At 40.0% G+C, this 251,077-nt stretch overlaps 1 protein-coding gene and 1 long non-coding RNA gene across 3 annotated transcripts; one reads left to right on the top strand and one right to left on the bottom strand.

Annotated features, from left to right (window-relative positions):
* Nucleotides 1-26,524: 26,524 nt before the first annotated feature.
* Nucleotides 26,525-32,559, bottom strand: LOC135311556 (uncharacterized). Of its 2 annotated transcripts, none has more exons than XR_010371213.1 (2): nucleotides 32,379-32,559; nucleotides 26,525-28,971 (listed from the first exon to the last, which is right to left on the bottom strand). It is a non-coding gene; the product is annotated as an uncharacterized LOC135311556 (long non-coding RNA). The 2 variants fall into 2 exon arrangements; XR_010371214.1 differs by having other exon boundaries at nucleotides 26,525-26,756.
* A 4-nt stretch (nucleotides 32,560-32,563) lies between these two features.
* DDX10 (DEAD-box helicase 10) lies at nucleotides 32,564-231,808 on the top strand. Its single transcript, XM_064441237.1, has 18 exons — nucleotides 32,564-32,809; nucleotides 40,103-40,163; nucleotides 40,406-40,536; nucleotides 42,248-42,406; nucleotides 42,852-42,972; nucleotides 44,129-44,318; nucleotides 46,645-46,771; nucleotides 48,018-48,180; nucleotides 49,718-49,802; nucleotides 63,769-63,870; nucleotides 71,714-71,801; nucleotides 80,311-80,399; nucleotides 88,848-89,322; nucleotides 152,717-152,830; nucleotides 155,020-155,181; nucleotides 173,907-173,963; nucleotides 219,279-219,412; nucleotides 231,119-231,808. The coding sequence occupies exons 1-18, from the start codon at nucleotides 32,609-32,611 to the stop codon at nucleotides 231,306-231,308; spliced, it is 2,649 nt and encodes an 882-aa protein (XP_064297307.1). The 5' UTR covers nucleotides 32,564-32,608; the 3' UTR covers nucleotides 231,309-231,808.
* Nucleotides 231,809-251,077: the final 19,269 nt, after the last annotated feature.

The following is a 251,077-nucleotide window of genomic DNA, read 5'->3' as shown; positions in this document are numbered from 1 at the left end:
TTGATCATACTACTCTTAACAACAAAAGCAGTGCCCCTCACTTTGTTTAACAAGCCCATCATTTTTATCTCAGTTAACTCTAACAGTCATTATTGATCTATGTGTATTAAATTAACAACTAGAGGTCCAGCTGTGTTTCGGGGGACATGGTGGCTTGCACTGCATCGCTCCCACTGCCAGAAGTACACATTTCCACTGAGTAGTGAGTGTCCTCCAGGATCCGTCACCAGGCCCTCACCTCCCACTTCAAAAGAGCTTTGGACTTTCATTTAGGTGTTTTAACTGTGAAGTGGTAAACTTTGAAGATTGCCTGGACATCAACATCCAAATGCTGCTGGTGTTATTATAGCCGTTTGCATGCTACACAGCCTCTTGTAGGGAAAGAGGGAGCCAGGACTGGGCTGAGCAGGTTGCAGAGTGTAGGTCATTGTTGTCCACCCTGAAACCACCGCAGGCGTAGGCCTGCTCCCACAGGGAAACCCAAACTTCAAGGTTCACCACATTCACAAGTCACATCTTGCAGGCTGTGTGGCTGCAGACTGCACCTTTTCACAATTTCCTCAAGCACTTCCTCTAACTGAGTCTTTTATTCACCTGCTTTTCTTTTCCTCCCAAACCCTTGAGTGTGGGCTGCTCCCTTCCCCCACTTTTAGTCTGCGGCCTACCAACATGACAGATTTCCTTGCCTTACAAGTACTGCTTGCTTGCTGCTGCTACTGCCTCTCATCCTAACGCCCTCCTACCTCGTTTGTTGTCTATGAATTCCTTAATTTTTTCCTGTATAGGTTGTTTGTGCTAAAATAGACTTGTTGATCCCTTAGAATGGCAAAAGGGTGTCATGGCAAAATATAATCTGTTTTTTGCATACCAGAAGAAGGGTAAGAGTGATATCCCAAAAGCAAATTAGCACTGCATGGCAGCAAGGAAAGGTGGTCATGAGAGAGATCTCTGAAATAGTGGCTGCAGTCTGACCCTTGCACTTCACAATGCTTCTCTCGGTGTATTTGGTACCACTTTGGACAATGACTCCATGACACCCCTTCGTTTTGCTTTTTGCTTATGACTGGCTGGCTGTCCTTCTCCCTCCCTTACTTTTAGGATTCAGTTAATCGCTAATTTAATTTTGAATACACATTGAGACTGCACTTTCTCCAGAGTGGAGAGACGAGAAGATTGTGAGCAGGATTCCTCACAGGGCAAGACAGGTTAGGATTTTCACAGAATCACCAAATCATAAAATGGTTGGGGTTGGAAGGGACCTCTGGAGATCATCTTGTCCACCCCTCCTGCTTGAGCAGGGACACCTAGACCAGGGGGCACAGGATCACGTCCAGGTGGGTTTTGAATGTCTCCAGGGAAGGAGACTCCACAACCTCCCTGGGCAGCCTGTTCCACTGCTCTGGCACCCTCACAGGAAAGAAGATTTTTCTCAGGTTTGGCTGGAACTTCATGTGTTTCAACTTGTGCCCATTGCCCCTTGTCCTGTCATTGGGCACTATTGAAAAGAGCCTAGTCCCATCATCCTGACACCCTCCCTTTAGATATTTATAGGTATTGATGAAATCCCCCCTCAGTCTTCTCTTCTCCAGGCTGAACAAATGCAAGTCTCTCAGCCTTTCCTCATGAGGGAGATGCTCCAGTCCCCTGATCATCTTGGTAGCTCTCTGCTGGACTTGCTCAAGCACTTCCCTGTCCTTCTTGTACTGGGGCACCCAAAACTGGACACAGTACTCCAAATGTGGTCTCACTAGGGCAGAGTAGAGGGGGAGGATAACCTCCCTTGACCTGCTGGACACACTCCTTTTAACAAACCCCAGAATATTTTTGTCCTTCTTGGCCACAAGGGCACAGTGCTGGCTCAGGGTCACCTTGCTGTCCACCAGCACTCCTAGGTCCTTGTCAGCAGAGCCGCTTTCCAGTAGTTCAGCCCCCAGCCTGTACTGGTGCATGGGGTTGTTCCTCCCCAGGTGCAGGGCCCTACACTTGCTCTTGTTGAATACCATGAGGTTCCCCTTGGCCCAGCTCTCCAGCCTGTCCAGGTCTAACTGGATGGCAGCACAGCCTTCCGGTGTATCAGCCACTCCTCACAGTTCGGTATCATCAGCGAACTTGCTGAGGTTACACTCTATCCCATCATCCAGGTCACTGATGACTATGTTGAACAGGACTGGACCCAGCACAGACCCCTGGGGAACACCACTAGTGACAGGCCTCCATCCAGACTCTGCTCCATTGATCACGACCCTCTGAGCTCTGTTGTTGAGCCAGTTCTCTGTTCACCTCACTGTCCACTCATCCAACCCACACTTCCTTAGCTTGTCTATGAGGATGCTATGGGAGACAGTGTTGAATGCCTTATTGAAGTCAAGATAGACAACATCCACTGCTCTCCCTCACGCCATCATAGAAGGCTATCAGGTTGGTCAAGCATGATCTTCCCTTGGTGAATCCATGTTGTCTACTTTGATAACCTTCTTGTCCTCTACATGCCTGGAGATGACCTCCAGGATGAACTGCTCCATCACCTTTCTGGGGATGGAGGTGACGCTGACTGGCCTGTAGTTACCTGGGTCTTCCTTCTTGCCCTTTTAGAAGATTGGAGTGACATTTGCTTTCCTCCAGTCCTCAGACACCTCTCCTGTCCTCCATGGCCTTTCAAAGATGCTGGAGAGTGGCTTGGTAAGAACATCTGCCAGCTCCTTCAGCACTGGGGATTGCTGCAGAGGGCTGTGGCCTGGAGAGGCATATGAAGAAGGTGGTTACCAGCATACCTCTGGAGTGTAAAAGCACTGCTTGGAATGGGAGGTGGAACATGTTTTGCTGAAATGACACAGGATTTCTGCTTTATTGTAGGTCTTGTGTCTTGACTGTCAAAGCCATAGATTGGCTAGTAGTGCGTATAACGTCTGCTGTCTTGTCAGAAACTATGTAGCCTGCCTTTCCTCCTTAACTAATATGTGGATAAACATAATTACCAGAGGCCAATACCTGGGACATGGCAGAATTATGCATTCAATATATTAAGATTATATGCTAGTGCATGCAACGTATTAAGACAGGCTTGAGTAAAGGTAAAAAGAACCAGGCATGACTAAACAATAAGGAAGAGATATTGTTAGAAGCAAGAAGGCAACCTTCAAAACACTGAAGTCATATCCAAATGAAGAAAATAGAAAAATTCATAAATCCTGGCTGATAGCATACAAAAATAAAACTAAGCAGACAATAAAAAAAGAAAAAGCTGGGAGGAGCAACTTGCTAAAGGTCTCTCTCTAAACCAGCACTAAACCCTTCTTGAAACACATCAAGAAGCTCATCAGAGAGTATGTAGAGCTGATCAATGATCAGGGTACAAAAGAAGCACTACAGAGAGCAGAAGACCTTTTCAGAGAATAAATTCATGTTCACTGCGGGAGAAGCTAGGAAAACCCACATGCCAGAATACTTTTCCAGAAGAGGATCTGATTGAAACTGAAATGACTGTAAAAAAGATTACACGACAAATTGGCAACATGAATTTTAACAAATCGTCAATACTATAAGTTATTTCATCCAATGATTTTAAGAAGACTTATGTAGTCTGTAACTGTTCACTGTAGTTCTTGATGCCTGAGGACTGGAGTGTGGCAAATAGATATCAGCTGTAAAATAGTTTTCAGAGAGAATCCGGGGAACTACAGGATTATGCATCAGATGCCTGAGCAAATTTGTGGAAACTGTAACAAAGGGCAGAATGAGTGGTTACCTGGGTTCATACAAGTTACCCCGGAAGAGCCAGTGTGGCTTCTAAAGAGGGAGGTCCCGCTTTACAATCCTCTTTTTGAAGGGTGTCAGCAAATATTTGAACAAAGATAGCCAAGTTGATCCAATCGGCTTAGACTTTTGAAGAATTTTAACAGTACCATCATCAACAGTTTCCAAGGAAACTCAGTAGTCATGAGATTAAATAAAAGATCCTTTTATGGCTAAATAACAGGTTACAAGTTAGGGAACAGAGGGTAAGAGGACTAGTTATTTATTACAGTGGAGGAAGGTCACCACTGGAGTTTCCCAGAGCTCTGTGCTGGGATCTGTGTTGCTCATTACTCTCTGAAATGACCTGGAAAAGAAGTGAGCAGTGAGGTGAGGAAGTTTGCTGGTGTGGTATGAAAGTGTGTGACATGAAGATATTCAGGATAGTAAGGACAAAGGCAAACTGTGAGGAGCCACAAGAGGCCTCTGTAAGACAGAGTGGCTAAGAAATATGTGTGGCAAAAAAATCCTAGCTTCACATATAAGCTACCATTCACATGTAAGCAATGGATTCTGAGCTGACTATTACCATTTGGAAGGGAAGTCTTTATGATATGCATAGCTTGTGAAAACATCAGAAGAGCAAACCAAATATTAGAATTTATTATGAAAGGAAAATAAATCCATGGTTTCCTTACTGCTTGTGTATGAATATAGAATTCTCTATGGAATATAGGCTATATTACTTATTCATAAACAATATGAACATAGATTCATCTATTTTTGTATTATGAATATATATTCTGAATGTAAGTTCACATATATTCTCAATACAGATGATGGAATTAGGTACGGAATTCTATATATTCTATATTTCTATATGGAATAGGAAGGGTGGAAAGGAATTGACTTTGGCATTTCTTCAAATACAGGAAGGAGGGGCCATCAAATAGAGCTAATAGAAGCTTATTTCAGTGCAAACAAAAGGAAATGAACTTGTGCAGCTCCTTGCCAAAGGATTTTATGGATGCAAAAGGCATCAAGGGGAGACTGTAGAAGTAGTTAGTTAAAAGATTCATTCAAGATTATTTAATAAAGAAACCACTCGGGAAAACCCCTCAGCTGAGAATAGACACATTTTGAGAGACCTTCATGTACACTTGCCCTGTTCTTTTTCTTTGTTAGCCATTTTCTTATGGCCACTCGTGGCAACAGGATGCTGAGCTAGATGGACACATCGACTGAACCAGTATGAGCATTTGCGTGTTCTAATGAACATACCTGGAGAACATGCATGTGAAACCTGGGGAGATGAAACACGTATGGGAAACTCATGGCAGGGTACCATCGCCTCTGAATGGGCTTGGGCTGTGAATTGGACTAGCTGTGGAGCCTTAGCTGGGCATTCTTTGAGAACAATAATGCCTCAGTGTTAGAGGTCTGTCTCTTGGATCGTACCTGCCACACAGCTAGATCCATAACTGCAGTCATGAATATGTGTTTTATGGGAGTAGGCCAATTCAGATGACTTGTGCAGTTTTTACATCCAAACTTATTGGATTACAGGATTTAAGTTCAAACTCAGGACTCCTCTAGTTGTACCTTAACTCCATATCAGGCCAGCTTTCTTGCTTATGCTAGACTCAAGCTTACGTGAAACAGCACATGAAGAAGCAGTCAAGTTTAAAATCTGTGGTGACAGAAGGAAATCCGTGAGCAAGACCTCAACTCTGCACATGAGGAGAGCAGACTTCAGGTTGCTGATGGAACTACTTAGTAAGGTCCCGTGGGAAAAAGCTTTTGAAGGTTCTGGGGTCCATCAGTGCTTGTCGCTTTTCAAGTACCACCTCTTAAAAGCACAGGAGCAGGGAATCCCAAAGTGTAGGAAGTCAAGCAGGTGAGGCAAAAGGCCGGCTTGGCTGACCAGAGATATTCTAGAAATAAGGAAAATAAAGAAAGTATATGGCCAGTGGAAGCAAGGTCAGACAACATGGGAGGACTGTAGGGATCCTGTTTGCCACTGCAGGGAGGAAATATGTGTGGTCAAAACTCTAATTAGAGTTGAAGCTGGCCAGTACCATGAGGGACAATAAGAAGGGCTTTTTAAAATACATTAATGGTAAAAGGCAGGCCAGAAATAACACTGGCCCGTTGCTTGATGAGAATGGACACCTCACAAGCAGAGACATAGATAAAGCAGAGATATTTAATGCTTTCTTCATCTTGATCTTCAACACCGATGGTGGGCTCAGGGACCCCCAGAGCCCTGGGCTAGAGAACCATGACTGTGGGAATGATGAAGTCCTGATCAACCCTGAACTTGTGCAGGACTTGCTGCTCCAGCTAGGTCCCTATAAGTCGATGGGGCCTGATGGGATTCATCCAAGGGTACTTAAAGAGCTGGCTGAAGTCATAGTAAGACCTCTTTCAATGATTTTTCAATGCTCTTGGGAATCTGGAGAGGTCCCAGTTGACTGGAAGCTGGCAAATGTTGTCCCAGTCTTCAAGAAGGGCAACAGGGGTGACCCAGTAACTACAGGCCCATCAGTCTCGCTTCTGTGCCTGGTAAAATTATGGGGAAGATTATTCCGGGAGTTATTGAAAAACACCCGAAAGACAACGCAGTCATTTGTCCCAGCCAGCACGGGTTCACGAGGGGAAAGTCCTGCCTAACAAACTTGATTTCCTTCTACGACAAGGACACCCACCTAGTTGACCAAGGAAAATCAGTTGATGTGATCTGTTTGGATTTCAGTAAAGCTTTCAATAGTGTCTCTCACAGTATCCTCCTGGACAAGATGTCCAGCACACAGCTGGATAAACATGTAATGCAGTGGGTGAGACTTGGCTGATGGGTCGGTCTCAAAAGGTTAGAGTAAAGGGGGTTACATCGAGCTGGCGGCTGGTCAGTAGCAGGGTTCTGCAGGGATCCATCTTGGGGCTGGTACTCTTTAATCTCTTCATTAATGACTTGGATGCAGGACTGGAAGGAATACTAAGTTTGCTGATGACACAAAATTGGGAGGAGCTGTTGACACTCTGAGGGCAGAGAAGCTCTGCAGAGGGATCTGGACAGGCTGGAGAGCTGGGCAGTCACCAACTGTTTGAAGTTTAACAAGAGCAAGTGCCAGATTTTACACCTGGGGCACGGCAACCCTGGATGTACATACAGACTGGGGAACGAGAGGCTGGAGAGCAGCTCTGCAGAGACAGACCTGGGGGTTCTGGTCCATGGCAAGTGGACATGAGCCGATAGTGTGCCCTGGCAGCCAAGAGGGCCAACTGTGTCCTGGGGTGCATCAGGTGCGGTCTGCTCTGCACTGGTGCGGCCTCACCTTGAGTGCTGTGTGCAGTTTTGGGTGCCACTGTACATTAAAGCTACTAGGAGTGTCCAGAGAATGGCCATGAAGTTGGTGAAGGGTTTAGAGGGGCAGCTGTGGGACGAGTGGCTAATGTCACTTGGTTTGTTCAGCCTAGAGAGGAGACTGAGGGCAGACCTCATTGCAGTCTACAGCTTCCTCACAAGGGGAGGAGGAGGGGCAGGCGCTGATCTCTTCTCTCTGCTGACCAATGACAGGACCTGAGGGAGCGGCAGGAAGATGTGCCAGGGGAGGTTTAGGTTGGCGTATCAGGAAAACATTCTTCACCCAGAGAGTTGTGGAGCACTGGAACAGGCTCCCCAGGGAGGTAGTCATGGCACCAAGCCTGATGCTGTTCAAGAAGCACTTGGAGATCGCCCTCAGAGATACGGTGTAAATTTGGGGTTGTCCTGTGCAGGGACAGGAGCTGGGCTTGATCCTTGTGGACCCCTTCCAACTCAGGACATTCTGTGATTCTATGAATATAGGCAAGGCATATGAGTTCAGGTCCAAGCTCACATGACAGCATAGACAAAGCTCAAGAGTCCCTTTGCTTCCCCCTGTGTGTGTTATATTAAAACTAGCCCAAATCTGACTGCTCCATCATAAAGCCACATACAGCCCCTGGAATTGCTACAGCTGTGTTGAGTGATATATCTGTTCTTTCTTCACAAAAAAGTAATACAATTTGAAAGCAGTCAGCCTGGCTTTACCACAGATCCCTGGCTGCCTTCAATGATGAGTTGACTGCTTTGGGGATGAAAGGCAAGCAATGGATATAGCTTATTTTGACTTTAGGAAGACTAACAAAACCATCTTTGCTTGTATCCTTCTAAACACACTTGAGAGAGATGGATGTGGGGGTGGACTACAAGGTTGATGAAAAAATGACTGGACCATCAGGCTCAAAGAGTTCTGGTTAGCAGCTGCAAATCTAACTAGCAGACAGTTAGGAGTGGTATTCCTCTGAGTTAGATACTGAACCTGGTACTATTTAACTTCTTTACTAATGATCTGAATGATGAGATGGATTGCATCCTCACTACATTAGCAGGTGACATTAAATTATGGGGAGAAGAGGATGTGCTGGAGGGCAGGGCAGCTATAGCCTGACAGAAACTTCTTGAAGTTCAAAAAGACAAGTAAAAAAAATAGGCAAGTAAAAGAAGGCAAGTAAAGCTCATCTAAAGCTCTATCTTGGCATGAAAAATACTATGCCACTGTACCATTTGGGGACTGGCAGGCTAGAAGGCAGCCTTTCAGGAAAGGACCTGGGGGTCATGGTGAGCAACCCAAACACGAGCCAGCAATGTGCCCTTGCGTCAACAAAGGCTAACTGCATATTGGGCTGCATTAGTAAGAATGTAGCTAGCAGGCTGGGGAAAATGGCTATTCCCTGTGAACTCAAGAAGCTGCATCTGGAATATTGTGTCCAGTTTTGGACTCCCAAATACAAGAAACATTATCATACTCAAGAAAGCCCAGTGGAGGAGCACAAAGCTAACTGGGAGGCTGCAGCCCATGAGTAGAGGCTGAGAGAAATGAGTTTGTTCAGTCTGAAGAAAATGTTAAGGGGATCTAATTGCGTACAACTTTCTAGCGGGTGGTTACAGAGAGAGATTCTTGGCAGTCCACCACAAAAGGACAAGGAGTAATGGACATAAACTGCATTAAAAAATTCTTATTCACCATTATGAAAAAAAATGGAAGGGGCAGCAGCTTTATTTTAGATTGCAAGATTTTTATTGTGTTTAATTTATTTTAACTTTCTGTTGTATTTAGAGCCAGTCAGCAACTAATCCCCACACAGCCACTCGCTCACTCCCCTGCTGCTGGGATGGGGGAGAGAATCAGAAGAGTGAAAGTGAGAAAATTCTTGGGTTGAGATAAAGACAGCTTAATAGGTAAAGCAAAAGCCACACACACAAGCAAAGCAAACCAAGGAATTCATTCACTCCTTCCCATGAGCAGGCAGGTGTTCAGCCATCTCCAGGAAAGCAGGGCTTCATCTCGCATAACAGTTACTTGGGAAGACAAACGCCATCACTGTGAACATTCCTCCCCCCCCTTCTTCTTCCCCCAGCTTTATATGCTGAGCCTGGTGTCATATGGTATGGAATATCCCTTTGGTGAGTTTGGGTCAGCTGTCCTCGCTGTGCCCCCTCCCAGCTCCTTGTGCACCTGGCAGAGCATGGAAAGCTGAAAAAGTCCTTGACTAGTGTGAGCGCTACTTAGCAACAACTAAAACATCTCCACATTATCACCACTGTTTTTAGCACAAATCCAAAACATAGCCATACTAGCTACTATGAAGAAAATTATACCAGCCAAAACCAGGACAGTTGCATAACAGAAAAAACTTAATGATATCTTTAGCTAATTTATTTAAGCTAAAAGCATATCATACTTTTTTAAAACCCTGAAGGAAGTACAGTTATTAATGCCCCAGGAAAAACTATGGTTTGATTTACAAGCTCTGTTTTGGAGGACAAAGTACAGCAACTATGATATAGCAAAATCGAAATGCCTCTGTGAATATACCAGGGGAAATGAATATATATTGTGGAGTGAAAATGCCTTCCATTCCAGCTAAGAAGCAGATTGTCTAGAACTTAATTGTATCACAGATAATTCTGTGATCTTTTTAGCACTTAACTGCAAGAGTACTTTTATTGCAGGGGGATCATTAGGTTAAGGCAAAATCCTTACTCTACCTGGTTTGCATAAATTCCCCTAACAGTGGAAGTTGGAGGTGTAGCCCATTCACATCCTTCTTTTAAATATCAGTGGCAATTGATTTTGGTCAGCTATGAATATAATTATGTCAGAAGAACAAACATGAAGAGTGTTATTGACTAAAAAATATTTTACCCTTGCTTTGTTTATAGCAAGAAAGTTCCACCTGGAAGATCAGGTAAAAGACACATTTGTGATTCAGTTCAACTTACTAGCTAATCCTCTTCTACATACACTGACAACAAGTCTAAATACCTTCAGCTGCCAGAGAAAGTATTCATTTTACTAAATGTAAACACTTGTAGTGTAGACAGCTCCTTTTAAATGAGTTTGCCTAATTACCTATATTTTCAATGAAGAAAACCAAATGCTTATAATACACAATTTATCTCATTCTAAAGTAGACATCTAAAATAGGTCAGATGAATCAGGCCTTAAAAGAGCCTCTTTCTCTTCACTGAATATAAAGGGACTCTGGCATGATTAGCTCGGAAGTGTACACTCTATTTGTCTAAAGTTAGATGAGAGGAATCCCATCCCACCTGTTTGTACACTTAATAAAAGAATACCAATACAGTAAAAAATGAACAAACTGTCCCCAGGCTTTAAAACAAGTTGTTTTAATCTTGAGCAATCCAGCTCTTAATTTAGGGTTTGATTCATCTTCCATTGAAGTCAATAGCTGTATGTTTTAAGAGGAATTTAATGAAGCTTGTCAATTATTTTTGTTTACTCTCTCATCAGGGATGCTTAACTAGATTCAGTGAGAAATGGATACCAATGCTTAATGGGGAAGGATATTCTATAAATACAGGTTATACTTTGAACAGGATTTTTTTGTAAACTAGTTTTGTTCCTTCCATCTTTTAAATTAAATATGAGAGCAGTACAGATACATCCTTAGTGATGAATCTAGTTAAAAATTCTAATTCAAGTAACACCAGAAAGTACAGATGTTGTTTCATTCCCCAGGATGATTAGCCCTTTAATTCATATATGTAATATATTAAATAAAGTCCAGTGGGATGTTATTGCTCTGTTGAAGTGATGACTTGGAAACTTGCTTAGCACTGTCAGTTTTGCAGAGCTCCTTAGAGCTGCACCCCAGATAACAATAGGCATATAGTACTATTTATAAAACAGAGTACAACAAAGTTGTAGTTGGAAAGTCTGATAAAAACTGTACGAGCCTTGTATAGGTGATGATAATGAACAGCTATCTAAATTAAGTCATTGAACATTTACTACGTAGCCTGGGTGTAATCCAGTCATAATCTCAATGTGGGGAATTGAAGAAACAGTGGGCATGCACTTAACATAACTATGACTATGACACGTAACCATGAGCCTCTGCTGGCACTAATGGGAGAGATGAAGCCAAATCACTTGTGTTCTCTTTCATCCTTGCTGAATTCTTGCTAAGTACCTAACTGGCTTCACAGTTCATTGATTTGCATGTGCAACTAGTACAGAGGTCTTGAAGAAGGGGAGAGAGGAAATTCTGTTGAAGGAGTTAGCATCCGAGTGAGATTAACAAACTCTAGAGTTAAACTCTAAACCTCTATTCTCTAAATCAGTTTCTATTTCTATCTGAAAATTTGCTTCAGATTAATACAGGCTTGAGATCCTGAATCCTGAACATTACCAGGAGCTGTGTGAGCAGTGTGAGAGAGAAGGCCGTCTTTCCTTGGCTGTCCACTGAGAGCTGTGCATTACAGGTTCCCCAGCCAACCCATGTTTGACAACCCTGGTGCAAAAGCAAAAGAGGTCAGCTTGGAAGGATTCTTTTAGACATATGAAAAACTGAGTAGCAACTCTGCATATTAAAAGCAGGATTAAATTAAAAGAACTGGATCAGTATGGGAGTGGATGAAGGCGAAGGACTTCTGGTCCACCTGGTAGTAAAGGAAGAGGATTTAACTAGATGGAGAAATATAAGCAGCTTCGAGAGGTTAGAAACAAACAATGATGCAAAATCAAATGCTTTTACTTTTATTCTCCCTACCCCATTCTTGTGGCATGAGATTTTTGCTAAACAAGCAGTTTTCCTATAAACTAGCTCTGCTGTGCCATTCCTAGCTTTCATTGACTCAACATCCTGAGTAACTTTGATTACAGCATCAAATCCAGCCACTTGTGAATAGTCAGTCTATGTAAGCCTCTAGGGGAGAAATGTGTGCTCTGCAGAGCTTTTTAATGGGGACTACTGAAGATTATAGCACATAATGCTAGTAGGGTAACTTCAGCACCTTTGGTGCTCTCCTCCCGGGTGAATCTGCTCTTGAATTGCTCTAATTGTGTCAACTTGTATTTAAGAAAATTTGGTGCAGACTAACAGAAACTCTGGGTCCTCAAGGGATGCAGAATTAAAAAGTCTTTCGTGTTCCAATTGAATTAACTACATTAGTAGTTTTCCTGCAAATTATCACTTTGTTAATTATCCTTGCAGACTTTATATTTCATACTGAAAGAAACATTAAGTTTGTGTGCATTAAAAGTGACAGTGATATGTAATATATTACTTAGGGGTTTTACAGGGAATAATGAAAAACAGAGAAATTGTATCAATGATCCACAGGGAAGGTGTCAGAGGCTGCATATATATATTGATATAACTGCAGCATTTTCTGGTAACTTTTTGTACGGTGACATGCAGAATAATTTATGTATCTCATCTTCCTGTAATACCATCCATAAATTTTGTCTTATACAAGTCTATTTCATCAGACAAAAAAATCCCACACAAGTTTTATAACACTATAAAGACAGGATGAGTTTCACTTTCTGATTTACTAGCACAAAAATCCTAGTAAAAGCATTTTGATGGCAGAAGAGCCATCAAAATATCTTATTCAGTTTTAGCTTCTTGTTTTATTTACCAGCTCACACAAACTACATAAAAGCCTCTTTCTTAAGAGCAAATGAAAAATACAGAACCAAGATAGCAAACCCTTAGTAACAGCTGGGATTTATCTGAGATTTGTATGTTCAGTAAACAATTGTGTTCATCTACTCTGCTGGATTTGATGGTGGAAATGTTGCCACATGATCAGCATGGCAACAGTCATTACCAAATTAGTAAAATTACACAATAATGATGTTGGGCCACATGTAGCATGGATACTCTATCTAGTAGGCTGATTTGCAAGGACTTGCTTACCCTGCAGGTCCTTTGATACCAGCCCTACTTCATTATAGGGAGCCTTACATAGTGGTGCTGGTATACCTGACAGCCTGTTTTTGAGATCAGTTGCTGCCTCAGGAAATAGAAAATAGCACTGGTAGGATTGCCTACCTTAATCTGGTAGGATTGACTACCTAAGTGATTTAGCACATTGAAAAGCAACATGTTGCATTACCTGGGTGACACACTATTACTCAGCAATAGCAGCAGCTGCCAGCAGCAGTGGAAGCAGTAGTATGGCTCCCAGCTGGACAAATAACTAATCTGGAGGCAGGTAGGAGCTTCTTATCACACCTTAACTTCTCTCTCCTGTATAGGCAGCCTCTGGTGATGGTAGTTACTTTTTGTATGGTCTTAAAAATCATGGTGTTGTGGGTAGCTGGAACATGCTGTCCTGGGCTGGGGATGGGAAGAATAGTAATGAAAAAACAGTCAATGTTTTTAAGGAGGAGCTGAATCCTGCTACCCAGAACAGCAAAACTTTTCTCTCTCTCCTTAATTTCCTTGGCACTGTGATGCTTGGCAGAAGATGTTCAAAAAGGAGGCAGAAATAATTCTGTGCCTTTGTAATTAACCCTTGTTATGGATTATTAGGTCTGAGTAACAAAAATACTTTTTCATTCAAACTCGTCCTCATTGAAGATCAGGAGCAAAACCATTTCTTCCTCCATGCCCTGATGGTGACACTTGTATCTGTTTTCCATCAGCCCTGGTGACAAAGAATAGATCTGTATTAATTCAGGACACTGAAAAGACTTTGTCAGGAAAAGCCAAGGTAGTTTGAGTGCTGTGGTGGGCTGACCTTGGCCAGCAGCTGAGCCCCTACCTGGTCTCTTGTGCACTTCCCCTAAAGAGTGGTGGGGGAGAGACTTGGAATAGCAAAAGCTGAGAACTCATGGGTTGAGATAAAGACAGTTTAATAGGTGAAGCAAAGCTGCACACAGAATAAAAGCAAAATAAGGAATTAACTTACTACTTCGTATCGACAGGCAGGTGTCCAGCCACTTCCTGGGAAACAGGACCTCAGCACACATAACACTTACTTGGGAAGACAAATGCTTTAACCACAATCATCCCCTTTCCTCCTCCTTTCCCTGAGATTTTATTGCTGAGCACAATGTCATGTGGCATGGAACACCTGTTCTGTCAGCCTGGGTCAGCTGTCCTGGTTGTGTCACCTCCCAGCTTCTTGTGCACCCCTAGCCTACTTGCTGGTGGGGCAGAGTGGGGAACAGAAAAAAAACCCAACCCTCAATGCTGTGCCAACACTCCTCAGCAACATCCAAAACACTGGTATGTTATCAACACTGTTTTAGTCACAAATGCAAAACACAGCAGGGTATGGGCTGCTATGAAGAAGGTTAACTCCATCCCAGCCAGACCCAGCACAACTGCTGCTGCAGCAAAAGTCATCACAAGAGAACACCTGTGCTGGAAGATGTACCTATAGAGGAGCCTGATCTGTCTGGGGATGGCATATAACTATGTCAACCTACAAATCAATTAAAAATCCACACGATATTAGATGTCTGATTGATGTTTACCTGGGAGAGGAGCATACCGTTACAGCCCATGTTCTCTCCTTTTCTCAAGCTGAATAAATTATAATTGTACCTATGTATATGTTTTGTCTGCATTCAAAACTCAAGCCATCAGGCACTACAGCCTGCTGGACCCAGGCTGGGTTCCACTGCTGGTAAACACATGGAGGAAGCCGGCAGGGAAGCAAAAGGCTAAGGGTGTGGGGAGAAGCCCAGCCCGGGGCACAGCTTCACAGGTGGGGCTGACGCAGAGGTGTTCAGGCCAGGACCAGGAGTGGCTCCACTGCGGGGGTGTAGCAAGGGGTGCGGCCCCAGGCATGGCTCCAGAAGTGAGGTAGGCACAAAGACATGAGGCCCAGGGTGGGGTAGGAGAGCAGTATGTGTGCTGGCAATATGCCCATATCCTGGCTCTGTGCCAGAAAAAGATAGAATTGGAAAGGATTTACCAAATGACCTTCTTAGCTGGGAAACATAATTTTGGGTCCAGCATGGGCTGTGGTGATATGTTGTTGGTGCACAAGATGATGGAAGCAACAGCATGGGCTGAGGGTGGAACAAAACAGGCTCTGAGGAAGGCAAGTGTCCAGTGGAGAGACTGAGTGAAAGATTTGGAAAAGTCTGAGGTAAGAGCCTAAAGTTAAAGCAAAGTGTTAAATTGGAACCTGCGGCATCCAGACCCAACAATCACCAGCATCGATGACTGGGAGGGAAAGTAGGAGAAACTGGTGAAGAGGATGGTGAGACAGCTGTGGAGGGTCTCACAGATCACTTGCACAGAAAGGCAATGCCTAATCTGACAAAGCCTACTAGTGTGTGGTTAACCCAGCAACATATTTGGAATAACTTTGAGCTGGGAGAATACTTCTGAGTAGGTCATTTGTTTGTGTCATGAAGGCAAAATATTATTGACCTAGCTGTAGGAGGCTTCAGCTCCACTATTCTGGATGATCAAACCAGAGTGACTCCTAGAATGGGGAAAAGGAAGAATGTTGATTTTGTTGCATGAGAATCAGACCACGTGAGTGTATGAAAGCAACCAGGACGTTAAAAAGAGCATTGGAGAGCACTAGTACTGTAGCCTGAAGGGGAACCCAGAAGGAGCAAGTCGTAGTCACTGGCTTACAGTCTTCTTCAAATCTATTGGTTTTTTAATTCACATTACTTAATGACATATAATTCTTTGTTATCACTGACATGGAATTATATAATTATCGTTTAACAGAAAATAGTAAACATAAAATTCATGTTCATGCCTGTATTCTACTACAGGAAGAAAACAAACAGTGAAATCCAGTACCTGTAATTCTACATGGATCAGAAATTGTGAGCTCAGACTTATCTGAGCTAGGCTTCTGAATGTGGAAGTTAGCCTCCTGCTTTTGTGTTTTGTTACTGTATTTAGCAAACAGGAATTTGGAGAGATGATTTGCACAACCAGGATATGCAGAGAGAGAAGAGGTGTTTTTCTTCCAGTGAAAATGACCCAACAATATAGTCCTGAATACTGTCTAGCTGCTTGGGTTAAGGGTAAACACAGTTTATATATACTGAGGTATCTGCAAACCGGCTGAGTAACTTTGTTAAATGGGGACCCACTTACCAATATACTTAATATCAATAATTCGTTAGTAACTTTATGAAAAAAAGGCCTTGTTCCAGTGCAAAGTGACTATAAATTGGAGGCATTGTTAATAACAATACTAGCATATTTTGTTCATGTGGTGATAATGTAAACTATTGTTCAAAGTTCAAGGCAATGGAGCCACTGAGGATTTTTCTTATCTTCGCTGTTCTTCAGTCCTCCGAATAGTACTGTTGTTTTCCACCCAATCCTAAGTTGTCTTCCGGATAAACAGATAAAACCTCGTATTTCCAGTGCATCTGCATATGATTTTTCTGTAATGCTGGATTTCTAGATGATTTGAATCTCCTTATGGAGTGTTCTTTGAGTCAAATTGCTGGTGAGTTTTTTTCAGTACTGTTTATGTGTATCTCTGGGAAAAGTTTGTTTGTCTGTCGCCAACACATGTAGATGTGATGTGTGACTTTGCAGAAGACTAATGATATCAATTCATCTCGCTAAATGTGATATCAATGCAGGTATCCATTTAAACATTTGTGAATGATGTTACTTCAACAGCTGTAAAGCTTCTATATAACTATATATCCCAGTATGTAGCTATGCTATGGATATTATAAGTGGCAATGAGGCAAAAAAATACAGTGGTATCTTAGAAATGACAGTGCAACTTTATTGCTCTAGTTTGAAGCTCTTGAAACACCAAACTGACATATTACTAAATAAGTGCATAAATACTTGTAAAATTAGTTAAAAACAAACTAGCATATACCACTGGTTTTGAAGGATCTGTTTTCTAAAAAAGCAAAAATTGGTTTATTTTGAAACTCAGGAGAAGAGGGGAACTCATATGTCACCAGTTCTCATCTCCTCAGCAAAATCAGGCCTTGAGTCAGAAGAAAGGTCTCTAATGGCATGCAAATACATATGATATAAACAAACACAGCTTCTGTGTCTGCACTGTTCACTGAAAAATTGTTAATGTTGAACTCTATATGAGAAACTACTTTAATACTTATATCCTGATAACTGCTTGTAAAAGTCTTTTACCTTTTGGAGACTATCCAGCCTGTAAAGTAATTTCCCAACTTGCTTTTAAAGGCTGCATTATGGTAGGAAAATGAGTGTCTCAAATTCTTCTGGGTTTTGTTCCTCTCTTGTCATAATCTGCAGCTCCTCCTTTTATTGTTTCTATATTTACATGCTGCAGAGGTAAAATAGTGTGGTTCAGTGATCAGGGTGATAAACTGTGAGCTTATGTTCAGACAACTGTCTCCTATTGCTAAAGAAAGTCATTAAATAAATCAGAGACATTTATTTTTAAGTACATTTAAGCCATTATTGGAGCAAAATTTACACTATGTTAATGTTGACTCTAGATCACAGAATATGAAAGAAAACTATGCTTCAAGGCTTCAGGGGCAGCTTCCATCTATCCAGTAAAAAGTTAATCCAACACAGGAATGTCAACTAAGACCACTGAGATACTTCAAAATTAATATACTGCAAATGCTTTTCACACACTTAAGCTGCTAAAGACAACAGAAATGGTGATAAATTTACAGCGAGGACCCTTAAAAATCTGTAGCTCATCAGAAACTGGCCTGTTCATAGGAGTTTTAATACTCTGAGTACAGCCTTGTCCTGGAAGGTGTAGGAACTGCAGAAGACTGGCTGTGAACCCAGCTCCCTGCGCCCCCACAGCGTGGTGCCCAGCTGTTGAAGGATCAGGGAAATGCACTGAAATTAAGCATCCCATCATGATGTTGGCAAGCAGGTTTGAGGCCAGGAACTGCAAGGAACCATTCACCTGAACTCTTCAGATAAATGCCTTGCACACCAAATCAGCATGTTGAGAGCTGATTTGATAGTTCATAATACGGATAGTCTGTAATTCCTTTAAAAGATACTATTAACTATGTCTTTCACAGGATTTAAAATGGCTTTTCTGTCTTTCTAGAAAGAACATGTTTTTCAATGGTTTATTTTTCACTTCATTTTTTGAAGTTTCAATTGATGCTCATGTCCTTCATGAATTACAGTATATCTTCAAGGTCATTATTGGGCAAAGCACATTTTTCCAGCCCATACTGGCCAAGAACTGACACAGAATCTATTCATCCTGTACAAGGTTTTTTTGGGGGCCTAACAAAATGCAGTTACCTATTTCAACCTGTAGAATCATAGAATCATAAAGGTTGGAAAAGACCTCTAGGATCATCAAGACCAACTGTCAACCCAACACTACCATGTCTCCTAAACCATGCCCTGAACTGCCACATCTACATGTCTTTTAAATACCTCCAGGGATGGTGACTCCACCACCTCTCTGGGCAGCCTGTTCCAATGCCTGACCACTCTTTCAGTGAAGATTTTTTTCATAATATCCAATCTAAACCTCCCCTGATGCAGCTTGAAGCTGTTTGAGGCCATTCTAGCACTAGTGACCTGGGAGAAGAGACCAACACCCACCTCACTACAACCTCCTTTCAGGTAGTTGTAGAGAGCGATAAGGTCTCCTGTCAGCCTCCTCTTCTCCAGGCTAAACAACCCCAGCTCCCTCAACCTCTCCTCATAAGACTTGCTATCTAGACCCTTCACCAACTTTGTTGCCCTTCTTTGGACACACTCCAGCGACTCAATGTCTTTCTTGTAGTGGGGGGCCCAAAACTGAACACAATATTAAAGGTGCAGCCTCACCAGTGCCAAGTACAGGGGCACGATCACTTCCTTACTCCTGCTCCTGCTGGCCACACTATTCCTGATACACGCCAGGATGCCATTGGTCTTCTTGGCCACCTGGGCACACTGCTGGCTCATGTTCAGCTGGCTGTGAAGCAACACCCTCAGGTCCTTTTCCTCCAGGCAGCTCTCCAGCCACTCCTCCCCAAGCCTGTAGCGTTGCATGGGGTTGTTGTGACCCAAGTGCAGGACCCGGCACTTGGCCTTGTTGAATCTCATACCGTTGGCTCTGGCCCAATGATCCAGCCTGTGCAGCTCCCTGTGTAGGGCCTTCCTGCCCTCCAGCAGATCGACACTTCCACCCAGCTTGGTGTCGTCTGCAAACTTACTGAGGGTGCACTCAATCCCCTCATCCAGATCATCAGTGAAGATATTGAACAGGACCGGCCCCAGCACTGAGCCCTGGGAACCACCACTCGTGACTGGCCGCCAACTGGATTTGATTCCATTCACCACTGTGCTCTGTGCTCGGCCGTCCAGCCAATTTTTAACCCAGCACAGAGTGCACTTGTCCAAGCCGTGAGCAGCCAGCTTCTCCAGGAGAATGCTGTGGGAGACAGTAGCAAAGGCTTTACTAAAGTCCAGGTAGACAACATCCACAGCCTTTCCCTCATCCAGTAGGCAGGTCACCCTGTCATAGAAGGAGACCAGGTTGGTCAGGCAGGACATCCCTTTCATGAAGCCCTGCTGACTGGGCCTGATCTCCTGGTTGTCCTGCACATGCTTGGTGAGCTCACTCATGATAAACCACTCCATAACCTTCCCTGGTACCAAGGTCAGGCTGACAGGCGTGTAGTTCCCTGGATCCTCCTTCCGGCCCTTCTTGTAGATGGGCATCACATCAGCAAGCATCCAGTCATCTGGGACCTCCCTTGTGAAGCAGGACTGCTGGGAAATGATGGGGAGTAGCTTGGCAAGCTCCTCTGGCAGCTCCCTCAGTGATCTCGGGTGGATCCCATCCGGCCCCATAGACTTGTGAGTGTCCAGGTGGCGCAGCAGGTTGTAAACGGCTTCCTCCTGGATTATGGGGGGGTTTATTCTGTGACCCGTCCCTGCTTTCCTGCTTCAGGGGCTGAATATGCTGGGGATAACTGGTCTGGCTGTTAAAGACTGAGGCGAAGAAGGCATTTAGTACCTCAGCCTTTTCCTCATCCTCAGTTGCAGTGTTCCCCTCCACATCCAATAGAGGATGCAGATTCTCTTTGATTCTCTTTTTTTTTGTTAACATATTTGTAAAAACATTTTTTGTTATCTGTTACAGCAGTGGCCAGGTTGAGTTCTAGCTGGTCTTTTGCTTGCCTAATTTTCTCCCTGCGAGACCTAACGAGGTCTCTGTACTCTTCTTGTGTTGCCTGCCCCTTCGTCCAAAAGTGGCAGACTCTCCTTTTTTTCCTGAGTGTCAGCAGAAGCTCCCTGCTCAGCCAGGCCAGTCCTCTTACCCACCAGTTCGTCTTGTGGCACTTGGGGACAGCCTGCTCCTGTGCCTGCAAGACTTCCTTCTTGAAGAAAGCCCAGCCTTCCTGTACTCCTTTGCCCTTCAAGACTGCCTCCCATGGGACTCTCCCAGCCAGTGCCCTAAACAGGCCAAAGTCTGCCCTCCAGAAGTCCATGGTAGTGGTTCTGCTGACCCCTCTTCTTACTTTGCCAAGAATCGAGAACTCAATCATATCATGGTCACTAAGCCCAAGATGGCCTCTGACCACCACATCACCAACCAGGCCTTCTCTGTTTGTGGACAGGAGGTCAAGTGAGGCACCTCCCCTGGTAGGTTCACTTACCAGCTGTGTGAGGAATTTCTCTTCCACACACTCCAGGAACCTCCTAGACTGCTTTTCTCCACTTGTGTGTTGTATTTCCAGCAGACGTCTGGTGAATTGAAGTCCCCCGCTAGAATAAGGGCAACTGATTGTGATACTTCCTTCAGCTGCTTGTAGAACACTTCATCTACCTCTTCATCCTGCTTGGGTGGTCTATAACAGACCCCCAGCAGGATATCTGCCTTGTTGGCCTTCCCCCTCATCCTTACCCATAAGCACTCAACCTTATCATCAAAGTTGCTAAGCTCTACACAATCAAAGCACTCCCTAACATACAGAGCCACCCACCACGTCTCCTTCCTTGCCTATCCCTTCTGAAGAGCTTATAGCCATCCATTGCAGCACTCCAGTCATAAAAGTGATACCACCATGTCTCTGTGATGGCAACTAAGTCATAGCTATCCTGCTGCACAATGGCTTCCAGCTCCTCCTGTTTGTTGCCCGTGCTGCATGCATTGGTGTAGATGCCCTTGAGCTGGGCTATTGGTTTCACCACCAACCCTGGCATGCCACCCCTAGGCTCTTCTCTGGTGGGCCTGGCTACATCCTCTTCCCCCTTCGAACGTAGTTTGAAGCCCTCTTGATGAGCCCTGCTGACTCATTTGCAAGAATCCTTTTCCCCCTTTGAGACAGGTGAACTCCATGCACTGCCAGCAGGCCCGGTGCCGTACAAACCTCCCCATGATCAAAAAACCCAAAATTTCACCGATGGCACTAGCCTCTGAGCCACGTGTTGATCAGAGAAGTTCTCCACAGTGAAAGGCAGTTGCCTCACAACCTTGAGGACTGTGAACTGCTTTTAAAAATATATCTGTCACACCAATCTGTCTTCCCTGTTGCATCTGTGGCCCATTGAACCCCTCCCTGGAGCCGCAGTAATTGGATTCATTGCAGAAAGGCATCCACGCACAGGAAGTTTCTCGTTAATATTACTGCAAGGAATGGGTGGAGTGATTAGAACAAAGATGCAAAATAGCTGCTATCAAGAGTGTGGATCAAAGAGGAGGTGATGAATGCACAGTTTTGGTTGCTATTGCTTTTGAAAGACAACTGAAGGGAAAACAAAGCAAAACACACACACACACACACAAATTGCTGTAAGTTAAAGCTATTAGTCTGGATTCTCAGTCCACCAAGTTCAGTCATTCTGCACTGTTTAAAACAATTCCCCATTAAGGAAAATAAATCTTTTTCTTCTCCTCTACAGGAATATAAGTAGCAACTCAAATGCCTCTTCCTTCTTCCTAAAGTGAAACTGAATCTCTCACTGTGTATCCTGGGTTTTCTCCTCTGTTCTTTAGTTCCTTTTCAAGCATGTGTTTTTTAAGCAAGATCTGTCTTTTTTGTTATCTTTGTAACTCATTCAATAGCATAATATGCTGTATTATGCTGATATGTATTATGCCGATTTTTACGGCACAAAAACCAGTAAGCACAGATTTAAAATGAAAGGCAGTAACAATAAATGGTAGGAAGAACGGAAGCTTTTTGCCACTCCAATTTGAATTCATATTCATGTTTCTGAATCCATTGATACTATCCTGAGCAGAGAGGCAATGCCCAAGCACATTCTTGCCATGGTGTGCTTCTGTGAACACTCGGTGTGATTAGATGTGCTTCTTACAGTTTTATTCATCCCTAAAAGGAGCTACCTTCTTTCCACATCTGAAGTATTGCAGAGTGAAACCTAAGCCTCATGTACAGCTACAGCAAAACGCCAGCAAGGACTGGATTTAAAGTTCTAGCAGTATTTGAGTTGCTGTGTTTAAAGGGATGTGAGTGTTCTGGGTCTTCTAAGAGAAAGTAAGCCACGCAGATGTTCTCTCCTTTATTCAGCCTTTCTGTGCAGTGAAGATGCTACTATTTCCTGACATCATGAGGCTGTTGAGGGGCCAGACAGTATAGAAAACCCAGACTGACCAATACAGGTCAATGTGAATGAATGCATGCAGTTTTCTTCCGTGTCAGACAAGGAAAACCAGAGCACAGAATATTTGCTTTGGACTTCGCTGACTGACGTGCAGTATAAATTCTTCACAGACTGTCTACAGTCTTGGGGTAGAAAGCTGAGTGCTGTTTCTATTAAAGCTCTACATGCCACCATCCAGCTGGACAACATACACATATACAACTTAATGGTATACAGCAATAACACTGGGGCTTTTGTTACTTTTGCTTTTAGTTGGTCTTATTTGTCCATCATGGGATAATTTCTGGCTAGATAGCTAGATAGACAGTGAATGCCTAAATAAGAAACTTATAATAGAAACTGGCTCTTCAAATCACTCAGATTTTAAGGGTTGTAAAAATCAACTCAGAGCCCATCTTTGGTACATACAAAGTTGGGATGGTTGTTCCCCATTTACATAATCTCACCTTTATTTACACTGAATTTTAATTGTTGTTTTATTACCTAGCCAGTTATTCTACAGTCTTCACAGGAAATCCTTTGTCACACTAGATAACATACTGTTGGCAGCAGCAAGGCTGCTCTGCAAGGAAAGGTGAACGGGGAGTGTAGAGTGACAGCAAGGCAGGCAGGGACAGTGTCCTCCTCACTGACAAGTCATGGTCCCATGGTGCCTGAGCAGGGCAAGCAGAGCAGGTCCGGTGGTGGTCACCTAGCTCAGCCACATGCCAGTGACCGGCAGACACAGGTCTATGGTGATCTGAGGCCCAAGGTCAAGCCAGGGAGTCAACTCAGTGCATCATGGTCTGTGTCCAGATCAGTGAGGTGCATGGCCATGCAAAGGCATTCTTGCAACGTAGCTCAGACAAAGACTGAACTTTGCCTCCTCACTCCTAACTCCATTTTCAGATCACTTCCAAATATTTGAAAATCATGTGCCAGAAGAGACCCCATAGATTGCCAGTGGTGCTTTCCCTTTACTCTTCAAAACATTTATTTATGCAAGAGGTACTTATAGCTTACTGTTCAGGCGTATTTGATTAGTTCCTTTGTGAGCAAAATAGGAGACTGCCAAGTAACACCTGCATAGATGAGCGTCAATGGTTGCATGGTTATCCACGTCTCCCCTGGAAGCCATGAACCTGAGCTTTGTGGTAGGAAGTTTATGCTGCCTAACACCACTGAGCAGCAGAGCCTGTTAGCTTAGACTGAGCGGCCGCAGCTGTCAAGCTCTTGAATTTGGTAGGAACCAGTGTTTTGTAGAGCTGTGTAGAGGTCTTATGGGTTTTTTGTTTGTTTTTATCAGTTGCTAAACCTGTATAAATTAAATCTGAAATAGAGATGCTAATTTAATTAAAGAATACTGAACATTTTGTGAACCAGATTAAAAAAAACAAACCACTGAAAGATTTGTTTAGGCTTTAACTTTGCCTGTGAATCAACCACAGCTGCTGAAATAACCTGTTTCCTGAGTGTTATGGTTGATGCTAAAATGATTTGAAGGATTGCTAAATGTAGTGAAACTGGAACACTAATCTGCTGAGGCTCAGTGAAGCTTTTTAGGTCCATGTTTTCACATGCATCTTACTGAGTCTTTACATTTGGTGAACATTAAACTCTTTGGGGAGGGATGTGGGACAGTCAGTTCCAGCTTGCAGGCACTTACATGTTGCATCTACATGTCATGCTCCCATTACAGTGAGTGGAGATCTAGTCAATACAGCTAATGGAGTCTAGAGAGGGATTCAGATGATTAAATGAGATGCCTCTTTCAAAATAAGCCAAATAGCTCTACAGTTTCCAGTGGGATTAAACATAAGTGCCCGGGGTATAGAAGCATCTGCACAAGGCTGGCAGATATGACATGGGGCATATGGGAGATCTGTGCCCTTCTGGAGAAGCAGCTGAGGCTTGGACAGGATGCCTTACAGCATCTCAGATGGCAACAGAGCAACTGAACCAAGCTCTTCCATTTAGATGCCTATACGTATCTATCTACAGTCTGGAGCTGAATCCAACCCCTGGGATTTGATTGCTAAGAAATGTTAAATCATTATGCTGGTTTGTCTAAAAAAAGTATCCAGAATCTCCCATAAAAACCATTGTTTTTCTTAACAATGTTTTTGGTTTTGCTTTTTCCCTGCGTTCTTACAACCAGCAGTAGTACAGAAATGTTATTGTTAGATTCAGAAATCCAAGTATTCAGACACACGGCTGTACTCCATCGATCGTGAACGGACCGTCAGTATGGAACTGTAGACAAATCTGCAGAAAGAAAATCTTGTACCCTTTCCTTGCATTAGCGAGTGTGTAGATGAGGGGACTTAGCGCAGCAGCTTTTCTGTCTCCATTTTTTAGAATGCTGCGATTGCTCTGGTTTTTGGAGGTCACATGTGGCTACTCACGCTATCGTGACAGTATCCTTTTCAACTGAGTCTTGAGAACGCCTTCTGCTTGAGAAATCTAGTACAACTGAAATAATAAAGCATGAAGTTAAATTTATTTTTGATGTGACTTTGCAGTTATATATGCAATGAATTTGGTTTGACAACTTCACAGTTCATGTGGCTATTGTCCATATGGACCCACACTGGATTCCTACCAGAGCATAAGCATAGGGATTGTCAGTTGAGTGGTGTAGACATGGACATGAGTCCACCCTCACCTCTGTCAGCGTAAACAGGTACTATTGAGGTAGTTTATCTTCAGCTTCCTTTTGCCTTCCCACATTGCCTTTCTGTGACTGACTCCCAGCCCATGTCTCTTCATTAAAATTGGTCTCATGACCTATTGCTGTCAAATACAGGTCTAATGAGTATAAACATTTAAACCAAAGTTAATTTCTACAGCCAGAATTATGCAGATACATAGGGCAGGCTGGGTGGATTACACTTCACAGCCACACAAAGAGGTGTTATTAAGTCATAGTAAGTAGGAGAGAAATGTGCACCTCAGAGTTGAGCAATACACCTAGTGAATAAACTACAGAATCAAAATAATAAACTATGACTCTCCAAATGCAAGAATAATCAAGCACACGAAACCACAGATAATAAGGCATAAGTGCCTGCTGCATAAAGGCACAGTGCCATTTTTTACATGTCTTACAAACTAAATATATTGTACTATGCTAATGGGCTGGGAAAAACAATACATTAACTGTCTCCTGAAATGATTCTGAAATACAAAAAGCCTAAGAACTGTGCTAAATGCAAGTCGTTTTATCCATAAAGTTTTTTTTCTAATTAAATGACAGCATTTAAGTGTGTCATTTTTATATTAAGCCTCAGTAGCACCATGGTATATACTATTCTGTTTCAGAAATGGCATTCTTCCAAAATGTGTGATCATCTGAAAGGTTAACTGATCTTTCGTAATTTGATTTGTCAACTCTGTATCTGAGACAGAAAATCAGCTCAGTTTGCGAAAGAACTGTCAAATGTGTTCAAAATTAAACACATACTTATGGAGTCCCCTGAACTGGAATAACACCCTGTGCTCCAGGACTGCACACAGATCCTGGCCATCAAAAAAAGGCAGGCTTGATTATTTAGTGGTTCTTTTTAGCATGTAGCTATTGTCATCATGGTTTATTAGTAATTTTTATTTCTACAGGTCTGGTATGGCCTCTAGTGGCTTAGATATACCTAAACTTCATCGTGGTCCTGGCACCAAAAGCTCTGAGAAGTGCAAAGTGCTACAGGGCAAGCTGTATGAAGCAGTGAAGTGACAAGGCCTGCAAAGTCTGGGTGTGTTTGACAGTTCTGTGAGGGAAAACAAGTTTCAGCAAACCCCATCATATATTTCTTGCAAGATTTGTCATGCTTATAACTTTGAATAAAAACACCTTTGCTGGCTTAAAGGAAAAATGTTTCAATTTTTGATTTGTTTTAACCTCCATCCTGTGTGTTTTTAAAAGAGAAGCTTTTACATATAACATTTTAAAGAGAGTTTTATTTAAAGACTAAAAGTATGACACAGTAAGTCATTAATTTTTAAAATTAGTTTCCATTTTACAGGTGGTCACATTGTTGTCTTACAATCTGAGCGAAAGCTTTTTCCTTGACTATGGAAGTGTCCACTTTGACCAGGGCTTTCATCACAACTTTCCCAACATTCAGGTGCACTTTCACTGGCAAAAAGTTCATTTTGAGACCCTGCAGAATAAATAATGAATATTAGAATCACCAACAGCAGTCCCCTAGAACACAAAATATCCTTTGTCATTCCAGAAGAAATGCGTTTATGCTATCTTATTAAAGAGCTCTTCAGCTTTTTTCTTCAACTGTTGTATCATACAATATAATTCAAAGCTTCCTGACCAACAGTGTCAATATTCTTCAGCATTTCTAGAGACCTGACAAGCTGGTTTTGCTTCTGATTTTGAAGAAACATTGTTAATTTTTCCGCATCGCTGTTTTTCACATACATTGAGTGTTTTTGAAGCATCACGGCACAAAGATTAATTTTATTGTGTAAACTTAAATCTGTCCTTTGGAGGGTGGCTTTCATTTAAACATTTGGTAAGTTGGTTGCTGTCATTCCAATCCATATAATCGGCATTTGGTTAAAATTCTGGTAATCAAGACAACAGCAAAGCATAAGTCCTCTCTCCTCCCCCACTTTTCCCAGTCTGTTTCACCCCAGGTTTTAAGAGGATAATAGGCTTATAACCTGTGTCTCCTAAAAGAATCCCAATTTGGAAACTTTTTGAAGGACAGTTTTAAGAACTGAGGGCTGTTTCCATAGTGGTGTCTACTGAATTTTCCATGGCCAAAGAAAATGAGTGAAGGACTGGATTGGAGAAGGACATATTTCTCTCCATGAAGACATCATTTGTCCTCTGGTAGTCTCAGGCTTGAAAAACAAGCAGCTACTTTCTAATATTATTTTATATGTGATAGTTGGCTTTTTCAAAATATAAAAATATTTACCTACGTGGACAGAAAAGACTTAATTCTAAAATTTTCTGTGGTAGGAACGTTTAAATCCAGATACCTGTAAGAAATCTTTCAGAATTAACTCTATGTTGCCTGTGTATGTGTGTAATGACAAAGTTGCAATTGGTTATTTGTTCCAAGAGTTTTTAAGCTGGACCACGCATTTATATTTAGAGTAATAGTGTGACTACTTTTCTTCCAGAGCAGAATACATTTTGCAGTGTCTACATAAAACCAAATTCCTGTAATTGATATACTTGATAAAAGCATTTTCATTTTATTAGTTCCACAAGAAGAGCCCATAATGTCAACTGCAAAATCATATTTATTTTATTGCTGGGAAACAGTAGCTCGTTACTAAGAGGAAAGTACAAACCCCCAATTACACCACACAAAATTCTTGGTCATAACTGATAATACTTTTTCATCACAACTTACCCATTTGCTCATACGAGGAATTACTGAAACAGTGTTTCTACTGTGTTTTTGAAAATCCAGTTTAACTTCTAAATTTTAATTTCTTGGGTGATAGCCCTTTTATTATAGGGCTACCCAATATAGGAAAACCCAATTCTATGTTTTTTTTTTTCCCCTCTGTACGTTTGTTTGTTTGTTTGTTTGTTTGTTTGTTTGTTTGTTTGTTTGTTTGTTTGTTTGTTTGTTTGTTTGTTTGTTATTACAGACACCTAATGTGCCTCCTTTTTAGAGTTGTTTACCCTGGGTCTGCATAAGATTGCTGTCTCTTTTAAACTGACAGCACCACTGATTTTTTTCAGCTGTGGTGCTCAGAGTAATATATTTAGGCTAAGGTGAAAGGGGTTCCTAAGCCCATGGGCAGGGGTTGGGAGAGGCCCCAGGGTGGGCAGGCTGGCTGAGTAAGGTCCAATAGTGTTCTCAGGGCCCTGACACCCACCTCTTCTCTGAACAGTTCTGGCCACCACACCTAATAATGCTTGTTGGAAGTGATTTTTCTTTTTCCAAGTAGGGCTACCATTTTTCTGTGCCATACTGTACATCCTCTAGAGAGGAAAAAAATCTTCATAATAATTTCCTGTAGGAACATCACTTCTATTAAAAATAATATTCATAAATCTGACTGGCATTTCCATATTTTTTTCCAGTCTGAAGTTACATCTTAGTACTGCAAATATTACATTGAAGATCCATCCTTTCACTCTGTGTGTTTTCAAGCTTCCGTGTCTCATTCGCAGAAACTCAAGGACAATCTTCAGATGTAAATTTTTCCAGATTTTTCTCTCAAATCTCCTGAGGCACAGCAAGTAAGCCTTGGAAGATAAGTAGAAGAGTGTCGAAAGCCTCTCAGTTGAGGAAATTCTCCTAGCACGTGACCGTTTCATTGAGAAAGGTTTCAGTGGTATTTCATTGACATCTTGTACTTTCAGGGTCACCTCCTCTGGTTTACTGATTACTCCTTTAGACAGGTGATCAAGATTACGTAGAAAAATGGGTTAGGACAAAACAATCAAAGATTTAATGGAAACCCCGAAGTTTAACTTAAGCACATACAATGTTCCTTTTTTTTACTTAAATAAAATCAACCCCAGTTATCTTAAACATTTTCTTTGCAAATCTCTACAGGAATTTAACTGGGGTGTATGGCATGTGAACAAGAGTCTATGCAGCAGCATGAAGCACCAGAAGTAAATGGGACAGCAGGGAATGATGCATGTGCAGCAAGTCACAGATTAAGACCAACCATGAAGTGCAAGAAAGAATACAGGTAAGAATGGGGAATTGGCAGGATTTGGGTGTAGGCCCAAATGTACTAAGTCCACGCCATACAGAAAGTCCCATAGCACAGATCTGGAGCAACAGTAGTACAATACAACTCAACTTGACCCTGAGGTTTTGTCAAGAGAAAATACAAAGGATACCAAAGATTGTGCACCATTGTCACCACTCAGGATGAACACAGAAAAAATGATAAGGGCTTGATTGTCAGGGCACGGCAAGGGCTGACTGCTTGCTAAGAGCCAGGAGCTAGGTATGATAACACAGCCCCTGAGCAAGGGAGCAGGGCACATTCGTGGGTGGCAGCCAGGGTCAACCAAGAGTCCAGCTCATCAGACAGGTTTGTGGTGATGAGGCAGTCCAAAGTCAAACTGGGAAATCAATTCTCTGTTCAGGGTTAGGGTCAGGATTGGGATCGGGATCAGGATCAGGATGAGGATCAGGCCTGATGACCATAACCAGGGTCAGATATAGCTGTTGATGACTGGGCAGGTCCACAGTGATGAAGCAGGTCCCAGGTCAAGCCAGGAACTCAGTCTGCAGCTCAGAGTCCCCATCAGTGGGGTCTATGGCCAAGGACAAGCACAGCTGTGGCTGAGCTGGGGAACCAACATGACAGATGACCCAGGGAGCAGCTGAAATGGGGCTCCTGGGCCCAAGGGTGGGGTGTAGGGGGAGGCCACAGGTAAGGCTGGTCAGGGCCATTAAGGCCTACGAGTGCCCTCAGGGCCCAGACCTTTATACTTGGTGACCCTTTGCCTCGTTGTCACCATAAACAACCCTGCCCAGACACATATATGTTTGTGCTTATGAGAGGGAAAGCCTCAGTAAGCATGAGAGTGAAATCTATGTGAGAATGACTGCTACTGAAATCAGTCTTGTTTAAAATTAAAAATTGCCCCCTTCTTCTATGTGGTCTTGGACGGAGCCTTGTTACATTTATTGCTACAGCCACACTCTCTTCATTTCTCCAAATTGCAAGTAAACAACCGTGCTTGAATCTTTTGTTAGCTTGTAAAAGCGAATTTTTCTTCTCTCTCTCTCAAGCGTTTCATTACTCAGAAGGATCCCTGGTTTTGCAACAGTTTTAGGGATAGTACTATTACAAGACAACTGAAGTAGTCTTGCACATTGTAAACAAATAAAATTTAACATGTTAACATTTCTTCATGAATATAAGGGAAACTTTTACAAACCACTGTCCATTTCTCAGGCAAGCCCCTCAGGGTGAGAGGACAGCAGAATAAACTGAAGGGCAGCTTCTGGCCCTTTGCAGGCTCCCAGACCCCCAGCATGGGGCTGAGAGGCTCTCCGGCATTTTACCTTCTCCTGTGGGACACAGGACAGGCTGCTTTTGACTTTCTGTTTTTCCTTTCCTGGTATATGGATCTTTTGGCTAATGATCAAATAAATAATTAAAAAGCATCAGAAACATATAGACATAATTAACAGTATTCCTCATGATAGCAGCAAAAAATGTTATAGAAAAATCCCATCCTATTTCTAAATAACTTTTCTCATTGAGGATTTATGTCTGTAGTGACTCACAGACCACTGCTGCTGTTCTGCTATGAGAGATCAGCCTGTAGGCAAAACATAGACCAGGTGAGCAAAGACAGCATGTTCAAACACAACACTTATACCTGCACATTTACTTACAAAAAGGTTAATCTCACTACAGTGCTGCAACAGCAGAAATTCGACACAGGAGGGTTTTTGTTTGTATTGCAGGTGGACAGACAGAAATGCTTAAAATGGCAGCTGAGCCCTTGGATGGTCTGATTGTGTTAGACTGGGACCTTGTTTTGCATGTCAAGTTAATGTACTGCAATTGTGGGAAAGATGTAGCACCCCCCAGAAGCACATCCTTTGGGGTGGAAGAGCACCTCCTGCAAATAGTTTTTCACCAGGTACTTCTGGAAAAAAAAAATTTGTTTCAAGAGTTAAACCTTCAGTATCCTTATTAATCTTAACAGCAAATAAACCCCTAAAGAAAACTATTGCATTCCAGGCTGCACCTGGGAGGAGAGATCCCGCTGGGGCATATTTAATGGAGATTTTTCCAGCCCTTCCTGAAATTAGGAATGTAACGCATTTTAAAGGGAAAACAAACATTTCTATGATCACAGGATTCCCTGATGTCAGAGAGGAGGGAAAACATCTTCAGTGATACACTCAACACATGTATGGCAAAAGCGGAGCTAATTAGGAGACACTCCCTCTTTCCCTTGGCTTTCCAGAATTCCAAACCCTCATCAGAGACAGTAATTATTTTGGGAGCCTTTCACTGTTCCCCTTATCAATGTGTTTACTTCCTTCTCATGACATTGCATAAATGCTTGTAATTTTCTCTTCTTGATGTGGCACAGTAACTCTGCAGCCTGATTTTGTTTTTAATTCTGTGTGCTGATGAAGTGCTAAAACTGACTCAGCAAATAATTTCTGACGATGCAGACCTTCCCCGTAGGGAGGGGTTAAGAATCGGTGCACATAAAGATAGCGTAATATAAATCTGCGGTTGATTAAACCTAATTACTTTGAGAGATATGTGCTTCTGATAGAGACCACCCTTATACCACCCAGTGTAAAACAACTGTGCATGTTTGTAGTTTTCCCTGTGATATTCTGCCAACCCTTTGCACGGTTCAAGGCTCTGAGCCAAGGCCTTTACGATTGACCACAGCTGTATTACGAGGGGTCAAAACACACATCAAACAGAGCTTAAATCCAGCATCTTAAACACCCGGCCCACCAAGCATCTTTCAGCTACTTTTTGATTTTTCTAAATGTCAGTTTTTCACTGTAATGAATTAACAAATAAAGCATCAACAGACTTGTCATAGAACTCTTTCCCTAATCCCTCACCAACGCCATATGGCCAAGGACAAAACATACGACAGGACTAAGCACACACTCCTTTCCAATTAAGGCTTTTTTAAAAAATGTTTTTGTTTTTTTTCATTTTACAACCTCTATCATAGAGCACATTTTGCATGCCGCATTTTCCATGCTGCACCAAAAAGCTCATTTTTTGGGTTGTATTACATGAAGCGTGATTTTTCTTCAACTCTTGTGCAACCTCTTTACCTTTCCACAGGCCGGGGAAGGCCCGAAGCCCCGCACGCGCTCCCTGGCGGCCGGGCCGGGCCGAGCCTAGCCGAGCCGAGTCCCGCCGAGCTGAGCCGAGCCGAGCCGATCCTAGCTAAGCCGGGCTGGGCCAGGCCCGCCCCCGGCGTCGCGGCCTGCTGACGCGCTCTGCCTGCGCCCAGCCCCGCCCCGGCGGCAGTGCGCGTCTCAAGCGGAGCGGCGGGGACGGCATGGGCCGGGCAGGCAGCCATGGCGGCGCCGGCGACGGTCAGGAGCCGGCAGCGATGGACCCGGTGCGCAGCTTCGAGCGCTGGAAGAAGAAATACACGCGGCGGACGAAGAGGCTGCGGCTGCAGCGCAAGGAGCGGAAGCGGCCCGAGTGGCAGGTGGAGCGGGAGGGCATCGCCCGCCTGGTGCAGCGCTACCCCGAGGTGCGGCAGGGGCGGCCGGCCGGCCGGTGCTGACGGGACAGGACGGGCCGGGCGGGGAGTGAGGGGCTTCGCGGGACGGGGAGGGGACGAGAGGGCACCCGCCGGGTGGGCATGGCGGGCCTGGGTGGGTGGGGGCGGGAAGCGGCCCCTCTCGTGTGGTGTGTGTGGGGTAGGGCTGGGGGAGGAGGGGGCGGGCTGTGGGGCGGGGGTGGGGAGTACCCCTCGTTGGCAGAGCTGTTCCTCTGGCTGTTGGCGGTGCCTTGGAGGTAACAGGTTTGTTGGGTGACACTGCTCAGAGGCAGGCAGAAGGGCTTTCATCCCCATGAGGCAGGGATGCTTTTCCCTTCCCTGCCTCCTCCAGGCAGAGGAGAGGGCAGTAACCACAGTCCCGGCGGTTCTGGTGGAGGTGACTGCGGGCGGGCTGTGGAGCCAGGGGTAATGAGACCCTCAGGAGGGGACCGAGTGGTTGAGAGAGCAGTGAGGAGGAGGAAGGTGGAACAGATGGTGGGAATGGTTGTAACCAGTGGCACTTGGCCCTTCTGAGCAGGCAGCATGGCTGTCTCGCTGTTGGAGGTGGGACACGTTTGTCTCCATAGAAGGTGCCCTACAGGCAAACATCGGCAAAAGAGTACGTTGTTTAACCTCAAGTCGGGAAATAAGTATTTGAATATTTAAGCCAGGGTCGGTGGTGTTGATTTTGTCACCCAGATTCCCTTGAATTCCTCCGGGAGATGGCCATCTTTTAAGCCATACTGATACGCGGAAAGTACCGTAATTGTGAATAACGGGTAGATGTGCTCCGCCTGCAGTGTTGCTCTATCTCCTGCCAACTTTTGCAGAATTTGCAGCTACTGCTGAGGAGGAGCACGGCGCTGCTTTCTTGGTTACGTGGCACTCAGCGCAGCTGATAGTAGAGACTTTCTGGCGGTTGTAATTTGAGCAGAAAGTAATGATGAGGTATAGGAGAAACATGTCTGTTACTGAGAAGCAAAATGACAGATCCTTTGGTTAAGTTTCAGCAAGTTAGTATTCTGAGGCTTCATGCAGTCATTGGCTTTACTGGTTTGAAGGCAAATGGTATGCTTCCAAAGACGGTCAAATCGCTGTTTTGAATCACAGATTATTTCTCAGGGGGAAAATGGACTTATCATTCATTGTTTTTATGACAAAAATTAAAGATGGTAACTATATAAATGATGAATGTATTTTGTTGTGGGTAAATTTTGAGTTAACTTGTTTTGGCAATATGTTTCTACTCACTGTAGAAATAGAGGATTTAGATGCTGAGTGTGAAAACAGACTACTCAGATTGTTAGAAGCTTGTATTTTTCTGAATGGGATGACCACTGGTAGGTATATGTCTTTCATTGTGGACTGAAAAACCTCCTACATAACAAGCAGTTCAACAGTACTGTAGTTACAACCTAGATTTAGATGGTTGCCTCTGCATGGTCTCTAGAGGGTGTGTGTCTGAGCAACAGAGAGAAACTGAGTTAAAGCAACTTGGCAAAGGTTGTGTACAGAGTTTGTGAACTCTCTGCACACATACCAGGGTGTTGGTCTTATTGTTTATATACCAAATTGCATTATATATCCAACAGATTGCTTTGTATTTAGGTGTATTTGAACACGGACAGGGAGATGCATAATGAAATTAATGTTGCATGCTGTCAGGACCTAATAGTTTCTACATTTGATAATAGCTTGCATTTACTTGATAATGCTGTATGCAAATTAGGCTGCTGTGTTACCTTAGGGCTCTCTGGCAATATCTAGCTATCCTTTCTTCTCTGTCTCTTGTTTTGGAGTCCCGTCACAGGTTATTTAATATTCTGAGCAGTAATATCATTGACAAAGTGGTTGAGTTTAAGGGATAGTGTTTCTTCTAATGTAGTAGACACATGTTTGCAGAAGCTTAAGTAGAATGTTGCTCTTGTGTACGGAAATTATATGTGTATGGTGCGGCCATATTGAGAGGCAGGAGCAGGATCACTAGAACCATCAACTGGAGGAAATGCTGGCTTTTTGGAGTGGATTACAGCCTCTTCATCTGCCAGACTGAATGGCCAAATGTGACCCCCATTCATCTGTCATTTGCCCTTAGTTGATCTGGATTCATTTGACGAAGATTATGACAATGAAAAAAAACCCACCCTAATTCTTTAGACGGAGGCAGCAAGAATGCTTGAAGTAAAAGATTTATCTCGGGCATTTGGTCTCAGCGATGTAGTGGCAGAAATACTTTGAAAAATGATCTCTGGGAAGCCAGCATCTCCTCCACGTGATGCTGCCTTTGCCTCTTTGTTCTCCCCATACACAGTGTATATATTCTCCAAACAGTTTTGCCATATTTATGCTGTATGCATGTATTAAATCCCTACTTGCATCCCTATCTATTGCATTAGTTCTTATAGGGAGAAATTGCTTTGCTGTCTGTCATACCACTCTACAGAAGTGCATCCTTGGCAGATAGTGGGGTATGACTGTGTTGCTCACAGATGTGTGTAAGCAGGAGAGAGATTTAAAAAGAACACACACAAGCAATGAGTTAATGAAACTACATTCTTTAGTGGAATGATGTAACCCCTGCGTTTCCATAGTGAGGTCAGTATTCCTTTTTTATCCTCATAAATTTTAGGGTGGTGTATCTGGATTGTGGTGGGTAGATGTGTAATTCTCAGACTTTTTGGTTTGAGTAGTCCTCATTCTGATTTTTTTGCAGTGGTCTGGTCCTCTACTCCTAGCCTTAGATGTTTTCCATAGTATTTAATGGCAGTCACTTTTGCCTGAAACACATCCTATACATTTGATACTTGCATTTAATTTCCACTTATTCTACATAGATTTCTGTTTATACTGGCTTTATAGTCACCTCTGTCAAGTACTTCCATAGATACTAGCATTTATTTGCCCTATATATGGCTATGTGAATATGTATCAATGCTTCTGTGCATGTCTGCACATCCATCTGTTTCTGGGACATGGGTGATAATTCTGCATCTCTGTGGAGCTTGGGGCAGCACGGCAGCAGAGGTAAGGAGTGGGTGGTGGGAGGTTGTGCTTGTGTGCATATGTAGAGAGGTTGAAGAAGAGAGTCTGGTAGTACTCGGGCATGAAGACAGGGAAAACAGATGTTTGTCTTAGGATAGTTTTGGGGACTCCTATTCTCAACTCTTCTGGGGTTTTGCTGTCATCTTGCGCCAGGAGTCTCCTGCCTGTGAGCATACAGGTGGATGTCTATCTAGCTACCTGTCTTCAGTCCTTCATATCTCCTTTTCTGGTCCCTGATAAGGTTTTCCACTTCGTCTCCTGCATTTTTTTCCCTATTGACCTGGTTATAGTGAGGGTGGGGATTATGAAGAATTGCCATGTACTTGAATCGTCAGGGGTCTCCAGTGAGTAATGCATAGATTCCTTCTTAGGGACAAGGGAATTAGAAAGCTCTTTGGTAAGCTCCTCTCTGTGAGGAGCACTGGATGGGGTCTCTGACACGCAGGCTGTGCGTGGGTTAGGACTTTATGTGCCTTTGTCATCTTGCATGTGGCATGGTAGTATGGCTGTTGGATGCCCCCCCTCCTAGAAAATATTGTCTAGAATTTCCAGTGAGAGAATGACTGCAATGGATAACCAAGACAAAATTAAACAATAATTAAGAGATAACCAAGATACTTTGTTACTGGAATTTTTTTTTGGGGGGGATTTGTTGACATGTGATGGCAAATGTGTGGCAGTGTAAATGGAAAGCGTGAAATTTAGTTTCAGTGTGTCCAAATCTTCGGACCGTTTTCTGTGCTGTGTGTTCACAGGCGATCTGTTATCTGTTGATCCAACGATTTTGTTGCCTAACTGTAAGGCTGTTGATGAACGTTGTCTTCTACATCCAGTTGTGCTCATGAAAAGCATTAACAGCTAACTGATGTGCTGGGGAGCTGTTTGTGTAAACTCCTTCTAGCCTGCTTTATGTCAGATAAGTCAAGTTAGATGAGAATACCATTTGAAGTGTTTGAAATGAGCTGGCTGCTCTCACCTAGAGCAGATTAGAGAGAGCTCACAAGCACAGATTCCCAGCAGATTAGAGGAGGTAATAATTTCTGACAGTGAAACAAACCGATTAGAAGTTGGTATTGTTTTCCACTGGTATGTGTAGATATGGAATAGATCTATCAGAAGATCTACCTCTAACACCAGTCCTTCTTACTCTGGCCATTTGGACTTTATTTTTAAATAAACCTGTACCTTTGGAGTTTAAGGGTACTGCAACAGATCACGTTCCTGTGCTCCTGGAAGTTTGTAGGGCAGAGAAATAATGTAGGAGGCTTTGTGACATGGCCTTCCCTAACATTCCTGTGCCTTGCTCTTTTAGTACTGTTCTCACTTTTTTCCTCCTTGGGCGTATTTAAAAGAGCTAGGCTTATGCATGTAATGATTTTTAAATCGATATAGGGGTGTTTAAGGTAGAAGAGCAGAACACTGTTTGTCTCCTTTGTGATTAATACATCAGTTCTTACTGGGTCATCTAGAGTTAAAAAGTTGACCACTGAAATATGTAAAGCAGCCTTAATTATTTAGAACAGTTTCACACTGCTTCAACAGCCCATTTCATGTGTCACAAATCTGTTAAAATCTATGCCTCTAGTTGCACATAATGAATTGCTTGAAATCTTTTTTGATGTTAGGAAGATAGTTTTAGGTCCTATAGGCATGCTGTTTTCCTGTGTGGGCAGTCTCTTCATTGAAATTAAGCTGAACCTGTATACATCACTGAGTTGTGATCTTTTAGCATAATAAGGCTGGGAATGAGCCCAATATGCAATATTGCATGTGATACATAATATCTTCAAAATTATCAACTGAACTTGGAAATATTTGCCAGAAATTCCAATTTGTGAAAGTCAAGAAAATACTTTTTAATGGTCATTTCTGATAGGTGTCGTCTGGTCCCGTGTCCGTCATCATCGTCATCTGTCCCCCCGCCCCCCAAATGTACTAGCGTAAAGTACGTGCTTCTCAGCACAAGTGGGTTTTATAAAAATAATTCACCTTTAAGATTTCTAAGTAATGTTTGGCAAAAGTTTAATTGTTCTGGTAGGACACAGTGAAAGTTTGAAATCTACCTTGCTTTGTCTTGAAATATGTCAAAAATGGGTTTTAGTAAGGGTGTTACTACCTTTTAGCTAGAGATTGAATTCTTGCATTAAATTACTTTTCTTGATTTTACTAGAGACAACTAGGCTGAAAAGAGTAGTGTTGTGATCTAGGTGCTTTAAACAGGTATAAACCCTTAGTAAAAAAATAGTTTCCTATAATAGGCAGAGCCTGCAGAATGCTGGTACTTTCAAGGAGATATAAAGCTGATCTGACAGCTCGGGAGCTCTTCATTTGAGGCCTTCTCTGGAATTTTTACCACAGGTTTCAGGACTGTTGGAGGACCATTTTGCTTGCTCCCTGCTTTGGGAGGTTTCTATTCAGCAGTGTGTTAGAGATAAGTGATACGTATTAGAAATGCACAAGTTGTGTAAGCTCTGAGTTTGACATTTGGAATTCTCAGTTTATGGATGCTAGTCAGTATCAGTTCAAAGCTGTGTAGTCTACTTTGCTCTTCATCGGCTCAGGCTTTACAGATACAGTGGTCATTTTATATATTTTTTTCTTGAGTTCTGTGGTTTTTTTTCTGTCCTGCTGCTGTTAATTATTGTGAACTTTGCCAGTGGAAGCTGTCCACATCTTTTGATGATCTTCTATCAGCTTGAACAGACTTGAAGGTATTAAAATATTCTTAAGATGTCTACTTGACATCTCAGCATTTTTGTAAATCATTCAGCCAACTCATGGCCTCACATACATGCTCTTGGGGGTTTTGTGTGTGCAATTAACAGCTCAAGGATGCTGTAGAGGTGGATGCAGCAATGTAAATTAAGGTGTCAGGACAATGAACTACTTTTTTTAGTATGATTTATACCCTGTAGGACAGCTCTAAAAAATTAAGTATACCAAGTGGCTGGTGAATCTGGTGAGCTTCAGGACATAGATGGACTTTTCTTGTCCCAGTCGGTTAGATGAAGATTGCTGCAGTTCTGGGTCCCCAAGTGCAGCCTGCAGCGAGGGTGAGCGTATATTCCTGGTCAGTACACATGTGTGTGCACTCATGGACTCATGTCCAGCCACAGAAGAACACAGAGCAGTGCCTTTATCAGCACCTCCACACACAGACAGATGCACACACATGTGTGCTTGCACACACGTGAACAGCATGGGTGGCACACACTGTTCCTCTCTGTCTGATCAGGATTAATGTCCACTAGCGAAATACGTACCCACACGTGGAAAATGGCTCCCTCCAGTAGCTGGCATTAGCTACTCATTCTGCCTCAAAGCTGGCCTCAGGCCCTGGTTTTTGGAGGTACTGTATGTATGTGAAATGCTGAGTGTGAGGTTTAATTGCAAGTTATACCTGGGGCTTGTGGTGCGCTGTGTTATAGAAAATTTAGACCTTGCTTGGATAATGCAGTATCTTTTTAAAATGTGATTTTTCAAAAATATTCCTTTGTTTTCTGACTAGTACTGCATCTGGTCTTGGACCCCCTAATAAGAAAAAGACATCAGTAAAGTGGATCCAGTTCAGTGGAGGGCCATTGAAATGGTGGCACTGGAACACTGGCCCTGTGAGAAGAGGCTGGGGAAGATGGGCTTGTCAGTCTGTAGCAGAGATGGCTTTGGGGTTGGGATGGGGACCTTACAGAAGCCCCCAGTGACCTTCGGGAGATCATTGAGGAGATGGTGCGGGGTGGAAGAATGAGAGACAATGGGTGTAAGTTGGCAGAAGAGAGGCTTCTCTTCTGAAAGCTTTTTTCCCATGGGGACAGTCAGCCAGAGACACAGGTTGCCCGGAGAGGCTGTCTGGTCTCTGTCCTTGAACGATTTTGAGACTGGACTAGATGAAGCCCTGAGCAGCCTGATCTGACCTCAGAGACAACCTGCTGTGAGCTGGAGGTTGGACCAGAGGCCTCCTGAGGTCCCTTTCAGCCTGAATTGTTCTGTGATTTCATGATGATCTGAGCTTTAAATTGCACTATTAGCCTGCATGATTAAAGTATATCTTATTACTTACTGAATGGTTTATGATAGAAGAGTGGTTTGGCTTAGGTAAAACTAGTAGAGATTGCCTGACCAGCTAACTTGGATCAGGTCATACTGAAATACTACATATTTATCTTAACAGCAACTTAAAAAATGCTGCTTAATTCCTCTGTTACACTTAGAATCTAAGCACTGATTAAACTTATTTTATTTCAGATAAATGCAAGTGAAATTCAAAGATTTTCAGATTTTCCATTGTCAAAGAAAACCCTAAAAGGTGAGTACAAAAGTTTACTTTGGAAAGTGATTTAAGTAAAAATGAATGTATTATTTATCTGCATCTGAATATTTTTTTGCTTTAAACTAAGTTTTAGACAGGTATTGCCATGTATAGTGTTTTCTAAATGGAGGAATACAGCTCTGGGCAAGACAAAAGTAAAGATTTTTTTTTTTCTTTTTTTTTTTTTCTTTGTCCTTCCCCTCCCACACTCTCTTCTCTTCCCACACTGCAAATACTAGGATTGCAGGAAGCTCAGTATCGTGTGGTAACGGAGATACAGAGGCAAACCATAGGTTTGGCCTTACAAGGTAAAGATGTGCTTGGAGCTGCAAAGACTGGATCAGGCAAAACCTTGGCTTTTATTGTCCCAGTAAGTAATTTACATCCTTCCATTTGTACTTAAACCAAGTTATCCAGGCAGTATTGGATGTGAAACGGCTTAGGTTAATAGATCATGGGAGAAAAGTTATAATTCAGCTGATCTAAATGTTCGAAGAAGGCCAAGACACTAATTTAATAAAGCTGCTTGAGGTTCTGAGAGAAGTATATTTTTGGCCCTTGGAATATTCTGACACTTAGAAATTCCATTTTGATCCTTGCATTAGTAGACTCCGTGATTTAGGAAGTGCTTTGTTTTTCTCTCAGGAATCTGTTTTCCTGGTGTAACTCTGGTCATCCAATTCTTTTAAAATTTAAAAACCAAGTGTATGGAGTAGAATGGTGGAATTTCTTCAGTTCCCTAGACTTTTTTTTAGATGAGTAGTTTTCACCCCTTTAAAATTTTAGGATTTGGACCTTAAATAGTGATCTTAAGCTTACTGATTGTGGACTTCCATTTTCTTGGTGTCTTTTGTGGACTCCTTAGAAATCACTTCCAGGTGCAAGCAGGAAAACAGGACGAAAACCCCTGTCATGGATAATGCATTTTTGACTGTTTTACTCAAAACATCATGCTCTACATTTAATTTCTTCAAGTTGAAAGCATAATTGAGACGTTTACTTAAAGTGCTCATATAAGTGGATACAAACCCCATGATGTTATGATTACATAAAGGGAAAAAGAAATGTAATTTTGATTATGGAGGGTTTTTTGGTTTAAACTTTACTTGCATTTTTGTGAGCATAAATTTCTTTGGAGGCTATTCTGTTAGTAACCGTGGGAACAGTAGTAGGTGTTATGAATACCCTCTCTAGTTGAGAAGATTTATGCTGTATGCTGTTTTTTTTTTTTAATTTATTTTTTAATAGTAAAGAATAAAAAAAAGTGGGTGGTTTCAAAAGATGGTCTTGTGAACTTGAGGAAACAAAAGCGAGGTTGCTCAGTTAATCTAGGAGTAAAAGTACTTTGTTTTACAGACCTTATTTTAAAACAGGTTTAGGGGAGAACAGGGATAAGAGAGGAGCTGGAGAGATGAAGAGTGGAAAAAAGATAATTAATTGTACAAGAGTGCTTAACAGCCTTCAGTATTTCAGGATGCATCAGGTATACGTACATAGGAAGCCTCTGTGTTAGGATTAGCTGACTAAGTGTTGCTGCAGCGTGAATTCATACGAAGAGGAATAATCCTGGCCTGAGGTTTATGGCAACTTCAGTTGGAATGCTCTGTATGTAGCATGTGTGGATAGTACTGCTTCAAGTCTACAACCAGAACTAAAGCTGCAATAATTGACATTCTTCTGGTTGCTCATTCTGTTTCTGGTTCCCACAAAACCCTATGATCAGGGAATCTTCTTGTGTTTTTCTACACCTGATTTCTATTCTCATATAAATGATTAAGGCTTAATTTCCAGAATTTAGCAGAGTAGCATTAATTGTGCTATAAAATGTTTACCATTTACCCTCCATTACTCTCTGTCACAAATTGGTACTGGGGAACTTTGCAACAGCAAGTACCATTACCAGCAGTTGGAATTGATACATAATCGAACTATGTGAAATGTGTACTGATGTTTTTTCAAGTCATTATTTTGACTAGTGTGGCTTTATCTTTTTTTTATGAAGCTTTTTGCTACAAATTTGTTGCTGTTACATATTTTCCTTTCTGAGATTTTTATAATGAGAATATGGTAATTTTTTTCAGGCTTTAGAACTCCTGTATCGCCATCAGTGGACTTCAGCTGATGGACTGGGAGTTTTGATAATATCACCTACCCGGGAACTGGCATATCAAACCTTCAAGGTTCTGCGTAAAGTGGGAAGGAATCATGAGTTCTCAGCTGGCCTTGTCATTGGAGGAAAGGTGTGCCTTCTCTTGGAGTTTGCTGTATGGAAGTATAATTGAGTGCTATATTAAGTGCTAGTATAGGAAGGAAACCATGGAAATGAAAAGTGAGGGAAGAGAGCAGTTAATGGGAACCTATCAATGACTCACTTGTTTTCCTGTCTGTGTACTCTGTGTCTTTTAAAGCTTTTGCTTATTAGCAGCATTTCCAGGTTACGTTACTGGACGGACCTTCCTGCCAAGCCTCCCAGGACTATCCTGTTAATTTAGATTATTCTTAGATACTTTTTGCTCAAGCCACAAGTGTGAGCATGCTGAAGATATTGTGATATCTCTGTAGAAAAAGGAAAGGCTGATCCTTGACTATTCTTTCTAAAAACCACTGATCATCTGGCCTGGTCATCTCTGGTCCTGGGCTTCTAGTGTGAACAACTAGAGCTAAGCTGCTTTAACTCCCTTTCAGGATCTGAAAGAAGAGTCTGAAAGAATCCACCACATAAATATGCTAATTTGCACTCCAGGGCGGCTTTTACAGCACATGGATGAAACTTCATATTTCTATGCATCTGATCTGCAAATGTTGAGTAAGTTTTTTAAGTACTTGAAAGTGCTCAGAAATATTTTGTAACAGTTCATAATGGTGTGGAGCCCTTCCTTGGGTAAAAAGTTTGTCCTAGTCATGGTATGTAGATGAAATGGCATTTAAATTCACACATGTACAAATTAAAATAGGAAACAAGAAAACCTCTTTCTTGTGTGTACTTTCTCTCAAACAGTTGCTGAGCATGCCTTCTTTAGGATGGTAAGAACAATTAGGTGAATTAGTAAGGAACCCAAACCCAAATGTAGCATCCCATATAATCCTTTAGATCTGCCTCGGCTCTACTCTGGGCTTTCCTTTCTGGGTATGGCTCTTGTGTTTTTCCTGACATGATAATTAACTGTATGGAATATCCATTGCAGTGTGTGTATTTTGGGGCAGTTCCAGAAAACACTTTTCTCTGAATTTTAAGACAGATTGCTGCTCCTTTCGTTGTTTTGTTAGCATTGTTAAAACGTTGTTTCTTTTCATCTTTCCAACATGAATAAAAATTTCAGTGTAATGAAAAGGATTGCCTGCCACTTGGAATAGCATAATCTTTAGCATAGCTTTAAGAATTTAGAAGCAATTAAGAAGCTAATGAAGCTGATAAAATGTGAAAATATGCTTGCTACGCTTAGTACAGTTCATGGCAGTTAGACAAGAATTGCGTTAAACATAGGCCCTTTCTTAAAGCTTTTTCTATGTGCTACTCGTTTATTGCCTATGTTTCAATGCTAAATTCAGCTTAGGTACAGGAGAGTCTGTTTTGCTTTGTCATGAATAGTACAGCACTGTTTTATATTCCATGCTTTTGTTTCAGTAATAGGAAGTTTGTAATTTGCAGTCTGTCTGCAAACTGTTGAACTGTTTACTTGAAATGCTGATCTTCTGTGCTTCAACATTTGAAACTGAGGGCTGTAGTGCTTAGATTATGGGAAATGCTATGACTTCTACAGCAGTTCTTTTAAAAACATGTTTCATGGAGTATATGAATATCTAAAGAGAATCCTGTCGTATACAGTATTTAAGCTAATCTCTGCAGTTTAAGTAGGCATGGATTTTTGTATTATATGAATTTGAGGTATGTGTGGGTTTGTTTTTTTTTAAGTAAAAATAAAGCTAAATCCAGATTTTCTAAAATCTGTCTCTCAATTCAGTTCTTGATGAAGCTGATAGAATTCTAGACATGGGATTTGCTGATACAATGAATGCAATCATAGAAAATCTACCTAAGAAACGCCAGACCTTGCTTTTTTCTGCAACACAAACAAAATCAGTGAAGGATCTTGCACGGTTGAGTCTGAAAGATCCAGAATATGTTTGGGTTCATGAGAAAGCCAAATTCAGGTATGTTGGTTTTTTTTTTTTTCTGGGGGGTTAAACAGATAGTGATCCTACTTAACTGCTTCCCTGACTGTCGGTTCCCTGAATCAGAATAACTCCTGATTCAGAAGTTATTCAGTCGTGCATCCTCCTTCCTGCAGTGTCTGATCCTGTTATGTGCCTTCCTGAAAGCGAGTAATTTCCAGATAAGAGACTACTAGTTCTGACTGATTCATTACAGGGAGGCTGAAGCTGCACTTTCCTTGTGGGTCCTCAGGCAGCTCTGCAGAATGGACGTTTTCTTCCTCAGGAGCAAGCCCCAGAGTGGGTTATAGCCTGGATGGAGTAGTGTCCTGGCTGTAGCACTCGTTTGTGAAGTGCTACTTTTTTGTTGTTTGGCTTCCTTACCTCCTGTGTGTGCATCCTTACTGCACAGAACCACCAGAGGTGTTGCACAAATACAATTCTGTGTGTAGTTGATAAATTTGGCTTTCCAAAGAAATGCTACTCTGTTGGGAAAGTGCAGAATGACAGTCTTGTTAGTGCATTCAGTATTAGGTGCCCAAATGAAAGCATGTGGCGTTAGAATCATAGAATGATTTAGGTTGGAAGGGACCTTTAGAGGTCATCTAGTCCAACCCCCTTGCAGTGAGCAGGGGCATCTTCTACTAGATCAGGTTGCTCAGAGCCCCTCCAACCTGACCTTGAATGTTTTCAGGGAAGGGGCATCAACCACCTCTCTGGGCAACCTGTGCCAGTGTTTCACCAATTAGTCCATGTGCAGTCTTGTGGCTTCCGGGCATGCTGGGTTTACTGCGCACACAAAATAAATTTGTCATGCCATACAGTTTGGATCAGAATGAGAAGGCCTTGTAATGACTGAAATATGTGGTCTGCCAAGCTCAAAAAATGTAACGTGTCACTAAATGAAACAAATATGCACTTTTTTTGAACTGTTTTTCTTTTGAAAACAGTGAAAAAAGTGAAGAATGTTATTTAATATATTGCATTTCTGTGGGTTCTGTCATCTAAGTGTCAAATTGCTTATGAACATGTATGATTTTTGTTCTGCATATATTTCCATATGTAAGGTGAAGGAGGAAGGTGAAGCACAATGGTAAAAATGGCTTTCCCAAGAGCAAATGAGAAATCATGAGCAAAATGAACAACAGAACCACCTTGAATCTTGGGGCAGTTTTAACTATTTGATTTGATTATCTGTGTATTGTACTGCAGATACAGTTTTTTTTAATCAGTAGTATGGGCAAAGGCATCTTAGATAAGCATGATTGCCAGAAAAAATTGTGTGGTTAATATCCTGTTAGCAGAAGAGGATGTACAATCCTAGTATGTAGTCTTCATTTGGTGGACTGACTCTACGTCTGTTTTACAGGTCTCTCATTTTTTGTGAAGTCTATTTTAAATTACATTTGTATTTTTTTAAATAGCTGGGAGAGTGCAATTAGATAATAACCTAAATAAAAAAAAGGAAAGTATTAATTTGTTTTAGAACTTACTGCCTTATTATACAATAGGCTATTGCCTTATGAAAACAGTTTCTTCTGAAAGACTTACAATGAAAATGTACTGTGGCATAATTCAAATTGATTAGCAGAATAAAGACTGGAGCAGTGTCTTGTAATTTCATCCTCCCAAGTGGCACCTTTAATAAAATAATTTTGAATACCCTTTGTCTGTTTAGGGTGGAGCAGAGGAACTGTGAAGACAAGCATTTAATGTATTTCAAGGACAAATATGCCTATGAATTTTTTTTTTGTTTAGTTTATTTTGTGAAGAAAGGAAAAGTGAGTTAAGATGACAGTTCAGAGCTTCACAAAGTCACTTTGCATGTCAGGTTGTCATCAGTAGAAGTACATCAGTGCTCATTTTTTGTGTGTGATTAGACTGTGCTTTGACATTGCCTTAAGCACAAATGATGCTTTAATAGGACTAATAGACAAAATTGCATTTTAAGTCAAGGCAATTTGAGTGTCGCTGCTTAGACATGGGAAGAGTTTGGCTTGCTAGTAGTAAGTAAATTTAGATGTAATGTCAAAAGTTGTCCCCTCCTCCCCACTGGCTTTCAGTAAGGAAACAGTTTAATCTTTCAAGAATAGCTTTCTAGTGGGGTTGTTAAAGATTGTCCCTCAAAGTGGGAGAACTTTTCAGCTTGACTTTTTTTTTTTATCCTTTCTAGTTATTCTGGGTATTTGTCAGACACTCTTGACTTAAGGAAAGGACAGGCAGCTCTGTAGATATTGTATGGCTATATATTCTCTTTCTTCTTTTCTTTCTCATTTCAAGGTTATGGGAAGTAATGGTATCTAAATATACTTTTTGGTTTTTTTAGTACTCCGGCAACTTTGGATCAGAATTATGTTGTTTGTGAGCTTCAGCAAAAAGTAAACATGTTGTACTCTTTCCTGAGAAGTCACTTGAAAAAGAAGACCATTGTGTTTTTTGCAAGCTGTAAAGAGGTATGGCTATTCCCCCTGCTCCCCTCCCAGCCCTGTACCATTTTAAAACTGTTAAGATATTCATGTAGATGTCAAGGCACCGGAGAGGTGATATTCTGGACTAGTTTGCAACAGGAGATTGGGAGAGGAACCAAACATCACCTACTCCTGTAGGCATGTCATGCAGGGCCTGGCTGCCCAGCACTTCAATGACCCAGGCTCGATGCAGGAAGGTCCCAGAGGTCTCAGTGTACACAGCCTTTTTTGTGCTCTGCTGTTAAAAATGAATGCTAAAAATTATGTCACTAAGGGCCAGCCGTTTCACTTTTGTCTCGTGACACATTTCATAATTAGTTTACAGAGTATTTTAATAGTAGTACTTACTTTCTTTGCATGCTTTTAAATTTGCCTGTATAAGAAATTGTAATTGTGAAATAGTGCAGGGAAAGGTTTTTCTTATGGTTATATAGGAAGCAGTCCTTCAAATATCTACTTGCATAAATGTCCTGGGACTATTCTGTTGAAGTCTTTTGTATGTGTTGGTGTGGCACAGGTATTTATTCCTATAACTACTGCATGCATTGGATGTTTTACAATATACAAGAGTGTAGTAAATATTCATTGCAATTCTTCCACTTGTACAAGAGGTTACAGTATTTTTGTTGTTCTGCAGTTGGCTGGTGAGGTCAGTGAGGTGGTTGGCTTAGTTGTACAGAAATTCTCTGAGCTGCAGCTGTACTGCAATATACAAAGTTTCTGTAACTGTTTTCTTAAAGTATTAGGTAGCTACCTGCTATAAAATAATGCTGCATCATGGTGTTGTATGTAAGAGTAAACAGACTGCTTTTATAAGAGTTGTTGTTGAAGCTTGAAATAGTAAACCAAGGCTGTGTGGAGTGCTTTGTGTGCAAGCGTAAGACACTACACCCCTCCAGTATTGCCTAAAAGCAGTTCTTCTGATGGACTTTTGATACTTCAGTCCCTTGCATACAATCTAACTAGTCATGTCTCAAGTCATTCTTGCTGTCACCTACTCTGTTTCCTTTTAGGAAATGCCATCAGAAGGCATGCCAGTCTTGTTCCACAGTTCATTCCCTCTTTAGTACCTGCGTGTGTGACAAAGTCTCAAAATAACATCTCTTGTCTCTGATGTGGAGAAAAGTGTGTTTTATTTGATATGCTAAGTCAGTTGCTATATACTAGATATGATCTTAACAAGTTTATCATTGCATGGTAAATTCTACTCCCCCCCTCAATTTGTTGGTAGGTCCAGTATCTATTCAGAGTGTTCTGTAAGCTTCAGCCTGGTCTTCCTGTACTGGCGCTCCATGGCAAGCAGCATCAGATGAAGAGAATGGAAGTCTATACTTGCTTTGTTCGGAAAAAGGCAGCAGTACTTTTTGCTACAGATATTGCAGCTCGTGGCCTGGGTATGTACCCACAGAAGCAATAGTTAATCATGAAGTGATGATTTAACCCTATTGAGACTTTATCAGTGATAGTATGCTCTGAAGACCAACTTGATTTATAAGAAATAAAGCTGTGGTTTGCTTAAGAGCTCATTGGAGTATCTCAGAAGAGATATCTTCCTAGAGTTCTGCTGTTTCTTTACTGAAGAGGCCTACTTAATTTGTGCTTATTTTTTCATTTTATTCCAGAAAGACCTATGTTGTCACTAGTTTTATAATGGCATTTGTTAGTGAGGTAGTTGGTGGAAGCACTCTTTTATTTATTTATTTATTAAAGTCTGTAGACAAACTAGTTTTCCCAGCCGTGTTGTGTGACAAATAGCTGGAATGAGGGAAAGTGGAAGGAGCGATGTATTTGCTTACTACATGCCTTAAGGCAAAATTTCAGCAATTTAAAAGTATTTATGATGTGCCTCTATCCTGTGGGTTATTCTGCAGGATATGAAAAATTACTAACTTACTAAGATGTAGAAATGAAAACCTGAAGAGATTTTAATGTCTGAACTATGAATGGCATTATAGGACTGTATTCTTAAAGAAGCAGAAAAATGGATGAGGGGAAAAGCAAGAATATTTATGGGACCTGTTTTTTGCTTGATTTTCTTTCTTCCTTTTATACCTGCTGAATTATGATTTACTTCTTTATATTTTCAGTGGACACTTTGGACTCTTTTTTTTTTTTTAGTACTTGGAGGCATTTAGGTATGACACAAGTCTGTTTTCAGGAGTCTGTTCGTTCTTCTTTCAGACAGCAAACTCCATTGGCCAAAATGTAATGTTTTGTCAGTGTGCTACAAAAGGAAGGAAGGTGCTCAAAAAACTGAAGGCAGAAATGAAACCTGTTTATCATACCCGCTACACTGCTGAAATCTCACTAGTGAGGATCTAATGCGGGTATGGTTGTTTACCAGGTTTAGAGTGTAGGTATAATTGTGTGATACAGCGTAGCTACAGACTTGGTCAGGAAGTAATATGAACTTACTCAAATGCAAAGCATGCTGCTGCCGGATGAAGTGCAGCAGTTAGAAAATGCTTATTAACAATATCATTCACATTCACTGTTGACTTCTTTGTCAGGCTTGGTCATCCCCCTCCTGTCTTTGAGATGGACTGTGATATTTCTGTATGTGGACAGCTGAAGTAGTGCTGTCTTGCCACAGTGAAGTTCAAACCCTGGTGGTGTAGGATATTATTGATACTGTAGGTGAAAAGTGGGTATTTAATTATTAAATATAGTGGTGTTTTATCATCTGTGTGACACAAAGCATGTCAGATCTTGTCAAGTGTGAAATTATGTTCCATTCAGTGTACTGTCATAATTTAGGAATTGAAGACACCATTAATTTTCGCTTTCCTTGATGAAGAGGATGATTGTTTATGATATGCTAATACATGCAATTAATTTTATTTTTATTTCAGAGGTTGCACCCAGTGTCTGTAAATTGGTCTAAATGATGGTTCTTACAAGAATTAATGACATGTTTTTTTCTTGATACAGATTTTCCAGCAGTGAACTGGGTAATTCAGTTTGATTGTCCAGAAGATGCAAACACATACATCCACAGAGTGGGAAGAACAGCCAGGTTTGTTTTTCATTTTTCGTAAAATATTTTAATGCTTTGATCGTTATAGGAACCGATAATTGGCTAAAGACTCACTTGAAAAAAGTAGAGATATAAATTGGAAAGAAAGAAGGGCTGTTAGCACCAAAAGACCCTTTTGATCCCATAAGAATAATGGTTTGACTTAATTTCTTAATGAGCTTCAGAGACTCCTTACAGCAGACAGAAAAAATATGCCCAGTTGTTTAATCTGATCAGGGAAGATTAATAGTGAGGAAGCAAAGATCTTTTGCACTTGGCAGGATTACCTCAAAGGCTGAGTTGAGTATGTCTGTGGGTAGAAAAGCTTGTTTTGCCACTGCCATTTATAGAAAAAGAAGGCTTTAGATTGTGAATCCAATTTCTTTGTGTCATTGAAGACTCTTCAGAAGAATGCAAATATTTCTTCCTTATTTTAGTTTAGGGAGGAAGGAATCAAATAATGTTAATTACAGGTTAAACTTTTAATTTTGTAGTCTTTTGTAGAATTATATTCTTAGGGGTAGCTTTATTTACAATATTTGTGGCTAAGCCTTTTATGACAGGAGTTACTCAGATACACTATAGCAAACCTTGTCCTTGATCTCTGAAGTAGATTTTTAAGAGAAACAGGAGTTGTTATTGCATGTAATTCAGTAGATCAAAAACTTTATGCAGTTATCTGAAGGATGAAATGCAAGACCTGGCATCATATCTTGTATATAATTTAATTTATTTTTAGGAGGGTTTTATTATCTTTGTTGCAATATAGACAGAAGTCAAACCTAATGACAGAACAGGTTCTTAGAATAGGACTTCAGCACTTTGCACTCTAGGAGTTTGAAATATGTCTTTCTGGATCAGATGGCATTACATTTTGGTGACTGTAACAGGAGTGTGTACTTCCAGTCCCCCTTCAGAACGTGGAAGTTCTAGCCATGTTTTCATTGTAATTGGTAGTGCTTCTGCCCCGTTCTGTCCCGTGTTCTCCATTTTCCTATCTATGTCTTATAATAGAAGGGAATAATAAATTTCTAAATGCTTTTAGAAAAAACCCTGTTTAGGAACAAAATCAGCCAATGTTACATATAATTAGATAAAACATGTAGCTATTTGGCTAAATGTAAATCTAGATGTAATCCTACGCATCCCAATTGAGAGAAAAGCATGTAGGCTTAGTTAGAACTCTTGTATGTTTGGTGTGGGTTTTTTTTGGGGGGTGGGGGTGGTGTGTTGGTGTGTTCCCTTTTTTAATCCTTTGCAGCTTCCACAGAAGGCTTGTAATTTTGTCTTTATGGCATACTGTCATTGTGGAAGGGAAAACAAATATTTGGCACTATTTAATTGGCAGTTTCTGGGAGGCTTGTTGAGCTCTTCCCGGGCTGTGTCACTGAGTTAAAGCACCTCCCTGGAGTTAATCCTCAGACTTGTCCCAGTTCTCATTCAGTGCTGACAAGAAAGATTGTAATTAGATTTAGTAGAGGGGAAGCAGCTACAGAGAGACAAATAATCCCCTTTTTCCACAAGGCTTTTAATAAAATGTCACTCTGATGAGGATGTTAGCCTTGCAACCTTATTGGGTCTGTCTTCAGCAGCCTCTTAAATACAACCTTCTGTGATTGCTTCAGGGGCAGATTAGGCAGAGAGTCTGTGCTGTGGCCATGGGGGGTGCCAGATGCCTGCCCCTTGCTTCACCAGGCTGTCATTTACATTTCCCTTCATGTGTATTTTTCAGTAGCCGGACCTTACTGAAATTGGGAGTATGTCTGAGAAGTTGCTTGAGCTGGCAGGGTGGTGACTTACTGAAAGCGAGTTCCTCCTGCAGGAAAAGCTTTATGTGTATTTTTTGTCTCTTAATCTGGTGCAAAGATAAAGGAAGGTTCTGTCTGTGCTGGGCTTTCACTTTGGAGAAACAAAAAGGGTCTCTCTGTCCTTAAAGTAAAGCAGTCCTGGAAAGTGATTTGTTTAGTGAACTTAACAGCATGAAGTAAATATTTGAAAATAAAGCAAGGGAAAGGTCTAATCGTTTTAAGTAAACACTGTGCACTAAGTAAATATGCTAACACAGTTTTAGATGTGGATAATTGAGAATGTACTTCTCAGTGAACTCTTAATGTTGAGTAGGAAGCTTCACTTGTTTTTGATAGCTACAGTTAGTATGAGAAGCTTGTGTTACTTCTGGAAACTTGACAAAAGTGAACTGAACTGCAGTTTAGTAGTCCTCATTAATGAGGTTAGAGATAATTACAAATTTTCATGGGTTACAAGAGTATATAATTGCATGGAATGAAAGCTACATTAAATATCTCAGCTAATTAAGAGACTGTGTTAAACTGTAATTAAAACTGGGATGCCAAATACTGTTTACTTTTGAAATCAAATTATTTTGTGATACAAAAGCAAATATGAAAGTCAAGAGAGAAATTATTTTGGGGATGGGGCTGAAAAACCTTTGACTAACAATCAGGGACGTATTCCCATATCTGTTTTACAGTTTTGCAAAACCTTATCTAAGATGAAAGGTATTTGATTTTTAAGTGAATAAGACCACCGTGTTCCCTAAGTAGAATTTCACTTGTGTTTCATCCTACTGAAGAACATAAATTGCAACTCCTGCATTTTTGATATATGGGAAAGGAAGATCAAGAAAATCTGGCTGTTGTCCAGTAATGCTTTTACTTTTTAGTAGAATCGGCATATCTTGATTTTTTTTTTTTTTTTTTAAACTTGAAAGGTGTGCTATGGTTGGAGTGATTGGAAGCTATTTCTTCCAGCTGTATTTTAAAGTATTTATTTAAAGTCTTAACTAGTTCAGTAACAGAATTTCTAAAATACTGACAATATCATGGCTATGCCCATAAATATTTTTGGTTATATTTTTGTCACACAATCTCTTAGCAAAGTCTGTAATTTAAAATACTAGATAACAGTATTTTCCTGTGGGTTTTGTCTTCCAAAATTCTAAATAAGTAAGAGCTACTTGTAGCAATCGTCTGCAAGACTTGTTTCTGCTGGCTTTTAATTTCTATTGTTGCCTTCTGTTCTGTAGCCTGTGAAACCTACAGTTGAAAATATTCTTTGATCTATTTTGTGAAATAAGTTACAGTGCCACTAGGGGACAGCAGAAGATAATGATTTCTGAAGCACACCGGTACTCACCTTTTTCCCCACAACTGTTTTCCAAATATAATTTGTAAGTTGTATGGCATGGAAGAAACACAGATAGGGATGTTTTTCTTTCGGTCGTGATTGCATTGATAAGTGGAAAAGTCTTTTATTTTTCTATTCATGTGTAAACAACTTCTATTTTGGATGTGGTTGTATCCTGGCATGCCTTGGTAATTCATTTCTTTCTTTCCTAGCATTACATTCCTTCCTCTACTCCTTCCCTCCCGCCCCTTCTGAGGACACTATTAAAAACTGTTACTTGAGTTTAGTGATTTTTCTGTGAGGAGCCTTTTTCTAAAGACACTGGCAGTGGGATGTTAAACAGAATACATTGTTTTGCTCTGCAGTTTTTATCTATGGTATTTTTCAGAACTTAATATTGGCTTTAGGTCTGACTCTGACTCAGACTTCCAATGGTATTTAATCCAGGCTCGTTGGTTAGGTTTCTTAGGTGCTTAAACTGTCTTATGAAAGTCACTGTAGTTTTGTTGTTGTCATTAAACGTAGTGTGCATACAGGCATGCATGTTCTGTCTAGCTCTATATATGCTTTTTTTCTTTTGGTAGATTATATTCTGAAAACGAATTGAATAATAAGTCTGTCTTCCCAAAGCAGGATAGTCTGTTGCCTACTATCTTTGTACTGGCTGGTATGATGATTAGAGCCAAGAAGTATGAATAAAGACTTAAATTTCTTTTTGATGCCTTGTGAGTACTGAAGAATACACACACATGAAGTTTTGGAAAAGTGAAAGGGGCAGGTCATACAATGACCTTATTCTGTTATGAAGTAAAATGCTTTGAAGCATGCTCATTGGGCTCTCCTTAAGTAATTCCATGTGTGAAAGTGAGAAAAAGCCTTTAGAGTAATCCTTGCAAGTGGCACTAAAGCATTAAAAAATGTGAGTGACTTAATGGAACTATTTATCAATGGTGGAAGTGTGACTTTTTTTATTGGGAAATATATCCCAGGGATACATGTTTTGGGTCCTGAATAAAAAGTACAGTCAAGATGGCAGCTCCTATTTTTATTTTTTTTGTTTAATGTTTAAAACCCACTGAAGCACTTCTACTGATGTTTCTTTAAAAATAAATGCAGTATATAGACCCTCTCCTATTATGTTCCAGTCAAGTCATTATCCTAACTCAAGTTAAGTAAAAATAGCTGCTATTGGAGGTCACAAGAAATTGTTGATACCACGTATTTAACTTGCAATTCACATTGTTAAATTCTCTAAAATTAAACACTGTACCCTAGCTACATTTCTGACAGTGGCCTGCAATGCTGCAGTTGTACTGGCTGGCACTGTGTTATCCATTAGAATTCTCTTCATAATGGTATGATATGAATGTTCCAATACACTGACATATTAAGTGGCTACGGTTATTACCTGCTGACATGAAGTTATCCTGTAAGCTGTTATAAAAAATAAATTAGCACAAATATTTTAATGCAGTAGAGTGGACACAGGTGCTGTGGAAAATGGATTGTTTACAGTCTAGGCTGGAGTACCCAACAACCTCCCAAGGCCTTTTGAATTCATTTTGTTCTGAGACAAACATAAGGTTGGTGAGCCACTGCCTATTCTTGCCCATTATTTTATGTGACTAAGTCTGCCTGGCAAACAAGGACACCTAGCCAATACAGCTGAGGCAAGGGGACTGTGGTTTTGTGGTGTGAATAAAAGCTATTTGTGTGGTTCTCAGAACTTGGCAGGAGAAGGAAAAGAATATTAAGTGATCAGAGGAAACCAAACCAAACCCCAAAATAAAAAAACCGTGAAGCGATCTCTAACTTCATAGCAATATTTACTGATTTTTTTTTTTTTTTTTTGGGATACTGAACTAAGGTCTATGCAATGGAGAAATAAGAGTGAATAAAGCATTAGAAGTGAGCTAAAGGAAAACCAAAAATGAAGCCTGCCCATGTTCTGTTGTTTATTTTAAATCCCCTGTGGGATGTTGGACTGTTCACAACCCATGGGAAAGAGCTCTTCTCCCTGGCCAAATCGAGGAACCAGCAGCGAACGCAGGCTGTCTGCAGCATTTTTTCAGCTGTGAATAGCAAGCACCCTTTCTCATCTGTTGTAAGGCTGCTTTAGTAGGACTTGCTGTAGGTGATATGGCCCAATTTCAGTTAGCAGTGCACACAGATCTCTTGTTAAAGATTTGTTGTTTTAAAGAAAACCATCTATTACAAAAAGAGACAATTGATCATGTACAAAGGATGGAAATTCTGATATTCATGCAGTGTGGTTTTTTTTCCTGTGCTCACTTGTCACTTAAAAAATAGAATAACAAATTACCACATTAGAGAAGAAACTCTGGTGTAGAAGGTATAATAAACAGTAGATAAAACTCTTCTTGCTCCTGGGCTTTGGGAAATGATGTTTTCTTGTTTTGAAGCTTGCAACAGTCCTCATTGCGTCAGAAGGCCTAGACTGTAGTATAATTGGAAACAAAGTTTTGCCTGTATTGAGCCTGCTATGAGAGACCTAAAGCTGTTACAATTTTTAAACATATTTCTTAAACAAATTATCTTAAATAATCAGATTTAATAGTTGAATTTTAAAACAAAACTATGAATTATTGTATTTCTGTGGAAGGCCTTAGGAGTAGATATGGATATTAGTTCCTCTTTGTTGAAGGATAGTGTGTGGGTGAACAGATTTATTCATATGCATATCAGATTGAAATAGGTCTTCTCAGAATAAAACTGTCCATTTTGATATTTTTTGGTTATATGTTTTGGATATATTTTTATAGATGTCTTATGTTGTTCCTTTACAAACGTCTGCATCAATACAATGCTTTTTTCCTTCACTACTGCAGTTATTTTATCAAGGAACTGAAAAGAACTTAAAAATAAAATGTAAATTGCATAGTAGAAATAATAGAACTTGACTCACACTAATTTTTTTCTATATTAAGCATGATTGCTAGGTTTTTAGCTAGAAATGTAGAAGCTGTAACCTAGCTTCTAAAATTTAGATGTATAGTTGCATACTCAGATGGTGATTCTCCTTTTTCCACTACTTCTAACCACAGATGAACTGTACTATACCAGGTTTTTCTTTATCATCCTGTAGTCTCAATTGCAATACTGTGTACATTAACAAATACCTATATAATTTCACTGGCATATTCTTTGTGTCTTTACAGGGGTAAATCTGTGCTCTAGAAGCAGGGATCTGTGCTGCTTTTTGAATTTTGCTTTTCAGTTATTCCACGTGATGGAATTATCTTGTTCTGGAATCTTTATGGAAACTAAAATTGTGTGCAAATGTTTAAAGAACATTATTGTTGCCAAACCAAGTGGTCCAGAATATTTATGTTCTGAGAAGAGTGTGAATGGTGTGCTGTGAATAAACAATTGCCTTACATGGTGAAGCAACTATTAAATAGTTTTGTGCTAATAGTTTGGCAACCATGTCTGATGAACAAAGGGTCCAGTGGAAGAAGAGTGAAAATACGTGATTTGAGTGTATCACAATGCGCATGCAAAACCAGGCAAATTAGTGGGCTTAGTTTGGATGTTATTCCACATGCTTAACTTACTGACCTTAACGTTTTAAGGACAGCAGTCTTTTGCTTACTTCATGTAAGTCTTTAGCAAATTTGACCTGGATGGGAAAAAGGCAAGTTGAGAAGTTGATTTGGCTTCCTTGATGCCTGATTTCCTTTCCCTGATGGGATCTACTGTGGAGAGTTTCTGCAATACTAATGTTTCCAAAGGTGGTTTGTTGGCATGGGATGCAAGGCTTTTTGGGAATGGCTTTGACTTAAGCTCACAAGTTTTGCAGTGATACCTTATTTCTATGCCTTTTGACAGATGAGATGACAGCATATGTTGAAATCTATCCATCTTGGCCCAGTTAGTCTAAAATTAGGTCTTTAATCAATTCAACTTGGTAAAGTCCCATTTAAGTTAGAGGTTAGAAACTACCACAAAACACAGGGTATTTTTTGATATGGTGGTAGATATGTGACCTCCAAAGCATAAACATTTTGTACTTATGGTTCCTTGCATTTTTGTGTGTGGTAAAGATCTCCAAAAACATTATCACCTCTTTTATATTGAGTTTTCTGTAATGGGAAGTATTCCAATTCAGGAAACTGTAATGCAAGTATCTTTACCCTCCTCTCCCAAATTTTACAATTGCCTCCTCATCTCCATTTTCTCCTTTGCCAGTTTTTAAGAGATTATTTTTTTCTTGCCAAAACAAAGCAGAAATATACTGCCTTTAACTTTCTTGAAATTTGGCATCAACTTATATCTTCTGAAATACAAATGTTAGGGAAACATGTTGCAATACATCTGTTCAAGACAAACCTGTATAACATTTCCTATTTCCGTGCAGGCCATCCTTACAGTTCCCTTTCTGTTGCTGTCCCATTGTTTCGTTTTCCTACTGGATGTCTGCCCTACAGCAGAACACTGGTGCCTCACGATCAGCCGGTTCCCATTCCTATTTTATTGTGTTGTCACTGTGACTTGTTAGTCCCTGACAATTAAAATACGGTGCATGTGACTGAACTGTATGTTACGATGGTCGTGGCAAGGATGTGAAATTACTTTGAATATGGTTGCAACAAGCTCAGCTCTAGCTGCATGGCAAGGTGGAAGTGATTAATAACCGTGGTACGCTTTCATCTGTTGCCTTTGTGATAATGGTAGTATTGTTTGCTTTCGTAGTATTGGCTAGGGGTATATGCAGCCTTTGGCTTGATCTGATCAAGGGTGGGTTAAGATAGGTTAAGATTAGCAAAAATTGAATGTCTGGTCTGCACAAAAAGCATTTTTTCTCATTCTGTCCTCATTGAATTGTTGCCACACTAATATTTCCTTCATGCTTCATACCCGCTGTTGGCTCAGGGTGATTTTTTAGCAGAAGTTTAAGATAGATTCTGTCATGGTGAATAAACTATCCTCTTGATTTTAGTGTTTTATTTTATTTATTTTTTGGCATGAAATGAAACTATTTGGCAGCTCTTTGTGTTTCTTTGCTAGGGAAATGGGGCTCTTGACATTTTAAACCATTTTTCTCTACTTCTAATTAGCCAGTACCACATTGTCCTAAATAATTTATCCCGTTTCCTTCCTGTCCAGCCTTTGGCACTTGCCCTTGATTGTAGGCATCCCTTTTCTCATCTGCAGTCAGTGTGAATATATCATTCCTACCCTTTGCTTTATAGTGCTAATGATAATTTGTCACAGCTTCCTTGATTGTAAGTCAAAATTGAGTTGCAGAGAAGTTACTTGCCTTTTGGATAAATATTGAAGCCAATAGACTCTAGAAAATAAGACAGATTTGAACTGGAAGTATGTGATTTTTTTTTTTTTTTCAAAGACTTTCTGCAGGTAAGATGCAATTTTCCATAGAATTAGAATGAATTGTATCTGGTATATGAAGAGACTGTTAAAATTGTAATGCAAAGATGAGTCCCTGCTCTGGTTTCTTGATCACCTTGAGGAGATGACAAGATGAATAATCAATTACTATACAGTTCAAGAAAGTTTGATTACTTTGAGGTTTTTAATTTACATTTCTCCAGCATAGATGAGATACATACTTAGTGAATCACCAATGTGAATTAGCCTTCTAGGACAGATGTCCATCATCAACAAAACCAAACAACTTGAAGTCTGCAGTCAGCAAAAATGGGGAGAACTTCTCCTAATGTATTCTCATCTGCAGAAGGAGTCTTCCTGCTGAAAAAATTCAGTAGCTGAGGCTGACGTTTTGCTGCTTTATCTTCTATAAAGGTTTAAAGGTTTTACTGTCTACTGAAAATAAAGAAATGTTCTTTTGTTGGCTTTAGAGAGAACTTTATTCCCTTAGGGTGCTGAAGGATGTTCTTTTCTCCTATGTTTTAGGCATTGTAATGGAAACCAATTTTGAGCAGAAGATCGAAGTGTTCTTTCTTTGTTGTTTATCCCAGTTTTTAGGAGCTTGTGTTTTCATACATTTGGCTATATAGAAGCTTTTTGTATGAAAGACACAGAGAAAACACTTTTGAAGAACTTTCCATTACTACCTCTCTTTTTGAGGTTATCTTTAAGACCATATTTTTCTTATTAGCACATTACTAAGTTGTTTTCTTTCCTGAGAAATAAGATAATACTCTGCCCAAGTAAAACTCCTTTTTTAAATAGGGTTGCATTTTGCTTTCTTGAACTAAAAATTAGTTTAGACACTGAACAGATACAAACCTTCCCAGATGCTACTTAAGACTGTTTGATTTTCAGCTTTCTCAATTCTGTAATGATTTAGTTTTCATGTTTAGCTCTGAAGAACAGCATTAATATTAAACTTTTAATTAAATCACATTTGCAGTGTAAAAATGGACAGAGACTTTCAAAGACTGTTCCTCCTTAACTTCAAGTGCATTTAAAATATTAGCATTTAAAAGAGTGAATGTTTCCAAAATAGGTAAGGAAGAAGATTACACTGCATCAATATTTACCAGATCTCTTTCAGTCCCTTTGTATTTCTGAAAGCCTCATCACTGAGAAGTATTTCTAATGTTGTCTTTTTTTTTTTTTTCTTAGTAGTTGCCAAAAGATGAGAAAGTATAGGTGTTTGGAAACCCCTGTCTCTTCTTTGTCTATTTTTATGTGATTGTTTCTTTACTTAGCTGTAGTACTATTTTCTCTGGATAAAGGCTTTGCAAGACTTAATGTAAACATTGAATTAGTTGTTTTCCATGGATACCTGATTTAATGCTTGTTTTCTTTTCGTAAATTATCTATGGGATGTGCCTTTAGAATTACATCTCCTGAATTTGTACTTTCTGTAAAGATAACTGACTCAGCATATAATGTGTTTAGTGCTAATAACACAGGAACACCTTTCAAGGCTTACACTGAAGGTTCATCTGACCCTGCATCCTCTTCTGAGAGAGACCTCGTTGTTACTGAGGAAAAGCTATAAAAGCAAAACTAACGTAGAATGATATTACCTGTACTGTATCATTTCAGAGTTTGGGTTTGTGACTTGCAGAGAGAATATATGCACTCTCTGACTCTTGATGGGTATTTCTTCCATGATTTTTATGGTACTGGTCTCTCATAGCGTGTTGTACTGAATAAAATAAAAATAATAAAGCAACAATTTAAGAATGCCAAGCTAGGCATTCCAGGATAAGAAACGCCAGAAGCACCAAAACTACATAAATCACTTCATGCCTTTGACTAAATTTAAAGAATCTGCAAAAATCATCCTTTGTAGGTGTTTATATAGTGTGATCAAGAGTTTTTTTTGTTTTCCTGACTAATTAAGAAGATTCTTGTTAAGAGACTAAACGGACACTCTTTCCAGATATCGGATCACTGTCATAGCTTTTTTTGGAATCCTTTCCTTTTGTAGCATCTGTTTTGAAGAGAGAGTACAGAATAATGCACAGCTCTGCTCTTAAGTTGGTGAGACGAGTATTGGCAGCAGTATTATCTCTGTCTTCCTGTCTGATACAAGTCATGGGTAGATAAAAGAGAATATTTTCATTCCAACAGTGCTCTGAGAGCTCAGGTTCTTTTGATGAATAATTAGCAGCCTTGGAACTGCAATCATCAATTTTTGCCATAAAGTGCAAAGTCCTCTAAGGTTCAGTGGCTTTCCAGGATTTCATTGCTTGTTCAAGCAGTGGCAGTGTCTGACATGCACATACATTGTGGAAATATCATTTGGAATTTGGCTGGGTTAAAGTATATAGAGCTTTCTTAGAAGGTGCACTTGGTCTATGCAAGCAAGTCATTCCAAACCTTATTATATCAAAGGCCCAAACATTCATGGCATGTTTGATCAGCAGTAACTTACGTTTCCCTGTGCTCTTGGTAAAGGTAATAACTTGCCTTAAACCAAGCATATGGATTGCTTTAGAACTCTTTAGAAAGATTCTGCAAGCTGATAGTTCTGCATTAAGAACATTTTAGGTCTACTAATTAAATAGATTAAAATAAAGTTAGTATAGTTTTTGTACAGTATCTTTCCCTCACCCACAACCCTGAAGTGGTATTTTTTGAAACAAAGTCCAAATGTCTTATCATTTCTTTTGGTACTCTTACCAAACCATATAAAACCAGTAAATTTACATGTTGGTATGTGGTAGAGACTTTCTTCTTGTATCGGTTTGATTTCCGTCTAAAATTTTTAAATCCATAATGTAAGGGTTAAAATCTCACGATGAAAATGTTTATTAAACGTTTTACAGTTGTCTTTAAAAGTCAATCCCTAAACCCATCATGTATAACATTGGGAAGAAAAAAAAGGCATCTGAGAGCATTTTGTTGTGATTTTTTCAAATCCATCAAATGAAAGCAGAGAGCTGTAATAAAAGCTGTCAGACTGTTTTAACTGCAGATTTTGTTGCTACTTGCATTGCTTACTATGCTGTGACAGATAGTGTTTATAGTTTTCAAACAGTTCTGCAGTATGGTTTTTGCCAAGTGACAACTGTTTATACTTGGAGAGATGTGGGCTCTCCATATTCCATCTGAAATAACTTTTATTAGTTAATGGTATGATTCTTGTTTGGTGTGCCTGAGAACATCCTTCAGTGCTCTCTGGCCTCCAACTTAAAAGCTTTCTTAAGCCGAGGGGTCTTGACCCTAATACTTCCTTAAATAGCACTTATGTCCCCTTTTCTATCCATGTAGGCTGCACTGGTATTTTCTTCTGTCACTGCTGAACTTTTATTGGAAAGATATGTGACCTACCCTGGCATAGTCTTGTTCTCTGTGATGTCTGACCCAAAGACAAATGAATAACATCTCCCAGCCTTCTGCTGACACTTTATATCTTTTGTATAGTATCCTTTCCTTGATGGTTTTTTTTGATGGAGAAGGGTGAATGCATTTAGAGTAAAGACTCAGCAGAAGAATGTATGATGGGGTAACAAAAGCTGAAGATTTATGAAGTGGCAACAGACTTGAGTGGAATAAAGATAGAGGAAACAGTTAATTTTCTGTACCGAAAGGACAGACCAGATATGCTTAAGATGGATGAAAAGTTTTACTAGCATAGGAAAAAAAGACAAATGTGACTGGAGTGGGAACCAAACCAAAGGCCTGTTAAGGTAGAAAATAATTTGATATAAATTGACACTTGAAAAATAATACGATGAGAATTTTCTGTTTCACCTAAATGGAATACTTGTAGTCACAGCAGTTTATATATAGGCTTGCAACCTGCTGCTGCCTAGGGACTTCCCTGTGAACAGCTCTTGGCAGTTTAGAGCTGCTCTACATAGTAACTTACTCTCTTATCTTGCTTTGTCCCACACATTCCTCGCATCAATTGGTTGTGAGTTGGATTCTGTCCAATTTTGGCATATTTCTTCAATTTAGCTGGATTGTTGTTTTTATATAATGGAAGACTCTATGCAATATTTTCCTATTAATCTGTACTGTAATGTAAATGAAGAAATAATATATGTGTTAACAATAGATATGGACTTACATAATGTGGATAAGCTAACTCATCATTACTATGTTTTTGGTAGGGCTTAAACCCATAGCCTTTTTTGGTTATTAATGCTGTTGGGCATTTTTTTTTCTCCACGAATGTCCTCAAGTCACTAAATTTGCCAAAACAAGGAACTGATGTTTTCTTTCGCAAAAAGAAAGTAAACAAGAAGTTGCTTTAAGAATAAAATAGAAGAAATTTTATTTCTTTGCCAACCATGTATCTTGAGCAACACTTGAGCTACACTTGATACAGCTTTAAATGCACTGAAGAGTGAATACTAGATATGATCTTATGGGATCAGTCTGGCTGTATTTTTTCTTTTGTACCTAAAAACTACTTTTATAAATGAAAGAAGTTCTGTTTTTATGCTTTTCTTTCAGTGATGCCTCTGTGACCTGTTAGAAAATTAGCCTTTATTGAAGATGCAAGTAGGAGCTGTTGTTTGGGAAAGAAGGGCAACGAAGCTAGTGAAGGGTCTGCAGAGCAAGTCTTATGAGGAGCAGCTGAGGGAACTGGGGTTGTTTAGCCTGGAGAAGAGGAGGCTGAGGGGAGGGAGACCTTATTGCTCTCTACAACTACCTGAAAGGAGGTTGTAGTGAGGTGGGTGTTGGTCTCTTCTCCCAGGTCACTAGTGGTAGAACGAGAGGAAACAGCTTCAAGCTGCATCAAGGGAGGATTAGATTGGATATTAGGAAAAAAATCTTCACTGAAAGAGTGGTCAGGCATTGGAACAGGCTGCCCAGAGAGGTGGTGGAGTCACCATCCCTGGAGGTATTTAAAAGACGTGTAGACGTGGCACTTCAGGGCATGGTTTAGCAGACATGGTAGTGTTGGGTTGACGGTTGGTCTTGATGATCCTAGAGGTCTTTTCCAACCTTAATGATTCTATAAGGCGCATAACCTTTTCTAGCCTTTACACTTGCAGGATGTGCAAAGGAGAATCAGTTATTACCAGGTGTTAAGACTTGCCTGTTGGTAAAAGATGAATACAGGTAGCTAGATCTTCTAGTATCTTAAGTTTTGATCAAGTGCTTTTTGACTACTACAGATATATTTCTAATGAAGTGAAGAAAAGATCCACGGATTTGAATCTGTGTCTTAGTCCCAGATGTTCAGGGCTCTAGGAGTAGTTTTGAAATCAGCTCAAGTGGAAATATTGGCAAGTCACGTAACTGGTGTGCCTTTTCTTTTTCCTTTGGGAAGTGAGGATTTTTATCTGTTCTTTGGGCTGATTATAAGGAAGCAAATGTAAATTCTCATTGGTTATTGGAAAAAAAACAAAAGTAATTTTTGCATGTTTGCTTTAGGTTTCTTATGTGTTTCCCCCCCAATCAGATACAAAGAAGGTGGTGAAGCTTTGTTAGTATTGCTTCCCTCAGAAGAAAAAGGTATGGTGGAACAGCTGGCACAGAGGAAAGTACCTGTCAGTGAAATCAAGTAAGTGACTAATGGCTTGTCTTTTATTCAGCCTTCTTTCTACAGGAATAAAGTGTGATGAGTTTATGACAATCCTGATGCAGTTAAGTGCTTGATTTGCCTGGAGCTGGACAAAGAAGGGAGATAATTTGATTAGGATAGTATTGTAGAAGGAAAAGACCTTGAGAAGTTACCTATTCCATCCCCTTTCACAAAGGCAGGATCAGCTGCACAAATCATTCTTATCAGATGCTTGTCTAACTTGCCAATGAATGTCTTCACAATTTCCCAAAGTGTTCTCATCTATACTCAACAGTTCCTGCCATTAAGTTTTTTTCTTAAAATATCTGATAAACCTTGCAAGTAATTTAAGTGAAATATTTCTTTTGTCCTGTGCCAAGAATACATAGAAAATTATGTACTCTTACTCTTTGCAGCTACTTTTTATGTAATTGAACATTATCATGCTATCTCTTTCGCTTTTCTTTTTCAGATTAAACAAAATTTCTTTAATCTGTTCTTATATGGTTTTATACCTTTCATCATTCTTGTTTCGCTTACCTGTCTTTTCTTTAGTTCTCGAATGTTTCTCCAATTTGTCATGATCTTTCTGAATCAGGTAGTTGAAGAACAGGAAGTAAAAGATGTGGCTAAGTGGCCATTTTACATACCAGAGAGAGTATTCTGATGAAGACCTGTAGGGACCTATGCTATCTGTACAAAAGGGAACTGACTTTGAAAGAGTTGCAGAAGCATATAATGGTACTATGTAAAAAAGCACTTATATTTCATTTTCCTATTAAATGCAGGGTAATGGATTTGTAGCAAAGACAAAAACCCTAACTGTAAAAATAATGGAAAAACCCCACACCACTAAAAAGCATTGGTGGTAATTTCTTAATTAGTAGCTATAGGTAGGAAGGAGTTCATTGTTCTTTGAGCCTGTGAGTCTAATTCAAAGAGGAAACAGAATGTGAAGGAAATATGGAGGAAGCATTGAAAGCAAGCCAGAAAATGTGGTATAGGCCTGACTCCTTGTTGAATACTTAGTATAGGTTACACCATGCCAAAAATTGTAGGTTGGAGCTAGAAGAAATCCAGAGAAGGATGACTACGCAAAGAAGATAATTAACTGTATGCATTAACTGTATGATAATTAACTGTATGCAGAAAGCGTTTGTGAAATAATTATTTTGGGAAGAAGTCAAAGTAGGATGCAACTTTAAGTGGTCATTATTACCTCGTTGCTTAAAACTTCAGGTCTGCTCAAAATTAACTATACTGTATTCTTTGAATTCTAGTGTAACACAGGATGGTAAGAAAGTGCCACTACTTGTACTGTTATCTGTGTTTGGTTAACACTTTCATATACGTTTATGTCAAAACTTGAGTTAAGGAAGAAAGTGAATACATACTTTGGGACTTGTCGTTATTAAAATCCTCTAAATGAGAATCTTTTGCACTTCATTAGCTTTTTCTATTGTAAATTCAGTAATAAGATGCATTAAAGTAAGTCAGGATAGCCTGATCAATTACAACTTGATATGATGGTGACTTCTGGTAAACTTATTTTGTTTTTACAAATGAAAAGGAAGGCTTGTGTGATCAGCTATAGTGAAGGGAAAAGAAGCAAGAGCTTGGAATGATAACCACAAAATACTGTCAGTTCCTACTGCATCTTACTCCTTTATGAGTGCTCCGATGTTCAGCCTCACTAGGCTGATTTTTATGTTTGGTTTCCCTGAGAATTGCCATTTTTGATACCGTAGTTGGATGTCATCACTCCAGACATGCCACATTTGGACCCAAGTTGTCATTTCTGTAGAGAACAGACATGCATATAGCACTATCCAGATTTAAGGTTTATTTTAATTTTTTTCAAAGTATTTTTGATGTATGGGATATGCCATTTCAGAGGCAGTTGTGAATGCTGCTTCTGTGTAACAAACTGAATACAGTGAAGTAAATACACATTTTTCTGGTCAAACATGGTATCAATTCTGTGTAGAATATATGTGAACTTCAAATGTAAGACAAATTTTGCTAAAACAGCAAATATAAGGACTAGAATGGAGTCAACTACCAAAAGTCTAATTGTGCTTAAAGCTTTCCTTTGATGTTGCTGTTCAAAAAATTCCACATAACAACAACAACAACAACAAAAAACCACAAAAAACCCCCAACTGAATGTGGACAACGTTAGTAAGGGAACTGAATTAAAGTCTGATATTTTCTTTTCCTTTAAGCATCGTAGAGCTTTAAAAGGATCTGTTTTATAACCACCACAGCTTAAGCAAATTGTCTCTTTTTCCTTCTTAAAATGATAGTGATTCAAATGATTTATCTTACTTTGATGTTCATTAAATAAATGTCTGATCACATGGCTATTATAAATATTTCACCTTTCTTTGATAGCTAAGCTTTTAACTCCTTGAGTAATGCAGTTGTTTGAACAGCTCATCGTAGAATGTGGTAAAAAGCCCTTTAGCCTCTGTTTATTCATGCAAATCCAAATCGTTATTTTTGTACCAGAACAACAATTCAATTTTAAGAGGCAAATATTTTATCCCCCCCATGTGTCTTCTATTTATAATCCAAGTTATATGTGCCTCTAGAGAGACATCAGTGGCTGCATATCTCGACACATTCTTGCTAATCTGATGTTACATCAATGGAAAACTGCTATTTTTTTTAAACACCACCCCAAAAATTCATTCTTTTAGCAAGCCACTAGGGCATGTGTATAATAAATACATTTAAGTAATATTCTTAACTGGCATCATTATAAGGAAATTCAGGGCTTTTGATTGGTAATATATTTTAACAGCCTGCCCCGAGATCTGCAAAACATGCTTTATTAGTATTTGTAACATTGTAATGAAGGGGAATGCATTTACTTAGAATTGCCTACCTAGTGAGGTTAAGGCTAAATGGTTTAGCATTGTATTTCTAAGTTGCTAACTAAAATCTTTAAGAAAAACTTGTGTAACTACTTGTGGATTGCAAATCAGTTTCATCTGGAGAGGTTTTAACTACAAATTTTCTTAGGTTGTCTACTTCTAGCTGGTTTCCCATACAACCCTGGTGAGTTTTGTCAATTGATAAATTGTTGAAGTTCTGTCAACAAATGGATCACGTTCCAGGTCTTCTGTTGAAGGCTGCTGGTGTTGTTTGTGCATATTAACCTGATTATAGATTCTCACTAAATGATTTAACTTATGAGTTAGAATGTAAGCAGCGTTGCTCACTGCCGACAGACTTTAACTCTTCAAACTTTGGAAATTCATTCGAAAGCTTTTTGTTTCTAAAACGTCACTGTCAATTAAAACATTTGTTTTGCTGTTCTTGTTAACATGTTACCTTGCATAGGGATTGCAAGAACCAGTTTTCTCTTCCTTTCCTTGCTTTTTATTTTCTGACTTAAAAACAGGTCTTAACATTTCTTTATTTCATTTAGACACAGCTTTTAATACAGTTCTGTAATTTGAAAGGAGAGAGGGGAATAACCTTTTTTTTTCCTGAATACCTATTCAAAAGGCTAGCGTTTGGGCTGTTTTATTGATTTTCAGTTTTAAATCTAAGCTCCCTGTAGCGCCTGTTAGTATACCATACCTTTCTAATCAGCACAAGATGCCAATTTACAGGTAGTGGTTTTAAAAATACATCTCTCTGTTTGAACAATGAAAGAGCAAGGGAAAATGCATAAGATGCAATAATGAATATTTTATTTTAGAGCATTCAAATATGGCAAAAAGCTACTCTGAAAGTTTTAATTATTATGGACATATTAATAAGGAGTCCATAATTTTAAAGTTTTAGATACAAACTAAAATGAAATTATTTTTTATAATACCTTGAGACTATTTAATCACATCCATTTTGTTGAGTAACAAGGTAAGAGTTGCTTCCAAAGGGGTTATTGTAACAAATTTTGTGTTGAGAAAATTTTACCAAAGGAAGTGCAAGTATGTTAATACCCATGATATAATATTGCTTGCTTTAATATTATACCAAAAATGTGGTTCTTGAAGAAAACAGCAATAACAACAACAAAACACCTTTTTTTTCCTGACAGTGGAAAATACTTGGATATGTATTGCACGTGATAGTAATATTAATACTGGGGAATCTGTTAAAACTTGTTTCCTCCGAGTTACCATCATTACTGTAGGACAATCCATTGGTATTACTAACCAGTGTGGTTATGTGGCTGTATGTTATCTGCTGGTGTGAGGCTGGCAAGGGTACGCAGATTTCCTTAGCTCCCAGCTTTTCCTCCTTTCTCTAGCCTTCCAGGATGTCTAGTGTAACCATAGGGAGCTACATTCCAGGCTGAGAGCACAGAGTAAAACCTGCTGCTGCTTGGAAGCTGGGTGGAACATGGAAACTTTTGCGACATCATAGCAGCATGGTCTTTTTGGTGGTTGTTGAACTTTTTTGTTTAAATTCCCCTTTAGAGAGGATGGGGAAGAGAGCATCTGGTTAAAGTAGTGCTTGTACCCTGGTGTTAAAACAGGGGGAATGAGTGGAAAGCCGGATGTGTATTGACCAGGAAATTTGGAGAGTGCTGTCTGATCTGTTCATAAGACCAAGCAAACTGAGTTTCATATTTATATTATGGCACAGTCAGGTGTGGCCATTTATGCAACTGGTAGGCAAAACAACAGTTTAAAAAAGTTATACTGCTCCTTAAATGCAGGATTTGTACTCACAGGTAAGAAAAGAACGAAACAGCCTAGTTAACATGACAGACAATGTCATAAAATCCTCTTCTAGTTTTTGCATAGTTGGTCCTAGCTCACTGAATCACATAATCACAGGTTGGAAGGGACCTCAGGGATCATCTAGTCCAACCCTTCTAGGAAGAGCGCATTCTAGACAAGATGGTCTGGCACCCTGGCCAGCTGAATCTTAAAAGTGTCCTAGCTGTTAAGGCAAGCTTATAAATTACGGTAATTCATGTAAGTGTTTAGATTTTAGATTTGACTCTCCAAAGAGTCACATGTATATAATTATTTCAAGAGTTTTATTTGTTCAGAAAGAAATCCCATTAAAATCAAAATCCGATTTAGCAGTGACCAGCTTTCTTATTTTTGGAATCCCAGCATGAGATGAAGACGACAGTGGGTGGTCGTCATGATACAGCATTGAAGAGGAGAGAATCCAGTATTATTGCTCCCTTTTTAATAGTGTTACAAATTTACTCATTCATTAACAAACACATAACCTGAAAATGTGCTTGGGGCACCATATTCTTGGTTGACATTGCCTCAATTTATACCACAGTATCTTGCCTCGCTTTTAACTCTAAAGCATCTTGTGTTTTGTGTCTTTTTCAAGCCCTTTTCTTGCAAATTTCAGCCAAATTACTTACACTAAAATTTATATGGAGTCAACAAAACGTTGTTACATCTTGTCTAAGATTGTTGTCCATTGTGCTTGGAGCTCAATGTATTGTCTCCTGTAAATAGTGGATCATATTCCTACAATAATCAAGTCATAGAAAAAAATGAATAGTGGGCCCGGGTAAGAATTGGAACTTATTATGCATTCTGGGTTTGACAGTGACAGCAGTGAGTAGCTGACACTCCCACCTACTCTTTGATTACAGCTCCAAGGCTGGTTTTGCATTTACTTAAAGATTTAATGTAGACCATGTTTCTCTAGCTCGTGAGAATGTGCAATGGCCAGATGTTTTGCTTACATCAAATATGACATCTGCTGTTTCTTTCCTATTGTTAAAGCCTGCTGATGCTGCCTTGAAGGATAATTGAACTGATTAGTCATGTTTTGCTTCTGACTAAGCTATGTTGGCAATTTTGTGGCAGCTTTTTTTTCTTTAGGTGCTTATAAATGGTTCTTTTTTTTTTTGGTATCAAGAAAAGTTAAACAATTAACTTTTTTTTTTTTGCCCCCTTTGAAGATGAGGAGTATATTTACCTGCCTTGTCCTATAGATTTTTATCTATCTCATCTGAGTTCTCAAGGATAGATTCAGCTAGGATACAAGTTTGAGTGAAGACAAGGGAAAAATGGCAAAGACTAATTCAAGTGCCTTCAGGTCATCTCCTAATAGCTTTCCCATAACTTAACAGCAATCCAACACTTCTCGGGGCAGTTAGACTACTGGGGTTCATGTTTGGTTTTTTTTTGTTGTTGCATTTTTTTTTTTTGGTTTGCTATTCATGCTATCCCTTGTCTACTTTTTGTATCTCATTTTGTTTTATATTTCTTACTTTATCCCAGTGTATTTGTGCTGGTTTTATACTTGTCTTCAGTTCTACTTTAAGCTTTCTTCTTGAGTTTCAGGTCACTGTAAACATGTTGATTTCATCTAGACAGCCTTTTTACTCTTCCTTCTGTCTTTCCTCTGCAGTGAGGGAGTATACTCTTTGTTTGTACCTTCTAATACAATTCAGTATTAAACAAACCACTGCTTTTATTTTGCTATTCTACCATCTTTCCTTTGTTAGGGTTGTAAATATTTTCACTGTCACCTTCTCAATCTTGTTTTACAGAGTAAAATCTAGAAGAGCCTTCTCTAGTTACTCCATCTGTCTTGTGTGTATTCCATCCTGCATTGCATTTCAAAGACTTGTTGGTCAGTTTGTGTCCCACTGGATTTTTCATGCCTCTTCTTTTCTCTCTTATGTCTTTATGCTTTCAGAGTAAATTATTTGCTGGCTTGAAACTGAAACTCAGCTTTTTGATCTTTCACTAAAAATGTAGCTAAATAGCTCTTGTGGGCACTACAGTCTTCCACTGGCTGTATCTGGCAGAGATAAGAAAATGAAATGGTGAGGGAATAAAGCGTGATGCCTTTATAAATTAAAGTATTCTTTGGTAATACCCTCCAACCCCTTGCTTAATTGCTGTTTTCATATTTATTAAGAATAACTGATGATCATAATGGCTTATCTTATGAAAAATGACAATGTTTTTTAACCAGTCAAGTTTTCTAGGCTGACTTAGTGCTATGTAAAGAGCATAATTTTTATTTTTGTATTTTTCTTGACCTCCTTCAGCAAAGGCTATGTTTTATTGTACAGTATGGGATGACATGGCACACAGCAGCAAGAATCAGATTAAGAAAACTGCTAGTTGTGCATCTCTTTTGACCTCTACTTGAGGGGTACCCTTCTACCATGTTTGATAGGTTGTATGATACACCTGGGTGGCACTAGCAGATCAAAACCAGAAGTAGAGAAGAAAAGATCTGGGCAAATAAGCCTGGAACAGTATAGGTATCACTGGAATAAATGTAAAAAAATCCAGAGTCTGGGAGGGGACTTGTATAACTTATTACTAGGTTTAATGGCATTTTCTGTAATACAGTCAGTGTTCTTTATTAATCTGATCAATATTTTGAGGAGCTCTTAAATCTGTTTAATCTCAGTGTCCTTTATTTTTGCTCACCTGGCTGTAAGAAAGAAGTACTTAAATTTCAGTATTCCCGGGGCAATGGATCTTATTTAAGCTTTCAAAAATGCTGAGAATTTCTTTAGAAGACTGCTATCTCAGTATAAAGTGGTACTGTAATTCATTTTGCTTCTTCTGTATTTTTTCTCAGCATTTTTATAAATTCAAGAAGTTCTTTACTGCTGATTTTGGCTTTGCTTTGGAAGAAGTTTCACCACCTTCACTGAAAACTGTCTCTAGATAGAAAGCCTGAGCTCCCATTTGTCATCTTTCGATTATTTGTTTGAGGAGTGTATGCTTCATCCTTAACATGGTTCCATTCTAAGCTTGTTCAGAGTTGTAATAGCTTTATGCATATGAAAGCAATGCAAAAGACATGAAGATACTTATTTTTGCATGTTCTAATAATTAAAGCTAACTTCTTCTTTTTTTTTTTTTTTAATTAGAATTAATCCTGAAAAACTTACAGACATCCAAAAGAGGATGCAAGCTTTCTTAGCTCAAGATCAGGAGTTAAAAGAAAAAGCTCAAAGGGTAAGTCATCCATTGCCCTATAGTTCTTGAGGCATGATAGTCAAATAGAACTGCTGTTGGAGTAACTGACCTGCTCATATGTGCCCTAGCAGCACTATTTGGAACTCCTAAATTGTTCTGATTTTTAAGCTTTAGAACATGGCATCATTAGAAACGATGATCATATATTAGCAGTTGGTAGTAAGTATGCTTGCTGTAGCCTGTGTGAGTTGACACGGGCTCAATATGGGCATGATCCTGATGCCTGAAGAGCTGCCTGACCTACTGCTGGTGTGCCAAAACTAAGGCATAGGTGAGGACATAATTTATTTCAGAGTCTTGGGTGTGCAAGTAATATTTGATTTAGTAATCACTGCTTCTCAGCTGTTTGAGGGTTTTTACTGTTTTGTTTGAGTCTTTCCCAGCAGTCTGAGTCCTGGGGTGAATTAACCCCATACACCAGTATAGGCTGAGACCAAATGTCTGGAAAGCAATTTTGCAGAGAAAGACCTGGGGCAGTAGGTTGTCCTAGTGGACAACAGGCTGAACATGAGCCAGCCATGTGCCTTTGCAGCAAAGGCAGCCAACCGCATTCTGGGCAGCATTAGGCAGAGTGTTGCTGGCACGTTAAGGGAGGTGATCATTCCCTTCCCCTCTACTCAGCCCTGGTGAGACACGTCTGCAGTGCAAAGCTTGATTCTGGGCTTCCAGTACAAGAAGGACATGGACATACTGGAGACAAGATCAATGAAGAATCAACGAAGAGAGGAGGTGATGGGCACAAAGTTGTGTACAAAAAACTCCATTTAAACCTGAGGAAAAAAAACCCTTTTTTTTGTGAGGGTGGTTGAACATTAGAACAGGTTGCATAGAGAGGCTATGCAGCCACCATTGTTGGATATTAAAAACTGTGTGTGTTCCTGAGCAGCCTGCTCTAGCTGACCTTGCTTTGAGTAGGGGTTTGGACTAGATGATCTCCAGAGGTTCCTTTCAATTTCAATGTTTCTGTCATTCTGTAAAGCATAAACCTGTTAAATAAGTACAAATATATCTTTTTCAACATTTATCCTTGGTAGCATGATAGAGAATAGGACTGTGTAAACTTTTCAGTTCAGTAACCCTTTTGATTGAAGGGTACAGGTATATTGGTAGTTCCTCTTGAGAGGACTTTTCTTGGGGAGCTGATATAAAACATTTTGAAATAATAACACCACCACCACCAATAATAATAATGTTATTGAAAAGTAGCAGATATCATTCCTTGGCTTAAAAAGTTAGAAATATGAAACCATGTAGGCTTCACATGCCCACTTTCTTAATAAATCTTTATTGTTGCATCTCCTGAATATATACAACAGTTTGTCCTTTCTGAGTGATTAAATACAGTGCATTGAATAAAGTGTTTTAACTTTCATTTAAATTTAAATGAGAAGCAAAAAAGCTTAGAATAGCTCTTCCAGGTTAGGTGGAGAAGCATGTGAATGGGACTATGAATGGGATCTCTTTGTTGTTCGGGGAGTCTCCTAACATTAATCAGCACAGTACGTGAATTTCATTCATGTAGGAAGACTTAATATAAGTAGGTAAGCTCCTGCACTAGAACAAGCTGGTTGTAAAAGACACTTTCCATGGAAGATGTCCTGTGAAACATTTCTGGGCATTACTCTCCCTCTTCTTGCCATTACTAGGCATGTTTGCTGACCTTTCCCTGGTTTTATAATATTTTTAGGCTGTGACTCTTTGGGATAGAGCTTACTACTTGTGTTATTGAAGCGCTGCAATGTGTTGGTTTTCTGAGGTTGGTTGGTTTGTTTGTTTTTAAATTGAGTTTGTTTTTAAATTTTATCATGAGCCTATGAATTCTGTAGTTGTACCAAGTGTCTTCCAAACTATGCAAAATCAGGAGTTCAAATTTAGATGCAGGGAAAAAAGGTGATTAGAAGAAAATTAAGAAAGTCTTTCAGGTCACTGTTGCACATGTAGATCAAATTTAAAAAGCGCTACCAAAGGCCAAATGATCAGAAATCTTGAAATGCCAAAACCTAAAAAATACAAGATTACAGAAATTCTGGATTAGTGTAAACAACTTTTTACTTGTCAGAGCTAGCATGTGGATTGATGACACCTGAAGATATTCTGGTAAACCTGAGTGGTAGGGTAAAATGAAAAGGGGATCATAAAAGCTTAAGGAGACAATAAGAGTTGTAGCCTTTCTGTTGAACTGGGCTGTAAAGTGAGGCAAGTTGCAATATTTAAAACTCTTAAATTGATGTTCACTTTACATGTCCTGTGTGAGCTAGTCTGCCTGAGCTTTCATTGATCACTGATAGAGAGGAATAGGCACTTCTAGGATGTATCCTGACACAGATGCCTTAAAAACCCTTCGGGACAGATGAATAGCGGCTTCTTTGCACTATACAGGTAGCCTGTCTGATGTGACCTAGCTTGGATGCCTGCAGTAGACACACTTACTGGGTCAGAGGAATGCCATTCTTACTTTCCTAAACAAGGAATCTTAAATCAAAGTGCCTGAGGAAGTCAGTGGGAGCTTTGTGAATAAAATGTCTAAGGCAATGTTCAAGGGACTGCTTTTAAAACTACTTTTGGCGTTTAGGTATCCCAGCTTTTTTGTAGTGCACAAAGTATTACTTGTAGCATGTGGAATGTTAGCGTAAGCTTCATCCTAACTTTGCACAGGCCAGATGCAGATGATGGTAGTATGTCACCAGTACAACTGCCACAGGAAGTTGCAGTTACACCAATTTGTATCAGAATTGACAGAGCAGCTGGTTGAGGGAGGACAAGAGTACGAGGAAGCCAGCATCATCTTACTTGGAATGAAAATACTAACAAACCTCTGTTTTCTGGCTTTGGCTCTTTAAGATATCTTAAAAGGCAGAAAAAGATCATTCAGAATTGGACAAAAGAAAATCAAAGTTTCCAAACAGCACAAGAATAAAATCAAACATGGGAAATCTGTCAGTGTTACAGATAAAAACATAAATTAATTTTGAAAATTTTTAAATTGCCATTTAATTACCTTCTCAAAGCATTTTTGTTGCAATTTTTCATTTATGCGTAGCAGTGCAGTGTCATCTTGCAGACAAACTCTATACACATTCAGCTTTTGAAAACAGAATCACAGGTTGGAAGGGACCTCAGGGACCATCTAGTCCAACCTTTCTAGGAAGAGCAGCGTCTAAACAAGATGGCCCAGCACCCTGTCCAGACGACTCTTGAAGGTGTCCAGCGTGGCCAAGTCAACCACTTCCCTGGGGAGATTATTCCAATAGCTGACTGTCCTCACTGTGAAAAATTTTCCTCTGGTGTCCAATTGGAATCTCCCCAAGGGTTACGTGTGTCCATTCCCCCTTGTCCTCTCCATGTGACTTCCTGTAAAAAGGGAGTCTCCATCTTCTTTGTAGCTACCCCTTAAGTACTGGTACATGGTGATGAGATGCCCTCTGAGCCTCCTTTTCTCAAGGCTGAACAAACCCAGTTCTCCCAGCCTATCCTCATATGGCAGGCTTCCCAGTCCTTGGATCATCTTGGTGGCCCTTGTCTGGACCCCTTCCAGCCTGTCCACATCCTTTTTGTATAGAGGGGACCAGAACTGTACACCGTACTCCAGGTGTGGCCTGACAAGCGCTGAGTAGAGTGGGATGATGACTTCTTTCTCTCTGCTGGCGATGCCCTTTTTGATGCAAGCCAGCATCCTGTTGACCTTCCTGGCCACTGCAGCACACTGTTCGCTCATGTTGAGCTTTCTGTCCTCCAGAAGCCCCAGGTCCCTTTCCACAGAGCTGCTCTCCAGCCAGGTGGATCCCAGTCTGTGCTGCACTCCCGGATTATGTTTTCCCAGGTGCATGACCTTACACTTGTCCTTGCTGATCTTCATAAGGTTCTTGCTGGCCCACTCCTCCAGCCTACCCAGATCTCCCTGCAGAGCAGCTCTCCCTTCTGGAGTGTCTACTTCCCACTCAACTTGGTGTCATCAGCAAACTTCATCAGGCTACACTTGATGCCGGTATCCAGATCACTTATAAAGATGTTGAATAACATTGGGCCCAGTATCGATCCCTGGGGGACTCCACTAGTGCCAGGTTGCCAGTTTGAGACAGAGCTATTTACCACACCCCTCTTTGGGTGTGGCCTGTCAGCCAGTTCCCCACCCACTGCACAGGCCGCTTGTCTAGGCCATAACACATCAATTTCTCCAGGAGGAGGCTGTGGGGGACCATATCAAAGGCCTTGGAGAAGACCAGGTAGTCAACGTCCACTGCCCCCCCCATGTCAACCAGGCAAGTCACTGTGTCATAGAAGGCCACCAGGCTTGTCAAGCACGATCTGCCTTTAGTGAAGCCATGTTGGCTTTTCCCAATCACGTGCTTCATTTGACTTGTGATGGTCCCCAGGAGGATTCGTTCCATAACTTTCCCAGGGATTGAAGTATGGCTGATGGGTCTATAGTTACCCGGATCCTCCCTTGAGCCCTTCTTGTAGATAGGGGTAACGTTTGCCTTCCTCCAGTCCTCTGGGACATCCCCCGTTCTCCAGGACTTCTCAAAGATTATGCAGAGCGGCATTGCGATGATGTAAGCAAGCTCTCTCAACACCCTCAGGTGGATGGCGTCAGGGCCCATTGATTAGTGGGAGTCAAGCTCCTGTAGTAATTAATGTTCTAACTCTTCCTTCACTGATGGTGGGTCAGTGTTTGGTTCAATCGGCAATTTTGTTCCCAAAGCCTGGGACCCGACAGTGCTGGTAAAGACAGAGGTGAAGAAGGTGTTGAGGACCTCTGCCTTTTCTGCATCGTTGGTGATTGATTCTCCTTTTCTGTTTAATAGTGGGCCTATGTTTTCCTTCTTTTTTCCTTATGGTTGACATGCGTGAAGAAACCTTTCTTGTTATTTTTCACATCTACAGCCAGTTCCGATTCGAGTTGGGTTTTTGCTTTTCTAACTGCGTCTCTGCAGTCTCTGGCTATGCCCTTGTAGTTCTCGGCAGATAATCCTCCACTTCTCCATTTCTGGTGTGCTTCCTTTTTGGGTTTGAGTAGACCCAGGAGGTCATGGTTGAGTCATGGGGTGTCGTGCTCCGCTTGAAGTACAGACAAGTGGCTTATAGCAGTGTCCCTCCTTAATAAGAATCAAGTATGAGTGTTCAGACATACTACGCAAATGTGCCCCAGTAGTCTTACATATGAATGTGAATAAAACAATAAAAATAATGCAAATGAAATCCTGACCTTGGATCCTGCTCTGGAATGCTGGATTTCTCAAAGGCACAGGCGTTGTGCTGTCTAGCCTGTCTGTTGCAAGCTGCCAAATTGCTGACATTTGTAAGAAATAAATTCCCTATCTGAATGGATCAGATAGCAGTGAAACAGCATAGTTGTGCACAGAAATTCAGGTAGGATGAAGTTTACTGTGTTGAGGGCATGAGGTCTAAGTGACTGTCTTCTAAGCTTGTTGATTTACTTCAAGATGCTCTTATTTTGTTTCAAAAAAGAAAAGAAAAAATAAAAAAGAAAGATCTTAATTACTAATTGCTTTAACAAGCTTCATGGTTCACTTTGTAGGACATGGTTTCTCTGCTGTTGCTTGGAAAGAGAGGGTGAATCAGATTGCGGCTGCTTTGAAACCTTTGCTGTTTCTTTCACAGACTGATGCTGCCTTTCTGCAGTTCTTGTAATTTTAATATTTAATATATCAATTCAGTCCTGAAAAACAGTTTAAAAAAGAACATGTTTTTCTTGCTAGTTTTAATGTTACTGTGTAGGGAGTACTGCGACACTGAAGGGATGGCTATCCATTAAATTCTTCATCACATCCCGAGGGACGTGCAGGGTGTTACAGCCTGACATTCCAGTCATGTCTTGTTACTTTGAATTCTGTCAGAGCAGCACACAGGTTGAATTGTGTGTGTTTTAATATTTAAAATGATTGTCCAAGAAATACATCAATAAATCAAAATTTAAATGTAGTGAATTAGTAAAGCATGATACGTATTGCCTTATGTATTTGTACAATAATCTCAGGTGGTTTTGGGGCCTTTACTACTGTTGTAATAGAGCTGTAATATGTTTCTGATGCTCAACCTTAACATTTTTTATAATAGTGTAAGGTAATTCATATAATATTTTCGTAATGTTCAGTTATTTAAAAAAACCTTGAAAGTGATATCAAAATAGAAAAAATAGCAGTGGACAACAGCAACTGATAAAAGAGCAGGAAAAAAGTTCAGACTGTCTAAACGCGTTCTCCCTTAGCTGTCCAGTGTGTGTGTGTGCACAGAGCGATCAAGTCTTAGGAGACCTGAATAAAATCCAAGAGAGATGACAGTGTTTTGGAAGGAGGTTGAAGTGAAGGTACAGAAATCAAGTCAAAACCCAAGAGGTTGTTTGCTCTTTTTGTATTTCATTTCTCATCTTGTAAAGTAGAACAACTCTTCTATGCTGTATCTAATTTTCCACTTTGGGTATAAGATCTTTTGCAATGCCTAAAATAATAGAGAATGTGGCCAGCTGAAGACTTTAATCATCACTATATTACTTTTGAATGATCTCTGAAACCTTGTGCCTTAATTAGATGCCAATTTCTTTGAGCACAGAGCAATACCATCCTGCATATAATCCATGACAAACTTGAAAAATTGTTTTGGGTCTCAGTGGGCTGAACCCTGTTGACAGCTGATAGATGTGAGTTAGAACATCTGGCATTTGTTTGGTTGTTCATTCTTAGTTATTGTAGGGTTTGATACAGGTGTAAATGGTGTGTTCTTTCTGCCCCTTATATTTTATTAACTTCTAGACCATGTGTACCAAAGAAATAACAGTAAAGTAGGTGGATGGCTTTATTGGTTATCCAAAAGATAGAATGAGATTTCTACCCTGTGGCATGTGACTCATGTAGATCTTCAGATCTGTAGATGTTGCAGCTGTCAGATTCACAGGAAAGATACTTCTTGTTTAACCTGCTTTTTTCCATCTGCCACTATAGAGAAAGAAGAGACTGTCATTTGTGTCACTGCTTGCTAGACAGCAATAGGTTAATGAGATTTGTCAAATTTGAAGCCTTTTCCTAAAGGTTCTAGATATCTTTGTAAAATGATGAATAATTTAACGTGAGCAAACAAGTGTTTTATTCCATACCTCATTCTTGGTAGCAGCTGAAAGGATTGTGCTAGCACCTTCCACTGCTAAAATTAATTGAAAGACCTAATCTGGACAGGAAACTTTACTCAAAAACTCAGCATTTGGAAAAATAAGCAAATGAAAACTTACTTCTGTAATGAGGTGTTAGACAACTTGAAAAGTATCTCTCTTAGCTCTACTTAACTTACAATTAATAGTTATAATTTCAGTTTGCCAAGGGGAAAAGTAGGACTTCATGACATTGCCTCGTTTACTGTCTCATCTTTCTTTTTGCCTTTGGAAATGTTTTTTTTCTTATATGTGTTTAAAAGATCTCCATAAGAGATTGATGCTCCTTACTGTTGGGTCTTTTCCTCTTCTATCTCAGGTTAACAAGAAATAGAATTATTTTTTAAATTCCACATGAATTATTAATACAATAATTTTCTCTGACAGGTGCCTGTACATAGCAGAACAAGGATGTGATTGTAGTATGCTTGAATATAACCCCATGAGCTTAATTTGCTACTGTTACTAGTATTTGCTGGTTTAAGCCTCATGATAGAAGTTTTGGCATGTGTTAGAAATTAGGTTACTAAAACAGAAACCCAAGGATCTTTTCTGATACTTAAAATATTCCAGTTTTTATGCTGCTGCTGGTAGGCAGAAATAGACTGTATAAAAGAAACATGAGAATAAGAATCTTTCCTTTTGGGAACGATGGAGGGATTGAGTTACTCTGTTATAGAGTGCTTCTAGTTTTCTGGGTGAAAGTCTGGAATCAATTGAAACTTCAACCTTGGACTGGTCTTAGTAAAAGTTGTATAGTGAATTTCTGTTGGTCAGCTGAGTTGCATACAGTGACTGCATGCATGTGATGAGCTGATGGCAGATGCAAGGTAACGAATTATCCTAGGCCACAATAAAAGGCAGCTACATTGTGTTGAATCACTTTCTGTTAGTGGCTAAGAGTGTCAGGACACCTCAGACTGATAGCAACACAGTCTGTTCTTGCTTCCACGTAATTCACGTCAGAATAACATGGCAACATTCAGAAAAACTGGGGGAAGAAAAAAAACTGGATCAGTGATGTTTCCTCCTGACTAATTTGACCTGTTTTCTTTCTAGTGAAAATAACATGACATACTATTGGGAAGTTAAGCCAATTAATGTTCATCTAATGAAATATTTGAATACTTGGAAGTTGCATCACTTCTGTAGTACTGATAAATTTTGTCTTATGTGTATTGGGTAAAAGAATTTATTCTGAGAGTGATGTTACCCTACTTAATAGTGGAATTCTATTTTGTGTTTAGAGCAACAGTATAATGTTAGTTTCATGTGTTGGCAATTGAAATGTTTCATTTTTGTTAAAAACTTTTATTTTTCTTTCAGTGTTTTGTATCCTACTTGCGTTCAGTTTACTTAATGAAGAATAAGGAAGTATTCGATGTTTTCAAATTGCCTCTAGCAGAATATGCCCTGTAAGTATGATCAACTTGGAAAGTGGAAACTGTATTGAGAAGTTTCGCAGTGTATGGTAGTTTAAATAGCTGTTTTGACAATGTTAACACACAGAATTGGACAGTCTTGTAATGTATTTACAGTGTCACATTAATGCTGTGCTTTTGCATGTTTTCAAAGACATTATAAATAGAAATTATGTGTAAAAGCAATATATCTCTACAAAAAGAAATACCTCTTACCCCAGAAGGTAAATTTGCTATATACAATAAAAGACAAAACTTGTGAAGTAAAAGGATAGAGAACAATAGGTTTTGGGTTTTTTTTTTCCGTCAAGACTTGCCCCTTCAGCCTCATAGCTACATGCCAACCTGTAAAGTGTATTATTTAAAAAGCAATTGGTGTATCTAAAGATGATTCATTGCAGTCTCATTTTGAGTGTGATTGGGACATTGCTTCTTGGACATAAATTACTTTTTCTGAAGATTCAGTGCACCTGGTAAAGATGAAACATCTGCACTGGACTGAATAGAGTCTGTTTTACTATGTGTGTTTTTGTACATATATATGAACCATTCCACATTTTGTATGAGAAGGAAATAAATTTTGACAGGTTGACCTTACAGATGACAACCATCCAAGATTGTTTTAAGATGTGAAGTTTTTCAGTAATCTCATGGGACACAGGGTAGTCAGAGGGGAGCAGGAAGGTGCTCAAAGATGAATGATAAATTCATTTTATGTCTCTGGAATTTCATACAGAGAAGACTTAAGTCTTCAGACTTGTCAGCACGTGGCATAATGAACAAAAATGTGACAAATTACTAGACTGTAGAACACCTGGTCTTCCTGTGCTGTGTTGCAATTAACATGATTAGGTTTTGTAAGGAGCATAAGCCTGTTACAAAAGATGCTTTCTTACTTTATGGACTGAGAAATTTTTAAAAAGGAGGACTAGCAAAAACTTGAAAACTTTCGCTATGTGCATTGCCTGCCCCTTCACCTGTATGATTTGTCAGCATCATTAAAGCTGTACTGTAGGTCTTACTATGCTGAATGTAGGGAGTAGTGGCAGAAGATTAGGACTAAGAGGGATGACTGCACAAATTTAACCAGTGTGTTAAGAAACCAACTCAGAGATGGTGGTAATGCTGATTTTTCAGAATCTCAGTGCCTCTTTCTGGATTTCAGCATGGTGTGCCATCTAGTTTCTGATACTGATGTGGACAGAGTAGTCCATTTCTGTTCTTCTCAGGCCTCTGCGCCAGGATTTGGTCCTTCATCGAAGTCAATTCTGATCCCAGCTTTGCAAAGTTACTAATAAGTCATTCCTGTATTGAAATGAAAGAAACCAGACAGTTGTTTGAAGAGAGTAGGAGTGTGTTGTGGTTCAGCCCCAGTCAGCAACCAAGCACCACACAGCTGTTCAGTCACTCCCCCGACCCCTGTGGGATGGGGGAGAGAATCGGAAGAGCAAAAGCATGACAGAGGGGTTTAGTTGAGACTGTGAAATATATGGAAGCATAACCAAAAAGTCAGAAGATAATAAATCTGGGAGATAATTTGGGGATTCTGCTCTAAATGAACAGTTTGTTGGTACTCTTCTTCCCCACTCTCCAGACTGCTGGTCTACCTACATATACCCTGTAGCCCCCTGGCTTTCAGTTCACTTCACATCCACTTATACAGTAGATCAGTCAGCTTAATTTATCTGAAAGGCCCTAAAAGTCTGGTACGTTTGAATTCTGCATTCAGAAGCAACCTTGGTTTGTGTTCTGTGCACAAACTCATGACAAAACCTGGAATGAGAATCTTTTCTTCCCTTTACCTTCTTTGTGTATTTTCCAAAAGGTATTTCAGCCTTTCTGTGGAGATTTACTGCTAGCCTGATAGATGTTAAGCCACTAAAAATCCTGCAAAGAAAACAGGCTGCTTAATTCTCCTGTCAGGTTTGCATTTCAGTCTGTCAGGCTGTTGCCCGCTTTCTCCATTGCTCTCTTGCCTGGCTATGTCTGTGCACTGAAATTCTCTTAAGCTCTGTTGATTGAGTCTGCAGAAAAGCAGTAGTCTTTTCAATTTTTTATATATTTTATAAAATTATTTATATATTAAAATATCTATGAAACAGTATGTGTATATATATAAAGAAGTGTTTGTGTGTGCATGTCTATACACATATGCACATATGTATTCTAGAGATTGATCACCTTTAAGCTATGGTACATTAGTATTCTCTCCAGTATCCTCTCATTACAGACTGCTATCAAGAATAATTTGCTGGAGGAAGACTTGCACAGGCCTTGTGTTAACGTAGGCAGCCTTTACATTTGGTGAAGGAGAACCTCGATGCTTGTATAAGAGGGCAATTTGTCTTTTCATTGCAAAGGACAGCTTTGAAAACATGAGAAAACTTAAACAAACAACAGGGTGAGAAAGGAATTAATTAGTTAGTCTGGCCTCCTGGATAGGAGACAAGGTAAAGAGGAGGCAGGGATTTGAAATATTTTACTTCTCAGGCACTTCGCTTTTTAAAATGCTAACATGTATAGATATATCAGTTTCCAGGGGCAGATCTTAACAGGCGAGTGTGCTGGATGGACAGGTTAGTCACAGCTCTAAGGGGCTGGCAAGGAAAGTAATTTCCTCTGTGGTTTTCATCATGTCTTCCAGGAGGAATGCAGCATATTTTTCTCTGTTTATCCCTGTATTGATACATAGAGAATAAATCAGGTTGAAGCCAAGTTATCTGGGAGATGTCTGGTACACACAACTTAGGACCCAGCAAATTTTGCAAGTATTGCTTACAGATCAGTGTTAGAAAGCAGTAGGTAGCTGCAGGTGCTGTCAGGTCTGAAATGGGTGATGCCAGGATACATGAGCTGTCTGTCCTTTCACTGACCAGGGAAAGCACTGCACTGTTACCCCAGTCCCCTGGCTGTAGATGTAGAGGTGACCCTTACTGCATGGTCAGGGCAGAGGGTTTGGTTTGTTGACTTGCTCCAGCTGTCCGACACATCCCCCAGACAGCACCCATCACAGGCTTTGCACATCTCGTTATCCCTTTGCTAGTTCTTAGCCCTCCTTCTCTCTGCCGTTTAACTTCCGTTTCTAGTCCCCAGTCTCCTTCCAACTAAGAAGCCTGCCCCTAATTACTTTTTCCCAGTTTTTTCCAGTCTTCTTACACCTGTAACCAGAATTTGTATTTCTCATGCTGTTACCTAGTTAATCTCAGCATCATACGATATTGCTCATATGGACCTCAATATTCCCTCAAGAGATCTGTAGAGCTTGGGCATTTCTCACGCAACTCCCCCTCAACCACCTGTGAGATCCAGCCATCCCTTTCTGAGCTTTCTGTAACTGCTTCTATAAGCCTCTGAGCTTTCTGATCCTGCCATGCAGATCTCGTAACAAGCTGCAGTCTTCTCCCTCAAAGTCCAGGGTTGTTGTTCTCTTAGTCATCATCCTTGTTTCTTCTAGGATCTTGAACTACCTTTTCTCATTGTGCAGCCAAGCCTGCTATTGACCTTCACTCACCTCGGAAGTAAATATACTTGCATATGCATGAGTAGCAGTTCCAGTAGAGTGCATGTCAGAGTTGGCTAATCCAGCTGACTTGTAGAAACTAGTCTTTAATGCACTCTAGAAATCTCAGTTGCTTGTGCTCTGCTGTGCTGCCCTTTGAGCAGGAGTCAGGGTGGCTCAGATACCAAGGACACCAGGGCCTGCAACTGCAATGTGGAGGCTTCTTTTACTTTTGTGAAGAAGGCTACATCTTGGTCTTCTAAGTGATTGGATTCCAACCATGACAATCCTCTTTGGCCTTTTCTTTGATCCTGACTCATAAAGTCTTGATTAGCTTGGCTTTCCTTATTAGTAGAGTGCCATGCATTTGAGCTCCTTAATGTAGAGGGCTAAAGCTGGCTAGTCAAATAATACAGCAAAAGCAATTTCTCTGTTTGTTTTTGGTTATTAATCAGACCATCTGTTAATTCAGATTTGTGTCACTTCTGATGATTTGATTTATCCTTTTTTTCAAATGGTTGCTCATCTTGTCTTCTGAAAAGAATTCAAATGTTAATTGTAGATGCAGCATATATTGCAAGGCAAGTAATACACATTTGTTCTCTTGAAATAGCTTCTGGGAGTATTTAACCTTTTTCAGGCTGTTTTAAATCTTTGTCTGAACCTGTTCTACAGTAAAAGAAATGACCATGCTGAGTTTTCATGTGTTCAAATCATTCTGAAGAAGTTCACTGATGGAATATGTCCTGTATTTTGGAAATGTAGTAACTTAGTATTAGAATGAAGCACTAAGCTGTGTAAAATTGTTGTGCAGCAGTACTGCAGTAGTGACCTCAGATTTTTTAAAAATTGGCTCATAATTCAAAAAGGACAGGAAATCTTCTAGGTGCAGATTAGGAAATCTTGTGACACTTAAAAATTAAAAGATTCTGCTGGTCTTAAATTTCCTGCTTAATTTGTTTTGTGCAAGGACAGATTTTGCTCTGAGGGTCTAAGACTCCAACTTTTTAAAGAGTTGAGAGATGCCCAGCTTTTCACCCAATCCAAATAGAGGCATAGTGAAGTTACTGCGTTAATGTAAAAATACTCAAGATCTCTGTGTAAGCATAATTAACAAACTTCAGAAAGGGCAGTATTTTAAGTCTGAGACACCATTCATTTCAATTAATTAAAAAAATATTTACTAATGCTTGATTTTCCTTATTTAATAGCAAACAAAAGTGGTATTCCTCTTAAAGCCAGAAGATGTTATTTCTTTGGAGTTTTACTCTTATTTATTGAAAATAATTGTCAACTTGCCTTGTCTTGAAGGAAGTACCTGAGCATTGTAGGTGTTCTGTTCAGTTACTTCTGTGCACTCCTGATCATTGTTAAGGAATGATGATGTCTGGCCAATTCAGTTTCTGTTGATGAATAGAACTGTCAGCTGTACTTCCATTTATAGTAGCAAAATAATCCATTGGTTTCAGTATTGCTTTTAGAAGTTGGTTTAAAATGTCTTTCTGTAAGAGCTTGCTCCCAAGAAGTCATTGCATTTCACACCACGATATAAAACAGGACTGTTTTTTGGTTTGTCAGCTGAGTTCGTGTCACCATTTTAAGGCTGCCATAGTCTGAGGACTACACTGTGGTGTTAGCATGTTTTTACTGTTCTGTTAGGATTTTTGAAATCTCATTAAATAACTTACCTGCTTTTTGTCTGTCTTTATGAGAAAACCTTGTACACTTCTTATTCTAGAAGAGTGTGTGAATGCTAGCACTAAAATAAAAGAACAGATGTAACTTCAGTTGGAGGAGGATTGTGGTCTGAGTGGCATGTAATGAATTAATGAAAACTAATATTGCCCTTTCTAGTTTATGGAAAGAAAAAGGGGTTCATATATTTGGGTTTTTTAGTTTAACTGAACTCTAGATTTGTCAAATGATTAATAAGTTCTAAAGAAACTGTTGAATCTTACAACGTGAGAAGACTTTTAGCAGTAGTAGAATGTTTGTCCCAAATTGTCCTCTGTTTGGAATATACTATAGAAAAGAGGCAGTAATGAGCCAAAATGCTGACGTTTCTTTGGTGTAGGGGAATAGACAGGGATCGGCGACGGGAAGATCATGGGATGTGACGGAAAGATAGACTCCTCCCCATAGGAGTGGCAGGAACAGGAAGCTCAAGAGCTATATAAGTGTGTGACGCACCTAAATAAACGGACATTTTGTATCCATCATATTGGTGTCTGTGCATCACTGTCCCCAGGGTGGGTAGAGCCCTGTGTCCCGGAGATATGCGGCCCAAGATAAGTTCTCCCGTAGAAGCGTACAGCAACACTTTGGGAAGTTATGTAATTAGAAGTGTTTGGGCATTGTTTGTACACAACTTTGTTTAAGCTTATCTACTATTACTTTCTTACCAAATTCAACTGTAACACCTTCCCTCTCCCCTGAGTCCAAGGGCTGTATTCTTTTGGTTCAGATGTCATTTGAATCCTGATAGCAGTAGTCTTTTTTGGTAGGGTTACTAAGCAGTGTAGAAGAATTGGCCAGCACTAACTGATAATTAATTTTATGCAACTGTTAAAGACATCAGTGCAGAAACAGCAATCTGGTAGGTGGGATTTCATGTTTGAATGAGAAAAGTGGTGCTGAAGTCTCCTCCACATCATGGGCTGCTCTTTTTGACTTGTCTTTTTAAACTTTTCCTGTGGAGAGAGTAGTTTCTTCATGTTGACAAACCTTTCTTTGCAGCCATGATCCTGATCTTTGATACTAGCTCTGGAGACATAGAAGAGAAGCTGTGAAAAATTGGAGTTTGCAACCCTGTGTACATTGTGTCTATGCCTGTCTGCATGAGAAAGAGAAATGAACACAGATTGTATAGCTGCTCTACAGTACTATTACTTGGAGTACTTTGTCAACGGTTGACAGCAATACTTTATGTAGAGTAATGTTGTGAAATCTGGAGAAGCAAAAAAGTGTTTCTTTTGCAACGGATTTTTTTTGCTACTTTGATCCCCTTGCCAAAGAGATAACACATCCATTGATGCTGCAGCAGTCTCTTTATATGTGTTTTACTGTGCCTGGTGTTGAGGCCCAATTCCAGGTTTGAATCGCCTCCAGCCACTGCAGTGAAGCATTACACCTGCTTTTTTTGGTTAATTTTGTCTCATTGAGTCAATAGGCCAAACTTCAACGCATAGTTTCATTGCCAAGGTCATTAGTGTTAGCTGTCAAGCACTAAAACAAGTTTAAAATTGCTGGTTCTTCCAATTTCAGTTCCCAAACGTGTTATCCTCTCACCAGTGCGCTGTCAGTAAATGTGCAAAATACGCTGGATAAAAATTTACTTTGATCCCTCCCGCCCCCCCAACTCTATTTGCTTTACTATTGCTGTTAGTTGCTTGTAGAACAACAGTAGTGGGTTATCAGAAATACTTAAACAAAAATAACTTTATGTTAAGATTAAGGCTTTATTTACTGAAAAACTTGTTCCTCATCCTAACAGTCTGGGCTGCTTTTTGGGTGAGTGTCCACTTTTCAGTGTTTTAACCTGTGGCCAGTACCAAAACTGCCCTATTTAACCACAGGTGTGGTTGCTTTTGGGATTTTTTTTTTGTTTGTTTGATATTTAAGCGGGGTGTCTCTTCTGTTGAATACTCTGTCCCATTAGCTACTATTAACAGTTCAAGGCACTCTGAGGCCTACAGCCCACTGTTGCTGCTTTGCAGTACTGTTTGGATGCTTCATGGGCTGTTTGTAATGACATTTTCACCAGGGACCATAAATCTGATTTTTCTCTGTGACATAACGCAGGTTTCTTTTCTCTTCACCATACAGCTCTGAATAGACGTAATGCGGTCTACTTGAAACAAGCATCATTAAGGGGAGACATAGTGTATTACTGTGCGTAATCTGAGTCAAAAGAGAGTGATCTTTTATATAAGTGTATATATGTAGCCATTTTAGTTGGTTAAACACTTATGCCAAAGTAAAGTGTGTTACGCGCAAGCCCTGGGTGTTATAAACACTATCAATACTGTATTGTGTGTTTTTTAAATGTAGCTGTGGTCTCCACGTGTTCCTTCTACAGTACTGGTTTCCCTCCACATTTTTTATTCACCTAATGAGAAGGCTCATGAAGTTTGAAGGAGACTTAAATAATGGGCAGTTACAAAGTCTACTGAAGTCATATGGTCTGTTGGTGACAGAGTATCTGTTCCCATGCAATACTCTCCAGTATTGTTGCTATACAGTATTTTTCCTTTTTGGCTAATTTTTGTCCCTTCATATATAGAATATTAGTATAACTTTGAATTGTCATGAATAACTGGGTAAAATAATAGTATTGTTGGCACTGCTAGTTACATATGCCATGAAGGTAAAGCCTTGCTGTAGAGGGATGCAGGCAGGGGATATTTCCTTTAAGGGAGAAACATCTCCCCCTTAGCTTTTTCTGCAGTTAGTAATTTATCTGTACTGTATTTGTTCCTCTAACCTTTCCATCCCCACGAGATAGTGGGGATAACGTTCTAGGTGCACTACTAGCAGTGAAGGACACTGACAGAGATCAGTGCTGTATCAGTCCTTGACAAGACATCTGTGTATCTCCAATACCAAATTACATTGCTGTTTCTTCCACCATATTTTGCTGTGAATCATAGATAATTTGCTCTTGTCTACAGCTTTTCAGGATTTTTTGTTTGCTTTCTTTCCTGGGAGGATTTGTAACTGTTCTTGAGAGTTCTTCCTTTCCCAATGTTCATTTGCATTCTCCAAACTAGATTGTCCTGTTGTAGGATAAATATTTTTTTGTAAATATATTGGTAAAAATTTATCAATCTGAATTACCATAATCAAACTGGAATTACTCGAGCCATTGAGGAGGGCTTCCAATTTAGTCAACTTTTGTGTATCTACCTTTCAGATTAATTTATGTGTTTAATTCCATGCTTTAGATCGCTTGGTCTTGCAATGGCGCCGCGTGTGAGATTTCTTCAAAAAGTTCGGAAACAACTGTGTGCAAATGAGGCAGCTGATGGGACGAATCACTTGAAGGAGACAGAGCAAAGTAAAAATACCATCTCCTCGATAAACAAGGAAGGAATGGAGAAATGTGGAACTAATGTCAGTGAAAAGGTGTCTGTTAACAAAACAAGGGAAAAAGAGAGAAGGAAGGGAACTGAGGAACGTTCTACCTCCAGTGAAGGTGCTGAGGAGAGCGGTGAGTCTGAGGATGAATCAAAAGAGGTATCCGAGGAGGAGGAGGGAAAAGAAGTTCCTGTACCAAGCAGAGTCCCAAACTCAGATGCCATGCGGTTCTTTGAAGATGACGCTGATGATGATGATGATGATGATACTAAAGATCTTGATTTGCTGACAGTGAAACGGCGGAATGTTTTTGGTGTGGAAGCTAAAGATAATCCAGAACTGGTAAGTTCACTTTATAGTAAGGCTTTTAAATTTTGATGATTTTTATATTGGACATACTGCAAGTAAGGAGACAGAGAGAAGAGAAAATTCTGCTCTTAGCAGAAGACTCAATTGAAGTCAGATACATTGTCCGTATGTCAGTCAGAATTGTTCCCAAAAGATAAGTGGTGTGACTTACACTTTTATAATTTTACATTATTAGCAGAAAGTACTTTTTTTTTTTTCCATGATGAATATCCTTGTAGCTGCTTTAATTTATGAATAACATGATTTGAATATCTGGGAAATTTTGACAGTATTAATTCTTATCAGTTACTAATTTGCTTGGACCTCTCTAAAAGGGCTGACACTTTCAGTCATAATTTTGATGCTGTACCACAGTTTATGGCACTGGGAAGACATGATGAGCCACTTCCCGATACAAATTGTAATGAATGATCTTTACAATAATGTAACCTTCAAACCATGATTTTTACTTTCAACAGGACGTTTGCTATTAGGAATTGAGTTAGTATCAGAGAGAGAGTGCATGCAGTTCTTGTAAAGCATGGTTACAAGGGCTTATTGAAAGTATTCATGTAGATCTTTCATTTCCTTGGTGAGTAGCTTTATAATTCAGGATTTGTCTGTGCTTGGTGTTCTGAGAAATGTTGCTTTCATTTAATCTTTAAATACAATGTTATGGTAAGGGTGGTTTTGGGCTTTTAAAAAGTATTTCTATAAAGCAGATTTGGTACGGGCATACTGTGAATTTTTTGTGTATCGTTTCCTATCTAGCAACTGTATTTCTGTAGTAAAGAGATCCAAGTGAAATAGCCATCTACTTTAGCAAGATGCTTTTCTGAACTTACATGCATGCAAGGGAAGCCTCCTGTTAAGCAAAGTATTTATTTTTCCAACTGGTATTTTAAATCTTTCTTTTTCTGGGCTGTTATTTAGCAGCACGGCGCACATGTCATGAACTTCTGCTCATCAGCCCACTAGCTGCATTTATAAGCAGCATCTTTCCTTTAACCCTTCACACCTAGTGAAGTGTTATACACTAGTTTTATCAGCTAACTTTGTCGAAGATGAGCAGTTGCACAGTAACCTAACCACCGCCTGCACTTTTGTCTCTCTGGTGGGGAGGCTGCTGCAGGTTGCCATCTTGTCCCAGAACAAGAGGATGGGAGGAGGATGCTCCTAGGATTACCTTTCTGTTCCTGTTGTTCTAAGCCTGAGATGTCCTGCCCCGACACAGCTGCTGCCTGGCAGTAGCTTATATTTATGAATAAATTTTAGTTTCATGTAGAAAAGAGACTGCTGTTTTAAAAATGATGTGGAGTAAAAGATTTATGCCTTACTTAAAGAATGATGTTCTCACAACTTCTTATATTGCTCCCACAATTTTCCATGCTGAAATACACGGACAATTTAACATTGCTTTTGGATGTTGGAAAGTGAACTGGGAGGTTTTGTTTGGGAAATGGTAAAAGGAGAAACTTTGACATAAAAGCGTAAGCAAAGAAAATTTTATGAAAAATGCCAGTGATTTAGAAAGTAATTTGGAACCTCACTGGGTAACCTTCTAACAGTTTTCCAGCATTAAACATTTATAGGTTAGTTTATGCTCAGGCAAATCGGACATTGTTTTCTGTGATTCAGCATTGCTAAACTGCAGTAAGGGTTAGTGGTTTGTACTTCGTGTGCAAGTGTGGAAGACCTCGTATCACCTGAAACCTTTTGTACATGGGGGCATAATAATGAGATATTCAGTTATTCTTCTAAGCAGGTGTGAACAAAAAAACCCTAAAGTTTCAAGATTTGTATCATTAAGAACTTCAATATAATTTAAATAATATCCTACACAAATGCCTATGGCAGTACATTATGTAATTTTTAGAAAGCAGAAATGCAGACCATACTGTGCCTAACTGTGGGAACTAGTCTTGATCGATGCATGTGGTAGTGTGGTATTTATTAACTTATGTTACTGTGAAAATTGTTGATAAATTGTGGAATGCTTTAAATGTAAGTGTTCTATTTTCAGTAGGAATAAGAGCATAAAGGTTTCTTCACTAACCATGTATTATCTTAATGTTTTGGTATACAAATGCACATAATAGAAATTACCTATAAAGATTCAGGCACCGTGCATCTTTTCTTTAATGTGTATACCTCAGCACCACATTTTGCGGATGTTAAAAACAAATGGGTACTTTGCAACATTTTTTTATATTTTCTTCCCATTTGTTTATTTTCTGGATAAATTTTTTGACATGATTATTACTGCATTAAGGTAGATCAGTACCTATCAAAAGTATTAGAAAGAACTGATTCCTCTGGGAATCAGTGTGAGAAGCACTGAGCAGCGCGAGTGTAGTTTTCCTGTTGCTGTGTGTTGGGGTGTCCTTCTAGGGAGGACTCAGGAACCTGTTTGACTTCAGTTTGCTGGATCATTGCTGCATTTCTAGGATGAGGCAGTGCATTAATTAATAGTATCAAATGCTGCAGAGAGTCTAGGAGTATAAACATAGAGTATATCCTTGGCTAGATCAGTTAGGAGGGTTTTTTTACATCTATTCTGTGTGCTAAATAAGGTAGGAGTCCTGTGGAAATACTAGTGTGTGATCATCTAATTGGGAGATTGAGTATGCCCACAAACGTCAAATTCAGTTTGCATTTATGCTTTTAATGTCTATGATTGACTTTGCAATTTCACTATTCTTATATTATGCTTGTTGTTAGCAACACAGTCCTGCTGTGATCATTGAGCTTCAGGATGTTTTTGTAAATTGAAACATTGCATTTAGCTTCAATTTTTGAATAATTGTTCTTAGAGACACCCTTGCTTCCTTATCCTTGTGTCTTCCCTAGCACCTCCAGTGGAAGAAGGAGCAAGAGGAGGTGTGAGGCTGCCTCCAAGTGTCCTGTGTGGTGGTGTAGTGCCCTGATCTTTGATCGCAGGTGGGGTGGGCTCATCTGTCTTTGTAACACAGGAAAGGAACTAGGCAAAAGGAGCAGTGGTTATTTAAACTTGTGATGGAGTAGAAGGGGGTTTGTGTGACGTTCTTAATACATTTAGTTTTTGTTGAATGTGCGTGGTACCCAATCTAACACTCACTGTTAGTGAAAGGTAGGTCATGGTGTGAAGTGGGACACATCCAATGCTAGATCCTCTGATAGCATGACCTGCAGCTTAATTCCGCTCTTGCCTCTTTCCCTTTCTTAGTGTGGCCCTTGGTCGTGTGCATACTTTGTCATTTTGTGACTGCAGATAGAAAGAAAAATCTGTTCTCTCTGTACTGCCATATGAAAGAAGAAACCTTGGATGAGGTGAAAGACCTTGGCAGATATTAAAATTTTGTAATGAGCTTCTGAGCTCATTTTTTAACAGATACATACTAGCTACCCTATTTATGAATTTTACTTAAGTATGTCAGGATTTTTCCTGGTAATATAACTCATGGGACTTATTTAGAAGTACAGTGTTCTTATGCATAAGAGAAGGTCAGCTATATGCATAGGGCCTTTAGCAGATATGCAGTATTTAGCTGTTGTGTTAACATTATGGAAATTATTTGTTTAAAGTACATTTAACAATATTAACAGTATTGATGTTGCAAAGACTGAAAGTACTCCCTGGTTACAAACTTTGTTTTTAATGCTAATTTTATGAAATGGCTGTTGCATTTGGAAATGCAAAGGCTATACTACTTAAACTTCAATCATTATTTATTTTGAGAACTAAGATTAAGGCTACAGTATTTTTTTTTTTTCTTGGTTTAGTTTATACTTTAATTTTGGTCATCTTGTCAGACACATTACATACTGTCAGACTTGTCTTCTGCTGTCAAATTTTCTGGTTTTGGATAGAGAATGTTAAACTACTGAGTTCTTAAGATTGTTGTGACTCCTTCCCTGCTCCCCCATCTCTTGATTTATGGACCCGTAAAACTTTTCAAATGGAGTATTTACAGGCTGCTTGGAACACTGTAGTAGGCATAAGCTTGCAGATGGCTGCCTTAAATAGTACTTGCAGATTCTTTGGAGTTAGTCTGGAATCTGGAAGAGCCTGCTGTTTGAATAATGTGACTATGGAGGGAAATTATTTTATATGTCTCAGCTAGCTGGCTTGCCTTGTAATCCAATAGTATTATACACAATGGCATTTTCTTACACTTCTCAGAACACTATAAACGGAAATATTATGTCCTGGATATGTACATGTTTATAAAAGCAGGAGAGGACAGACAAGGGTAAATCACCCTAATTGGAGATGATAGGGGGGCTCTATGCCAAGAAACAGAGTGATAGCTATTTGTAATGTGGACTGTGCACAGAAAACGGATCAAGGAAACATAATTCAATGTACTCCAAAGTGAGGACATCGTCTTCTAAAATTTTCTTCTGTGATGTTAAGAAGAAAGCTTGTTACCACCCAGAGAAATCAAAATTAATTTTCAGAGCTGTGATTCATCTTGGTTGCTTCTCTTACATTGGCTTTTCCTTCTGAATGGGATCTGTCTTCTTCTGTTGCACATTATGAGATAGATTTTCACCAGTCTTGTGTTAATATACTACTTTTTCTGTGTGAAGTGTCTTCTCATTCCTTTTACCAGCTCTTACTAGCTCTTATTGTTATGCTTTCATATTAATTTATATTAAATATGTGACTTTGTCTCTGCGGTGCTTTTCACGGGGATGGCGAGAGAGAAAATACCCAAAGGAAGGAAGAAGCAATGGAGTGGGCTGACTGACTCTGGTAGCGGCGTTGTTCTCCTTACAGATAACCCTCTTCGCTTTTGCTGTAGCAGTGTGTTGTGTCCAAGAGAAGAAAGCTGCTCCAGGCATCCCTCTAGCTATAAAAAGAACATTATTCCTTGGAGACATGTTTCAAACCTAGCATTCCGGCAGAGAAAATATAGAAGTTATTTATTTTTAAGTTAAATAAAAGTCAATACTATGATGCATTACATACTATAAATTTGCCTTCCTACAGAACCAAAGTCCCTTAGGTTCTCAGCCTAGTAACAACGTGCTTGTGTATTTCTAGTTGAATTATAACAAGTCATGATTTATATGAAGTACAACATACTTGCATACAAGTGAAGTAGGCCTACATTTGGATATTAGCCAACGTACTTCAAGAAGATGGTGTTATAAAAAGTATCTTTTATCAGCTATGAATGGAAATTAAACCTGCTGACGGTACCTCAAGCCTCTTTATGCACAGCAGCCAACACAGAACGCGTTCCATGGAGCGCATAGAAAATTTTTTAAAAAATCACATATTCTTTCTGTGCAATTTCAGTACCTTAAGTACAACCAAGCCTTGCTTTCTAAGAATGTCTCTGATGTCCAGTTATATGATATTCTGTGTAATTTTAAAAAGTCTTGTTGTTTAGGAGTCCTTCTGAACACAAAGGACAGCGCAAAAACATTTCATTGTGCTCTTGGACAACTTTTGCAGGGATATTAATTCCCTGGCTTTATTATTTTTAAGTAGAACGTTCATGATGGACTTGCTATGTTAAACTGTGTAATGGGCTTTTCAGACAGTCCTTTGTAAAAACCCATGAGCCACGTTAAACCCCAGATCCATAGATCACTTACTGTTTTAATCTTTCTTCTTTGCTCTTTCAGGTTAGCTGCTTTAGTGTACCTTTCTGTCTGCTCCACATCCATCTTCAGATTTCTCTCTAGTGATTTCTGTTTCAATTATTTTTAGCAACTTACTAAGAACTTCTGGAGTGTAAGGAAAAAAATCACTGTAAATATTTGAGTTTATTGTACCTTTAATGTAGTGTTCCAGATATTTGTGGCAATACCTGTGATGTTTAGGAAAACTGGAAAATCTGTAGGATCAAAATTCTCTCTGAGTTACTAGTAAGCTATATATTTCAAATAAATGGCTGCTGTGTATCTCTTAAGGTATGTGTGCAGCATAAAGTGGTCATCCTAAATACTTTTAATCACATTTAAAATCTGTACAGAAAGTATAATTTAGGAATTCTATTTTAAAACCTGCCCTTATCACAGATCTTAGCTTTCCATATCAGAACCTATGGAGTACATAATTCTGATGTGCTGCTGGGCTTAACTTCTGGGAAAAGTCTTACATTTAAAAGTGCTTTTGAACCATTGTGAATTGTGGTATTTTCGATGTCCACAGTCCATCTTCTGGGCCAAATAAGAATCTGATGGAGAGAGATGCCATGTGTTAGAGGACTGACTTTGAACATTTTTGTTGCAGCTATTTGAAAAGTACATCTCCTTTGAGCCAGGAAAGGCCTCCCCAGGTCTGATGGGGGTTGTTCACAAGCCAGTGGCTTTTCCAGCTGGCTGCAATGTGCTGCTTGTGTGCTAGAGCAAGGGGCGTTCACAAGTCAGCAACCACTGTAGCACACTCCTGAACTAGGCAGTGCCACCTTTTTATTTCAGTTGCTGAAGCTGTCAGTTTAAAAAAATCCTTAATCCCATATGCCATTTGAAGCAGCCTCACATCATTTTCACTCTGCTGAACCTACTGAAGTATCACATCGTCTGCTGTCCTAATGAGAGGAAGCTATTTTGCAAAGTGTTTCTGTGGCTAAAGTGTACTGAAGTACTTAGAAACTCACGTTTAACAACATAAGTTGTGAACCTGTTCTTTAGCGAAGATCTTGCTGGTGGATTGATGGTTCATGCAGTGCAGAGTGATGTGAGCAGGCTAGACTATTACATGCTCAGGTTTCAGCATCTGGTGAAAATTCAGGCTGCAATGAGGCATGCTTTGTTTTGTGACTGAAAAGACTCAAAATAACAGAAATGTGTGGTCTTGTCTCTCAAGAAGTATTAGGGTGATGTATGATTTAAAATAATTTACTAAAATATCATTTGTTAAATACTTCTAGTAGGTTACTCAAGCCTGCAGTAATACCCTCAGTTTTAATCGTGCTTAATCACGGATTTATGGCCTTGTATAATATATTGCAGTAGTTTCATAGATGAGGGTGAGCCAAGTACTCTGCATTCAAACTGCCTAGTTGTAATCAATGTTCTCTGAATCCATAGGATTTGTAAATTCTGAAATGCCACTATTTCCTTTAAAGTCATTAGTGCCTGAATGCTTGCTGAGTGATGGTGTTGGAAGTATTTATAACTATGACATAGTTTTTGGAGAAGTGACTTTCCAGAAGTTGAGTGCTAAAATTGTGAAATGCTACTAGAAATTATACAGCACTAATTTTTAAAGGAAATGCTGCTTCCTGAAATAGTAATAAAGCAGACCTACTAACAGATATATATCCAGAGTCTCCTGACTGCTGTCAGCACAGTGTGTAGTTAAAATTATGAGAATTAGTCTTTATTGTATTTGTGAATGTCTTGTGTAAGAATTGCTTAGCAAACTACCTGTGCACATTTTAAACAGTATTTTGGGGCAGATTTCTGAGCTATATAATTTTTTTTTTTCAGCTGGAATAATTTGATAATTATGGGGAAAAAAAAATTTGTAGTTTTGGTGATGATTCATCAGCTGTTAGCCAAAATGAGTCCCCGGGTAATTCATTACAGTATCCCTAACATGCAAATTGTAATTTAATGACTATGTTAAAAAGGAAAAATGTGTTTAGTACACTGTTTCCAAATAGTGACCTGCAGACTGACCAGGAGCTAGGCCAGTGGAGGCAGAATATCTGCTTTGTCATGTTGAACTGATGCTCATCATTTTCATCAGGCTTTGATTTGTCCCTGCTGTGAAGAGTTGAAATGTTGGCAAGAGCTGGCAGGGAGTCTCTGACCTTCAGAGTGGGCTCTCTGCTCTCCATCTTGGGTAAAGAAACACCTACTCTGCCTCTGGGGATAAAAATCTCTTAAAGAGCTTTGCTTTGAATAAGTGAAAGGAAAGTAAAAAATTAAGGCACAACTGCTAGCCTTGTTTGAGTCAAAAGTAAATGAAATATAAATTGCTTTGGGCCAGCCTGTCACTGAAGTCTTAGAGGTCTTCCCATCCTTCACTATCTATACCACACTGTTTCTGTGGTAGCTCTCTGCTTATTTCAGTGCACGGTTGTTCCTCTCCTTTGCCCGAGTTGTGTGTCTGTTTATTCCTCCAGAAGGAATTCTTGATCTAGCTGACGCTCACTGGATCAAGATGGACAGCTTTGCCTGCTCCTCATAGTATGTTCTGAATAGACTCCTGTGAAGTAATAGTTGTGCTTGAGAAGTGATGTGTCTGGGAAACATGTCTGAAGAAAATGGGGGTGTGTTAGTAAATCTTTTTTTTTTTTTTTTTTTTTAAAAAAAGGCATACAGATGGGAAGAAGCGGTGGTTTCCTTTAGTTGACGGGGGAGGGGGGAACTATGGGAGACCAAAATGACCAAGGTAACTTTTTGAGGAGCTAAATAGCTGTAATTTCTCTCAAATGTGTCCCCTACATGACCAAGACCACAAAGTATTATTTAAAATGCTGTGTGTCATGGTAGCTTTCTTTGGTAATGTTGACCATGTTTCTTGTAGAAAGACTTCAGTTGCCAGGCAGCTGGCGAAGATAAGCCAATATCACTAAGGTTGTGATTAAAGCTAGGTTTATCAACTAGCAGCATGGAAGAGGAGTGTGTTTGAAATACTTGTGCCATGCCAACCTTGCTATGGGCATGCTGGGAAGGGAATACAAACTAATATCTATTTGAAATAATGACTAGTACTGGCACTGTTCATTTTAAACTGGAGTTGCTCAAAGTGCCTTCCTCATTTCCATAATCTCTGCATTGAGCAAAATTAATAGTAGTTGATGTTTTGTTTACATTGGCACTTTCTGGTCTCTGAGTCAGAGTGGTAAGAGTCCTCAAAACACGAGGTTTGTGATGGCAGCTTTCTACCAGGTTCACAACAGAAGGGCTGGGTCTTGCAGAGCGTAAAAGGACAGTATGTATTTCTGTCTCCATAGGTCTCTTTCTGACTTGGTGGAGAAATGCTGCATATACCTCAGAAATTGGGGGAAATAATACATTCTTCCCCCATATACAGACTACTAGTTTGAGGTTTGTAGGTCTGTACTTCTGGGTGATGTTCTTGCATTTGGCTTCTTTATATCATTAATGTAGGGCAGAGGGTCTTTCTGGTGAGGTTGCAAATCCCAGTGTCACTCCCAAACTTTTTATTTTAAGAAAGAGAAATAGAAGAACAAGCTGATATTACTAAAATGCATATTAAGAGCTGCGTTAAGCCTTTCCATATGAGGCTTGTTTACATTAAGATATGCTGAAAGCTAAAACGTGCTTCAGCCACAGCTGTTTACAGACTTGTGATGCAGTAGGCACATGTCCTGCTGGATTCTGTTATATTCTGTCCACAGGAATTCACTGATTTGGGCTTGCAGAAATAGGCAACTCCTCAGTTTGCTCATGTATTTTGGGAATTGCTTGCTGACCTAGAACTATGTTGTTTCTGCTAAAGAATAAATATCTGTAAACTGTTGCTGTTATTTCCTGTGGTGTCTAGTTAATGTGAGATTGGGCATGGGAAGAGGGCAACTACTAAGAAGTTCTGCCCTGGCTCACGGATGAGTACTGTATTTGCAAGACAGGTGTTCACTCTGTTTTCTAATGTCCTGTTTCTTGAGGTTTTCACTTGTGGTTTAGCCCCAGTCAGCCACTAAGTGCCGCACAGCTAGCTCCTCGCTCACTCCTCCCACCCCAGTGGGATGGGGGAGAGAATCGGAAGGGCCAAAGCAAGAAAACTCATGGGTTGAGACAACATTGGTAATAATGATAACAACATTGGTAATAATGATAACAACATTGGTAATAATGATAACAACATTGGTAATAATGATAACAACATTGGTAATAATGATAACAACATCGGTAATAATGATAACAACATCGGTAATAATGATAACAACATCGGTAATAATGATAACAACATCGGTAATAATGATAACAACATCGGTAATAATGATAACAACATCGGTAATAATGATAACAACATCGGTAATAATGATAACAACATCGGTAATAATGATAACAACATCGGTAATAATGATAACAACATCGGTAATAATGATAACAACATCGGTAATAATGATAACAACATCGGTAATAATGATAACAACATCGGTAATAATGATAACAACATCGGTAATAATGATAACAACATCGGTAATAATGATAACAACATCGGTAATAATGATGAAAAAGAAAATAGAGAGGTGTGAAACCTTGAAGTGGGGACACACACACAAACAACAAGTGATGCAACCACTCACCACCCACTGATCGGTGCTGCCTGTCCCCGAGCTATGATTGCTGCTTCCCCCAGCCAACTCTCCCCAGTAAATATACTGGGCATGATGTCACACGGGATGGAATATCCCTTGGGCCTCTTTGGATCAGCTGTCTTGTCTCTGCCCCCTCCCATCCCGCTTCTTAGCCTGGAGAAGACTGAGGGGAGATTTCATAAATACCTATAAATATCTAAAGGGTGGGTGTCAGGATGATGGGACTAGGCTCTTTTCAGTGGTGCCCAAGGACAGGACAAGGGGCAACAGGCACAACCTGGAACACAGGAAGTTCCACCTGAGTATGGGAAAAAACTTCTGTCCTGTGAGGGTGCCAGAGCAGTGGAAGAGGCTGCCCAGGGAGGTTGTGGAGTCTCCTTCCCTGGAGACATTCAAAACCTGCCTGGACATGTTCGTGTGCCCCCTGCTCTAGGTGTCCCTGCTGAAGCAGGGGGGTTGGACAAGATGATCTCCAGAGGTTCCTTCCAACCCCTACCATTCTGTGATTCTTGTGCCCCTGGCAGAGAGCATGGGAGCCTGGAATAGTCCTTGACTAGTGTAAGCACTACTTGGCAACAACTAAAAACATCAGTGTGTTATCAATATTATTTTCATACGAAGTCCGAAACACAGCACTATACCAGCTATAGTGAAAAAATTAACTCTATCCCAGCTAAAACCATGACATACTTCAGGTTGAAAGTTGATACTCATTTGAATTGGAAATGGGAAGTATATTTGCAGAATGAAGTTAAAATTCTGAGTCTTTGTTTTCATGGTGTTTTCACTGCTATTTGTGGAGCAATCTTAGGGTCTCAGATGAAAAACTAGGGTGGCATTTTTATTTATTTAACAGCTCTGGGTTGTAGTAATTTGTTACTTTCTCTAGCTTTTGATCCAATAGCTTCCCCAACATTGTTGTCTCTAAAGTATAAATAAGTTCTTGTTTATCTGTTCATTTCCACGGTGGTCACAAAAAGCTGAAGCTTTGTAAAAATATGTATACCATCTGGGATATAAATATGTATGCTATGACATGGTAACAAAAAATAATGACCAGTAGCAGATATCAAGAGGTGCTATCAATGAGAGTCTGTGGTAGGTCAGTGAGTGTTGACGCAAAGTGTGTTTTGATTAGTGGACTGAAAGGAAATACTTTATTTCCAGCTTTAGGACACAAATTTTGAATAAGCACTTATAGTATGTACAGCTTATAGGCAAGTTTAGAAACAGCGTTGGAAGAAGGAGGCATACTGTAAAAGAAAGCTCTGTAAATAGCTGTGAGAGAAGCTATTGGGACTGATGTCAAGAGGAGATTGGAGAAAGGAGGGATAAGGTGAGAGACCAGAGCTGAAAGGCTATAGTTTTGTACAGGGATGACAAATACATGAGGCATCTTTCCAAACTGGTGCTTGGGAAGCCCGTAGGATACTGTCAGCAGGTTCCTGTCTCTCTTAACATCATGTATCATGAAAATGTATACTATCTCTTTTGCACTGATTTCTAAAAAATGTGTTAGTGTGTTGCTCACTACCACAGTTCAGAATATTGACTACTTGTCTGGTATGTGATGCCCCCACTTCCTCACAGACCTTTAGGGCTACAGTAGTTACATTTATACATTTACATCTGTAGATGTAAAGGGAAGCAGTCATAGAATCATAGAATCATTAAGGTTGGAAAAGACCCTTAAGATCATCGAGTCCAAACACTAACCTATCACTGCCCAGTCCCCGACTAAACCATATCCTCAAGCACCACATCTACCCCTCTTTTAAATACCTCCAGGGATGGAGACTCAACCACCTCCCTGGGCAGCCTGTGCCACTGTTTGACAACCCTTTCGGTGAAGAAGTTTTTCCTAATGTCCAACCTGAACTTCCCCTGGCACAGCTTGAGGCCATTTCCTCTCATCCTATCGCTTGTTACTAGGGAGAAGAGACTGACCCCCGCCTCGCTACAACCTCCTTTCAGGTAGTTGTAGAGAGCGATAAGGTCTCCCGTCAGCCTCCTCTTCTCCAGGCTAAACAACCCCACTTCCCTCAACCTCTCCTCATAAGACTTGTTATCTAGACCCTTCACCAGCTTTGTTGCCCTTCTCTGGACATGCTCCAGCACCTCGATGTCCTTCTTGTAGTGAGGGGCCCAAAACTGAACACAGTACTCGAGGTGCGGCCTCACCAGTGCTGAGTACAGGGGCACGATCACCTCCCTATTCGTGCTGGTCACACTATTCCTGATATAAGCCAGGATGCTGTTGGCCTTCGTGGCCACCTGGGCACACTGCTGGCTCATGTTCAGGCAGCTGTCAACCAACACCCTCAGGTCCTTTTCCTCCAGGCAGCTCTCCAGCCACTCCTCCCCAAGCCTGTAGCGTTGCATGGGGTTGTTGTGACCCAAGTGCAGGACCTGGCACTTGGCCTTGTTGAATCTCATACCTTTGGCTCCAGCTCAACGATCCAGCCTGTGCAGCTCCCTCTGTAGGGCCTTCCTGCCCTCCAGCAGATTGACACTTCCACCCAGCTTGGTGTCGTCTGCAAACTTACTGAGGGTGCACTCAATCCCCTCATCCAGATCATCAGTGAAGATACTGAACAGGACCAGCTCCAACACTGAGCCCCGGGAATCACCACTCGTGACTGGCCGCCAACTGGATTTGATTCCATTCACCACTGCGCTCTGTGCTCGGCTGTCCAGCCAGTTTTTTTACCCAGCACAGACTTCACTTGTCCAAGCTGTGAGCAGCCAGCTTCTCTAGGAAGATGCTGCAGGAGACGATGTCAAAGGCCTTACTAAAGTCCATGTAGACAATGCCCACAGCCTTCCCCTCATCCACTAAGTGGGTCACCTTATCATAGAAGGAGACCAGGTTAGTGAGGCAGGACCCCCCCTTTCATAAACCCATGCTGGCTGAGCCCGATCCCCTGGTTGTCCCGCATGTGCCGCGTAATGGCATTCAAGATGATCTGCTCCATAATCTTCCCTAGCACTGAGGTCAGGCTGACAGGCCTGTAGTTCCCTGGATCCTCCTTCTGACCCTTCTTTTAGATGGGCATCACAGTCGCTAGTTTCCAGTCATCTGGGACCTGCCCGGTTGCCCAGGACTGCTGATAAATGATGGAGAGTGGCTTGGTGAGCTCCTCTGCCAGCTCCCTCAGTATCCTTGGGTGGATCCCATCTGGCCCCGTTGACTTGTGAACATCCAGGTGAAGGAGCAGGTCGGTGACTGCCACCTCTTCAACAACTGGGACTTCATTCTCCGTACTAGCTCCATTTCCCAGCACAGGGGCCTGACAACCCTGAGGATGACCAGTCTGACTCTTAAAGACTGAGGCAAAGAAAGCATTAAGTACCTCAGCCTTCTCCTCTTCCACATCCAGCAAAGGAGGGAGATTCTTCCTGGCCCTCCTTTTGTAACATTTTTTGTTACCTTTAATGGCGGCAGCCAGTTTAAGTTCCAGCTGGGCCTACTCCTTTCTAATCTTTCCCCTGCATAATCTCACAACACCCTTGTAGTTCTCAAGTCACCTGACCCTTCTTCCAAAGGCGGTAAGCAGTCCTTTTTCTCTTGTGTTCCAGCCAAAGCTCAGTATTCAGCCAAGCCAGTCTTCTCCCCCCGCCTGCTCGACTTACGGCACATGGGGACGGCCTGCGCCTGTGCCTTTGAGACTTCCTTCTTTAATAACATCCAGCTTTCCTGGACTCTTTTGCCCTTCAGGACTGCCTCCCAAGGGACTCTGTTAACCAGACTCCTTAACAATCCAAAGTCTGCCCTTCTGAAGTTCAGGGTATTGGTTTTGCTGACCCCCCTTCTTACTTCTCCAAGAATTGAAACCTCTATCGTGTCATGGTCGCTGAGCCCAAGACAGCCTCCGACCACCACATCACCCTCCAGGCCTTCTCTGTTCATAAACAGCAGGTCCAGCGGGGCACCTCCCCTGATTGGCTCGCTTACCAGCTGCGTCAGGAAGTTATCTCCCACACACTCCAGGAACCTCCAAGACTGCTTTCTCTCTGCTGTGTTGTATTTCCAGCAGATATCTGGTAAGTTGAAGTCTCCCACGAGAACAAGGGCTAGAGATTGTGAGACTTCAGCCAACCTCTTGTAGAGTACTTCATCTGTCTCCTCGTCCTGGTTGGGTGGTCTATAACAGACTTCCACCAGGATGTCTCCCTAATTGGCCTTCCCCCTGACCCTTACCCATAAGCACTCAACCTTATCATTACCGTCATTGAGTTCTAGACAGTCAAAACACTCTAACATACAAGGCTACCCCTCCACCTCTCCTTCCTTGCCTGTCCCTTCTAAAGAGCTTGTAGCCATCCATTGCAGCGCTCCAGTTGTGCGAGTCATCCCACCGTGTTTCCGTGATGGCGACCACATCACAGTTTTCCTGGCACGCAATGGCTTCCAGCTCCTCCTGTTTATTGCCCATGCTGTGTGCATTGGTGTAAATGCACCTTAGTTGAGCTATTGAGTTCTCTTTCCCAACACAGGCATGCCACCCCTAGGCCTATCCCTATCAAGCCTGGTTTTATCCCCTTCCCCCTTTGCATCTAGTTGAAAGCTCTCATAATGAGGCCTGCTAACTCCTGAGCCAGAATCCTTTTCCCCCATTGCGACAGGTGAACCCCAACCTGGATATCTAGGATATCCTATGACATCCAACTTCCCTGGATATCTTAACGCTGATATTTTATTCTGTCACTCCTGTGTTGAATGCAAAAAACCTCATGTATTGCATTAAAAGATTGAATTTTGCTTAAGTGCATCTTTTAAAAGGTGTCCTGTCTGGATCTGAAGACATGAAGAGATTCAAAATCCATCACTAATAGTAAGTGGTTTTAACTAATTTCTTCATGTTGCACAAAGAGATGAGTACGGGACTGAAGAATAAAGACAGCAGAGGCCCTAAGAGGACAACAGCTGAAAATAAAGGTATTCCAGCAAATAGTCCTTTGGCCTGCAAGAGAGACTTGACTTTAGCACACAGAAGAATGTGAGAAGAAAATGTGATACTGTTATGGAGGAGGTGAATGAGATGATATAAATTGAAAATGCAATGCGCAAATGCAGATTAAGGCAGCGTTTAGCTTAAGGACACTTTGTTACTGAATGTTATCAAATGTTGCAAGTAATTTGGAAGGCATCCCATAGTTCCTTAGGTATGGAAAAGATGGTGCGGGAGTTGAAGGTTGAATATCTTGACTGACTGAACTTAAGTCAAATTTCTGTTCCTTGATGGTTCAAATGTAATTGGCTAAACAAGGCTAGCCTTAAAATAAAAGTTTTATGTACCACATCTGCAGATAATTTTTCTGTCTTTGGTTTCAAGATCAGCTTTTACTCTAAGCCAAGGTAATGTTATGTTTTCAATAGTCATTTTTGTTCTTGTGACTGTACTTTCCTGATCAGTTTCTAATGTGGGAGTTTTAAAGCGTAAGTCACTTTGACTTCTCTCCATTTTTAAGAAGTATTCTATTCTTTTTAGTGTAACTGAATTTTTCAGTGTGTCATGGAAGCTAATCAATCTTGATATTTCTCTGTTATTGCTAATCTTATTATATGGTTGGAAAAAATAACATCTTCATATTTTATTTTACCTTTGGAGACTTTTTAAGCACTTACGAGCAATAATAGTCTTCTAAAAGATTTCATGTAGAACAGGTGCCAAAGATTAAAACTAAGATAGCTATAATGGAACATTTACTGGGTAAACTGAGAAAAGACTAACATATCAATGGTGGTATGAGAAATGTTGATTTCTTCTAGTGAAAAAACATTGGCAAATTGAAATGTAATTTTAGGTTGAGTCTTTGTCAAGTGTGAGCATCTCAATGAAACACAAGTCTTGGCATGCTGTTTTCAATTTTTGCTTTAGTTGCTGAAATAACAGTTAAAAGGGATTTCAAATGACACTGTTCTTATGTACTTCATGTAGCATAAGTGCTGTGACCTTTCAAAAGGATAGGGCTGTCTTGGTATCCTTGCTGAGATAGTGTTGGGGAAGGTGGTAACTGATGTCGTTGAAAACTGATCTCACTTTTCCTTTTTTTATGGGTCTTCAGCTAGATGAATTTCTTGCCTGTGTGGCTGGACCATCCTATTGGCATATACTCTTGTACTGGAACTTCTTGGCCGTAATATCTGCAGAGCCAGGAAATTCCTCAGATATTTACTTTACTTTTTTTTTTTCCCCAAGAAAATCAGAGCAGATCTTATTTTACATTATGATTTTTTTGCCTGTCTGAACATTAGGAGGGAATCTAGAAAAGGGCATGTTCTGTGCCATTGGCTACCAAGTTAATATGGCAACTGATATATCAGTTAGTTAAGGGGATAGTATGTTCTTAGATATTCTTCTTATGGTGAAGGAGAAGGGACTCAGGGAGGAGACTCCTTTTGTTTTGCCATGGTGAGGCAGGTGAGAGACTGGAAATAAGTTTTTTCTAGTTGCTTGTCTTTGCCTGGATGGGGTTGTGGCTGTGGCCGTGCCCTAGTGGGAGGACAGGAGCAGGACAGGCTGCGGGGATCCAGGCTGTGGCTGCAGGCTGCCACTGCTGTGAGAGGCTCCTGCATCAGGGCTGGGTCTTTGTCGAGTAAGTCACAGCTGCTTCCACAGGACCCAGGGTGGAAGCACTGAAACTGGCTCTTGGCCTCTGCCACTAAAGGGGTTGAGCTACCCTGATAGTAGGCACCTGTGCTTGCTTGTGTCTCACCTCTGTGTGCTGCTTTAGGTTTTTTTCAGGAAGAGAATGCTGCAGCATTCCCCCTTTCCTGAATAAGTTGTGTGATTTGTGGTGGGTTACATGGGAACTCTGAAGATCCTCATGCAGTTAGATAAATCGGAATTAATGGCAAGGAGTTCAGTGTTCAAACTGGAGGAATAGGTAGTTATACTATTGCTTCTAGCTCTCCAATCCGAATGTAAGGAGGAAGCTAGGTCAAATCCACAAAAATTAGCAAAAGCAATTCTCATGCATGTATAACTATGTCTAAATAAATCATTTACAGCTAAAGAATTACTAGCTTTTCCCTGAACTTAATAATCTGAGAAAAGAAGTGCTTCTGAGAGACATATTCCCAACTAAATTATTTCTCATTTTTGCAGCAGGAGAGCTGAAGTTGACATTGAAGTATTTTTATCAAAACCAGATTAAATTCAGGTGGAAATTCTATAGAATTACATATTTAGCAGGTTGATGTTAATATTAAATATTCAAACTTTTAAATCTGGATTATTGATCAAAGCGTTCTTTTCCTTGTATGTATTTCAAATAGTCTTCAGTGATACTTGTGTAGGGTTTCAGAGGGCTTGGCTTGTGTTGGGATGTAACTTCGAGCTCAGTACCTGTACAGAAGGGCCATGGGAAACTGTGTGTGTGAAAAAGTATGTCTAAAGTTGGCTTTCAACAAACGGAACGCATGCATGCCCAAAGAAAGGGGAGGAGAGTTCCAGTTTGGAGGTGTTAAGGGGAAAGGAAAATTGTAAGCTAGGTTAATAAGGTTGTTCAAAATTGGTAAAATATGAATATTTAATTTCAAAATGCCACATCGTCTAAATTTGTTTCAAGACTAAACCCAAACTTTCATATTCTTAATTCTCAGGCACTTCTGATCAATTCCTTTAGAATTTCATCCTCCTTGAAATGTGGTGGGCATTTGTGATTCACAGAAAAAGTGCCATATGTTGCTGGAAGCTGTGCATATATTTACAAAGAGGTGCAGAGCTCTCAAAGCTCAAAAGCATCTTTACAGACGTCAGTGACCAGGGTTTACCTTGGGAATGTTTAATGAGGTGGCTCAGCATAATAACAAACTGGTTGTTTACATATGGGTGATATGATGTTTTTCACAAGTATAGCTGTGTGTTTGAGTGTAATGACATTATAATAGGGTGACACAGGCTCTTCAGTCATGAGAGATTATATAGCGGTTAAGGACATGTAAGGTGGTGGGAGAGACCCAGGTTATTATTTTTAATTGTGAACCTGTAACTGTTTGGTTTTCCTGTATTTGATTTGTTTACTCTGACCACACGCTATGAGCTCATTTTCCATGCTAGGTAAATATACTCTTTTTTGTTACACATAGGTTGCTTAAAATTCATTGGGCAGTTCTGTGTACATTAATGTCCATTGTTGGTGAACTGGGTGTCTGTAGCCCCTGTTGCTGGCATTGGCAACATGATGGAAAACTGTTGAAGGTCAAAGCTTATGTCTCATGATAACCTGTAATATGAGTATGAACAGTGCATTCAGGCTTTTTACACTTATCCTTTCCTCTTTTATTTATTCTCTTCTTATATCTTCACAAATAAAAGCTCTAGCTTTTATCTTTGGAGTTCTCTGAAAGTGTGACTTCCTGCCTAGGTTGATGAATTAGTACTGAGTCTTGAGATAGACTTTTGCCATTTTCCTTCCTTCAGCCAAGGGGCTGAAGTCTATCAGTGAGAGCAGTTCAGGGCTATCTATCATCTGCCTTTTCAAACTGTCCTTCCTGAGATCCTGCTGGAGTGTATAGCTACTGCACTCGCTGTGTTCACAGCCTAAAAGGACTTGGTACAAAATAGAAATTCAGTGCTTGTGCTGTGAGACCTGGGGCATCTGAATGTCAAACTCCATCTGATAAAATTGCTTTATTCTACTTTAATAGGATTACGAGGATGATACAGTTTAAATTTATAGTTGTCATAAGGATAAGGTTAGCACGTAAATCAGAGATGAATTGGAATTAACCCTGTTTTCTTTTCACTTGTGTTAATTTACTGACTTAAAATGCTACCAGCCATATATATGTATATATTATATGAAAAAGATGATGCCCAAATACTTTGGCCTTCAGTGTCTTTCCTAATAAACCTTATTGTTGAGTCCCTGAACTCAGCATGTTTTATATGGGGTTAATTTTGCTAATGCAAGTGGCAAGAGTCTGATGATTAACATTTAAATTTTTGTGGTATTTTTTACAGTCCCAGCTAGGAGTACCAGGTCTTAACAGGAATTTTTCCAGGTTTTGTTTTGTGATCATCAGGAAGTTGCCCTGTTTTAGAAGGCAATTAGCAAAGGCTGCAAATAAGCAGGGTATACCCCTTTCTCAGGCAATTTTGGTGTTGAAGACATTTCATATGATGGTTGAAGGATAAACTTATTTTTGTACAGGAGCTGTGCCTCACTTTGTGTTCCCTTCTCTCTTGCTTCCTATACATTGTTTTCTTTTTTGTTAGTGCTGACTGTATCACAAATGCAGGAGTTAGCTGACTCGGGAAAAAGAATTTCTCACCAATCAGTTTTCTTTGTGCAGAAAGAAAAATCTGCCGACTTTCCCAGCCTTGTATTTAGCCTGAAATGTTATTAGTTGAATTTTCAGGAAAGAGAATGAGTTGATACCATCTTGAGCTCATTTTTGTATGTAATTAAGGCTGGATGCAAAGATTTCCTGTTCATCCCAGGGAACAGTGGTAGGAGTTCCTGAAACACTTTTCAGGAATAATTGTAATGTAAGCAATCCTGTTCACCTCCAGGTGTAGATTTTTGAGATGCTGGAGGAAAGGGTTTATGTTATGGTGGTGTATGGTAATGAGTAGCTAGACTGGAGGAAAGCCAAGTAACCCTTTGGGTTATTGAAGCTACATGGTTTTCTTCAGTGTATGTGATTATGGTTAATAGCTTGAACTTTGGCTGATGCTCCCTCTGCACCAGGAGCGGTGGAAGAAGTCACCTAACTATTGCTTAGTGTTAGCTCTAATTACTTACAGGGAGGGAAGGGATTTGGGTTTTTGGTTTTGTTTTGTTCTAGGCAAATTTCAGAGCTGCTCAACCGGAAGGCATATACAATAACAATATGAGTAAAACTATAGGAGGAATAGTAGATTTTAGGAGAGAAGGCAGAAGCACACTGATATGTAAACAGATATGGGAGCTTACCAGTGGCAATTAGAATTTTAGTTCTTCTGGGATACGAGTTAATTTATAATGTATGAATTGTTAATACTTCACCTTTTTATTGTATTCCTTATTTTGTTTTGGATATGTTAGTGGCAGCTAAGCCAGTGAAACCTACTTCTGTTTTATCAGAAAGCTGCTGCAGTTGTCAGACACAATTTTGTGAACATCTGTCACTTTTAATATTGGGTTGGCAAACCCCCAAACTGTTAATGAATAAATGAATTCTAAGATCTGAATGGGCTGTGCTTGTATCAGAAGCCTTAGCTTTGGTGGCTAGCTGCATACGTAACAGGCGACACTTCTAAATACCGAGTCTAGACTAATTAGGTTATTCTAATATATGGGTTGTTGATGAAAGCACTTAAAACATTAGTTGAAAGAATCTTAAGACAAAATTAACAACCAAAAAAACCCCAACCAAAAAACCTACCAAGAACGCCCTCTTGAGATTCAAATGGAGAAGTATTGCCAATCCCATCTATGTAGTCAGAGTAAGGTGCCAACTGTCCCAGACCTGGATTTGACAGCTGACTGCTGTAGGCGGAGTGGCGAGTGGCAGACAACAGGAGAGATGATTTTTGCCATACTGTCTCAGGGGGGAGGGAAAAGCACATAATTTTTTTTTTTTTTTGATGGTTGCTTGGCATAAAATGAGAAAACACTGAGGCAGCAGTAGGAGCAGCATCCCTTACTCTTCACACAGTTGTTGCCAAACTGAGTGCAGCGAAGTGCTACATTGAATAAATGTGTTTTTTCAGCAGATGAACTATTCGGTTCTTGAAGCTATGAAATAGGATATTTTCTTTTTCAATCTTTGAAAGGCATCAAGATACATGGGTTAAGGTGGAGGAAATTTTCTGAGTAGACTCAGGAGGTGAGAAAAGGTTACTCTTCTCTTGCTTACTTCAGAAAGAGAGAGAGAAAGTTTGCTTCAGGAATTCTTACACACCTTTCTGCATGGCCTGGGGCAGGTCGCCCAAAGTTTCTGGTCCTTTTGCAAAGCATTGAACATGTGCGCTTAAGCTTAAAGGGCTATTCTTGTAAGTGCATTCATGGATTTACAGGTGCACATTTCTAGATTATTTGTCTTTAATCGTCTGTGAAAGGAAGACAGTATATTTTTGAGAGGATAAATAATAGTTATTTGGAGTGCTCAGGTGATCACAGTGGCAGAAACCACGTAAGTTCTGGCATAAACCCCCCACGTTTTACCAGGTAGGACCTGTGTGCTCGCTGCATCGCATTCTGTGGTGACAACTACCACATGTTTCAGAGCTGAGTGGCTTCAATGGACGTGGTAAAAACTAATATTTCTGGGTGTTGGGAAAATTTCAGCATACAGATATTTTTTAAATTGTGTTTAATAAAAAAAAAAAACACACACACAAAAAATCTGATGATATTTTTAAATTGGAGGCTCCTTCCCTCTACACTTCTGATATGAAGGAAGCCTCTGAAAATTTTATTTCAAGCAAAGTGTTTCACTAAAAAATATCTGTTTGACTCCACAAGAATTCCAGAGCATTCATTTTTAGCTTTATTGGTTAGAAATAAACAAGGAGGGAAAGAGATTGAACAAGTGCCTTTTGCAGATTTTATTCTGTTGGGAGATATTATATCCAAATAACCTGTAGTTCTGTAAAGTGTAATGCATTTTTGATCAAACCAAATTCTTGATATCCATTACTACCAATGCATGAGTTTCACAATCTAATTACGTATTATATGAAAAAGAATTTCCTGCCTTCTAGTTCAGTTGTGACTTCTTAATTTTATATAATGTCTTGTTCTTGTATTATGAAACAGGAAGCATTTCTGCACTTATATGCATTTTTAAATTTTTTTTTTCATTTTAAGAGCAAAGATTCTTAAGGTTTTTGTTTTCTCTGTGTATAAAAGTTACTTTAAATGTTCTACTCCTTTCCAATCTCTCTTCTGTGAACTTCCTGTATTTGTTTATCGATAGAGACAAAATTAATCAAGAAATCCGAATAAAGTTCTTTACAAAATAGTAGCTTTAAAGCATGAATTCCTGGGAAGTTTGTAGCTTGGTGAGAGAATGATATTACTTCTTCCAACAGTGTAATAATTTGTTCTGGTAGTATTTATGCTTCTTGCATTTTGATAAAGAAGCCATTGACTGTCATGCTACTGTATAAACCATAAAGCCTTAGCAGTGCTCATGTGCTGAAACTGTATGGTCAGAGGCATCCAAGCAAACAAACAAGAGTGGAAAAAACCTCATGCTTGACTTGCAGAATAGGATTATGGTTAGAAATGAAGTACTGGTAGTCTGGAAGGAAATGCATAAAATGGATAGCAGTATGGAAGGCCAATAGCATCCTGGCTCGTATCAAAAATAGTGTGGCCAGCAGGAGCAGGGCAGTGATTGTCCCCTGTACTCAGCACTGGTGAGGCCACACCTCAAATACTGTGTTCATTTTTGGGCCCCTCACTACAATAAAGACATTGAGGTGCTGGAGCGTGTCCAGAGAAGGGCAACGAGGAGCGGCTGAGGTTGCTGGTGGTGTTTAGCCTGGAGAAAAGGAGGCTGAAGGGAGACCTTATCGATCTCTACAGCTACCTGAAAGGAGGTTGTGGCAAGGTGAGTGTTGGTCTTTCCTCCGAAGTAACAAGTGATAGGACAAGAGGAAATGGCCTCGAGTTGCGCCAGGGGAGGTTTAGATTGGATATTATGAAAATTTTCTTCGCTGAAAGGGTTATCAAGCACTGGAACAGGCTGCCCAGAGAGGTGGTGGAGTCACTATCCCTGGAAGTATTTAAAAGATGTATGGACGTGGCACTTCAGGGCATGGTTTAGTGGTGGACATGGCAGTGTTAGGTTAATGGGTGGACTTTTGATGATCTTAAAGGTCTTTTCCAACCTAAATCATTCTATGATTCTACACGTTGAAGTCTTTAGTAATGCCACTTCTCCTGCGCAAGGAGAATGTTCTTCAGCATCACATCAGTAGATATTCTTGCAAGGTATATCTTACTGGGTTTCCATTAAAACATTCTGGACCTCCTTCAGTTTATAATTGTGCATATATCCATGTATACTCACAACACAAAAGTTAATATTGTACCTTTTAGCAAATCGAAGCCTAGAATAAAATGTATTGGAAAGATCTTCTAGAACCCTAGACAAATTTTTCCCAGCATTTGGAGATAGGAAGTAAATTGGCACGTTGTCTACAGAATTTCCCAGGAGAAAAGACTCAAGGCTTAAAGTCTGGACTGCTTAAGTGAAGAAACCTACAAGTATTTCAGTCTGATGCTAGAGGGACTACTGCCTGAATTTGCCCTTTGAAAAGAAGGCATACATGAGCCTTTCTTCTAAGAAAGTATTCTAAGTTTATTTTAGTTAACAATTCATTGTTGAGTGATTGTTTTGCTTTCCTAAAACAACCTTAAGATATAATTTTCAGCTTTGCTTCTTAGTTTATGGGAATAAGTAGTAAAATTTGAAACTGATTTATCTGAATCAAAGAGCCATGAAGCAAGAACAATAGTACAAATATTAAGGTTCCATTGCATAAGTGACTGTTCACGTGACAAAATTTATTTGCAGTAAATGCCCTAGAAATAATTGTGAATTTTTAATACCAGTCAGCTGCAAGCAAGGCAGGATGAAGAAGTTATTTTTGTTTGTTTTTCTTCTTGATGGAGAGCAGTAGCATCTTTTTAGCATCTATTTAGCTCCATAGTTATGTTCTAGCTAGAGCTACATCTTTCCTCCAACCCTGAATGTTCAGCATTTATTCCCTATTTCATTTTGAGCAGCTTTTTCCTTTTTAAAAGGAAAGACTTTTTCTGGCAAAAGTTTGAATTTGGAATCAGCATCCTATGTTAGCTGGAGATGTTTTTTGTGTTAGTATGTGGTACTTGCTTACACATCATCTGTATTCCTGTGGGACATTAATTTTGAGTAGTTACTTCGCAGACAAGATAGAGGAGGTACAATGCTCAACAAAAACATTGTTTTTATACTGTCTGAGAGGGTGCAATATTTTCTTTTTCAATGACAAAATGATACAAAAATCAAGTTATATAGCCAGGCTGTAATAACTGCAGTCATGCAATCAAGCTAAGGTCACATGTGACCTAAGGTCAGCATGTTCGTGTCTCTTACACATCTGCCTCCTCAGGATACCAGGAGTGTGGTAGGGAGGCTGTTCTCCTTCACTTCATTCACAGAAAAGTTTCCTTTCCAGCTGTAGATTAAAATGATAAAGAATGGAGTCACAGCTGGACCTTCAGTGTCTTTCTTTGCATTGTGAGGGAGCAAGCAGGGAAGTGGAAAGTGAAGTTACTAGAATTTAGTCTTGTTCTGTGCAGTTCTGCTAAAGATGGATAATATATCCTCTTGAAATGCTCTATTCAAAGCAAAAGTTTAAAACAAACGTTTTGTGTTCCTCTCACCCCTTCTGAAAGCAAACTGGTTTAATGCCAAAAAGTCCTTGTAAGTCAGTAGTTAAAGGCTGCAGGTTCAGACTTGTCCTTAGAAGAGTTGTAGTGCACGTAAAGGTGACTTGGTACACTACTACTTGTAACTTTTCCTGGCAAACTCATTACTGAACATATTTGACATGAAACCCTGGCAAACTTCACAGCTGTCAGAAAAGTTACCTGATACGCACAGAATGAGGAGCTGAAGTTTAAAATATAAATGGATGATTTACATTGGCAGTAGCTCCATGTATGCAAACCTTTGGAATCCTTCACTTCCCTGCATAAAAGCAAAGCCTGATAACTTCATAGGAATAGCTTCTTTTTATGGGAAGTTTTATGAAAGTGTTGCATTCTGTTAAGTATAAATCAGCTCTGTGATGTAGGCTGCAGTACTGCAACTTATTTGGCGAATGAAAATAATACCTTGACCTTGGCAACTGGAATACTGATAAATCGGAAAACAAATCTGATATATGTACTTAAATGCTGAGGCTGACAGGCTGCTGCACATGCATTCACCTCTGCTAGTGTTTCCATTACTCAAGCGAGGTATGCTCATGTGTAGGTAGTTTGAAATTTGAAGCTCCTCTCTCTCTAAACAGTGTCAAATCCCCCAAAAGTACAGCTCAGGTCTCTGGACTTTCTCAGAAAGTGTTTATTCTGTTGCATGTACTTGAGTCTTAACCTTGTTCAGCTCATCTGGCCTGTGCCCTATGCTTTTTAAAATAGAGTTAGTACCTGTATCTGAAATAGGAAAGTTTAAAAGTGAAGTAACATGTAAGAAACATTTATGTAACCAAATGTGTAATGATTCTTATCTCAGAAATGCTTCTCAATGGCGGTGGCAGGAGCCAGCTTGCAGTTGCTATTGGTGCATTTCTTTGCATTCACTTGAATGTGACCATGCACTTCAAATAGCCCAAAAGTTTAAAAGCAACTTGCTTGTGCAGGTTGTTATCATATAATTGAATTTGTAATTTTGTAGCTTACTAAGACTCCATGAGTATACTTGCTTTGGTGATACGTCCCAAGAGATGCTTTCATTATTTCTTGAATGACAATCTAAGTGCTGTACTCAACCACCCTAATGAGTGGGCTGAGCATACAGCTGAGGAAAGGAGCTGTTACTGACAACATGTTCCCTTTAGATTTGGTTAGGGCAGTAAATAAAAGGTACATAATTTGCATAAGCCTATTAAGTGGTATTCTCAAGGGGAATAGCAATAATTTCCAGTGCTGTTTTCAGTGCTGACAGCTGATCCATTTACAAATTGGATATTGAAAAGGGTTCCAGTGAAAGGATGAGGTGGACTGGCTGGTGGCTGTTACGCAGCAGCGTCAGGAAAACATAGAAAGTGTAAGTCCTCCTGTGAGCAGTGAGTTCCCTGTCTCATAAATTTTTTAGAAAAACAAGTTATACCAGTACTGTAATTTGAAAAGTAAGGTTATTTCAAAGAATTAAATGCAGGTATAAAGAGATTAGTGAGCCAATTACATGTGGATGTTTGGTTTTCTGCCTAAAATAAGCCAAAATGAATCACAATGAAATTGGGCGTATGTTATTTGCACTGGCTTGTTTAAATCTGTTTCACAACAGGCATTTATTTGAACCACTCAGATTTGTGTGTGGGGAAAAAAGCTTTTGTACTTTATGGTGTTTCTTGGAGTGGTAGATAGAAAAAGTTCAATACATCATCCTCATTAGAGAGAAGGCTTCTGTATGCCATCTCTTTAAAACAGGGCTTGTAGATTAACTTGGCTTGGTAAAAGTCTATGAAAATGCAAATGTAAATTTCCTTTAAGTGTTCACACCATTGTTTCCGGTTTCCCATTTAGATGTCCCCTACAGAAGGCCTCCTGTTGTGCTACCTTACCATTTGAGAGTGTGACACAGTGGTACCATTGGCCAAAGTTGGTGTGTGACTGTGTCTCCCAAAAGTAAAAATGATTTGTTGATAAGCACAGTTATGAAATTCTCACAGTTATGAAATCTCTTTATTCAGAGATGGAAAATTATTCTAGCTTGAATTGTTAGAATGCCAATATGTGCTCAAAATAGAACTTTAACATTTGTCTAGGATGTCTCAGAAGCAAATGTTTGGATTTTGTTGTCTTTTAACACAAATGTATAAAAGGGTTTTCGGTACAAGTCGTTTTTAAGAGTGTTGACTGCAGTACAAAAATGAGCTCTAGAGACAAAAAGAAAAAAGATTTGGACTGTTTTAAAACCCTTCATTATTCTAAACAAATATTTGTCATAGCTTAAAAAGCAGATTTTAATTCGCAGAATAGCAAAAATGTTATTCAAAGTCAACACAAGATTGTGTTCCTAGGGTTTGAAATTATGATTTTATTAATACTGTGTAATTAAAATGACAAGTGGAAAATTAGGACTTGGCATTTGGGAATAGTTTTATTGATATATTCCATGATGTATTTTTGTGTGCTTATTCAGCCTGCAAGTGTGCATAACTTCTTAGACTTTTAGTGATTTGTTGAAAATTAAATTAATGAAAGCCTTTTCGAAAGACACTACAGACTAGTTAGTAGTAGATATTGAGTTTGTGATAATGGTTCAAACTATCATTATCTCTGGTCTCTTCACACATTGTGAAATACTTGCATAGGTGTTGCAGAAATGGTTTAACAAATATAATTCATAGTTGTTGAATGCTTTCTGATTTGAAAATATGCCCAGAATTAACATGACAGATTATTGTTGCAGCAGTTTTCTGTTCTGTGCCAGTAAAATAGGCAGCTTTGATTAACTGTTGCGGTGGAGTCAACAGGATTGTAGTTTGTCAAGCAAGACTGCCTTGGTTTCGGTGTGGAAAAGCCTGCAGCAGGAGGAGCTTAACACTCTGCTGGTTTGCTTGCGTAGCTATGGTTTGAGTGCTGTTCTTTGTCTTAATGACAGGATCTTTAGGATAAAGGCCATTATTCTTAAGTACTTTCTTGATCTCTACTGGAATTCTCAGAGCTGCACAGTATCAAGATAAAATGTTTTTCAAAATAAGTATTTTGAGGACAATCAATTTGGAGAACAACTAATCACTGGAACAGCCTCCCTGGGGATGTTATGGAATCCCCACTGCTGGAAGTTTTCAAGAGGTGGCTGGACAGGGTGCTAGCTAATCTCATCTAGGCTCCATTTCCCATGAAAGGTTGGACCAGATGATCTTTTGAGGTCTTTCTGTGGTTTTCACAGAATCACAGGTTGGAAGGGACCTCAGGGATCATCTAGTCCAACCTTTCTAGGAAGAGCAGAGTCTAAACAAGATGGCCCAGCACCCTGTCCAGACGACTCTTGAAGGTGTCCAGCGTGGCCAAGTCAACCACTTCCCTGGGGAGATTATTCCAACGGCTGACTGTCCTCACTGTGAAAAATTTTCCTCTGGTGTCCAATTGGAATCTCCCCAAGGGTTACGTGTGTCCATTCCCCCTTGTCCTCTCCATGTGACTCCTTGTAAAAAGGGAGTCTCCATCTTCTTTGTAGCTACCCCTTAAGTACTGGTACATGGTGATGAGATCCCCTCTGAGCCTCCTTTTCTCAAGGCTGAACAAACCCAGTTCTCCCAGCCTATCCTCATATGGCAGGCTTCCTAGTCCTTGGATCATCTTGGTGGCCCTTGTCTGGACCCCTTCCAGCCTGTCCACATCCTTTTGTATAGAGGGGACCAGAACTGTACACCGTACTCCAGGTGTGTCCTGACAAGTGCTGGGTAGAGTGGGATAATGACTTCTTTCTCTCTTCTGGCGATGCCCTTTTTGATGCAAGCCAGCATCCTGTTGACCTTCCTGGCCACTGCAGCACACTGTTTGCTCATGTTGAGCTTTCTGTCCACCAGGACAGAAAGGACTTTCATGTGGTTATGTGACAGATCAGTAACACCAGGTCTGCAAAATGAGCAGTATTGGGGGTGTCCCAAAGCATAATTACGGCTCCCAGGTATCAGCTGTTCAGCATTTTGACCTTTTTTTTTTTTTCAGCACAGCCAGCATTGCTGGATGCCTGACACAGTGATCAGTCAGCTCCTGAACATGCCTTTTCTGGTATGGCACTTCAGGGTGAAGTAACACACTTCAATAAGCCAAAAACTGTGTGGTTATACTCTGAAAAAAAATCCAGAGCTGATGGTTGAGCAGCTTTATACATTAATGTGGCATGAATGTGGCAGGCAGCACAGTCAACCTTAAATTGTCCCAAGCTAAGCCACCACTCTCCCCAGTCATTAGGGGTCTGATAAGAAGGCATGAGCACGCCTGACACCCAGGCTTGCTCTAGAGCTGCTTAATTCTTCATTTCCTCTATTGCAGTGAGGCAGGCAAAAAGCAAATATTGCTTCTTATTTCAGAAGAGTTCTGGCATGGATCCTAGGATTGCTTTGCTACTTTTTTTTTTTTTTTTTAAATTGTCTTTGTGTCCAGTTTCAAGTGGAAATTGAAACTGGTGCAGACAACTGTGCATACTGGTTTAGATGCAGGTGCAAATGCTGGAATTGAGATTGTAGATTTAAAGGCTAGGGTCCAGAGTTTTGCTTCTTGAGGTTGTAATTTTTCCGATATGGCTTGATACTGTGCTGCCTTCAGGAAATTTGATGGGGGGAATTTTTTTAAAAAAAAAAAGTCTTGCAAAAACCTTCAGGATGACTGGACTGTCCCTAGAATAGTGGAAAATGTTGTATTCTTTGAGTGCTTTTCATTATGAAAACACCAACAGAATTTATTTCTGTTCTTTCAAAGATACTAAGGAATGATAGGAATAGTTGAGTTTAAAAATTGTTTTAAAGATGGTTAAGCAAAAGGATCCTTAAAGTAACTTACCATTTTTTAAAAGAGAGTCTTAATCCCTATATGTACTTTATTCTTCTTGAATATATTGCTTTGAATTATATGGGTGCAAGTGAGTTTAAATTTAAAAAAAAATAGAGGGGAAAAAAAAAGGATTTTCTTTGGATTTCCTGAGATTGTATGGATTTCAGCACCAAGCTGGAATGATTTGCTTGTTCTGTACAGCATATACAATTCCTAGTGTCACACATGGCTCTGTAGAAGGGTAGCTGGGAAAACCTGAAGCACTCGTGATCAAATCTGTGAAGTTAATTTTGCCAATTCATCTACTTGAAGGAATGTTTTATCATTAAAATATGGGACTGAAGACATTTTTCATTCTACCCATGGATGGTGAACCTTCCCTTTGTTGGTCTTAAACAGAGTAACTTACTGCACCTCACTTTTCTGTATTCCATGTAACAATTGGAACAAAATACTTGCCTGGCTCAGTGTGGAATTCCAGGTCAGTGGTGCGCTGATTCAGCAGAATACTCAGACCTTAACTTGCTTCAATTTACCTGTCCCCATGTTGAGTCAGCAAACTAAGAACCAGGTCAAGAGCCTTATACTGTGCTTAACTTTGAAGGCAAATTTTCCTTTATAATTGCTGCTGTACTTGTTCTGAGGAGTTTTTCAAGTGGTACTTTAGTGTTTTAGAGGGATACTTAAAGCTACTGCATAGGAACACACAGGTTTGATTGTATTTTCAGAGCACCCAGTACAATCTCTGTTCCTTTAAATGATGCCTTTATTTTCATCGAATTTAAATGATAGATCCAGAATAGGTTGTTAGAGAAATCCTCCAACCCCCAAGTTCACTGCAGACCAAGAACTGCCATGTTGAAATGCTATTCTGGTGTTTAAACCTTCTCCCCTCCCTGGTAATGAACCTTGATATATGGATGAGACAGTTTATTTCAATTGCCTTTAGCTGTACATATTTAAGAGGTAGTGGAATAACCTTTTGTGTAAATGAAAGCAAATACTAGTTTGCATCCCCTGTGCCGGTGTCATTGTAAACAAGTTGCTGCCTGAGTAGTAGAATACATATTTAATTTGGGTCCTTTTCCACTCATAAATATTGATAATTTAGCTGATATTAAATGAAATGGTGGGAAGTTTAACTATACAAAACTAAACTAGTTATGATGCTTTCTTAATTTGATGAAAATGTGATTACTTAATGGAAATTGTTTTGAATAGGAGCTTGATATTTAAGAAGATTTTAAACTTAAGGAAAAACAGTGGACCTTCTGCTGTATGTTCTTAGTTTTCCCTCTTCAGCTTGGAGCTTTTAATGTGTTTAAAAGAAAAATAGGTTCTTTCTCTTGCTGTTTATTTTTGTCAAGAGGAAATGATTTGTACTGATACAGACATATACTTTATAAAAGCTAAGGGATCTTTTTGGTGGTCAAGACCTGATGATTAGCTCAAGTGTTTTACTCATTTTGCAGTTTGGCTACATACTTTGTGTTTTGCTTTCTCAGAAACAACAGCAGAAAACCTGCCATTCTTTTTCTGAATCCTTACACCCATCATTCAGGGGTCATGCACCCAGCTTAACAAGGGGAGTGAACATTGGCTTCAGTATTGAAGTGTCAAAGTTAGCCACATCTTACACGTGGAATGAGACTTACCTGGCTGATTTCCACCTCATATTTCCCTGCAGCTAAAGTTTGCATGCGTTCTGCAGGGGTGCACTGTGCACTTTGTAGGTCACCCCATCACCTCCTACAAGCCAAGTCCCTTGGGATGGTGGGTGATGCGGGGAGAGAGTGTGGTATGACTCCAGAGCTCTGTGGGAGCAGGTGGGAAGCCAGCCCAGTCCTCACCAAGTACTCTGGCCTCTTGCATGTCCCTTGCGCGAGAAGTATCAGTTGTGCAGGTGTTGTTGGCCTCATTCAGCAGGAAAGAAGCCTGCTGAGAGGTCTGACCGAGTGCCTTCTGTTTGAAATATTGCCAAGTGTTTTCACTGAAAGGGACACATCTTTCAGTCTCTGCAGGGTTATAAAGTTCTGTCAGGCATTTTATAAACCTTAACAGAAGTATGTTTAATGTATAGGATCGTGAGTCATTGATTGTACAAGTAGATTCTAGAGGCTAGTACTTACCTGGCTGTTGCCCATTACAAGATGCTTTTGTGTGATCAGATTAGGCATTACAATATTTAATTTGAATTGTGTTTTCTGACTGACTATATGACACGTTTTAAATAGAAAAAATATAAATAGAAGAGTAGGAGTCTGACAAAGGCACACTGTGCCCATAGAAAACACACCAGGAGTTTTAATAATCTGAAATGCTCTTCTCTTGCTGTACTGGGAGAAGTGCCACCTTTAAGCGTCCAATCCTTAGACCATTTTGGAGCATTCATGCTTGTTCTTTACCTATTCCTGGAGTGCTTTATTTTCTTGGGAATTATTTACCATGTCAGGAACCTGCTTAATTGAGATCTAATAAGGGCGTGCCCTAACATTGTTTAATTTTAGTGATATCATTATCAACCTTTCTGGCAGGGCACTCTAGTAACACAGATGTGTCTCATTTATGTATGAATAAATTCCATCTCTAGTGTATTGCCTTTGTTTCTCCAAAATTCTCTGATTCTATTTTATTTAGTGTCCACTATTAATGAGTTCAGCAGGCCTAATTCTTGTACATAGGGCGAATTTTGTGATGAGCCAAGTGGTTATAGATTAGTTTCATGGGAACTAATGTTGCAGTTGGAAGAAGAGTCTTTGTCAGCAGGTTGCAAGGCTTTTTTTGGTGTGCACATGAATTTAGCTAGCAAATACTGTGTGATGCTGTCAGTGGTCTCTAGCCTTTAAATAATTGTTTCCACCAAAATACAGATCAGTATGTTAACACTTTCTCCTATATGTGACAGCACATAGGCAGGCTGTATTCTGTAGAAGACTGTATATATCAACCTGGCACTGTGAGGGGAGAAGTGGGGATGAATGAACTGGCAAGATACTTACAATCTGTGACATCGCTTGGCTTCTGCTCTTTCCCCCTATAGAGTGGAAGTACAGAATTATTTGAGTCTGTGGCTGCAGAGGCAAGTAGTGTACTGCAGTAAGAGTGAATCTGCAGAGAAGATATCTACACACACAGGGTTTTACTTTGGAGTTGATCTAGTCTGTTCCTGTGGACCGACTGCCCATAAACAGTTAGAGCATGTAAGGCGCACTTCTGGGGTCCGTCTGCAAGTCCTGTTTCATCTAAAAGCAAGCCATTTCATGTGCTCTGAGACAGCTCTAGTGTGCCCACCAAAACATGGTAGGTAGGAATAATGAGGAGAATAATTTCATAATCATCCTTTCGTGCAAACTGAAACATCACTGGAGACACACCCTGTAATGCTGATGATGGTATATTTTGTGACTTAGTTTAAATTATACCTTTTTTAGTACATAATTTTGTTGAGTAACTTTCCTCTCTACACATTATTGATTGTCACTGATGTTTATTCAGCACAAAATGCCTGTGATCTACCATATCAATTTACTTTCATTCTTAGCAGAGTTATTAGATGAATTAGATTAATATATATATACACACACATGTGTACCCACAAACGTGCATGCAGGTACTTCTGGGGAACAGCCTGTATGTCAGTAGGTGTTACAGTCTTGTTTCCTCTGACCCAATATAGTCCTGGTAGTGATGAAGGAAGGCATTTTGGATGGAGAGATGTCCCAGTAGTAATGATTAACATCATATACTTGGTAATGTCTTTCTTGCACTGAAACCAACTGTGACCGTTACCCTCTTCAGCTCAGTGTTGTAACTGCATTCTTCAGGACTGAGTTGTCTTCCTCTCCCCGCAGATAGAGGAGTATACTGTGGTTGGACAGGCATTGGGGGACCTTTTTTATTATTTACTACTCTCATTAGTCCTTGCCTTATAAGATTACTTCAAACAGTGGGACATAGTGACTTATAAATGTATTGTTCTCTCTTACAAGGTCATTGTTTTTTCACTGTGTGTTTATGCAGTTCATAATGCAGTTCTCATTTTTGATATTGAGATGTTACTGTAATGTGACTTCTAATTTAAAAGAGACAAGGATTTATAATTGTTTGCTCTAATTTGCTTATGAAAGCTTCAAATGTAAAATTTGAATACCCAAAGCTTCTATTAGATATTCAGGTGAACTGGGGACATAAAAAATAGTAAGCTCTTAAAACAAAAGACTGGGATCATGAGAGAAAATTGAATTCACAGTATGTCCAGGCCCAATCAGTGCATCCAGAAGTGGGGCTTACAATGTACAGTTAACCTTGAACAACCTGCACTGGTATATTTAATGGAATTTAAGCCTCCACACCAAAATGAAAGATTACTACTTTCCAGATGCATGTATGTCTTTCCAAGTGTGGAGCTGACACTACCTGGTGGTATCAGCCAAATGGGGATCATCTGTAAGGCTGGCCAATAATGGGGTTCTGGGAGCTAAGCAGTTGTTTGGTTGAACAAAAGAGCTAACTGGCTGAACGGCAGAGCTCAGAGGGTTGTGATCAACAGGGAAGAGTCTGGTTGGAGGCCTGTAACTAATGGTTACACAGGCCCCAGGGGCCTGTGCTGGGTCCTGTCCTGTTCAACATATTTGTCAATGACCTGGATGAAGGCACAGAGTGTAACCTCATCAAGTTCACTGATAATACTGAACTGTGAGGAGTGGCTGATACACCAGAAGGCTGTGCTGCCATCCAGCAAGACCTGGACAGGCTGGAGAGCTGGGCCGAGGGGAACCTCATGAAATTCAATGAGAGCAAGTGCAGGGTCCTGCACCTGGGGAGGAACAACCCCATGCACCGGTCCAGGCTTGGGGCTTGTCACGATCCACTGTTGGGTTGAACAGTTTGGCAGAGGTTAAACCCCCTTGCTTTCCAACCGACCTCAGATAATTCTGGGAGGTTGGAGGCAGCTGGGCTTAACTTCTGATTAACTCCAATGTGTTGTTGTGACTAGGTTCCTTTTACATTCTCAGAAACAGAATTAAGACTCAAAGCAGAGTCAAGTGCTAAGTCACTTTATTTGGCCAAAAATAGATACGTGACAGAAAAGCAAAGAAAGAGAAGAAAAAAAAGGTAAAAAAGGGAACGAAAGGGAGAGGGGGGGGGGAGAGAGTGGGACTGTTGCGATAGCTATCACCACGGATCTGTGGCAGTCTCTCCGGTCCGGGTAGGAGGCCAGTTTGGGTGGTCCAGGGGGGTGAAGTCCAGGTGTCCAATGCATCTTTGAAGCTGGTGGAGGGGAGGATGTTCTGGAACGCTCCTCTGTCATCTCCTCTGGTTTCCCCTTTTATAAGGTTGCTCTCTTGCATAGTCAATAACTGTTCTGCATACCCACGCCTCCTGCTCAGCAGTGGGGCATGTGCCCAGTACTGTCACGAGAGGGTGACTGAAAGTTCTAGAGGGTCTGAGTCCCCCCCCATACATTGCCAGTCGGCCTTGAGCCTGGGCGTACACGTGGAGGATGAGTACTCTGAGATAACAGGGCACACATTCCTGTCAGGTTGACCTTGGGGATTAAACAGTTCTGCTCAGCAGCTGTAGTGATCAGGGTTTGGTAGAGAAACTTGCCTGCCAACAATGTTGAGACAAGTTTCTAGTCCCTGACAGGGCTGAACTACTGGAAAGCAGCTCTGCTGAGAAGGACCTGGGAGTGCTGGTGGACAGCAAGTTGACCATGAGCCAGCACTGTGCCCTTGTGGCCAAGAAGGCCAATCGTATCCTGGGATGCGTTAAAAGGAGTGTGGCCAGCAAATTGAGAGGGGTTATCCTCCCCCTCTACTCTGCCCTAGTGAGACCACATCTGGAGTACTGTGTCCAGTTTTGGGTTCCCCAATTTAGGAAGGACGTGGAACTGCTTGAGCAAGTCCAGCGGAGAGCTACCAAGATGATCAGGGGACTGGAGCATCTCCCTTATGAGGAAAGGCTGAGACACCTGGGTTTGTTCAGCCTGGAGAAGAGAAGACTGAGGGGGGATTTCATCAATACCTATAAATATCTAAAGGGTGGGTGTCAAGAGGATGGGGGCAGACTCTTTTCGGTGGTCCCCAATGACAGGACAAGGGGCAATGGGCACAAATTGAAACACAGGAAGTTCCACCTAAATGTGAGGAAAAAAATTCTTTCCTGTGCGGGTGCCAGAGCAGTGGAACAGGCTGCCCAGGGAGGTTGTGGAGTCTTCTTCCCTGGAGACATTCAAAAACCCCCTGGATGCATTCCTGTGCCCCCTGCTTTAGGTGTCCCTGCTGAAGCCAGGGGGGTTGGACAAGATGATCTGCAGAGGACCCTTCCAACCCCTGTGATTCTGTGTTTTTCAGTATTTTATGTGAGGGTTTGTTGGAATCAAGTCAAGCTACCAAGTTGGGTCAACTGTTTGGCCTTTTACTCAGGACTGTTGGTTAAGTGCTGGTGCTAGGGACGAAACAGAGAAAGTTTCTGCAGCCAGTGCCTCCAGACTGCACAGCAACTGCAGTATTAAGAATTCAGAGAATTCTTTAAGGTCTTCTCTAACACTAAAATCTGCCACAGCTTTTATAGGGAAGATAAGGCAGATGATGTTGCTTTTCTGTTCCTTCTTGGAAGTATAGGTATGTCACTGGAGGGAAGGGAGGAATTAAATCTCTGGTTCTGGACAGACACACACACAATTTAGGTCTTATTAGCTCTCCAATGCAGTTTATAAAATAGTAGAGTTTGAATTTAATAGTTCTACAGATGAAATTTACTCTACAAAAAAGTATATTTCTAGAATACAACTAGAAGCCAAGAAGATTCTAGTATCAGATCTGTGTTGAAACAATACTGGGTTTGTCAGGTCTGTATCCTTATCTCTCTTGGTGAATGTAACTATTATTTCTACTCTGCAAGGTCACATTGAACCTTAAGTGCCACCAGGGTATTCGTCCCTATACAGTCCTTCAAAATTTTCTTCTTTGCCTCAGTTTTTGTTTAAACTCCTTCCTGTATTTGGTTGAAGTTCATGGGTTTGCAGCATTTTCTTTATGAACTGTTGAGATCTGAAGGAGTTGTATCACCTTGGAAATTTTTTTTAGGAACATGGGAAGTCGCTTATTTTAGATTTAATTTATAGCTATCTCTTCCTGTGCAGGCTTTATTTTTAAATCTAAATTACTTACATTTTGTATGTACTCTCAGTGTTTTAGGGAAATATCATCTGATTCTATGTTGTGTGGAGGAGAGTTTTCTGGAGTGTTTATTGCATTATGCACCCTCATCCCCATGGTCAATTTAACATGTAGGATTTTCTTGGGGTGGCTCTGTGCCTCTGATTACCTGTGTTGCTTTTTTCTGTATCTATTGCAAAGGATGTATCTCTCTGAGGCAAGATGATCAGAGCACATGTAGCTATCAGAATGCAGAGTGTATCATGAATATATAACGTTTAATTTTCTGTTTGTTCTTGATGTATTTGCCTCTTTGATTGCACTACGTGGTGAGCTCGTGTTTGAAAAATTATGCACAGTGATTTTGAGATCTTTAAGCAGGTGACACAGCTAATGTAGAACTCAGGCGTGTGGATAGTGCTGTATAGCCATTTTTCTGTGCTATTTTGTGTTTTCTGTAATTCAGTACATTTTGTTATCAAGTTGCTCAGTATCACTGTGATCCTTCTCAATAAGCTTGTTGTCTACAGATTTTTCTAACCTAGTTATTCACTTTTTCTTCAAAATTTCTTGGGAATGTGTGGAACACTATAAATCACAGAATCACAGAATGGTAGGGGTTGGAAGGGACCTCTGGAGATCATCTTGTCCAACCCCCCTGCTTCAGCAGGGACACCTAGAGCAGGGGGCACAGGGCTGCATCCTGGTGGGTTTTGAATATTTCCAGAGGAGACTCCTAGCTTAAATCCTTGGAAGATCGAGTTAACAGCCTTCCTACATTGTGAAAAATGTCCTTTGCTCTTTTCTGTAAATTAACTCTTTATCAATACATAAGGCAGCCTGCCCTCTCATCCTGCAGTATTTCATCCTTTATGTTCTTTCCTGGTCTTTGCAGGCTGTGGCTGCCTCCCTGTTCTTTTTCCTCAGAAAATATCATTAGCATAGTCTCTGTGTAGAATTAATTAATTAGAATTCTGGAAATAGCAATGCCGAGACTGTTGCCAGAGCGATAAATGTGGGTAGTGGGCAGCTGAGCAGCAAGAAAGCAGGATGCAGAGGGTGACTCCTCTTAGTGAGTAGCTGCAGGAGAGGTACTCAGCTGTGCCAGCAAAAGCTGTTCTGTGCTGTGTGGAGCTTGGTAAGAGCTCTTGAGCTGGATTCCTGAACTGGAGGCAGATAATCCCGTGAGCAGCTGAAGGCCTGGAGATGGCTGTCGACCACCTAGGCAGATTCAGCTCCTTTAGGTGTGTTTGCAGTTCCTTTGCTCTCACCACCTTTTACAATTTTCCACTTTTTTTGTTCTTTTCTACTATAAACAAGCTGATAGGAATTCAGTTTATCTCAGGATTTCCTTCCTCCCTCCAGCTGTCCATATTTCCTTGCCTTTCCACTGGCTATTTCTTTGGCTTTTTCCTTCCTCTCTGCTGTTATGCTTAGGGATTCTCAAATCACACAGTGGCAGCTGCTGGAGTTATTTTGGGAGGTTCATTCATAGGCTACTTACGCTATCCCTTGCTTGTGCTGCCTACAGGCAGTTTAGGCTGTGCTTAAGGGAAGTATAACCTCCTCTGCAGTCCTGCGCTTAAACTTGCAGTAACACCTTTGTGCTATCTTCAGTATTGCTAGATGACTCATAGCTAAATTACACCAAAGTCTCTTCTTTGACTTAAGCAGTAATTTTCCATGTGGCACTGTATCAAAAGCTTTATTGAAGAACTGCATTTTCTGCATTTCTTTTGTTAAAACCTTTTGTTTTGATAGCTGACGATTATTGGTTTAGCCTGGCAACTTTGGTCAACCCCCGCTGAATCTTGCCCTACTTTATATTTTTATGTCTTCTGTTACTGTTTCCACCAAATGTTGTTCCAGATTCTTTCATCCCATTGAGTCACCTGGTGATAGTTGCTCTATTTTCCTTAGGCTCTATTTGTTACTACGCTGTATTGTTCTGAAAGCATGTTCAGATAATCTGTAATTCTTTGTTCCTCCTGCATAACAACTCCACCAATATTGTTCTTACTGTGTCTTTATGTGCAGTCCTACGAATCATTTTGGCTTCAGTGTCATACCGATGTCATATCCTTGATTTCTGTCCTTCCTTAAAATTTACTTTACTCTTCTGAAAATACTTTGTAGTAGTTTAACAATAGTAAACTACATTTTATTAAAATTTATGCTTAATAATCCCCATTTATTTTTTTACCTTAGTGTTCTTTCTTTTGCTAATTTTTTTTGTATCACTTCTGGATGACTATGACAGCTATATCAAAATTTTCCAAAACTGGAAGCTTTTCTCAGACTATCCAAATAAAACATCATAAAAGTGATCATTGCAGTTGTTATAAACAAGCAAGCATTTTTGTCATTGGCTGTACACACAGAGAGAAATATTAAAATCTGCTTATAACAGATCATGAATTTTTGATTACCAATAAATGTAGAAATTCTTAGCTTTCTGTTTATCTCCACTGGTGTGTCACCTTATACTTGGTGTATTCCTGTCCCAGCTGATGTGCCTTTAGCCTTTTGCATGCCTCGGAGGAGCTCACTTGTTTACCTTTAGCGTAGCATTTCCTTTACAACCTTCATCTATCTAAAACTAGAAAATCTTTCAGTAAAAATTGCTTCGCATTTCAGCTGTGCACTACTGTCTTCTTTTTAAAAAGTGTTTGTGGGGTGGGTTTTGTTGTTGTTGTTTCCCCCCCCACCCCCCTTTTTTTTTTTTCCCTGCTCGTGGAAGTTGATTTAGTCTCTAATGAGCTAATGCTGTGATTCAAAACACCTCTCTCTTGCTCTGTGGTGCTGCATCTTAACTTTATTCCCTTTCTGATTGGAACTTACTGTTAAATCTTTTTAATTTCGTTTTTGGTTTCCATCTCTCCTTTCACTTTGTATCTTCTCCCAGTTTCACTGGGTTAAACTCTTTTTTGAAAAAAAAACCAAGAAAGAAGTCATGTATGAGAAGAAACGGTAGCACTGTAAATAGTATATATAGAAGTAGTAAACAAGCAAATGCATTAAATGTTTTGGGGTAAACTGATCTTTAGGGAAGAAAAAGAAATTTCAGAAAATGCCTGTTTGGATTAATGCTTTTTGTTTGGTTTTGTCAGTTGTTTTTTTTTCTCAGAGCTTGCTATTTGCCTTCTGTGCTTTTTACTCACTGCATTATGTAACCTTTCTTTGTCTTCATGAATATATTATTTTTTGGTTGATGTAAAGCTTTATTGAAATTTCTGTTTATTTAGGAAATACATCTTTGGAAGCTCAAGAAGAAACAATATCCTTACAGTGTTTAAGCTTTGATATTTCTGAAGTATTCATTGCTTTAAGAATAATTTATAGAGGAGAATAGTAGGATATTAGATTTGCAATCAGAATTAAAATTGCTTTATGGATATAGTTTGAAAGAAATCTAAGATATTAGAATAAATAGCCCCTTATCACTACCTTCATTAAATGATGCACAGGTAAAGACAGTAATGCATTTTTAAGCATAAAGCTTGCTTCAGTCAGAGGTTAACATTTTGCATTTGAAAAAAGAGACCAGTATAAAGCCTTAATGTATGCAGTTTGCTTTTTAAACTGCTTATTAAAACAACAGATCAAATGCTTTCAGTCAGATTTATTGCTTATTTTCATCTTGTCTTAGCCATGTATTTCACTAATGTAGAGTGATATTTTAGCAGAGTGATTTGGTAATGGTTCAGCAGTAGGGCAATGTCTGATCGGGGCATAAAGGTTCCGCATTTGATGTTGCGATTTCTCATATAGTACAGCATCCAGGACACACCTAATGAGGACTTGTAAACTGTAAAGAAGGCTGGGACACAATGGAGATGTGCTGCTTCACAGTGATGCTCACCCGGTGGCACAGTAAATGAGAATTTCCTTTGCAGTCTACAACTACTGACAAATAACACTGGAGAAACTGGGGGCGAGCAGCACTTACTGTAATCACAAAACTGACAACAGGGAAGCAGCAGCATAAAAATAAACACTTTGTATTTTGTGCTACCTTCCATTACTGTAGCAATGGAGACTTTTGTATGTCTTACAAACAATGGGAATCTTCTGACAGTTATTACTTCTGGTCAAGTGCAGTCAAGCGTAGTGAAGCATTTCATCTCCAAAATGCACCGAAGTTGCTGGTTCCCGAGTTTTGGTCTGTGGACCAACGCTAATCCTGAAGTTTATGGAATGAGGCAAGCTGAACACTAAGTAGAGTTGGAAGAAGTGGAGCGGCAAGATAATAAAAAGGAAACAGTGTCTATCTTGAATTCTGTAGATTAGCAGTTCCTCTTCCACAACATAATGTAAAAAAATCTTACATTTGAGAGCAAGGGAGTGCTAAAAATCTATCTCTTTGCTAACTCAATCAACAAAGATATGACACATGATTTCACACAATCACAGTTTGGAAGGGACCTCAGAAATCATCTAGTCCAGCCTTGGTGGATGTTAATTATGTACATTTTAAATAATCCTTGCACAATCCTGACTAAATGCTATTTTTATTTTGCTTATAAAATCTCTAAGTAAAGGCTGGGACTTCGCTGCATTAGACACTTAACATACTGCATATATGCTATGGCAGAGTTTCCAGTTTAAGGCGAGAAAACAGGTGGACACAAAAGACAGATGGGGAAACACAAAGTAATAGAGACAATTATGAGTGTTGTAATAAGCTGTAGTTCCAGTGTACCATCTGTCCAGCTATGGACAAAAATTTTGTAATGATTTTTTTTAATTGTAGCGCACTATTTTCTCATTTTACCTTAAGAATTTAGCATTGCATGTGCACATATAATTATATGAATGAGCAGTGTTGGTTAATAAAGTTTATTAATACAATACAATTTAAAGAGAAACACGTGTGGAGAAACTACAGTTAACTAACTGTTAACTTGTGATTTGGAAAGACTGGTGAAGGTTTTGCATGTGGAAAATGTGAAGAAACATTGTAGAAAACATTGTTTGACACTGCTGTTGTGTCACCTAGTGGTGTCCTTTGCTTTTTTTTGGCCATTGCAGCAGTAGGATGCACATCTGAGAGTCTTTAACAGGGCTTAATGAAAAGAAAGTTTTATCATGCCTGAAACATTTTTGGGATGTCTGGCAGTGTCCTGTCCTGGATAATCTGGTAGTTGCAAGGCAGGGTCCACATCACTTATGGAATTCATAACATTAGATGTATAAATATATCAGATCCCTGCTAGCATATCTGTTTCATCTGCAGCCTTTATGTAGAAGTCAGATGAGGTAGATGATAAATACCGGTATTGGTTTCCTGCAGCTTAGTCTAACGTCTGTCTTCTAAGCTTTTGTACACAGAACATTGTATGAATGTTTTTATGTGGTGAACTTTAACCTGAAACAAAATTTCTCAGTAAGAATTGAATGGAAGTGCATTAATGAGGTATGTCTGCTTATGAGGGCAAGCTTAACACAGTGTGGGGAGAGTCTGAAAGGTGGATCTGTAAAGAACAAAAATAGCAAGGAATCAAGAAATTTATGTGGAAGGACTGTTGCTGGTAAGTTGTGCCATTTGAAATACAACTGGTGCTGCGGTCCAGTACCGTGCCACCTTTTTGTGGTGGGGGTACAGTAGCAGAGGGCATGAAAAGAGTATGAAGATTTCTAGGGAAGAGAATAATTAGCAAGGAGCTGGTGCATTTTGGGCAGGTCCAAGTGAAAATTGCTAGATCACTTCTTGAAGGGTGGGTGGGGGTGACCATAAGGATGATCACAAATTTCTCCTGGTTAGGTGAGTTATCTGAGGTTACTCCTGTAGTGGAGGAGGGAGGTAATGCTTCTCCAGGAGTTGGATCAAAGCCTCTAAAGTTTACCTCCTGCTCAGAATCACCCTACTTTGTGTGCAGAGGTAGCCAAGAGAGAGGAGTTTTTCCTTTGCTTCCATGTGTGCTTCTCTGCTCTTCCCATTGGCTTTGTCCCCGCTTTGTTTGAGAGTGTCTCATATTCTGCGCTTCTGTGAGAAAAGCACTAAGTCTGTAAAATACAGTCCTGCTCTCTGCAGAATACCTGCTGCTTGCTCTGCAGAATATTTGGAAGGAAAAAAAGTCTATATAATATATTTACCATGTATACAGTTGATTTTTGTACTGCATTACAAATTGTGCTTATATCTTCTAAGTAAAAATGGCTCCTCTACATCTGAAAAATAACACAGCAAACAGTGGCTGCTGGCTTATTTAGAGTGAATGGGCTAACGCACTGATGAAGCAGTTTGCTGCACAGTTGTTAAAACGCTGCTACAGAAAATTTTTAGCTAAAATGGTTAGTTAAAAATTGTCCCTTTAGATGTGGAAGTGACATAATTGCAGTTTTTTATGGGATCTGATCTGAAATCTCATGTTAATGCTTTGGACTAAAATGACTTTATAATAATCTAGATGGCACAACCCGTAATTATTGCGTAGGTACCTGCTGGTCAGTTAACTGCTCACCACTATGGTTTTGTCTTGGGTTTTATAAGTGAGAATCACTTATGGCTAGAGGTGCAGAGTACCCTGAAGCTGAAATGTAGGAATGATGAAAATTGTTTGTGTTTGGTATTTTAAAATTTTAAGTAGGTTTTTCTTTTTCCAGTTGAACTTTGAAAGAAAAATATCATTCTTAGATTCATTTTATTTCCCTCTATTTCTTATCTTTCTAGAAATGTAGTAATTTTCCAGATAAGATTTTCAAAAGGTTCAAAAGGAGTCCTGTGTCCAATGCCCTTTAAAATTAATTTCTCAAACCACCCAAGCAATTGAGAATCATGTGAACTGTCCAGTTTTGATGTCCTTATGATGATTTTGAAAATCCCATACCAGAAAACAAACTAATGGTGGCTCATTTGAAAATCCAAGTGTTATAATTTTGCAAGTGAAAGACTTCATAGCCCCAGATCTCAAAAAAGAAAGAAATGGAGTCTGTCAGAACCACAGCCCTTGCAAACAAGCAATCCATGAAACTATGAACAAGTAAAACTTGATTGAGCAAATGTTCATGGAAGAGGAATTTATGTCTGCTGTGGGAAGTATGCTCGCATTTTCAGTTTGAATATTCAAAGTCAATAGTGGTTTTTTTTAAAATTATAAATACCTGCTGCCACTTTCAGCAGTTTTTTTTCCCCACAGGAAGAGAACTATTTCCCTCCCATTTTGAAATAATTAAATAAAAAAATCATTTTACTGGGGGATTTTTTTTTTTACATAAAAGTATGGCTTTTTCTTCACATAAGTTTTATTTTAAGCAGCGAGAGTGGGACTTATCAAAAGACAAATTTTATTAAAGCAGTATAAGTGAGCAGATGGATTCCAAAGTTAATCTGTTTGGCATAAGCTTGTATTAAAGGTAGGTATAAAATATATTAACAGGAAATGTTTACTGGTGGGCTGGCTCTGCGTAATATGTAGTTTTGATTACTGATCGTTCCAGTTTTATCGGAGCGAAAGTATTGATCTTTTTGCACTGATGGCCTGTAGCTGCCTCATTATTTTTCCTGTAGCTGTACTAAATACTGAAACCTACTGATGTTCTAAACAGCGAAGTAGATAAATAAGATAATAAATTATGGCAGTTATGTTCTGGGAACTGCTAAATGGATGGAAAATGTATTATGGTTATGTCCTTGAAAGAAGCTTGCTTGTGCAGTGTAGTGTGAACTTTATATCATGCTTCTTGTCATGTCCTGATTATTGACCACTGAATACGCTGAGCTGCTTTTTCCATTTAAAAACAAATCAGTCAAAATTTCTTACTTCATAAGGAAAGTTTCATGTTAGACAAGGCACAAGAAATAGTTGCACACTAGGCTGAAATGAAAGATTACCTTTTATCCATAATGATCTCTCAAACTCTGCTTGTCTACGTTAGCCTAAACTTGGATATGCTTTTTCAAATGTTTTTCCTCAGAGCAGTTGAAAATGATAGATAAAAAGAATCTTACCCGCGTTTCTGTAGATGGCTACAGGAATAAAATCTATTGAATGCATGATAAAAAGTTACTGCACTGTAAAAAGCTGTGCTGTTCAAGCATTGAAATACTGTAAAAAGTGCTTGTAAAAGCATTTCAGAATTGTTTTCCGTACCAGAGTAGGAGTAAGTTACAGGATCTTCTGTCTTTTGAGACAAATCAAAACAATACCTATGCAGCAATACAGTGGCATAACCTCAGTTTCTGCAGATGCAGTAGGAAAAATTACTTGAGTTTTCTTCCTGTTATATATGATCTTTCATGATCTTGGAAAAAAAATATATGTATGAGATGCTGTAAGCGTTATCTTGAAGTAATATACTTTGTGGTTTTAAATTCAGCAGCTTGTGCAGAAGGTCAAACTGGTCTGTTTGCAGCAGCCGTATCTGACTGCATTATCGCAGTTACAGAACTTGAGAAAATACTTACTATGGAGAACAGGGATTTAAATTACTCTTTATCTGAAGTGCTTCCATCTTGGATTACTGTTTTGAATAGAAAAAGATCACTAGCAATGCGGAGAACACGTCTTCCCACTCAGCAGTGTTTCATGTTTAGGATCCTTCTAGGAAGGAATTTCTCTGCTAAAAAGTAATAAGAGGATGCTTTTGTTTAATCTAGAATAAGATGTGTCAATGTGAACGCACGTTTAAAATCCATTTTCCACATTGGCAGTTGATCTGCCATTGTTCCTGATTTTCTTGTTTTTTCCTAACTTCTCTGCTGTTAAGACTCTCTCCAGCTGCCTTTATTTACATTCTGGAGTCGTGCACGTCCCAGGTAAGAGGTGTTTGGGGTTCTTCCAGCTGTGATCAGTGAGTGGCTCCTGGCACAACACTTGCAATCAAAATGGGAGACATCTCTTGCCATCTTAGAGATCTTGACTCTCAGATGGATTATTCTTAACTGAACAAATGTCACCTGTCATACATGACCCATACATTCTCTGAAACTGCCTCAGAAACTATTGGGTTTTGTGAGAGATGAGTATTTCCCTTACCTCATATGCTATCTATTGAGATTTTTTAAAAAAAATAGAGACCTCTAGTGAGACGGCAATAGGACCAACGTGTCAGTGTCAGCCCATAGAGACTACCTGTAAGGAATAGATTGGTCACCAAAACATCTTTTTTTTTTAAAGTAGTGATAAGAGATTCCTAGGCATAAACCTCTTTTTTTTTTTTTTTTCTTTTCTCTCATTTGTTTCGAATTACTTGTTCAAACTCCTGATTTTTCACTACATTCTGCTAGGTGACCTTTCCCATATCACTAGAGTGAGAATGAACATGGGGCAGGCCCTGGGGGGGTGGCCATGACTGGATTGTAGTGTCCCAGTTGTGCTAACACAAGCTGCTGCGTCTCCTGTGTTACCAGCACCAGGATGCTTTCTTTGGTGTGCCTGATGGCTCCAGTTTCCTTCTTCACTTAAAGCAGTGTAGCACTTTGCGTGTGTGCCCAGGAGCTTAGCTAAGGCTCAAATGGGATAATTCTTGGTGGTAGAGAAATGCAGTAAAGTCCAGCTAAGAGATGTCTGTCGAGAGTATTTCTTAATTTAGGGAAATTTCTCAGGAAACCGCATTCTTTGAATTACAAGGATGAGAATTAAGAATGAAAATGGACAACTTGCAGCCTTTTTGTCAGTACTCATAAAAATCCTTCAGGAGTAGGAATGTGTTTAGTTTGTACTGCTTAAATTACTATGGTCCAGTTATTGACCTCTGTATCCGATGTGTCCTGCAACAGAATTCCCAACAACTCACTGCACTTCCCGTGGGAAAACTGGAGACATCTCTTTAGATGGCAGAAGTGTCTTCTGTCACCAAATATTGAACCTTTTTCTTGCAAATGGTTTGGCACTTGGAGCTCAAACGGTAATGCCACTCTCAACTCCTTGCTTGTGCCTTCATGCGACCTGTCTGCAGTGTTGGCCTTGGCTTATGCCAAGGGGGACGGGGGAGAGGTGGAGATCAGTGCCATATGTCTTTCCTTTACTGGATTCAGAGAATTCTTTGCTAAATCAGTGATGCATTTCCATCAACTCCAATTTGTGAAACTTTCTTGTTAAATTTTAAGGATTTTCAGTAAGCAGAAGAGACTTCCAGGTCTGAGCTGTGTATTTTGATAAATAGCTAACAAGAAATATGTTTGTGTTTCATGTGTTATGCCTGTAGTCTTATTTTTCTGTCTACACAGAATGCAAAAGCTATATTTATTCAAAAGTAGTACAATTGAATTTAAAGGGATGAGAAAAGTGTGTAATGTTATATAAAAACAGTTAATTTATGATGATGAAATAACTATAACAAGTAGGTTATGTTCATTTATTGATGTCTGTAAAGTCCAGTGCGTTTCTGCATAAATAATTACTAGTTTGATTTCAGCTTGACTCTCTTCAAAGGATCTTTACGGTATGAGTGTTATGGCTCAGATAGGATAACTAGAACATAAGTATTCCCAGAGATGGTAGCAGAGTTGTAAATGTAGCTCAGGAGGAGAGATTCGTTTGAGTGTTAGAATGTAATTAATTGCCTGCTGTAAATTTTAGGACAGTTATGATTGTGAATGACATGTTTGTTCCACTTTCAAAACAACTGTCATAAATGAACAGAGGACTTCTTATAAGCTTGGAAGAGTGCTATTGTCTAACAGCAAGATGTACTCTTAGTATTAAATACAGTAAGGCATAGCTTTGAAAAATAAATCTGCTTTGCTCAAAGGTTTTGCTGTTTGTAGTGGCTGATATTTTAAATGAATATGTAAAAATAGTGTGAGTTCAGTAGTATGAAAGGTGTTTTGCATGCTGTACTTACTGAAGACTTAAACTCCCTTTTTGTATAGGAAGTCATTGTAATAGGTGGAATTTATACTAGACTTTTTTTTACATTTTGATGGGGTTTTGTACACTTTTGAAAACTATAGTGCTTGAAGACATGGAGCCAGATTGCAGTTTAAGGATTTGTTTCCCATCTCAAATTGTTTAGAGATAAGGTGGGAAAGCATTACCCCTATTTTGTGGTTTATTAAGGTATAAGAAGTTTATAGTTGAATCAAAATATAGGTGATTCAGAACTACCTTGATGTAGAAGCTCATGTATGTGCATAATTTCGTGGCATAGCCGATGGAACAATTCTGTAAAAATATGTGAAACAAACCTTAATGCAGACTTAAGAAAAAAAAGGTCTGTTTTTTTAAAGGTTTGTGGAAGTCATCATCTTGCCCATGTGACATCACTGTGACATGAAAGATAGAGTCCTTCTTGGTATGAAAGTGGAACTGATTTGAAAAGGGGGTGGGGGAAGTGGTCCTTTTTGGTTTGGTACTGAAACCCAGTGTTGCATCTAATTTGGCTTGCTCTGTTCTATTCAATGCTTTAAAAGTTCGTAGCTTTTTGTAACTATTAAGCCCTCATATTTTCTGGAAGCAGAAGCTTGGTTAGGTAATGAACTCCTGAAGTAACTTGATAGTTAAATCAGTTGTGTTTGGTCCTAAGGTTTATAAATAAATCCTGTAGACACATTAGATCCATGCCTGACACCTGATAGTGCAGACCTGAAATGTCCTTTTCCTCATTTCTGTCTTTTTAATTTTAGTATCCAGTTTGCTTTTGACCCTCTTTCTGAGTAGTTTGGCGAGGTATAGAACATGTTTGTTATAGCAGATGTCTTTTAAGAAGGCAACTTTCAAAGAATGCTGAGAATTCAGACTTTAAAGTGGGGTACATCAGGGTTAAAATTTGTGGAACATGCTTTACCAGTTTTTCATTTCTATATTTTATTTAGTTTTATTGTGTTCAAAGTGAAAGCTCAGATATTTGTAACGGTTTCTCCACTACGTTTCTTAATGCTGCCAATATCAAACTGTCATTTTGTGCAGCAGTGTTATGTGAGGAATATGAGTTACTGCGTGAAATAATAGCCATACTGAATTCTAAAAGCAAAAAATTAATTAGTATCTTGCTGTAAAATCAATTATTTCTTTCAATAATTCGTAGAACTATTTCCTAAAAGCCTGAAATATAGGAGTTTGTTAAAACATAAGGAAATAAACACACTCTTGTGGAAAACAAAAGGATAGTTTCTTATCCTTGTAGATTAAACTTTGTTCTCTAATGTGCTTTTTGGTATTTCTTGGTTGTCTATTTATCACTAGTACATTTTCTTTTAAAAATTGTTTGGGAACTATGGAGTGTTGTATATGCCTTTTGGAATGCTAAAGATAGGATTTGATTGCGAAGCCGTTTTTAAAAGGTGATGATGATAGAGCTACTGTGTGAAATAGAAATATTACAATTAAAACATTGTGGAACATTCTTTTTTTGTTCAATTTGAATTTGAAGACAGCTGAAAAGACATGATATTCAAACATTTTAAACTGATTTTTAGCATACTTGCATTTACTGAAATGACTGAAGGTTTGAAATAAGTTCAAATGTGGATTAAACATTTTTTTGTTTTCATTTCTTACTATTCTGTTGCAGCATTTGTTGTTGTTCTTAACTACAAATTGATCCTTTCAGTGTCTAATGCTCTGATTAGGTTGAGCCCAGTCCCTGGAGTATGACAAAGAGATTTATCAAACATATCTGGTTCTTTTTATAAAATTATTTCAGCTAATTTTCAGAAGAGTAGTAGGATGACTTGCCTTTTATTATTCTTATTTGCAAGTTTGAGGTTATCCTCTATCCTGGTTTATTTTCTAATATATATTTTCATGGTGAGTTTATACTAATTTATTCCTGTTCAAAGATTGTTCTTAAGCCTAAATGTTGTTTTTTCTCCCTGTCCTGTGTTTATCCCGCATATGTTCACAAGAAAGCTGTTGTATTCCCTCTGATGCTTCATTTTCTCTCAAAAGACAGTCTCTTCATCCTAGTAACTCTTCTCTGCACATGCTCTATCTGAATTTATCTTGGCTCGGTCTAGAAAGTAGGGGCGTGCACAATGTACCATGCGAGTTCACACCACTTGCCTTCTGTAGTTTAGTTAATCGTCATTGGCTTTTACTGGCAGTGGCCTAGCCAACAGGTCTTAGGGTTTGTGTTTGTCTCTTCCGTGGCTGCATGAATAGTGGAGCTCACTGTCATCCTGTGATGGAAAGTGCCCGATTCCTTTTCCTGTTCTTTCCTCAGTTTGAGCTCTCACTTTAAATTTTAAATTCTAAATAGCCCTTGCACTTTGTGCTATTGAATTTCATGTCATTTTCATGTGCCTCATTTTCAAGGCTATCTGGTTGTTTTGAGTAACTTGTTGCTCGTTCTCTTGAGCTGGCAACAACTCCCAGCTTTGTGCCATCAGGACATTTTGTCACTAACTCTCCTGGGCAGAGTGGGAACCATGGGACTGGCCTGGGAGAATCACTAGTGCCTTGGTAATTTGTCTTTTGGCACAGATCATTGTAGTCACCATTTGTAACTATTCTAATCCTTGACCTTTTTTTGTTTGTTTGTTTCACATGAGCAAATACTTTTTAATGTGGTGCTACGGTAAGTGTTCTGCTGAAATTTAAATGAATTAGTTCTGTTATATTGACTTTGTCTGAAGAGTCGAAATTTTTATTAAAAATGTGCCTTTGGCACTCCTCTGCTGTAATATATTCCTTATTCATATTTTCATTCCATTTTTGTAATGCATCATTCCTCCAAAACTCGCTTTCTCCTTTGTGTGCTGTTAAGGTTAGACTGAGGGCCTGTAACAGTCTGGAGTGGCCTGGGTCATGTTTCCTTGCCCTTCACTATTTTTTGTAAGTATTGGTATTTCCAATTCTACATCACCTGTCACTTCCAGTGAGAAAGATTTATTTAAAAAATTAAAAATTATTCTACTAGTTTCATGTTTTCATGTGCTCATATTTTCAGAATTCCATGATGGGGATTACCTGATAATTTAATGCCTGAATTGTGAAAAAATAATAATTTAAAAATTTAAATTTTTTTTTTTTTTTTTTTTTCCGCTTCAAAATGAGTAGACAGTTTTCATGTCCCAGTTCCTGGAAGCTAAGTTACCTTTGCCCATCTAGTACCTTAGTAGCCCCACTGAGAGCTGAGTTAACATGGAGGTCATGGCAAGTTTATGTTCGTTATCTGCCTCACTCATACAGCTTAGCAGTCTCACTTCTTTGTTTTCATTTTAGTTATGTTGCTGAGGAATTCTTTATTGCTTCCTTACAGAGTCTTGGCTTGTGACCCTCTCTTTTTACCTTCATCTTCTCACAGTCTGTATGTGTTCTTGGATGGTGATAGGAGTTCCCCCTTTCCTTCTGTCTACTCCTGTTCTCCATTTTGAGGTGATTATCCCATTTTGATCTGGACTAGAATTTCTGGTCCTCTTCTCTATAGTTAAAGGTCTAAATCCTGTCTGAATGTTTTACCATAAGGACCTCTGTGCTGAATTAATGCCATTTTTGCACCTAATTGCCTTGCTTTTAAAGGGAAAGAAAGAAAATAACAACAAACTGAGTAGGCTTCTTGAAGTCTCCACATTTTTCCAATTGTGTGAAGTGATAAAGACATTTCCACCTTTGCTGCTGCTTCAGAAGCAACAGGAAAAATCTTAGTGTACTTCAGCATATCAGCCTACTACACTTTGGTCACTGTATCCTGGCAACTGAAAGTATTTTTAAATGAGAGTTTTGGGTTTTGTCATCAGTCTATCGTTTTCATCAGTCTAAAAATTGTAAAACTGAAAACTTCTGACAAACCACCATGGAATTCTAGAGGAGTGAGAAGGACTGAGAAAATACTAATATTTATTTTAAGTTAAAAAACATCATTTTCATGAGTGCTATCTTCTAGCAACTTCTGTTTGTGTGTGAGGCATTCAAGACTGAGTTGTATGGAAACTGTTGAAGGCGCAAGCTCAGAGGAGAGGTGTTTGGGAGTGTCCTTCACTTGTAAGTTTGCTCTGAGCCCTCCTGTTTGCTCTTAACAGATCCTTAACTCTCTCATAACTAAGCACTGGAGGTTAGGCAGAGTTTCAAGTAGCTGAATATATATTGCTGAAACAATTGAAAACTTTCAATTGCTTCTGCTGGCGACAGGGATGTGTATGATTTTTAAACTTTAAAAACAAGTTGAAAATATTAATTATGTAAACTTCTATATAAATTTGACCTCTTGTTAGAAGTTGGCTTGTGCAAAGGAATGAGGTGTGGAAGCTTTCAGATGAAAGGCAAAATGTTTCAAAAGATACTGGAAGGCAGATTTAAATTGTAGACAATTTTGGAGCCCTAAAACAAGTAGTTGTTAGTGCTCTCGGATTTAGTACCTGTTTAAGGAGATGACTATGCTTACAGTTATCAAACTCTTCCATACAACTTTGAGTGGGCATCCTTCTCGGAAGGGATTTCTCCCAGGGCATTTCTGTAGTGGAACAAAAGCAAAGCCATAGCAGACTGATTCAGTCACGTTGGCTGTGCAGGTTCAAATGGATGTTGGACCCTCTAGTATTTTTTTCTCACCACAGTTTAGGGGGTTTGGAGAGCAGCATTGCTCTGTGTGCTTCGTTTACTTGCCATGGCAGTGGCACCAGGCTGACATGCACTTTTTCTCATGTTTGTCAATGCTTGAGGTTCTCATTGTGTACTTTAAGATCTCAGAGTAAGTTTTGATACTTTTCTTACCTGGATTCTCAAAGCTAGTTAAGGTGCATTTCCATCTTACAGCACGGCTATGGTGCTGGCTGACCGTTACTGAAAGGGCTGCATGTCCCTGCTTTCCTGGCTCTTTCTCCCTTCCACGAGCCTGCAGGAGTGCTTGTCTGACCCTGAGAGCAAAACCAGCAGAATACATTTGCACTCTTCTTAGTGTTAGCTTTCTGCCAATTTTAAATTTGCAAACCAGCTTTTCTCAGGGTTGGGAAAGGACCTGTGCTAGCGAAGGGCAGCGGTGAGTGTTTGGAGGAGTGGTGCACAGGAACTACAAGGCTGCTTCTGGAAGCATCTTTAGTCTGTATTGAATACATGGAGAAAGGAGTCAAAATAACCTTTTTTTAAAGAAGGAAAATAATATGACATGAACTATTGTTTTATGGTTGTTATTATTGCGGCTTCTCTGTCAACCTTTAGTTGTGAGGAAATTATGTCTTTCCAGATTATCCTTGATTGACATTTGGTTGGAAGAAACTGGCTACATTCTTTTTGGGTCTCTTGCCAGCAATGAGCAACTCACTCAGTTGGACCCTCTTTTTTTGCCTTCTTCTGTGGTGTGTTCCCCTCATGTTTGCTGTGCTGCAGCTTTACTCCAGCTGGGTCTTCTATGCTGGGTTGTTGGGATTGTTTGGTGCATGGGATTGTGGCAGAGGCCCTGATGTGGTTCTGAGATAGGTTGTGCACTCCCTGTTTGGGAGCTAAATTCAAATGAGCCTTGTCTCACAGGTTGCCAGCTAGTGTTACCGCTTCTTTCTCTTTTAAGTGGCCTCGGTAGTGCCATGCTCAGGTGGAAGCCAGATGAAAGTTCTTACTTTTGATGGCTCTTGTGCACTGAGAGAAATGTGTGTAGAGACCTCTAAAGGGGAAGGTGTGTGCGCCATCTGTGTCAATCTAAAGATGAAATAAAGCTCTCCAAAAAAATAATGATGGTTATCACACTAATATACAGCTGAAAAACTTAAAATGGTCAAATGAACAAAAATCAGTTTGGGTATTTTTTCAAAAAATACACAGTGTCTGCTATTTGCGGTCATAATCTGTGAAGGATATTATTGTGGTGTGGTAATTAAATGGGCATAGTTTTTGGTTTTAGCATGTGCAAAAGGAGGAGGAGAGAGAGCTGAGATAAATATATTTATCTTTGCAAATAGCTTTTTTTTTTTTGTTGCTTTCTGATGGCAGATCGGGAGATTGTAGCGAACAAAATGTTTTAAGAAGCTTCAGCCTTGGATGCTGCTGTGTTCCTGGGGCCATGTGTGGTTGCTTTTGAGGGAGAAAGGGAATGTCACACTGCTTACAGATGGTAAAATATATTCAACCTTAAAGAAAAACAGCATGGAAGTGTGGTATTCTCATCTCACCTTTTGACCTAAGATTCCACTGCAGAGCCATAATTTTAATGATGTTATGTGTTATGGCATTTATTTAAGCCTTGGCTGCCTTAATGATTATGCAGAAAAGTTTTGGTTGTTTTTTTTTTTTTTTTTTTTATTAGAATAACTGTGTCTTAACTACTGGAAAATACTGTCACATTTTAAAAAAGGATCTTTATTCTTTAACAAAAAAAGCCCCAATTTTTCAGGTCATTGAATGTCAGCTCAGCATTGCCTTCTTGCTGCATCATTCAGTGATTATGATTCCCTGAATGTTTCAATTTAACCGCCTTGCACTAAGATATTATGTGCAGCCTGGGAGAGAAGGAGCAATTCTGGTTCTTCTGGAGACTGAAAAATTACAAGTTCCAGACTGTAGCACATTCTCAACACAGCTGAAGGGCTTAAGGGTTCTTTTCATCCAAAACAAGGCAGCCCTCCCCTCACCCCCGTTTTGAGTGTGGGCCTTGTTTCATGTTGAATATTGGTGGGGAATGAATAGTCAGGATCTTCTACCTGCTGGAAAGTGAGAAAAGATCTCAGCATTGTCGTTGTTGGAGTTCTGTAATAGAACAAAAGGTGCAAAAATAAGTGCAGGTTTTCCTAGCTCCTGAACTCCACATTAATGCGTTACAGGATTTGGCTTGCGGTTGGTTTGGTTGGTTGATATTTGTTTTGTTTTATTTTGTTAGTTTTTATTTGGTTTGGGGTTTTTTCTTGGAAGTGACAGACAAAAGATGGCTACATTTGAAGTAATTTGTAATTTGATTCAATATCAGACATGTTCATGCTCTTAGTTCTAATTTCCTGTGTTTTGCTGGAAATAGCATCTTCATGATGGCCTTTTTCTGCTCACAAGAATGGAAGCTCTGGAATAGGGAGGATGAATAGCAGTCAACAAAATAGTGTTTTTGCTTGTTAATTGATGTTGTATGAGGAACACTTGTTCATTTACTAAGATGTAATGCTTAGTTTAGGATTACTGCAAGCAGTTTATCTACATCTCTTGGCTGTAGAAGTGCTGGAGAATTTGATGGTTACTGTGCATTTCTGTTGGATTTTAGCAGAGTGAGATTGTGTTGTAATTATGCATTACCTTGTAATGACAGGGACAGCTGGAATGAAAACATTTTATGGTAAACATTTTATGGTAACTGCAGTTACCAGTGGTATTAATAATTATTGTATTCTACTTGTATATTTTCAGTGTGACACAGTCTTTGAGTTATTAGGATATCTTAGCTTGTATGTGTTTCTTTGAAATATATTTTTCTACCAGCCTTACCCCCAAGAAAAAACGAAAGCTATGTTAATATATTTCAGTTTGAATTAGTCTTCTGGAATGTCTTTATCTTCATTTAGTCAGACATACCTAATTATAACTTAATTTACGTTTTGCCTAGAAATATGTAAATTAGTTCACTATTCTCTGTTACACCTTTCTTTTAAATAAACTGCATGAGAAGTCATGGTCTTGTGTTGCTAAAGGCCTAATGCTTTAGAAAGGGCTGTCATTGCTGCTTGTGCTCATGGGTAATGGAGATTTTCAGGCTAATGCAATAGCTGTACTGAAAAGTTCTGTGGTCCAGTGCGTTAAATAGAGACATCTTCCGGAGTGAGGTATTATCTAATTACTATAACTCACACACTTCTTAAGTAGTGGTTTTGTCTGTATTAGAACTTAAAATGGTAACCCTAGGGGTTTCTTTTTGGCCGTATTTCTTATGGAATATTCAGATATGTAAAGATTTGGAAAATGAGGGGCAGTTATTTTGCAGATCAATGACAAAAACTCTTTGGCATATGGAGACACTAGAGTTGTGTGTACAATTACATAATTTATAGTACTCAAATGTTTGTTTTATGGGCTGGGGGAGCTTGGCTCTTCACTAAAGCATTCTTTGAAGTCTTCCTGTTCTGTGGAGGAGTTGGAGAGAGAGGGAGGGGGAGAGGGAGAGAAAGGGGTGAGGGAGAGAAAGAAAGCAGAGGGAGAGGGAAAGATAGGGAGGGAAAAAAGCATGAAAATTTGATTGTGCAATGCTGCCCATTCATGTTTCTTTCTGGTATCATGGGATTTTATACCAGGATAAAACATTAACTTCGCCCCCCCGATAGAAAATTAAAGCAATGAAATTTTTTTAAGGGATGGAAGGATGCAGTTGCACTTTTTTTTTCAGGATTTCTTTTAAACTTGTAGATGATAAATGCTGCTGTGAGGATAATAGGAATTATATTTTAGAAGATATTTCAGGAGTAGGAATGGTACCCAGTCATTTCTAAATTACCTGTAAAGAAACAAGAGGAAACAGTTAAAGCAGAAGTGAACCTCTTAACATGAATGGTGGGTAGGAGGGTGTGTGCAATAAAGAAATCCTTTCTCTCATCTGCATTCATAGTTGGAAGTGCAGAGCTACTGATGGAACACCCAATGTCCTGCAGAGATAGTTTGTGTTGAAAATGCTGGTGTCCATGCCGTTGTTTAGATGGTTATGATTTTTAAGTTATAATTCAAAGAATAAGTTCAGTAATTTAATAGAAATTTTGCTATATCAACATACATATTTTTTTAATCGTTGCTTTTTTTTTACTGACTTGCTAGGAAAAGAAAAAGCTTAATAATTCAGTACAGAATTATTTTAGTTGGTTTCAGTGTTTTAGAAGTACTCTAGAGAAACACTGCTATGTGGGGTCAGTTAGAAATGGGAGTAAGATTTAAGATTTATCACTGAATAACCATTTAATAAAGATTTCTGTTCTTAAGCTTGGTTCTTGTTTATGATGGGAGAGAAATACTGGGATGGAGCCATTTACTGGTGCCTTTTTCTCCTTTTTTCTGCTATCATAGTCTATATAAAAGTAAAAATAATCTCCTAAATAAATGCCTTTTTAAAATACAAGGAGTTGTAGCAAATACCTGGCTAAACATAGAACCAAGTTCCCCATGTAAATATATTGCAGAAAAATTCCGCTTGTTTTAGCAAGTTGTAAGTTGGCAAGTTTTTTAATCCTCACTCTTGCTTTTTGTGTTAAATACTGAGATTTTAATCTTAAATTTAGTTCTCTTCAACTTTCATTGCTTAATTTGTTTTATAGAAAATTGTGTGTTGTTTACTAAGACATCCTCTCTAACCAAACTCTTGCACTCAAACACAAAACTCTAATGAAATTCAGATTCAGATGTAATCTGTTCTAAGGGTAATGAAAAACAAAGGCAAGCATCATCTAAGTGTGTGGTTGCCATAGTACAGTTCTATCTTCACTGTGGTTTCTTGTATCTGTTGCTGTTTCTTTGATCTGAAGGGCAATTTAAATGGAAATGGTAGTGTGGTAAACTGCTGGTCTTGTGGTCTTTGTCCATAATGTGGTTAGCAATATTGAACAGTGCTTATTAGAAGCTTTTCTTTCTTCATCTATTATTTTTCTCCTATTGCCATCATTTTGAAAGGATTCGTATCTATGCTGTTACGTATGCTGAGTGCTGTTTTTCTTTTGAATACCAACCTAAATTTATCCTTATATTCACAATTACTACTGTAAAAGCCATATTCAGTTCTTTATGTAGATTGTTCTACCCTAGAAAATGGTTTCTTTCAAAATCAACGTTCTTTCAGTACGTTTAGGAAGTAAATAATGCATAGATCTAGCCAGTAATTTAGCTGTCCAGAATTTCCCTTTTTAAATGGTAATATTGCATAAAGAATTACCAACCAATAATTTAGATGTTGTGCTTTTTCACTGTCTTGGTTGAAATCTTGCATGATACCAGTTTAAAAAATGAAAGTTACACAAAAAACCACACCCTGAATAAAAAACACCCCAAACCAACAAGAACACCATCAATACACCCTTTTAATTTAAGCCATCACTTAAAAAAATTCAAGGTCATATTGATCTTGATACCTGACTGATGTGCTTGAAGTTAATAGAGAAACAAATAGAACAACATGTAAGGAATGCTGGTTTTGTCTTTTGAGTACCAGTCTGCCTATTTCCATATCTTCACAACTGTCATGGTAAAATCTGTGCTCAGTGATGTATATAAATGCTATGCAAGTTGGTTGGATAGTTTCTGTGAATTTAAGGTTACTAATCTTTAAAATGTAATTAAAAACAAAACAAACAAACAAACAAACACCCCAAACAAATACTTAGAATACTTCACCAAAGCAAAATTAGCCTCACTTGTATTACATTAAAAAAACCCAGCACATCTTAACAAAAGAAGACCTTTTTCTTAGGAAGGGTTGGGGGACTTGTGTTGTGAAAGTGGAGGGATGGTTTGAAGAACTTTGCTGCTTCTCCGTGGCTTTGGCTTGTTCTGGTGTTCACGATGGTAGAAAGCAGCCTGTGGCTCATGAGCAGTTAGCAGAAATCAGGAAGGACTGAAAATAGCTGTCACTGCAGAGAAGTGGGCTGGAGATTAAAATAGAGACCACCTAGCTACCACAGATCATGAAGGAAAGCAGCATCCATATATCTCCTTGTGGTCATGCCACATCCTAAGATTTCTGATTCTCTGGTCCTTAATGGGAAGACAGATGGCTGGTTCAGTAAAATTGTATTACTCTGGGGAAGATTTTTGGTGTTTAGAGTTTTGTAGCTGCTTGAAGTAATGTGGACTGGACTTCAAAATCTGGTTATTTTGCTTCTCCTTGTGTATTTTAATTATGTGTAATGTGTGAAGTTTCTATCTCACTGTTGCTTCTATGGGTAGATATTTGTCAGGAGGAGTGAAAATTTCTCTCTTCTCTAACCTTATCTCCGTTGTAGGTAATCAAAGCCTCGTAGTCTGAGTTCAGGAAGTTTATGGGGTGAGAGGTAATGCTTTATGGTTAGGCTGCTTTAGACTAGTGGTTGGAGAACACTCGATCTTCTGAAAGTTTCATACTGCTAGCCAGATGGAAACCCTGTCTGTATGCTCTCCACAGCACGAAGGGGAAGGTGGCCCTTCTCTTTGTCTAAGGTTTGGTAGCTTCAATCTGGCAAGCCTGCGTCTTACTCTGTGAGGAATGACTTCCGAGTCTGAACTCGGTAGCTTGACAGGGGTATTGGCGTGCTTAGTGATAATACAAATGTGAATAATACTTGCTCCTATTGTGGGCAGTTTCTTGAAGGGAATACAAAACAAGTGTGTGAATTCGAGTACCGCATTGATTTTTTCTCAGATGCAGTTCCTGTTGAGTTCTCGATAATGTAATGTAAGAATGTTGGGAAAGACTGAAAAATATTTCCAGGTACAGCACAATTACTAGGAATTGTAAGGTATAAGCAGGGAGAAGAAAAAAAGCCCACAAAAACCCTAGAAAAGCAGTAATACTTGTTATAGCTGGAAAATTGATTATAACTTTATTTTCTGCTGATATTTTACCGCACCACAACAGTGTAGTCCTGTTTTCAGACAGCTTCTCTAGTGAATATACTGTGCTTGCTTTCACAGGCTTATGGAGATTAAATTAAAAAGGAAATTAGAGTTAGAAACAAATTTTACATTTGATGATTTGTAACACTCCAAAGGTCAAAGCAGATGTTTGTCTTGTTTACAGTAAGAAACTCTAAGTGCTTTGATCCTGAGTTACTGAGGATTACATACTCAGTCTAAACTACTGACTTAAAAAGTTGTATTAATAAGAAGAATTATTCCACATTAGAACAGCAAAATTTACTGACGTGTGCTTCTGAGGCTCTGTCTTTTCAGAAGAAAACTGATTGAAAAAGAGTAAATCTTATGTCTTACATTTGTCAGTATCTTCATTTAGAAAACCTTTGTTATAGATTCAGCTAAGAATATCGGATCTTTTAAGCCAGAAAACAAAAGCCTACTCCTTCTTGAGAAAAATGAAAAAGAACTTGCATATTAGGTGTATTCTTTCTGATTATATATTAAAAATTTTGAATTTTTGGTGTTTCTAAGAGCTAGTTTTTATTCTAACTCCTTAAATACTCCAACAAGCCATCTGGCATGTGCATGTGCAAAAGGAAAAATAAATTTAGGCTTTTGATTAGTAACAATAGAAAATCCCCCAACCCTGCAGCTGAGCCTATGTTTTTATGAAATTTTTATAAACTTGTGTGACTCTTAACTGCTAATGCTTAACTGTTATATACCATTTTGAAGAGGTTGATTATCATTCTGATCTTGTTTGATCAGTTTAACTGTTGCCACATCTTCATAGCAGAAGAGATGAGACTTGAGCACCTGTTTTATTGTGCACAGGGCAAAATGTACATGCTGGTGAGCAGCAGGTAGCCTTTTCTCATTGACAGGGAAGTGTGCGTGCACCAGCTGCTTACAGATGGAGGGCATCTTTTGGCAGCCTCCAGCAGCTGGTGTTATCTGCTGGTGTGGTGAACTCATTGTGAAGAAAAAAAGAGGAAGTGGTGGAGAATGAGGGTTAGCTGCCAACCCACTGCTTCTAAATTGTCAGGTATCTTCTAGTAGAAAAGATGAAAATGGGAACTGAGTAAGCAGAATGGCTTGAAAACACAGGGAACTGGGGGTTGGCACTGAAGATTAGGAAAGCCTGAGGTCTGCTATCCATCGGTGTTTTCCTTCTTACATTGGATGAATCAGATCCCTGCTTCATGGGAGACTGATGTTTCAATGTAGCTGTTCAAATGTGGGGTCAAAGCAGAGACAGGTGGTGGCATTAGAAATTTGGATGAGGGCATTAGGTATTTGGGTGAGGGTGTCCCAGGGGTAGCATGCGTGGGAGGAGGCCATGAGCCGAGATGGATGTAAATGACCCATCCTACATCAAGACTTCAGTCGCTGGAGGAACTCCTGGCTCAGAAATGTTCAAGATAAAACAGTAGCAATTGGGGCAGGGGATACGGGCAGAAGGGAGAGGCCCTTGAGATGTAGGGAGTAGGTGCTCTGAAAGGCACTACTGGAGACATACAGAGGGAGAAGAGAGATACTTCAGGTCTCTATATGGACTCCAGAGCAGCATTTATGGGACCCCAAGGAAGCCCCAGGACTACCTACACCTTATGGCTGACCTGCCTGACTCTTCGGACCATGTAGCCTCCCCCTTGGGACAGGGAGGCCTTGTGAGGAACTGCTGCACTAAGCCGCACAACTTCCCTGCTGGTTTGCACCACTCCTCCTGCTGAAGAGTGAAGTAATGTAGTTTGTAAAACCGTGCCTACATTTGTGATTAAAATGTTTTGGTATCAGAGCCCATTTGGTCTTGAACTGTGACAGCTGGTCAGGAGGTGGTGTCTGAAGCTGAGGGAGCCTTGATAGCCATTGTCTTTGAAGTGTGCTCAGTTTATAAAGCAATGAAAATGTCCTAATAAAAACCACAGTTTAATTATCTATGGGGTGTGTAGAGTTTTATACTAATACTCTTTCCTGTATGTTTTTCAAAAATTCTGATCTCTTAGCTTTCCCTAATGTTGCATATTGTAAATCTACAAAATCCATGCTGGGATCTTATACTGTGCTTTTTAGGTGTATAGTGAGGGAATTTAGCTTCCCATTTGTTTCCTCCTCCTCTTATTCCTCCTCTTTGTTTGGCAATTTTATTCTACCCCATTTTTTTCCATGCTACTTTGCAGCATCAAAATACTACTTAAAATCACATAGAGGAGAGAGGGAACAAGGTACAACTAGAAATATTGCCTTTGTATGCATGCAAACACAGCCCATTGGATATTTGTACTCTTTAGCTAGGAACACCTTTTTAAAACCAAGAAATGTAAACAGCTGAGATTCACATTTAAGTATAATTTTATGAAACATTAATGTACCAATTTGAAGCTTTCTGTCACTTTTTTTTACATTAGCATATTATGTTGGTACTAGTAATACTGGCAGTGCAGAAATGAAAGATTATTTTGAAAACAAACCAAAACCAAAAGGGACTGGTGAAAGAAAATGTGGTGGTGAGAAGTGTCATCCTACAACCTTGAAGTACATCTATCTTTAAATTCTTCCTCTGGACGATTCCTGTTGTTCTACTACGTAGTCCATATTTTGCGGTAAGGGTTTTATGCCTATGCAGACTCACAATTTGTATTTGTGGGATAAGCAACAGGAATGAGGGAATAGCACAGCTTTCTGAGCTGTTAAAGATGTGCGTAAGACTTGTTATAGTAGTAGCTGCACAGTGCAACAAAAATTGCATGACAATACTGAGGATATAACTGCTGCTACAGTTACTATTTTCTATAATAGATATGGTCATTACTTGATAACACAGCACAGTAGCTGTCACAAACAATTTTTCCTGTTAAGAAGACTGTAATTTTTCTCCTTTATAGTTCATATTTCAGTGCATTAATGTGCTGACTGTAATGACAGTGACTTCCTGAGTTAATTTTTTTGCTTCCTTTTATAGTGGCTTTGATATAGAACATGAAACTGATTAAAATAACCAAAATAAAGAAGAAAAGTGAAAGAAGTTCAATTTTTCCTTTTTCTCTGCAGTTGCTTTGACCACTTTTAATCAGAAGTTTAGAAAGTTTAGTGACAGATTTTTCGGCACTTTTTCCTGAGTAATGGAGCTTTGCAGTCGTTACAGAATGATGAGTTGTAGGTCATCTTCTAGGGAGTCTTCATGTATTCCTGCAGAATATCTTTTGGTATAAAATACTTCCTGTAATGGCAGTTATTGCTTGAGATGTTATCTGTGTGTATTGTGTCCTGTTAGATGCCTGAACATATACAGCTTTTGTTCTTGAAGGGGGAGCTCTCAGAAGAAGAGCTGGAGGTTGAGAATCTCCATGTCCTTCTCTTCCATGATGTTACCGCTGGATGGGTGGCTCTGTGAAACATGCAGGCCATCTGTGGATATGACAATTTATTTGCCACTGCATTTTACAGAAGTAATTAAAATGGTCCTCCCAGAGTTGCAAACTACCTCCAAAATGCAAAAGTACTCTGGATAAATCCTCAGTCTCTGTCAAAAATAGAAGTGACCTCTTCACCTCTACTTTCTAACAGGAAGGTTGCACACACAAAAAGTAAATGTAACTTCAGTATCAGTTTGTTTTATACAGGGATACTGTTTTGCTGATAATATTTGCTTTTTCTAGTTAGTGTTGCTTTCTCAGTGCTAGCCAGGAAGGAAAAACCTCAACCTGTTGGAAACAGTAATGTCTGGATTTCACAATCTCTGCTAATACATTTATTAGTTTCCGTGGTGTCTTCACCACCTTGTTTCACTACAAGTTTTTTCCTATGATGCTACTAACTTTTGTGATTCTAAATGTTATTTAATGCTAAGTTTGGTAGACATCTAGCACTGATGTTCTGCATCATGATGGGACTGCAAGGGACAAGAGTTATGAAATAGAAAGGTTCTTGCATGGCCACTTGTGCCCTTATTGACACAGAAATAACTCAAACTGGTGTGCTGCGGTGCCTGGGGACAACGTGATGACAAGTGAGATGAAAGTGGTATGTGAAGCTAATGGCTTCAGTCAGTTATACTGGATTTCTTGTCTGATGAGGCTTGCTAAGAGCATAAGCTGGTGAATCTGGTGTCCTTGTCCCAAAAAGGTGAGCGAAAATTGAATGAGTCAGGTGTCCTGCTGCTGATAAGATTTAAGTTATGCTGAATTGTTAACAGAGTAAATGAGTTCCTCATGATATGGCCTGCTTAAAACACTTTTATGAAAAGGTCTGTTAGCTAATTTTTACTGGAAATTACTCTTATTCATGTGTTAGGAATTACATTTTAATACATCTAATTGGTTTTAAGAAAAATTGAAGCATACAGTCCGTGACTAGAAAAAACCCATAACAAATCACATTTTCTTTTATACAGAATGCGACAAAATCAAAGATGAAGAAAAAAGCTACTAAAACCCAAGAAGCCAAAAAAATCTTGAAGAAGAAATTTAAAGTCAACACAAAAATAGTCTTTACTGAAGATGGAGAGGTAAGAACAATTCAAAATAACTGTATTTTGGTGGGAACTGAATTTGTAGTTTCTATAAAAACAAAAATACTTACAGTTTATGTCTGTATAAAAAGATAGTTTTTTTAGAAATGCATGAGTTTTGTAACTGGTTTAAGTTTTGCAAAACCTAAATGCTTCCATTTAGAATTCAATTCCTCTTTTTAGAGCAGTGTTCAGCACCAACCTCTTTCCACCTTTGTATGTGTAAGATACTTGTGTGAGGGCTGTTAGTGGATGTACAGGACCATACCTCCTCTTTGCTTATTGTCTTCAATTTCAGGTGGAATAAAGAGCCTATTTTTTTTCCTTACAGAAATGTAAAATTATTTTCTTGTAGTATTTGCCAAAGCTCTGCCAAGTCTTGAGTTAAAATACTGGAATTAGAGGAAGTCTCTGTTTTTCTTTCCAGTGTTCACTATTGAAAATATTGTTAGGAAAGGCAAGGAAGCACCAAATTTTTGCCTACTGGTGCTGATATAGCAGTGCATTGAAATTTGCCAGTAATTTAACTGGGTCTTTTAATAGTCTTTGGAAAAATGTATTGATTTTATACAGATAGGAACTATTGTGTATGCTAGTCACTCTAGGGTTTCATTGTGGTGATAACCTCACTAGTAAGCTTCCACACTCCACAAACTTTTCTAGCATTTGATTTCACAGCTTCAGATGCTGTGTACATTGTTTTGCCATTTCCAACATGAAGAAAAAAGTAGCTTTTTTTTTTTCCTCCACATTAATTTCAGTAAGGCATAAACCAAAAGAGAGGTCACCTTTACAAGTATATAATTTGCTTTTGTGACCAAATAAAATAAAGCATTTCATATTGCAGGTGAAGGGAGTATAGCCATATAATTACTCACATTAGGGAAAATTTAAAAGGTTTTAGAGGTTGACCCATTGACTGGAAATTATATCTTCAGATATTTTTAGATATTCAGAAGCTGTCATCTTAAAATACATATGCAAATGTTTTATGTATCCATGCAATGAAGCAAAAAGGAGTGAGGATAGAGGAAAAAAAAGCAGAAAGGTTATAGTTAGAAAAGTATCACATTAGAGAAGGGGTGACATATTTAAGGAAGCATAAAGTTCGCATCTATGTATGTTGTTCCTGCATTTTTTCTGAGCTGTGTAAAACTGTGCTTTAAAGTTTTACTGTTCTACTCCACATGCTTCTATCTAATAAAATAAAACTCCTTTAAGAAATGTATCTTCCTAGAATATACGCAAACTTCATTTTATGAAAGGAAGTGGAAACAGTAGGTTGGGTTTATCAGTATCCAGGTGAATAACACTGTGTGCATTAGAGTATCCTAAACGTGTTTGGTTTGGCATTTGTATCTGAACAACATACTGTATTTTCTGCCATATAGTGTCTTTTAAGAGTTACTACTCTACCAGTCTGTAAGCAAGAATGATTTAAGCAAGACTACCCCCAGACAATACCTGCTCAGACCACAAGGTCATGAGATAGGTGGGGATGTTTTTTGGTGAATATGTAGGTAGTCTTTGTCTTCAGTTTAGAATTTCATATATTTAAGGGAAGCTGGATGTGTTCAGCATGTCATTCACAAGTCAAACTTAAATAATCAAACATTTCCAATGCAGTTTTTGTACAATAACCAATAAAACCCTCTGCATCTGTCCTCCTTGCTTCCCCCAAAACATGAACCTGCAGCATACGGTTTTTCATGTACTGTGATGAAGGCTTACCTCATTTTTCTCTCACTTAATATGTTAGAATATTGATTGTTTACATGAAAACACACTGTTTAGATTTACTGGTGTTTTGTTCTGTTGCATGTATTTTGGAGAGCCATTTCGTGAAAGGAAATATCAGTTTTCTCCCAAAATGACTAGCGGGATTCTGAATTATTTGTTCCATTAGACAAAGAGAGAAAAATAGGGGAAGAAGTTCAAGTGAATCTCAAACACTCATATAGTGTAATGGAGATGTTATTTTCAAACACTCGTTTTTGACTGAATGTGATGTTAAATAAGGTATCCCAGTTTGTATTGTGCAAAAGTTTTGTTTGTTTGTTTCCTTTGAAAACGTCCTTTTAATTTAGTCTAGAAAAACAGTGTGTCAGAATATTTAGTGCATCAAAACTTTCACGTGGAGAAAATGATTCTAACCATTATTTTTCTTGCTGACATGTATAACTCAGTTAGTGCAGCAGTGGCCACCTGTGCAGAAATCCAGTTTGGCGAATGCAGATGAGGAAGATGATGCCAGTGGTATCAACTTAGATAAAGCAAAAGAGATACTGCGGGAAGAAGACAAATTTGACAAGGAAGAATACAGGAAGAAAGTAAAGGAAAAACATAGGGTAAGTTGATTTCTACCTCCATTACTGAAGTGCAGAAATAGATACTGTGGTATGGATTGCTCAGTGAGGGAAAATACTGAAATATATTGTGAAATAAGTGTAGTACAAGGTCATTTAAATTAATCAGTTTTTCTGGGACTACATTGCACAGAGGAAGACTGTTCTGACTTAAGTAGCTGGATAACACAAAGCCGTATGCAATACCAGTTATTGGTTAACAGTGGAGCTCTATTTACAGCTTTAAAATCTGGTAAGAGCTTAGTGGAAGCATCAGTTTTTTTAAGCAGTGTTTGGTGGGTTTGTTTCACAAAAAGAAAGTGTTTGGCATGCATGCTCTAACAAATGCTGAAGATGTTTAGGGGGAGGGGGAAATGAAAGACTGGCTATAAAATGTGAAAACTGTGGAGATACTATGAAAAGAGAATGCCTTCTCTCAAAAAGTGAGGCAGACAAAAAGAACAGGACTGACCACATCATCAATATGGTGGAGTTTTTTGTAATTATGGAAAGTGTCAAGTTTCTTATAACCTACCTTACTGCATGAGTGTTTTTCACTTTTCCTTTATGAAATGAAATAAAAGAAATGAATGGTAATATGACAAGAAGGGTATATATTAAAAAAAAAAAACAAAACAAACCCAAAAAAAAGGCTTCTGACTGAGGTACTGTGAAATATGTGTCTAGTTATTAGGGCTGCCGTACTGCATTCAGTCATTGCATGCACATTCAGATTTTATTTGTGGCTTAACAATTTGAGGTAGAAAAATGCTTTCCACGATAAATTATCCCTACATGATGAAGTATTCAGTTTCCTGATTGTCACTCAATATTTGGAATGGTCTTACAAACTGTTTAGTGTCCTAGTTTTTCACTTATACAAATTTAAAGGAGATAAAATTTTAAAGGACAGAAGGGGCAGGAAGGTAGTAGGTGGGAGTTCAGGATTCACTATGGTAGAACCTCATTTGCCTCCCCGTAGTCTCACTAACCTTATGGTTAAAGATCATCCTCCACCCTCACTTCAGAAGGCATTCAAGTTTGAGATACCAATTCATTTTATGTATAAATTAATACAGGCTATATAAGGTAAGGCTGCCACACAGATTGAATGTCTTTTTGTTACCCTACCTTATTAGTAAGTCATCCTTTATGTCTGGGATTCTTGACAGTCAGCTTTTGCTGCTTAGGAAATAGCTGTAATAGTAACAGTTGTGAAAATGTATCAAGTTCTCCTCTTTTGTCTCATCCGATCAGAGCCAAACACTACCTCCTTTCTCTTGGTTCATGTTAAGCTGATCTAGTGATCAGAAGATCCATTCCTTCAGTGACCCATGAAGAAGCCACATTGTTATTATGTGGGGCAGACATTATTAAATTTTTTCTTAACAGAAAACATGTAATTAGCTAAATTCACACTACAGGGAGAAGTTCTATGGCATAATTTAGAAACCATAGATAAGTATCATAGATGAAGATTATTTTACTGTCTCCCATTTCAGCCATTGGTTTCTCACTAAATACTTTTTGGGAAGTTATTGCGTTGTCAGTGGAGAAAGTCATAGAATCATAGGATGATTTGGGTTGGAAGGGACCTCCAAAGATCATCTAGTCCAACCCCCCTGCAATAAGCAGGGACATCTTCAACTAGATCAGGTTGCTCAGAGCCCCATCCAACCTGACCTTGAATGTTTCCAGGGATGGGGCATCTACCACCTCTCTGGGCAACCTGTTCCAGTGTTTCACCACCCTCAGTGTAAAAAATGTCTTCCTTATATCTAGTCTAGATCTAGTCTCCTTTAGTTTAAAACCTCTACCCCTTGTGCTAGCACAACAGATTGTACTAAAAAGTTTGTCCCATCATTCTTATAAACAGCCTTTAAGTATTGAAAGGCTGCAATAAGGTCGCCCTGCAGCCTTCTCTTCTCCAGGCTGAACAACCCCAGCTCCCTCAGCTTGTCTTCAAAGGAGATGCATTCCATCCCTCTGATCATTTCTGTGGCCCTCCTCTGGACCCACTCCAACAGGTCCATGTCTTTCCTGTGCTCAGGGCTCCAGAGCTGGACACAGTGCTCCAGGTGGGGTCTCATGAGAGTGGAGTAGAGTGGTAGGATCACCTCCCTCAACCTGCTGGCCACACTTCTTTTGATGCAGCCCAGGATATATGGTTTGCCATTCTGGGCTGCAAGTGTGCATTTCCAGCTCATGTCCAGCTTTTCATCCACCAGTACCCCCAAGTCCTTTTCTGCAGGGCTGCTCTCAGTCTCTTCATCCTACAGCCTGTATTGATAATGGGCATTGCCCCGACCCAGGTGCAGGACCTTGTACTTGGCCTTGTTGAACTTCATAAGGTTCACATGGCCCGACTTCTCAAGCTTGCCCACATACCTCTGGATGGCATCCCATCCCTCAGGCATGTCAACTACTCCACTCAGCTTGGTGTCATCTGCAATGCAACCATCCAACCAATTCCTCATCCACTGAACAGTCCGCCCATGAAATCCATATCTCTTCAATTTAGAGAAGGATGTTGTGGGGACAATGTCAAAGGCCTTACAGAAGTCCAGATAGATGACATCTGTAGCTCTTGCCTTGTCTGCTGATGCAGTCACTCTGTCATAGAAGAAGCCACTAGGTTGGTCAGGCAGTACTTGCCCTTGGTGAAGCCATACTGGCTGCTTCTGATCACCCCCCTGTCCTCCATATGCCTTAGCAGAGCTTCTAGGAGGATCTGTTCCATGATCTTCCCAGGCACAGAGGTGAGGCTGACAGGCTGGTAGTTCCCAGAGTCCTCCTTTCTGCCCTTTCTGAAAATGGGTGCAACATTTCCCTTTTTTCGGTTCCCAGGAACTTCACCTGACTGCCATGACTTTTGAAATATCATGGAGAGTGGCTTAGCAACTCCATCAGCCAGTTCCCTCAGGACTCTGGGATGCATCTCATCAGGTCCCATAGACTTACGTATGTCCAGGTTTCTCAGGTGGTCATGAACCTGATCTTCCCTTACAGTGGGAGGGGCTTTGCTCCCCCAGTCCCACCTTGCAGTCCATCCACTTGAGAGGTATGGAAAGAGAGATTGCCAGTGACAACTGAGGCAAAAAAGTTATTGAGACCTTAGCTGTCTCCTAGTCCATTGTTACTAGTTTGCCAGTCTTGTTCATAGTGGTAGTATACTTTCTTGGACCTTCCTTTTCTGGCTGACATACCTGTAGAAGCCCTTACTATTCTTTGTGTCCCTTGCCAAGTTCAGCTCCAGCTGCGCCTTGGCCTTCCTGACCCCATCCAACACAACTGGGCAGCATTCCTGTACTCTTCCTAGTACTCCTGTCCTTGCTTCCACTGCCTGTGTATTTCCTTCTTGCCCTTTAGTTTGACCAGCAGGTCTTGACTCAGCCATGCTGGTCTCTTGCCTTCCTTTCCTGATTTCTTACCTCTGGGGATCAAGAGCTCTATGGAAAGCATCCTTAAATATCTGCCAGCTCTATTCTGCTCCCTTGTCCCTGAGGGCAGTTTCCCAGGGAGTTCTACTGACTAACTCCTTGAAGAGCTGGTATTTTACTTTCCTAAAATTCAGGGTCCTGACTTTACTCTTTGCCTGTCCTGTATCCCTCAGGACTGTGAACTCCACCAGTGCATGATCACTGCAGCCCAGGCTGCCTCCAACCTTGATGTCACTGATTAGCTCACTTGTGTTGGTCACCATCTGGTCCAGTATCACATCTCTGGTAGGGCTGGCTTAAGAAGTTATCCTTATCAGTCCTTCATTAACGAAAGAATGCTAGGGAAAAACTTGAACTGCCTCACTCACAGTGACTACCCAGTGGTTTTTAAAAATCCTCCCACCTCATAAGGTTTCTTTTCCCAAAAGATAACATAATCACTCCGCAGCAGATACTTAGTTGAGTTTGAATCTTTGGCTGGCATCTCAGTGATACGAAGGAAGAAGAAATACCCAAGTCCATGTGTCATGACTGTACTGCAGAAGCCTGATCAGGTGCCTGACTGTTGTCTGAATTTGCTGTTAAAGGTTTTGTTGTATAAGCAAGCCTGACGGGCTAGTGGTACAAGTATTTCTTAGCCTCATTTGGAGGGAGAGGTTGAAACCTAAAAGAGATTCAAGTATGTTACCAACAAAGGATATGAAAGCAGCAAAAAGACTAGCAGTCTGTCTTATTTTCATGACTTCAGATTTTGTGTAAATATGGATGTCTTAGTGCCCTTTCTTCTGTCATTGAAAGAAGAGCTTTGGAAAGTCACATACTTTCACCCCATCTTACACATCCCCTCACTGGCATTCAGCAGTCCCTTTTACCCGAAGTCTTAAATCCGTCACTTGTGACTGTCATTGCTTCCTTTAAAATTGTCCATACTTTGCTATCAGCCAAAATGCATCATGACATAGCATGAACTCTGTCTTCTGACCTTTCCTTTCTGCAATAATGTGAATTATTTCATTCCCATATTTGTTTTAATTTCCTTCCCTCAAGCAGACTGCTGTAGATCTTTTCTTTGTCCATTTAACATGTTGTCTACAAGTCAGATGTGACAACTCTGTTTCTTGGTTTTTCACCTTGGTTACTGAATTCTCCTACAACTTTCTTCTTCTGTCTTAGCTTTTTGAAAAAGCCACAGTTAAATTTTTCCTCTCTGCTTGTGCTTCATGTTTGTTCAAGATCTCTGCTTAACTTTTTTCTCAATTTGACTTTCTTCTGTTCCTTCACTTTAGCAAGTTTCAAATATCTGTATCTTGATTCATATTTCCTCCTCTTAATTCCTTTTCTTCCTACTGCAGCTGATGCTTGGTGTAGTTTCCTGGTTTGTAATTTTGGCAGTTTTTATTTTTCCCTTTAAACCAATTTTTGAAACATGGTAACTCTATTAAAATTATTATATACGTAGATTAGAAGACCAATAGAGACAAATGTGTTTGCTTTTGTATAAGCAAAATATAGCAGTGTGCTGCGTGATTAGGTACATCACTAATCAAAAAGTCATCTGAAGATGAATGTATGCTAATCCCTGAAGTCTCTACAATGGCTTTAATATCGTGGCTTAGAATAACAAAATAATTTATGGAAGGGTATGAAAGCATATGTTGTTTCATCGAGTTTTTTATATCTTGCACATGGGTTCAGATTTTGATGTAGATTGTGAGTGGATGTAGGCAAAACACTGTAGAAAAAACAGTGTTTTTATAAAGCTTGTAATTTTATAGGTCATCTTCCATTGAGAATCCGCCTTTTACGGTTTCTTCAGTATACTCTTGAAGAGAAAAGATCTTTGGGAAAAAAATCTTAAAATCAAAACTTGCACAAAAAAAGCTTTTTTTTAGGTGAATATGGCCTGTCAGCTTAATATGAACTGTCCTTGCAAAACTGTTTCTGATGAAGAGGAGAACTATTCAGAAAGTATCCACAGGCCATTACTTTTAAATCCATTTGTGAATGCCATTTAAATGAGCACAGTTTTCAGTATGATCAGAAATATGTTTTGGTGCATTCATGAGATGCTTGGATTAGATGAGATGTGTTTTGCAGTGCCTTAAGGCTTGTGGAAACTTGCAAAGCATCTACACTATAATTAGGTTTCCTTCATGAGTCTCACATTTTGCTATCCTCTCCTTCCTCTGCAAATGGAGAAAAATTGAAAATCAGATGGAGAAAAATAAATAAAGATCTGAATTATAATTGTGGTGTAATTAATGCTTATTGAAGTTTTGGAATTGAAGTAGATTTCAGCAGTTGAGCACAAGGGAAAGGGCAGCAACACTGATCAAGATGATGTGAAAAGAATTCTGCATTAATGGATATTTAATGACAGCCCAGCAAGAGGTAGAGATCTGAGCTCTTTTGAAATGTGTAAAATGTTATAAACAACAATAAAGGGAGAAGTGAATAAAGAATTCAGAACATATTTTTTCACTCCATTTTCAAGTTTTCAACTGAAAGTGCACTGTCATTAGGATGAAAATAGTGTTGGAGAGGGATTAATCTCACTTCTTAATAACCTCTCTTTCTGTATACTAACCCAAGCTCAGAAAAATGTCCATTGGTGCTGAAGGGAAAATGAATAGGAGTTTTACTTCTTACCTCATGTCCCAGTAACTAAGATGTCCTGTGAACTTGGGATGATCAACATGAGAAGATAGTTAGAAGTAAATTTTTTTGAATTTTACTTTATTTGGGTGGTATTAATAGCAAACAGCTGTCTTCAGGGGCCTGATACTGCCAAATGCAGGGCGTACCTCCCTGGAGGAAGTTAAACAACTGTGGTTGTACAGGTATTACAACAGTAAGACTTCAGGTCACGGGGATCTTTCAGAAGATACTGCTGTTTCTGGGAAGAAACTGGAGATACGTTGTGGCCCTTGTGCTAATGAAATGGTGCTGATTTGTAGCACCTGAGGTCCAAAGTTAAGTGGTCTCTTAGTCTTGCTCATACTATTCTTAATTCAGTAGAAAATATAGAACTATTTTAGAAACTGTATTGAAACAGAGTACCTCTGTTTGGTTTGTCTCCTGTTTCCTAAATGTGTTTGTTAATGGGAAAGCGGATAGTTTTTATGAGGAGGATATGCTGTGATATTTCACCCTTTGTATATTTGCTCTACCAAATATTATTACTTTATTAACTCTTTCCAAGGCTAAAAGAGGAAATTCTTCATACCAGACTTTATGGAAAGACTTTTGTAAAATAAAAAACTTGCAGTTTCAGGAAGAGTATACTTACCCCAGTGAATTTACTCAATAACCTTCTGATTAAAATTCATTCTTGAAAATGGAAGATCGCAGACTGGTAAGGGAAGCCAAATGCCCAGACCTGTTAGATGGAGGCTGCTGCTGTTCCAGGGTACAGACCTGGCCCTAGCAAGGCTGCACATGTATTACACAGATGCACAACAAAACATACACATGGGTGTCAACAGAGACAAGAGGCACAGAAAAAATAAACACAGGCAGCACTCACATAAACATGAATGGCACAGGCAGCACAAGCTTATTCCGTCTTGCTGGCTGATCAAGGTTGAAGTTTCTAGCAGAACTACCAGTGCCCTCACTCCTTGATTCAAAAGCACACTCACATTCACCAATACCTTAATAGTGTGGGCCCGAGGTATGTCCAGTATACATACCCATGCCATAGGGCCCTTCCACAGTCACTGGCCTTGGCCATGGGTCTTGCCAGGTGCTGGTCTTTCCACACAGTCTTACAGTGGCTTTCAAATATTCCATAATAAGTTTACACTTTCCCATGAGACTGATAAACATAGATAAACTTGCTTCTTTTGTTCTTATCAGTTACAAGGTTCTATGTGAAGCTTCTCAAGGTTGTGCTTGTGTGGTTTCTGTAGTGTTCATCTGTCAGTGACTTAGGAGCTCAGGTCTCTGTTACTGTCTGCCTTACTGCTTATTAGGGTCAGTATATTCATGTTCATATTTGTTACATTTTCCCCTTCTTGTTTTTGTCTCACTGTTAACAGGATAGCCTTACAATTCACGTTATTACATTCAAGGTATCCCTAGAGGGACCATCCAGGTAGATTTAAACATGGAGTTCAAAATGAGTATTTCCTATAATTTTTTCATCAGTATATAGGGGTAAGAGTAGGAGGGAGACTGTAACTTTATACATTTTATATTAATTCATATAGAGTTCTTTAGAATCTGGAAAGGATGCTTCCTCTGAGGAAGGAAAATTGAGTTATAATACTAGGGATGATGTAACAGCCCTGGTACTGAGTTTAGAGCTGATGCTTAAAAAGCACAAAGATTTCTGGGGGCATTTAGGGGAAGAAAAGGTACTCTACAGCTATACAGGATATCTAGCATGCTTGGAGAGAGTACTTGCAGAACTATGGTCAACTCATGGTGACTTAAAATCTGTATGAATTAAATAGATCCAATGAAAGATGCACCTGATATAGGAACTTGAAAAAGAGATGTAGGTTCACTTATGAAGGAAGAATTAATTTCCTTTACAACCTTCAGTTGGCCAAAGGTTAGAATCAAACTGTGAGTTTATTTTTAAAAGCAGTAATGCTGGTAATTTTAACTAGTAGAAGAACGGTGTGACCAAATCAACAAATGTGTCAGCTGATATTTATGGTAGGTTATTTTTCTTCTGTGTATCTCGTGCCACACTGCATTCCTTGGGGTTTACTTCCTACTGTAGTACTGTAGCCTTTGTCTCTCTCCTGCCTCCAGCCCCTACCACAAGCCTCATCCCATGCCTTGGGTGAGCCATGGCCCAGATGGGAATGCTCTCGGGGGAGAATGCCCTGCAGCTTGCCCCTTCGTTGGCAGCCTTTTTGCAGCCACCCCTCCAACTGGAGCTCTAGGCTCTGTCTTGCTCACAGTCTTGCTTTTGCAAATGATTTCTGTTGATGGGAGAGTAGTTACGATTTAAACATGTTTGATTTATAGTTTTATAAAATAATACTAACAGTAGTTGTAGCATATTGTAATAGATAATTGAATACTGTGTATAACAGTTCAAGAAACAGAAAAGACCACCCGGGGATTTTCTTTTTTTTTTATCAAATCTTTACTCGTGATTAAAAAAAATTATATGCAATTAATAAAAAGAAAAATAGATGCTATACAGCACAAACCAGTCAGTACGCTGGAAGATAAATGCACCCATGAAAAATAGTATTTGTAGTTTGAAATCAATCAATGCATTAATTCTGAAGTAAGATTGCATCATATTTCAAAGGAAATAATCTAAAGGGAAAAAGAAATCGGTGCAGTATTATGCTCTTTATTAAGTAAAGCACTTGAATAGTACTTCACTTTGAAGTGAAATTTGTCAGATTTCAGTGTACTTGTACAGTTGGTTTAATGTGGTGCTGGGTGAGGATGATAAAATTCTCTCACGTAAAGAGTGTGCCAGCATAGGAGCAAAATATAAAGGGAAGAAGGTTGCTGCTGAGAGGAGCGTTTAGCTGAACAGCAAAGAAGAAAAGTATTAGAGATGGAGAGATGTGTAAAATAAATCAATAGAGTATTACTTTGTTAGAAAGCCTGTCTGAGCCCTTTCATAGCTATTGTGTGCAGGCAGTGCCGATGTTATGTTCTGAGTGCAGAGCTATTAAGATAAGGGGAATGGACACTGACAAGTGAGTTGACAGACATCCCTTTTCAGTCTTAACAGCAGCATCTGTCCTGCCTCCCTATGCTTCTGGCAGAGGCAAGGGCTTGCTCATTGTTTGCTTTTTTATCACTTCAGCAGCTGGATGGGCTACACTTAAAGCTTGAAGTGCCCTTGAATGTTTTCTAAGAGTTCTCCAGCAAAATCAGAGATCTTGGTCTCATCTTATTGATGTGGAAAGTAAGAAGATGAAGTAACTGTGAATAGGATGTTTGTGTACACCCTAATCAGGTGAATGTCAGGAAGATGCAGCTGGAAGGTGGGTGGTGGCAAAAGTAGCATAGGCTTAATTTAACTTCAGCTCAGGTGGAGTTGCAGCATTAGGGCTGAAAGGAGAAGAACTTCCAGTGCCAGGCCATTTGTCCTGCTGGAGGATGTAACGGCACAACTGCCCAAAGTGCTGACCTCTACCTTTCATGGGTCTTTGAGGCAACCCAGCAGCTTCTGATGGGAGTTGAACCCTCCTTTTGCTGAGGACCTGGGTACTGCTGGGGGCTTGCGTATGCATGACAGGCACAGATAGCTGTGGGGGTTTTCTGCATTCTCTCAGATCTGGTGTATGAGGGCTGGTTTAAGAGCAGCTGCATTATGGCAGTTCAAGAGTCTGTGACCTGTCTAGATTACGAATTCCTGCTCTTAAATGGTATCATCTCTTCAAAACCAAAAGAAGCCACAGAATAAGATCAAGTGCACCTTCATCAGCTTTTTTCCTCTGCTTTTCTCTGGAAAATACTATAGTGTTTTACAGTGCAACTCCCATTGACTTTTCCATTAATATTTTACTTTACAGTTTTAAATGTTACTATTAAACACTGTCAACTAACTTAATTCCTGATGTAATTCTGTTGAAAATGTATTTTAAGTTGAACTAGGGTTGCCTTTACCTCACTCTGTGTGCTTGTGTATGTATATACAGGGTGGGATGGAAGGGTCTGTGAATTTATTTGAAAGAATCCTTTTGATTCCTGTCAGTTCAGAATCTGGCTCAGATGCCATTTGCACACAAAAAACATGGTTACTAGACTGTCTCTGTATTCTAATTACTATGATTTAACATCCTTTCTTTTGGGAAGTCTCTTTCCCAGAAACAAACTGTATATATCCATGTGTCCTGCCTTGTCTGCCTTTCCTCTTCGGTCAATAAACATCCTAAATCATTTTGGCAACAATATATATATTAAACATACATATGTTTAAACCAGATGGCCTACTTACCAACTTCTTTAAAAATTTCTATCCTTAAAGCATGTTTAGTGTGTTCAGATGTTAAATGAAAAAGGAATAATTTTCCTTTTTGTCAGCTGGTTTCCTGTGTTCATAGAATCATTAAGGTTGGAAAAGACCTCTAGGATCATGAAGTCCAACCGTCAGCTCAACACTACCATGTCTCCTAAACCATGCCCTGAAGTGCCACATCTACACATCTTTTAAATACCACCGGGGATGGTGACTCCACCACCTCTCTGGGCAGCCTGTTCCAATGCCTGACCACTCTTTCAGTGAAGAAATTTTCCCTAATATCCAATCTAAACCTCCCCTGACGCAGCTTGAAGCCATTTCCTCTCATTCTATTGCTAGTAACTTGGGAGAAGAGACCAACACCCACCTCACTACAACCTCCTTTCAGGTAGTTGTAGAGAGTGATAAGGTCTCCCCTCAGCCTCCTCTTCTCCAGGCTAAACAACCCCAGTTCTCTCAGCCGCTCCTCGTAACACTTGCTCTCTAGACCTTTCACCAGCTTCGTTGCCCTTCTCTGGACACACTCCAGCAACTCAGTGTCCCTTTTGTACTGAGGGTCCCAAAACTGCACACAATATTGGAGGTGTGGCCTCACCAGGGCCAAGTACAGGGGCACGATCACCTCCCTGCTCCTGCTGGCCACACTATTCCTGATACAAGCCAGGATGCTGTTGGCCTTCTTGGCCACAGTTTTCCTCTGTTGTGCCCAATAGTCATACTAGACCCGTGTGTTTCAGTTTCCCTGCCTATAAAGTAAACATCTGCTCTAACGTGAGCTCTTTATATAGTTTGTTGCTTGATAGAGTTTGTTGCTTGAAGAGATTATTTAATATAAAATTATTTAATATAAACATTTAGTTTAAAATGTTGAAATTAAAAAAACAAAACAAACACAAAAAAATCAAGAAGCTTTTGCTTTTTTCCCCAGAAGAGATTAAGATTTGTTGAATAGTAACCAATTTTGTACGTAATTTCCAGATTTTTTTTTTGTTTAAAAAAAAAAGTATTCTAAGAAATACTAATAAGTTGATTCAATTTTATCTTTCAGTTGGGAACTTTTGTTTGTTTTGGTGGTTGAAGCATTGCTTGCATTTAGATGATTTGCTAATCTCTATAACAAGACAAATATTAAACTATATAGCAATATAAAATGTAGCAATGGCCAAAAAGTGACTGCTGAAACAGAATTTTCTTTTTCAATGTGTATTCAGTCCTCCCTTATTCTGTTTATTTTAAAGTAATTAATAAATAGTTCTCCCTATTTGCAGTTTGTCTTCCATCCACCTGTGTAGAGCAAACCACCATGGAAAAGGGCACATTTTAATTTTGTGCTGGCTCATGCGTGTGCTGATTGTGTAGCTGGAAGTTAGTAATCTTGCTTTATGGGCTGGTGCTGTTACTTATCAGAGGTGGATTTTCAGATACCAAGTTGCTCGCAGGCTGAGCAGTTAGAAACGTATTTTGTGTGTAAGCAGCATAAACTTGGTGTGAAATCTGAGACAAGACAAACGTGGGATACCACAGTGCCATTTATTAAGTCGCTTTTCACAGCACATTTGTGCTTTAAAATTTGGGTGGAACCCAGCTCTTGAATATGACCATGCCAGTATATAAGAGATGCTATGCATTTTTGAACAGCTGGGTGTGTATCTCCTGCAGCACAGCTGACAGTCCCTAACTATGTCCCACTGAAATAACAAGAGATAGTAAAATACTGAGAAATGATAGCAGGTACTGGTATCAACTAAAATGTATTTGTAAATAACAGCCAGATTTTTCCAGGCAAGAGAGTGATTTGTTCCAAACCTTGGCCACCTCTAAGAACTGTTGTGTGGTACCATTACGTCAGCTGTTAAATAGAATAGGTTGGTAGCTCCAAATTATGGCATCAGTATTAACACAGCATTAAAACACAGCATTAAAATCTTTGGTCAAAGCCTGCAGGAGTTCTTGAGCATTTAAATTAAAAGACTTCAGATGACTCAGATGAATCTGAAATTTTTACAGGAAAGAGGGTTGCCATAGGCTTTTTTTAATGTTCTCAGGGCTAAACGTGCCATAATATGCGTTGGTTGTATTGAGTGAAACGATTTCTTGCCTTTAGGTAAGCAAATAGAAGAGGTCAGTGAAATTTTAGGCTGGTAAAACTGCGGTGTATCACCAACTAAAGGAATTTATTTAATCTAAATCTAAGCAGTTAGGACCTATGTACGAATTCTTTAAGAGAAGGAAAGGAGGCTTTTGTTGTACAAGCTGTTTACAAATTGAAAGGCTGAAAGAAAAATTACAATATGAAACAAAGCCATTAATAATACATGGCAATAAACCTTTTTTTTTTTTTTTTTTAATATCGCAGTTAGCCCCCTGGGCAAAGTAAAATGAACGTTTTACTGTGGAAAGAAAAGAGTCAAAGGAAGAGGGGATTTCAGGGGTGGGGGTGGGGATGGGAGGGGCAGCAGGGAAGAACTTCCAGCTTTCAAAATTGCTGGATTTTCTTTTTCTGTAAATAAAACCTTGGCTTTTAAACTATTTATATATGCATCTTTCAGGTATTCCTAACCTCACCAACTAGTGAGTGCTGCCATGCTACTATTCTTTTTTTTTTTTTTGCCTCAACTTGAGAACATGGAATGTAAATATTAGAATATTTCTTTTTAATAATTGTGTTGGAATCTTGAGGGAGAAGTAAAACGGGTATGAGTTTTTTATTTAAAACTGAACAGTGGAAGAAGAAGGAAATATGAGTGTGAAAAGAAGCCAGTGTCAGATTCTTAACTTCAGAGTTAAGAACAGTGAGTAGCTTTTCCGTATATTAGAAGCAGCTTTATCTATGGCTTTGGCTCCTTGTTAGGCAGAGCTGGTTCTGTTGTTTGTTCTAGTGCAGGAAAGGCAGAAAGGTTCAGTAACCATAACTAATTTTTGTTTATTTGAAAGCCAAATGATTTAGCCGTATTATGTGATGATGACTAAAATCTTTCATCCCTGTGATAATTGAGGTTATTAAACATCCTTGTTAAGTAGATGTGTAACTGGGGAGGAAAAAAGATGATTTGCAGGAAATTTTAAAAAGCTGATCAAGAAGGTCTCTGGGCTGCATAATACCATTAATGTTGGTTTTTAAAGGGTTTTGAAACAGTGGGAGAGTTCTGGAGGATTTTGAGAACTACCGTGCAAATGCTTTTGAGGAAAATAAGCTGGTAACTCAGCCTGCTGTTAGTCCACACCAGAGTAATAGAATGACTGGCACAAGGCTCTCTTAATGAAGAACTGAATGAAAGGGACATAATGCTAACCAGTGTGGTTTTGTGGGAAGCAGGCGTGTAGTTTTTATCAGAGTAGAATCTGGTTTGTAAATACATCTATAGAACACACTGAAATTTCTGCAAGGCTTTTCACTTAAGTGTTTTGATTAATAAGTAAACATGGCATAAATTAAGTGGACCAAAATCTCAGTAACCAGAATATCCCAAACCAGTGGCTTATGATTAAGTAGATGTTTGTAGTGGGCCGGTGGGATTTGTTCCATGGGAAGTGTGTTATAACAAGATTTTTTTTAGTGACATGGAGGAAAGCTTTCTTGCTAAGTTGGGCTCAAACAAAGTAAGGTGTGTTCTAATATGGGCAGAAATACAAACTTCTAGGAAGAAGGAATTTAAAATAGATTTTTGGGACTGAGAGCTCTTCCCTTAGATAGACCTTGCAAAAGATTTGGATGATGTGGTGGTTGATCAGGTCAACGTGATCTATTGCAGTGGGATTTTTCTGACAGAATCAAAAGGGCTGGTAGAATTATTGAATATACAAACAGAAGTGACAGGTAGGGTTGGGGAGACGGTGAGATCTCAGATATGTCTGTTCCTGAAGTATTTAGGGAAGTAGACTTACCTGCTGGAGGATACCTGGAATTGATTTTCTTCACTTTGCAAATGGGAAAGTTAAGAGGAAGCATGATCAGCATGTATCTACATAAGGACCTAAACTTTTATAGTGGTCAAGAAACTAGTTAGACAGTTTAGACAGGGTTTATAAGTCAAAGATAAGTAGGCTCAGACTAGTAACAGCAGTAACTAGTAACAGAAGCTAGTTTTACAAGATTGTTATGTACTGTCCTTCAGTGAAATGTTTTAAAATCTAGATAAAACATCCTTCTAAACAAGGATATGACCACTGCAGTCTCTTCATTCAGTGATTCAGTCCTAGAGTCTCTTGTGCTAGTCAGGCACACTGATCCCATCACCTGTCCTGTTTCATAAGTTCATGAACCTGTGGTTCTTGCCAAACTGGTCCTCAGATGACATGTAGACAATCTGCATTTAGCCACTGTTCAAAACCTGCATACACCATGTTGCTGACCTAAGATGATAAATGAATGTTCTGGCTACTGCTTTTAAGGTGAGATTGCTTGGTTTAGGTCTAAAGGGGCTTGAAGCACTTCCTCAGAATTCAAGCTACAACGAATTATTGCAGTGTTTTTTAGTTAAACTTCTTCCTCATACTTAGTGTTGATAGTCTGGAAAGGACATGACTAGATCTTTCAGCTGTGAAGATGATGCTATATGGGTGCAAAGGAGAGCTATTCAATAAAAATGCAGAACAAAATATGGATGCTTAACTTCACCATTGTAGATAAAAGAGTATTTAATCAGATTGTGATGTTTTAGAGCTTTATCTGACAGCCTCATGTTGCTGTGTTATGAAGTTATGCTATAACAGTGTCAGCCAGTAACATATAATTACGTATTCATACCTTGAAACATAATCTTCTGTTTTCCTGCACTAGTACACTGGATTTTTCATCTCTAAATTATGTGCTGTTTTTACACTTAATGATTTATAGTTTCATAGAACAGTAATAAAATCTGGCCTTCTTGTTGTGTTACACTTTAGGTATTCCAGGAAAATCCAGACTTTCTGTTATTTTTCCCCATGTGTGAAAAATAATGTTGGGGTGGCTTAGTAGTTACAAATAGTTACAGGCTTATCCATAGATGAACAGTATCTATTCACATTAAATAAATCAACATCCAACTGTTTGACTGGTTCAACTTTGCTTCATTTGATTACTTTTTACAGCTGTCTTACAGTATGTTGTCCATGTGTGTTCTGCGTGGACCCGTATTTCTTCCTAGCAGTAGCAACATGAATGACACTGTAGTTAAAATACTCATCTGAGTCTTTGGAATTCTGTGTTTCTGGCTGTGCTGTAGCATTTCTTTGTAACCTAAGGCAAGGTAGTTAATTTCTGGGTTTCATGCAGTCATATAAAAGGGTGTCTTTATTATGTGGGGATATTACTATTACCTTGGCACAGCAGACTATACAATTGCCCCCTGGGTGGTGGGAAATGAGGTCCTGACTGGGGAGAAGTATTTAAGCATTTGCTCAGCACACTGTATGCACTTACGCACGTGCTTGAAGCTGTGTATTAATTTAAGCAGTGCCTTAATAGGATTGTTTTCTGGAATTGAAGCCTAAGTTAAAGCCTGATGGCTATTTCTGCATTAGCCGGTGAAATAGCCCAGTAAGAGCAAGATTGCAGGTAAGAACCAGATTGCATGCTGTGTGGGGTGGTGGGTTACACTGTATTAGCTCGTATCTACTGCTTTGAACTGAATCACTTTGAGGGAAGTAATTCCTCTGCTCAGTATTCATGACATCCTACACACCACCAGGTGTACGGGAGGGCACTGCAAACTCAAGTGAGTTCAAGTGAGGTCCCTGAGATGGTGGTCCTGTGAGGAGAGGCTGGCCGAAGCTGGGCTTGTTCAGCCTGGAGCAGAGAGAGCTACTGGGGGACCTGACAGCAGCCCCCAATGCCTACAGAGAGAGGTCATGGAGGAGACAGAGATGGAGCCAGGTTCTTCACAGCAGTGCAGACCAAGAGGGCAAGAGATGATGGCCCTAAATTAAAACAAGAGGTTCAGCCTGGATGTAAGGGAGACTTTCTGTGAGGACAGTCAGGCAGTTGCACAGGTTGCACAGAGATGTTGTGCAGTCTCCAACCTTCGGATTTTGACCAGCTGGATGAGGCCCTGCATTGCCTGGCCTGACCTCTGAGCTGACCCTGCTGTGACAGGAGGTTGGACCAGAGACCCGCTGATGTTCCTCCCAGTCAAAACAGTCCTGTCACCCTGTGAATGCCCAATGTTGGTTGGAGGGTAATTAGCTGTGCTCTTGAAGACTGCCTTGTAGTGTGAAACACAGCAGAAGCGGGTCTGATTAGGACATTGGCTTTTGAAATGTACTCCTACCTCCAATTCAGTGCCAACATAGATAGACCCTGTGCAAAATCTGCTTTTGTTTTTCTTTGACAAGGAACCAACCCCCTCTCTTCCTCAAAAAAAAAAAAAAAAAAAAAAAGAAGAAGAAAAAAGTGTTGATGGCATCTCCTGTTGATTGCTGCTCTGTCTTGTTTTTCCTTTTGTACTCCTGGTTTCAGTCTCTGCACCTATTAACTTCAGAATCTTTTTGTGTCTTTGCCGTTCTTTAGAGACTTACGACTATTATGCTGTCTGGCAAACTCCTCTTCTGTGGCATTATGTCAATCTCCTGCTTTCATAGCTGTCTTTTCAGTGCTCTGTTGTAAATCCCTTGAGCAGGAACTTTGACTGCTGCTTTATTGGCTTAAGCCTGTGGCTGTAGTTAAGACACTGTCTTTTCATATACCATAGAATTTTTCTATCTAAAATTTTCTGGACTACCCAATTTAAAAGCTGCTTTATCCTGCTTTGTAATATCTGGTGTGTTACTTCCTAGCTCTGTTCTCTTTCACTTTTTCAGTGGTAAAGTTTGAAAAGGGTCACAGTTTCAGCAGAAAAATGAGAGAACCCCCATGCTGACCCCTAAGAGTAAAGAACGCACAACTAAACCATTTGAAATGGTGAAAATGGAAAAGCTTAAGTAAAATCATTAGAAAAGCATTAGGTAAAAATTATCAGAAATTAATAAAAATTTGACTTGGAAGAGATGCAATCATAATATGGATGACCATGCTATGACTATGAGCTATGATGCTTAGGTCTAGTTTGTTGGAGAGCAGATTGCCTGCATCTGTACCAGACAGTGCTTAGGGCTGGTGGTTTCTTTTGCCCCATATGATGCCATTGTGGCCTTACATGTAGTTATTATTTTTAATGTTTTTTCTTACAAACCTGAAGAAGGCAGCTCTGTTTTATCTGTCTACAGTGGTGGGGTTTTTGTTTTCTTTCATAGCATGCATTGAATGCCCAGGCATGTAGCTCCGAGTATATTGAGGTATTTGTACCAGACAGGTTTGCACACAGCATTGGAGAACTGTATAAAGCAGAGAGACACAAACTTCATGCAGTTTTGTCCCTGTCTTGTGGGTGGGGGATGGACTCTATCTGTTTAGTTTTGATTTAGAGAGAAGAGGTTGGCTTACTCATAAAGTTTGAAAGTAAGCAAACACTTTTTTTAGTCTGGGCGATTGGGAGAGTAGAAAATGGCACATATCAGACAAATGGCTCAAAAGAAACTGAATATAGACACCAATTTTGAAAATCTCGGTGGCTGTGTTCTCCTTTTCCCAAGTCTGCACTCAAACACACTGCCTCATAAAATAGATAATTTAAAGGATGTTCAGTTGCAAGGACCTGACAGAGTCTGAATTAGAGATAATCCTTCAATTGATTTAAAAATAAACCTATCCCAATAAGATCAACAAAAAACCCCCCAGTAATAAATGTCAATTGAATTAAATATCTTGGCCACTTTTCTATGCTCAGGAATCTGGCAAGCAGCTTTGAATGAATTTTATCATTGTGTTTTGCTCATTTTCCCATAGCAGAATCCCTTTGGTGGAGGGAACTTAGTTATGGATTCTGAATTGACGCAATTACTAAACAAATGCAATTGTACAGTGTTACTAATGGAGGTACAAAAGCTAGGGAGAACACATTTTAGCTTTCATTCCCCAGTTGCTTTAGCAATTCTGGAGTTAGGAAAATTATAATTTTAGTTTGTTAAATGGATTGGATTCCATATTAAGCCACCAAGAAATAAGAGAAGTTGGATCTCTTGGTGCCATTTTAACTACCCTGTTTTAGAGACAAATACTGACTTTGTCCAAATACTTAACTGCATCATTCCTTTAAAAGTAACAAGTCTCTGTGAAGATAAAATGTGAGTTTGAATCATTCTTGTAATTTTATTTCCTTTAAGAGCAAGAAGAATGAATAAGATCTAAATCTAGATCAGATAGCACCAGTATAGCATGTGTGTGCATTAAAAATATCTAGTAGCTCAACTTTCATCTTAAAATATTAAAAGAAAAAAGACCCAGGAGTTTGCTATAAAACTGTGCATCTTGTTTGTTTTAGGAGAAAAGGCTAAAAGAAAAAGCAGCAAGGAGAGAAGCCAGGAATAAGAGCACGCAGGTAAGGATTTCTGTTGTTTTCATCAAGCTACTGATCGTGGGTTTGAAATGTTTTTTTTTAAAATTACTTCATTCCTTTCTTTAATAACAATGTTGTGATTAATGACTCTTTAAAGGCATTTTCTGTTTGCTTGCCTTTTCTTACTCCCTTGCTGTGATGTGGTTATGATGTCTTGCTGTGGAAGAATTCTGAGAAAGCATCAATCTGTCTGTGTGTGTATAAATATATAAAAAATACGGGAGCCTTTTGGAATTGCAGCCTCTTTATTCTGTATATCAAGTGAGTTGCAATTTCAGCTGCAGTGCTGGTGCCTTTTTGTTTTTTGGTTTTTTTGTTGTGTTTTTTTTTTTTTTCTGAATACTTGGTCATATTTATAACTTGCAAGCAGTAAGATGCCTTTTGGTTTTTTTGACAAATCTAATTTAAACCTGCTTCAGTTGAACCTTTTCTTTAAACAGCAAGCATTTACATTGAAGTTTACTCCTTCCCCTTGTTAGACCCACAAATAAAACCTTTGCTAGCCTTTTCTTTATATGTTACTAATTTCCTAGAGGCTGTTCTAGTTTTTCGTATTGCTTGGTTTGTGATAAACTGAGATTTCATTCAGCTGCAATGATTTTCCAGAATGTGGACAGAGTAATGTATGTAATTTCTCACACTGTATCTCCTTATGCTACACATGAACAGTTATGGTTTATTCTTGGCAGTTAGCAAATATCTTACTCCCTTGAGAAAATCAATAATGTTCTGTGTCTGATTTTTGCAAGCTGGACGTGTGCTGGGCGGCTTAAGTATAGGAAGATGCTTCATTCTGTAGTTCTGAAGTGGAAAGTAATTACAGTTTAAGATAAAAAGCCTAGTTATACTAAGTATTAAGTACAATTCTGTCTTCAGAGATGGCAAGCTATGAGAGCTGTTGGCATCGTGACTCCCCAATCAAGCAATTGAAATTTTCTGCATGTAATTGAATGTATAGAGATGCATACTTTTTAATGTACTGAGCAAGCATTTTAGGAAAATTACAGAATGAATGATTAACAAACATCTTAATAGAGGGAGAAAACATTGATCAAATCAGGCTGTATCGCATTCATAACTGCTGCTTGTTAATTTTGCCTCTTTTTAAGGAATAAAAAAAATACCCAATGTCATTTTATTCAGCAGCTGGAGAAACAAACCCATTCCTTTCAAAAGGATCTGCTTGCTGATGTGCTTCTCCTATCCTTTCTTTGCCAAGCAAATGAATCTCTGTCCTGTTAGAAAATGACTGAAGTTGATCTCTGTTGAGGATTGATCTGTCCATGGGGTGTGTGTATCTGTCCGTGGGTGCAGTACAGGGTTAATGTGGAGCCTCACACCCAAAACTGCATAAGAGAAAGTCACAGTTTGATGCACCTCTGAGTCTCTTCTGTACAACACTTGCACTTGGAAAGCTGATGTACTAGTCCTGGTCTAGTGTAAGATTGGCATATACTTTCTGTGAGAGTACCAACTGTGCAAACCTGCTATTACTTTGACTTAATTTTGTTCCTGAAGTGCTCAGCTCACTCTCTGCAAGAAGGTGCAAGCCTCAGGAGCTGACACGTCTGCTTGATGAAAACTGTTGGGCTTTTTCACTTGTTAAGTGGCTATTTTTGCCAGAACTGTGTGCAGCCAAGTCCTGTCTTTTTCAGTGGAGCTCATTTGAAAAGAAAATGCTTCCACTGGCAAAGGCTGCCAGCTTGGAGCTGGGTCGTTCACGCCTGGAAGTGGAAGGGAGCAGTAGACGGTGATAAAGGTGGTAGCTTGCATCTGTTGGGTGTGTGAGGAATTAATTAAGAACACTCCCTGCTTTACAGAATATTAGAGCCACAGTAGCTGAAGCTTTCCATAGTCCATGTGGGATATGACTCAAGCAGCTCCTAGGAGACACCCAGGGGGAAAAAAAGAAGAAAAGAGTAAAAAACAGAAACTACTGAAACAGAAACTAGTTTAGAAAATACATGCTGCTTAAATCAGGAAGTTCAAAAACATTTGCATTTTCACTAGCGCTTTCAGAATCATAGAATTGTTAAGGTTGGAAAAGACTGTTAAGGTCATCAAGTCCAACCGCTAACCTATCGCTGCCAAGTCCACCACTAAACCGTATCCTCAAGCACCACATCTACCCTTCTGTTAAATACCTCCAGGGATGGAGACTCAACCACCTCCCTGGACAGCCTGTTCCAATGTTTGGCAACCCTTTCGGTGAAGAATTTTTTCCTAATGTCCAACCTAGCTTCCCCCGGTGCAGCTTGAGGCCGTTTCCTCTTGTCCTATCTCTTGTTACTAGGGAGAAGAGTCCAAGCCCCGCCTTGCTTACAACCTCCTTTCAGGTAGTTGTAAAGAGCGATAAGGTCTCCCCTCAGCCTCCTCTTCTCCAGACTAAACCACCCCAGCTCCTTCACCCACTCCTCATAAGACTTGTGACCCACTTACACTGCCGTACACAACTCCTTTGGCAATTAATAGAGTTTTCTTGAAAGAGAAAGCAATAAGGAGAACCAAAAAAGTGGAAAACATATTTTTAACTATATTAATGCAGTTTGGCAGCTGGAGAAAAGGGCTAGATGAACATTTATCAGCAGCCAGTCACTTCAAAGCAGCTGTGGTCATAATTTGTTGTTCCACATCTGCCCAGTTTATTCCCCTTGTTTGTTTTAGTAACTGCATCTCTTGCATTATAAACTCCTTAGGTTATAGAGTATTACTTATTATCTTTCACTTGTACACAACCCAAAGGGTCTGACATGACCAAAATTGCAATTTACTTTCCCGTTCTAAACATTAAATAATAATTAATCAATTATGACTTTTGCATCTCTGCTTTAGTATAATTCTTGTCCTGTTGTTGGCTGTGCCCTGTTGCTGACTGCTCAGGGCCTGGCATGTTATTCTTAATGTATGCTGGTTTTTTTCCAAAATGAAAAGGGAATTCATTTGGAACTAAAACTTTATGGTCTACAGTTTATTTATTTTTACCCTTTAAACCATACAGTTGCGGGATTTATTCTTAGTCTTAATTTAATCTTAGATTCTTGGATTGTGATACTTCTAGTTTTAGGATTTCTCTATCCTGTACATGTTCAGCCCTTTCCTGTGCCAGGAATTTCGACTTCTTGACATTTTTTATTTACCTATAATATTTTGACTCATGGCCTACCCTTTTTAGTAACAGCTTTCCTTCAGTTTTATAACCCCATATTGTTTTCGGGAGAATCTCCATTTTAAGTTGTTTGTTTGTTTTTATTTTTTTTCAAAGTTTTAATGCATTGCATGAGTGTATTTTTTGTCTGTACACCAATAAGAAGGAAAGATCAGAGGAGAGATGGGCCTCCTGCTTTTTCTTCTGGTGTCACAGGAGCAATTGCAGGGAGGGTTTTGCTCCACCTTCGCGGCGCTGGGACAGGGCAGGCTCCCTCCAACTGGAATTGAACAACCGAATTCTGGCACGCTTTGCTGAACGTGCTTTAGCAGGGGATTAGATGAGTAGGTAGCTGCGGTATTATTGACTCCGCCTTGGAATAATCCCCATGTGATAAAAAAACTGAGTAAGAAGTGAGGGCTCTTAAAGGATGCTTTGGAGAAAGTATTTCTTGGAATTTATGACCATTAAATAAATTTGAGTACAAAAGGTGGTGAAAACGGATAAAGGAAGTTTTCTCTTATACGCATATTGAAGAAAAACTGGAAAGTTAGTTTTGGGAGGATTTTTTTATCATCAGATGTTTAATTGTCTCCCAGTTTAAGAGAATTTGATGAGATATGTACAAATGCAGTGCTTTAAGATGAAAAAACCAAATATTTTGTCCTCACTCAGTATTGATAAAATTGCATTCCTCAAGCAGACAAACAAATTTTGATACTGTTTGCTTGAAGATGGTCTAGAGGAAATTAGGCAATCGTGTTGTCCTTTGACCAAGAAGTAAAGCACTGTGCAGAAGCAGCAACAACATGGTCAGCTGGGTGTAACTTGGTGAAGCCAGCCCCTGCTCTCAAAACAGGATGTCCCTGCACCATGTGGTGCTCTGGTCTTGACTTTGGCCTTTTAATTCTAGTAATCTTTCACATACTGATTTCTTAGTACACATAAAAGACTTTTATTTTAGGTTTCAAACAGTGTTAAAAGGTCCATGCTCTGCAAGAAACTGTTAGCTGTAATGAAGCTAAACAGGGCTGTATTTCTCCTTTAGTGAGTTTAGTGTTTTGCTATCCTGATGCCTTAGAGCAATATTGATGTGTTAAGAATTACGAAGCGAGAAAGATTTGGTTTCTTTTAAAGAAAATTATTTTTGTAGGAAAGGCATTTTCCAGGAACAGCTGAACAGGTCTGGGGGTCAAGGGAGGGGAGCAGGGCTGGAGTCAGGAGAAGGTGCTGTTTCCTGCCCAGCACTGACGTGCTTTGTGATCCTCAGCTATCGACTCCCAACATCGTGCAAGAACTGATAACTAGCCCCTAAAAAGAAGGCATAAGTATCTGCTAGAAATAGTTTGGACAGCATCTATAAGCAGTGCCAGAGGTAAAACTTGCTCAATCGTGCTGGTTTGGTGCATCAATTCAGCCACTGGCAATCCGATAGCAGGCACACCATGCTGCTGTCTAAAGCAAACCAGAAAAACCTGAAAAAGGGCTGGCTAGCAGACTAGAGGCTGTTCACCCAAGGTCCATAAGAAAAATGTAGCCTGCTGAAAACCTAGGGAAATCCAGCTTGAACACATATTCCTTAGTGAGGGTTTTTTTTCTGTTTTAGAAAAGATTGAAGAGGACAAATCAGTGGAATAAAGTTGAGGATGGGGATTGTTATCAGTCTGGAAAACTGACCTTTTCTGAGAGAGATCCAAGCACTTGGTTGTCAGGGCACTTTTTAATAGGAATGAATTCTTGCTGAATAATTGTAAAGCATTAAAAGATCAACAGCAACAATAGGATAAGAAATATGCTTTAACTTTTCTCGTGTGCTTTCTCCCATGCCCTCTCCCCAACATATTTTGTTGTTCCCAGAGGAATTAGCACTTGTGTATGGGATTTTACATATTTTACAAAATATATACTTGATATACTTATATATATAATTTAAGATTTTCACGGAGTCACAGTGAAGTTAGGAATCTTTCTACTCTGTCATGAAGGGGTTTATGTGAGCACAGATACAAAATACACCTGGGTGAGCAGGAGGCACATACTTAAAGATACAAGAGATTCAGGCATTGGTATCTGCCTGTATCACTGCAAGGTGTAATCCTCAATATAGCATTCTGTTTTCTGCACCTTGTGCCATGCTCTGTTGAGATTTTAACCAGAAAAATACTTAAAAAGCACCATTTCCTTTCAATCTCCAGTACCCTCCATGGGATTTGAAATATGCTTGCTGAATGTAGCTCAAAAAATATTTGTGCCATGTGGCAAAATTCAAACAAGAAAGGGACAGAGTCAGATAGATCTCTTGAGTAACTATTGCTAATAATCCACTGGGAGAACTATGATCTTTAAAATATGATGAAAATTCTGCATCTACTATGTGTTGTTCCTCTGGTTGCTGGAATTGACTTCTATTTACCTGGCAGCTCTGCTTCTGCCTTGAATTACCTTTTCCGTGAGATCTAGCCCACAACCTGGTGTTTAGGCTGGAGGCTCTGAATTCAGTGTGGTTGTGAACAGTAATTTCAGCGTGGGAAGGGGTTTACAGGAGTGAAGGAGGAATTTGGTCTGTGCCTCCTGTGAATACATGTTCCCAAATTCCTTTGATCAGTTTATCACTAAATGTTCTTGGTAAAGTCCCATGGGATACCCTACATGCTGATGGTTAATGGTGAAGGTGCTTTGGTTCTTGATCACCTCTCTTGAGCCTCTCATGGATGGTGTTGAAGAGCCATTGCTTAAGCTCCCTGCAATTTCTGGAGCCGGAGCAGGGTTTCAGGGCTAGATCCTTCTGGTGGTCTGGAAGGTGTAGAGATTGTAGAGTTTCTTTTGTTTGTAGAAGACCTGAGGAGAGGGTTATGTAGTCCTGATACAGCCACAGGACAGGCTACATCTTGTCATTGCAACTTGATAGTTGCAAAGGACTTAAAGTTGTTCTTCATGAATAGTTGTTCTTCGTGAATAATTGTTCTTGATTCTGCAACCACAAAGAAGAGCAAAAAATGAAGCGATGGTACTTCTGTTCAGCTACAAAATCTTCCAGTATCTCTTGTGTGGGGAGCTTACAACTGAAATTACCATGTGAATTAGATCCCTTTTATTAAGCCAAACTTCTTACATGAAACAGTTTAATTAACCTTAGTTTAGAAATAGCTCTGGTCTGTTAACTCTTGTGTTCTGTATGCATACCGAAAACCGTAAGTAACTTTATTTATTTATTCATTACAAGTTTGTGTTTGTATTGTTTTGAATTTCCTTGAGAAGGTCTGTGGGTAAACAGAGTAATTTGGAATATCAATATTTTAACCTACTAATTTACTGATTTCAAACAGGTTTCTTAAGGCAGAATCACGATTTCAAGTTCAAGTTGTTAAATGGAAAGTAAAGAAATTGCTGATTCTGAACTACTTGTATTCTGAAGTAATTTTAAAATCAGCATATTCTACAATATTTAAGTTAATATTTGAAAATGGGTATTACATGCCTGTATGCAAATGTTACCTGTATTTTGCTTTTTGAAAATAACATGATGATTCCAGTTAATATACGAGTTAAATTGCTTTAAGTAAAGCTGTAATAAGTCCTGCCTTTCCTGCTGCAATTAAGAAAGTGCATGATTAAACCAATATTTCTGTGTCATAACCCTGAACAAGTAACAAGGAAGGATTCTGATGGATTGATTTGCCAATTATGTACGCTTCTGTGAACCTTTTCATTGCAGCCGCCAGCACGCTGAGGATTTTAAATATATTTATCAGATTGACCATTTAAACTAGTTGGCCATAGCCATAGCAGTTGAATTTTGTGATTATAATATTCACAACTGTTATTTTTAATCATATGTGGTGTATGTGATGACAGTCTGCTGCTCCACATGTAGTAAGCTGATGATTTACCAGTCACTGAGGTGGTTCCTTCACAGTCCTTGCAGAAGCACAGATTAGGGGGGCCGTGGACCTTGCACATGCCCTCTTATTCCCTGAAGGTCTGCTGGGATGAGGTGGATGCACAGTGGGTCAATACAAATACATCTTCATTACAGTGCCTGACATACCTATATCCTATGCTTTGTTTTGTGTTTGCATTCAGATTTATGGTAAATGGAGGAAATGTCTTTTCTTTAAACTTCTGTTAGTTTTCTTATATTTGGGGGTTGCATTTCAAGGGGAGCTTTTGATGAAAGATGTAATATGGATTTGTAAGAGCAGAGGAACAGGATTTCTGGTATGTTAGAGAGCACAAAGGTTATTGTCTTGATCGCAGATGATTTTCTTAAATTTCTAGGGCAATACTGAAGAGATTTCTCCAGCAGCTAAGTTAAACTCTAGTAACATTACACTGTTTAATTCATTATTCTTTAGGGAGCTTCTTGTTTCTAGGATGGCCACGTAAGTTTGATAGCATTGGAACAGGAGCTTTGGAGCCATCTTAGACTTCCACTGCTGAGCTTCAGAGCTTTCAACATGTTAAAGACTAAACATTTTTGTTTATTTCCAAATCAATAATATTTTAGCGGGGGACTGGGGGACGGGTCGGGATGGGACTGTTTTTGTTTTTTTTTTATGAAAGGCTGAGGCTATCAAAATTGCAAGATTGCAAATTGAAATAAGTATGTGCCAACATATATGCATTTCTCTCTTCCTCTTGAATTGTGTGTTTTGTTATAATTTATTTGGATTGTATAGTTATGAGTAACATTTGGTTGTTCTAGAATTAAGGAGTGCTTTGGCACTGTTCCAGCCAGGCTTTTGAATGGGGATCAGCAAATAACTGAGTGATTACTTGAGTCGCTGCTTCAGCTCTGTCTCTCCTTTGAACAGAGGAGGTGTATATCATTCCACTTAATTTTTCCTCTTTGCCTGTCTCTGCGGATATTAGAAGCAGGATTGCACTATCAGGTTCCTCCCTGCATATGGTGGTATGGTGGAGCACAGGGAAAGCAGTATGAGCGCTCTGTGAGTCTTGCACAGATGTCTTTCTGAGGTTAATGATTAAACCCCAGTAGTTAAGGTTATATACATTTTTCCATTTGAATAGACACTTCATCAATTCAGGCAACATATTTCAGTTCAATACATGTATCTAGAAAAACAGTAGGTATGCAAGAAACCAGACAATAACTCCTTGTGCATTGCAGAGTGCAAACACATATATTCAAGGGCAAAGACCTTCCCACCTGAGCTGCAGATTTCCATTTCAGCATTGATTGAATGTTTTCATGCTAACTGTATAGCACCATGTTCTGTAAACTTAAATAGAGGAAGAGCCCTGAGACTCTGCTTTATGATCACTGTCCATCAATATGTAAGCATTTAATTTTTGAATATGCTCTCTTGTAAATGTGCCAAGTGTACAATTTAAACATAACTAGCCACTTCAATGTGGCTTGGAATTTATATGTAAATTTACAGTATCTTTTCTTCTTGGCTTCCAAAATATCTTGTTCAGTGTCTTCACTGATTTGACACCCTCCTCAACAGTCTCAGTCTGAGCAGAACACAAATGGTCACTTTGCCCCTGCCTGACTCTGGCCAAGGAATAAGAGGCAATGGACAGTGCTGGAGCAGCTCATCCACCAGTATAAAAAGAAGGGCAGGGGGGAGAAAAAGGGAAGGGAAAAAAAAATCTGTTCTGAAGTGTTAAAAGCCATCCTTTTGGCATTTGCATCTTAGTAAACAGGCCCACAATATGCAGTTCATTATAATGATTTATATATGATTTGTTAATCTGCTCTATGCTACTAGTTAATAGTGTCTAGTGACCAATGTTTGAAATTTCTCTCCCTCTAGAGCACAAATTGTAAGCTTCTACACCAAGCTTATTTTCTGTGTTCCATATATGTTTTGAGCAGCAAATCAAGTTACTGTTTAGTAGTGTAGCATTCTTGTTCTCTTTGCACCACCACAGTCTTTTGATGTCTTAACCAACACAGTACAGTAGAATAGCCTTGACCTTTTGGAGATCTTTACCCTCTTTTCTGCCTCCCACCTCAATCCTGAAGATGTGGGAAACCCCAAACAAACCAGAAGTAATGATCCCAGGCTTGCAGCAGCTTTCACACAAAGCTTTTATTTAGGAAGTAAATATTCTTTTTGCATTGGTAGATCTTTTTTCTGTTCTGTTTTGAAAAGCATGTGTATTCACGTGCCTCAGTTCTATCTGCATAAATATGAAGGTCGTTGCATTTTACCAGTAAGCTGGATCAGACTGTTCAAACTTGTTTATTTTGCATCTTGATTTATTCTGGTGCAGGAACTCTACTTTGCTGCATATCTCAGGCATGAGCTTCTTAAGAGTGAGTTAATTGGCTGATGAGCAGGGGTAATCTTTCAGATGTGTTTTGCTGATGCTGACATCCTCATGCAGTAAGGAATCGTAGTTAGTTTTAAATCAAGCAGCTATGTTTTCTCAGCATCCCCCCTGTTTATATTCTTGGAATGTGCTGCTTGCAGTATTGTACATAGTCTGCTATCGCTACTCTGAGCAGTTGTAATTGCTACTAGTGATGAATATTGATTTGTGCAATCAGAAGACCATTATCTGTATTCTGTCTGATAAGGCTGCAGTTGCCAACATTTTAGAATTCTTCTGACGGTTGTTTTCAGAGTAGTCCAGGGTCATGTAGTCACCAGAATTCCAGCTGCTTTATGCTGGATTTTACATAAGCATTAAAAGAAAAGGGCTTTTAATCACTCTCTCAATATATTTTTTTTCCAGACAGTTTTTAAAGATTTAGTGTTCTGTCAGGATCTTCCTTTGCCAGATATACTGGATCAGGAGTAGGGCAGTATCGTGTTCTACCACAATTGTAATAGTGTTAAAGAAGAGAAAACCTATCAGCTGCATTGATAAACCGAACAGTTTGGTATTAGGAAGTGCCAAACTAGTAACTGACATGTAAGGTTATTTAACAGACTGCATGGGGAGTCTGGTAAGCCCCAATATTTCACCTAAATGGAGCACTGCCTTCTATTTGGAGGAGTCCATTAGGACCTGTGTCTTCCTGTGTAGATTCCAAGTCTCCCTCAAGGTTTCTTTTCCTTAAGGCAATGCACAATTCTTATTTTCTATTTTCCCTTCAATTAATGTTTCCTTTCCCTCTTGTTTTTTTTCTCTGGTCTTCTATGAAATTTTTTTTTTTAGGATTTCCAGGTTTCTCATCTCATTCTGTTTCCTCGTCCCCTCTTCTGTTTCTTCTGAAGGAGCTAAATTCAAGATGATACTACTTCTATTTGGTTACTTTCTGCCTTGTGGAAACCAAGAGCAGAAGCAGTGGGGAACAGCAGGAGGAAAGGTAATAGCATCATCTGGGAGCAAAGCCTTAGGAAATGTGCTTAGTATTTTTAGGGAAAAGTTTTGTGTGTCTTTTAGTTTTGTTTTTCTTTCTGCACTGTCTCATATTTTCCTGACATTCCTTCAAATAAATACATACTGGTTATATTTTGCTGGGCTGGTGGATAAATGTTGATTTTTCCAGTCCCAGCATTCTTTCATTGTATGGAGAGCTTGAAGAGGTTCAGTCTCTGTTACTCCTTGCATACATCTATCTTTTCATGAGAAACCTTTTAGTAAAAAAGCATTAGTAAGAGTTCAAAGCTAAATACTTGTAAGCTAAGAAAAGCCAGAATTAAAGTTGTCAGTGCTTTTCTCTTGCTGTATATAGTGATGAAGATCAAGAGAGATGACTCTTTTTCTCCCTGTCTGGCCTGCACTTCCAGCTGAGCCAGATCCTCAACTCAGAGTTTGCTTAGTGTATAGTGACAAGTGCAAGAGACTGTACATTTCCCAGCTATTCAGTATTTTCATTGCTTATGGTGTGAGTGCCATCTGGTAGATAAATGGATTAGAAATCCTTTGACAAAAAACAAGTACATCTAAACTGTGAGCTGAACTGTTGCTAACATCCTTATCTCTAGCATTTAATGAATTTTTTTTCTCCCCAAACTTTTTTGCCTTTTGTCTGTATTTCCCAGAATATCCCAGAATAATCAAGTTTCATTCTTTGCTAACGTTTATTTTGCAAAGAGGAGCTGGATCCAGGAAACCTGAGTTCTTTTCTGGACTAGAAATTGTGATATGTAAATTGTCTTTTAAACTGTACTAGAACTAGCATGGACTCATGTGATGCTTGTTTTGTTTGTTTGTTGGCGTTGAGGTGGTGGTTGGGGGTTTGTTTGTTTGTTGTTTTGTTTGGCTTTTTTTTTTTAAAAAAATGTTTCTCTGGGAGGTGTAAATCCAGGGAGCCTCAGTGTAGTTGTGGAACTATGCGCTGTTCTGGTCTCTCTCAGCTCAGAAAAGATGCAGTAGAAAGAGGTTCAGAAAACGTGAGAAAAAACTCAAAAAAGCCTGATGTTAATAGAAGACATTTCCTAACTGACTGAAGTAAGAAAGTACAGCTGTTTATTCTTCATAGGGAAAAGTCCCCCAAGTACAATTCCTTTTGAAATCAAGCTTATGCTGTACTGCATGGCACAGTGTGGATTTGGCCCAACAAAAGGATTGAGCTCAATTTCCTCTCCTCCCCACACTGTCACTGTGTGCAGATGCAATTAAAAACTGGCATGAAGCTGGACTTGGAGAACATGGAGCAGTAGGATGCTGTTCTCAAAGCTTATGCTTAAATGTAAGACCTGCTAATCGAAGGCCATGAAGGGTTGGTTTGCAAATGCTTTGTTTGCCAAACATTTGAGGTTGGCGGTCTCAGCTTGGTTCTTTAATTTCCTTAGTATTATTTCTAGCCTGTTATTATTGGAAAGTTTGCTGTTTGCTGTATTGTAACAGCTGAGAACTGTGACGTGTGTGAGTTAATGCGGAGCTGGGTAACTATGCACGTGCTGAACTCTACACACAGGTCTTGCAAAAGTGTGTTGTGGCATTTCTACCTGTCCTTGGGAGACTTCCTTTTTACAAGGAGTCACATGGAGAGGACAAGGGGGAATGGACACAAGTTGATCTTGGGGACATTCCAATTGGACATGAGAGGGAAATTTTTCACAGTGAGGACAGTCAACCATTGCAATAATCTCCCCAGGGAAGTGGTTGACTCGGCCACATTGGACACTTTCAAGATTCAGCTGGACAGGGTGCTGGGCCATCTCGTCTAGACTCTGCTCTTCCTAGAAAGGTTGGACTAGATGATCCCTGAGATCCCTTCCAACTTGGAATTCTGTGATTTTTAATGGTGCCTGAAATGCCCTGATATCTGGAAATAGGTTTGCGTTGTGGTAGCTCCTTAGATGGCCAGATGTTAGTGGTGATTTCTATTTCATAATCACAGCCTGCCTTGCCGTTTGCATGGTATTTGCCTGTAGTCTCATTTCCTCTTCTGTGTTTGTGCAGTGTCTTCGTTTTTTGTTTGGTACCTGATTTTGCCCTTGTTGTTGAACTTCCATTTTATTGAGGAAGTGGGAAATCAGTGTCTTCCCACGCGAGATTTTCTAAATATACTACTCCAGAAGTGAACTGTATCTATAATAACCTGAGACTTCTTTTCTCACATTGTTTTACATTTAGAGCAACTGCTGGGAATGGGACCTTGTATTTACAGGGTTTTGTACTTGTTCTGGGCTTCTCTTGTGGAGAACTTTCCGACCATTGCCTGTGCGGTGGTAGATGTCAAATGTAGTCAACTGACCTTTTGAACAAATGAGAGGTCACCAAGTGCCGGTTTGTTTGTGACTTGGGGGAAAAAATGGTTTCATGTTTTAAAAAATGGGGTACTGCACTTTCACAGTACATTGACACTTCCTCTTGCTTTATGGAAAATACTTATAAGTAAGTAGACTTGCCTTGTAAGCAGTTGCAAAGCAAACAGTTACTACTGATGACAAATGTTAAACATTTGTCAATAAGGAGGAAAATCTCAATGAAAAGCTGAAAGAGCATTTCTAATCCTATTTGCTTTTTGATTTTTCTATGTGTAGTTTTATGGATAGCAACATAGCAGTTTTATGAAGTGCTCCATTAATGTATGATCTTTAGGTTACTGCTTATGTGTTAAGGTATTTCAGTGTATTATATCAAAAATCAGTTTTTCAAATGGATGTTCATAAAGATGAATTGATTTAAAAAATCAGTCAGCAGCATGTAATAGGATTAGACTTGGTTTATACAAGTATATCGCTCTCCTCTGTTCATTCTTGTTGGACAATCTGTCAAAGCTTTGAAATTTTCAGCAAGAGAAATTGTGGGTGTACAAGGGAAGGTGATTGATTAATTACAGTCACAGTCAACTTACGTTTACATGATTAACATGAGTGACTATTTGAGCTGAAAGCTCATAAAGATCATTAGGCTTCATATTAAATGGCAATCTCAAACAGTCCATTCTCTTTGATAATTCATATGCTGTTAAAAATGTCAAAAAATATTAGCAAGTTTTATGTCCCATCACCTAATATTCTAGCAGATCTCCTATCTACAAAAGTAGTGCTTAGGATCATTGTAACTGTTCAAGGTATTGACCAACTTAAGAGATGCATTAGTTTATAAATTAATCCTTAGCAGGCATGTGTGTGGCAAAATTATGTGAATAATACAAAAGGTAACCCACTTCTGTAGTTAATATTATATTATTCTGATTTAATTTTTAAATCATTAATGTGCTACTGTTGTCATATTTGGTTTGGAAGAACTCTCAAGTTCACTAGTATTATTTTTTCTCATACCTGGTTAAGACTTGCCACCATTTCTGTCATGCTGTTACCTCTAAAAGTTAAACTGGAATGAAGTCCAGTTTATCTTGATGAGAAAGGCAAATGGAAAAATTACCCCTGAGCTGGTTTGGCCAGTGAGGTATTAGGCATATTAAGCAGGGATCATGGTCTGAGCACACAGTAAGAGAGAGTGCTGGGAAGTAGGTTCTTCTCAAAGCAGAAGCTGTAGATGAATGCATCTTTCCTAGAGTGTTATTTGTCAGACTTTGGTCAGAAGGTACTTCATACTTTATACTCCTAGAGCTGTGTTTTTAGTTTCCTGTGCAACAGCAAGGAAAACTAAATAGGTGAATTGAATTATTACATAATCCAGTGAATAACACAGATCTGTAGATATTGGTTAGTCTTACTTGTACCTTATTTTGAGAGCTATTGCCTGCTTCTGTACAGCACTAGAAAACTGCTCAGGGCTTGGAATATCTGTTGTGCTCTGTTACAGTTACAATGAAGACAGTGTGTGTAAAAGTGAAGATATTATAAGAATTAATGCTTGCTCAGTGCTTTCAAAGAAGAGGTACTGGTGTAGTTGCTTAGTGCTGCCTAAGTGGCTGATTTAGCTTTACTCTCAATTATTATTTTCTGACTGAAGATGATGTCCTCTTAGGTGTAAACACCGAAGTTTTGGGTTCTTTCCAAATGGATTCTGTCCCCTTTGAGGTATGAACATTTTATTAAATCACTTTGTTTTAGAGTTTCAGTTAGGCTGCCAACCATGTATTCATCATATCTATTTTGGACAAACACACAATGCTAGGTGCCCAGCTCAAGTCTGCTCTTCCTCTTTATTTATGGTAAAATGTGAACTTGTGAACTATCCATTTGCAATGTGAAAATGTTTCCCAGAATGGTATCTTAAAAGGTTATTCCGTATAGCTTTGCTTTAAGGAACACTTCTATTTACATATTAGGTTTTCAATAATATTAAATAGTATTATTGTCACTTCTGACCATATCACTGAACAGTTGCCAAATATAAACTTTATGTAATGGCACTAGCCATATCTTGGACCTACAAAGATTATTAGGAGTTTGCTAGTGATAATTACACAGCTATTTCACTTCAGTACCTGTTTGCAGTGTTCCTTCCTGAGCAGCACAGCTTTGTACGCTGGCAAAACTACTGTGATATTATTGTTATACCCAGCAATAAAGAGCAGCATAAAGAAGGGTCCTGTGGCATTAAGGAGGTGAAACGAGTATTGGAAACTGGCTTCACTGAATTAGGAAAAAGAAAAAAGAGCCTTGCTAAACATTCTGGCACTCATGTGTCCTCCCTTGACTTCCATCAGGACCTCATTAAAACCAAAATCTTTTGGGTATGATGTGAAGGGCTCTATAAGAACACCTTGCTGCCATGATAACAAGCATCATAAAAGTTAGACAAAATTGAAGTTGCATGTATAAGTACAATAATAATGTTATAGGTGTATTGCAAGGCACCAACATTGGGGGTGTGGGGGGAGTAATTTTTTCTTCTTCTGTCTCTCTCCCTGTAAGCCATTACCAGTCTCGTAGACCTTGGAGAGACTCTAAATGTTATGACTATTTCAGCAGAACTGTCCACAAAGGAATTAGGAAAGCACAACAGCAAAATTTGAGCAAGTTTAACTGAAATTCAGAGGCTTTATATAGTGGAGGAACTAAGACTTTACAGTTTGAGACTAGTTATCTTGATTGTAAATAGATCAGATTGAGGTGTATGTTAAAGTTGACCTGGTAAACTTTTTGATGACTTCTGTGGAGCATCACTATTCATTTCTGCCTTTTGAGAGTCACAGGAGCAGAAGAAAAAAACCTTTCTTTCTGAACAAGAGAAGTAGTAGGTGGAGGTTAATTTTTTTTATATATATATATATTTTTTTTTTAATTCTCACCCCTACCCCCCAATAGCTGGAGGAGGAAAAAAAAGGAATGCCTATCCTCCCTTTCATTGCTAATTTGTAAAAGTCCTTGTGCACATTTTTGAGATTGGGAAGCTGCTGCAGGAAGAGAAAGTGCTGTAAAAGGACATATATTTTGAGCCTTGATCTGGAGCGAGGAAACTGTCCTGTCAAGACCTTTCGGAGTGATGATACCTCAACAACATATTTCAGTAGATTGTGCCATTTGATGTACACTTTGTTTCTTCTTTCTGTGTTGGAAATTTTCTTTTAGCTCTACAGAAAACATACTGTTATTTCATTTCTGTTTCTCCCTTCTTGGTCCCCGCATGGAGTCACTGTGTTTCATGGAATCCTCTTTTCATTTTCTCTTGTTGGATGATTATTCAGATATGACTGATTCTCTGATAATTTGACAGAAAGTGGCTTCAAGTAATGCTTTTTACCTCTTCTGACTTCTCAGTTTTAAAATAAAAAATTGTTCGATATTCTTTGAAATGTTTCTCTGTGTCTTAATTTCGAAGGAAAGGGAGCTGCTCACCTTATCCAGGACGTGGTCTGAATTTATACGGCACCTCAGAGTCATGGTTCTGGGAGTTAAGCAGTTATGGCATTTTCTTAAAGAACGCCAGCTCAGTGTTCAGTTGTGGTCAACAAAGGAATGATCAGAAAAGAAATCAGAACAAAATAGAAGACACATCTGCAGCACTGCATTTCTGGGCAGGCTCTCTCTAAAGGATACAGAGTGGGACAGATGCAGAAGGTGATGCAGAAATGTTCAGAATGAATTCCATTAAAGATTCTGTCTTGGAATGCAGACAGTTTAGCCCACAGGAACGTGCACTATTGCAGCCTGTTGGAGGAACGGACAGCAGGTTTGAAAAAAGTGCATAATTAAAAATTGGAAGACAAAACATATAAATACATACTGATATTTTTTACAAAGAGTATAGAAACATTTTAGATCATATTGTGACTGGATAATGAGAAATCTGAGGTTTGAGTTGTGTTTAAAAATAGAACAGAGAAATTTAGGGAGGTGTCAGTGCTCCATAGCTGCCCAAATGCAGCCTCTGCTTCAGGAAACCCTAACCTGTTTGCTGCTCACTGAAGCTGGGAAGGTGTAATGGGGAAGCACACTTCTGAATGTCCTCTCTTGCATAATTTGTCTCTAAACTTCTGGTGTGGTTCCTATCACAGGGCCATTGGCTTGACTTAGGTTACCTGTTTCCAGGCAGTCATTTTGTGTGGAAGTAAACCTGTACACTGCCTTTCCTTTCTCACTCCTGTATCACTGATCCCAGAAATCCTTTTTTGTGTCAATCGGTTTGAGCTTGAGCTGAACAAAAGCCCCACAGGTAGATTGAATTAGCTATCAGTGTACATGACTCACTTAAGTATATGCATACAGTTTATGCTTTGTTGATTGTATCTTTTACTACTTTTTTTTTCTCTCCTTTTCCTCCAAAGAAACTACTTTTATCTGCTAGGTTTCTGAAATGATCTTTCATCCTGGTCCATTTTCTTTTGCAGATTACTGAATTTTTTGATGGTTGTTCCTGTCTTGTTGACAAACTCTTATTCCCTCTGATAAATAAGAGGGAGAAGATGTTATTGAGGTCTCTGCTCTTTTTCTTTCTTGATTATGACCTAAGGTCACTGTTTTGCTTCTTAACAGACATTGTTAGTTAATTCCTGAAGAGTATCCAGGGGATACCTTTAAGTGTTGGTCATATGTGATGGACACATCAGAGCAGAACTGTTTATTTTTCATGTGTGCTTCCCCCTTTGCTCTATTAGGTTTACTGGGTGTCTTCATATTTACTGGTTAAGCACTTTTTTGTTCTGCATTCTGATTTGCCTTCATTTTCATCAGAGCTCTGTAGTTTAATGCTCACAGTTTGGGGAACAAAAAGAATTGGACATCCCAGCAGAGTCACAGGGCTGTGGTGTGACTGGAGTCATGGAGCCCTGGCCAGACAGTCCACACGACTTGAGCGTGGTCACAGGATGTTCCTGGAGGGTAGGCAGGAGGAAGAGGGTGAGTAGTGCTCTATGCTTAGGAGCTTTTTGACAGCACAGGGCTGTGAAACATCATGCCAAACACAAACATCGTAACAAGCAAGGAGCATCTCGGTGTCTAAAACTAGCAAGGGAGTATACAGGAAGTGGAAGGAAGCACAAGTATTGCTTCAGTTCTTGGAGGTGTAGGGACAACGGAGGGACTAAAGCCAATCTGGAGCTAAGACTAGAGGGGATGTAAAAGTTAAAAGGTTGTATGTGTGCTAGTAGTGAAAGGAAGTTCAAGGAAAATATGACTGATAGGGAGACTGGCCTAGTGATAGACAGTATGGAAAAGCTGAAGTACTCAACTCCTTTTCTTTTTCGTATTGGAGCAAAGTATTCTCCCAGACTTCTGGGTGTACAGGTGTGGTTTGGGACGAAGAATGAAAGAGCTAACAGTGGGAGAACAAAAGGCTGGAGAGTACTTAGAGAAGTGTAACGTATTGATGAGAGGTCATGGGTGACTGGAAAGAGGCTAATGTTATAGTCCTCCCTAGGAAAGGCAAGAAGATGACTTAGGGACCTATTGGCTGTCTATATGCATCCAGTCCCTTGGAAGATCATGAAACTTGTTGTGTTGGTTTAGCGGCAGCTCAGCCCCACACAGTCGCTCGCTCACTGCCCCACCGGTAGATGGGGGAGAGAATCAGGAGGGTAACGCTCGTGGGTTGGGATAAGAACAGTTTAATAATTAAAATTAAAAGAAAACAACAGTAGAAATGCAATGTAAAGGAGAACAACGAGAGGCGCAAAACCCCGGGGTGGGGGGAAGGGAGGGGAGAGGGGGAACGAACCGCCGGAACAAACTGCCCGCGCCGCAGCCGCGCGCCGCCCGCCGACCCGACGCCGCGCCGCCTCCGCGCTGGCGCTGCAGCTGCCCCCACCTCAATATATTGGTCATGGTGTCACATGGTATGGAATGAACCTGCCATTGGCCAGTCGGGGTCAGCCGTCCCCACCATGGCCCTGCCCCTCCCAGTCCCCCCCGCCACGCGGCAGAGCGTGGGAAGCTGGAAAGGTAGCTGACCCCCACAGTGAGGAGAATTAACCCCTTCTCAGCCAAAACCAGCACACTTGTCCATTTCCAGGCATGTAAAGGACAAGAAGGTAATCAAGAACAGTCAGTATGAACTTAAAACAGGTAAACCATGCTTGACAATCTGTTTGCCTTCTGTAATGAAGTGACTGCAAAGTGGTCTGTGTGGAGAGTAGTGCATGCAATTTACCTTGACTTTAGTAAGGCTTTTGACCCTGCCTCCTGCAGATTTCTTGTTTGGAATGGAATGAAAGAGCAGTCTTTTTGTGGAAGCTCATGAAGTCCAACAGGAGAAGTGCTCTTGCTGGCTGAGGACTGACTGGTGGTCCTGCTGAAGAGGTGCCAGGGGTTATGTTGAATGCTAAGTTGAATATAAGCCAAGTGTGAATAAGGCAAAATGGGTTACATTGGAAGATGCATGGTTAGCAGAACAAGGAAAACTAGTGTCTTGCTTTTCTGCCTCTAGGGCTGTATCCAGAATACTGTGTCCAGTTTTAGGTTCTCCGGTTTAGGGTGAATGTGGAGAAAGTGGCTAGGGTCCAAGTGAAGTCTGCCAAGATGATTGGGAATATAGAGCACATGATCTGTAAGGGAAGGGTAAAGGAGCTGGACTTGTTCAGTGTGGTGAAGAGGAGGCTAAGGGACAATCTAATAGCATGTTTGAAGGGCAGTTACAGAGATGGTGGAGCCAAGCTTTTTTTGCTAGTGGCAAATTATGTAAATTTGCCAAAACTTGTGACTCAAAAGTTTCAGAGTGGACACTGGGGAAAAAAAACGGTTTACAGGGAGGGTATGGCTGACGTGAAATAGATTACCCAGAGAGGTTGAACCTCCCTACTTGGAGGTTTTTGACACTTAGATGGACAAAGCCTCAGCTGACCTGGTCTAGTGTTTGTGGTAGTACCACTTTGTGTGAGAAATTGGCCTTGGGATCTCCAAATACCTCCTTCCACCTACTTTTCCATCTCTTCCCTAAACAACATACTCAGTTTTGGTTCCTTCCTCCAATATTTCTACTTCCAGAGTTAGACCTTGGAGTTTTCAGTCAGGAGGAGGTGAGCAGATAGCAGGCAGTAACTAAATCTGCCACTGAAAAAAATGACTGTGCCACCTGCTTGTTCCCACAGAGCTCATGTCTTAGGACTACACTGCTACATATATTTTCTATCTTTAAATAGTTGCCTTTTCCCCAGTGAAATTATACAAAAGTTACATAAAGGTCCCAGTTGACAGATGTAAAGCAAAGAAACAGCTAAAATTAGAAGAGGTAAAAAATAGAGGTTGGGAAGCTTGTCTGAATGATCTTATGAGCAACAAATCTATGCTGAATTCTGCCAGTTAGGTCTGCTCTATTTATTGGGTCAGAGTGTAGCTCAGCGTTCATAGAAAAGAAGGTGTCATGCTGAAAAACATGCATTTGAAATTCTGTTGAAGTCTATCAAAAATCAACATGCCTTTAAAATTGGTTGATATGTCCAGGATATTTGGATTTGGCTCTTGGCAGAAGGGGCAGGTCCACTGTTTGAGCCTCAAGAGAGGAAGACAGATTATTTATGAACAGATAATTTACTTAGAAGTTTATCAAAAATGTGCAACTGTATGATGCACTGAATAGTTGGTGAAAGGACTTTTGATGCCATAGTGTTGCATTACAAAAGAGAATTTTCTAGTAAGTGTATTTGTGGGGGAATTCCATCCAGTTCCCTCTGTTGCTGGTGAATGCAGAGTTCATCCCTGCCATGGCAGAAAAGACAGGTTTCTGTATTTAAGTTCTCTTTTAAGAAGTTGCCATGTGGACACAGTTCAGGAATAAGCTTGGGGTCATACTTTGCTGCATGCTGGCTTCTCTGTGCAAATGTGTAGTCATAAAAAGGCTAGATAGCCGTTGCTCTTCTGAGAGGGGTCTACTTTGACATGGGATGAAAGCACTGTATGGGTGGTCTGTGAGGAGTCCTTGTGAGCACTGCTCTAGTTTACCTTGTAGTGTTTTTTAATGTCTCCATTCTGATAATTGGTAATGCCAGTGATACTGAAAACATTCAGAAAACATCTACACGTAGACAAAGACTGAGAGGTTTGTGCAGATAATATTAGTGACTTCTGATCCACCAACTAAAAGACCAATTTGGTTTTTTTAGGCTCTGCCTAAAAAGGAGTTGACATACTAGTAGTAGATTATTTCAAATCCATGAGAATAGTTTTCCAGGTGCTAAAGAAAATCTGCTGTATTGCTTTTTCTGATAGGCATTTGAAAGACAATTCCCTGTATAATTCATTAGTCATTGCATTTCAGAAACAGTCTTTGGTTGAAATTTTTTATATTTTTACAGATCGCTAATTGCATTTGACTGTCAGACACTGAGTGAATTAAAGTCCTAGAGGCTTCTTGGCAGGAACACAAGAGAGTATTAAAAAGAGTAATACAGCCTGCATATGTGAAAGCGTTTGGTTTGGGGGTTTGTTTTTTTTTTTGTCGCTGAGAACACTCACAGTAGCATAAAAGTATTTCACAGTTTTGGAAGGATATCCCTTTGTATGACTGCCTAGAAGGTATGAACAAAATATCATTGCATCTGTTAAAAGATGATTAAAAGAATATTAGTATGTATAAAGTATTATGTAATCCAAGGCTCTGATCTGTCTCAATAACCAGGTATTGACTTAATATAAGGATCGGTTTCTGACCATCTGAGACCTGTATTCCTCTAAAGGCTTTCCTTATGTTACAATCTGTGAATATAAGGATGGATTTGTGTGATAAAGAATCTGCTTCCTATTTTTCACTTTTAATGTTAGCAAGAGAGATCAGAAAAATTTCAATCTGGTTTCCAATAGTCAGAGCAAAGGTAATGGCTAACTCAGTAGCCTGTTGTTCACTTATCAATAACGCCTAGCAAAATCTTTTCCAGATTGTGAATGGTATGCCAGTTTTGGAGCAGGTCTGTTTTCAAGCAACTGAACTGATATTTCTAAATAATAAATGGCAAAGATGTCAAAAGGCTGTGTTGCAGTATTTTTCTCTAGTTTTATTTCCAGAAGCTGTTACTGTCTTAGGGGAAATTCCTAGTGTCTGAACTTACCTAAGGGCAGTTGTTGTGGGAAGAGGTTCAGTGAACCAGGTGACACCAAAGATGGCAAACAAAAAGGAAATTTAAGGATGTCAATATATAAAATATTGTAGTATTGTCTAAGCTGAAATACCTTACAAATATTTGTCAATGTAGTGGTGCTTCTGGCATGGTACTGCTGGTAAATGCTCTTACTCTGGATGTGATACTTACCGTTTGGGTGGTACCAGAGTTTAAATAAAAATTATACCCAGGTCCCTCAGATTTTCTGTACTCTGTAATCTCAATTGCTTGAAACCATACTCAAAGCAGGTGTTTTAATCTCTTATACTATTCTATATATTATCAAATGAGATAAAAGATGAAATGATTAATCCCTAGATTATTTTTGCATGTTGGTAGGTGATTTCTCGTTGATGTTGAAAACCTGTGTGCTCAGGAAAGATTTGTTTCTTCAGTTGTTGTGACTTCCTTTGCTTGAAATCAGCTCCAGTTGAAAAGAATGCAAAACGATCAGGACTACAGAGTAGCACTTTGTTGGAATGAAGAGAAAGCATAACTGTAAGGCAAGCGGTTTGATGCAGATGTATTTAGTTGGAAGTGCTGCTGTAGCCTCCAGCTATCCAAATGTTGTCCTGAATACTTTTTGAATAAATGAAACATCTTTTTTGCATATGTCCTTATGGCAGCTACATTAATCATGACTACAGTAAGAGAGTTGCATGCTGGCAAATTTTTCTTAAATTGGGAGTTCATAAAAAACCTACTTGATTTTGCAATACCTAAAGACGTGCACTATTGTAAATGAAGTAATATATGAACTGATTCATGTAGCTACCTCTTGGGTGAGACACAGTGGACTTTCAGGGAGGAAAACTTGTACAAAACACCATCTGAACAGTGAACTGACTAGGCTACATGGTGGCTGACTAAGAATTAAGATTTGTTTTTAGGAGAGGAAGTAAATATCTTTTTATTTGAAATATTTATTTTTAGTCTTAAATCACAGTTAATTTAATAGGGATGACTTAGAGTGCAGCCACAAGCATTTGAACAACTAAAAGGGGGCAAGTCTCTCATGTCCAGCGTGCTTTCAAAAACAATACTTGGGAGCACAGCCCATCTCAGATATTCCACGTTAGTTCAGTAATTTGAATTTATAGTTTTCTTCTCATCTCCTAGTAAGGATACTGGAATGAAGAAAGTGGCGTAGTGATTTTTGTAAATGCAATACATTTGTAAGTAGCCCATCATTCTTCAGGTTGTAACTTGAATTCTAGGAATGTAGCTGGTTGGGTTTTTTTTAAACAAGTCAATGTAAATATTGTTTGCATTAAAGTGGCACCTTTATTTTATGGAACTGGCCTACTTATTTAGGAAAACAAGTGCTAAACTTGAACAGCTTGTTTGAACTTGAAATTTGTTTGATCCTAAATATGCCTGCTAGTATTTTTTAAGTAACTGAATAACTGCATATTCTACTAATTAACACTTATAATTAGGATTTATTTTAAAAGCCTATACTTGTTCAAGTAATTACTAAGAACAATTGAGCCTAGTCTTCTTATGAGCATCATCTAAGCTAGGATTAAAGGTAGAGCACAATAGATAAATTTTTTTTTTTAATTTCACAGGCAAAACACTACTTGAATAGGCACAGAGCACACAGAGTTAAATTCAAGGCTTCTCTGTGAGCTGTAACCCGGTCAGTGTGACGCATGCTAAAATAGAGGTGCTTTGTCTTGACTAGTTTTTAGAAGTTGTATCAGGAGGTGATCATCCCCCTGTACTGTACAGTGCCCTGTACTTGGCACTGGTGAGGCTGCACCTTGCTACAAGAAAGACATTGAGCTGCTGGAGCATGTCCAAAGAAGGGCAATGAAACTGGTGAAGGGTCAGGAGCACAAGTCTTCTGAGGAGTGGCTGAGGGAACTGTGCTTGTTTGGTCTGGAGAAAAGGAGGCTGAGGGGAGACCTTATTGTGCTCTACAGCTACCTGAAAGGATGTCGGTCTCTTCGCTCAAGTAGCAAGCGATAGGATGAGAGGAAATGCCCTGAAGATACAATGGAGGACTTTTAGATTAGGTATTAGGGAAAATTTCTTCACTGAAAGAGTTGTCAAGGATGGGAACAGGCTGCCCAGGGAAGTGGTTTAGTCACCATCCCTGGAGGTGTTCAAAAAACATGTAGACATGGTACTTCATGACATGGTTTAGGAGGCGTCGTGGTGTTGGTTTGACAGTTGGACTTAATGATCTTAGAGTTCTTTTCCAACTTTAATGATTTTGTGTATAAACCACATCAGACTTATTACAGCATAGGCAATACATGGGTTCTTGCCATTGTACCTGTATTGGAAGGAAAATAAAATTCATAAATAATGTACCTGCAAGTGGAGTACTTTGGAAAATCTCCATTTCAGTTTTGTCTTTATTCTGCCTCACCTTAATGAGCCACATTTTTTCAAATTCAGAGATGTCAGTGGAGCAGCAGCAAGAACATTTTGCCACAGTAGTCCTTGTATGTCTTGCAGTCAGTGGCTCTATTTAGCTTGCAAGAAGTCTGTTGTTGTTCACTTCCCGTTCTTTCCAAATGCTATGGAATATAATTTGGTGCATCTTCATTTCCAAATAAGTGTTCTTTAACAAAATGAAAGTGACTGCAGCGTGCATTATGGAAGCTATATCAAAAGCACTGAATAGATTGAAAAGGTGGGGAGGAATAGGAGAATAAAGTTAAGAACAAATTTGACAAAATGGTTGTCCAGAATCCTTTCCAGGAAAATTCTAGATTGAAATTCTAGGTGTTTCACATTTTCAAAATGTAATTAATTGATCTTAAAAATGCAGTATACTGCATGTATGTGATAAAATGAATGTAACAGCATTTTAACAATGAAGCATAAATCAAAATAGCTTTCCAATATTTGAATTTCTTCTTATGCAGAGTTTTTGATGGTAGTTCTTAGTATATCCGCACACATCTTGAAAGGATGTGGACACAATCTGTTCATTATAGAATGCGTAGTCAAGAAATATTATTAGAAGACTCATCTTTCATGTTATTTTCTGCACAAAATCTTTACTTATCAGAAACTTATTACAAGGGCTGTATATTTGTCTATGACTTCATATGTGCAAGATGCTTGTTTGCACAACTCAATACACACAAAAAGCGTTGGTAATTCTTCGTACCAGTACATGGCCATGCCCAACCTCTGGCTACCTACTGGTCTGAAAAGCAAGAGGAAATACATGTGTAAAATCAGAATTTTCTGGTAGTACAGATTAATTCAGAGGTTAAAAAAAGGCGGTTTAAAACACAATCAGTGATGAATTAGTACCGAAACATTAGGAGGTGCTGCATTCTAGCTTTCCGATTCTCAGGAAACAGAGTGAAGTTGCTCAGCTAAGTCAGAAGGTGCTCAGATAATTCAGAAGTTGCTAGTTTCTTCTCTTGGATACTAAGTAAGTTTCTCTACAGCAGGCACATAGCTTTTTGGTCTTTCAGAAAAAAAGCCATTTTTCCAAGAGAGAGTTATTTTCAGCTTCTACTTAATACTAGTTAGCCAGTAAATCTATGTTTGTGCATTTGATTGGTATCAAGGAGGAAGTTATGTAGAATTTGTAAATATAAACATGCTGATTCCAAGGAATTTCTGTTTGGACTGTTGTGAAATTGTATTTATCCAGGTCAAAAGGTGAATGCTATAGTAAGATGCTGTATTAATAAAAACTACTTCTTTGGAAGTGTAGAAAGAGTAACTGTTGAAGAAAAGCATTGTTAAAAAAAAAAAAAAGGCAACCGCAGAACCACCCCTCTTTTGTGTCACAGCGCCAGTATACCATTTTCGTACGTTTCCTGAAGCTCAAAATACTAATTCCTTTGAGCAGGCCTTCCCTTGTTGTTTGATAAGTCGTTTTGGTAATTTGGTGTGCTAGTTATTCTAGTTTCATTTCTTGCTTGAGACTCATTTGAAACTGTTCATTTTGTGAGTGGAATATTTAGAGGAACAACAATTGATAACTTTGCTTGTTTTTTGTTGCGTGAGCAGTCCTTCATGCTCACAAGGCTGAGATCCTGGGTTTAACAGGCATTCTCCTATCTACCAAAGATATAAGCACTTCTAACGTGTGACTGTGTACAAGCTGACACAGTGTGTAACACTCAGTTAGAACTGCATGGTATTCGTCCATGTAGTATTCATGAGTTAGGTGATAGGACTCCATAACTACAAGGTGAACTGCTTGTCAGAAAAAATGCAGTGGGGAAGATCTGGGAATATGAGTGGGATTAGCCTGCTGAAAGGGTTTGTCTTGCTTGCAACTGGAGGGGAACCACGTTTCTCTTGGCAGTTTCTGCTTCCACAGTAGAAGTGGCTGAGATGAACCTGAACCAGCTGTGGATTACCCCACAACCTATGGCACAATCCAGAATCAAGGTCACGTGGCTTTCATACACACGGCAGTAAACTGATCGTTTACAGGGCTGCTGCCATGCAGTTCTGCCGTCTCTGCTCTGGGAGGTGCAGCTTCCAAGAGAAAGGAGACGTTTAGGGCAGTTAGGACTTCTAGGTGCATCTTTGTGTTTCTTATTTGTGACAGTAGGGAGTTATGAAGATTCTTTAAATGTGATGTATCACATGGAAAAATACAGAGAGGGAGACCTCATCTGCTTAGTGGTGAGAGATCCTCAGTACCAAAGGGCAGGAATTGTGGAATCCGAGGGTTAGTCTGATGCATCAGAGATTATGAAGAATCTCTTTGTTGTTATTTTTTCATAATTTACTTCCTGACAAAAAAGTAATCCATGCCCTGTATCATCCAACTATCTCATTTATCAGCCTGTTGTCACAGGAAGTAGTATCTGGCGTGTTGAAATGGATTGCCAACGAGGTTGCTGAAGCCTTCCAAGAGGTAGATTATCTTCAGTGGTGATGCCTCTTCATCGCAACTCTGAAGAAGAGTTATGGAACACTGACTTGAATTACGAAGTCCCTTTAAGAAAAGGCATTTACAAATAACTTTTTAATCTCTTTTTAGTTATGCATAATGTATGAAACATTATTCAGTGCCTATTTAATAAAAATAGACATAATACAAAAGCAAGTTTAATTAAAACTCATAACTGGAGATGTCAGAATGCTGATCACAGGTCTTGAATGTACCTTTTTCTAAACTTAGTTATACTGAATTTCATGATGGATATTATATACTCAGTGCTTTGGGAAGTCATGCATAATGTAACAAGGATTTTCACTTAACAGTACCTCTAGCAAATGTTCTCTGTGCTAATAATGTATGCCAAGTAGAATGTGATATAACTATTTATTTATTTATTTTCAATAGGTCATTACATTTTATCCTCAAAATTTTGTGAAACTGGAGGAACTTAGAATGTTCTTATACTTCATAATCACAACTGAATTTTACAATCAGGTGGCTCTACTGTGGCAGAAATCATAGAAGCACTAAAGTTGGAAAAGAACTCTAAGATCATTAAGTCCGACTGTCAAACCAACACCACGACGCCTCCTAAACCATGTCATGAAGTACCATGTCTACATGTTTTTTGAACACCTCCAGGGATGGTGACTAAACCACTTCCCTGGGCAGCCTGTTCCCATCCTTGACAACTCTTTCAGTGAAGAAATTTTCCCTAATACCTAATCTAAAAGTCCTCCATTGTATCTTCAGGGCATTTCCTCTCATCCTATCGCTTGCTACTTGAGCGAAGAGACCGACATCCTTTCAGGTAGCTGTAGAGCACAATAAGGTCTCCCCTCAGCCTCCTTTTCTCCAGACCAAACAAGCACAGTTCCCTCAGCCACTCCTCAGAAGACTTGTGCTCCTGACCCTTCACCAGTTTCATTGCCCTTCTTTGGACATGCTCCAGCAGCTCAATGTCTTTCTTGTAGCAAGGGGCCAGAACTGAACACAATTTTCAAGGTGTAGCCTCACCAGTGCCGAGTACAGGGGGACGATCACCTCCCTGCTCCTGCTGGCCACTCTATTCCTGATACCAGCCAGGATGCTGTTGGCCTTCTTGGCTGCCCGGGCGCACTGCTGGCTCATGTTCAACCAGCTGTCAACCAATACCCCCAGATCCTTCTCCACTGGGCAGCTCTCCAGCCGCTCCTCCCCAAGCCTGTAGCATTGCATGGGGTTGTTGTGACCCAAGTGCAGGACCCTGCACTTGGCCTTTTTGAACCTCATACAGTTGGCCTCAGCCCATCGATCCAGCCTGTCCAGATCCCCCTGCAGAGCCTTCCTACCCTTGAGCAGATCAACACTCCCACCCAACTTGGTGTTGTCTGCAAACTTATTAAGGGTGCACTCAATCCCCTCATCCATATGGTTGATAAAGATATTAAACAAGACTGGCCCCAACACTGAGCCCTGGGAACACCACTCACAACTGGCCACCAACTGGATTTATCTCCATTCACCACCATTCTCTGGGCTCAGCCATCCAGCCTGTTTTTTACCCAGTGAAGAATGTGCCCGTCTAATCCATGAGCAGCCAGTTTCTCCAGGAGGATGCCTTGGGAAACCATGTCAAAGGCTTTACTAAAGTCCAGGTAGAAAACATCCACAGCGTTTCCCTCATCCACTAGGCAGGTCACCTTGTCATAGAAGTTGATGAGGTTGATTCGGCAGGACCTGCCTTTCATGAAGCCATACTGGCTGGGCCTGATCCCCTGGTTGTCCTGCACACACCTGGTGAGTGCACTCAACATGAAACACTCCATAATCTTCCCTGGTACTGAGATCAGACTGACAGGCGTGTAGTTGCCTGGATCCTCTTTCCAGCCCTTCTTGTAAACAGGCATCACATTTGCTAACTTCCAGTCAACTGGGACCTCCTCAGTTAGCCAGGACTGCTGATAAAAGATGGAGAGGGGCTTGGTGATCATCTCCACCGTCTCCTTTGGTACCCTTGGGTGGATCCCATCCAGCCCCATAGACTTGTGTCTGTCTAGGTGGTATAGCAGGCTTGTAATCATTTCCCCTTGGATTATGGGGGCTTAATTCTGCTTGTCGTTGTCTTCCAAATTGGGGCTGAATATCCTGGGGATAACTGGTCTGACTATTAAAGACTGAGTCAAAGAAGGCATTAAGTATGTCAGCCCTCTCCTCATCCTTGGTGGTGATGTTCCCCTCCATGTCCAATAAAGGATGGAGATTCTCTTTGATTCTCTTTGATTCTCTTTTTGTTGTTAATGTATTTGTAAAAACATTTTTTGTTATCCCTGGCAACAGTGGCCAGGTTGAGTTCTAGCTGGGTTTTTGCCTTTCTAATCTTCTCTCTATCGTTTTAGTCCCTCCTTAAGACTGAAATCGTAAACTTGTCTGTTGCAAAGAATAGCAGTCCTGAAGAAAGCAAAAATATTATTTTCAAGATAAAGTATCCCACCTGCAAAGATATGTGACTTAAATAAAGAGGACAAGGTACTTAGGGTCCACCATTTCTCAGATAGAGAAATACTGCTGTGTCTCTAAAAGTATAATAATGTTTAACGTTGTTTCAAAATCACAGTTCTTTTTGTTTCTTTGTTTTTGTTCAACATAACAAACGAGAAAGGTTTCTAAGCACCAAGAACAACAAAAAGATTGGTTTTCATCTATTATTTTAAGTATTAGGTCAAGAATTGATGATTTATGTAAATCTTAAGTCATTGCATGACTGGTAGTGGAGAAAGTAGCAACTGAATATAATAATTATCTATGGTATGTGTTATGGTTGGTGTTTTGGGATTTTTGTCAATATTCACAGAATCGCAGAATCACAGGTTGGAAGGGACCTCAGGGATCATTTAGTCCAACCTTTCTGGGAAGAGCAGAGTCTAAACAAGATGGCCCAGCACCCTCTCCAGCCAACTCTTGAAAATGTCCAATGTGGACGAGTCAGCCACTTCCTGGGGGAAATTATTCCAACGGTTGACTGTCCTCAGTGTGAAAAATTTTCCTCTCCGAATCCAATTAGAATCTCCCCAAGAGCTACTTGTGTCCATTCCCCCTTGTCCTCTCCATGTGACTCCTTGTAAAAAGGGAGTCTCCATCTTCTTTGTAGCTACCCCTTAAGTACTGGTACATGGTGATGAGATCCCCTCTGAGCCTCCTTTTCTCAAGGCTGAACAAACCCAGTTCTCCCAGCCTATCCTGGTATGGCAGGCTTCCCAGTCCTTGGATCATCTTGGTGGCCCTTGTCTGGACCCCTTCCAGCCTGTCCACATCCTTTTTGTATAGAGGGGACCAGGACTGTACACCGTACTCCAGGTGTGGCCTGACAAGTGCTGGGTAGAGCGGGATAATGACTTCTTTCTCTCTGCTGGCGATGCCCTTTTTGATGCAACCCAGCATCCTGTTGACCTTCCTGGCCGCAGCAGCACACTGTTCGCTCATGTTGAGCTTCCTGTCCACCAGCACCCCCAGGTAAACATTAGTGACTGTTAATTGATCCTTCATGTGGCTTTTTAGGTTCTCAGACCCAAGTAATTCTTGAGGAGGAGTTTCTAGGAGGTACTGATACAGCCACTGGAAACCCTGTATGTCCCTTCAGCAGTTTAGGAAAGGTTTTTACACTTTTCTTTTTTTCTGCCAGTGGTAAAATACACCAATCAGAGTTTGGTTGGTTTTATTTGTTTTTCTGAAGTGGCGATTTTTGTCAAAAATAGAAATTATAGGTTGAAGTGTTGTCCTACAGTCTGATGCATTGGATGGATTATTGTTGGAATCCCACAGGGACCTCAGAGGTGCAGTAAAGGGTTTCTTCAGTAGCTTGCTGGGGCTGCATAGCTTAGCACATTGAGGCCTGAGAGTTTGGTGTTCCAGTCCTGGGGTGTAGCCAACACCACCAGAGCCTTGTGGTAGCCTGGATCCTAGGGCTGCTCGCAGTTTTCACATTCAAGCGTATGTCACAGAAACCAAACTCACTGTGAAGGTTTTGTTAACAATGTAACTGTATGATTTAAATTTGTTCAATATGAACACAGATAACATGGATCTTCCTCCAATATTTGTTTTATATATTTTATGCTTTGTCAGAGCTCTCAGTGCTCCATGAAGACTGGAGGGGGTGGACAGTGCTGCCTCAAGCAGGGGAGCCCAGCTGAAGCAGGCAGCTGACGAGGACCTCTGATGGCCCCCTGCCTGGGGGCACTGCTCAGCAGCAGTTCTCTCCCACACTCTGCTGGGACACTCTGCTTCTTTCCCCTTCCCCACTTGCAACATTTCTCTTTCCACATGAGAACATGAGCACTTGTCAAACTGATCAGCCTAACTTTGTCTGCTGGTTGGAAGCCAAAGCAGCTGGGAGATGTGTTTGTTTTCTGAACTGATGATATATTCAGAAAGTAGGCTTGCACAGTCTTTTTGTCCTTGAGCAGGATAAGCAACAGCTCTGCATCTCAGTTTTCAGCCGGCCAAAAAAGTGTTCTTCAAACCTGTATCCAGGCTGGTGAGCTCCTATGTTAGTTGATGTGATCTAGAGGAGAGAAATTGAGGAAATAGGTCAAATACTAGAACAGTAAATGAGCAATCTGTTCTCAGACTGGTGCAAAAAGTAGCAGGTTTCCAACAGGGAAACTCAGCATAGACTCTAGCAATACATTCCAGTGGTGAGATTATCAAAATACTGGAATAATTTTGTGAGGAGACTGTGGGTTCCTCATTACTGAAGGCTTCAAAACCAAAGGTGGGAATGATGGAATTGTACCTTATTCACTGGGGAGGTGGATGGAGTCAGTGGTCACCAGCCCTGTTTTTCTGGAAGTCTTTTATATTTTCTGTTAACACGGCTGCACTGCAGTGTGTCAGAGAGGCAGGCTTCTGTGTCAGGGTTGGATATGTCCCAGCTAAGAAGGTGAAAGAGAGAGGTTTTGGATTTTTGGAACATGGCCGTTCATGTTTTTTTTTCCCTCTGTTACAGAGCACTTAACAGTATTTGTCTGTGGGTATTGAAATTATCAGTGGAGTGAGATTAACCAGTTGCTGTCAGTCTCAAGAAGTTATTGTTACAGCAGTTCAGCTAGGTCATGTCTTTGAGCTTCTTACAGCAAATCTGAAACTCAGAATGAATTTTATTAATTAAAAGCAAGCAAAGGTTCTGGAGGATGATGATATAATGCAGAGTAAGAACCTAAACTTTACAGAATAACACTGTATGAACTCATGAATATTACATAGTGTCATGCTTATGTTTTATTTGGTGTATTTATTTTTGTTTGCAGTGGAGATAGTGCTTTCCATCAATGTGACCTATAAAGAAAGCGTGTCCTGGAGTTGTACTAAATTCTGTTGCCAGTGGAGGTCTATTAAGAAAATAAAAGTCTATGTCTTTATATTGGTCATGGCCAACGAATTAATGAGAACTGGCAATATGTCTACACCCAGGCCAGTAGATCCAGTTTTCAGTTTGCTATTTCTGTTTCCAGTATTTACTAATGTATGGCAAATCATAATTGCAAGCAGATTGTATAATGCCAAAAAGTCATCAGAGCAAATGAGCTGTTTGCACTGAAGTTCATAATGAGCAGTAAAGTTAGGCTAAAATTACTTTTCCTGACAGTTTTCTAAGCATGCTTTGATTTATTTTTAAATCAATTAGATTAACATTTATCCTTCTTGTTCTCCCTTTCCTTGATATTTTGTATGTATGTTGCAAGTATTTGGGGAAATGGGGAGGAACAGTCTTATAATCATTAAGAACATGATAGCTAAAAACTAACAGCTCAGTAAAAAGACCAAACCAGTTATTTAAATACATATTTTATATGTTCTTTTTGAGAACTTAAAAATTGTAGGTGAAATGTAGGTATTAAGTAATAATCTATGAAAAAAATTTACTAGAATAACCTAAAAATAAACAATTCAGGAAATAATGTTGTTGATAAAGTTTCAGATAGTGATGGGATTTAGAGAACAATCATTAACTGGGAAAGTTAACTGTGTTTTCATAACAGCTTGTATCCTTTCCTGGTTCTGAAATAATATTTTCTTCATTTAGCTATATTGGATAACTTCAATTCAGTGTGCAGTTAAAGGCTGAAAAACATATTAAGATTTGAGGAACTGGATATATTTGTTTATTCTTACTGTCCTCTTTCAGTCCGTGAATATAAATTAGGTTTGAGGCTGTTAGCCATACCAAAATCTCATAAGAAAGGATGCTCAGAAGTAGTAAATTTTGTTAGCAACAGAGAATGTATACCTTCATAAATGTTAAATTTACAATACAGCACCCGCTTCGATGAACTTATTTTTTTTCTTCCATGTATCTGCTGTATTTAAGATAGTTCTACTTACACTATTAATTAGTACCTTTCAAATAATATGCATAAGGTATGTATTTTAGAAAATAAAAGTCTGGTTGCAATCTGTTTCAATTTCAGATGGAATAAGAGTCAATCTGACACTAACCATGATTAAAAAATAAATAGTAATCACTTGGCAAATAAGTGATGGCTCTTTTATCATTTGCTAACATCATTATGGAAAAGGAAAATGGAAAATGAAAAATTGGTTCTTTAAATAATTAGCATAAAATAGTACCAAATTTTGTGTAAAGTCCCGTGTAAAACAACTGCACTTCAGAATACTGAAATAAAAACAAATGTAGCAATGGTTACTTGTGTAAACCACTGTATGAATTAAAAGTTTGCTGATTTTAATCAGCATTATAATTAGTGATTGAAAGCACTGATTTAAATTGATCTACCCTGAATTTCTGTCTCAGATTCCTTGAGAAACAAGTATAAAATAGCATTGTTTTGGTACAGTCTGAAAAGTTCAAGTTTGTACCTGCCAGTGCAATGTTAATAATGTTATGTCTAGCCATACTGAAGTTTGATCATTCAAACAGTTTTACCAAAATGTAATTTTCTGGGAGTCCAATAGAGCCATGTTTCACAAAAGCTATTCCCACAAGGGCTAAATGCCAAGGTAATCAATCATACAGTGTACTGTATCCTGTTGTTATGGATATAATACATTATTTAGGCAGTATAAAGATTTTTCAGATGTTGATGAAATGAACAGGCAAGCGATTGAACAACTGTAAGGTATAATATGTCCTTAGAAATTGCAGTTTGCTGGAAATTGCAGTTTCTTAGGTTAAAATTTCCTAGGTTAAAATTTGTAAAGATGCCTTCAGTGCTTACAGCATGTTTGATACTGATTTGCTGCAAGTACGGACTTTCAGGGAGTAGTGAGAAGTCAATTAGAAATCTATAATCCGCTAATTACAGCTACAGATGAGTGCCAGATCTTCTACTCTTAATATTTGTATAGCACTTGTATTTCAATTACTAAAACCAAAAGTTGTTACTCAGTCACTGGAAATAGGGTAAAACATTTTGGCAGCAGTGCAAAACCCAAAGACTGTGTGAAGTAGTGTAGTGTGGGTTCCTCAATGAGCCATTGCATATGATCACCACTGATACATTTAATGAATATAATTAGGCACAGGGTTAGGCCTTTGATGGAAAGTTGTCTCAACTTTCAGTTTTGCCCTCACTGCATTGTTTCAAACATTTTGTTTCTGTGCTGAGAATGGATAGTCTTCTTCACCAGATCCATTTAATAAACTGTCGTATTTGTACAAGTCGCCCTAAAAACCTGATAGAAAACAGTATAGCTGTGGAAAAAAAATTGCTTCCATAAATGGCTACATATTGAAATGAGGGCGTCCTTCTTCCCTTCTCCCTGTCAGATCTGGCAGTTCTTCCTAGTTGGTTAGCAGAAAAATCTGCAGTTGTACCTGCAGAGTAATTTTCGAACTGTGATCTTGTTACATTCCCTGGCTGAAGAAATCTGCAGCTCAGGGACTTTCAGGGGCAAAGGCACAGCACTCCTGTACTTACTATCCCTTGATAGATTTTTTGTTACTGTTACCTACCTACCTACCTACTTTTTAAGCCCATATAAACTCATAACACCTTCTGCATTCTTTGGCAAAACATTCAAGGCTTTGTCAATTGCCAGTTGAAGAGGTGCCTTCGGGTCTTTAGCCACACATTCCCTAGTTCTGTTGGCTGTTATTGATTTAATTCCTCTATACCTGCTGCTAGCCCTTCTCCCTCTTCCCTGGTTTTCTAAATCCTTCTCAATCAGCTCCAGTGCTGTTCTCATGCCTTCTTACTCTTCCCCTTTCCTACTTTTCCATTTTTTAAATAGCTTCAGTCAGCTCTTTTCTCCACCATGGTTCCCTTTGCCATCACTGTTGTCACCTCCATCAGGTCTTCTCTCTAGAGTTCCTCTCTTTGGCCCTCTGACCTTTGCCTTATGGTTCTTCCCTGTTCATCTTTGATTCCCACTTCCACAATGGCCTTTCATGCTTTTCAAGCTGCCACATTACTTTATGCCCTTCTGATCATTTGAATAGGCATGTAGCATGTTTCAGTTCTACTCAATAGACATCATCCACCCTGTTCTTTAGCAACTGCTCTCTGATTTCCCTTTTACACAACTCCTCTTCTCTGGGAGTCCTGATGGCAATCAGCCTTCCTCTCACTTGTTGATTTTTCAGTTGCCCTTTCTGTGTCAGTTCCAGTCTTTAGGCGGTTTGCAGACATGACCACTCTCTGTCCTGGTGTCTGTCTTCTCTAGTAGTTCCTCCTTCATAATTTCAGGAATCTTATAGTCTTCAGTCTCCTTGTGTGACAATGTTTTGCAAGCTCTGCCTTTTGCTTTTTTACTCCTCTTATCCGTGGACAAATCCTGTCCATGAATACAAATTCATGTCTATACTAATGAGTCCTATCTCAGTCTCTCTACTCCAGCTCTACCTTTCTGTCCGAATTAAAATCTTAGCTGATGTTTCATGGATTAGGCAATTCTCAAGAAAAAAGTTCAACCTTCTTTGCTACCTTCTCTCATGGTACTTCTGAGTATCACCACTATCTCTCACTTTAGCCTGTACCTTAGTATTGCCATGGTCACTTTCTGGTGCTTATCTAAATCCTTCTTAATCCTCGTTTTGTCCCTTCATTTTCCACAGATGACAAATTACATGCTCTTTTCTGAAGAGAACCCTCCTGTAGCTTCTCCCTGTACTAACGTTCCCCAGCCCTCCTGCACATATGATGTACGTTTTATCTCAGTTCCATGAGTAACACTCTCAGCAATTATTCCTTTTTCTTTTTCTCCTTTGCAGTTGCTTTATGTTATTTAGACCTGAAAAAATGTGTTTCTTTCAATTAGTTGGTCTAAAAGATCTTGCCTCATATACATCTTTCTTGTTCTTCCTACTTTGCATTTCTAAGACATGCTTTTCCTATTCGTTCACGGAGATAAAATTGTTATCAAGGGATATTACGATTTTATGTCTTGACTTCTGCAGTGTCTTCTCTGCCTTCCTTTATGAATGCCATTTTGCTCCATTAGTATCTATTCAAAATGCTGCTGCTAAGTTACCTTTCTTCATGTGTCTCCACAGGCTCTTAACTTTCAGCACCCTTCATGGCCTCTCATGTATCAATTGTTATCAAGAGATTAGTTGTCACTTGTTACTGCCCGCTTCCTTATTTTTCAAATACCACTGTGATATTATTTTTGGCCTCAGTTTGTCCTCACACTTAACAAAAGGTGCTGGTGGATGGCTGCCAGTCTACCTTAGAAGCTTTTTCAGTTTTTTTATCCAGGATCCCCTTTGCAGCAATGCCTGTGGAAATAGGAGCGGGCAGGTCTCCTGCTGTGTCATGCCCATTGCTCATAATCTTCCCCAGGCAGCCTTGTCCTCCATCAGGCTGTATTCATCTGTTCTCTCGTGTCTTCTGCTTAACCCTTGCGTGCTTTGGGCCAGGAGTTGTCCTTTGCAAAATTTTGTAAAAAGGGATTAATTTCTTGGGAAGGTGGATTCAACAACAATTTTAAAAATTAATAATAAATGACTCTGCAAGTGTGCAGCATCAGTCAGGCGCTTTCTGATTTACTGGTTACTTCTTTGCACATTTAAAAAAATGTGAATGTATCGCTGCTGATAAAACGATCCTAAATGAAGACAGACAAGGTTTTATTCTCACAGCAAGCAGTTGAGTCAGTGCCGTGAGCAGCAGTGCTACTTCTGAGTTTCTTTTCCTCACTTCTTTATGTAGAAGCACCAGTAACAGTTAAAAAAACTTTCACTGTGAGAAATTAGTTTTATTCCTATTTTTCTCCCTGTAAATGTGCTGTTTTACACATGTATTTTGTACAAGCAGAGTACATGACTTAAGCAATACAGTGAAAACGTGAAAGCCTTGTCATAGGACAAGCGCTTAATGCCAATGGTGCTGTTTCTCCTGTACTGAATGCAAATGAGTTGTTTCAAGAAAAAGAGCAGAACTAACCAGTTTACAGACTTACATGACTTATGAGGTTTCCATTCCGATTATTTCATGTCAGTGCTGCTGTTGATCTGTTCATTCTTGAAAAATACACATCAGTAAGGAAATAGAGGTCTTTGCTCCCAGTCTCCAGTGTGAGTAGTGGTGGCAATAGGACATCTCTGTTGTGTCACACAGCAAAGGATGCAGTTTCTTCAGGCTTGTTCGAAAGTGCCAGAAAGTGATACAGAGAAAGTTCTCTTGTGTAGGCACCGTCTCTGTGGACATATGCTGAGGTTCCCTGGAGAACACCGATGTGTTGGAACGTAGAGTTTTGGACATGTCTGCTGCCATGTTTAATTCTCCCAGACCTTTTTACTATATTTTTTATAAGGCATAGCAAATAAACACACACCCTTTTATTTTTTTCCCCTGTACTACTTGCTCACTTGCAAGCAAAATGATACCTGGAAACCTAGCAATAGGAAGATTTCAAAATAAAAATGTTTTAGACTTTTCTGGTTTGAAGCCTCTGCATTATTAAATCACAGAATCACAGAATGGCAGGGGTTGGAAGGGACCACTGGAGATCATCTTGTCCAACCCTCCTGCTTCAGCAGGGACACCTAGAGCAGGGGGCACAGGACCATGTCCAGGCGGGTTTTGGATGTCTCCAGGGAAGGAGACTCCACAACCTCCTTTGAATCAATTTTGTTCAGACAGGGATTTAGTGTGCATGGTAGCATCTCTGTCTAGCTGCTGGCACAGCAGCCATGGGGACCTTTACACTTTGCCAGAGATGAAGCTACTACTCTGTTAAATAAAATGCCAGAGACTTTGTTTATGGTACTAAAAATTCTAGGTTTGATCTTTTATGGCAAATAAAACAACTGTGTGCTTATGCCTGTATTTCATCACACTGGAACTATTAGCTTGCACTCCTGTGAAATCTGTGTACAAGCAATCTCTAAAATCAGGAATAGATGTAGTGGGCTGAACTCTTCTGTTTGTCAAAATATATTCCTGTATACATTTTGCTTCTGGTCCTACCCATCTTTTAAGTTGTATTTTCATGCCTGTAACATGAATTATATTTAAGTTAACAGTATAGCTGTTTGATCCTGACCTTTCCTACCAGAATTATATTAATCTGCCCTTTTGTTAAAATCACATTAATAATTGTAGCTAGTAACAACTTGAAAAATCTTGTCTTTACAATAAATATTCCATATGCATCTTATAAGAACAAATAAAAAAATGAGAAGCATAAGATCTAGTTGTGAGATGTACCCATGATATAATTCAAATGCAGATAAGAGCAAATACATTTTAAAAATATATTTTTTAGTAGATTTAGAAGTTCTCAGCATTTCATTTTGAGGTAGATGAGTTTGTAAATTTACTAAATTATATTATCTTTCTCTATATGCATTCATTATGTTGCTGTTAGTTCTGGTGTGGTCTATAAGTACTTTGCAGTGATCAAGTCTACAGATAAAACATATACTTACTACTATGCAAACGACAGAAGCTTTACTGGTATGAAAAAGGCAGAAGCAAATGTGAGAAATTTCTGGGGTTTGTGTTTTGTGTCTGAACTGTGCTTGTGGCAGGAGCCATTTCCAGCATAAGTGGCATTGCTATAGTTGTACAGCAAAGATTTGAATGTCAGTATATATGCATCAGTGTGTGCTAGTTTGGAACACAGGCTTACCCATTTACTGACCATAAAATGTGGGGCATTTAGGAATACCAAGAAAGCAAATTAAGTGTTTTCATGTATATTATTTGAGACCACTGGTAAAAGCAAGATTCTGCTGGGTAAACTAGGCTAACTCTATTACTTAAGATGTCAAATTGCTTAAAAAGAAATAATGAATGACTGGATGAAATTGAACCTTGGTGTGACTGCTAGTGTTGGTAAGGGTGAACACTCTGAAGATGAAGCTGAGAGTTACCTGTCCCTTCTAATGAAAACCAAGAACAATACTCCCTAAAGTGGTGTGAAAACCAGGAGCTATGACTAGCTCCTCCAGAGCCTGAAGATCACTTAGATCATCTTAGCGCAAAGATTATGTCTTGTTGGTCTGACTAACCTGCAGCCTAGGTTTGTCCAATTTTTGGTTACCAGCTTTTCTGGCCAGGTGCATGGAACTTGGTCACTCCTTCTGAAATAGCTGACCTTTTTCATGTCGACTCATCTCCTTTCTGTGGTGTGGCTAGAATGCATCTGTGTGCTTCAGACCAAGTGAACAGAAAGTCCTGAAACAACCACCTCTTTGCTGCTTTTCCCACGCTTTTATGTATCACTTCCTATTTATCTGTAAGAAGAAGCAAGCCTTGGAGGGGTGGCAAAACCAATTGTGGAATGGGTGTGTATGTCACCTATTAGAATTAATGTTCGGTGTTGGTGCAGATGACAAAAGGTAAATGACAACAAGAAAGCTCTCATGTCTTGGTCACAGTTCATGAAGGTTAACTTTAAATACCACTGCAGACGTCTTAGAAGTGTGGTTGAAAGGTGACCTTTCCCCTCTTAGCTTGCAATATCCTCCCCTCAGTGGAAATGATGCTTTCTGTGTTTGGATTTGAAGGCTATTGGTGAGCGTTAGATGGTAGGGAGTGTAGTTGTCCAATTTTGGTATAGTTTAGGCAGCTCTTTGTGTGTCAGATCAGCACTTGGTTCGCTCCACTGGCTCCCAGTCAGTTTTCAGTATCGTCTAAGGCTTTGGTCTTGATCTTCAAAGCAACTGTTGGATCAAACACCCCAGCTACATCAAAGGCTGTATTTCTATTTGTGAACTGCCAGAATAGCTGTGTTCCTTGGGGGCAATGTAGATGATGAAATATCAGAGCAGCCATACATCAGCTGGGGACAGAGTGTTGTGGGTTGGGAGGAACAGGCTATGGAAAAAACAGACAAACAAAAACCAAACAAAAACAAAACTGTGAGGCATCAGGTGAATCCAGACTAAGACATTTTAAAGGAAATGCTACAGAACCTGTTTGTGAATGTGTTCCATCATAAACATGATGCAGAAAAACTCCCATTTTTTTCTGAACAACAATTGTCAAAAAGAAGAAAATTAATAAAATCTGGAATGCTGTCAGATCATGAAAGGGATGCCCTCTTTGCCTCATCTGGTGTGTGTTTCCAGAATGACTACAGTGAGGTAGAGGGAGATCATTGTTGACTTGGTACAGTGTCAGGGGTTGAAGGCAATGAGGTTTCCAAAACCTCCAGCACAGAAATTGTGCTGATTTTTTCTAAAATGATGATTTTGCGTAAGAAGAATCTCCTTATGCATCAGTGGGAGACTATGTGAATGCAGAAATGTTTCATCTCAACACCATGTTCAAAGTGAAAGTCTTTATGCAAAGTTTCTGTGGAATTAGATTGCAAAATACATGGGCCAACCTGTCTGGTATAAAAAAAAGAGCTTGTAACCCTTGAGCAGAATAAAAATAGCAGGGTCAGTGCCACTGAATCCTGTTCTTCTGACTGGCCTACTCAAATCCAAAAGGGAAGCATACCAGAAATGGAGAAGTGGAGGATTATCTGCTGAGAACTACAAAGGCATTGCCAGAGAGTGCAGAGACACAGTTAGAAAAGCAAAAGCCCAACTCGAATTGGAACTGGCTGTAGATGTGAAAAATAACAAGAAAGATTTCTTCACGCATGTCAACCATAAGGAAAAAAGAAGGAAAACATAGGCCCACTATTAAACGGAAAAGGAGAATCAATCACCAACGATGCAGAAAAGGCAGAGGTCCTCAACACCTTCTTCACCTCTGTCTTTACCAGCACTGTCGGGTCCCAGGCTTTGGGAACAAAATTGCTGATTGAACCAAACACTGACCCACCATCAGTGAAGGAAGAGTTAGAACATGAATTACTACAGGAGCTTGACTCCCACTAATCAATGGGCCCTGACGCCATCCACCTGAGGGTGTTGAGAGAGCTTGCTGACATCATCGCAAGGCCGCTCTGCATAATCTTTGAGAAGTCCTGGAGAACGGGGGATGTCCCAGAGGACTGGAGGAAGGCAAACGTTACCCCTATCTACAAGAAGGGCTCAAGGGAGGATCCGGGTAACTATAGACCCATCAGCCATACTTCAATCCCTGGGAAAGTTATGGAACGAATCCTCCTGGGGGCCATCACAAGTCAAATGAAGCACATGATTGGGAAAAGCCAACATGGCTTCACTAAAGGCAGATCGTGCTTGACAAGCCTGGTGGCCTTCTATGACACAGTGACTTGCCTGGTTGACATGGGGGGGGCAGTGGACATTGTCTACCTGGACTTCTCCAAGGCCTTTGATACGGTCCCCCACAGCCTCCTCCTGGAGAAATTGATGTGTTATGGCCTAGACAAGCGGCCTGTGCAGTGGGTGGGGAACTGGCTGACAGGCCGCACCCAAAGGGTGGTGGTAAATAGCTCTGTCTCAAACTGGCAACCTGTCACTAGTGGAGTCCCCCAGGGATCGATACTGGGCCCAATGTTATTCAATATCTTTATAAGTGATCTGGATAACGGCATCAAGTGTAGCCTGATGAAGTTTGCTGATGACACCAAGTTGAGTGGGAAGTAGACACTCCAGAAGGGAGAGCTGCTCTGCAGGGAGATCTGGGTAGGCTGGAGGAGTGGGCCAGCAAGAACCTTATGAAGGTCAGCAAGGACAAGTGTAAGATCATGCAGCTGGGAAAACATCATCCAGGAGTGCAGCACAGACTGGGATCCACCTGGCTGGATCTGTGGAAAGGGACCTGGGGGTGCTGGTGGGCAGGAAGCTCAACATGAGCGAACAGTGTGCTGCTGTGGCCAGGAAGGTCAACAGGATGCTGGGTTGCATCAAAAAGGGCATCGCCAGCAGAGAGAAAGAAGTCATTATCCCACTCTACCCAGCACTTGTCAGGCCACACCTGGAGTACGGTGTACAGTCCTGGTCCCCTCTATACAAAAAGGATGTGGACAGGCTGGAAGGGGTCCAGACAAGGGCCACCAAGATGATCCAAGGACTGGGAAGCCTGCCATACGAGGATAGGCTGGGAGAACTGGGTTTGTTCAGCCTTGAGAAAAGGAGGCTCAGAGGGGATCTCATCACCATGTACCAGTACTTAAGGGGTAGCTACAAAGAAGATGGAGACTCCCTTTTTACAAGGAGTCACATGGAGAGGACAAGGGAGAATGGACACAAGTAGCTCTTGGGGAGATTCTAATTGGATTCGGAGAGGAAAATTTTTCCCATTGAGGACAGTCAACCATTGGAATAATTTCCCCCAGGAAGTGGCTGACTCGTCCACATTGGACATTTTCAGGAGTCGTCTGGACAGGGTGCTGGGCCATCTTGTTTGGACTCTGCTCTTCCCAGAAAGGTTGGACTAGATGATCCCTGAGGTCCCTTCCAACCTGTGATTCTGTGATTCTGTGATTTGAGGTCTGCATGCATTTCCTTCCGCAGCTGAACTTTGTAATAAATACACACTCCAAAGCACTTTGTTGCTAACCTTAGACATAAACTGCAGGTGGTCGAAATAAGTTCTTCAGTTAATCTCTTCTTTGATAGTGATTGCCTTAAGAAGGATCTAATCCTGAGTCTGTAAATTGCATCCTATTTGTATCTGAAGAATTTTTACAAGTGGTATCTTGAGCTGTGATTTGAAATTTTTTTTTTCTCCAGCTGTTATGGTGAGTAATGTGAAGTTAAGTCACAAGATTTCTTCTTCCTGACTGGCTGATATAAATTTGAAGCGAGGGGGAAAATAATGAGTTTCTGTTGTTCAGCTGTGGATGATAAATGTTCATGTTCAAGTTCTTAAAAATTTCAGGGTCTTACAAATATTTTTATGAATATGTAACAGGTGATACTCGTAAGAAATATGACCTCCTGATGAATTAGAGGCATCTTTGCCAATTATTTCTTTTGTTATAGTAAGCGTTACCTTGAACACATCTCTGCAGACTTTCTGCTGGAAAAATTAATATGAATGTGTAACAAAAGCAAAGGTTTAATCTCTGTATGTGTAATTGTCTCATGTGTGCATATATAAATGACAAAATTTAGGAAGCAATGCAGCCTCAACATTTTATTGATATAACTGAGAATATAAATGAACAGCCCAAGTATGACTGCCAATAAATGTTAGTATTACAGAACTCTGTTGCATAGTGTCACAGTCACGCATTCCTTGTTCCATGCATCAGCTTTGTATTCTTTTTTTAAAAAAAACTTTTTTAAAAATATATAATTGAGATGCACCGGTTGTATTCAAAGAATAGATGCAATGGGAGGGACAAGTAAAGAACAAATACTTAATGCTTAAAAGAAATTGAAATAAACTATAATTTAATGCAGAATGCTTTTCAAATATGGAAATTCATTAACAAAAAGATGACCTTCAGAATAGTTTTCTGTTGAGTTACTAGTGCTCTGTAATATTGTACTAAAAGTTGAGCTAAAAACTACTTTTTGTAAGCAAAACAAAAAAATACTTAAAACCCCACCCACAAACAACTTTGTTGTGAAGCAGCACCTGAAGTCCCCAGTAATCAACATGCTTTTCAATCCGTGGTTATGTTACTTTGGCAGTTTACAGTGCTGCTGAGTCCAACAGTGCTTTTAGTGATTTTGTACACCTAGCTATACAATTACCTTTACTAGTATTTCAGAATAGTAAAGAACAAAATGTGTGGTTAGTATGTTTCTCCTCTGCCTTCTGATTGAAAATCTGGCCTTTATCCCTTTCTCCTGTTTGTTGTCAGTGCACTGCGGAAGTGTCACTGGACAAGCAATAAGGGATCCTTGCAGTGGTGACTAATCTTACCCTTCAACAGCTCATTTCTTTTCCCCCACTCTATATGCAGGTATAAAAGGGACCTTTTGTATGGTTTTTGTTCGATTTTTGGTTTATTTTTATTCTGAGGTGTGTGCACATAAGGACGGTGTTCTTTTAAAACCTGGAGATAGGTGGAAATGGTGAAAAATTAGATTGAAAAATGTGCTTTAAATATTTAGTGATGTGAAGTTACTCATAGAATGAAGGATCATTTAAATGTGTACTGTTTTGGAAACTCAGCTGTGTTCATGTTGATTAGATAAATAAACAAAAGGTAGCGATGTCTTTATTTTTTTTTTTTGCGTTTGGTTTTGCTTTTCAGCATAAATATGCATGGATCTAGGGTTCACGTTGCTTAGAAATGCCTGTGTTTTGTTTGCATTTCTGTGTGCATATGCAATTGCATGCGCCTTCCAGTCTGTCTGCTTTCTTCATGCCTATTAGCAAAAATTTACAAAAGTGGTGTCATCAGTTCAGGACTATGTGGAGCAGAACCTGTATCTGCAGAAGCAGTCAGCTTTATTATATTATCCAAGGTTTTTATGGAGCAGCATCTTCTATGCGCTCTTCATTAAGGAATTAGTGAGGTGTTCCTGCACCCTGGGGAAACTTGCCAACACCAGCAGGCTGTGCCAAGATGTGCTGCAGAGACAGAAGGAGGCTGAGCCCCAGAGAAGGAGGATGAGAGGGTCTGGGTGGAAGCCTGAAGAACATGCATCACATATGGTGGATGGCTGAAATCCCTTAGAGCAGTTAGTTCAGCTATAGTAGCATTGTGATTTTTTAACTGCAAGGACACCTGGATGAGTTTTAAATCAGAGTATTTAATGAAATACACTTTGCAGCACTGATTAATGTGTCCACAAGCTCAATACCTCTTTGCCAGTATGTTTCTGAGAGACAGTAAAGCTTCCTATTACTTAAACACTCGCTCTCAGATGACTGTTGATTAGTTGCTGCCTAAATCTATCTCAGATTTGGTAGATTTAAGATGACAACATTGGGAAGGTAGAATTTGAACGTAAATCCTTGTGCTTCCTTTTTGAATAATATTTCTTCGACCTTTAACAAACAGCCTTGGAGTAGAGCACTGATGATGACAGAAATTATTCCATTTTCCTGGTTATAATAGCAGGGTCCTTTGACTGTGGTAGGGCATTGGTTTTTGTTATGGTATCCCTATTAATGGAGTTGTGGCAAGTAACGTGCACTTGTTTGCTTGTCTTGTAACTCTCCATCTGCCACCTGACAGGCTGAAGAGGAAACAGTGGCCTTTCTGGCTCACAGTGGAAGTGAAGAAGAGTTTGATCCAAGTACTCTTCCAGATCCTGATAAATACAAAGATTCTGATGAAGAGCAGGATTCAGAAAGCAAAGACAGCTATAGGTAAGTACATGTCTTCCATGTTCATTTTGAAATGTTCATGTTTTTTAGGAAACTGTTTTGTTTTGATGTTAGGAACTCATTTTACAGTCACCCTCTTGCTCCTGGGACTCAGTATTTAAGTTTGTTTGCGAGGTAAGTGCTGAACAGAAATCTGTGCTAAAGGCTATTATTTTCTTTTGTGAAGCTGTATGAAAAAGAATTTTGAGTCAGTCTTGAAGGGATCTTGGAGAGACTCTTTCCACATGCAAAAATCCTGACTGATTCCCTGGAGGTTTCATGTGTTTCAGAAATACATTTCTCTACTGTCCCATTACAGGTTCTGTTTGAAAGGAAAAATGTTGAAGTCAATGAGGATTTGCATGAGCCCTCTGTACCTGTGCTATATTAAATTTGTGCATGGTGAAACTTGATAAATTTTATGATTCAATGTTGCTCAGAGTCTTCAACACTACAAATGAAGTGGAATCTGAGTTAGAAGTAAATATATAATAAAATTAGCAATGTTAAACTTCTTAATTTAGAACAGTGTTTTTAATTATATAAACATGAAGATTTTGTTTCTTGTAGTTTAATAGAAAAGCACAGGGTGGGGATGAGGATCCGTAATTGATGGCAACATACTGTATTTCTTCAGCACGTACTGTAGGAAGACTAGGGGATACTGCATGAAATCATGTGTGGTTTTTGTCATTGGCTTAACCACAACAAGAAGCCCATCTGTGTGTTTCTGACAAACAGCCTATCATGTAACAGATTCAGAAACATGATCCTGACACTTAAATGGGAGTATAGATCTTTATTTTGCTCTCTTCTAGATGTCTAGGTTAATAAATCTCTTGATTTTCATGCCTGAATCAGCTAAATCCTAGTGGCTAAATTGTCCCTAGCCCTGTGTTACTGCACGTTGTGAAGGCAGTATGTAGGAGTGGGTGTTGGGAGATGGATTTAAAGACTGGATAGCCCTAAGTTAAGAGGCTGGTGACCATGTCCCTGTAGGCTGTTCACCAGTGTGTTGGTCAAAAGAACTGACAAGGATAGGGGAACTGCATTGCTTTTTCTGAGCAGCAGTAAATTGTTCCTTATTTGTGGAAGGGGGAGAAAGAGGGTAACTATAATTCAATTATAGTTCCTTCTGTTTTTTCACTTCCCTAAGCTGATACAGTATCTCCACTCCATGTAAAAGGAATGAAAAAGCTGTGTAAACATCAATACAGCTTCCTAAAAACAAGCAGAAAATGAGACTCATCATTCTTAAACAAGATTCTTTCAGCTTTTTCTGTATTTATGACTGCATGACTCTGCTCATCAGCTTTTGGTGGGGGAAGCAGCATAATTTGTTAAAGAAGTTATCTTTTAACGAAGTTTAAGATCCAGTATTTATTGGAGAGCGCTGTATAGGAGGATTTGTAGGCTGCTTTTCACATGTTACTAGAGTTGAAATGTATCTGTCCATATTTGATAAATGCATCCTCTGGTGATATTTGTACATTGCTTGTAGTGAAACCCAAGAGTTTATTGAGAAAGTCTGAAGTAAGGCTTTGGTAAGTAGTTAGAGACTGAGCAGCGCTTGTCTTGTTTATTGGTGTATATGTTGCTGCTGAAGGACAGATTCCTGGAATCCACTAAGCTGATGGACAACTGAGCTGGGAAGGAGTTACCAGCAACCAAGTATAGGGAACCTAGTGCCACAACACTACCTATTAAATATTTAATTACCTCAGACATTTCCTAATTACTGCTAAATTGTTGCATAGTTCCTGTAGGAAAAAGGTAGCGGTTTAGTGCTGCATTTTTTAAACAAGATTTTGCATTATTTCAACTTGCAGCCTTAGGTAGGCTTAGCTGCCTTGAGAATACGATGTTTTGTAGCATAACTACTAACAAGTATTTTGAAAAAGTTATTGGATCAGTCAGTTCAAAATTGGGAATTTTGTTTAGTTTACTTTGAGTATCAAGTGACCATTTTATCTAGGGGAGGTCACTTATGTCTTTTTAATGTAATCATACATCACTTTTTGTATTGATCCTTTCCCCAAAGATGTCAGCTAGACTCAAGATTAGCTAAGCTTTAAGAATAAAGTTGACAGATAAGGACAGGTGTTTGGCAGTGGTAGTCAGTGGCTGATCTGGCCTCTGGGAGTCAGTGTGTCTGCTTTCAAGGAGAGCTAAGGTTCTAAGAAGGCATAGGTCCTTGGTCATTTCCCCTTCTATGAAGCAGGTTGGAAAAGAAAGAACATAAAAAAAAGGAAAACAGGAGTTTAGTAATAATTTCTGACAAAGTATTTTCCTCAGTTTTTTCAGTTTTTCAAACTGAAAACATTTTACAAAGGAGGTCAGTGTGATTTTCCTAGGCAGGAATGATGAGTCATGTAGTAACTTGTCCTATTACCATGGTAGTGACACAGGTCTGGGAACAAAATTCAGGAACCAAGAGGGCCCACTGAGTGCTCCATTCACTACACAGATAGCATTCACTTTGAAATGACAAGTAATCACATGTGGTGGTAACTGATTTTTAAAAAATATTTTTAGGTTTCCATTTTAGTGAACTTGTCCTTACTTGAGTTACTTTTTCAGGGAATAATTTTTCAGGGAATGTTTTCTTGGTACTTTAATATCTACAGTATTTCAGTTATCCCAAGGAGATTAGTCTTGAATGTAATTTGGGTGAAGAGAGTAACTTTGAGCAAAAAATTCTCTCCCTCCCCTCCCCCCTATTTAACTGGAGTTGAGATATGGATGTTTTTCTGCCATATATTAAGGCTTGTCAGGTTTTAATTTACTAAGTGTACCTTAAATATGTTGTTTGGACTATGTTTGGAGGTGACTTTTGAACAAAGTGAAATGTTAGAACGTTTTCCTTTGTACACTGCTATCTACATTGTATCACTGTATTTGTAATACACATTAAAATCTAGGAGGGTTTTACCAATTACAATTTTTTTAAAAAATTATGAATTTTGCCTTGAGCCTGGAAAAGGATCATTTATTTGGAAGGTTGGATGTTATTTGGTCTTTGGAACTTAGTCATGTGTGGAAGCTAATTTGTCTAAAAATAATATTTCAGATTTTGAATAGGAGATGCCAAGCCTCTTCAGATAAAACACATTTCGTATTATAATTTCTTTAGGATGATATATGGATTTGAGATCATCGGTGTTCAAAAATGTAGTTGATGGCCATTTAAACACTCAACATTATTCAGTTCTTTAAAAGGTGGTCTTGCAAAGAAACTGTTAAAACATAATTTTGTTATGATTTTCACAGGCAACATTGGCACATTCTTTCCATGCAAACCCTGCTGACTTAGAGTTACTTTTTTCTTGGCATTCATTTTATGACTGCAAAGTTACAATTCAGATTTGCTTCCTTAAGTAAAATGTATGTGTAGATCTGTCATGTCCATTTAGTGCTCTGGGGGTTATAATCTGGCTGTGTCACTTTTTTGGTATCAGTTCAGGGGTTTAAGCTTTCCCTGGCCAGGAACAAGACATTCTTGGGGTAACAAACATGTTACTTCAACTGCCATCACTTGAAGCTTCATAACCAGCTTCTGTCAACTTCAGGACACAGTACTGGTCTCAGCTGTTTGCCCTGAATTTTGGTTCACTTTTTAATAATAGGAAAGGTCCTTGACTTCCTCCAAGGGGATTTTTAAAGGTTTTTGTTGATTTTTTCCATCTTTACACAATCAGACTGAATACTTTCCTGCTTTTCGCTCTTGTCTGTGTTTGCTGGAGGACTAGGGCAATGGACAGTAGATGTATTCAGCCTTTGTTAAGAGGCCAGAGGACTGAAATTTGGAAAGTGAGTCAAACTGCTTCAAGTTCTTCTCCAGCATCTAAGCTGAATGGGAGTTAACAAGGACTCAGAGAGCAGATTCAAACAGCCTAGCTAGACCTGAAATGCAGAGCTGTCTAGAAGAGCCACATCAGTTTAGGCACTGCTCTGATGGGAAGAGTACTACAGATAAACCTGCAACATAAAAAACACAATTTTGAGTTTATTGTCAACGCTGATTTCCAGAAGCAGATAGCAGAGACACCAGTATTACATTATAGCTGGGGACAGGCTGGGAATGGATTTGTCAGTCATTGCTAAGGAAAGTAATTAAATTGAAGTGAGTGGTGAGGACAGCCAGGGCAGGTATGGAAAAGGAAGAGGACAGTAAAAAACTGTGGGATGCTCACAAGGGCAAGAGCAGTGGGTGACAGTGTGATAGATTTGGATGATGACAGGGACCAGGACAAAATTACACTTCTGGGCGTGCCTGAAAGGAGTGTGTCAAAATTAAGAGCCTTTGATGGCTCCGGTGTGCAGCGCAGCATGTGGCAGTTAATCCCATCCTGGCTTGGGCCTGCCTAGGGAACATCAGTCATGTCTTTACGGGCTAAATGGATTTGGCCAGGATGCAGGTTTAAGTACTGGCACATGATTGTTTGTATTGTCCACAACTGCTGTGACTTTGTATGGTGCCAACTAGAGCTCTTCTGGGCAATGTCCCAGCATATTTATTGTGACAGGACAGGCCAAGGACTGTTTCCAGTGGGCAATGTTCATGAAGGCGCATTTCTTTCAGGTGTAAATGTGTGAAAAATGTATTGGTCTCTTCTCTAGCTCTGAAGTAAGCTTAAAGGCAGGTATGTCTGGAGACTTGTGAGGTGCTCTGAGCACCCCTTAGGAGGCTTTTGTGAAAGCAGAGGCACAACTGAAAGAGGAAGATGCAGTGCAGGAATTTAATTTAGGGCTGGAAAATGAGGAAATCAAGAAAAGGAAGAGAATTTGAATGACAAATAAGCATATGGGTAAAGGAAAGTGGTAGCTGAAGAGCCTGGTGGTGAGCATAAGGCCATGGAGAAATGGTATTGATTTTGCATGAGGGAGGAAAGAGATGGAGGGGATGTATGCATGGAAGGAGGAGGGAAGATGATGGGGATCTGGGAGGTCAAGAAGAATAAATATGAGAAGAGGCAAGAAATCTTGCTGCCATTGGGAAGGAGGGGTCTCTGTTAAATCAGCACTCATGCTTCATGCACCTCTCTTAGAGCTGTCACTGCATTGTATGATGAGTATGATGAGCTCATGGGGCTGGGAAATATTGACATAATGATTTTAACAAAAATCAGCCAAGAGTAGTACACAGTGAAATTAGGTTGAGAGATTAGAAAATACAACTCTATTCTCTTTTATATTTCCAAAATTCAGAGATTTTGCTCAAAGTGTTGGATTAAAATAGTAATATGTTGGGCTACACTAGCTGCTACTTCCTATAAGGAGAAAAAATGCTTCTAAAAGGGATAATTCAAAGCAAGCATGTAACACCTAGGGTATCTTACTTCAACAATCTTTAAAGGTAGACCATTTGTCCATAGTATAAGAAGTCAAAAACATTGCTAATCTTTTCTCCCTCCCCCCAGCATCTTTTTTTAAATTGGGGGAACTATACAAATCATGAGTTAAATTTGCCTTTGAATAAAATTCCCTTCCAGCCATACCTCTACAAGCAGAGTAATTAATGTCTCCAAGCATGTAATATTAGATTAATTTTTGTATATCTAGCAACATTCATCATATTTGGTTTAAGGTTATCAATGTAAGTTGTTAATGAGGAGAAAAATTTAAGTGTATCGAATAGGGTGGAAGAAAAGCAGCTGGATTTATTAAATATTAATTTTGCAGTCAAACTGAGTTTTTGATATTTCTAATCCCTCAACCTCTTTAAATAAAAGTGTTGAGGAAGAACAAAGTTACGACTGACCTTATCGTTACCCTCTTTAAATCTTTAATAGGTGCTACTGATCGCATTAACTCTTAGATCAGCATGGAAGAGATCTTGGACATGAGGGGAAAGGAGAAATGCCTTAGTTCTGGTACTGTTTTGTTTGTGATTTTATGGCCAGTCACCAGCTGACAGGTGTGCAAGTCAGCAGTCAGTGCTGCTTGGTTGTGTACCTTGCTTTATTTATGAAAATTATGGGCAAATTGTAGTTTCGTATACCTCCTTCATATACCAGGATGCTGATGTTGACCTGCTAAGTTTTATGTGATTCTTGATGCAGTTGACATTACACTGTCTTTTAAGATGGTTCATCTTCAAATCAGGGTACTCCCTCAAAGGTGTGTTATTCATGCTGTATCAGTGTCTTTGTGAAGGCCAAAACTTAATGTTGTGATGGCCAGAAAAGCACTGTAAGACAAACATTGTAAAAAGTCTCTGTTTAAGGACTTAATCGTGCTATTTAGCTGCAAAACTGGAGATTGAGATGTTGAATTGCAGTTAACAGAGATGTGATATTCTTACGCCATGGAAGTCTTTATAATAGTTATGCTCTAGCTCACTGTATGAATTGGACCTGATGGTAAAATTTCACTAGGAGAAATTTGGTAATCTATGCTCTGTAGGTCAGACTAGATCCTTCCTGTGTTTCCTGTAAACTTGTCAGCTACAGAAATAAAATTTAAAAAAAAAAAAAAAAAGTATGTCATCAGCAAGGGTCTACATGAATGAAGGAGAAATGGGATGAGTATTTATTGAAATTCTGTATTTCAGAAATTAATTGTCAACATCTGGAGGATGATAGTGGTGACAAAAAAGAAAAGGAGAGGAACAGATTTGAAGAACGTTGGTGTCAGGTGAAGCTGAGGAGTGAATGGATGTGAGGGTTAGGTTGGTTGTTAGCAGCATCTCCAAAGGCAGCAGCGCATTTCAGAGAAGGTTAAGCCTCTGACAGAGGGGCATACTGCAAATCAAAATGGTTTGATTGAAGCCATGGTCACCTCCAGCTGGAGCAGTTTTAACCCAGAGCACTGATATTTGATCTGTATGAGAATCAACCCCTGAATGATTTCAGGTTTCAGACTGGTGTGTAAAGATAAGCTAATATTACTTAGCCCATACACATTGAATGGAAACCCCAGTGGTCCAGGGCTGGGTCAGGTACTGCTGCTTTATAGTCAGCAATGTTTGTGACAGGAATGGGGAAGAAAAGTGCTGTTACATCTTCAGACATACGGTTTGAGTCCACTGCCACTTGTCCAATAGAGCCTTTAGAAAGTAAAAGTGACCCTCAGAACAGAAACACGATGCTGATGGCTGGTTTGAGCTCTTTTTCTCATCAAGCCTTCTGTATACGTCCCATGCAATAATAAGAAGTATTAAGCATACAGTCTTGCTGGTCTGGTTTTCATTTAAATACTTTTTCTTGTTCCAGATTACGGTACTTCAGCTCCAAGACAGACTTATATTTTGCTTTTAGTACTATTACAGTGGTATTTCATTACAAGTAGATTATTCATCCCTCTTCCTGCAATTGTTTTTTACAAATCTAGTTTTAGAGCTGTTTTGATTTACATCAGCGGAATGGCCAGTGAGGGAAATAACACAACACGATATATTTTCATTACCATTTTTATGTGCTGTAGCATTCTGACAGCAAGTAAGAAAGAAGCTGCACTGTGCTTTATGGAAGGGACTGCAGTAATTAATCTTCATTAGGATTGCTGCCATGGCCTGGTGAATTAAAATTTATTACATGGAAAAAGGCTTGTGGCACAGCAAGTTTGATTAGCAAAATGCCAATATTTATGGGATAAATTATTCCTAACTTTTCTGAACTGTATTTTATTAGCAGATTCATTCATTACTCCTGTACATTTCTTTGGGAAAGAGCTCATGTGTGCTATATTGCAGCCTACAAACTTGACTCGTGGCCTGCAATTCAGTGGCAAGGGCAGTTTGTTTCCAGAGCAGTGCTGGTAAACCTAGGCTCCAAAGCAAGCTCTGATAAATGTTAACTGAAGCAGAGTCTGTCTAGAGATCTCACAATACTGTGTTGTTTAAACAACAGCAACTTGGCTGTGTGGCTGCACATTTCAAATGGCTGACTCTCAAGCACTTAAAATCTAAACCTTACAGCTTGTCAAGACATACCTTGAAGCCCAGAACTGAGTTAAATACTAACAATTAAAAGCTTTCCTTTATTTAAATTTTTTCCAGGTATCACCTCAAAACACACGTGAGGTTTTGTTGGTTGGTTGGTTGGTTTGGGTTTTTTGTTGGGTTTTGGGGTTTTTTCTGGGGGGTGTGTGTGTTTTGGTTGGGTTTGGGTTTTTTAAGTAGATAAATTGAGAGAGTTTTTTGTTATAGCTGTCAGGGTCGTTGCTAGATCCACTGTTGCCCAGATGCCACTCATATATGCTGGCACTGATATAAGGGACAGGATTCATAAACTGTGCTTTAGTGTTTGAGTAATAAACATTACCTATCAAATGATAGCACTTTCTTTTGTTGTTACAGCTGTGTAAATGGTGACCACAGAAATTACTGTGCCTGTTGATAGTCGGCTGTTAGTACCTCCTCTCCTGTGTAAACACAGCCCATCCCAGTAAATCCTTCCATCAGGCAGCTTCAGGCTGCGCAGGTTGTTCAGGCGGTTGAAAAGCTAAATTGCACTGATGGTAAAAGGAAAGAATTGTAATCCAGCTGCACATGCTGCTTTTTAAGTGTTATAAATAGAAGACAAAGAGATGCATGAGCTTTGGTTTGGATTTGAGTTGTGGGGTTGCTTTCTAACTACGTTGTTCTGTTATAAAATAGTTTGCCTTAGAATAACTTTATTTTGTTTTGACTATTTGTGGACACCATCTGGCAGTGCAACAGTCTGTGTGTTTGTGAAGAGTAAGGGACCATTTATGTCCATGGGAAGTGATCAGTGATAAAAAGATTGGCTCTGTAGGGTGGGATGACAGGCCTTTGGTCAGTGGAGACTGAGGAGGAATTCATTCCACGGTAAGTGCAGAAGTCATCCCGGTATAGCCGCCCTTTTTCATGCGCACCTGAGAATTATACCTATTGCACCTCCTCCAAAGAGCTTTTTGTCCAAACAGTTAAGGAGAAGCACCCAGATGGGGTACAGGATACCTCTTGGCATCAAGATGCCAGACATGTGTCCTGGTGATTTTCCAGCTTCCTTCTAAAAGTGCCACTTTCACCCTTGGTAAAAGCTACCTCTCACTGCTTCTCTAGAGCAGTATAGCCCCTCTCCACTCCACCCAAACTACCGCTGGTAAAAATCAGTCCTGCAGGAACAGGGTTATGGGTTGGACTAGATGATCTTTAAAGGTCCCTTCCAACGCAAACCATTCTATGGACAGGCACTGTCTGTCTTCTCTTTACATCTCGAATTTATGAACATCTTATTGGCACATTCCACCTGACATTCTGCTTTTCTTCCTAAGTTTTCTTTATCAAATACTGTTTTGCTTCTACTTTTTGTGCATCATGAAAACACAAGCCTTTAGCTCTCTCCATTGCTCGGTGGCTTTGCTCCTGCTTCCTGTGTTATACGTTCCTCCTTATTCACCTCTCCAGCTTACAGGGTCAAATTAGTGTGAAAATACACCTGCTAACGTGTAGGTACATCTTTTGTATGCACTACTAATCAAGCACCGTGATCCCCTAGTAATAATAAGAAACAGCTTGATCTAGCATAATCTTCCCACAAAGCTTATGATGCAAATTAGTCATAATTGTGTTGATGTGCTTTTGTTTGTGGAAAAAATTAGATATCTCTCAGTTCCTCCTGAATGTGTTTTGTATTTAAATATTATACCTTACAGACATCTAGGCCTATGGGCCTCTGAAAAAAAAGTATATATTTATATATATATAAATATATATATTTATATATATTTTTTTATATATATATAATTTTGGTATTTAAAGTCTGCTATTTCAGAACTTGTGAGTTTTCTGTATTGTTTTAATTGCTAAGATGTTTTGAACTCATGTCCTAGATGAAGCATTAGTCAATGATGAATGAAAACTGGAAATAATTGGCTCTTTCACAAATGAGCTAAAATGTTTTTATTTAATGAGGTTTCAGCCTTACACTTTTAAAGTGAACCCCATAGTCTGTCCTGATCAAAGTGAACACCATGAAACTCCAGCCCAAACCCACACTGGCTACTTGGAAAAGCAAGAATTCTTAGTGCTTTGGAGTATTTTCATGTACTGTCAGTATAGCTTCAGCATTTATGCAATATCTTAAGCACTGCAGAGAGAAATAGAGAGTCTTTTCCCAGGAAAAGAAATAAAATAAACCCTGTAGCAAGAACTGAAAAGCCACCCCCGTGCAAATGACAGCTCAAAGCTGGCAAAGTTGCTATATCCTTTAAAATGTCCCAATTTTAGGAAAAGTATTTGGTGCGCAGTCATCAACTGTTCATAGAATCACAGAATGGTTTGGGTTGGAAGGGACCTTGAAAGATCATCTTGTCCAACCCCCCTCCCATGGACAGGGACATCTCTCACTAGATCAGGTTGCTTTACGCTAACTCATTTGGATAGGCAGGGAAGGACAATATAAATGTAGGGTGTTTCATTTTTTTTTAATTGTGGAAATGCAAGGTGTTTCTCATAGCATTTCCCTCCTCTCTCTGTGCTGTAATGAGTAGGCAGGAGTTGGCACCATTATTGGCATGTCACACAACTGCAGTCCGGTGCAAGGCCATCAGGTCTCAACTTACTCCTTCGTCTTGAGCACTGTAATGAGCCCTGGGCAACACCACTTGTGACCGGCCGCCCACTGGATGTGACTCCATTCACCACCACTCTCTGGGCTCAGCCGTCCAGCCAGTTTTCTACCCAGCAAAGAGTACACCTGTCTAAGCCATGAGCCTCCAGCTTCTCCAGGAGAATGCTGTGGGAAAGTTGTCTTTGAAGTTCCTATTTTTTAATGTATTATTTTAAAATACAAACATGAAAAACTGAGAACGCTCTTTGTTTCAGTTAAGTTGTTTGGAGAAAGTGGTTGGGTGCGAAGGGTTGCATTTTGCCTTTTGTAGTATGAATTCTCATTCTACCCTACAGCGTAGGACAGCCAGCTCTCTATAACCTGCACATGGATATTATGCCTTAGAAGATATTTTGTTAGATTAGATTATTTTGATATTAGATGATTTATAGCATATTTTCTATGTTATGCACAAAACCCATGTGAAGACACATGAAAGCTTGGGCTTTCTTCCTGTTGCTGTCATGTGGCCTTGTGATAGAAGTTAAAGTATTAAAACAGAGAGCCATTGCTTCCACATTGAAGGCTGCAAAGGGCAATTTGTTCAAGTCTTGAGAAAAGCAACAGAAACAATAGGAATTCACCAGGGAAAATAATGGGGTTTGGGTTTTTCTCTTTCTGTCGTGGCAAAGAGGTGGTTAATAGCTTCCAAGGAAAGCTTCTGAGAAAAGGGGAAGAAAGAATGGCCTGAATGAGATGGACCCAAATCAAAACTGTATTAAGTTTAGGATTTGCCAATGAAATGACAGTTCTCATCTTTTTATTTTTGTTGCATATTTATTTTAGACAAGATCTTGAAAGCCTGTCAAGGTCCACTGACACATCACTAAATCAGTTTGGTCAAGTTGTCTGTCACTCTACAAGGCAGCAGATATTAGATAAGGCTGATAGCAATATCTTGATATACTGTAATCAATTAAGACAGCAGAGCATCCACCACCACCTCAGCCTTAAAGGAGTTCTAATTTAGACATTCAGAGTTCATCAGCTTCTATTGTTTCACCCTTCTGAATTGTAATTCTGTTTGGTCTTATCTTGACATAAATTTGCCTTGCTTCAAATGAATTGTTTGATTACATGATATTATTGATTACCACAGTAGTTAAAAAGACCAACTGATTTGTTTCTGCAGTGAACTTGAGGAGAAGAGTGGAAGAAAGAAAAGAAGCTATAGCAACAGTAACGCAGCAGAAGAAATGCCACTGAAAAGAAAGAAGGCAAAATTCAGCCAAGAGGAGGACTCCTATTTGCCATTAGATACTGGGCTTTCTCTGGCAGAGGATGAAGAGCTTGTGCTACATCTGCTCAACAGTCACAGCTAATTATTTTTCTGCAGGTTTTCTTCTCTGGGACTTCTTCACAATTTTGTCAGCAGTCAAAACAAGATGAATTTGGCATCTGGACAGCTGGGTACCAGTGGATGTAGATAAATGAGTTCCACGTGCAGTGGGATTGCCTTAGATTGGCTTATAGATTATAGACAATATTTAGTTTGATTCGTAAGGCTTTCTAAACCAACTTTCCAACCTAAATCCCCAGATGTCATTTTACAATAACACATGCATAATTTAAAATCTCCAAGTTTTGAAGCAGTTATCTTTTTTCATTTCAATCTTGCTTTAAATAAAAACAGGATGCTCCTTTCTTGACTGTGTCAGGTCTGATATGTTAGAAAACAAATGTGTACTAAAATTATTAAAGAAAAAATACTGTTGGCATCTCAAATCATATTACTTAAAAATAAAATGCATTTTTTTTTCTTCTGTGTATCATGCACATATTAAAAATATTTTAATAAAGATTTCTGAAGCTTTTATGTAAACTTCTGGTGGCTCTTACAGCTTTGTTTTGAAGGCATTTATTTATCCTTTTTATTACTATTTATCATTTCTATTCTGATTCTGTCACTGATGTTAGGCAATTCAGAAAACCACTTTTAGAAGCTAAAACTCTGAATCTTGCATTTGAATCCTATATGAATCAGAACTCTGATGCCACAAAAAGGTAGAGCATAACACTGCCTGGTAAGATTGGTCACAAGGTAGCTTTTGTGGCAGACTTACAGCTGGAAGTGAGCTACTCCTTTTTTGTTATGATCAAATATGATGAAGAAAAATAATTTATTTTTGCGTATATTTTCAAGTTTCATCCCATTGAATCATGGCTGTTTATTGCAGATTTTGTGCATGCTTACCCATAACTGCTGCACTTTGCTGAACAGCAACAAGATATATGTTATGCGAGTCCTTTCCCGGGGAAGGGAAGAAGCGGGCATTCTCTCTGAAGCAAAACAAAATATTAATACAATGCCAAATTCTTAGTTATTTAAGCAGATTTTCTTCTCTCACTTGCGCCTAAATGCCAGCTATGAGCCAAATTCACTATTGTCTTGCTTGCATTCTTGACTGCCCCCTCAAGAATATTGGCAGATTGTTCAGAAAAAAGCATGGTAAACCCATGCAGGTAATATGGAGAATGATGAAAACTGCTGAGTTTTACACATCTCTGGAATGAGTTAGGCAAAGGGCAGGCTGCTGTGCGAGAAAAAGAAGGAGAGCGGGAACTTCTGTTGTTTTGTTTGCTGGCACAAGTTTCTTGACAGCGAAGAGGCATGTAAAGTGATGATTGTCTGTTTTCGGCAGGCCCATCCATGTCTTAGTGAAGTTTATATGGCAAAGTAGGAAGTAAAACACCGAGTAGGTACAACTGCCTGAGGGCTTTCCCCTGTTGCTTCCCTTCAGCAAATCATAAAGTACACATTTTCTCAAAAAGTTCTATCTGTTTGGTCTTCCCATCACCTACATGAAGACGATATTAAAGTAAATATTCCTTTTTTTTCCATATCATTTTTTCCATTTTTTTGTTACAGGAATCTTTCAGCACCAATTCCGTACAAGCCTTTCTTCCCCTCCCTGTACCCCATGCTATCTTTCAGCTCAGTTATCCAAAACTGAAAATATACTGCAAATTCTTGTCTCCAAATGTTGCTTCTGCTGTTCTGCCAGCAGGCAGGGTATCATCAAAACAACATTACAGGCAGAGCACATCTGCCATCTGCTCCATCCTGACAATGTGGAACAAGAAGAAATGACCGAGTTTCACAAACAGCTAAACATGAAAGATGGGACCTGCTTGGCAGCTGCTGCACACTGTTGTTTAGTCTACGGTGCCACAGAGGGCTTGAAAAATACAGTGCTCTGGGAATAGTGCTGCTGCTGAACCTGTTAACAAAGAAGGATCCAATATGATGCTGTTGTGACTGTGCATAGGCCCCATCATGTGAAGGGCCGCAGTGAATGTGGTGAGCGGTGTCAACAAGTGCCTCTGCACTGGGATAACAGAGGTCCTGCTCCTGCAGTCGTGGAGGTAGGTGGTAAACTTCAGTGCAAGGAGCACCAACATTCAAAGATGAGCTGGATGTAGATGGTAATACATACGGTGGTGTATATATCTTAATCAGAGGTATTTGTAGATTCATAGTGTACTTTGTGGTCATCAGTTGTCTTGGACATCACCTGATGTCTCAACACAAGTCTTTGCTCTGAGAAGGTTGAACATAGTTTGTTGGGGTAAGTAAGTGAAAACCCCAAAGATTTACCATTTCTTACTGGAATATTCTCATTCATATGCTGGGGTGCAAAAGGAGTATTCTTACCCAGTGAGCAGTAAGACTAAAAATTAAATTATGTATATTGGAAGGATTGTGCTGCAATTCTGTTCTTACGATGTTTTCATTGTCTGCGTAAAATAATTTCTCAAGTGCTTTACTTTTGTATTTGGGGATAATGGAGTTTCTAATATATTTGTGTTGTCTGATATAGAGCCATTGTTTCTCGAATCCTTGCGAAGTTTGTCCATCAACTTCAAATGTGGCTGACCTTGAGGGGATGCATATATCTAGAGTGTGACTCCCACAAGAACAGAGCCTTGTGAAAAAATAGAGGGAAGGGGCTTAAGGGAGATGCTCCATGCGATAAGTGTGTCTAAGAACAGGGAACTGCTACTTGTGCTAGAAAGAACAAGACAAAAAAAAGGCCAGGATTCAGCATTTTGAGGCAATGGCTACGGTTCTGAGTTATCTTTCCCATCAGCTATAGATCTGGTTTAAGAGGCTCATCACCAACCCAGCTTTTAGCTGTGCTTCTGGAGTAAGAAAAGAAGTGCAAAGCACACAAAGCAATTATTATTGTCATAAATGTAAGGAGTGACTTACTGAAGGGTGTTTTCCAGGGAGCTCATTTGCATTTCACACCAGTGGACTTCTCAGCCTGCTGCCAAAAGACCTGGCCTGTGTGCCCAGGGCTAATGGGCAGGTGAAGTGGGGCCAGCTGGGGACGCCACCCACAGTCTCCCTTTCTTCTGGTCCCAGGTATGGCCTGTGCTGCTGTAGCATCAGAACAAATCCCAGGGTTTTGCTACTTTGTACTTCACATGCGTTATAACCCCAGCTTTACACAGGAGAAATGGAAGTGTGGAAATCATTTGGCTTGCCTGTAACCAGGACTTCATTGCTGACTTTATGCAGCTGAATCCACAACTCTTAAATCGCTTGTGATTTAGCAAGAGCAGCCTCTCGCTTGGTGTCTGCACTGCCTTCTGTGTAGGACCCTAACCTTCAGATGCTGTGGTGTCTCGTGCTGTGAGCACCCTGGGATGGGTTTCAGGCTTCTTCTCATCCCCATAGGCTGCAGCCCTCCATGAGGAGGGGAGGGAGAATCCCCTTTGGGAACTCCTTTAGGAGGAGGGGTAGCAAGGTCTGAGTATGGTGGTGAGTATTTTCCAAGGCCCTTGGCCAGGAGACATCCTTAAATCACCAAGCAGGAAATCTTGTTTTAAATAATGAATTTTCATATTAGTTTGCATTTGTACTTTATATTAATAGTAGTTAGTTTCCTTCTGCTGCAAGAATTGTTCCAGTGTGTTGATTTATAGCTGGATATAGCATTGAGACTAAATCTAGTACATTCAGGTAATTCCATAGATGTACATTAGGCATTTGTATAACAGTATAGTTTAGTGGGCTTTTATTCAGAGTCAAATTTTCTCTTTGTTGCACACGAAATAATAAAGACATTTGTTTACTGGATAATTTATTACAATTTGTTGAAGCCTCTTTTGGATGGAAACTGGAAGTCAGGTAAAATTCATGATAGCATTGAACAGTTTGGGTTCTTTAGATTAGTTATGTAGACTGACACTAAATGTGCTAGCTACTGAAGTTGTACAGCTTGCGGTATTTTCATGAGGCATATAAAATATGTCATTGCAAAGATACTGTCTGCCTCAGCATCATAGAAATTTCTCTTAGGTGTTCACTTTATAAGGGCCTTATTGATGCAGCACATTAAGTTGTGTGAAGAGTATAAGAAATTTAGGCTCTAACATAAGTGGTTGCAAATTAAGATTTAACATTTTAAATGGGTATTTTCCTTTAAATATTACATGACTAGAAATAAAAAACAATTTTTATTCCTCCTGCAACTAGTCAAGCTAGAACATTAACTGGTATGTCCTGCCCTCTGACCAGATTCATAAAAAAGAAAGAAATGCCTGAAGCAGAACGTTAAAAACCAGAGCGCTGTGGTAGAGAACATTCAATTCAGACTATAAAAAATAGTACAAGATCTGAAGACACTGGAGTGACCCTGTGGGTTCCTATAATCCTGGATACATATGATAAAATTGATATAAAACAGAAGAAGAAAATGTATCTCCGTAAAGGTTGCAAATGGGTATTTTTCCTTATCGTGGTACACTCTAGTTTGACCTGGTTGATGGTTATTTCTTGTGAAAGATTGAGTACGCTTTGTGGCGGGGATGCTCAGCTGTGGTAGGTTGCTGCTGCAGAATTGGCCACTGTGGTTCAGGATGTTGCTGCTTTTATGCTGGAGATCACTGCCCCAGCCGTAACCTTCCTCTGACTAATAACCTGAGGTTTAAATTAAGCCAGTTGATTCTGTCCCAAAACAGATTAATCCTTATGGCATCCATTTTTGCTAAGTGGGCAGAGGGCTGATAACAGGCAGCTGAAGGACAGTTGCACTTTCTCATGCAGCAGCTGCTTTTGCTGTTAATTTGATGGGGACCTTGAGCAGAGCATAGTCAAACCTTGTGCCCAGCATGCTTCAAGCTAGAAGATCCAGAACACATCTTAACTCCAAGAGAAATACAATTACCAATCAATAGTTCTAGTAAGGAAAGACTACTACCTTCACTTTTGGACCATACATTGTTAGATTTCTTTGTTTTATTACTCTGTTCTCTGGTGCTTGCAGCTTCTCTGAATTTAGTCTCATCCTTTCAGATTAATTTTTTATTCTCAGAAGGATCTGCAAGTTTTATCTTTAAAAGGTGGAACTATATGCCAGAAAATTGCATTGTCCTTGTCTTTGTAAATCATAAAAATTGCTATCAAGGCTTTAGTGTATACCAAGTGAACACTTTCATAATTAAGTACTCCCCAAACTTCAAAGGCAAATAAGTCAGTCAAGGACATCAATGAATTACAAAGCCTAATGCAGAAGAAGATTCTTTTCAGGCCTGTTAGGACGTACAGTTACGATTGAATCAGTAGTGAGAAGTTGATCTGTTCCAAGAATGCTTTGTGCATTGCCTATTTTTGTCCATGTCTGGCCAGAAGCCGTTTTTCGCAAAGAAAACTATTCATCAGTTTCAGTCATGTAAAAATGATTGCTTAAATTACACTGGACTATCAGCTAGCAGATTTACCCAGGAGTAGAATCTCTTGGGTAGGATCCTATCTATAAGTTTTGCACATCATCTGAGATGTGTTTTGTCTATAAAATATAGATAAGTTTAATTAAACTAGATTAGTTTTGTTGAGCAGTTTTTGAAATTCTTTCGAGTTGAGAAGTAGACGTGCTGAGATTTCAGCTCCATTAAGAGGAAGCTAATGAGCATTGTTCTCCTAATCGCATATGGAATCCTGGAGGAAGATAATGTTCCTGGCTATGGCCTCTCTGGGGCTACAGAAATACTCTCTCTCATGCAGAGCTTGTCCCTCTGATGCTATACCTAAGCCGTTTTGATTAAACTTTGTGTAAGTATAGGCTGTAAACTGAACTTGCTGTTACCAGTGTTGATGTGCTTGAGCTTATCACACTTAAGGTGAAATGGAATTTGGCTCTTTTTTTTTGCAAGTCCATCTCATACACATTGTCCTCTACTTCATAAGGTAGTGAAAAGGTTCTTCCAATGTGTATGTTTAATGGCTATATTCGTGTGATGCTTCCCACCAACTACATTTGATTATACTGAAATGCAACTTGTTTTTGTTCCATGAGCTAAGTGAAAGCTAATGAATACAGCTTAGGAACTAATTTAAGCTTGCTAGTTACCGCAAATGTCTTAAAAATTGCATCTCAGCAGGGTTACAGGTTTTTGATGCCACTGCCCTGAGTACAGTTTTTGTTTAATTGGAGATGTTACCAGGCCTTTGTGGAAAACACTGGGATTTGGTTTTGGTTTTAAGATAACTATGTGTTCCCTTCTTAAAGCAGAGACTAATGTGAATAATTTCCCCTAGCAATGAGGTGAGACTACTCCAGTACACGCTCAGTTGCACTCAGAAACTTGCTGATGGGCTTCATATTGGTGCCCTGACTTGTCAATAAAAGGGCTGCTCATGGGTAGGCTTTGGCCTGGGTCTGATCCAGTGTGAGCTCTGCCCTGGCTTCCCGCCCAGGGCAGACTGACACAGCAGCTAAAGCCTTACAGTTACCCCTGCTCTCTCATAGGTAGCTTCTTTTATGAGTAACATGTGAGGTGGTAAAAAGTCTCTTAAACCCTCTGTAAAGCCATTTCTGCCTAAGTTGACAAGAGTTATGGGGCTTAAGTTAGAAGACAAGCATGACCATCAAGTTGGGTGTCAGGTCTGTGCTGGTATGCACAGCCAGCGCATTAAGTGGTTGATTCCTTGGGTGGTTCAGGCACCCCCAGGCTGCGCTCTGCAGCGATGAGGTGATGGAGTGGCTAGAGCCCATGGGCTGACTTATACAAGAAAATTGACTGAACCTTCATGATTCAGTATTTAACTGCAGGTGGTAATTCTGGACAGTGCCCCAAGATGACAACTGCTGTGTCCGGTCCAGTCTGTATGCCTGCATTAACATCTTGGGTGAAATTCCCAGAGGCCTGCCTAGGCTGTTGTGTGCACTTAAGACATTTATAAATAGTTGATAGAACCTGTTTCTGCAAAAAATGGTCGCACAGGACAGTCTTGTGTATAGTTAAGATATTTAAAGGATGTTTCATATGTAGTTAAGGTACATCGATAGCAGTGAATTATGCACGTGGAAGGATGGTCACAGGACCAAGACCAACTTGGGTGCCAAGAACTGAGGAAAACAGTGGTTTGAGAAGTCTCTCCTGATTCAGCTAAAGATGGTGCCACAGGGACCCTTGTAGTGGAGACTCTTGTTGCCACCAGAAAGCATCTGATCATCTAGTTGGGGGATTTCATTCCCCATGTGAGTGTTACCCTTTTCCAACATCCCAATAATTTAGGTTTCCTTTTATGAAATAGAGTGTCTGTGCAACCCTAACAGGATTGGTTTGGGTTGAAATGGTCATTAGTGGGTGCAGAGAAATGCTGGAAATTCAGTAAATGATTTGCTGTCATCCCACACAATATCACACACTCAAATGACTGCAAGTCATCTTGCAGGATCCTGTTCCTGAAGGGAAACCAGATGTCCTGCTCACAATTCCCAGGTCATGGTAAATGGCACATCCTGTTTCATTCTAACACTGTCTGAAACAGTCTGGCTCAACAACAGAACTCAGAGGGTCATGACCAATGGAGCAGAGTCTGGATGGAGGCCTGTCACTAGTGGTGTTCCCCAGGGGTCTGTGCTGGGTCCAGTCCTGTTCAACATATTCATCAGTGACCTGGATGATGGGATAGAGTGTAACCTCAGCAAGTTCGCTGATGATACCAAGCTGGGAGGAGTGGCTGATACACCAGAAGGCTGTGCTGCCATCCAGCGAGACCTGGACAGGCTGGAGAGCTGGGCTGAGGGGAACATGATGAAATTCAACAAAAGCAGGTGCAGGGTCCTGCCCCTGGGGAGGAACAACCCCAGGCACCAGTACAGGCTGGGGGCTGAACTACTGGAAAGCAGCTCTGTTGAGAAGGCCCTGGGAGTGCTGGTGGACAAGCTGACCCTGAGCCAGCACTGTGCCCTGGTGGCCAAGAAGGCCAATGGTGTCCTGGGCTGCATTAAAAGGAGTGTGGCTAGCAGGTTGAGGAAGGTTATCCTCCCCCTCTACTCTGCTCTGGTGAGATCACATTTGGAGTACTGTGTCCAGTTTTGGGCCCCCCAGTTTAAGAAGGACGTGGAACTGCTTGCACAAGTCCAGCGGAGAGCTACCAAGATGATCAGGGGACTGGAGCATCTCCCATATGAGGAAAGTCTTGGGTATGCTGAGCCTGGAAAAGAGAAGACTGAGGGAGGATCTTATCAATACTTATAAATATCTGAAGGGTGGGTATCAGGACGACGAGACTAGGCTCTTTTCAGTGGTGCCCAGTGACAGGACAAGGGGCAATGGGCACAAGCTGGAACACAGGAAGTTCCACCTAAATGTGGGAAAAAACTTCTTTCCTGTGAGGGTGCCAGAGCAGTAGAACAGGCTGCCCAGGGAGGTTGTGGAGTCTCCTTCCCTGGAGAGATATTTAAAACCCACCTGGATGTGTTCCTGTGCCCCCTGCTCTAGGTGACCCTGCTCAAGCAGGGGTGTTGGACAAGATGATCTCTGCAGGTCCCTTCCAACCCCTACCATTCTGTGATTCTGTGAAACATTGTGTGGTGCATGAGCCCCTTTCTTTCTCCAAGAGATATATCATTATATTTGCCTTTATCTGACTACTTTTGGGGTTTTCATCTGTAGATCTCTCCATCCTACATCAGGAAGATAAGAACATCCGATAGCCTTGTAGGGAGCTATCAAGCTTGTCTTTGGAACCCTCTTGACAAAACCCTTCCTCCCCTCTCACAGCACAGAAACAGTCTTTGGCAGGGGCTCAGGACTCTGGCTGATGCCCCTTGGCAAACCTGCATGCTATGGTGTAAGGCAGTGACGAGGTGACATGAGGATGTCAGCTGTCAGTGGCTGGGCCAGGAGCATTCTTTCAAGCCTACCTCCTCACTGACAATGTGTTTTTCTAAAAAAAAAAAACCTCCATAAATTTGTTTTCCTATTCTTACACCTAGCAGAAAGCCAGTGGAGGGGATTGCAAGGGATCAGCACACAGTGGAAGCCCAGCATGCAGGGGAAAGGCTCCACTGCTGCCTTCCCTCAGGCTATGCTTTTGTCCAGCATCTGCTCTGTGTCTGTAGCTGCTAGGCTAGATGGTCCTTGACCCACGCAGCTGTTCAGTCATCTTTATCAAGGCAAGTTCTCCAGCTAAGGAATCAAGTGCTGTGGGTAGGATGAAAAGCTTGCATTTCAAAATTATATTGAAGAATGCACTAATCTAGTTCCTTGTCTAGTGACTAATTAAGCCCATTTACTCTTTCTGCCTCTTCTTGTACATGCTGATACATTTTTTGCAAACTGATTTGCTTCTTCAGCACCTAATTTCAGCATAAACAATACCAAGTTGTTATGATGCAGAATTGCCTGCCTATAAAAGAGCAGCTCTTCTCCAGAAACTTGCTAAATAAAATCAAGGGAGGGTAAAATTCTGCATTAAGATCTCTTTTTTTCTCACTGAGTTTACCATGCTAAGCATCTGAGGTTCTCGTTTCTATCTTCTGCTTCATATGGTGGAAGCAAAGGATTGGGGTACAGGACTCGGTCATCTTGGCCTGCCGCAAACCCAGGGCTGAGCAGCTGCCACAGTCCCACCCTGGTGGGACCTGGATAATAGAATTGCTCTGCTAAAGGAGGGCACCAGGAAGATGCCTAAGCCTCTAACAGTGGTGTCTGCATTAATGCAGCAGTATGGGATCTGCACAGAGACAAATGGCACAAAAAAAAAAACCAAGCGCTGGGAGACTCTTGGCAGGACAAGGAGTAAGAAAACACCAAGGAAAGTAAAGCCAGAAGGGGTGAGACATTTGAGTGGGAGGTGGCTGGTGTCTTCTCCTGCCTCCTGAAGTCTGGCCAGGCTCCTCAGAGGTGGCTTGCGTGGGTTTGGCCACTCACCTTGCCCAGCTCTGGTGGGGAGGTCGGAGCCCGCAGCCCCCGGGCCAGCACAAGCTCGTTTTACTGCACAACACGGAGACGGCGCTGAAATCCAGCAGCTTCTTTGAGAGCTTTCCTTACTGCAAAAAGGAAAACCTGCAGCTACACAGGCCATGGGAAATAATGCTGTTTCCTTCATGGAGACTCACTTATTAAAGACACCTACAGGAAAAAACATCAGAGAAGCACAGCCACACTGGACGGGTCTGGCAGAGCAGGCTATTTCGGCTTTGTAAGTGAAGCACAACATGGGCTTATAGCACCCATCTTCACGACAGATTATCTCAGAGACAATTTGGCTGCCACACCTCGTAACCTGGTCCTGGGTCACTGCCGTAGAGCTGGGGGCATCCTGCCTGCCCAGGGCTTAAGTGTGTGGGGAGATGGCCTCTCCTGGCCGTCAGGGGTTGCCTGCTCTGCAGCGGCTGTTCCTGTCCTGCGGGTGCAGCTGGGCACTGCCCGTGCTTGGGGAGGAGCATGTGCAGTTGTCCCCCAGGGCTGCCATGGCAGCCAGTGCCAGCGCAATCATTTGGTCTCTTCTGAAATTTGATTGAATCCTCTCTGGTTATTTGACAAGTATGATTGCACACCTATGCCGTTTTGCAAGATTGTGTGCTTAAGATAAGCTCTTCCATTGCATTAGCTATTCAGAATTATTTTGACTGTTCAAAATATGACTCTGTGATAATACAAGGTCTTAAACATTTAACAACAATTCACACTCTCATTTCTGGTGGGTAATATTCAATATCTCACCTAAATATTCTCCTCCATATTGTAAATATTCATCATTTTCCCCATCTACTCCTGACTGCCTGCACAGACACTGAAATTGTCTTTCTGTCAGTCAAGTCATAGAGCATTAAGAGGGGCAGTTTTCTCAACTAAGTGACAATATGAGCTTGTCTATTTAGCTCTGCAGCAATGTTAGCAACCATTCCATGTTCAGTTAATGTATGTGTTTGCAGCAGCCACAGCTTCTGCAGGAGCAAGTAACACCATGAATTCATGTGCTGAGTGTTTTATTAGGGAAGTACAAAGCTCAGTGTTTGATCCTCCATGGGAAATAATCTAAAATATGTCCCTACCTGAACCTCTCAGCCCCTACCTCCCCATTTGGCCAGTCTGCTGTGTGTTATTGCGCATTACTGCCCATGTGACAGGCAATACCTGCTCTGGAGCAGCCTGGCAAAATGCCTGTGATCCTCCCCAGCGAGGGCCTGGCGGCAGTCCGAGGGCTGGCAGGAAGCTCGAGTCGGGCCCGTCCAGCTGCAGCTGCTCTGCCCAGTGTGTTGCAGTGGTCTCTGTAACAGCCATTTTGTTCCTGCAAGATGCCTGATCTGCTACAGCCTCCCATTGGCAAAACCTCCGCAGGCTCACTGGGCAGTCAGGCCCAAGGGGCAGATTATCACCCTCTCCGGCATCTGTTTACCACTGCCTTCACTCCTCTTGGCTGTCTGGTTTTGTTCCCTGAGCAATTGCCATGTCCCCTTCCAAGCACAGCCCTCAAAGCTTGACTGAGAGGTCCCTCTGAGGACCAGTGGGCTGTACCGGGCAGAGGATGCTCCTGTGTATGTGTGGCTGTGTGAGGATGATCTTTTCTGAAAGACGGAGTTGCTGACTCCTAGGTCAGGGTCATGCACTCTCCTTTCCCCTACGTTAGTCTTTGCATACTTCAAGGTCAGAGTCTGTGTCCAGGCAGCATTCGTGGACCATCTGCAAAGTGTTAATTGGCTGTCTGTGGTGAGTGTCTTTAGTTATCAATGCGTTTATTTTATAACTACATAAAACTTAACAGATTCATCATGGTTCATGTGTGCTGGAAGTGAGGAACATATCACCTCTGCACTGCCAGCTCTCACTGTTGCCCATTATATGTCATCTGAAAAGTGTGTAAGGTTCAGTGGAGGAGAGGCTAATGAGTGAAGGAGCAGATGTGCTCCCTAGCACTCCTGTCCCATCCAGCAAGACCACTGTCCTTGGGTGGTCTCTGGTTTGCTGTGAGAACTGTGGAGAGAACGTCCTGATTTTATTTTGCAAGACCGAGCGCACCCCTGGTGCAACAAGTGCTCTCTGGACCAGTGGTGCCCTACGCTGATGCTGAGCCTTCTGGACAAGCATTGAGAAAATGATGTGAGTTCTTAATAGAATGTTATGTGCAGTGTAAGAAAGATTACAGTGAATGGAAATGAACAATTATCAACTTGGAGAAAGGAGAAATTTTTCACTTTACTGAAAATGTTGCATTGAGTTTCCTCATCATTAAGAAAACCATGATCTTGATCAGATTAATGGGTGATTACCCTATGAAGAGCAATTTTAGTATTATGTATGAACACTAATGAAAGTCTGTCTATCATGGCTCATTTCAATTAAAAATAAATGTTTCAGCTGCGATTTGCCGGTCTGGGATTCAGCTGCGGCTAATTAAAGTGCACAGCCTCTGCTGAGAGTTTTAAGAATCCTGTTTTGCAGCAGGGTTGTTGACCCCAGGTGAACACTGAGTCAGTGGCAGAGCTGGGAATAGAGTCCAGGTCTTGGTGCAATGGTCTTTTAGGTGCGAATCCTGCAGGTGCCTCTGGCTTTTGTTCCAAAAAGAGACACCAGGTTTGTTGTGTGCCTTGGGAGAGTCTGCTGTTAATTCCCTCTTGTTCACATCAGTGGCTGAATAACTGCTGGCACCAGCCTACTACCCTCGTTTGAAAATGGCAGGATGAATGAGGACCTCTCTATGTATTTATAATAGTGTTTTAAGTACTGCTTGAAGCATCTGGAAGTCACTGGGTCAGGTCTTTGAAATGTTTGGCACTTCCTTTGCCTCAAGGTCAGCAATAAAAGTCCTGCTGGTTTTCTAAGAGCAGAGGTGGCCTCAGGGATGATGTTTCTGAAAAAAAGCCTCACTTTTGAGCCCAGCTGCAGAGAAATGATCCCCCAGCTTGTGACCTGTCACCTGTGCTCACACTGAGCAGCGCTTACTGGTTGGAGCTGTGTTCAAGGACCTATATTTAGCCAAAGAGTTGTGAAAAAACAACCAGAGAGGGTCTCTTGGGGGAAGCTTTGGAGAATCACTTTTGTTTTCTGGGAAGAGGTTCAGCTGTATCAGCAATGGTGAGGAGGCCCAGATGGAGGGGACAGCAGGATTTCAGCTACAGATGTCATCTTATATATTGGCATTGGTTTCTTAAAATGTCTGTGTAGCTAATCCCTGCATGAGATGGGAGAAGGGAGGATGGGTTGGTAGACCTTGGGAGAGCCTTTTTCTCATCTCAGGTTTCTTGTGAAGAAAAGTAACCTCAGAGCTGAAGAGCCGTGAGAAACCTCTGGTGGAGCTCTGCAAGGGTGTGCTAAAGCCACTCTGCTGCCATTGCTGAGAGGTACAGAGGACTGCTGCATCGTGGAGACCTGCCCCACCAGTGATGATGGGGCTATATGCATATGTGTCTTCAAAAAAGGGATGCAAAAGCTGGTCTGATGATGATGTGCCCAGCTGGGACACTTCGGGACAATTCTCTTGTACAACAAATCCTCTGTCTTTTTGGCCTTCAAGAGCATGAGCTGTGTAGGAATGGGTTTTGTCAGGCTGCTTTCAGCATAGGTAAGCCCATTCTGGAGGTGACCTGTAGCCATTTTAGTGAGACAAATTGTGCACGAGTAAAGCACTGGGCAGGATTGGGCTGCAGACTTTTACTGCCGTCTTGGAGGCTGCCTGTGCTGTCCCAGAAAATGAGGTGGTTGATGTACGGGGTAAAGCATTTTTGTTCGCTTTAGAGCACTTTGAAATTTTTTCTCTCTATAGCTTATAAAGAATAATCTATCTTCTAAACCAAATTTTGCATAAATAACACTTCTCATTTTAATATGTTGAGCTGAACAGCAGCAACAGCCTGGTGGCGATGGGCTGTACAAGAGCTCTTGGAAAGAAAAATGTGTGCTGTGTAAATTGATGCATTAGGAGGTAAGTGTGCTCAGGTCAGGCTGTGTGCTGAAATGCTTTGAAACTTCTTCTAGCTTTGCAAGAATTCAGCAATAATCATCCACTGACAAAAATAAATCTGTAAATTAGCAGGGACACCACTGATTACTATCTCATCACTTGATTTGTGGCCTTGCAAATGCATATTCTGAATTTGGTGGAAAAAAAATATTTTTGAAGGAGGGAAAAGCTCCTGGCTGTTTTCTGGCAAACTTCAACCATAACTGTATGCATGGAAGTGAAACCGCAAAGGTACTGGTTAATTTTACCAGCCTGAACCTTTTGTTTAGGAGTAGTTTCTGTATCTGTTATTCTTTCAGGAATTTGCACTTGATACATATGCAATTCAACTGCAAAAGTAATTACACAGAGTCAGGAAGGGGTTATAATTCATTGTATTGTTAAAGATGAGAAGCTATTCAAAGGTGGTCTATATTCAGGAGAGAAAACAGAAAGTTTCTTTGTCTATGAAGCAGATTTGGTCATGGTCTGAAAATATTCAAGGCAGGACCTTGCTTTGGAGCTACTGTAGGCAACAGCAGCATTTAATTAGCATCTAACGTAGCCCCTGAGCTCACTCCAAGTTCATTTTACTTTCTCTCCTGAAGCAAACAACAAGTTTGTCATTGAAGTTGGTGGCTGGCAAGACAAGGATGCAGAAACTGCTGGAAGGAGGCAAGGGACTGATTTTGCATCTGCAAGACCTGAGCTCAAATATGGAAAACCCATCCTAATCCCTGCACTGGCAGTGGTGTTAATTATTTTTTATTAAACGTAAGAGAGGCTCTGCCAAACGGAAGACATGGATCCATGCAGGCTGTTCCTCGGCCCATCCTCAATCTAGCAGAAACGTGCAGAGCCGGTGGCACCAGTGGCCATGTCCCCAGAGGATTATTTCCAGCCTCTGAGGAGTAGCCTGGGAGGAATGTTTGCAAAGATTTACAAGGGGTCAAATCCTGCTTGACTGGACCAAGAGATTTCTATGTTGTCCCTTCTCTGTCCAGAAGTGTAGCTGGTGGCTACCAGCATCACCCCATGGAGCTGTCTTGGCTTAGACTGGCTGCGAGTTTGTCTGCTCAGTATATTAATGTGAAGTGTGAGCAAAAGCCTGGAACCTTCAGTGCAGGAGATGAAGAGACTGGAAATCAAAACAGATGGGCATCACCTGGGAGCAGGGGGAGATGGGGAAAGGGACGACCTGTTGTGGATGCTGGGCTTTGAGTACTTTGAAGACCTCTGCTTTGTGGTGCTCTGCAGTGTTACTGCCCTGCCTGCGAGCTTGCTGCTGCTTCTCAGCATATATTCAAACACTTCATACTAATGATCATTTATTGCGAGCAGTAATGCAAATGTGTTCTCACCAGTGATATGAGAAATCTGCTGTTGTCTCAGCTTTTCTTCTGGTTTGACAAATGCTTTATAGCAGGATATAACAGTCCCTGACACAGTCAAGACGCTCTTGCAGCATTTTGTATCTCTGTCAGTTTAGCAGAGTGGACTCGTGATCCATTTTTAGGGCTGATGAGAGATTTTCTCAGGATTTTCCTTTAGTGTGTAGAAGCATTTCTGTGAAATGTTTTAATGTGGCAACAACCTCTTCTTTGATCCCTAATCATGTGCCCTGGGTGGTGTCACTCTGAGAGCAAGGGTCCTCTATGCTGGAGCTCACACCTGCTTCCCAGGGACAGAGGCATCCCCTTGCATCGCATAGAAAAACTCATATTGTTCCTGGTTGTGGAACAGACCCAAGAAAATCTCAAAAGGAAGCATAAATGCAGCAAAACGGGCCTCAAGGAGCTCCAGAAACTGCTCAGATGGCCAAGAAATACATTGAACTTCTAAAGAAGTGAACATTAATAGCCTCTCTCTTATTAGAAATACGATATAGCAGAGGGATTGGGGGCAAATGATGCAAATTTTAGTTATTGTGGGGTTTTTTTTGGTGTTGCATGCACATTTCCTTGGCACCAAGGCAACATTAAGAGATAGCTCCTCAGAAGAATAAAGACAGCTTTGCTGTGTAATGCAAAGCTTGAAGTGCAGGACAGTGATTACCTACATTAGTGGTATTGCTGCTGTTCCATAGGTGTCATTTTTTTGTAATGAGAAAGTACCAGAAAGAAGTTTGCAACTGTTAAAAAATGTTACTTGAATATGTACAACTGGTTTTGTTTGGCTTTGGGTCTTCTTCAGGACTAATAACATTTATATAATAGTTAGTCCCATAAAAATTGCCATATTGATTCATTTGCCAGAAAAATAGATCGATGGATATTTCATATCACACAGTTGTATTGATCTCCTAGAAGCTGATAGGATGGTGGCTTTCATCATTGGACTACACATTAACACCTTAATTGATATATCCTGAAAGCTAATTAGAGGCCAGCTGGATTCCTGTGGGAATAATATTTATTTTTGATGTTGATGAAGTGCTCCAAAGCACAAGTCATATCATGTGATTTAGCAGTGATTAAAACTTGGCTACAGACATAGACAACTTTAGGAAACTGCCAAGCAGCCGAGACTAGAAAGAGTGAAGACCTAGATGTGTATAATTACTTTGTGCTCTGTCACATATACACACATCTCTGTCTATCTATCAGTCAGTGAAATATCTGGAGAATGGCTGCAGCACTTTAATTATTCACTGTCAATCACCCTATCACCAGCACAGACATGTGTGCGTGTGTGTGCCTTGTGCAGCCTTGTCTAGAAACTCTTTGGAGAAGAGGTTATTAAGGTCACAGAGATAAGTAGAGGTGAACCAGGAAACCTTAACTCTTCCATCCATGGTATCTTACAGTGCAGCTTCTCTGTTATAATCATGTTTCTCACCTTATAAAATATAACTATTTTTTCCATAACTCAGGTATCCCATCTCCCTTTCACATAGTTCCCACTGCTCACAGTGGGGAGAAAGAGGGAATGATGCGAGGAACCTGTCCCCATAAAAAACCTCTGGTGAGCACACAGGGAGCCTGGGATGGTTAGCTCTGATGTAGCCGTCTGCGTCTCATCAGATGGATCCCACAACTAATTTTGTGCTGTCTGATCTTTTATATATCTGACTCCCAATTTGCTATGAAGATTTATGTTTCCAAATTTCCTCCAGTACTTTGGACGTCTGTGGCAAAGTATTCCCTGTGTTTTCAGTTTACTACATTTGATTTTTTTTTTTTTTTATTTCTCTAGAGGGGACGTGTTCATGATGACAAGGTTAAAGAGTTTCATTGAAAATTGCAGGTGAATTTTATCCAGAGCACGTCCATTCTTCTGCAACAAGCAAAGTCAGGCAGCCCTGTCTTCTCCTTGTGTGCTTCTGCAGGGTCTGCTCTCAGCCTCTCATCCACAGACCGAACCATTTTCTTTTTATTACTATTGAAGGCTGTCACTGTTTTTCAATTTTCTTTCATTTGTGGCAGCTATGAACTCTATCTGTTTTTCTGTAATTGATTCCTGTTCTCATTTCTCTCCTCCTGCCTTCATATGAGCTTTGTACTCTGCAGAGCTCTGTCAATGTCTGCAGCCATGGAGCTCTGCCTTTGCAGCAGCTACCTCTGGCCAGCTGCCAGCGCCTGCCTGTGGCATCCCAGATGATGCTTGCGCCTCCTCTCCTCCCGTAGGCCCCACTCGTGCCGTGAACCACAATGGTGCTTGGTGGGATTTCTTCATTTGTTTTTATAGCACCGTGTCCTACTCCTGTGCTGCCTTGTCTTCAAGAGCAGGCAAATGGTTGGTGTGTGTTCGGGGCAGGCTGAAGTATTTGCAAGTTATCTCTGACACAGGATGAATTTCTCACTTTCCAACCTGCTTACCTGCAGCAGGTAACTCCAGTTCCCCAGGGTGGCCTTCTGCATCTCTTACTGGCTCTACTAAGGTCACTTATCTGGATTAAGGAGCTAGGCAGGCACCAAAGAAAGTGCTCGCTAGTTCCTGCAAGCTCGGTTACCTTCCTATGAGCTGAACTGATCTTCATTTCTGTGTTGCTTATGCTGTAGCCGTCTTGCTTTTGTCAAATCCCATCTGTGCCTCGAGGCTCTCGTGTCAGTGAGGCAGTCTGAAAGATTAGCGTTGTCCTGCAGGGGACATCGCTGACCGCTGGTGTCGGTCCCCTGCTCTGGCAGGTGGCTGCAGCATCCTCTCAAGACAATGCTTCTTACTTTCTGCTAATACTTGGCTTCTCACTCTTAGGTGTAATCTCATCTCCCTTGATGCTTGGGGCAGCTGGAAGAGGAGAGAGAATCTCCTCAACATTTACAGAAAGGTTTTCTGTTGCTGCCCAACTGCAAAAAATAATCTAGAAAAGATTTTTGTTTCTGTTTGTCTGAGCAAGGTATTTGTTTATGAAACTGAATTAATGTTTTCTCCTGGCAATGCTCTCTTCTGGTAAATCTTCATGAAGCTGAAATTATCACCCTTTTCCCAGTGGCTTCCCATTTTACCATGAGGACAGTCTTGTAGCAATTGACCTCCAACATTGACTAGTTCTTGGTTTGGGTAACCTGCAGGCTGTCCTTCTCAGCCTGGAGCTGATTGTGCTTCTCAGCTTCAGCACAGGGATGATGGCTCTCAACACTTTTTTCTAAAGCTCTCTGACACATGGAACTCCTCTTACACTGGTAGTTCCTGAGCTGAAGTATGTTATCAGTAGCTTCCCCAAAGGGCTCCATCCTCCCTGGCTGATGGAACTCACAGGAAGCCTCTGCTGGAGGAGAACCTGGAGGTGAGCAGGGTCCCCCAGCCAGCCCTGGTGAGGTCACGGCGGGTGCCATGGGGGTCTGTCCCTGGGGGGCAGGCATGACTGAATTCCACCTCTATCTCCCTTTCTGGGAATGGCTTGTGGGATTTCTGGTGCTCCAGAGCCGCTTGGCATCAAACAGCGCTGTGCCCTGGGGGCTGAAAGTTTGGTCACTGAAGTGTAAAGCTTAATGGGTCTGATGCCTATGGCTACAAATAAGCTGTACACAAATAGAGTCTGGTGTAAAGAAAATGCATTGTGAAAGTCTGCTTGCAATGAATGATGGGGCAGGCAGGCGATGCCTGAATAAATCCTTTGATGCTTGCAGGTTTGCTGGTATGAGTGAAAGCCTGGAGAAAGTGCCAGCCAAGGAGCAGCTTTGGGCTTTCCAGATTGGCTTCATGCACTAGGTAATGAGATATCATTGAACTGAAATGGCTGTTTGAACCCTCAAGGAAAAGTCAGACTTAAATTCTTCACCTTGCAACAGGTAAAATACATTATACAGTAACTGTGCTTGATAAAGCTTTAATATGCAAGCTGTATTTCTGTGCATACTGATGGACTTTTGGTGTGGTGCTCTTCAACTCACTGAGGCTACGGGTTTAATGGCAAATGGGCTACAGCATGGATAACTTAGAGAGTGTGAACCTTGCCATGGCCACAGGAGCACGCAGGTACCTACGAGTTGTTGCTTTTGGTGAGAGGTAGGAGCTAAAAACCTTTCTGAATCTGGGCCTACCTCCTTAGCCAGGATGAATAGAAGTGGTTCTCCTATCTGATAAAGGCCTGAGATTGCTGTCTTGATTAAACTGGTAAAACAATCCTCCATAATTCCAGTTATCACCTGTGCTCAAGACATGGGAATTATGGACAGAATCACAAGATCTCCAATTTGATCTCTGGAGTACTGTGCGTTGCAGGGGGATGAGAAGGTCTGGGGCAGCAGTTGCATGTGCGCACTTCATTGGGAAATGAACTTTGGAATGGCACTGCGAGCCCGTAGCTGTTTTTTGTTTAGGAGAGAGAGGAAGCAGTTTTACTCATTACTTTCTCTCCACTTTGCAAAGCAGCTTTCCAGGAAAAAAGGCATTGGGGCACAGTAGTAGGTAGAACTGCCAACACGCATAGCAGTGTCTTGATCCTGCAGAAGGAGAACAAAGCAA

Source organism: Phalacrocorax carbo, chromosome 1 (genome assembly GCF_963921805.1).
Source record: "Phalacrocorax carbo chromosome 1, bPhaCar2.1, whole genome shotgun sequence".
Lineage (NCBI taxonomy): Eukaryota > Metazoa > Chordata > Aves > Suliformes > Phalacrocoracidae > Phalacrocorax > Phalacrocorax carbo.
Note: the sequence above shows the minus strand (reverse complement) of the source record. Positions and strands in the feature narration are given on the sequence as shown.

Coding starts and splice junctions, on each gene's coding strand:
- DDX10 (XM_064441237.1), top strand. CDS start 32,609: ATGGGCCGGGCAGGCAGCCATGGCGGCGCCGGCGACGGTCAGGAGCCG. Junction 40,537..42,247: donor CCTTGGCTTTTATTGTCCCA/GTAAGTAATTTA, acceptor AATTTTTTTCAG/GCTTTAGAACTCCTGTATCG. Junction 155,182..173,906: donor AAGTAAAGGAAAAACATAGG/GTAAGTTGATTT, acceptor TGTTTGTTTTAG/GAGAAAAGGCTAAAAGAAAA.